We start from the raw sequence: 276,563 nt of genomic DNA on the forward strand, positions 1-276,563 counted from the left end.
ATTTCCCATCTCTTTCATAGACTGTACAAAAGGCTTGGTTGGGCAACTGGCATGGTTTCCAAAAGGCACTGAAAATCCCCTCTGAAATTGATGGGAAGGCCATACATCACTTCTGTGATACAGTTTGTTATTCATTTATAGAAGAGAGATGATAACTTTTAGGTGTTTCCCCTTTCTATATATTGTCTGTTTTGAGCTGCATGCTCCTTGTAGGAGGGGTTTTTCCAAGTGCATTCAGAGCTCACCACAAGAGGCCTCACTTTATGGCACCATGGTATGTTTAGGTCTGGCCCCATTGTATGGACAGAGAAGACACAGCAGTCTGTCGTCTCATTGAGCAGTATCTACCACGAAACCCTTTCCCTCTGTGCCTATTGGCTATAGTTAGTCTTGCTCCAACATCTAAACACAAGTGGATCATCAGTGGTTCTGTATAACTTTGTGCACGCAGGAAATAGTTGTAGCTGGTGTATGGCTCCACAGCAATCCACTCTGCAGCATGAGAGAAAACACCTAGATATGTCAGTACATTGTGGTTTTCTTTTCACGTCCCTGATTAAAAGCAAACCTTTGTCTTCTGCACTTGGATACCCTCGTTATCATTAGTTCATTGACTAGTGCATATACAACTGGTTTTAGCCTCCATTTAAAATGCAAGGAGTTTACTGATGTGTGGAGCACAGCAGGATAAAGATGTACTTGAGCAAACATACATTTAGTCATTTATTTTTCTACCGGCAGTTTTAGAGAGGGTGTTTTTTTTCCCTTTTTTTTTTTTAATAATAAATCTAATCCGTTCAGTCAGCGGTCTCAAGAGTAAAAGCTTTGGCCTCAGCTTGGTGTTGATGTTTGGTCGAGTCTTAAAGCTTCATGGTTTTTTGACACTGCACTGAGTCTGAAGCTTTGATGTCTGAGGCTGCTGCCTGCACAGAGTAAATCATATTTTAAAGTTTATCACTACGAAGAGTATGCTGCTTCTCAGCCATACACACACACACATCCACATACAGCATCTTTCCACTTCTTTTTGCTACCTAGAAGTTTCCTTAGGATTAAATGATTCCTCCACTCTCTGTTCTCGCACGGATGTTTCCATCTTTAATTCAAACCTCACGGCATTTATGGGCTTAGGCACTATATACTTGCGCTTAGCAGTGCCAATTGAGGTCCTAAAGAGAAATGAAAACGGTTTTCTCACTCCATTGCTATAGCTGCTGTATTTGGTGCATGCTGGCTGCGTACGTCCATGTAAAATCCATTTCTGGAACTCATAGCACTAAAGTGAAGGCCTGAGATAGATGACTCCTGTGCCTCGGCAGATTCAGAGTGACTGGCAATGCAGGATCACTCTGCTCTTTACAATGTAATGAAATAAAAAGTTTCTTCTATATAAATCAGTTATGGCCTCAGAGAGCATCAGTGGCTTCTGGCATACAGCTTCAAATACAACAGCCTCCAGAGGCCTCTGAGGAGCTCATTTCACGGATTGGCATGCTTCTTGTGAGCTCCTTTGGCCACATCCTCGTGTTGCCCTTTTGGCTGGTCTGGAGAAATGTACGGGTCACCTATCTGCCGTGTAGGTTGGCAACTGTTGTGAAAATCCATGTCTGCCTTTCACAGGCTAATGGAGCACATCAGGGTATGGGATTAGCAGGATTAGTTGGGTCAGCATTTGAACTGTGGCTGTTCAGAGCTTCCCCAAGCGTACAGGGCCTGCTGGCAGGAGGGAGCCACAGCTCCCCATTTACTAAGCAGCCACTCTTCTGTTACAGTCGACTTGTATGAAAAGCTGACAATATAGTGTGAATGTATATGTGTGTCTTTGGGTCAGACACAAGATTTTAGCAAGCTAGACAAGTCAGCAACACTTGGGAATTTGTATATCTTCTGGCTTCCATCCATGCAAGTGATGATTGTGCAGGACCAAAGCAATGCTGAAATTTATTCTCATTCTCAAACCAAGGAGCAGTATCCAGCACAATTCAGCACCTCTGGCCCTGTATGGGCTGAGTATGGTTTTATGCATTTTGGTGCCTTTTGAGGAGACTGTGTAGGAACGTAGTGGGAGGTTGGTGAGGGCACAGTTCGAGGCACAGCCACACCATGGCCATGACACTGAAGTGCACAGCAGAGCTGTGAGAGCAGAACTTTGTTGCCAGCACAAGTTGAAAAAGTCTCTTTGTGTAATAGAAAGTTAAATGTAATCCAACATCACCTGCAGTTATGAAGGGTAATGCACAAAATCTGCTGTTCCAGGTGTTAACTGCAATGTGGCATTTCAGGCATAGCTAAGGAACATAATGCCTGTCAGTAGGACTTATGCTCCCAAATCCCGTAAGCATTTTAAAAAGCCCTCTGCTGCCCCTCTCAGCTATTACAGGTACTGATGCAAATGCCTCCTCAGCTCTTCTGCACCTACCAGGAAGTATCTGTGAGTTCTTGGGGCAAGAAATGAAACAGTTTTTCTTCTCCTTTTAATGCATCTCTGTCTTTACCTCTAGTTTTTTGAAGAGCTGGAACACTCTTCAACACCTACCGTCTGCACTTGTTACCTGGAGGGAAAAAAACAAGTGTTCAGGCTTTTTCTCTCTTTGGAGTAGCTGCACAGAGCTGAGATGAGGAGCATACTGAAGTACATTGGCTGCACAGAAAAGCTCCTCCACCTACTCTATCATCTCGGCATTTTTCCTCCAGCTTCTATTTATCTTCTATGTACAGATTCGCTAAATGGAGGAAATTCTTCCAGAATTCATGATTCAAGCCATGGGGCCAGGAGGTAACTGGGGACGAAGAAAGAAAGGGCAGGTAAAAGTGCAATTAATTGTCTGCACACCCCTTTCCCTCTGCCAGCTATATAACTCTTTCCTATGGAAGCGTAAATGCCTTGAAATAAAGGTCAAGATATTAGCACACTGGGCATGGTTCGGGCAATCTTTGCTCAATTCCTGCTATTGACTCTTTGTATGACCTGAGGAAGGTCCCTCATTTCTCTCTGTCTTAGATCTCTATCTATCTTTAAAATAATGATAAGCATATTTCTTCTTTCTCCAGTCCATTTGGATTGCCAGCTTTCTGAGCCTTGGTGTTAGATATTGGTGCTGATACGCCCGCAGCCACAGCTCTGAAAGCATCCTGATGGGAATGCAAACACTTAAGACTGTGCCTCAGCTTCAAAATCTGAAATTAGCTGAAATAGTACACTTTGCCTGGCCTTGATGTCACTGACTGTTGACAATTGATATTTTGTGTATCAGTTAGAATCCATGCTCCTAGAATAGTAAACTAGATATGAGCCCTACTGTAAAGAGCAGGGTGATAGTGATAGTCTTCATCCACCTCCTGACTGCTGGGGCTGGTAAGATAGTTCCCAGGTGAGGGATTTACGTGTAACAGCAGCTGTGAGCAGCTTTCCTTAGAAGTGTCTTGCTGGCCAGTGTTTACAACAAGGCAGGCACTGGACCGAAAAGATCACAGCCTGATCTGGCATTGAATTCCCCAATGTCCTCAGAAGTAGTATGAGAAAAAGTAGCAGAAAGCAGTGTGCTATTTGGATTCACAGTGGCAGCAGCTATAAAAGGCTGAAATGCCCCCTGAACGAGGTTCATAATATCACTGTGGATATTAATATCTTAGCACCCCATCAAGGCTATTTGCTAACCCCCTGCTGCAGCTGGAAGGAGCAGCTGGAAAGATGAGGGGTTCAGCAGCAAAGCTGAGATGGCTGAGATGTGTTCCCCCAAGGCAGCTCCCACCCACTGCCCCACAGTTCATCACCCCTCAGCTGTGTTGATACAGCTGTTTATTATTAACAGCTATTTTCAAGCTGTGCCTTTCAAGAATCTGTGTTACGGTTCAACTCCACAATCAACCATATGGGGTCCCAAAGGGGCACATCAGGTGCAGGGGATGAGGAGGGAGGTGCAGGGCGAGCAGGGACCAGTGAGGCACAGACCTGGCTCACAGTGCATGCAGCCTGGTGTCATCCTGTTAGCCACATGTGATGAGCATCCGTGCCTTCCTACAAAACAGAGTGCATGACAAGTTCCTAAGGCAATCCATTGCATGGACCACCTCTGGAGTACAGATGTGCTATGGAATTCAACTGCTCATCTCACGCCGCCTAGGAGCTAGGAAACATAAGACATATGGACACATGTGCCACACTGCACAAAATGGACAGAGAGGTTCTAGACAGTCTCTGATAATTCATAAACAATGGAGTCAAATAGAAAGGGGACAGATTACTGTACCAGCTACCTTTAATGTTGGTTTTCTTTTTCCTTTTTTTTTTAAAGAGTTGATGGAAATAATGGCTCAGTTTCCATCTTGTAAGGTGTGTAACCAGTAATTTTAAAGGTGATCTTAGCAAAACATTGTTGAACCTTGTTAGGCTCCAGTTAACCAAACTGACTTCAGTCTGCATGTTTGTGCAGAAGCTTATGCTGGGTAGGATCCCACTTTCATCATCTCTGATGGTAGATATTTCGATAGATGAAAATCGCATCTTTTTGGATCTGTTTGTTCTGTATTTGGTAAATTGGTTGTGATTTGGGGCTGGCTTGGCTCAGAATGAAAGGCTGTATGACAGTCTAAGCTTCCACATATGACCAGAGAGTAAAAACTGAGAGCCACTGAGGCTGCAGCTATTGATCATCAGATTGGCCAATGTCAGCAAGCACTTTTTTAATCAGAAAAAAAAAGTCACACCTGGGGATAGGTACTATGAAAATTACTGCCAGAGGGAGGAAGCAATCTCACAGGGAGAATATTGCTAAATTTAATCTTCCCAACAGAAGCCGTAGAGATAAGCCCATTAGCAACCTTCTGTTTCTGCTTCTGTTTACGTTATTTTTCTATTTCTTAGTTGCAAAGTTTAAGAAAGCATTTAATCTCATACAAATTATATAGTTTTGTGATCATTTGTCTATTTACTTCCATTAGTGAGGGCAGGAAGAATTTTCTGTCAGTTGTCATATCATTAAGCCCAGGCTTTTAGGCCTGATTTGACTATCTTGAATAACATCACTTCCAGATTCTATTTGAAAATGATTATTATATCCATGTCTTGTGGGGAAGAATTAGTGAGCTTTCTGACAAATGATGTGCATAACTCGCAGCTGCATTCCCATGTATGGAAGCTGCAGCCTTAAAATGCCTGGGAGAAGGCAAAGGCTGAAGAGGGCTACCCAGGAAGGGGCACCTGGGGGTGTTCAAGAAATGTGGAGATGTGGTACTGAAGGACATGGTTCAGTGGGCAATATTGGTGTTGGACCTGATAACCTTAGTGGTCTTATCCAACCATAATGATTCTGATTCCATGTTTCTATGATTCTAAGATGGCTCAAAACTGAGCCAAAACCATCTTCACTTTGGAATTTTCTCCCTGATTCTTCTCCTCTCTTCAGGTTGATGACATCATTTGTTCCACAAGTCCCCTATCAATGCATTTCCATAATGCGCCTGTACTCCTTTCATCTCATTTCCTGAGAGTGCTAAACTACTTGGAATTCTTTTCTTTTCCTGAATTAAGAGTTCAAAGGATGGATTTTTAATTAAATATTCCTGATGAGTGGTTTCACTAAATGAACAGAAGGGAAATTGTTCTATCAACTCTCTGTATTGCAGAGGAGTGGGACAGTGAATTCATGACCTATGAACAAAAGGACAGCCTCCCACTATATTGAGAATTTCCCAGAAATGTAATATGTTGTTTTCAGTGAATGATGTGGTAGTGTGGGCACGCTGCCACACCTCTGCTTTACTGAAATCAAGATGAGCTCCACTAGGAAAGATTGTGCCCTCCTTTGCTTACAGTGGGGTCATTGGAACTAAGGCAATTCCTTTGTGAAGGAAAGGTGATAGACACTGAGGCAAAGTGTTAGTGTATCTCAAGCCTCTGGGAGTCACTAAGAGAATGTTTGTACAAGTATTTGCATGAGGTAAGACTGGTCTGGAGTATCATACATGTAAGTTGCAGAGCACCCAGCACAGACTCCATCTCGCCAGCATATTTCTGCTCGACGCAGAGCTGAACTGCACTATAAACACAGTGGGATGTTAAAGCTGTAATGGCATCAGATGTAGTACTGACAAAAGACATGTGAGTTCACAGAGATCTTCAAACAATTATTAAGATGAACAGAGTCAGGTTTCATCTACTGTACTTACAGAGTAGGAGTAGTCTAGTCTGCAGCGTAAAAAGCTTGGAAGGAGTAGTGCCTATTCACTGTTATTCAATGGGTCATACTCCAGAGTGCCTGCAAACCTCTCTCAGATTCAAACAAGAGTCCCCTGTAATGGTTTTTAGTGAGTTAATCTTTTATCTTTTCTTTTGCAAAATGCTGTCAAGTAACATGAGTTATATTCTACTAGATAATTTTCCTAAAGTGGCTACAGAATACACCAACAATAGCTATGCTCTTTGTCCAGACTATCGTTTTAGAATATGCTTTAGCTGCATCTTCTGTAGGATGTAGCCACTCAAGGAATGTTTCAGAGAGACAATTCACTGCAGGCAGTCCATTTCTTCTGTGTAGTTATGCAAAAGGAAATGAAACAAATTGAGAATGAAGTCGTCAGTAGTCCTCAAATGCATCCAAGTTCTTGCTCCCAGGAGAACACAGAAAGACGGTGGTCATAATCTTGCTATAGCTTGCACCACACTTACACCTCTGATTAACAGTGGTACACATGTTCTTCCCAATTTCAATTGAAGTTCTAATAGTTTCTGTGAATTTTGAGACCTTTAATTAAGGAATTCACTGAGGGCTACCAGCTGGAAGTAAGCAATAGCTAGCTCAAGAACTACCTTAAAGTGAGACTGGTTGGGTGCTGGAAGAGTATACAGGAAAGTATTGTTAATGCTTCTTCTGATTGTGGAAACAGGAAGGAAGAAGTCTTATTTTGTTCTTTTATCCTTCCTCACTGAAAAACAGATAGTGGGGTCCCAGAAGGTTATAGAGTGACCCATAAGTTTTATGTACCGACAGCAAAATTCCAGCAGAATTTTGTTATCCTACAGGAGAGACAAGCATGAATTGTGCTTACCAGAGCAGGCAACACTCTTCTCATGCCTATTTTGCCTTTGCCCCTTTTCTTCCTATACTTGTGCTAGTTACTAATGGCTGATGCATTAAATTGTTAATTTCTGGCAGGAACAGAAAATGATAACTCTAAGTAATAAGGGAATATCATGATATAAAATGGCTTGACCTTTAAGTTGCTACTTGGGACTTAAGTCCAATGGACTTAATTGCTTATAATTTCAAATAGAACAAAAAAAAAAAAAAACACTCTTCTTTGCTTGTCTTTTCTTTACAGGTCATAGCAGAAATGCTAAGTCATGGCTTGAAGCAGTAATTGAACACCTGGTAGGAAGGCAGGGCCAACCCAGAGGAGCTCAGGTGCATGCAATGCAGTTGATTGACCAGAAGGGATGGTGCCAGGATCCACCCCTTCCCAGACCTCATTTAAGAGTTGGCAGGGGGAGACAAAGGTATCTCTCAGGAGATCTCTATCTACTGGAGGCCTTCCAAAGGTAAGTAGTTCTTCCTTTGTTTCTGCATCTGTGACTGCTGAATTTGGACTTGTTCTCATTTGCTGTAGCCTGGGACTGTGCCACTCCTTTATTATTGCTGTACGTTATAGTGTTGCACAGGTGTCTGAAGCATAATTTTTTTCTGAAGCATCCTCTGTTGTTTATAGTAAAAGCATCTGCGAAGCTGAAACCTATAAGGAATACATGCAAGAGGAAATGAATGGAGGTTGTCATTATTTCTGGTTTGTCACTTCCTATAGGCTCTCTGATACTCCCTTACAGCCATGCTGATTGTGAGTGACTGCAATGTGTATACTTATGTCCATGTGCTTGATACCAATTTTATCTGAGCTGAAGATGATTATTTTATTGTGTCTTATTTATGAAGTTCCTGCTCAGTCCAGTGCTTCCTTCAGGAGGAATCACTGGTGAATATTTGAGCTGAATGGCTCATTCCACGCTTCATCAGCTCACTATCCACAATAACACTGAGCTATGCCCACTGCACACCAGGGCAAATTTTTAACTGTTCCATTTCTTTAACAGAAGAGTGCCTTCCTACCACCTAGTAAGAGGTCAGTGTTTCCTGGGCACAGATAGAAGTTATTCCACTGCTGGCATTTTGCTCTGGAAACTCTGAGCTGTTCTCAGTTTTTCAAGTCAGCAATCAAATCATGTTTATGTAGGCCTGGCTGTGCAAATGTATTGATTTGTAGCCTGTTACTGTTTTCTGCTTTGTATTTATGTGGCTCTAATGGACTGAAAGCGTTTCAAAACTGAAGGGGATTAAAGTACGCAGCTTTTTCTCTGAGCAAATTTAAAGAATATTATCAACTTGAAAACTATTTTTAAATGTGGATTTACAGCATATGTACAGTTATTTTAGAGATACTCTGATGTCCAATAGTGGAGCACAAACCTGCAAAAACTGGCTTACAGAGAGGAAACAATGGAGCTGGCAACTCTTGTCAAATGTGAGGAATGAGTTTTTAAATGAGCTCTGACTTCTCCTTAGCATCGTTTGCCTGGTCAAGTGATCTAACCCCTAGCTAGATGTGACCATATGGCTGGTGACTACTTCCTATTAAAGGATTATCATATTTATGATCTTCTTTCACATACTGGTGAAAAGCAATCCTGTCATCTGTTCATAGTCTCAGAGAGCTGTTTGTGCTACTGATTTAAAAGGCGTGTACGTCTAGACCTCCCTCATCCTTAAGGCTTTATGTTTCGAGCCCAATTTTAGCCAATGCTGAGAACTAAATCAAACCTGTGTTTTCAGCAGTCCCTCAAAACTAAGGGGGCAATTTCTAGAGAAACTCAACTTTTGACAGTGCTGGAAGCCTCAGTGTGAGGTTGGCTCCAGGTGTTGCTGCACCCACTTTAGCCACCCACTGATGCATCAGTCACACTTACTAAGAAGTGTTATTGCCCTCTTTAATGACTGAGGGAGAGGTACTAATGAGCCAATCACCCCTTCTGCTTAAGAGTGCTTAATCTTAATAAAACAAATTTGATTGTAGGAATTGCCACCTGTTTTAAGTTAACTGGCTGTTTTATGCGTGGCTGCGCTTCCCAGGTAATCCTACACAGTGCATGTATCCAAGGCACAGTTCAGTTGCTCCTTGCAAATCCCCACAAAGCAATTACTGGCCTTTCTACATATTAAGGAATTGTCAATTTTAGGTGCAATTAAAGTAAAATTGCTTTCAGTAGATAGTTGGGTATGATGTCTTTTGCTGGTCGTAATTCTCCTATACTTTGTTGTTTCTTCAAATGAAAATTATATTTCTCTTGTGCCCTGGAATCTCAGGCTCATTTTTGACCCAAAGTATCCTCAGAGAGTTATAAAACTTAGATGATATAATGGCATATTATCTAGTAATGAACATTGTGAGAATCAAGCCAGGAAGATGAAGACAAGAGATGTGAATTAATGTTTTAATAATCTTCCTGAGATTAGTACAAGTCACACGGGCTGGGATCCCCATCACTGCCAGAGAGTGATACAGCTCTTCCTATATGGAACAGTATTGCTTTATAACTCTCCAAGGACGTGATACTTAATGTCTGTACAGATGGATGGTCACTCAGCTACCCATAAAGTTATGACCTTGTCCCAGCAGTGTTGTGCAACAGGGTGCTTTGGGCTGAACTGTTATTCACAGCGCCATAGCCCCTGTTGAAGACAGAAGCTGGTTAGTTTATTTTTACATCCAGTCAACTTTATGCTGCACAAGACATTCTTTTCTACTGAACTAGGGAGCTTGCTATTTTTATAATAGAAAGGAAAGGCTATAGTATTGTTCACTTCCTGATAGATGAACTCCAGATTTGAATTGAAATACAGCTGTGAATCATCAGTTCTAGGGTGGTATGACAGAACTAGTTGGTACCATGCTGGTATTATTTGTCTTCAGTGAAGAAGTCAAGCAGCCACACAATGCTAATCTTCCCACACATTCACACGCGCATGTGACTGCTCCATGGCTGAAGTAACAAGGGTGTTACTTCATGAATAATGTCTTGTTCTTGCATTTGAGAATACAAAGAATCTTCAGGACAAAAACTGTGCTGATGTCTCAAACTGGCGACTCCAAATGTTATGTTAGATAAATGGATTTACCCATCAGAAACCAAGAGGGTCTCCTTTGGCACTCTGCAAGCTGTAGGATGTTCCTGAGTTTTCCTCTCCAAACAGCTTTTCTGTGGGGGGGGGGGGGGAAACACCTTTAGAAACTGGGTTCAGTGGTGTAGAACACAGTACAAAGCTATTTCTTTTTAACTTGTTCCTATGTTTATCTTCTCCACCAAAAAGGTGATGCATCTATTCTGAATTGGTCTATATTTAATACCTATTTATCCAGCCTTGCAAAAGCTTTGTCTATTGGATGGAAAACTTTCTATTTATTTGTCAATTTCTGTTCCTTGTTAGGGACTTACAAGCAGTGTCCAAGACAGTGCATAGCAGCTTTGGGACGAGATTGCTTATTAATCATGCTTTTCACAGAGTCTTGAAATAATGCTTATGGCAGTTATCAGACCCATCTCCAGTATTTCAGCACCACTTCAACCAGATCTGTTTGAAAAGGGACAGTATTAGTATTAGTACGTCTTGATACCAGTGTAGCAACCCTGGGAAGGATTTTTCTAAGGGCTACTGTGAAGTGGGAGGAAATTCACTGAAGTAGCTCGCAGTGAAGACAGTGTGGCTCTGTTGACTTTATTCCTTCATTTGGGTGGTCCAGGAAACTTGGCACGGGTACAAAAGGGAGTACAATTGTATTGGTCTTGTCATATGTACCTTTCTCAACAAATCTGCCTTATGACAGTAAACCAGGAAACTGGGAACAGGGGCTGTTAGCTGAAAAACTGTTATCACTGCAACCTCATTTGTTTTTCTTTAGTACACCCTCCTGATATATTCAGCATTCAGAGCTGCCTTCCAGTCAGTCAGCCACTGTTAGTCCAGCTCCTGCTTGACAAGTGCTTAAAGTCAACTAACCAATAAAATCTTCAGCCAAGCTCCAAATGAGCATCTGGCACCGGTTGTTCAGATGTGCTGGTGAACAAAAGCAAGCTATGGGAAAGACAAGCCAGTATTCAGAGATTATTTTTTGGCAATGGGTTTTGCCGTATTATTTCTCTGCTGTGCTAGCTGAAAGGGTCTGCCTTTTGCTTTTTAATCTTATTGTTTCAATGCCAGAATGGTGGACGTATATAACACAAGTTAAAACCAGAGCTCTTAAATGATGTGATATTTTCTTTCATCATGTTAGTAAGCAACCTTGGTAGTGCCATTTCATGTAAAGCAGTACAAAAATCACAAGTTCCAGAAATACAATAATTCCAGCAGTGACACAAAGAATGATCTGCTCTGTGGTCTTATTGACTATCAATGTGGTGAAAATGCCATTCTGCAGTATCTAGTTAATTATTTTCTGTTGTTTTTGTACATGTTTTTAACTAACATTAAGCAAAATGTACATTGTGGAACAAACCATCCATACAGGCTGTCATAATTACTGTTTAGCAATTTCACACTAGCAAAAGTTTATTAAAACTTCACGACTCATTAATAGTAAGTGATCATAATCGCTTACTAGAAAAGGAAACTGAGCTAATGATAGAAGTGCTGATTAATGCTTTTGACCTTAAGACATGAAATCAAGTGAAATTAATGCCACTGGGTGTTGAAAGTTATTTTCAAGTGTCAATGGTCTGTAATCCACCAGAGAACCCCTCTGACTACACAAATTCTGTGTTCCTCAGCAGAAAAATAATCTATACCAAGTGGCATTTTTAACAATCTTACTGCTATATTTCAAGTAAGTACAAGACTGTCTCAGTTATTATCAGAATTGGTAAAGGATATGTTATCTGAACATGCATATATGTGCTTGCTTCAGAAGGAGATCTCAGCAATGCTTCATGTATTAGCAACCAAGGGCCATTATATGCAGCAACTTCTCTTTTTTTTCTTTTCATTTTTCTTCGTCAATAGGCTTTCTTGGCTTTCTTTTACAAGATCTGATTCAAGTCTTATTCAAGAGGCTATTAAGAGTTCAACTCGCCAGCCAGCTCTCTGATCACATCTGACACTTGAGCACCAACAAACCTAAAAGGACAACTGTTCCTATGGCCAACTGTGTTCTGAAGCATCTTCCTCAGCCTAACATCTGCTTCTGGTGCCCACTGGGGCTGTAACAAGTGGTGACCAGTAAGAAGAGACCAACCCTGCTCTTGCTGTAAGCACCTTTCAGATAATGGAAGAAAGTAATAAGGTCTCCCCTCAGCGATCTTTTCCCCAGACTAAACAGCCCCAGTTCCTTCAGTCTCTCCTTGCAGGGCATATTCTCCAAGTCCTTCACAAGCTTTGTTGCCTTCTTTGGACCTGCTCCAGCACCTCAATGTTCTTTCTGTATGGAACAGAACTGAACACAGTATTCGAGGTGGGGCCTTACCAAAGCTGAGTACAGGGGCAGGATGACTTCCCCAGTCCTTACTGAGGGTGCACTCAATCCCCTCATCAAGATCGTTAATAAAGATCTTAAATAGAAGAGGCCCCAGTACTGTGGCTGAGGGGGAACGCTGCTTGTGGCTGGCTGCCAATTAGATTTAAGTCCATTGACCACAACTCTCTGGGCTCTGTTCCCAGGGAGTAACAAATCTTACTATTCAAGACTGAGGCAAAGGCAGCATTAATATCTCAGTGTTATCCTGATCCTTGGTCACCATGTTGCTGTCAGTGTCCAACAAGGGATGAAGATTCTCCCTAGCCCTCCTCTTTCTGTTGGTATATTTATAGAAATATTTATTGTTGTCCTTTACTTTAGTGGCCAGGTTGATTTCTAGCTGGCCTTCAGCTTTTCAAATTTTCTCCCTGCACAGCTTCTCTACATACCTTTTAATCATCCTAAGTAGCTTGCCCACTCTTCCAGAGACCATAAACTTTCTTTTTGTTCTTGAGTTCCAGCCTAAAGTCTCAGTTCAGCCAGTCCGGCCTCCTTGCCTGTCGGCTCGTCTTTTGTTACTTGGGGATGGTCAGCTCCTGCACCTTTAAAATAACTTCTTTATTAGAGTAAGGAAGTACTAACGTATTCCCAGCCTTCCTGGGCTCATAGCTTTCTGACTGCACAGTGACCTCCAGCTCCTACTTTCTATTAACCATGCTGTGTGCATTAGTGTAAAGGCACCTGAGCCGGGCCTCCTTTTGAGCAGCAGTAGCTCTAATTCTAATACCTTCATTCTTTAGGTGAAATGGAGTCACTGTGATGCCAGGTCTTACTCTTCAGCACTCTCTACTAAGTTTAAGAGGATGAAGGTTCTGGAGCCTCTCTGAAATTATCTACTCCTGTTCCCCTGCAGAAGTTGAAGCGAGATAACTGAGTCTTTTGCTCAGGAAGGTAGACAGTTTCTAAATGCTAACTCAAGTTGCCAGCATTTTGAAAGTAATTTTTAATAATCTTGCTTTGGTTAGTGAAGGTACAATTCCCTTGATGGGCAGAGCAAGCAATGAAGTTTCTTACAGATACAAGCAGCTGTCTGGCTAAGCATTAGCGGGCTCCAAGTTCAGTTAACATAAATCAAAGTCACCTCAGGAAGGACAATCTTGTTCTAATAATGTCACTCAATATTTAGCCTACCTACATTTGTATTAATAATAAAGCCCTCGGGTAGGGAGCTACATACAGCCAGCCATTGATCAGCACAGAGCCCAGCACTGCACTATTGACAAGTATTGTTTTGGAAGCAAACACAGGCTGAGCTGCATTTATAGCCACTGGATTCTGTCCTCTGACAAACATTTCTGGTCAGCCAGATTAATGCTGTGTTAATGAGGCTTTGAGCCTTGCTGGTTCAGATTGAAGCCAGCAGTTATTTGATACTGTAGATTTGTTCTTTCATTTTGGTTTTTATGTTTGCGTGCATGTGTGACATACCCACATGCCTCCCTCTAAGATGATTTCTATTAATGCCTCCTTTGAAAGGAAAAGGGATGTGGCATACTTGCAAGCCCAGAGAAAAATGCCATCTGTGTAGCTAACCTCACTGACAGTGTTGTTGGGTTATTGTTCTTTTTATTTTGAAAGAATATACTGTAGCCATTCAGAAGTTTGAATACCAGGTCCTTCCAAAGCAATTGACTACTGGTCTTTATTTTGTAAAGCTACACAATGTTGTTTTGTGGGTTTGTTGTTTTTTAGGGGAGAGTGTTGTGGTTTGCTTTTCTTCTTCTTTTTTTTTCTTTTTTTAATGCATATTGCAGATTTTCTTTTAATAAAGACTGAATTATGTTCCCACCTCAGAACAACATATTCTCACCACTGTCTGACTAACTGAGTAAGCAAAATAAAACAAACTAAACTAAAACCTTCTGCAGAATTACATTGGAGTACTGTTTCCCAGCTCTACTTACAGTTTTCTGTAATTAATATAGTTTTTAAAAAATGGCAGTGGAGAATTAAGGGTTGTAATTTATATTCCAACTCAGAAAAAAAGATATGCATATTACAAGAATAACAGAGTATTATTTTTTTTGTTACAAAAAAATTGTTTCAGGAAATGATTCTCCTGTTTCTGAATGTGAAACAGAATCCAACATGAAAAAGATACTAACATAGATGGGTTTTGGTGCCAAGAGAATCTGCACAAGTGTCAGGGCTGGCTGATTGCTTGGGCAGAGCGCTTTGCAGAGCAGCAGAAGTGTTTGGAGAGCAGCAATGGCTCGTGGACAAGTGGCTGAGATCACCTCTTAAAATCCATGTCCTAGACAGCTGAGACCCTTCACTGGTTTAATGACAGACCAAAACTGCATCTCTAGAAAACAGCACATGGGCCAGTTTCCCCTAGAAGATATCAGCTTTCTTTATTCATATTCTTATAGGGGTAATGTGTAACTGTGTAACTCAGACCAGTTGAGTGAAATGATTCAATAAGCATTGTTAAAAGAAAGTAACACTACTTACCTCAGCACCTCTTGGCACTGTTACCTTACAAACATTCCTACCAAAAGTCAACCATGTTGCTCATTGGACACCTCACATCTTGGGCAGGGAGGGCCAATTTCCTGGTTCCTACTGTCATGATAACAACCTGATGCTATCACAGAATCACAGAATCACCCGGGTTGGAAGGGACCCCAAGGATCATGTAGTTCCAACCCCCCTGCCTAGCAGGGCCACCAACATACATATTCAGATCAGGTTGCCCAGGACCCCGTCCAACCTGGCCTTAAACACGTCCAAGGACGGGGCATCCACAACCTCCCTGGGCAGCCCGTTCCAGGGCCTAACCACTCTCCTAGTAAAGAACTTCCCCCTAACATCTAACCTAAATCTTCCCTCCTTCAACTTAAAACCATTTCCCCTAGTCCTGCTGTTGTCAGCCCTTTTGAAGAGTTGACTCCCCTCCTGGGTGTAGGTTCCCTTCAGGTATTGATAGGCTGCAATGAGGTCACCCCGCAGCCTTCTCTTCTCCAGGCTGAACAAGCCCAACTCCCTCAGCCTGTCCTCATAGGGGAGGTGCTCCAGCCCCTTGATCATCTTAGTCGCCCTCCTCTGGACCCTTTCCAAAATCTCTATGTCTTTCTTGTACTGAGGGCTCCACACCTGGACACAGTACTCCAGATGGGGCCTCACAAGAGCCGTGTAGAGAGGGACAATCACCTTCCTGTCCCTGCTGGCCACCCCTCTCCTGATGGAGCCCAGGATCCCATTTGCCTTTTGAGCTGCCAGAGCGCACTGCTGGCTCATATTCAGTCTCTCGTCCATCAGGACCCCCAGGTCCTTCTCTGCCGAGCAAGATCAATCTATCAATCAATCAATGCTATGATCAATCTTTCTTTATTCACAATGTAAAGAGCAATTTCAGTCTGTGCACCTTCCACTCAGTCCCATGGCACTGAGTTAACCATTTGGCTTTTGAGCAGTATAAGAGGATCCTGTTGCCAGTATTGCCAAACTCACAGGGAAGGTCACAAAGGGAGGCTGTGCATGACCAGTAGTAATCACAATAAAAATAAATCAAGCAGCAAAACCTAAGTCAAACCCACAGACCATGCACACAAAGGAACCCATCTGGTTGTGCACAGGCAACTGCAACTGCCTGGTGACACTGAATGCCGCTTGGGCTCACTGATCCCCAGGGAGGCTGCTGCTCAGTCGGAGCATCTCAAATGGAGACCTCCTTCCGATTGTCTGCACATGAGTAAATGCTCAGACACTATTCTCAGCTTCTAGACACCAGTAAGAGCACCATGAAAGCCTGTTTGCCCACCATCCCTTCCCCCTCCTTGCCTCTTTTATCTTTAACAGCCTTGCAACACTCCACTCCACTTCTGGCCCATGGGACTGAGGGCAGGGGTCTGGAGCAGTGTGTGCATGTCCAAGCATAAGCATATGTGAACAGGACCAGCTGGCCTCTCCTGTGCCCATTTCCCTATCATTTCCAACCGACATTCCCTGCTTATTGTGATTTTGTAGCCAACATTCACTAGCACAAAAAGACTAGGGAGCAAGCAAATGCACAGATATTTAAAGGGAAAAGCTTTATTTCTTGTTTTCTTAGATCATAGTGGACTGTAAAACAACAGGGAACAATGAGATCAACCCTTAGTAAGCGTATTTTCTTTTTTTTGACTTTCTTTTGTATAATTCAAAACAGAACAAACAACCAGGAAATATCTGTCACAAAAACATGCTTTTTAATAAAAAAGAGAATAACGTTTATTGAGAGGGATTGTTTGATTGTTTTCCGGATATGTACAATAATAATGTGGGAGGATTATGCTAACAGAAAATGCCAAACATCTGAAGAAGTGTGAACGGTCCAAAAAGCAATGGTCTTAGAGCAAGTCTAAGTCAACAGGAACAAGTGAACAGTGGTTTAAGGTTTTTTTTACAACAAATTACCAGCCGTTATGACTGAAGACCTGACACATCATAATAACCTGCAGTGAGATGTACAGAAATCCATAAGACAACATAGAATTTACACAAGAAGGTAACCATTTGTGTAAGAATTTCCTCCAGAAAAATGGAAGCATGTTCTAGACAGAAAAAGAAGGGGGAAAAAAAAAAAAATGAAAGTAGTAGGAAAATACTCATATTGGATATCCTCAGTTCACAGTGAATGCCAGTCGTTTTGGGTCTAGACACCACCAGTTTCCCTTATCTGCATTCTTTCTGCCTACTCACAATTAATCCCCTTATCATTGTGTTGTAGCTAAAATTACTTTACCTGAACCTTCCCTTGCTACTTCCTCTTCACTGCAGCTCGTCAATGATGTGCACTTTACACAACAAAAAATGCAAACTTTGACATAGCCTCAAGTGAAAGAAACATACACCTTCCCGGCATGAACAGTATTAATCACAGCTAATCATTTCTGCACTAAGTGATGCCACACAAAACATCATACAAATCCTGTTAATCAAACTCAGTAGCAATAACTCTGGGGGAGGGGAGAGGATGGAGATTAATAATTGCCACCAGTTATGTTTCCCATATGTTGCAGTGCTCTGAAGTGATTTCTTCCACTGCCTGCCTTCAGGATTTATTTTTTCTTAAAGAGAAACAGTAGATGGTACTGGGAAGTGATAAGAGGTTGGTTTTATGCCTCAATTCTGCTGTGACCTTCCCAGAGAGGAGGCAATGTAAAATTCAAGACCATATTTTTTCCTTCAGTTGTTTCTCTGTCTTTATTTTTTCTCAGCTAAGTCTGGGTTATTGTGCTCCCAACTGCCAGATGCAATCCAAAGGACTTTGTTCCACCTCTAGGAGTTACTACAGTCTTTCCAAGTTAAATTAAGGGTTAATGTGTTTGTAACAATCCAAACCACTAGAGAACATTGATATTGTCATATTATTTTGAAAATTAGGCCACAGTTCCAGCTTTTTTCTGGCTTCTGTGCGGTCAGGAATTAGTGCCACCATTCCTACTTCTGTATCTCCAGCCAGAGAATTCTGCAGCATGGTAGTGTCTATCTGGTACTGCTTATATGCCACTGGCCACAAAATGGTCAGACAGAAACGGATGGAGATAACTGCTGACCTGAGATGGACTAAGTCACTGAGAGCTGGGTGGCACCAGCCAACTGTTTTCAGCTCACTGGTGCATCCAAGCAGGCTGAATGAATGAATTTAGAAGGAAAAGAGAGACACTGGATGTATGTCATACAAGAATGAAACAATAAAAGGGGTAACATTTTTGCACTTTACCACAGGAGTTCAAATATCCTCTCCTACTATCAAAGCAATGTCCAGCAGAAGGGCCCATAAGGAATTTGCATCAGTAGTACCAATAATGGAGAACTGCTGGGGATGAACCAGCTGACACTGGGAACAGCATAACGCCACCTAACATTACTTATGGTATACCCATATGTAACACTACAAGGTGATGGAAAAAAACAGCAAACACAGCAGGGTAGCAGAGTCCCAAGCTGCAGCAAGCAAGGACATGCTCAAGTGCAGTAGCTGTAGAAACAAAGAAAAACAGCTTACCTTCAGAAAACCTCCAGTAGGCAAGATACTTTTGCCTCCAATATCAACCCTTAAATGGGGTCTGGGAAGGGGTGGATCCTGGCTCTACCCCTTCCGATCACTCAGATGAACTGCATACACCTGAGCTCAGCTAGGTTGGCCCTGCCTTCTACCAGGTGCTCAATCACTGCTTGAAACCGTGATTTAGTGTTTCCACTACACCATACCATCAATTCTTAGAATGAGTGGCTTGAAGAGGCCTGAAAACAAGCCTGACTTCGTTTACTGGAAGATGAATCCCCCAAAGTGCTGCTCAGTTTCATAAGGACTGAAGGTGCTGGGCAGGACGGAAGGCTGTATGCAAAGAGGTCAATTGTTGTGGCATTGCAACAAGAGGAATTTGAAGATATTTGCCCTTACATATACAACTTACAGGAAATTCTCCTTCTGAGAGATTAAAATGTTGTGTAAAAGAATTGAAGCATGCTAGAATTGCTAAAAGCAGGGGAAAATGAGGTCAGAGGAACCCTTTCTGAAGTGGTATTGGGTTTGGCTGCTGCAATTTAGGCAGCAATTACTTCTAAGTGTATACATGGCAAAGTTCAGCCATTGGCACCTGGCAAAGGTGAAAGAGCCAAAACTGCAGCTGCCCTGGTCAAATGTGCTCAGAGAACTTCAGTGATTAGTTTAGATGGCACGGAATTATAGTACCACAATATATATTAATGAGCAATACTACAGAGTAATTGGTTGACTCTGCTCTCTTTTGAATTTTAGTCTTTGGGCTACATCTTGAATTTCTTGCTCCAGCTTTTATGAATTCCAAGAGGCTGAGCATCTGAGTCAGAGCTGTAGGATTTACCTTCTGATTACTGACTGGCCCACATGTAATGTATCTGTTAAGTATAATCACCCGTGGGTAAACATTCTCAGATGAAGAAAGCATGGAATGAGAGCATATGAAAGTGGCAACAATACGGAGATAAAAATGGGAATTTATCACCCTCTCTGATTTTACCTTCAAATGGACACATCTATATTTTACAGTGTAACTTCTTACCTTTGAAAAAAAATAATTATTATTTAGTGACACTGTTTCTATTTGACAGAAATTCCAAGCGGAAAATACATTAAAAATATTTAAATATTTCTGAAAGACTGTGAAAGTTTAACACTTTTAAATCCTTACTCAGTATCAAACTAAATTTTAAATTCCATCTGGGGAATAGAAACATCATGTTTTAGCTTGTACTAGCCAAACTAGTGCTAAACAGATAAAATAGGAATTTGCAATTTGCTCTGCCTGAAAAAGCGTTGATGGTTCAGCAGAGACATATTCCTGATCACAGCTTCTTTTCTCAGAAGAGGAGGCTGTAATTGAAAAACAAAGCAAAACAAAAACAAACACAGATAAGTTTATAAGGCAAACGTGGATTACTGTAGAGTATGGAGAAAATGACCTTCCGAAGTTAAAAGGGGAAGCTGAAATAGCCAATAATTGAAATGTCATAGAAAGAACGGAGCTGGTAAGAAAAAGCAAATATTTAAAGATGGGAAATATTTAACAAGTCACTGGATTAATTTCTCTGCCAAGTTCATCAGAATCAAACACACTTCTGTTTGAAGTAATGGACATCAGGTAGAATCTGAATAACCTCATGGGTATAAAACAACCTTGGGGGGCCTCTTCAGCTCAGATGCATTTATTCAGAAGTTTTAATGCAGAAGTCCTGCCAGTGATTGCATATTTTTTAACGAGGTAGATCCACCTTGGTGAAGAAAAATAACAACTGGAATTTATTAAAGAAAGTTCTAATTGCTGTGCAGATATTCCCAACTTTTACTGCTTACTCTGATGGAGTGCTGGTCCTAACAGAATCCAGCTCTTTTATTTCAAAGAATCCCAGTGCTAAGTATGAGATGCTCCTGTCACTTGACATACACATGATTTATGTCCCCTCAGGGAGCTGTTCTGAGTTTTGCTCTTCTCCTTCACTGGTTTCTCACCATGTCTTCTCTGTGGAAATATCACTGAGATTAAGCTAAGAATCACAAATTAAGATCAGACTGAGATTTTTAAGGTGATTCCTCCTGTTTTGTTCATCTCCAGCCTAATTGCAAGCAAATAATGTCTATGCTCATGTTTTCAGTGTACTGACTCAAACTGTAGTTCTCCTCAAATTATGAACAGCCTCATTTTCTAAAGGTTGAGTCTTACAAGGATATAACCTCATTAAAACAAAATAGGCTGGAAATAAGTCTCCAGACAGAGACTGCAAAATGCTCTGAAATGACTAAGAATTCCCGTTCCTCCTAATTCTTCCTAATGACACAGTGGGAATGAAGCCGTGCAATGGGATGGATGGAGGCTTGCTGCACAGTCCTCAGCACCTCTCTCCCCATTCCCTTGGAGACAGCCAAGCAATGAGCGAGCGGTCGGTGCAATGAGGGCTGTGCTCCTCTTTCCTGACCAAAACACAGCACAAGACTGCGTGCACGATGGCTGTACAGTGCTGGATGTCTCCATCTCCACTGGTCCCCTGTGGGGCAGGGGAAAGCCTTGGTTGTTTTTTTTTTTTCCCTAAAATGCTCATCATCCTTGCCTCTTTCTTCATGGAATTAATTCCTATTCAAATACTGCTAAAACATCAGCCACATATTTCAGTTCAGACTGGATTTAATCTTTCTGAGAACTAATTTTATGGAGAAACATAAAACACACTAGTCAAGCTATTTAACGTGGCAGTGTATACACACTCCTAATAACACTAATGACAACATCTGTTCTATGACATTAAATGAAAAAGATGACTTGTAAATGTTTATGGTAGTCCATGATTTAATTTAAACACAACTGAATTGGTTAAATTTACAATTTAAACAGTAGGTCATCTGTATGTACATCCTGTATTTGGACAGTTCCTATATTATCGCTACATTGGTAAAATTAATTTGTTAAAGGACTATATAAATGGCAGTCTTAGCTTGTTGGCTGAGCACTCAATACATGGCATTTTAGTGACTAGAAGGGGAAAAATAAAACAATCATCTGCATACTTCAGTACTGTAGTAAATGACTGCATTGACAAGGTCACCATGCTAAATTGACATCATCCACACCACATCCAATTTCTAAAAATCCTCCAATATTTTCATGATGTTGTCTGTAAAAACCTCATTAAGTGTCAGACTCTTAGGGTTTTTTTCCCTCTTGCCTGTTTAATAAGCAATTTATTTTTTTTAATTAAGAATTCAGTATGCTTTTAATTTAGGAAAGAAAGCTTGAGTGCTCTGTGTTGTCTGTGGTAACATGGCTAGCTTTATAAAACACCATTTCCTCCTCTTCTGTATCCGTAATTGTATTTCCAAAGGTAACTCTCATTGAATCAGATAACTAGACATTTATTTTGTAATCAGAAGCTAATTAGATTGTTGTTTATAGCATAAGTGATCAATAGCTTGTATTCTGGATCACACAGTGTCACAGCTCTAATAATTTATATTAAATACTGATACTGTAATCCAACCAAATGTATAAAAGCTTCAAAAAGCTACACGCTATACTGGGAGGTTATTAAAATTCCTGATACTGCTTAAAGTGTTTAATGTGCTGAATACAAATGATATTTTAAAGAAAGCTTTGTGGATCAAAGATGGATTTAATAATTGTAATGTTTATGAATTTGTTTTGAAAATATTTTTAATTGGGTAATGTCAGACTTCTGGATTGTAACGCTATGTTCATTTCCATTTCAATAGGTTATACTATCAGCTCCTTTTGACATAAAATAATTTGATTTATTTTTTAAATCATGAATCTCGTTATCTTTTTTTCTGTTGTCACTAGTTTTCAATAATTTGATTAGTTTCTACAAGGAGAGCAATAGGAACCACATGGGCTTTGCTGGTAATGATATGCTATATATTTCTTCTCCAAAAGCAGTTCTGACACCTTTGAAAGTAATTTGCAGTTTCTTATCAGCACAAAATTAAAGAGTAATAGTGTCTAATTTCTTATGTTCAGTGGCACAGAGTATCCTAGAATTCTATCACATACGCAGTGCTTTGAAACCTATATCATGTGACCATAATCAAGAGTACATAAGTGAATTCTATAATTTCTGAAAGTGTTTGCCATTAGCTAAGAAAAGGCTCAAAAGATGAACTGGTCAATAGCTTAATGCTCTCTTAGTAAAAGGCCTATTCTGCAGACTCCCAAATTTCATTGTTGTTCATAAAACAGTAATTTGTACCTTACAGTTGTATAGCAAATAACAGATCCGGGCATTTCAAAGCGGGCTTGGGCGGTATTGTGTAAGTCTCAATGTAAATCTGTACATTCAGCATGCTGAACTCTTTGCTTGGTAAAATTATCTCCTACTCCAGGAAAAACAAAAACCGATTACTGTTGATCATTTAGACACAACTGCTTGTAACAGTCACCAAGCCGTCACAGGAAGGTATAAGGACAGCCCTCAGGAGAAACAGTGCCTGTTTGATGACACTTAAAGCTTTAAAGAATCCCTTCCAGGTACCGCAGAAAGTCACCATGAGCCAGCACATGCTGTCAGTGTCACTGAATGAAAGCCAAAGTGATCAAATCACGTATGCTGGCAATATCGCCATCCGAATCATTTAAACATTTACGGAACAGGTCTTGCAAACAGCTCATCATGTCAACAATCCCAGGGGCTGCAGTAAGGACTACGAGGGTGAGAAACGCCTGTCACATGGGTGAGTGTGCATGATGCTGCCTTGTAACTGGATCAACCATCTTTCTGTGCTGGTTTTACAGTCTCAGTAATAAACCACGGTTTAAATGATATCCTACTGCCTTTTTGTTTTTTTTTTTCCCTCTACAATGTTGTGAGAGCAGTAAGAGAAGTAAGGTGTGACGTTCCTGTAACTTTCTGAGCTGACATTATCAGCTATATATAAACAGATAGTGTTGTTTTAGTAGAGCAAATAAAATGCCTATCTTTTTTATTGAATGAACAGTATAATAATTGGGCTATATTGTCACAATGGAAGCGTAGAAGATCAGTGACTGTACAACTGAAAACCTGCAGCAAATTTTTTTTCCTACTGTTCATCATCGAAGTTTATGAAATGTACGTTTATGGAACTTTCACAATGGCTGCTTTTTGTTAATTTAAAGAATCTTCACCCTCGTTAAGGCTAGATGATTATAATTAAAAGATAAATGTTTTGTTAGAAAGTTCTATGCCACACTATGAGAATTTAACTGAAAGACATACATTATACCTGTATGCGAATTAGAATGGCTTCTCAGCAGGGAACGCAGAATCACTTACAGTACATAAACATTTAAAGAGGAAAATGCTAATACACTGAAAGAGTTTAACATCAGTAGCAATGTATCAAATGAAGTTTCAGAAAGTCCACTCTCTGGGAGAACATTCACCATTAGACAAAAGCCTGGCATCCTTGATAATCTGGAGTTTGAGCAATTTGAAAACCAAAACCATCCAATGAGATAAACAGGATCTTAAAAAAACTACCATCCTCCTTTCTCAGGTAAAGGCCAGAATTAATATAATTATTAAAATAATCCAACCAGATCGCTTCACAGGCAAATTTATACACCGTCTCTTTAAAACACTGCATGCCCAAAAGCCTCTTGGGTTTGGAATGTAGCACTGCACCAAGTATTTCACAAAGCCTCTAAATATCACAAGAAGCTTTTTTAGAGAGAAAAAAAAAATTCCAGCTGACAAACTGTTCTAGCAGGAGTGCCTCAGCTTAGCCCCCAGACCTGGAATTCCAGATAAACAACAGAGGACAGGAAAGAGATTTTTTTTTTACATGTCCTTTTGCAATGCAGCTACAAGACGACTGATGAGCTTAGGAACAAAAAGAGTGAGAGTGCAACTGTCATCAGAATGAGTGGTGTGCTTGGATAGAAGCTTGTAGGAAGAGCAAATGAATTCTCCGAGGATATGTGACTGGTGGAGACTCCTGGTGTGTTGTCTTTCCCAATAGCATTCTGCAAGACACAATACTTTCCTTGGTCACCATTACACATTGTCATTGCAAACTATTTAAATCCATGCCATGGAATTCATTTTCTCTTTGTTCATGTCCCACCCTCCACTGTTACCTATCACTGTCACAGATTGGAAGATACAAAAGGCACAGAAATTGAACTCAAATGATAACGTTTTAAAGTTAAGTTAAAGGATAAAAGCAACATTAATGTATAACATCAGCACAGCACGACTCAGAAAAAAGGAATAAAGTATTAAGAGATCCCTACTTTAACAATGGTTCCACATGTAAAACTTCCTGTTGTTAGGGATGGCATATTTCTGAGCCATCAGTGCTTATCCTGCCAGTTTCAGAAAAAAAATAAAAGAATGCAACTTCTGCATAGTCAAGACAACAACTTCAATAATTCAATAAATAAAAATTGGCTTCTGGATGCCAATAGATAACATCTAATCCTTGGGATCAGAGAATATGGAGGTTTCCAGCTTATAAATTATTTTCTTTCTTAAGTCTTCCTCCTCTAATTGTGGTATTTACATGCCTTGTATCTTATGCTAGCAACAGTAAAGCAGTAGGCACAGGAAAGTATGCATTTGTACATTAAAGTAAGCCACTTCAGATGGAGGTGTAACATGAATATTTTTCATTGCTCATCATCCTCAGTAAGAAAAATACAGGTATAATCACAGAATCAGAACAAAGAGCATTTTATATTATGGGGCACACCTGTGCTATGAAACACAGAGGATCTGCACTCTTACCTCATTAAGACAGAGTTCTGCATCTACAGATTCATTGGATTTCCGCTTCTTCTGTGCCTATAAACAAACACAAAACTTATTCCCTGTACATTTATACACAGCACAAAACAATTAGATAAATTCACAAGGGTTGTCAAACTCGTATGATTTCAACAGTGATTTGCACACGATTAGCAAATAAACTTTCCCAGTGTAACTGCACGTTTTCCATTCTGATTTGAATTTAGAATAAAACTTTAAGGGTACTCAGTAATTACAATGATGAGAGCTGCCAGCTGCAAAGAACATGTTGTGTTCTGTGGCCCCTTAAAAATGATGCTGGATGTTCATGAGAAGAAATAAAATATGACAGTTAATAATTACCATAATATTACTGAATATTTGAAAAAACCTACTATGTTTGCAAGCCTTAGGAAAATGCACAATACGTGAGTATTCTATCTTTCAGACTTCTTGCAAGTTCTTCATGTACGCTTTCTGAAACTTAAACCTAGTTTTAATATCTTGCTTGGCTGCCACAGAGTTTCTTCTGAATGGATACAGATAGAACGTTTAAGGTCTTTTAACATATATACCTGTAAGTCAAAACGAGCTGTTTGTTTACATTATGCTCACTGACTGTTACATATGGAATATTAATAAATGCATGAACATTTTTGATGATCAAAGCCTACAGAAAATGAATCTGAAATACCTTCATCCACGTCTTACGATGAGCATACAGTTGGTACTGCTGGATGCTCTCCACACTGGCTCAAGAAGGGAACATTTGCGGTGGCAGCATTGCAGAAAATGAAAACAATAGCATGCACTCTGCAACACCATCAGAAGGTGTTCAGTTGTTTAGAAGGTGTTTAATACTTCCATTGCTCAAGAGAACTTGACTGGGCTGGGAGGCTTTTCAATAATGGTTTTGGCAAAGATGGATTGGCCTAATGGTCGTGTGAGGAAATGCTAAGCATTCAGATTATACACCTCCCAGAAATTCAGTTCTACACGCAACCATTTTGTTTAATATCTGAGAGCCTTTGGTGCTGCCTAGGGATACAAAATATTCTTTGACCTAATTGCTGATTTTAGAATCCAAATGAAAGAACTGAACTACTCATTAAGAAGCACATTTTCATGACACTTTTGTATATAAAATAGATTTACAAGAGACAATTGGAAACCTAAAACAGCTGGGATTTAAGTGAAACAGTTTGGTTATAGTAAGAATGCATATTGTATACATGTCTACAGCTTTAAAATATATGAGAAAATAATACCTCAATTAATTAATAAAAACCCTCCACAAAATCTCTCTTACATATCCTGTCTTCTAATTACTACCATTAATGTGGTTATGGTAAGCATAAATTAAACTATCCAAATGGAAAAAAAATGCCTCAAAGTAAACTTACTGCAAGAAGAAACAACATAGCAGAGCCTTCCTGCTGTGTTTGCAATGATGGTGGTTTCCACACCGACTAGGAAACATTCTTAAATAGCAGCTGGGGAGATTTCAGCTCTCAACTGGATGGCCACAGGAAGATGGATAAAGAAGGAGAAACTGGACTTCAATCCTGATTTTCTCTTATCCTAAACACACTACACTGAAATTGAAGCGAGGGGCTTAAAAGGAGCTATAAGCAGATGTTCAGATCTTAACTGTGTAAACTACAAGGACTGTAAAAACCCTCCAATTTAGCACTGAACCTAGACATTCAGTGCTACATTTCCCTGTCCATAGAAGCATCTGCCTATGGGAAGGATTGTTCGTTACTGCGTACTGCTCTAGATTTGCAACACTGCGTTAACCACAACCTACTCTTGCTAGCTTGTCACCACACTACAAGTCAACATTTTTCTTCCTCCAGTTCTGTGTTCCTCAGGATAAAAACATCTTTATTTTGTTTATATGTAGTAAAGTCTTCCCTAACTTCATTCAGGCTGAAAAACAATAGTTTACAGCAGCTAAATCATATTTACTTCCGAGGAAACTATTTTAAGGGTTAAATTGACACGCAGAAACAAAACCAACACCAAAAAAAGTTTTTTCCAATCATTATGATCAATATTCCCTAGCTTTAGCTTAGGAAGTCGTACTTCTCTTTATTCATAGTAATTTTAACATCAACACTTATTCACTTGCAACCTCTGTTATCAAGTCCTACTTTCTTAGAATTGGAAAGTAATTTTAATAATCAGGCAGACTTCTCTGCTATTAGAGAGAATAATTTCTCCCATTTAAAAGTACAGCAAAAAATGCAGCCTCTTTTTGGGGGGAAAAGGCAGAGTGAAAGAAAAAATATCACTTTGAAGAAGGGATGAGACATTATATGCCAAGTTTCAAATTGGAAGAGTACATTTTTACTGTTGAGTTATAAACCTGTAAAAATGGGTTATAATGGAAATGCTGGCATAGGCTGCACTACTGTAATACAACAGTGCATCACTAAATCACAAGTAATGGAAAAAGAAAAAGTCCTATGTGTTGAAGAGAGTGCTATAGAAAGCATATGTCCTGCAATTTTAACCTAAAGGGAAAATTATTTCTTCCTCAGTCTTCTACAAAGGGCTCTGCAAGCACCAGAACTGCTGTATTTGTGCCACAGTGATTGAACACCTGATATGAGGTTAAAAATAAGGACTTGGATGTTGTGATGATTGTCCTGGTGGAAATACAACCAAGCAGGGAGATGCACTTGAATTATGAAGGATACCCTCAACCACTGGGATACTCCACAACATCTTCCATTATCCTAAAAAATTAAACAACAGAAACCTGTGCCCATCTTCTACAGCTGCAGACAATTCACACAGTGAGCATCTATGCAATCAACAACTGTGCGAAATGAGAGCAGTTTGTTATAAAAGACTAAAGATTGAGCACCAAACCCCCACCTCAGGCCTCCTACCTGCCCAATGAACCAGGCAAGGAGGTTTCCTGAGATGGGTTTGAAGCACCTAATTCTGCAGGAGTAAAATTGCATATGCAAATGGCAAATAAGTCAGTATTCAAATTTACTTACAATTATTATTATATATCATTCAACAAAAGACAAGCTGATAAAAATAATAATAAAAAAAAAAAGTGAAAGAAAAGCAGCTTAAAATAACTGGTTAAACATATGGAAAGAAGTATGAAATCTCTTTCACTGAGGTAAAATAGCATTTGCAAATGACATACTCAGCTGTAACATGCTTCTGACTGTACAACGAGTTACGTGAGATGAGCTGACACTCACATTGGCTTTGCAGGGAACTGTAATTCAGTAATGGGGGCTACTCTGGCAAAGCTGCCCCCATACTGCCAAAATTTTGCACTCACTTAAGCTTTTATATTCTGTAAAAATGAACATCTGCTTTCACAGAGAGTCTTATCTCTGTGGTAGCAAAAGCAACACATTATGTTTAGATATAATCGTATTCATGCACCTCATGATGAGCTCCTCAGTACAGTGTGCATTTGTCACACAAGCTTAGTTTGGGCCCTCACAACCTTTGGCTTTCAGTGTTCAAATGAAGGCGTTGGGCATGGTAAAGGGTAAGCAGAGAAACCAACTGCATGTCCAGGATAGAAAAAAAATTGTCATGCCTAGAAGCAAAATTTTGCTTCTTTCCTTCTCAGAAAGAAATCTGGATTGAGACCAGGAGAGGAGCTGGTGGATTTATCAAAGAAGAAAGTAATATTGTTTATAGAGGGATTTCTTATCTCACTTTCATTTAAATACTTACTTAAAATGGAATCTGCGAACCTCCATCTTCCTCATACCCCAATATCTCCTAAATGAGTTTATGTGTACAACTTTGATTGACACATCGTAACCTAGAATTCTCTTGCTCAGCACCTAACAACTATTGCAAGATTTCCCAAACCTAATAACTCTGCTTCCCACACCCCACATTCCTCAGCCCCCATCCTTTGCAAACACTATAGGTATGGATTTATTCCCAGAAATGCTGTGTTGTAATTATGAATCCAGCTTCTACAAATCACAGCATTACATGGTTAATAAATGCATTAAACATTAGAGCAGTATCTCACCAGGAGTCCATACTCACATTATTTATAGCTTGTCATCCAGCAGTATTTTTATATATCCACGATAGCATGCACATCTATGTTACTCACAGCAAGCAAAAGGTCTGACTGGGGACTGCTCCAAATGGAGGTAAGCTTTAATTTGGAGGGAGAGGAGGGAAGGAGAAGGATGTAAAGGGAACTGAATGCACTGGACCTGAATGCAAACAGGCACAGAGTGAGCAGCTGAGTTCAGAAACCAGTCCCTTGCTGTCAGCTACACACTTTGGGCCTTACATGCCTTATGGAACTTATTGCTTAGACACTGCAGAGAGAGACAACAAAAGTATCATTATGACAGATATCTGCTGTATGGGTTGCCTTTTTAGATAATTTTAATGAGCGTGCCTCTATCCTCTCCTGAGATGCCTGGTTAGCTTTGCTCATATTAACAAGGCTTTCTGAAAAAGAGGGACAAATTTCCTGGAATACATCCTTCAAATGACCACCCTTCTGAAGTAGCTCTAACAAATGAGGGTGCACGTTCTTTTCTGTTCTTTTCTGGTGTTGATTGGAGAGATTTACTATGCAACTAAGCTGTTTTTCTAACAGCAGGACACAAACAATAAGCAGAGAAATACACAGACTGTAAAAATGCAATCACTTTAAGTCTTCTGTGCACACTAAGTGGTAGGTGCATCTATCACAACTGTCAATAGTATTTTCTTATTAGCACGGTAGTACTGTGCCTCACTGGAGTATAAATTACCTTCAACAAGGAAGAGTTGCAAGAGTAAGCAAAGTGCAGGTCAGAGACACAGGCCACTAAAACAGGGATCCAATTCAGCACCGAATAATTCTGAAGCCCATACCACAGAGGCAGAGTACAAAGATATTTAAGCTTTTGAAACAATCAGCTTTGCACAAGCCTACAACAAAGAAGTCAGATCCTTTTTTCTGCTTGTTATTCTTTCTCTTTTTCTCTTGTGAATCAATCCTAAAGATGCAAGCTCAAGGCATAAAATTATCGATGGACATTCTGCTCAAAAGCACCACAGTCCTGTTATTCTATTTCATACACTGAATGAAATATTTTAAAAACAAGTATTACCAAGATACTGCAGGTACTAGTCTCTAAATCCACATAGATAATACCCAGCACAGTAAAAATAAAATCACAAGTTCTTCAGCTGAGATGTATTAAATAAAACAAGCCCCTTATCCCCTTGTACCCAAATACGCACTGGGGAAACAGAGTTCTAGAGGCTGCAGTGTTACGCAGTGAGCAGTTTATCAGCCAGTCTGTTCAGATTCCCACATCTCCCAGCATTACAATCCTCACGCAAGGCTTTGCACCCAACTTAAAATGACAACTCTTGCCCTTTTTCTTCTATGAAGGCATGCTTTTTCAGGATTTCCCCCCAAAGCTCTCCCATAGCTGAGCCAGGGTGCCAGCAACCCCGAGCACTGCTCCATGCCATCAGCCACTCACTGCTCTACCAACTCAACCACTCACAAATCGCAAGTCAGATCTGATCTCAAACCCACAGAAATGGCTTAATGGGCAACACTGCACAGCGGCAGAGCTGTCTAGTTCACCTTCAGACAGCTCTGGCTTTCATAAGGTGCATTTTAAACCTCCCCGTACCCCTCAGCTGCTCAGATACTGAACACTATACAAATCTGAGAAACAGACTTAAGAGTTGATAATGTCCAGTGCAGGTATAAGAAAACCCCCTCCCTCCAACCTCTTCAACTTGAAAACAATGAGAAAATTTGATAGAGAGGAGGAGATCAGAAATAAGTCTCCCAGAAGGAGCAGAAGCAAGTGGGGAAAAGCGGAAAAATGACCTGCACAGCATGAACATTGCTTGACCATTCCCAGATCCATTATTTTAAAAAAGATGAGGTCTACCTAAGCCCCATCCCTCACTGCACAAATATATATGGCTGGGACAATGCGGCACAAACAGTGTCTAGCAGCAATATTTTAAGGTTTTACGAAAAACAGATCCTATCAGAAATACCAAACTGATCAAACAGCTTACAAGGACCAGACATGGAGATCTTCAAATATTTATTTCAAGCAATTAGTCTCCCAGCAAGCACAGTACAAAATATGACACAAAGCCAAGTCAACTGAACTGCCTGACTTACCTTTCATGGCAGTACAGTAACATGTTACAATTTTGTTTTCGTGCTCAGTCATTTATTTCTCCAAGTAAAAAGGATTTCTGAAGTCCTAGATTCCTCCTTCCTATTTTTAGAGGATATTATGCAATTCTCCTAATATGGTCTTTTTATGGATTTGCCTCAAGCAAATATTTTTGCATTAAGAAGGGCAGAGAAGAAAAACAGAATACTAAAAAGCATAGATGGAATAAGTTTTGTTAATATCTCAATGGCTTAGGCTGCCTAGGCTTTGTTTTTTTCCTCTGTTTATGAAACAGAACAGCCACGTAATCCAAAGACGAGTTGTTTGGGATTTCGTTATTAAAGCCCACTCTTCTAGTGATTTACTACAACTATCAACCCAGCGCCATATGCGGTGGTAACAGGTAGCATCTGGCTGTTGTGCACCAAACAGCATCTAAAGAACAGAAACATGAACACGAAGCCATTACAATCCCCGTTACAAAACAACTTCTGCTTTTAATTTTGAACAAAGGTAAGCCGCTGAAGGAATACAGATCCCACAGCACGTCCCTGGGCTAGAGTGTGTGCCCTTGCGTGTCCGAATATGCAAACAAAGTTGTTCTGTTTGGCAGCAGGTGAAGTGCCTACCTCCCCTATTAGACCAGGCTACGTGGTGCACTGGAGTGTGCTGTAAACACTCCTGAGCAGCTGTCAGCCACGGCTATGATGGGACTGCGAGCAGCTCAGCCAGAACAGCACGGGCCTGCACTGCACTAATGAGCCTTGAAAGAGGCACCACACGAATGCAGGCACCGCGCTGCCTTTCCTATTTCCACGCATGCCGTCACAGGCAGCAGGAGGGCTGGCACCAAGCGTGACTGGCAGGTGATGGGATGGTGTCCAGCCGGGGCCCTGCAAGGAAAAGCTCAGCTGCCTGGGATACCCGAAGGAGCTGCAGGGATAGGGCTCAGCAGGGAAGCGCTGACCATGCATCAGCCTCATGTGGCATCCAGCCTCAAGCTGCCAGGAGGTGGAAGGGAACAGAGGTCATGCATTGCCACCGCACTCGGGCAGCAGGACCAGGGTGCCTTCGTCTGCTTCTGCAGCTGGAGGGAAGGATCAGGCAAGCTTGCCGAGCAGCAGCCGTCACGAGGCCCGCAGCGCTGAGCAGTGCAAGGAGCGGCCTTCCGTGCTGCACCAACCTGAAGCAATGGATATTATTGCTGGTTTCTTGAGCACTGTATTCACTCATGAATTTTAAAGGGAAGGGGAGAAGAGAACGACCACGAACATCTGCTTTTGGTTAAGAAACTAAGAACATTCAAAATTTCTGTCTTTATTAACCATGTGTGTACGCACGTGCGTGTTGTGCCAGCACAGATACACACGCAACGAAAATGCAGTGGTCAGCCTTTAAAGGGTTTAGAAAACACTTAGGATAACAAGCTATTTGCTTCAATTACAGGGATTCAAAAGCAAAGGCTACAGATATAACCTTGCACAGAAAGGCAGAGGAAATTAGCCTGTTAGCTGAGGTGCCCATCACACATCCCCCCTAACCCCCCTGTTTTATTTATACCCTTCAATCCCAGTGCATTTGTTTCCTCACATCCGCAGTTACGTGGCTATGACTGAGTCCATTAAACCATGACATGATTTAGAGATTGTTTTTTGCTTTTAAAGTATTTCAATCTTGAACAGCTGTGATTTGGATTAATTAGTGAAATTTTGCATTTTTGGCACAGTCTGCTCTCCAGAAGTGCCACTGAAATAAAAATTTAAAGCATTTTCTCCCTGTTCTCCTAATCCTGTAGCTGAGTTCCGCAGGTGCACAGATGTATCTGTAGAACACAGAGGGCTGAAATTTTAGTGAACTTACTGCAGTACTCGTCTCAGTAGCCATGTTTCTTTTTAGTGCTGAAAATACCACTCAGAATAAAAATATCAGAAAGCTTACTTTTAAGCAATGCAATCAAGTTTACCAAGGTGAGACTACCACAAAAACAGGCTGTGGCACAATGTGTTTCTGAGAGACATCTGTTCCCTTTAAATTTGGCCGGAGCCACAAACATAGCTTGGAAAATTTCACTCAAAATAGTTTATGCTTTGGCAAAGATCAGAGTCACTAAACATAGGATTTTTTTTAAACATGAAATATAAGACATCTTCAGGTGAATCTGTCAGTTGTGTTTATAATAATCTATTTCAAAGAATCATGGAATTGAAGGGGTTGGAAGGGACCTCTGGAGATCATCAAGTCCAACCCCCTGCTAAACCTGTAGTAGGCTGCACAGAAGCCTGGTGAGCCTTGAATATCTCCAGAGAAGACTTTACAACCTCTCTACGCAGCCTGTTCCAGTGCTCTGTCACCCACACAGCAAAGAAGCTGTGAAGAACTTTCTATGTCCCAACTTGTGCCCATCACCCCCTGTTACATCATTGGGTCCCCCTGAAAAGAGCAAAACCCCAGTCACTTGTCATTCATTAGACATTTTATCTTTCTCCATACTGTTATAGACAGGCATTCAAATTCTGTGTTAGTATGTTTGATTAAGAAACTCTGATGTCATTCTGATTTCTGAAAGTGAATTAACATCATACAATTCACAGAATCACAGGGTTGGAATGGACCCCAAGGATCATGAATCTCCAACCCCCCTGCCACATGCAGGGCCACCAACCTCCACATTTAATGCTAGACCAGGCTGCCCAGGGCCCCATCCAACCTGGCCTTGAACACCTCCAGGGACGGGGCATCCACAGCCTCTCTGGGCAGCTGTTCCAGCACCTCACCACTCTCTCTCTAAAGAATTTCCTCCTGACGTCCAACCTAAATCTTCCCTCCCCCAACTTAAACCCATTTCCCCTTGTCCTGCAGTTATCTATCCTTTCAAAGAGTTGATTCCCCTCCTCTCTGTACGCTCCGTTTAGGTACTGAAAGGCTGCAGTGAGGTCACCCCGCAGCCTTCTTTTCTCCAGGCTGAACAAGCCCAGCCCCCTCAGCCTGTCTTCATAGGGGAGCTGCTCCAGTCCCCTCATCATCTTCCAATTGCTGGTATTTCATTTTCAGTGATATGCTTAAGTTTCTTAAGTTTCACCAGACTTACGTGATGACCAAAAGAAAAAAAAAACAACAACAAAAAACAACCATAGTCTTACCAGCAGATCACCTAGACCTTTGTCTTATCAGCTTCCTAGACATTATTAAAAGGCCCTTGCAGAATACATGTTAAAATTCAGTATTTAAAAGAGACTCCGATGTAGCATTCTAAATATATATACTTCATTCTTCATGCACTGGAGTGGAGGAGAAAAAGATCGAACCTTCCCTCTAATTAGTGAAATCAAAATCTAGCCTTATTTCTCTTTAATGGACTACAATAGAATATGCAATACTGTAATGGATTATATTATAGTGGCTTTCTTCATATCCATTATTTACACAATGCTCTCACCCACAACACTTGCATTGTAGCTAATGAAGCTATTCAAATAACTAGAGAAACTCTTCTGTGCGAGAGGTCTACAACAGCACGACCTTATTAGAATGATTCTTCTTATTCTTTACTGGCCTGGTCTCACAGCACCAGTGGGAAATCTTCCACGCAGCAACAAATGAAAGCACAAACTTCCTAATACCACTTGCAAGCATGGCCTCAAATTTGAGCTTAGTGAAACACTAAGAAACATTTCTCCATAACTGAAATGATTTCATAGGCACAAAAAGTATTGGGAGTTTCAGATGTTTGTAAATTACAGCCATGTTAAAAAAATTCAGAGCCCATAATAACCAGATTATGCAAATAATTATCAGATTATGCAAAATTGTATTTGTAAGATATTATTCTGTTTTGTTTCATCACACAAATCATTCACAGAGGGACAGAAGGCTTACTTTTATATTTACATTTAATAAGCCTGAGAATATAAATAGAGGAATACTAACAATGTGAATAAAATAGAGATCAGCCATCATTTGGGGTATATTTTGCCAGGTTTCCATACTAAAGCTTTCGAAGATTTATTTTGAATAGCTTCCCTACAGTTTGAAGTATTATGTTGTAGCAGACTGGATAGTTCAGGAGATTATTAGTGGGACATATAGCCTTATATTTCTAGATAGCTAGTTTCATCTAGATCAGATCAACACAAACTATTCCGTAGTATTTTTGAAATGAGGAGGTGGATCTGGAGCACTTCTCTTAAAAGGACAGGTCAAGTGCACAAAAGTGTTAATAATTTTCACCTGAGACAGTGCGCTTCATCAAAGGAGCTACGGAATTAATGGGATGTATGTCTATAATACTGCAAAGAACTTGAGATGTTTCCTCATGCTCTTAATTTCCCTTTCTGTGAGACAAGCTTTTTGCAGTGAGAAGTGAATTTAACAGGTTAAATGGAAGCTGTGTTTAGCAGCCAGGATGGAATTAGCCTTTCTAAAATTTAAGAACATCATTAAAATGGGATCTGGGGTATCACTACGCTTCTCACACTTGAACAGCACAGGACATAGCACTACTGATACGCTGTGCATGGATGAACATAATTGCAGAACAACAGCCTTTATAGTAACACAGGGCAGCAGATGATGAATGAGGATTGCAGAGCATATGAGCAGATGCATCTCACTGGCTCAGAGATTATTTGGAGTTGCAACTTTGCCAGTTGCTCTATTTAAAACGCTCATGAAACGCCAGAGTTCAGTCCCTGTTACACTTACAAGAGCCAGCATGACCTGTATTTCAGAGGCTGTTCATGTGATGTTCAGCTTCCAAAAAACATGTCTCTCTCACTAAGAGCACTTATCAAAGAGTTGTCAGTGCTGCTTCTAAATACAACATCATATCTCAGTCATCACCCTGAAGGTGAAAAGCCTCTGCTTAATTAATGGTTTCTAAGTATCTTCATTAAGCTCATTAGCTGCGTATAGACCATGTGTGGTTTTTATCTAAACCTTTGCAGTTGTGCCTATAACAATCGGAATTTCTCATCTGCAAATAACCATGACTGAATGCTTAGGAATAATCAGGAAATCTTAATTAAAAGTAATAAGGTTTAGGCTGACTCGATGAGAGCACAATTCTGCCAATAGTTGCATGAATATGCCTAACTAATTAAGTTCAAAATATGAAAAATGAACAACTATTCCTTCTGAATTTGAATTTGACGTCTGAATTCGCACTCAGGAAGTTCCCTGTAGGAATAAATTCCTAAATTTGCCCTCAGAACTGGATAATTATAGTGCATATGTGATTGAAGTGTGCAAAATAGCACACACACAGAACATTTATTTGCAACAGTCTTCAAGAATTTAACTTAGATACGTGCAACTGTGAGTGCACTACCCTTACTAGGAGTGGGCATGCTGCTGTAAAAAACATTCCATTGTTGATCAGGAAAGTTCTGATCAAACAGTCTTCTCACAAGCACACATAGGATTTATGCAGACACAAATTTAGGAGCAGCTTTTCACAGATCCTTGTAAATGTTTTGCATTCATCTGTGCATGCTTAATTTGCCAAATTTACTGCAGAGGTCATGTCACTACAGCCAATGCACGTAGCTACTTGGGGCCTACCTAGTACACACCTTACTCTCCATGTACATAAAAATTTGAATGTACGTATTTAAAAGCTAAGCATGAACTCAGCACATCCAAATGTTTTTGTGCAATTGATAATGCACAACCCTCTTGGAATTAGAGACAATTCGAGGCTTCTGAAAATGTCAATCTGGGGAAAAAAAAATTAGTACTATGTAATGCAGTATTTAGTTAATTACTGCCCTGTATACATAATTCTCTTTTAAGAGAGTCATGAGGGAGGATAATCCTATAATTCGTTAGGATACATGCTAAGCGAACCTATGAAAAAATATCCTGCATTATGCACAACAGTCAGTCTGCTTAAAAGATCACAGAAAGTGGCTCACAGAAGGAGCTAACCACACAGGAGGATTTAACCTGAGGTAGGATTATTAGGCCTAATCCACTGATTAGAACTTCAATCTGATGTGAAATAGCTAGGTTCTCATTCTCCAAAGTACAGACTGAAGTAAACATTTTGAACTCCCACTGAGTTTGAATGCAAGGAATAGAAGTGAGTGACAGCATCTTCAATTCTGGAACTCAAAAGCAAGTTGGAAGTTGTAGAGTAGACGGCTTAAAGGTAACTTAAAGATCTGTTATTCAGGTGAGACAGCTTATTAGAAAGTCTCAGGGACAAAAAATAAGCAGGGAATGTGAGATACGTTTTATTTCCAGCATTTTACTACAGTGAAGAGCATAGGAAGAAGCAGCAGACATGTTAAAAGCAGAATACATTTATGTTCAGATGTTTTGATATTGTAATTTTTTTTTATTAACAGTATATATGTTAGCCAATTTGATTAAAAAGCTATGTTTTACTTCCTGTACTATAAACTTGGTTTAACTACTTGAAAGATCTAGGCATGCTATGGGAAGGGTTCTGAACTATAGCACTTCAATAGCTAGGCTGCACTGTCACCAATATGATATGTAGAATGATTAGTTACAGTCTTTGATTAGGTAGACTTTTCCAGATTTTACCTAGGATAAAACTATTCCTAAGAAATGATCTTTATTGCTACTGAAAGGTTTTGGATCATATCTGCTGTATGATACCTACAGACTTGAGTAGTTTTTTAGAGCTGTAATTTACATATAAAAATCAAGGACTGACATGATGTACCTACAGGTAATTGTTAATTGCAGCATTAAGTTCATTTTTCTATGTATGTAAAAAACAAACCACAGAATTTGATAGGTCACATGATTACCTCTGTAGACCCGAATAACTTTACATGCACAAACAACCCTTATGTACTTGGCTTTGCTATTGGTAGAGGGATGCAATCTATTCTCTTTAATTAAGGATAAAGAAACAGGATCACATCAGACATTCTCCCAGACCAAAATACAGACCTAGTCCAATCTTTTACTGATTGCCAGCATGGCTGCAACCCCTCACCTTTTCCTCTTTCCAGGTTAACCAAGTCAGTGATGGCAGGGAGGCTTTTCCTGTGCCATATGGGCTCAACACCCCTCCTACTCAGTCTTCTACTGTCCTTTTCTCCCCCTGAATCTGTATGTAGATGTTACATCAGACACAAGGAATAAAGAAAAATAAAGTGCTAAATTTCATATCAGAATGAGACTATGAGACAGTTGAGTACCTAAAGAAAAAAGTGTGGATATGCAAGAAGGGACAAAAAAAAAAAAAAAAAAAAAAGAGAGGAAAGGCCATATAGGAAAAAGATGCAAAGATGCAATGAAGATTAACAGTTAACAAGAAGTGAGGTTTCCGAGATGGAATAGATATGCCTGTACCTTGAGCTAATGGGCTAACAGCTAATATTACATCCATAGGTAGTGATAGTCTCGGTTATTGTTTCCTGAGAGGGAACTTTCTATTTTCTGAAAGAAGGAGGGTTTCCAATAGTACAGAAAGGTGTTTGAAGGTGTTTAGAATGGCTCTCCTTATATGAATTTAAGGGAATCTCTCTCTCTCTAAAAGCAGTGTCATTTTCTTTGATGCTGCTATGGGGATTTTTAGAGCTGCAGAGGAAAAGTTACAGGTCTGTGCCAAGAAATGTACTGTTGCGGTGAGACTAAGAGGATGAAGAAAGCTGCCACATCCACTTCCACAAATGGCATGTTCTGCAAGATGCTGGAAGTATGCTTAAAGCTAACACTATATGATTTAGTTTTGAAATTATGGTAAATGCCTTCAAACCCATTTTCACCCAGTGGGTAACATCAAATAACCCCTTTCTATTTTTCTGTAAGTCCTGTATCTGCACTGGACTATTTGAATTAATATATCTTCCTAGAATGCTTCAACTCTATATTCTTAATAATGAATCAGCTGAACTGAGCAACAAGTAAATTTGAACACAATTTGAACAACATCTAGTTACCAAGTAAGAGACAATTATACACCTACATAAGGTTTTCAAGGCCTGGGTTGCTCTGTAGAAAACTCTGTTTGCATCACGACTGCCCAGGACCCACGACAACAGGGTATGGGCTTTGGCATACCATCCCATTCATAGCTCCTTCAAAATTATTTTGGACTGAACATAAATCAGACAGAGTTGTAAGCATAAACCTATGAACTTTACACCATGCTTTGCCATAACAGTAGACAAAATAGAATTGACTACTTGCCCCAAACAGCAGAACAGTTTTAATGTGCACTAGGAGATAGGTAAGTAAAATACACAGACAACTTGTATATCATTAAGAAGCATAAAACTACTCAGGAGTTCACAGCAAGCCAATTGCAAGAAGCGCAGAATGGTGACATCAAACCAAAGAACATCAACTAAATGTGAATAGAATAGCCATTTGTGAGGAGTTCTCATCCCAATCATACACAAGAAAACACTCAAAAATATCGGGGAACAAAGATTTTGGGAAAAGACTCCATGAAGGGCAGCCCCACAATCCTACTCCAGGATGTGAAACCACCTTTCCAACTTCTGAGGATGCCAGGGTGCAGGAAAAGAGCTGAAGGAAACCTTGAGACCCAGAACCAGAAATATATACATACGTTGCTCTGCAAGTAATACTTCCTATTTATTTCTATGGAAACTACAACAGATACAACAAGCACAATAACACTACACAATAGAGCAAATTCTCAGCTACAGAAACTATTTTTTTGTAGTAGTGGTCACAGCCGATGTGTTCTTTGGTGTTCTTTCTTTTTCTGCACAAGCATTTGTGAGACTCACCTGCCACAACCTCTGTGATATTCCAACGCTGCCACTATTGTTTCTCATACACTGAAGCTGATGTATTTCTGTGCACAATTCCCTGATCATAATCTGACAATTCACATCGATGAGCTGATCAAGACCCTCTTCATTTTGTGGTGTGGCAGCTGTGGATGGTGTAGGAATGAGGTTTGTCTTTCATGTTGCCGTCACCACTGCTGAAACATACCACCCACTCTTCATTGTGCTCACGCCCACTGATTGCATTGATGAATGTCAATGGGTGCCATTTTGCCCATGTGGAGGAATTCAATTACTCATATTTACATCATCTGTGCTTCCATGTCAGATGCCGTTTTGTCAACTGCCCTTCTGCTGCCATCTGTCACACAGCAATGGAATATAATGGAATACTGGTGGGAAGGTTCAAGCTCTACTGCCATACCACCAACACCTGCCTCTGACACTGTGGATGAATGTAACATAATAGGAGGCATTACTTTCAGTGCAACCCTTGTACAACACATTGTGGTCTCCCCGGTGACAGCCTTCTTAACGATGGGATGAAGATATCATGCACCCAATTGCTATGCTGTCCCTCCTCCTCACTTCTCAACTCCTCTACGCCATATCCTTCTCAAGACTGAGTGATTCACAACGTTGCACACATCTGTGGTTAAACTGCCTTAGTATCCAAAATTACTAAGCCTCTACACTGTCATCTGGTCGTAAGCCAGCAAACTACGAATCAAAACCATCAATGCAGTGTTTAAAAAATACATGTCAATTGTAGAAGTCTCATAAAATTGGCAGCAAGTCCCTCTGTTTGCCTAGAAAATAACAATTCTTTGCAAAAAATGACAGAATTGATAAAGAAAGATTTGATTTATTAAAATTTAATCAATTCTAGCAGCTATCAGACTGTTTTCAGACTTCATAAAGAAACATCTCAGTATCGACAACTGTCTCCATTATCTGAGGTAGTGCAAGTCTTTTACTTTGGTTTTCCTCGTGTCTCTGTGGATATACTTTTTAAATATTACAAGTCAGTATTAACCTGGTTTAATGTAGATAACATATTAACATAATTTATAATGGTAAAATATTTATTGTTCTAGAGCACTGCAATACACCAAGTGGCATTCAGAATAAATGAAGTCTGTGAGGTGCTACCTTAACTGCAGACAACTGTAATTAGGATTTTAAGGTCAGGAGCACTCTGTCACCACAAGCCCTCAGAATATATAGTTCAATGGGATTCTGGTCTGTAAGTAGGACTCTCACAAATTACTGTGGTAAAAATAAGAGAGTACTAGGGACTTCAAGGATTCTTTTCTAGCTCTCCATTCTATTAGGAACCCGGTGGCATGAGCTTTTTTTGCCTGCACTTGCTTTGCAACAGGGCCAGCCTGCTAGTGAAGCCAGAATTACTTCCACATGCACATATATAAAAGGAAACAAAGTCATGGACAAAACCTAATATTTGCTAACTGCAAACATTACATCTTAAACAAAACACTTTGTCAAGTTCCATAAATGCACAATATGTTATGAACTGTACTTTCAAAGACAGTATGATTAAACATCTACCATCACAACGTAATGCCCTAGAATTTTTATTAGAAGTAGTTATGCTTTAAAATTAGGTTAGAATACTGTGCTCTATTTTACAGCTGATTTTGAAGGCTATAGGAAGCTATCTGTTACAGAAGGGAAATGTATGACGGACCAGATATTTGATTGAGAACTAAAGTTGGCTGACATTAGGAATGCCTTTAATATGATAAATAACCATATAAAGTAATAACATGGCCTATGAATGGCTCAATTTGGCTTATCTGATGTGATTCAGAATTCTGACTCTGGTTTATTCTAGCACTTTGTGTTTCTGTGGCTATTCCTACAAGGGATACTGACGAGAAACGTAGAAGCAACCGTGGCTTAGGGGAATGCTGCAAATGCTACCTCTGCTTTTAATAGCAACAATTTGGAAAATTCTTTCTGAGGATGAAAACTATAACCTGTCCGTAGAAATTCTAATTTCTATAAAGGTGTGCAATACATTTTGATAAAATTGTATTTTTGTAAGTCATTAAAGTGCTTTTTAGTAACCTCATAGTCATTTTCAATTGAACAATTATTAAACTATAAAACAAAATTGCATGACTCCTAAAACTGTAGGCTAGAGTTTTACAGTCTGCTATAAAGAGCTGTATTATTATAATACATTAAAGATGCTCAGGCTATTAAAACTTTTTTTAAATGAACTGTAAAATATTTTAGCGTTGATGAAATAATTCTAAAGTATTATGCTCTCCAGCAGTATACATGCCCAATATTTTGGTATAATGAAAAGCATACTCGTCAGAAAAACGTAATTTAAACTGTAATTCTAATATGTAAAATAAACCATTTTGCTATTGTTATCCTTCAGTAACAGAAATTTATTATACCCAACTTCCAACACTATAAGTATTTCACTGAGCTCTAATGATCAAACATAAAGCCCTGTCTATATGCCAAAAAGACTGAATGTTTGCTTCAGCTGGTGCACATCTGAGCAGTGCTGATTATGGCAACAGAGCTGTGCCCATTACTACCAGAAGAGAGTTTTGGCTACATATTACTTTACAAATCCTGACAGCTCCTGCAGCAGGGCCCTGTGCTTAACTGCAAAGCTCAGCCAAGGCTGGTATATGTGAACTATTTTCTGCTGACTGCTGACAGTGGATGCAATACTGTCACTCATATGATATATATGAGCCTATAGGGTATAATACTTGGCTACATCCTCAAACTCTTCCCCCGATGTTCAAAAGAGGCAAAAGATTCTCTCTTCTTAGAAATTCATCAGCTGTGCTAATCGGATCTTGAACTTCAGCAGGATTTCAGCAAGCTTAAAATCATTCATCTTGTGTGGTCCTGAAATTATTTGGCAAAGACACTGCAGAACATAAGTGCAGCCTTGCTCCAGTGGGAGTAGTCTACATGATACACCATTAGCACATATGTAAGCCTATGTTCACTGCAAAGCGGCCTTTTGCTGTTGAGATACACTGCATGTACAGCAATGCCAGCAATGCAGGATTGCTGGCCACTTTCACAACGATGAATATCCAAACAAGCATACAGAGAAACGAGAACTGAGCCTCTCTTGTAGTGACCTGACTTTCCTGGGTTCTGTCCAAAAGGTACAAGGAATCATGAAGTAAAAGAATACAGTGTCAAGGAACTGTACGCTTCTAAGAGCACATTTTTGAGGACCCCATTCAAAATGCTGCTGAAGAAAATAAGGATTAACTTTGTTGACATCAATGTGAATGGACAAAGCTGCCTCTGTTTTAGTGAAACAGAATTTTGTTTAGTGCTGTCCAGATTAGAAGGATGCAACAATTAAACATGAAACTAAACTACCCCTAGCTGCCAGATTTTAATCTGAACATGTAAAGCACGAAAGACTCCTTTAGGTACAGCCTCTGAAGCAAATTAAAGATGCTGCTTTTTCAGAAGAGAAGCTGCCAATAGGTGTACTGTAAATCACTTTTACCAGCAAGCTGACCCCATTATGTCAGCTAATCCTGGAAATACAGGAAGTAAATTTAAATCTTTTCATATGAAACATTTAGTCAATATTCTATTTTTTTTTCCAATTTGTTCTGGCACAGCAATGGGAGTTTTATATTCTCATCCATCTTTTGCTCCAGACTGGAACTTTCTGTGCAGCTGCAATGTCTGGAGGTCCAAGTACAACGTCTCCCAGGGAAAAGGATAGGCAGGGCATTTGAAAGGACAGCGCTTGCTTTTCCACAAAATGAAAAGAAGCCGAATGATCACAGGTGGTGTGGAGGGACCATAGAAAAGAGGGTACCAGCCATATGGACAAGCTGAGACTGGTGTGCACAGGGGATAAATGAAATTCATTTTGTCTATATTTCAGAGTACGATCTTGACAGTTGTACTATTCCCTAATCAACTAAACTGTACATGCTGCCCATGATCCCTGTTTATGCTCACCCACTACCCATTATCATCACACGAAGCTCCACACCTACTGAGTCTTGATCCTCAGCACTACATGGAAGCTTTTAACCCTCTCCCAACACCTACACAATGCCTGTAATAATAATAATATGTGGCACACAGAAAGCTACGTTAGATAGTTGTAGACAGTATTTCAAAAACCAGATTAGCAGGCACAGGGGTGAAGATCTGCAAAACCTAGACCTACAAGCTAAAAGGACAGTCATCTCCAGTCTCAGTCACGTTTAACTTCTGCTCTCCTCAGAGAACTGTGGATTCTGTCACTTGCTTTTGTCCTAAAGGCTAGCCATAATAGATTCTTCTCCAAGTCCCAAGTTTATGTGGAATTGTGAGAAATCTATGGACAGCATGCAACATCACCCACACTGTTATAAACACTTCCCAGTCATACAACAAATCCACAAAATTTGCTTATAAGTACCTACATTTTTCCTCTTTTCCTCTGTTTCCCTGCAAAATATTTGAGGTTTTAAAATCCTACCTCCTAAATCTGGAAATCTCCTGCTGAGAATAAAAGGACATTGACATGCTGGACTCAACCGAAAAATATTTGCCTTTAGTTTGAAGGGCCACATATCTCAGTTATATGTTCCACAGCTCACAGTTAATCAAAACCACAAAAACCTTAAATTCCATCTGAATGCTGAACCAAGGTTACCTAGATCAGGACATTTGTAATAAACATGAGAAAACAAAGTATATTGCCTTTGTGTAGGGAGTTGATGCAGAAAACTAGAATGAAATGTACTCAGCCACTTTGATTTCTTACATTTTTAGTCATGTGCAAAATGTTCATTCAAATATTATAGTAAAGTCAGTATGAAAGCCTTAATATTTTATTTATCTCTGATGACTGTAGTCTAATCTAGTCTCATCTATCATCTGAAGTATATTTTAGTATCATTTTTCATTTCCATGTATCTTTCCTAAATGCAGAAGCAGCATTTTTCTTGAAGAATACATGGAGTGAGTGCACATCCAAAGTAATTCTCTTGTCCTTTTCACATAATCCAACATGATGGTTCAAGCAGTGGTGGCAGAACATGAGAATGAATACCATAATCATTTTCTGACTGGCACATACCAGTTACGACCAAGAAAGAAGGACAAACAAATAAATACGGTCACTAAATAGTAAATATGAGAGTGCAGCTGCCTGAAAAAAGATAAAAAAATATGCTTGTGTAAGGACAACATCACTGGCCTTCATCTGCCTTTCTGTTCACTTTTTAAAACTTCTATTCATTTTTAATGTAGTGCTGTAGACTCTGATAGGCATACAGCACCTCAGAAATAGCTGAATTTGGCATTTTGTATAAAGCTAGCCACTGCTTAATATTTGTATTTATAAAACTTTGCTGTAAGCCATGATTATAGAAAGACTCTTGATGAAGTTAAGCATCTTCCTGGAAAAGACAGTGTGCCAATTTAACTCAGGGAGAGAAAACAGTAATGCAGTGTACAAATCCATGCATATATAAACATATCATAAGCATATACCAAAAATCAACATTTCTCTGCATCAGCTGGAAGTAAGAGAAGATCAGTACAATGAACTGTAAATTCTTGTAGAAGTGGTACACTGAAACAAAGGACCATTTCTTGAGTTTAAAGTCCAAACCTTCAGCAGGTATTTGAAATAAATACTGACTTCAGATAAACAAAGAGTATCTCATAGTTTCTTTAAGCATTTGTAGCCATCCCAGACTCCAAGTAGGCACGTGCGCAGGAGTACATGGCAGAATGACAAAACCATTAGTGAACTCTCGCTTTTCATACAACCATTCTGAACAAGTCAGGAAAAAATGTATAAAAATTGCTCAGCCAGTGACACATTTGGCAGACTGGGTTAATGCCCTGTATTTTACAACCTCAGGAGGTTAGTATTTGTTCATTTCTATGGCAATTTATACTAATCAATCACTTCCTGCTCTTTCCTCCCTTACTGTATTTATTTCTATGGCAATTTATACTAATCAATCACTTCCTGCTCTTTCTTCCTTTACAGCATTTTGAAATCCACTAACTAGGATACTCAGCCCTGTAGCATCTCAGCGATCACATCCTTACCCCCTCTCTGTCATTGTCTTTCCATACTTATGCTTCTAATTCTCCTTTTCAGAATATTTAGGCTTTACTGCCTTTCTGAAATCTTTCTGCTCAGATGCTAAGTGTATAACAAAGCCCTTCAGATTCAGTAGCTTGACTTCATGTTTTGAAAATACTACAAAGGCCTATTTTTTCATAGGAGGAGAGCCTTGGAATGAATACACTTTTCAAAGTGTGATATGAATGCTTTCAGTTCTTCTGTAAAATGTGAACTGAGGTTGAAGTCTCAATGTGCAAAGTGGCACCACACCGTCCAATAAACACAGGTTAAAAAAAAAAAGTAGGCTTGTTTTGGCACTTTTTGCAAGTTACTTTAAAAAGATGCATTGAAATGTAAGAGCTTTGTTCTCCGTGGTTTAATTCTGACACAGAAGAGGCAGAAAAAGTTGTAACCTGAATGTTGTATTTCACAAGAATAAATCTGTGTGATTCATGTAACTTCGGTGACCTTTGAGTACCAACATATCTATAGCTTCTACAAAACAGCAGATCATTTCTTTAAAGGATGCTGTTTTCCTTAGAGACCTTTACTTCCATCCAGTGTATCAGGGGAACACTTGAAGCCACAGCACGGCTGTTAATAATCTCATGGGGAACATGGCCTCAAAATGCCAGACTAACATGAGTGAGGTAGGGAGGACAGGGAAGAACTTTTATTTTCAGAACTTTGGGACATCTGTTGAGGCTTGAAGAGGATTTGCAAATCAAACCAAAACCAGTGAGACTGTGATTGCTTGCCACTTCTTAAGCTCATTATTTATTGTGCATTTTGGGAGCATCTGGAGGCCTTACACTATAGGAAGCTGTACAAAAATTGAAGGAAAATGCAATCTCTATCTCAGAACTCCTTAATATAACATGAAGTGAATTAATAATACCTGAAGTCATTTTTGCTTTAGATGCTAGATATTCTGAGTTCCAGATTTAAAAGATTACAGTTCTTTTTAGCATATTTCATTTGGTGAAATGGCCTCTGCATAGAGGAATGTAGTGCCTACAACTATCTTCTGTTCATCAATAACTTACAAACCTTAACTAATAATGAATGTACAGATATGAAGAATCAAATTAAAACAGAAGCTCCTGAATTCAACACTATTTACTATTAATTCTGCATATTTGAGTCAGTAACGCCTCAAAAGAATGTTAATCTACCTTGCTTGTTATCTTACGCTGTTTCCTGCCCAGATTTCACAGTTCTCTCCTGCCCAAATTTTTCACACTTTCTAAGGGCTGCACATTCATCACTGCCTTGAGCAATTGATAAGCCTCTTTAAAATCCAGTGACACACCACGAATAGGCTAACTGAAACAACGAACAAAATGGCTGCAGCCATTGGCCAAAATCACATCACAACTTTGATCCCACTTTAGGAGGACATCTGATCCAAAACAGTTTGTATCTTTGCACCATTTCTTCATCCCTCACACCTACTCAGACAAAAAAAAAAAAAAAAAAAAAAAGAGGCAAAAAACCCCCACCCTTAAATTTACTGCCAGTAAGCTAATAAAGAAGCTTGGAAAAGACAGTATTTCATGATAGCTAACATTCAGAGTTCTCCCTGAGCTTGGTTTACTCAGGGGACTAATTTAAATATACTGGCAGGATTTAAGAGAACCACATTCATATCCAAATCTGTGCTACCAAATTAAATACTACTACCCTTTGTTTCTGTAACAGAGAGGCAAAAAGTCCATTCTGAAATCTGAGCATTTCTTATTTAAAACAGTGTCTGATATTTTGGAGTGCATCCGGCTTGTAACTACAACATGGGAATAAACAAATACTCAAATGCGGGTTTGTATTCATGCAGCAGGACTTCACTGCACACAACTCCATGAACAACTTTCTTTCATGCACTGCAACAATTACAAGACTCTTACCTGCAGGTTTGCGCATGCTGGTGAATCGTTGTGGGTGGGTATTTCATTGTTGGTGGTCTCTGAACCTATGTTTTTAAGTCTGGAAGCTGTTGTAGTTGTGGCCGTTGTGGTCTGTACCGGTAAAATTGGCTGCCACACATTCACATCAGTACCATTACCAAAAGCCTGAATTGCATTTTCTGTAAAAAGAAATTACAGGCGATTTTCTACTTCAAAACAAATGGAAGAAAGCAGAAACTGTTTATTATTTTTATTATTATTGATTATTCCATTAAAAAAAAAAGGTGTACTTACAGAAACTCAATTTTTATTTTGAGAAATGTGTTTTAATTTTGAACATATAAGAAACATGAATTAAGAGTCTGGAGCCACATAATCATCCAATGCAGCCTCTCCTGTGCAGTGCTCCCAGTCATTCTTGACAAAAGCCCTTGGTCTTACTGTAATCGTATTTGTTACCAACAAAGAGCATCCAAAATTTACTTTTACAGTTTAAAATATACTTTGAATTTTATGTCTTAACTGAGGCAGGAGATGTAACATTACAAACTGAAACAATACAATACTGATTCACTTCTACAGCTTGTTGTATTAAAACTAATATGCTCATAACTAGAAAATGGCTTAACTAAGACAGTCTCTTCCTTACAGTTTTCAATCAAAATCTGCATAATTAGGTGAGGGAAGCATACTTAAACTAAAACTTCACAATATAAAAGTTAAAAAGCTTATCATGGTTTCATGGGATTAAAGAGTATGTTTATGGCAAGAGTAAATTGGTTGGGCTTTTTAATAAACAAATAGAAAAACAATTTTTAATCAGGTCTTTGGGGATTCAACACGGATTTAGGGATTTCTTATTTCAAATTCTTTGTATAAAAAATCAAACAAGTTCACTGGGGACTAATATGCGGAAGCTATTAATACTACTTCTCAGTGGTATTCCTTCCCTTATAAAATAATTTACATTTAATTCTCATCTGAGAAAGATGTTTTTTATTCCAATATTAGTTCTCAGAACTCCAGTGCACATAGAAAAGATTTATAAAAGGCAATCAGTTGGCTTGATGCAGACACAGCTGTAGGACTGGAGTGAATTTTTCCTATTTTTACCTAAATAAAGCAATAGATAAAGCAATATTTTCCACATAGAAAGTTTTCCTAAGTGTCTGAATGACTTCTTAAATTAACAGTAACTCCTGTTAATTTGTTATTAGGCTATTAGTGACGTTAACAATAAAAAATAAATAGAACTTTTCCTCTTCTCTGCGAAGGGAAAAGACATTTTATTACACCCAAGAAACCTTTCTGTTTTCAAACTAGTAGCAAAAGAAAGACCATGGAGTCTCCATGCCTAAAATTTTTGAAAGGAATCTGTAACACTGTAGAAATCAATATTCCTAAATTAATAAAATTTGATGTGCCAAGGTATATAGAAATGGCACCACCATTACGTATGAAGGAGGTCTTAGGCCGTATTATTAACTTTTACACAGCTACAGTTTGAATTTCCTTTATTTCCTGTAAGTAATTGTGAGTAATTCTTTTTTCCTTCCCAAGCTTAGTAAATAGTTTATCAAATAGCAACTTGGGTAACTCACTTCTTGCATGCAAATCTCCCCACGACTTCACAGAAGCGCTGTTTACTGAGGAGCTACAAATAGAGATTTTCAGACCCTATCCTAAAGCACAGACTGATCCCTTCGTTAGTGGGAATGCAAGCATATAGAATTGGATGGGACACTCTGAATCATCAAGTTCATTTGTTCCTTTTGCACAAAGAAACAGTGTATACTTCTTCTCATAATCTGATGAATAATTACTTTTAAAATGGGAGATTTTTTCCCCCTCAGAACTCCTGCTGGAAGGCTGTTTTTTAACTTCAGTCTAATGGCTAAAAATTTTCCACTTCCAAGCCTAAATATGTATGGCCAACATCTCCCTTTTTGCTTCATTGCCAACACTGTCCTTTACATTAAGTAATTCTTTTCTCTCCTTGTGCTTGCCACTCTAATACAATTTCAGAGGACAAACATGTATCCTTTCAACTTCTGCTCTGCCAGGGTAAGGGAGCCAAGTTCTTTTGGTCTCCTCATTTATCTGAAATTAAAACTCTGGTGCACACTCCACATCATCCAATTATGCTGCTCCAGGCAGACAGGAAATTTGAAAGGAGAACCTGCCAAAATTGACTCCACTGAGCCATTCTGAAATTTATAACAGTCCCCAATTTGGGAGTGAGCAGGACTGAAAAAAAAAGTCAATAATTCAACAAAATCTTGAAAGAAGGTACCATCCAGGCTTGTGTTAAAACCAGACATTTGATAGCAAGTAACCTAAAAAACCCAAAGCATAGCCACAAACTGCAAACATAATCCAATTTATACTTAACCTACAGCAGATCCTTCATAAATACATGCCGTTGTTTTTTTTTAACACAAAGTTCTTAAATTATACACAAGGCCCTGATCTGCTGTAATATCTTGCATAGATGCTCCCTGATTGCCAGGGTCCAAATACGTAAACATATTTCTATATGATACACTTCAGTTATTTGAACTTTTTTCCAACTGCTTCTTGCACTTACAATCTTGCCCATAAGCTGTAGTACCAGGAATATTTCTTTGCTGAAGTTTGTTCCATTCTAGCTCTTATGCCTACAGCAGAACCATGCTTACAGTGTGCAAGGAGATGGACTTCATGTATCACAACATACTCAAACAACAAAGGAACACCATAAAAAAAAGCTAAAGCTTCCATAACAACATATTTTAATTTTGTACTTACTAAGGCATGTGTTGTCCTGGAAGAAATTCAGAAATTTCCGGCATTCATCTATGTCATTACCACTGTTGCTGCAGTCACACCATGGGGCAACGCTGAGACTACTTGAGTCTATGTAGTTTGGTGTCATCACTGTGCCTATTAAAGAACAGAGGAGTACAGTACTGTGAGAACCCTACATGCTGAAATATTTTTCCCTTGGAAGAAGACTATCAACATTTTCTAAGCTATATAATCAGAATGCAGATCCATGGTAAGTCTATAATTCTTCAGCTTCCGGACTTAAAGAGTTCCTGGCTCCCTTTGCTCACCAGTCCTGTGCCAGATTTCACACCTCTGGTTGTTTGAATGCAACCACTTTAGGGATTGTAAAATGGTTCACACAGTAAAGACCCATTCCCTTCTTTCAAAAAGGTTTATACTGCAACACCACAGAGAGCTGCATCAGCAGAACTGACAGGTGAAGAATTGTGGCACAGGGATGGAGAAGAAGGTGGGAGCCTCTTGAAAAGCTTTTGCTGCCAAATCAAATATGTGTAGATTTACACTCAAAATATCCAATCTTTTTCCTTGCTTATAGTTTCTATCATTTCCCCTCTGGCTGCAAATAATGGCTCAAACTAGACATCCAGACCTGAGCTACCTCCCCAAGTCTGCAGCCATCCTGAGAAAACAGTTCTGAAAGTCACAAGCAAGGAGAATGATGGTCATGCTGAAAGCTAATACATCTTGAAGGAGTGGTAACCTCACGGTGCTCCTGGGGGACCTGCCAGCAGAGTGGGCTACAGCAATGGACAAAGCAAAAACATAACCAGCATGCATAAAAGGACACAGTAGATTCTTTATGGGTAATAAACTAAACAGGTTAACCACAGGTTAATTCCAACACTCTTACAAATCCTTGAATAAATGTTCTCATATTTTTATGTCAGCTCAAGGCTAGCAAGAATCACATGAAACCAAAGAATGTGTTATATGTCCTAAAAGTTATACAGGAAATATTCGCCACTCATCTGGATAAGGCAACTGTTGTAAGATCAGCACTTATTCTTAACTAGGAGTCTCACTGAAGACATCACCTCAGTATGTCAGGGATTTCAAATTTCCCTAAGGATTGGGAAGTCTGAATCTTTATTTTATTTTGCTTCACCAAACAGGAAAAATTAAATAAAAAGGGGCTGGTGTTCCAGACTTGTACTGATTACAGCAGTTTCAGGAAACAAGTCCTTCGCTGTGCAATCTACAGATCTAGGACGGGCTATAAATCATGAGGACATGTGGTCACAGCTGCTCAAAACTGACATCAAAGAAGTCATTAAGACGATGTAATAGATGAAGGATAAATATTAGAGACTTGATGTGTACACTTGCAGAAAAAATTTGGTCCACAGGTCCAGGGTCCAAAAGTCTGTAATAGCACACAGGAAATGGCTATCAAATACCAGGCTAAAAAAAGTAACATTAGAAATAACACAAATCACAGAATGATGTGAAATGGCCTTTCAGTCACTGGGCAGTGCTGGGAACTGAACAAATCAGCATGCAAGCTAATTCATACACGATGTGGGAGACAAAGGAGAACAGACATTAAGAACTGGCCTGAGAAAGGCAGTAATGTACATGAAAATGAACACAGTGCAACTGCCAAGTCAGAAAAAGCATCTTTTGTTTTGTTTTGGGATGTCTTTAAATTAGAATGCAATCCTATGCCTTTATCTACTTCCAACTTTTAACAAAGAGTTGTGGTAATAATTGCTCAAACCGTACATGAGATTAACACATGAGTAAACACAACAGTACAAAACCTATTAAATGAAGGTGTAGAATTCAGTAAAACAGGCAAATATCATTTGCACCATTAAAATGAAAACTTGACAGTAGATAAATAAGAACAGGAATAACGTTATATTAAAATAGAACAAGTGAAAGTATCTACCCATTATTTGTTTGATGGTTCAGTACAGTTTCAAGCCCTCAGTGGGCTTGACATGATCTGAAAAGAAGTGAGAGAAAACAAAAAGCAAGAGGATTTTGCAAATGGAAAGAAAACAGTTGGCCTCAAAAAAAGGATAAGTAGCAAACGCTTAGTGAAGGGTTCAGAAAACAGAAAGGTACTGAGGAAGTAAAAAAGGTCACTGAGGAAAGACTTTAATCATGAAGATTAATTAAATGGTCAAGACGGGCTAAAAGAGGAAGAGATATGAAACTATGATCAGGGTTGATGAATACTGGAAAGACAGGACAAGGAATGTGTATATGCAGCACACAAACTGTACATCCAGCAAAAACAGAGTGGCTGAAAGAGCAGCTAGTAGAAAATCAGTCTGTCATTTAAACCTGGGGGCAGATGTGAACCCAAGCGGATGATATGCTTGGTTTCCTGGGGTGGATTTTCTTTTTTCCCTGCAACATGCGTGCCTTCCCTCCTCCTCCCTCCTCCAGCCAGCATCTTGGAAATTCTGCTGAAGGACACTAACAGATCAGAGAAACCACGGTGGTTGGCAGTAAAATAGGACATGCTTGGTTTAGCGTGCTCTCTGTATCAAATAGTTTTGTGACAGTCTCAGTTTTGGGGTTGTCTCAATTTTCTACGAAAAAGCAGAATTGACCTGAGCACAGCCAAGAGGTTTCTCAAACTGGGGCCAATTAAGGATGAGGAAATGGATGGTGGATTCAGGAGTGGGGTGTGTGATTGAAGTTGCTTTGACTCACACATGACACAATAAACCAAAACCAACAACAGGAGTTTGCTCAAGATCAGTGGAGGGCATGTAATGCAGTAAATGCTAATAGTAATAAGAATGTTATCAGACCTCCTTTTGCATGTTGGGGGCAGAAAGTATCTTAGCAAATGACAGAAATCAGTTGGCCACAATCTAAAGACAATGTACTAGGTTCAGAAGCAAGCATCCAGTCCTGTAGCTCCAGCTTATTCTTACAAACTCCCACAGAATTCCAGAGAACAATGGAGAAATGAAATGGATTTTGCTGAAAATTGGTGAAAATGTGTCAGAAAATGAATGCTAAAGTAGACCTTGAAGTCAGCAGTTAGAGCAGCATTCAACTGATGCTGAAGCACAGACAAGTCCAGATGGTTTAACTAGGCTGTAAGCAAAGCACTGAATTTCAAACATGGCTATCAATGGTAACGAGAAGATGGTTGGACTAGATAATCTTATAGGTCATTTCCAACCTTTCCAACCTAGATTCTATGATTCTATCTTCAGTCTAATTTTGCATTTAATTTTCATCTTTTTTCCTTTATATTCTGTAATTCTTTAAAAATATTAATTTATCTTAATTACCGTAACAAGAAATCTGAGGTGACTCAATGAAGTCTTCCAAGTTGCTGTGAAATATACATAGCTTAAATACTATACATGACACACTGATGCAAACCATAAAGCACCCTGTATGGACTAACTTCCATACAACTGGTAAAGCTCCTAACAAAAAAATTGTGCCTGACTCTTCATGCTTAAGTCATTTATTTCAAGGCAGAATTGCACTAAGTTCAGTAAAGCTAACTGATGTACATCCATGTATGTGGCAGCAGAATCACATCCACCGTATCTTCCATAGAGAATCCTAATTTTCCTGAACAAAATCTGCAGAGGCACAATTTTTAGTACATCTAATGAAATAGCTAAATTTAAAAATATTAAATCATAATGAATAGCATTTTATCTTAATTAAAACACCTGGACATCCTGGAACTTTAATACATTAATGAATTTGCAACAGCTTCTTACCCAGGGCCTCTCTATCTGCAGATAGGAGAAACAGTGTACCTCTGATTTTGATCTCAGATACCTTCTTAAACATTGGATAGTTTTCACATAATTTACTCCACTTTTATAGCAGCTTGGTATCAGAAGCAGGAATTCACTGCTTCAGTATGTGCTTTGGTAAATTTGGTTCATCAGAATTACTTCTGAGAAGTAAAAACTTTTGTAACAGCCAGTTCTCGTCTATTTGCTTGTATTTGCATCCATTTGCTTGTATCTAGAGGCTGACACAATTAAAAAAAAAAAAAAAAAAAGAGGAAAAAATGTTTATTTTTCTCTTTGAAAATCAGATCTCCTTTTGATTTTGTTTCCTCAGGGATCCATTCCACGTTTTCCCTGTTTGACAGTGTTTTGCAGCACAGTCATCAACAGTAACACAAAAACACCTTTCTGTATGAACTGGGCCATCTCTGAGCTTAAGCTGAAATATGGATCCAACAAAACTGTCAGCAAGATTCAGTAGGTCCAGCAAGAACTTCTTGGCAGCTCTTACCCAGAAGTATCTATTAGTAACAGTTACTCTTTGCCAGCAGCTAGATTTCTTAATCTCAATGACTGGATCGGATTTCAAGGCTATTCAATCCTATATTTTAGAGTCAAATGACATTCTGTCATAACTGTTCACATGCTATAGCCTTTGCATACTGTCTTTATCTCTTAAGACACACAGGCATGTCCTCCAAAATTATGACGTTTTATTTCACCAGCTGCCCCATGGACATACCTCACTTGCTCAATGTTAAGAGTTTTAGGAAGGGTAACAAGTCAGCGAACATCGCTTTCAGTCATTTTTCAGCAACATCCACCCTATTTCAGATTTTTTATTTTTTATTTCAGATATTATTTCAAAAGAGATTTATTTAACAGCGGAATCTGCTGCAGGGCCTCAGCTGGGACCTTCACGCCCAACAGAAGTGGCTATTACTGCATTGCAGCAGGTGCAGGCTGTAAGCTTAAAAGAATCTTATCTGGTGCCCTTTTAAAAATCTGTTTGTTTCGGAGTTTTGACATTCACTTATTCTTTATTGCCCAACCATGGTATTTCTGTAAGTTCACCTTCCTGATACAATTCAGGAATCAAATACTGTATGCAGGGTATGGAATCTGACTCACATGTAGGCATCCTGTTTCCAGTTGGGAAATTGACAGTAAGCAAACAGATAATGTTGGAGGAGAGGTGTTTGGAAGATAAATTTGGTCGCAATTCCTCTCCGTTGACTAGCGCCTCAGAAAACCCTTAGAGCACAGAGGAGGAGATTGTGGAAAAAATAGCAGCTGCAAGTGAAAGAAGGCTGGGTAGGTCTTTTATCACACTCCTCAAATGTCTTGTTTCTAAAGACTAAGAGGTATTTTACCCAATCTTGAGGTGAGAGCTGCAAAAACAACCAAGCTATAGGTTTTTCTTGTTCTTTTTAGCTTCTTACTTGATGGTCCTGCCCAAATTCAACCATCATTTTACTTTGTAACCTTAATTTATACTTGTTTATATCAAACTCAAGCACATTATTCTCTAACTTCAATCTCCTTGGAATGTACAAATTTACCCCAGGGATCCCTGTAAGGTAAAACAAGACCAACACATTTAGTTGAGAATTTTGCCTAGAATCAACAGTACTACTTTTTTTGCTTCATAAGGGTCTTCAAAATATCCTTTGGGTAGATTTTTTGATGAAGCAAGCCCCCACCGCTCCCTGCACTCTTACCAATAAGCCCCGAGTAAGCGAGGAGGCAGTCAGCGTAGTTCTCCTTCAGACAGCTACTAACAGAGCGTGACTCAGGCTGGCAGTTTGTGAAAAAATCTGCAAGGCGAGATCTGTAACATGAAGAAAAAGCATATCTTTAAAAATCAAGCCTGCAGGCATTCTTACCTTTTACAGTCTTTTCATTTCTCGACAGCACTTAGTATTTTTTAACTTAAATATACATTGGACACATTTCAATTGATGGGGGTCTTTTACCAGAATCCATTTCTGAAGCAATAACAAAAAAAGTATAAGAAAACAGCAAAAAGAGACAAAATGACAGGGAAATGCATGCCCTTTACTAAAAGAAATACTCTGCGTTTTTGTGGGAAAGGAAAAGGAAAAGGAAAAAGGAAAAAGGAAAAAGGAAAAGGAAAAGGAAAAAGAAAAAAGAAAAAAGAAAAAAACAGAGACATTTTATCACGAGTGGTCATTTTGCCTGGACCTTAACTCCGGAATCTGTTTCTGTGTAGGAATAGAACACAATTTTGCTGGTTTTCTGATTACACAAAACTGTATGATCGTGCTTCCAGAGCCCTTTTACTCCATTACCTGAGGCAGAACCTGCTTTAATACTGCTCTGAGTTTCCAGGGAATGGGTTTACCCCTGCTCTGCACTGGCCTGGAGAACCAGCTGGCAGAATTGGTGTCGCAGGCAGATCCAGATGGCACGATCTGCACAGCCCCCTGGAGCAATGGTACTGAGAATCTATTTGTTCTTGTAAAATGTGCATTTATCCGAAGTCTACAGCACTGAGCCCTGGGCTCAGAAGAAGGGAATGTGTGCTCTGCATTCAGTTCTGCTTCAGCGTTATCTTCCTTTACCTCATTTACCCCATTTCCAAGAGGGGGAGAGCATTGCTTACATATGGAAAGTGCTTCAAGTCAGGGGCTGAACCTATGCCACAATTAACAAGTTATTACAACTTTGGAAATCAATAGAAAAGTTCCTAACATCCAAAAACAGTTCTGTTTATTTGTACTTTAAAGGCTACACAACACCCCCATCCAGGCCTGTAAAATGTGAGAGGCTTCACTGAGCTAGGGCAAGGTGCATCATGTGCAGTCTCTCTTTTGTCCATCGCAACTTGCTCTCCTCAGCTGTGCTGATGCTTGTAAGCCTCTTGGAGCAGCGACTTTTGTTAGTTTATGAAGTCATTTAGACTTTTGACTCCATGAACAAAATGATTTCACCTCCTTGCTTTGATTTTCTCCTCTGCGAAAAGGGTGAAAGCGTTCTTTTGCTTAAAACAACTCAGAGTGATGCTTCAGGATAAGGCGTTTGATCTTTGCAGAACCTTTCAAAATCAGGGTAGTATCACAAAAGCATTTCCAGCTCTGCTCCAGCATTATGTAGATTTGTAATAGCAATGGTCTTTTTCAGTTTTGCAGCAAAAAAACAAAAGTTAGCAGAAACAAGTTATTTGCACAGATTTACTGTCTTTCTTGACGTGCTCCAGAGACTAATTATCTTAGTTTGCTTTATTGTTTTACCTATCTCAGAATGTGAAGGGATGTACATCATTAATTGGCCTGAAAATAGTGATGGGCAAACTTCAAAAGGTTCACAGGCTTAGTTTGAGAAGCATCCTATAAATAGACTGTATGCAAACTGTACCTGAACTCATCTGAGCTATTCTCATGACCTCTTTTTAGATCCATACCTACCAACAGCAGCAAAACCATAGTTGCCTTCAAACCATAGTAATCTGTAAGTTTTTTACTCTCTCCCTTCACTTATTTAACCACTTAGCCTTATGATAGACATCTGTACCCAGCAGCCTTTAAATGCAAGTTCTCTGCATGTCTTTCAAGATGCCTTGTAAGTATACATCCTAAATTTCCCCAAATTCTCAGTTTTGCTGGTGAGTATTTATTATACTTGACAGGGAACAGGCTGAGAAGAAATGGATTACAAGGGATGGGAAGAGTTAAGTAACATCTTACATAGAATTTAGGCAAGAAACCCTAAGTCATTGTGATGACTTCGTCTCTCAGTCAATAAATACAGCTGGGATCCAGTCTTCTGAGCAACTGGGAACAAAGATGGTCAACAGTTCCTAAAGTTTTTTATAAATTCTACTGATAGCTTCTGTTTTATGACAGAAAACAGCATATTAGATCTATCTAGTATGAAAAACCTTTGCCATGGTGGAAGGAGCAAGTCTGCTGTATGCCCTGTATTTCTATATTTTTAAAACAAAGTAGCTCCTTGAATTTTAAATTTCAGTATTTACGTAACCCCAACTAAGTGATTTTGGAACTGAAATTACATGATCAGCATCTTGAAAATCTTGAAAACACTTCTTGTAATCATTTCATCATTTTTAATTGTCTAATTCTCCCCTAGATTATTAGGAGCACTGGTCCAGAGATCATTTATTAAACTCCTCTTCCCCAAATGTTTTTAAGTACTGATAAATACGAAATAACACCGGTCATTTACTACTCAATCTGCCTAAAGGATATATTTGTTGTAGCAAACCCTGGAGGAGGCTAAAAATTGCTCTGCTGATCCCTTTGCATACAGTTTGATTTCTATGTTCATTTCTGAAGACCTTTTGTGGTCATAAAAGGTAATGATCTGACAATGTTGCACATTTAATATGCCAAATATAGTTCAGAAAGCTCTGGTCCAAGCATTACTGGACACTGTCACACACCTCCCCTCTGGTGAGTCATCCAAACTTCATACTACCAAAGTACTTACTCTCCCTCTTGAGCTGTTAGCTACACCTGATATTCAAATGGATTCATTTCTACTGGAGATAAAGCTAAGGTCAGCAAATAAAAATAGAGACAGACAGCCATCTATCATTAAGTATCTCCATCAGTAAAGACGTGCTGATTAACACTCACTGAAAATCCAGCCTAAGATATTTCCAGGAGAGGGGCACTGATGGAAGTGCTCATTAGTAATACCAAATAGTGGTACTGCCATTTACTTAGAGAAATCAGCCTAATTAGAAGTAACAAAATCATTTATTATAAAGTAATGCACAGGATATCAAAAAGCATTTGGGTAAAAGAGACGATCCTTTTAGGCATGCTAATAGGAAGCATTCAGATGATAGAGGTCCTATTAAAAATTGCAGTTTGTATTAACTTTGTGTTCTTTCAGCAAGAAGCAACTTGTGGGTAAAGTGCCTAACCCCCACATGAGCCATTTGGTCAACTAGAAGACAAACTCAGGAAGCATGTGTGCCTTCCAGTGTCCATGGTTTCACACGTGCAATGTACATACATGTATCTATTTACTAGGTGGCTGGATAAAAAGACAGGCAGTTTTTATATGGTATATATTATGCAGCAGGGCTGCATCAAAAAGGAACAATTTCTTTCTCCATGTAAGAATCACAAATCCTCTTTGCACTGAGCAGCATTAATGATTTTTCCCTTCCCTTGTGTGAAAAAAGAATCACAACAAACTGAACAAACTGAAAAGCACCACTCAGAAATCTTCTTCCTAGGAAAAAAAAAATACTTCTCTTTGTAGAGAAAAAAAAAACAAGTCAGAAATTAAATGAGTTCTAACTTAGCCCTGGAAAATCTCCTCAAAGTGAACAGCAGATCTTCTGGAAAGCTTACTTTAAATAGTTTGCATACTGGTAACAAAAAATAAGAATAATCCTATTGGCAAATTCAAAGAAAATCTGCTCAAACAACAAACATTCCCTCTGCAGAGAGAAAAAATCTCAAACCTGCTATTCTCTAAGGCTTTGTATTAGCACCAGTAAAAGCATTTGTAACAGTTAGGAATACAAAGAAAACAAAGTTAATTTGCTTTCCTTATGATACTAGTTCTTCAAGCACTCAGAAGAGTAAATCAGAACTTTCAAATTTTGCTTATAAATAAGGTTTGCTAATAGCAGTATTGAGTCTAATCTGCATAAAATGTTTGAGAAAATTTAATTCTATATTAGGACAGCTTGTTGCATAGGCAACATTGATTAGATTTTTACTAAATTTATTCTGAAGGTTTCACAGAAGTTCTTTGATGTTCTGAAATACGCTTTGATATTCATCAATTCTTGTTCTTTAAAGTTCACCAACTCAACCTCAGTGTTGGCTGCACAGAAATGCAGGTTGCAATATATGAAAGTACAGCCTAAATTATGATGTTGCAGGCAGTATGTATCTTCAATTGCTCACTGGCAAAGGCTGAACGACAAAAGAGAGAAACCTCTCTCAGCTTTGCCATTACAGTGGTGATCTTCAGCCTAAGAAGGATGCTGGATCTGGATCTCCTGCTGACCACACTCACATGCACTGTCATTTCCAACTTCTTTCACTGACTGTGAAAACAGGCAGTGAGGGCTACTGTCCTCTGCGTTCATCTCAGTGACGTCAGCGAAGGCCGAACATACTCACTACCACATCTCTTTACATTGCTGTTTGTGTTTAAGCAACTATTTATGGTTCAACAGCAGTACCATAAAGGGTACGTAAATGCCAAAGCTGAATGACTGTAGTGACTAAGCTAATTAGTTAAAGCTGCTCCAGCGTCTAGACACCATTTGGTAGATGTAGTGCAGTCACGTAAGAGAAGTGCTGCATCGATATTCAAAGTAGAAAAGAAATACAAATCTGACACTGAAAAATTTCAGACTAAGTCAATGAATATGTGTCACGGTGATAAATGACACCATTATAGGAAGAAAAAAAAAGAAAACAAGCCAGAATACTTGTTATACTTGTTCTTCTTTAGCAAGGGTCACATGCAGCATCTAGCTCCATACCTACAAATAGCTCCTGTATAGCTGAGGTGGTGCTATGCCTGTAACAGGGGCAAGAGGGCTTGTATGTGTCAAAACTAATGGGTTCTTTGTTGGAGGAGTTTTTCATTTTCACTTTGTTTCATAAACACACAGTGAGTGGGCAGAAAGAAAAAAGTCAAAGGCTACATTAAAAACTCTATCAAGCAGTGAACTGAAAAGAGCCTCAAAGCAGCTCCATCACTACGGAGACAGTCCTCCCAGCACCTGGTGATTGAGAATTGACCAATCTTTGAAGATTTTTTTTCATCAAAGGTACTAGAACTGTGTAATACAAATATATATATATATATATCATAGCTCTTTAGTTATGGACCCATACTACTGAGCATCTGTGAGCAACTACAAATTTTTGCAGTGACAGTGCCTGAGAGAGCAGTAACACCCCTGTCCACCGACGGCTCTCCCCCACCTGCCGGCAGCCCAAGGCCCCATTCCAGCCTGTTCCAGCTCCTCCAGGCCATCAGTCCCCTGCTCCAGTGACACTCAAGGTGCTGCCCTCCACTCCCACAGCCCTTCATGCCTGAGGCCACACTGAGCTGAGCCACGTATGCCTGTCCTTGGCCAGTCCCTGTTCCCAGGTGCCAATGCCCAGGGCTGAGGCAATGGGATGGTCCCCACCCGCAGGTCTGGCCCTTGCTATGCCCAGTTGTACAACTTGGCATTTGTACCTTTTTTTTTTTTCCTTTTTTTTTTGAGATTAAAAAAAGGCGTTCTGAGCGCCTTTACTCCTTTTCGAAGGGTAAAAAGAGTTAAAATCAGACCTTTTGGCTCCCAGACCTGGATACCAAAAGCAGTTCCTCTCATATGAGCCAAATCAAATCTTTTGTAACTCTGGCAGAAACCACTGAAGGATCTTGGACACCACATATCAGCTACTAGCTGGAAGAAGCTGGCTTTTATCTGGTTTTGCTTCTGTTTCTTCATTTCAAATGACTTGAAGCCTAAGCCCACGCAAATATTTGATTCTGGATTTCTTTTATCTTTGTAAATTGCGTTGTTTATCTGGAAGTAAAACGCAGACACTCCTCAATTACATAAAAGCAGCCGATTCAGGTTGTGGGATATCTGGATACAGAGGCAAAGAGCAGGGACCACACAAGATTCATTCCAAGGCCTCTCAGCACCAAGAGGTGCTCACCATGCAGCGCATCAGGCACCAGCACCACTCCAGCAGAGCAGTATTTTTCCAGCCCAACCAACTGCTGCCCCACCATGTCCAATGGCACCCATGTCAGGCAGGCTTTCTACCTACAGGACATTCAACATTCCAAGCAATGGAGAGCTGCCTGCTACAAAGCCAGTCATGTAAAATCCCAACATTTTCATCAATGCTAACCAATATTTTAAAATTAACAATACACTGTATTCTTTCAATTTTTCTACTAACAAAGCTCACCTTTTTCTGATTAAAAATTGCTCTAACATGAACACACAGTAAGCTCTTGCTTTATTTTTGTATCGTATTCAAAGCATAATGAAGTCACACACTATTCTTCCTTAATGCTATCCTTTCCTCAAGCTATCTGCTAGGATCCCATTAGATTTTTCTACACAATGTCTGCTACAGCAAATCAAAAGACCTTACCAAAATACTGATCTCATAGTTAGTTAAAGCTTCTAAGTAACACAGGGTCATATGTTGAAGTATTTATAATTTAATATATTAGGTCTCCTCTGGGTTTAAGAAAAACGACTAAGCTCAAATGCGATTCTAAATAAGTGTGATTTATTTGCAATTGGGTAGAATAAATATTTTTTTTTGCTTCTGACCTTCTGCGTAATAAAACCAATTTTGAAAAATATGGTGCGAACCCTGTGCACAAGGTAATGCAATAAAGAATTAGAACAGTGATTTTCTGATGCAGTGACACAAAACAGGATTTTCTCTTTCTGTTTGCAAAAAAAAGAAAAATTACCTCAGACCACATTTTAGAGGCCTGTTTGAGAGAACATCTGGAAAGCATTCCGCAGGAAATCAAACCTACATTAAATATGTTTTGTGGGGCTCTGTTTCCTTGCATCGACTTTAAGCATGCATAATGTGTTTCTGTCTTCTCAGCTGCAAAGAAAACACTTCTCTGAGCATCTTCTACAAAATTGTAGGCTGAACTGTCAGACCATGATTTCTGTCAGGGGACAGAAGATGTTAAGATTTCTATGTAGTTTATCAGTAACAAAGCTCTCCAATAACATGAACAAATCCCCTAGCTACTTTCAGAGTACTGAGAGTTTGTATATTTCCATTTTATTTCATTTCCTTTATTCTGTTTAATTTTAAGTTTCTAAATATAAATAGCTGTCATGTTTAAAGACGTCCAAGCCTCAGAGTCTCTCGATAGAATGTTACTCAGGAAAGAACTAGTCTGCTTCAGAGAGAGTTGCTCTCACTTCATTAGCTGGGCAGACAGGAGTGTCTTTGAATTACAGATTGAAAACATAAGAAAATTATTGCCGCACTCACAAAGTAAGCCATAGAAACTAATGCCACTGCAAGTCTTTGAGTGTGCCACTGGATGCTGAGGTGTTTATTAACAGCTACAGCAAGAGTGGTTCCAAGTACATGAGAAACACATTCATTACAATAATATTCTCTGTAACCACATGAATAAACTGTAATAGAATATGGCTCAAGCATGAAGCTATTGTGGAGTCTAGAAGCAGAAAAGGAGAAGAAAAAAAAAAAAAGCTTCCCATAGAAGCATGTAGGTTCTCTGTTTACCAGAAATGTTCCTGTTGGCAAAAATATGATGCACTGAACATCAGGTCTCCTAAGGTTACACAAAGATTGCTTTTGCATGCCAACATCCCTTACTGGCACATCAGGATGTGCAGTGGCAGAATATCTCGGTGCCCCTTTGCCCCCTGAGTCATTCCTGACTAATGGAAAATGGGTGCATCCTTGCATTTGATTGTGCATAGTCTGAAGCCAATGTGGCTGAAACTCACCCTGAAGCAACGCTAAAAGCTGTTCTTAGCTCGGGAGTCAGACAACAAACATCAAATCGGAAGAACAGCATATAAAAGCAGATTAGAGTCTCTTTTGCGAGAAGCTTTTTGGCCGTGCACAAAACAGCCCCATCAAATGGAAAATCCCCAAGTTTTGGCAGAAGCAAACCAGTATGGCATTGATCTTACTCAACATGCTTTACTTGCTTTTAGAAGATATATGGATGTCAAATGCTAGTAAAAAAAATCACTGATTTATAGGATGAAGTTGGAAAACAAACAGCTTTTACCAGTTAAGGATGACATGGATGTCCTAAGAGTTTTTTTGTTTGTTTGCTTTTTGCCTCCACTGTCAAAAAACCTGAACATGGCCACTAAGGCTAAGAGAGCTGACAGCCTGTGACATATCCAGCTGCTTACAGAAGTTCCTCTGAAAGACATTTTATGTTTTCAAGAATATTTTGCAGAGCTGCATTATGCTAGATACTGAGATGTATCTCCAGCATTACACAGTGCCTAATTAGAATACAGAGCACTGGGAGGACACCAACTGGAGTTTGTGCTTGAAGTGGAACAAAAGAAAATGAACGGAATATTTAAATCAGGGAAGTTTTAACAGAGGTCCAAGTCAAATAGGATTTATAATATAAAAACTTTTTGTAATGATTTATAGTATGTGCTTGAACAAATTTACTGTAAGCACAAATATGCGAATGTTAGGGTATCTATTAATAATATCTTAGGCAAGGGTCACAGTCGCCTCACACAGAAAATCTGTATTCAATAGCAAACACACATCTGAAAACTTTCCCTGTGCTATTTGCTTTAAAGCCAGGAGATAATCAGTGTAGGAAACCACTACCTTCTGTGCTGAGAAGTCCTTGCAGATATTGGTACATTTACATATGGCTTCTACTTAACAGCAGTTAATCCACCAGTAGCACAGCAATGCTTAAAACATAATGAAAGCAACGCAATTTCTATTCAGCAAACATTAAAATGCTAAAACTTGAAAATATGCATGCTGCTGTCACTTGTTCTGTTGAGAAACAAAGTTTTATTTTTAGTTCTAGTGCTTACATTATCTTGCAGCTATTTTAATAGATGAACTGCCACCAGAAATATTCTCTCGCTGGGGCCTGATGTAGAGTGATATAAATAACCTTTACAAAGTCCAGCATAATGGAATGGTAAAATCAGTTGACATTCTTTTAATTAGCACTGCCTGAAGATTTACCTACACAAAATAAGAATATCCAAATTCACCCCAGGAATAAACTCACTGAAGTCACAGGTAAATGACTGGACAGAATATCTCTGTTATTCACATTAAACTTACAGTAGCTTCTTGCCCATAGTACTTACATAGTTTAAGGTGAACGGGAAACATGTTGATTTATTTAAGTCAATGCTACTGTGTGATACGTATCTCCTTATTTTTCCTCTAAAACAGCAGGTTAGCCAAATGTGACAGAGCATATGTTTAAAGGGGATCAAAAGTGTCCTCCTCAACAGATTTAACACATTAGAGGGTGGAAGCTACTCATGCAAACCAGTGGATGCTGGACTACTCTCTACAAAAATCTCTCAATTAACAATTCAGTGAACCGGTTGTGGCAGTGCTCTTATTGGAACCTCATCCGGCAAAGCAATTAAGAGCTTGCTTAACCGTAAAAACATGAGTTGCTCCAAATGTAGATTCTATTAAAGTTTAATATAAAATCTAATTTTCCTGGCTTTCAATATTTTTGACTAAACATGGGTAAAGCTGTTTCATTAACAAACATGATTTCATCTGTCCTACATGATAAAGAAACAAGAAGGCCCAATTCCCCCAGCTGTAACCCCCTTTCTGGATCACGCTTTTAATCTGTACTCTGTTTTTTATTACATAGGCAGTTTTCCTTTCTCACTTAGAGTAAGGAAACAGATGAAGTGATACAGAGATGAAGGGCCGTGTTTGGATGATACAAATACCCCCAGATTCTTAGAGCTATAGTATACTTGGTGGCTGTGAGTACTTTAACCCACTGAACTGTTTTTGCTAATAAGAGACTGACACAGAAAGTCACATATCTAAATATGGTCTAAGAGTGTAATCAGTTGTATTCATGTTTATTTTAAGATTGTTATATGGTCACACAGTTACTTTATTCCCTCTTTCACTTTCGTAACTCTGTAGACAAGTAATAATGAATCATCAGCAACATGATTACCTCTAATCCTTAAAAATGATGAGGAAGGAATAGCAGGACTTCAATGTCATGAGGGATATTGCCAAAGCTACGCCATGCAAAACATCAGGCAGCTGAACCAAAGAGCTCTGACAATGCTGAGGCATATCTGTTTTACAGATAACAGGCACAAAAGAATTACACTACCTTTCCGTGGTTACTGGGTTTCAGGAATGGCTGGAGGCTCTAGCCGGCTGCAGACATGCTGCTTGGAGCGTCTCAAGTTTGCGTGCCAAAGGACCTCAGTGCAAAGATACCGTGTGCTTACTGTTTCTTAGAGCATAAAACCCCCTGTGCTTTAGGATTTCCTCTTCACTGTTAAAGCATAAAGCGATGTGAAGGTTTGGTGCGGGAATACAACTGAGCTATTTTTCTAATTACTGTATCTTTGCTTGCATCTATGCTTCCGTTGGAAAAATGTCAATCATCCAGCAAACTTTTAATCTTCAAGACCTTCTTAAGCAGAACAGAGGGAGTATAAATGAGGACTGGCCAAGCAAATCTTGGCATCACAGAATGAGATCTATCTACACTTTAACAGTGACAAAGCAGCCTTGGTTTGCCGGGTGTTCTGATTTTAAGATTCCGAAGGGATTTATGGTTATGTTTTAAGGAGGAATGGCACGATTCCTTCTGAGGTTTGCTCAGAGGAAAGAAATTTAAAATGACCTTTGTTTACTCGATGCAGGGAAGGGAGATGAATACTGCGTCTATTTTACTCTCTTAATGAAAGACATCAATGTGATGAATCACGTGAGGGAGTAGAAAGGAAGAAAATAATACAATATTCCAAGCTTTCCACTTCACTTTTCCTTGATTTGAAAGGTTTTTGCTTATTTTCCAGACACTACATTTTTTTTTCCCCAGACTAGCATTTCCCCCCCTACCCCAAACTCTAATACACCCTCATATGTCTTGCTGCCAAGCACACCAGATTCTGTCCCACCTCCCACTAGACCACATTGTCTGAATTTTATGAAATGTGATAATTCCTCACTAATTCTTTTTTTGCTTTGTTTTCTGTAACTATGGTACCTCTAGCAATACATACATATACATATATATACATAAATATATACACACGTACATGCATATATAGATGCATATATATATATATATGCATATATATGCAAATATATATATTCATGAAATATATATGTATAAATCATTCTTCTCCAAGCACAGGCTGGGTTCCAGATGTGAGGTAAGCTTGTAGGCATGCTGCAGTATATGGTCTGAAAACCAGATTTGCCATTTCTTCCTCTCTCACTTGGTCACATGCAACCAGGGACCTTTCCTTGCCAAGCATCGACACTGTACTCAGAGAGCAGAGGGATCTGCTCGTAGCCCCATCCCAGGCAAACCATGTTACACTGTAGACATCCTGCATCAAGAGCAGGGTTAGCCAGGCAGCTATGGGAATGGATTTCTTGCCCATTCCCTGTATATATGATACAGACACTGCCTGCACATCTCTAGAAATCAACAGCATCCCTGTTCTAATGTCCTTAGTAGCATTATGAAAACTACATGTTGTCCTGCTTTTGCATACTGACAGCAAACACTAATCTCAATGAGATGTCAGACAGTTTGGAGTGCCCAACTGATACAAACACCCCAGAGGGATGCAAACCCTATTCTGTTAGAATTGCACCACTGCCACTGTATCCTTCACGACAGTGCTCAGCGAGTGTTGGAACCCCTGCATCGAGAGCCAGTTGGAGACCAAGCAGTCCAGCCCAGCTGCTGGCCAACTGTCTTGTGACCAGCAGAAGCCACAGGGCTCAAGTGGGAAGGAGCATCAATGTTTCCCTTTCATTTTCTGAATCACAGATGATCGCTGGGCTGAGGCAGGATATTGAGGGAGGAAAAGAGCAGCGCACAGAAGAGATGTGAGAAGGAACTGTAAGCAGCTGTAATGGAGAGGGTTCAAATGTGGCAGAGAGGCAGCAAAAGTCAGATAATGATGAGAGACCCGGGAAAAGGAGATGAAAGGAGGCTAAGCAATGGGAAGAAGCATGACAGTAAAGAAAGAGAGGAAGCAGGAAAAATGAAAGCGAAGTCTGAGAAAAAGAAAATTTGAAGAAAAGAGCCTATTTCTGTTCCACCTCTCTCCTCCACACATCCCTTGAGTGCCCTGTTCCCTGCCACCTGTTAACAATGCAACTAGAGACAATTCCCTACTGACACGAGAGTCTGGGTTCCTCTCTTCTACAGCAGGACATACCTCTTCATAAACTTCCCTACAGTGTTTGACCAACCCCTCTCCTTACCCATAAAGGTTTGCAGAGTGTAACCAGCTACAGAAACACCCAGTGTTCACTTGCAGAGAAGCCACAAACAGGTACTAGCATGAAGCACTCACTGATTTGCACATGCCTTATGGAAAACGAGCAGAGAAACAGAGGCTCCTTTTTCACAGCAAATTATCAGTAAAAAATGTCAACAGAATACAAAGAAGGTAAATGATTTTCTTGGCAAGTTTTGTATGCTTTTAAGAAACACGGTAAGTTGAGCTTTTCTTCTGGCTTTTACTGTGAACGACCTGTTTTGTGCACTGATAAAAATGCCTGTGGATCTACACAGAAGGTTCTTCTACCTGCACACGCAGACATCTTCCAAGCAGAACTGAATGGTTCTTGCACCAAAGACTGAACAGGAAAGGTGACCAGAAACTGCTGACAGCAGTATCCCCAAACGATTGTACCAGGGGTGAGCACATGCCAATGAATGGTAATGAAAGCACATATAAAGATTTGGCCCTGTGAACACTGAGTGTCAAAAATAATTTTATTGTAGTTTTATTTGGAAATTGGTCAAGAACAACTTTTTGACTGTTTCACCACCATTTTGAGTACAGCAGTGCTGAAGGACAAGAACCTTACTTTCTACAATTAGATCTTAATTAAGAGGGGGAAAAAAAAAGCATTCTAAAAAGTCTACAAAGAAAATAAATACCTTTCTTTTCAGATCTTTACAGCAAGTGACTGAATTGATACTCTTCTAATTTTCTGTTCTTTCAGTAAGTCACGTCTGTATTGTTATCATTCTGCTCAGTTCCTGATGAACTTATCCAGAAGATAGAGGACGTATGCAAATTCAAAACACTGATTACTACAAAAAAAAAAAGCCAAACTAATGACTCACATTTCTGTAGCACAAAGGAATTAGAATTTTTAAATATTGTCAAAGTGATACTGGCAAAAATAAAGCATGCTGTTCTGTTTTCACAACAGAATGATATTTCTAAAACATGCCAGTCAACCTTATGGAATTTAACTGGTGGCTGAAGCACTTGAAATAGGAAGCTTCTCAGGGGTTTGAGCTTTTCCAGGACAACTGGGTAAAGTTTTTGACAGTTAAATGACTTTCCTTACAAGTTTTGTTTATATTCATAATAAAATGAATTCTAATGGCTTCTTTCTGTTTTTTTTCTTTCAGTTGTTTTTTCTTTCTTTTCAGTTAGAATTGACAGGTATACATGAAAGGTGTGCCTGAAAGCTTCAAATATGGGATATGGACTTGGATATGAGGAGAAGCAAGCATAAGAATGATAATGAAAATGAACCATTCAGTATTTTGATGAAGTTGAAAAATTAGAACTATTTATATAAGTCAGAACTTATTTGCATTTCCTGACTTTTCTGGCCCCCTTTTTTCACCTCGATTAAGAGTTCACATTATATAACAGATGATGGATGAATAGAAGAGAAAACAAAAGAATAAACGTGTGGTAGCCGCAGTTTGGCTGAATTGCTTCACTTGTTTTAATTCTGTTTCAAAAGCAGATTCGGTGAGATTATGATCCAGTGACATTATGATTCAGTGATATTTACGGTGTGCAGTTCTGGGCTCCTCAGTTCAAGAAAGACAGAGAACTTCTAGAGAGAATCCAGTGCAGTGCCACAAAGATGAGAAAGGGCCTGAAGCATCTCCCTTATGAGGAAAGGCTGAGAGACCTGGGGTTGTTCAGCCTGGAGAAGACTGAGAGAGGATCTTATCAATGCTTATCAATAACTAAAGGGTGGAAGTGAAGTGGAGTGGCCAGGCTTTTCCAGTGAGTGCCCAGCAGCAGGACAAGATGCAGCAGGGACACACTGGGACATAGGACGTTCCATATGAACATGAGGAAAAAATTCTTTACTTTGAGGGTGACAGCACTGAACAGGCTGCACAGAGCAGTTGTGGAGTCTCCTTTTCTGAAGATATTCAAAATCGACCTGGACGCTTTCCTGTGTAACCTGCTCTAGGGAATGATGCTTTAGCATGTTGGATTGGATGATCCCCAAGGTCCATTCCAACCCCTGTGATCCTGTGCATCCAAAACAAAGCTCTTAAAAGCATCCCAAACTGAATGTTGAAATACATATTTGCATGGGCCCAAGTATATTTTATAAGTAATATGGACTTTCAGAAATGCTTCAGAACATGCCCCCCTTGTCTTACTTGGCATTATGAAGAAGCTCCAGTACATGTAACAGGCACACAAATAACAGTTTCTAAATGACTTGGTTTCACAGTAGTTAGAACACAGCCTCAAATTATTCTCTCATTTAGATACTCTTTCTGATTTCAAAATGAACAAGAAGTTAACGGAGGTAGAATTATATGTCTTGTGACTACTGCTTTTAATTATTCTAAACATGTCTAGAATTACTATGCAGACTGATATTTATCAATGCCAAAACTTTCAATAGCAAGGAGGGGATGTCATCTCTACTTCCCTTTCTTTCCTCTCCTGCCCAAGCCGCTGTTTTCTTGTAAATCACTGGGAACAAACCACACCACCTCCTTCTAAGTGCACAACAATTCAAAGAAAATGCCTTTCACTGTGTTTTGGATGAAATGGAATAACTCTACTGCTGATTTCCCCTTTCCTGGACAGGAGAGAGGAAAGGAACTAACCTTGCTAGCAGTTCAAACAGCCCACGAGGCATTAATAGGGGATGACTGTCAGCATCCTGCAACATTTGCTGCACCCCAGGTGCAGGGTCAAGTGCTGTTTTTTGCTGATCCTGCCCCAGACCCACAAAGTTTGCCTGCCCATGAGTCCAAACATTTTAATTTGGCAGTTTAAAGAAAAGCAGCAACAGGAAGAAAATCTAAAGAAATCCATTTCCACCCCAGCATTGGCTGCAACTCTGGGCAACAGGAGCAGACATTTTACCAAGGTTTTTTCTGCAGCTGAAATGGAGAAAGCACGACACCAGGCTCATGAAGTCAGATTAAACAAAATGCTATTAAAAACTTTGCTGCTGATAAAACATTAGATTAAAGCTGACCAAAGAAAAACGCAGTCATAAGAGAAGTAATGGCATTCATTTAACTAAGCAATTTCTGAGCACAGCCTGAAAAACAGGAAAAAGTGTCCCAATAAAGCCCTCTCCCCATCTCATTAGTACCATAACACTGGAATTTTGGCAGGAAGCACAGCAAAGATGCTGTAACTCTGCTATTTAACAGGGCCTGTGTTAAGACAATCTAGGTCTAACAATTTATGCAAACAAAAAGACTGATGACACAACGTGGAAATGGAAAACAAGTGGTTCTGACTCCAGAACCAGCATCCAGCTCTCACAAACTGCAATAGCCATCAAGGTGTTGAATGTGCCTCACTGGGCTGCAGTGAAAATCCTGCCCTAACATAAAGCTGCTCCAGTCTGTCAGCACAGCAGTGGCACCTGCCATCCCTGAGCCATAGGGCAGAGCAGAGCTCTGTTGCTCCTCCCCTGCCAGCACCTCAGGCACATGTGGTGCTCAGGTCACGGGTTCAGGATCACTGGAGGGGGGCTCATACGTAAACAACAAAGTAAATATTTTATCAGACACATGAAAGTACTTATTTAAGGCATATATGCACATATCTTTGGTGTCCTTGACATTTAACAATAGTGTTTATTTCCTCACTTGCTAATTTGAAGGCTTTGGTGAACTACGTACAAAGAATGCACACATTAGAAATGACTAGGATTCTTGGGCACGACTTCATAAACACAGCACTGGAACAGCATTCTTATATAAACATACACAATGCTAAGCAGGAGTAAAGCATTTCCTAAGGGCAGAGGAGGATCTGTATGCCACTGAGCAAGCACCATGCAATAACCTGTAGAGAAGTTGCTGACAGCGGAAGGAGCCAGTTTGTCGTGCAAAGCAACACTCTGTGCTGAGCTCACCAAGGGAAGAGACTGGGGATCGGGTCACTAAATCAATGACCCTCCAGTTACATCAGCCCAGCCTTTTTGCCAGAAGAGGGCAGAGAAAACAATTCCAAGCCTAAAATAGCAATGAAAAGACAGTGGGATGCAGTCCCCTTTTCTTCCTACGAAGCAAAAGCCTGCATGGAATCTGTGTATTCTGACCACACACAAAGTCCACCATGTGGCTTGCATCCACTGTTATTCAAGCTTACAGGCTAGGTAACAGTGACAATAAATCCCATTATAATGAATAATTCTATTTCCACCTGGCCGCTAATGGGACATAAAAATAACTTTGAGATATCATTTCATAGAGACACCTAATTAATTAAAATGTTTCCAACAGAAATCTGTGAAAATTAAACCAGGCATTTAACGATTCTTCCATAACGAGAGGGAATAGCTGTGAGCAGTTTGAAGAAGGCACACACGGTAACCAGATGCAGGCTTTTGTTACTCTGTTAAGGATGTCAGAGACTTTTGCTGCTTTCCCCAACTCCTATTGCCTAGTGGACATTCTAACCCTTACTCCTGGCAAATCCAGCAGTACCAAAAAGTTCTCTCTGGCACCTCATTAATCACTCCCCTGCCATGTGCTATCTTACCTGCAGATGTAATTCTTCTTGCAGGATTCTTGTAAATTCAGGCAGTTTGGTTTCTCCCTGTCCTCATATGAACACACAGGAACAATAGTCTGCCGCCTCCTTTCTGTACAGGCTACGTCTCGACAGGAGCAGAAGAGCATCCCGTAGCTGTGCTTTGGGGGAACTTTGTCAAAAAATAGCCGGAGGGCCTTATGACACTTCCGCTTGTTACAGATTTCATTAGACGTGCTGCTGGTGCAGGGGGTTATGTAAGCAGATCTGAACCTCTTGCAGGTATCATTTAGGTTACAAGCTTTTGCTGCATCCAAGCAGTTGTTCCCCTTTGAAAGTACTGGCTCCACTAGAAAAAACAACACAACAGCAGTAAGAAACGTGTCACATTCATATCGTGTTTTGACGCTTGTGTTTATTTCATTGTGTTAACGAGATCCTGATTATATATTTGATACATGCAAAACGTGCAGTGCCAGAACCTGTGACCATTGCTTATGTTTCTAAGGGCAGAATCATAGAATCGCTGAAGTTGGAAAAGACCACTAAGTTCATCTAGTCCAACCATCAAATGGTGATGGCTTAGCCAGGAGCACCAGGAGGCTGCACTTCATCTTTGCAGCTGACATGCAGGATGAAAATTGGGTAAGACTTGTCCTCACTTAAATGCCATTATGCTGGTAAACTGGGAGGGATACATGTGGCCCATTGCACAAGAACTCAGCAGGACTCTTAAGCCTGGGTTTGGAAAAAAGTTACTCTCTTATTTTTTTTCCTTCAACAGTATAACTGATATCCTGTGTCTACATCAAGAAACAACATTTAAATGTAATTTATGTACTCTGCAGAATGTAAAAGCCACATGCCTGCTACCACAGTTTCTGAGGTATAAAAGTAGCCAACACAGACAGCAGCACAAGCACAAGGCAAGCAGTGGAGCCTCACTATTCCAGGGGCTCCGAGGCAACCCACCACGCCTGTGAGCTCTGGGCTCTGACCAAGAGACTTTCATGAGATCTGTAGGTGCCACCTGAACACTGAGTTTTATGAAGCTGTGAGTTTTAAGTCTGACACAGAATTAACAAGTCACAGTGAAAGAAACATTTTAATACCAGGATTCACTTTCCCTTGTACACATGCATGCACATGCACACACTATAAGTTAGAGAAAAATAAATTAAACTCAGATAAAAGATTATAATTACACATTTAATTTTGCAATACATTATCCACATATTAAAATCCAACATATGCTTTGCTTGAAAACGAAGGCAACTGGCATTAGAGCGCAAAATTCAATTAAGAATAATCATAATGTTGCTTTGGATAATGGGAATGCCAATGCCACAGAACCAAGAAGATGCATCAATTTTCCCCTGCTACAGAATTTGCAAGCTGAACAAAATATCAAAAACATTGCATCTATCTTTTAGGAGGAATGGCCAAAGGTACAACTCAATGCCATTCCTCTCCATTCTCCCACCATTCTGCCCCATTCCCGGACCAGGACACCAATTTCTCCTCTTTCCTCATGGCCAGAAGGATGGGACAGCTAAGCTGCTGTCCCACAGTGCACAGAGCTGCTGCATTCCCTTGAACCAGCGGTGCCTGAGATTATGGCCGTGGATGCCACTATGTGTATAAATTACCTGCTACCACCCCATGCATCTCAGCCAGCCAGAAACAACCCAACACTTAAAGAAAATCCATAACATTTGTTTCTCACTCTAACAACGCATTCTAACTACATTCAGTGTGTTCATACATTTGTCATTTAAGTATTTAATATTCTCACCAATCCTTCCCACACCCAGCTTCCTGCACGAGCAGCTGTACGTTTCTGCTTACCTCCACACATTACATTATAAACATACTACATTTGACTATAAATTAACAGCCAAGAATCCCTTATAGTAGTGTCTACCAGTTTAAGTTAAACCAGATGCAGAAGAGATGGGATATCCAAATACAACCCTCCGATAAGATTGTCAGATTTTTTATATAATTGCATTGTATTAACTTATAATATTAACCATGAACTCTCCAAGTTTCTTTCCTGTGATACAGTATATAGAATTATATGTTTGGTACAAATATAATTACTATGTAATCTGCAGGGCATATAATTATGCAATATATGAATAGTACACGCTAATTACTGTGTGATTGCAGAGTAATTACATGGTTGTTTGTGCCTGGGAGTCAAACCACTGAATTCCACTCTTTAAAATCAGATTCTGTGGAAGAGCTCTAGATGGTGCATATCAATGCAAACAGACATCAACTTACCGTGCAGTACACTATAGAGCATTATTTACAAAAAAAGAAAAAAAAACAACAAGATGTAATAAAGCACTTATTAGTAATAATCATATACACATTTCCCAATAAAGGTTGAACTAAGTAGCAAATGCTGCTACAAAATTTCAAAGTGCTGTGAATATGAATACCTCAGAAATCAGAAAGGACAGGTTAATGAAGCATTCAGAAAAATAGAGCATAAGCCAAATTCACTGAAAGCACCAACAGCAGCGAATGTTACCTTGCAGGAAAGCTGAATTACTGGCAAAGTGTTCAGACAGAACAGCAGTGCTCAGTCATATCTTTCATATAACTTATACCCAAGAATTGCATTCCCGTGTGAACTCTGAGCATTGATCATGTTCTCTGGTTTTTGTTTGTTTTTAACTACCCTTGGCTATAACTTGCCACTTGCTTCCTCTATTTTGATCCATATGTCTCCAGCTATTGTTTGTGGTGTATTTATCATCACATTATACAGTTTATTTCTATCTTTTATAACCAAGACTAATGCAAAGCACATAAGAAATCTACACCAACTGCACTTGAATTAAATGAGACTGTCTAAACTTCTCATTAGTGCCAGCTTCTCCCAAGCTTTTAAATCATGTTTTAACACAACTTACCATCCAGAACACATTTTTCTGCTTTATTTTTATTGAAGAAGTGCAGTGTGATTATTCTTAAATCCTGTGGTAGCTACAAACAGTTAACAGGATTGAGAATGTTTCTGAGGATTACTTACACAGCAGTAATATATAAAGTCAAAATTTCACCCAGCTTCTGTTCTGAAAAGCTTAAATTATTAAGACAGGCAGAAGTTTGGCTCTCACTAGGTTCTGACTAAGTTAGGAGCTAATGGATCTAATCCAGAGCTTCTTTTCCTGCCAGTGTCCCTCGGGAAAATTCCGTGTAAGATCTTTTTTTCAGTTCCTCCTCTCCTGGGGCATTTGGGTAAGGATGGAAGGCAGTCAGACCACAACCTGGGACAAGTGAAGCTTCCTGCCTGCTGCATTTCCCCACCAAGAGTTTTCTCCCTCCCAGGTCAGCTTTGCCTTTGTGGAAATCTGTGCCAAATCACGCAGCTCTCAGCTCCTGCCAAATCTCTGCAGACTCTCAGGTAAGCCACTTCCAGCCTTGTAAGTGATGCCTTGTGCCACGTGGGTGTGCGTGAGGCACTGGTCTGCACATGCAGCCAGCAATGCTCATCCCAGAAATCACCAGAGCCATTAGCAATAGCAGCTCAGGGCACCAGCCTGCTGCAGTTGCAAGGAGGAGTCACAGCACAACAGCCATAGCCAGGAGCTTGGGTGGGAAAGCAGCCGCCCACAAACAATGAGTAAGGATGCCCAAACAGTCCTCCTATGTGAGAGCTTGCTGTATAATGAGCGCAGAAGCTCTGGGGCAGCAACAAGGGGCTGAGAAATCCTAACTTACACCCATGTGGACCACCATTTCCCAGCCAACTGTGCCTTGAAAATTCACATACAGGGTGAGATGTTTTCTGATATATTTTAATGATGGGCCCTGCATTATAGTACAAGCTGCAACCACTTCAACATTTCTTGCCCCCTGAAACTTCCTACCCTGGCACATCATTTCTATGACTGCAGCAGTTCTGAACTCAAGCCCTCATGCAGACCTGTATAAAACAACAGAAAGAAGCCAAATGCTTTTAACCAGAGATGTTCCTAAACTTTTAAAGAGGGCTTCCTCTGCCCTGTCTGATCTTCCTTATGATATGCTCTCTTTCAAGATCTTTCATCTCTCCTGCATTTCCATTTCTATTTCAGTTCTGCACCTACTAAGCCTTTGGCTCTCTCCTCAACCCCATGGTACACTGCACACAAAGGGATTCTCAGAGGATACTGGGAGCTTATTCATGTCCCCGTTACATGGTAAGATAGAAGACTATTACTTGTTCTACAGCATTCATATTAAACAGCAGAATAGACATAGCTTTCAATTTTCTTACAGTACATAAAAAGCTATTTACTGAGGTTGCTTTTAAAATTACAATTACTATTTGCAAGTAATTAGTATTAGTAGGCTTTCTGGGATATTTAGAGAAGGGAGTGCTGTAAAGAGAGAAGTAAAAGTTAATGTGATGGAATACAAAATTGCAAAGGGATAGAGGTGACCATATGGGTACGGGTCTACTCTAAAGCAGATGCAGAATGTCACCCAGAGGAACCAAAACCTGACCTGGATATGGAGAAGAACCATGATCCCAATTTAATGGGAGCACTGCTATGGGGTTCACCAAAGCACCTGGGCTTTGTAACAAAAGCAGATTAAACAAATAAGCAAAACATGGGCAATATTGTTATCTGTGTCTCACTAGATTCAAATAAACTGTCCTTTTCATGGACAAATTATTTCTAATCCCAAATCAAACCCCTGCAGAGATCATGAGCATTAACATAGCTTAGAGTGAATCAAAACACAATTACAAAGTGTTCATCACTCAGCTACCATGCCACTGGACAACTGCTGTGCCTAAAGTCTTTCTTCAGAAAGACCCAGACTTTGTTTTTATGAGAGTTCACTGGTGCATTATAAGTCGGGATCTGGCAGACCTTGCCATCCGTCACGTAGATAATCAGAACCACTCTTCTCATTTCCCATAAATATTCTCAAACCACCTAACTTTGGGGTATTCTCAGAAAGGTGCACAGGAAACGGTGCATTCTGCTAACACCAGAGACAGCATGATGCTTCAGCCTCAGAGGAAGAGCTCTCCTTGGGAGACAGATTGCTGGCTCTGGCCAGTGCCCACAAGAGTCACTTCTCTTACAAATACAATGACTGGAAACCCAGACTCCCTCCCTGAAGATGACTGCCTTAATTGCAAGGCTGCAGAGATGTGATCCTGCTTGCGTTCTTTTCATCTAATCCCTTAAAAAGACAAAGTAATCCTTTCTATAGCACAATTCATCCTCTTTCTAGCCCACAGGTTCTCCTCCAAGGCTATATGAAAATCTACAGAGCACAGGCCTCCTGCTTCCTCAAAGACTGCTCTGATCACTGCCTCAATGAATAAAGCACCCTGACATCTTCTGCTAGGTGCCCTGTTAAAGCAGACTGAGTCCTGTTCAGTTCCCCCAGTAAGCTGCCTGCTCCCAAGAGCAGACACTGCTTGCGGCACAGATGGATGCACCTGCTGCCCGAGGCTCCAAATCCAGCTCCTCAGGTCCAAGGACTTCCAACACATCACAGTTTCTGTATTTCCTGTTGTCTATCTAGACATTTACTGTGCAATTTTGTTGTTGTCGATGTTGTTTTATACAAAATATCCTGTTAACTTTTCAAGGATCACAGAATCACAGAACAGCCCAGGTTGGAAAGGACCTCAAGAATCATGAATCTCCAACCCCCTGCTACACGCAGGGCCAGCAACCTCCCCATTTAATACTAGACCAGGCTGCCCAGGGTCCCATCCAATCTGACCTTTAATACTCTAGGGACAGGATTCTGTGCACTGTACCAGAAATGTTAGCTACCACCCAGAAGCAGGGACTCCTGACTTTTACATGCATAAAACCATGTCTTGGCCCATTCCTGGATATTTAATTCTAAAAGGGCCACATGCTGTGTGTGCTGTTCTGTATTGTCCCAGTTCACCAGTGGGTCTGGGCTCTAACACCTAGCAGGACTCCTGTCTATTTAGAGTTAGATCCTTTAGTTGATCATTTCCTGGTGCAATGATAAAGATCGCAAAAGAAAACTCCTATGCCAGATATGTGCTGGTGAAACGGAGGGGAAATAATGACTGAAGAGCTCCTTTGGTACTTGTCTTCTCTGGAAAGAAGCAGATAATTCCTGGCTAAAGCACAAATGGTTAGCAGAGGTACATTTACTCCAACCTACAGTTAATGAAAGAGGAAAGTCCTGAAAGCCTATAAAGAACTGATTCAAGATTTTGTGATTCAAGCTGTGAGGGAGAGGAAAACCCTGCTCCTCAGCATGAATAACATTGTGGTTGCCTGCTTAAATTCTGTCTTCACTCACACAAACATCCTGATCTATCACCTTTTCTTTCTGCTACAAATGCGTGAAAGGTTATGCCAGGATTCCTATTTTTTTCATGTGGATGGCATTCGCATTATACTCACGCCAGCATACTTAAATCAATTTTATTCAGTGGAGTTATTCTGAATTTTCAATAATCTAAGTTTCAAGAATTTTGTTCTTTAATGCTACTTTTACTTCTGTCCAAAGCATCTCATGTAGAAAGCAGAAATGCATGAACAAAATCACAGGCTGCTGAACAGAGGCTGCTGGAAACAGATCCAAACACTGTTTATTACATTACTGCACCAAGGATTTCAGTTCTACACTAAAGAGTTGTAGAGTGTAAAGGTCTTCTTAATGTACCTGCACTGCACTATCACTAAGGATGGATTACGCGTGACTGGGGCCATATACAGGATATACTTCTTTTGTGGAGCAGAGATCTGCAGTCATTCCATATACAATTCATGCTCTGTGTCGAGTCAGAGGCTGGTTTTGTGATGAGGAAAGCTATCGCCACGGTTTCAGCTGAGTTCTTCTAATTAATTTCCCTTTGAAACATTCACAGTGGAACTGTGTTACTGCAAATGCTCTCATGTTGTACCGTTCAGTAGTTTATTATTAGCTTAATAGTAAGTTAACAGAATTGGAAGGAACTCGCACTTGCAGAAATACAGCATAAAACTGTGAAAATATTCAAACCTACACGGTTGCCATGAGAAGTGATTTACTGCGTGCAGTTCTCAAGACACAGTGAGGGACTGTTTACCAAAGTCATGCCAATTTACAGGGTAACTTTCAGCATTTCTTTTTATTACTGCAGAATTGAATTCACAACTTGTTTCCTCTTTTCCTCGGACTTGATTAATTACCGTGTTAACATAACTACTATTCTCCTGCTTATAATGGGCTCCCTCTAAAGTGCTGCCCTAGCAAAATAAGCCAGGAGAAAGCTTCTAGCTCTTTGCTCTAGCATTGCAATCCTTTCTAATCTCACTATTTTTCAAATTTATGTTCCATTCCAATAAAGCTTGTGTGAATATTACAGCAAATCAGATAATACAAGGTTACGACCCTTGTAATTGATCCTTCAAGGTTCTTTTTGTCTTTTTCCAGTTGAAGTGGTAAAAATTACATTTAAATGTGCTTGTTGACACTTGAGAGTTCACTTTGTTGGTCATATACACTGTTTCAGAGAGATCATATTACATAATGATGTATTTCCAGTGCTTTGTTTCTTCTATACCTACAATCCCATTAAGCTGTGAGCAACCCCCCCGGGGCTGTAAGGCTACAAGTACCAAGGGGGCAATGCTTCCTTATTGTTCAGTGTGAGTGCAGATGAACAGTATTATGTGAGGATTAAGGGGTAAACATTAGCTACTATTTAAAAATCACGTTGAGATAAATAAAATCAAAAGCTAACACTCCTTTAGGACAAAAAAAAACCAAACAAACCAACAGATTTGAATGAACATAGCATATGCACAGACTAGTAGTCAGTTATCTGCAGCAATGGTTTCTGTATCACATGACTGCTGGAATAAAGTGATTAATTGGACTGTCTCAGTAAATGCCATCATTAGACTTTTAATTAACCTTTTCAACCTCTCACACCTTTTAGTTTTGTTATATATTAGATTTTTGCAGTTTTCTAGTTATCACGCTTGATCAAGCTTAAAACAGTGCAAAGCTCTGTTTAGAAAGCAAAACAATTTGAACAGCTCTTACAGCTCCTAATAAGAAAATACCACTGATATCGTCATCATAGGGGGAGTTATAAATCAGATGGAGGATAGACATTCTGAACTCCATGGCTACGTTCCCACCTAATTTTTGTTTTGGCAGCACACTGTTATTTAATAGCTCTGGCTACCAGGAAACTAGCTTTTGAAAATTCTTTCTCAACCTAGTTATAATTACTCCATATAAATCATACAATGATCAATTATAATAATCTTAGGTTCATCCATTATTTAAACTTAGCATTTGAATCCACACAGCAGGAGTGCAGGAAATTCCAAAATCCTCTCTCTGCTCACTAACAACTGCTTTTTTCCTGAAGTATTGCCAGCTACTGAAAAGAAGAGGCCAGATATGCCTTCAGCTGTAACACAGAACCTTGAAATAATAACAGATTTCAGATGAGGAATGGTTTTTGGCCCCAAATAAAATATTTTTTTCTACCTGTTGTTGAAGATAAAATCACCATGAGGTCCTGTGTTCTATACACTGGTGCACCAAATCAGAGTCCTACAGTTATACACACTGGAAGCCCACTGTATACTTACATAAAGATGGCCTAGATATTTCATATGTATATGCACACAGACACATTTATAGATACTCCTTTATATGAATACAAAATGCTTCAATGCTATTTGGTTTCATGTCTCATTTCAGAAGAAATTTACATATACATTTATTAGTAAGTATGAGAAAAAATGCAAATTTTTTGTCTAACTTAAGGCTTTTTTTTTTTAATGATTTCTAAGCTCAACGTGATGGGAAAGATATGTCTGATAGAAGAAAAGCTACTAAAAGGAAACAAACCTCCACAAAGGCCCAAGCCAAACTTCCAAACATTTTTCAGAAAAAAACTTTAAAACTAGATTTCAAATTAGTGACAGGAATTTTTAGACATATCATTTCAGTAACATAACTATACACTGACCATACAAAATACTAAGCTCCTGAATATTTCTTTCCTATAGCTTGTCCTATTTCAATTTTATCCATTAAATATGCTGTAAAACGTAACATACAGTTGGTTGTGAGGCCCAATATTTTTAAATTCTCCAACACCTTCTTTTAGTGTTCCACCACATGCCAAGAATTATCTTGTTAATAAAGCTGTATATTTCAGTTTTGTTTTCTTCATAAAAGCAATAAAGCTCTTAAAATAGGCAATGTGAATACATTAAAAAAAATACATACAAAACCATGCTATCTCAACATGAGAAGAGCAGTAGGTGAGCCAAATGGTCAGAGATGGGATTATGAATGCTGTTTGGTGCAACGGGAAGAGGACTGAAAAATCCTTCAATTTGAACTACAAATGTATAAATCCTGACTGATTCTTTCTTGACCATAACCAAATCCATAGGACTGGAATAGATGCATACTGAAGTGCTGAAAGGCCAGGCCAATGTCACCATGAAGCTGAACTCCTTCTCACATTTCTTGGCAATCAAAAGAGTCATCGAATCATAGAATGGCCTGAGTTGAAAAGGACCACAATGCTCATCTGGTTTCAACCCCCTGCTGTGTGCAGGTCGCCAACCACCAGACCAGGCTGCCCAGAGCCACATCCAGCCTGGCCTTGAATGCCTCCAGGGATGGGGCATCCACAGCCTCCTTGGGCAACCTGCTCCAGTGCTTCACCACCCTCTGAGTGAAAAACTTCCTCCTAAAAGAGAAGCTAACGTCATAAATATATTCAAGGGCAAACACGTTGATACAAGAATTATCAGGTTTATCAGCTTAATTTCAGTTGTGAGGATGACTAAGGAACAAGCCCTCCTTCAAGACACATGAAAGAAAGGTGATTAAGAACAGTCAGCATAGATTTAGCAAAGACAAATCAAGCCTGTCTTCTACGTTTATATGACTGGTTCAATGGACAGTGTCAATTCTTATTGACTTCAGCATGTCTTTCCTTACAATCTCCGACATTATCCTAACAGTTAAATTGGAAAAATATACTTTGAACAGAAGAACTCCACAGAAAATGGAAATTGGAGTAGGATCGGGATGATGTTCAAAAGTCTCTTGCTATCTCAACTATTCACTTAATCTATGATCTAACCTGTTTTTCAGCAACTGCACAGCCTCTATAAATAGTTATCCAGTACTTCCCATTAAACTTTTTTCCTGATAGCTAATCAACCTATCACTTCTTGCAACCCAATCCCACTATTTCTTTCTGACCTTTACTTCTACTCTCTTAGCAATAGCTTTTAATTTTTTGAAGACTGTCACCCTCCCTTTGCTTCACTCTTTTAAGCACTTTTTTGACATACTATTCATTCTTCCTTTAGAAATCATGTTTTCCAGGTATCTAAATTTATTCTGCTTTATCCCTGGATTTGATATAAAATGGAAATTACTAATAAATCCCATTCACAAGAGTTACCACTACTAGTTGTACTCAGGAGATTGCTACAGACAGACAAAACCTGTTAATTCAAGGGTTGCTGAAGCATAACTTACTCCAGCCTCAAGCAATACCAGCGTAGGTAGGGATGGTTTACACGCATTGACTGTCTACTGCAGGAGTATACATTAGCTTATCTATGACAGCAGCTTGCTCCTGATGGCTATAACCTGAAAAAAAAGGAGTCAAAGTATATAAAACCTTAGTAGAAAAATAATCCTGCTTATTCTACAGTATTATTCTTTTGAAAAGAAAAACAAGAGAGGACAGAAGACTGAAAAAGTGATTGTGAATTGAATCTGACAACAGTATCTGATGGGATAAATCAGAAAACACTGGAAAGTGGAAAGTTGGGAAAAGACTCTGGCACAACAAGCAAAAAACTCGACCCACTCTAAAGCTCTCCTGCAACTCCTATCCAGTAGACACGTATGTCCCTGCATTATGACAGAAGTACACTAGGACAAGTAAAAGATGAGACTAAAATCTCATCAATATTATTGGTGAAAGCAGCAGTAACAGAAACAGGGCAGATGCTCAATTAGAGTCAGCAGCAGTAGGGGTGGGGCAAAGGTTGCCATCATGGCAGCAGAGAGAGCAATAGAGTCAGTGAAAAGCAAAAGTCACAGCAGCTGCGGGGACACCGATTCACCCGCCTTTCCCTGTTGCTACTGAAAACCATTTGGGGTAGTTATCTGTCCTATCTACCAAACAATAACCTCATCCCGTTAATCCACCACCAGCTGCTCTTCTTTTCTCTACCAGTTGGTCCCAATGCAACCCTGTTGAATAGAAATAAATGCAGCACAATGGGAAGACAGCAGCCCTGGTAACTCTCTCTGTTCATGGGGTCACTGGATCAGCTTCAGGAAGCTTACATAAGCTGCAACCACTGAGCTGCTGCTCCCTTGGTCTTAAGACTTATTGCTGATACTTCAAAAGCCAGTGATCAAGGAGAAGTGTGCACTGAGGCAGGTGCACTTAATGGAACAGAGGAAATAGGATACTTTGGAAATAAGTAACTTAAATGATACTGACTTACAGATTTAATAATGTTAATAATGGTCACTATCCTACTGTGTGTGCAGAAGATAAAGCAGTACAAAGTGAAGGTAAGGCAGCTGTGTATGATGTACGTCACTTACCTACGTGCAACTGGGGGTTTATTAACTAGAAATCATTATGTTATTTAATAATTTAGACCACAACATTCCCTACTGTCTACTCTGAGTCCCTTTCACTTCCATTTACGCCACATAGGGGGCGTGACACCCAGCTCCCTTCTGTTTTGCCTTCTGTATTTTCACCCAGTCCTCTGCTCAGGTTTCTCCCTGAGCTAGTCAGGTTTACCATTACCATCTTTAACACATCTCTAACGCTTCTATTTTTTCATATGTAAACAATGTAGTTCTTCCTGGAGGGAAAAAAAGAAAAAAAAAAAAAAGCAGGAAATATAATGTCTTTAACTTCATGGCAATCATGCCTCTTTTTTTGAATTACAGCCTCCCTGTTACATGGAGTATGGTCCAAAGTCCACAAAACACTGTGCTTCAACTTCCATTTTATTCAATAGACTCTGGATCAAGGTTCAATAAATTCTGGATTCAGGTTTTATGCCCCAATTCAGCCTGTCTTTTAGACCCATTTAAATCAACTTAAGTATTTGAGTATGTGCTATCAGAAACTGGACATCAGCTTACACTCTCCTTGACTGCATATTTACCTTAAAATACACGTACAATTCATGGGCTTTTATTTAATGTACTTGTTTACAAATGCACGAATGCAAAATGTACCTAGGAGTAATGCAAAAACAAGTGAAAGAGAAAACCTCCTAATGAATGAGGACTGAGGCTGAGGTGAATGACAACATCATTCACATTTAAATAGCTTAATTTATTCAGAGTCACTCCATACACACACATGCACAGACACAGGCACTACTGTACTGCAGCCCAATCTGGAGTGGGGAATCACAGCCATCCAGCACCAATAATGCTGCTCAAGAGGCACTGGGTAAACTCAGAGAAGGGATGAAGCAAGAGCATATAACCAAAATTACAACAATCACCAAAATTGGTATTTTTTTTTCATCATTAACACTCCTGATCAGGCAAAAAGCGCTACCACTGCCAGGAATTCAGACTGCGACTGACCACATCACTACTCCCTTCCTGCTGGGACACTCACACTGCATTGACTTCAATGTCTGGTTGTGAAACACCAATCACCCGTATTAACAATGTTAATCACATTCACTTCTCTTGGCCTACAGCCAGTACAGTGTTGCTGAGACAGCAATTGTACACACGGTGTACTATATTTGCACAGCAGTAGTTAAATGCCAGTCCTCTGGAATATAGCAGAGTACATCAGCCACTAGACAACAACACATAGACTACAGCTCTCTGAATCTTCTTGCATAAAACATGGCTTTAGTTTAGGGCAGTTCCTCTGATCTTCTCAGCGTCACTGAAGCCATTCAGGATGGGCGAACCATGGTTATTTCTCTTTGAAAATACTGATGCTTAACTAGACTGAGCAGAAAACCTTGGCAAATTTCCATTTCCCATTTTTTCTACTTTCTTTTCCTTGAGGAATGAAATCAGTAGCATTGAGAAAAATCCTGGCAGACAGTTCAAGTGCTTAGAACTTGTATCCCTCGTAAACAGGCTGAGACAGATTTTCTTCTCAGTTCTGTTGGAGATGGGAGAATAACAGCAGCCTATGCAGATACGCTGTTTGTTTCCAAGTGCATTTACACACATCATCATCTCATCAAAACTAAAAAAGAGTTCACACATAAACCTATTGTTTTCATAGTAGAGTGGTTTTTTTTCTTCTGAATATACTTACAAATGCCTACGTTTAATTAAACAAGTAGTAGCAAGATGAAAGCCCGTGAGCTTAATTAAAGATGCATCTTGAGGCTAGCAATGTTCTAAAATTATTGTGTGGCCTGAAAGGGATATGAAATGGTAAAGAGGAAAACTCCTCAACCCACAAAACAAGCACAACACACTGAGACTGGAACATCCAAATTCACTACACGTTAAATAACAGCATGCACTTGGGGTGTATGCATGTGTATTTCTACATCAGCAGCAACTCTTGCTCTCTGGGGCCCTGATACAGCTGTGATCCTTTTGCACGTACAACTAAATGTATATCTAATAGCATATCTTATTCTGAAATCCAAAAACACAGGGAAAAAATATTGAGAATGTTATTGAAATCAACACTAAAACTTCAAATAAAATGACTCATGATTAGCAGCTAAAGCTAAAACGATGGGGAAAGGAGAAATATTCACAGTACCATAGTGTACAAGTAAATAAATTAAATACAAAAGTTCCACATATTTGACATTTGAAGAACAAAACTATCCATCAATGTCTTGGCACAGATCGATCAAACAGAATGCTACTGCCGAAAACCTAATAGTATGACGGTAATAATGTAGCCATAAAACCTCTACTCTATAATTGACTGCTTCCACTTCAAGCTAACATGTCTAAAAGAGTGACTAATGTTCACCTTAAGATTTCACTTGCATTGCATGACAATCGGCTACACCTCACACTATTCTCTGAAGATTGCTTATGCTGGATAATCGTCAAGGGACATGAGCCAGAGGGGAAATAGATGACTTAAATAAAGAAATTTATACAAAGAACTGTATGATCATCTCAAATGAAAACAGAGTTTCTCATTTGGTTGCAAAATACAATGCAACACTCTACTTCAACCAACACATTCCTAAAGCAGAAGGATCAGTTGTAACTCCACAAATGGTCACAGGAGGTTTTGTATTTCAAATAGGTATTTAATCTTTGAGCAAAGTATAAAAAGGTACCAAAATTACAGCCTATATTCCTTCAGTACAGAAAATATTTCTGAGAATTTACAGGTAGATTATATGCTTTGGTCAGATTATTCTTTTGTAGAGAATGAAATAATGCAATTTCTCTGAAAGTCAATAGAGTTAATTACTGTTATAAAACCTGAGTTATGTACTTCAGTGACATGATCTGTCTCTACAATTTACTTTTGTCATCTTACAGAGCAGAATATCTTCAAGATAGCATTGGACAACACACAGATTATTTAGTTTTAATTCATGAGACTAAGATGAATTAAGCACATTTTTATACATTTTGGAATGAAAAGAAATTGAAAAACTGAACAATTAGGGTTTCTTTTTTTTAGCTTACTGAGGTTGGAAATTTTAATTTCCTTTTCAAGTTTCACTGCCAAAATAGATATATTTATAATTAAAATGTTTGGAACTCTCTAATGGACCATGAGTGTAAGTCAGATTGCTCTGTCGCCTTTGATAGATACTTAAAGGTAATTGGCTAGTCTTAGTGATGTATTTTTAAAGAGGTACCTATTGCTTAATAATGTTTCAGTATTAATATAACCGCTTCATGTGGATTGAGAAATATCAATAGCAGAAACCCATATTTATCCACAAATTAACTGGATTTAGATCTGTATTTTTAAGCCAAATTGGGGTGCATCCACTCATTACTCTGCAAGGGTAATATGAGAAAGCTGTAACAATGAAGGTTAAAGCAAAACTTGTTTGTTTTATTTTAGCAGTATACAATGGATAAAGTTCATGCTTCTGCGCCCTTGCACAAATAAAGGATGCAAAAGCAGAAATCCCACATGTGGGAAACTGCAACACAGTAGATTTGTATTTCGAGGCCTTCTGTACTAATGCTAGACAAAATGAAGTAGAAACTGAGGTGCTTTTCTTTTTTATAATCCAGTTAAAAATGGATTAAACCAGTAAATGATGCTGTAATCCAATCCATATAGCCAGAGCTCTCACAGTGGTACTCATCTCACTGTCATCCAACAGGCTCCATAAGGACACAGAAGTCTACTGATACAAAGGAATATTTGAAAATAATACTCTGGCCTGCATGTAATGAGTCACTGCAAAAATATATAACTGAACATGAAAAATAGCTAGTAGATGAAAATTCTCTACCTGAAACTGCAGTGTACATACATACAGAGAATGTACCCATGTGAGCAAAAAGCCCATTTTAAGTTCCATTCCACTAATAAGCAAATTCAGGAAATTCCCTTTATCAGATATTTTACTGAGCAAGTGAAGCCTGCATTGTGCAATGAAGGCCTAACGAGATCAGAGGAATTCAAACCTGGAAGGGACTGTAACAGCTACCTGGTTCATCCTCCTGTGGCAAACCAAAATGAGTCCATCCTCTGCAAAATATTTTTACATATATCTCATTACAGGAAATGCTACAGTCTCCAAAGTATTAGATCCAGTTATTCTTAAAGTTAGATTTCCTTAATATCCAACCTAAACATCACATACTACAAATCAGACCCATTGACAATTACCCTGTCACAGAGGATAGCAGACTGCTTTGACATTTGTTCTTAATGAATCCACACTGACCCTCCTTATCACCTTATATCCCCTGGATGATTTTAAATCAATTTTTTTTAATACTCTGTTCTATCATCTTTCTACGCATTGACTTTGGGAACCAGATTGTAATTCCCTGAGCCACTCTTTCCACTAGGTTTATTTTACTGATGGTGTGTGTGTCTGTGTATATAGTTATAGCTATACATATATATTTATTTATTTTTAATAAAAGCAGTACTACTGCACTATTAGTTTTTCCCCAGTACTTCGGGACCTTCTCTTTCTTCTATAAGTTCTCAAGGATCATTATTAATGGTTTAATGACAGCTTCAGCTCGTTCAAATACACTACAGAGAATTTCATCAAGACATTTGAGCATTTTCAGGCCATCAGGAGAACAAACAAACAAAAAAAACCTCTAACATTTCCTAATATTTATTCATGGTTTTCTATTCAATAAATAGTTGAACATAAAACCAAAAAGGAAATATAAACCATAAATACTTTCTGTGCCATGCCATGTGGCAACACACCATAAGTTAGAGGCAAAATATCTTAGAACTGCCTTCCTAAATTGCTTGCGAAGTTATTCTGAATATTTTCAGATGAACTTTTATAAGTAGAGAGAAGTAATTATTAAAGTCAGTAATCTCTGTTTTCCCCTCCAATACATGGAGACCACTGAGGAATAAGCAGACACAAGAAGTGAGCCCTAAGGCCTTTTTTTTTTTTTCTTTTTTTTTTTTTTCCCCTACACTGGAGAATGAAATAAACATTCACCCCTACTGAGAAGTTAATAAGAGACTTCTGGTGACTTTGTGTCACCAGAAAGTGCAGAAAAGTAGGAGCATTCTGATAAATCTCTGAAAATAGACTGAAATGGAAGAAAGTTGGCCAAAATTGTATTAGTATTCTGTTTCGTGTACAATTGAATACACAAGTAGCTGGTCTGCCCATAGTGACGATGGTAGCTGACCTACAGGTACTGAAGTGAAGATGGTCATGATCTACAGTTCACATCCAGCAAGCAAAGGACTGGTGTGCTTTGCATTCTGTCCAGTGAGGAACTTTTCCACAGCATCCATCCTTAACAAACACAGTTTGTTAAGCATTACAGATAACACTAGGGTCTCTCTTAACTCTTCAGTAAAGTATGCGAAAACAACTGGACTAGAAGAGCTAATCAGCATCTCAAGCACATAATGGAACCCCTGCTCTAAGCAAGGGAGATAAGGCTGCTGGATGAAGCAGTTTGTCCCTTCCTAATCAGTAATTCTTTTCAATGCAAATTAAAGTATTGGGATAGAGCTAAATATGTTAGAACAGCTCCTAGAAGATTTCCCACCTCCTCAGAGTTTGTAAAAGCTTAAAATAAGCTCAATAGCAGGGTATTCACTCCATGTTATGATAGACTAAGCCATCTTGATCCCACACTTGGATCCCACAGGCTTCTGAAACAGTAAGAGGAGGAAAAGGAAAGTGAAAGAAGCACAATGTATTATAATCCACTATTTACTGTGGGTCTGCATGGCCTGAATTGCAGCTACTGCTGGAAAAAAAACTATGGATTAGCTGTTTCAACAGGAACATAACCTTCACAAAATTTTCTTATTTATTTGCTTCCTAATACTAAGGTGATTTTTGACACTTTTTTTTTCTTTTCTTTTTTTTAAGAGTAAAATAATGTATCAACTTTGCAAACTCTCTTCAGCCAATTATCTGGACAATATCTGTAACTCTAGTTACTGATTGGACTGCTGATCTAAAAGCTCAGCTCCTATGTAAAGGTTGCTACAAATGAAATGCTGCAAAGTAGGCTGTGAAGAAGAAGCACAGCACTGTATCAAATGAAGTTCAACATGTTCATGCTTTCTTTTAGCCAATCGCACAGGTGCTTTATACTTTGCTATATTTTTATACAATGAATGATTTTAAGTCACAGTGACCCACCTAAAAACCCAAGTTAAGCAGATGAGAAGAAGCAATGCAAAAAACAAGCAACAATGCTTTAAAAAAAAAAAAAAAAAAAAAAAAAAAAGCCATTAAACAAGCAGAGAAAGCTTTTACTAGGGCAAAGGGATAGGTCAAGCTGTGCAAAAAGGAAATATAGGAGCAATTTAGTGTCTTTAAATGCATCAGTAATTTTAAAGCATTTTCTTTCTTTTTTTTTTTTTTTTTGTAATATATATTAAAAGGATGCATTCAGTACCTAAAAGCTACTATATTTAAATGGACAAACGAGTGACCACTGATTACTAATGAAAAACCAAGATTCTGGGTTCATGACAAAAATACTATCTGCCAGAGATTAATGATCTGAAAGGCTCTCATATATTTAAAATACGTATCTTTTTGAACTTCCATCCAAGATTCCTCATTTCATTTTTGAGAAATTGTAGCAAATTAATCAGAATCTCTACCCATGGCTGAAAATATTTTTGCATAACAATGAAGTCATTACTCTTTTTATTTCTGTAAATTCCATGAGAGCAAGAAACAGAAGCACAATAAAAATCTTTTTTCATAACAGTTGATTAGAAAATATGGCCTGCAGACAGCCTAGCTTTCTTTGCACTTTGCACATTAAGAATCCAAATACGTTACCAAAGCTGGGATTTTAACCCCCCACAGCTTTAACACAAAGAAGGACATTAATAAGATACAATTTAGATTTGCATTTTTTAATAAGCAAGGGGATCAAAGAAAATATGAATGCTGAAGGGATGTTAAATCATGTGCAAATTCAAACATCAAGGTGTACTACAGAATGAAGATACATCTGCTCCAAAGTAAGAGCTGTAAGGTTTTCCAAAAGTTTGGTGAACTAAATGTTCTTTATGAACCATTTGCTTGCACCTACTGCATCTCAGAGAGAAGCAGGTGCATTCAATATTTCAGGGACATGCATAATTCCCATGGCTGATGGCAAATCAGCAGGGCTGCTGGAGGACCAGCAATGAATGGATTAATCTTTCTAATAAACCTCGTGCTGTTCTCATTAAAGACTTTGGTCTGCTTCTACAGGAGAATATGAGCATCCTGAATATCTATTTTCACTCCAACATTGGGATGCAACAGCTCATTAAGGAGGCCACAGCATCGAATTCTTCTGGGAGCACCCATTAGTATTGGCATAGCGACCACAGCAGGCCTGTGAAAAAGACTGCTGCCGACCTGCCATTAAAAAGCGCTCTGTAAGCACAACTTCACATCCTGTGAGGCGTCTATGCTCCTCCCAAATGGCAGAATGCAAACCAGGACCAGCCCCTCCAGTGTTTATATGTAGCTGGGACAGCTGACAGGTACATAAAGGGAAATACGGCTGTTGAAAAGGGCACCAAGAAAACAAGGTGGAAACGGCCTCGACAGGCTAATGATGACCATTATTTTCTGCAAAACTGTTTTACATTTTTTGAAGAACGGGGCTCAGAAGCTAAAGCTGCCTCCAGGCGTGACCAGCATTTACTCATCAGATCACCACAGGCTTCAGTGACCTTGGCGGTCTCACAAGGATCATATTTTTACATGGATGAACTGCTTCTGAATAGTTTCTCCAAACAGGATTTCTATCAATGTCAGGCACTCATTCTACTTCCCTTCCCTTGATTAAACATATTTATAGTGGACACCTAAGAGAAAAAAACAAGTCTTCACTAACACGGAGTTTAATCAAATGAAATCAATCATAGAACTAAGACAGCGTTTGCAGTTATCACACTTTGGCATGCTCTGTCCCTCAGAATATCCCAGTGATTTACTATGTAAATTCAGCAGGGTAGAGCTTATCTGGCGTTCTATATTTGCGTACTGCCTGGCAGAGCATTGCCTCGTTCCTAAATGACTCGTGAACATTAATGCAAGAAACATGATTCATTCGTGGAATATCTCCACCAATTTTACAAAGACCAACAGAAGATAGTATCTTTCAAAGGAATCACTTTCAACCCTTCAGTGTCAGCACAGAGTAATACTGTACACTTATTTTTTAGTTATTACACTATATTTACATTTATTATTATGTAAACTTCCAGATCCGTGTTTCCACCTTGAATTCCAAAGAATACTGAGGGTAGCATGCTCAATGTAATTGGAGTGTACTACAGCAGGCTATACTCTTTGCTTCTGAGTAGCATCATAAAAACAGAGTAACTTTATTGCTTTGCTGAACGATATCATGCACTGTCTCATCCCACAGCCTACTTCCAACTTCAAAAGAGACCAAAACAGAATAAGAACTAGAACATACAACTCTTCAAGAATCATACAGAAGAAACAGAGATGATGCTGTTCTTTCTCTGCATACATAATACATAATAGAAATCTAATAAAGTTGGGAAGAAGTCTGTTCTAGCACTCATGGAGGAGCCTCCCTTCAAACACACATAATGAGTTTTTAACTACAATTCAAAATCTAGTTCCTATCTTGCCTCCCACCTGTACCAGCAAAAAAGTTAATTGATAACATGTCACATACACACCCATCTTGCTACAGTGAAATGTAATGGCAAGAATATAGGTACAAAAATGTCCTGTGAAGCAGCAATTATTGGCTGCTGCCAGATAGGGATAGATGGACATTAATTCTGATTCACTGCAAACATCTTTCTATTCTTAGATTCCCAGCAAATGCATAAATCACAAGGGGCTGAGCAAAGGCACTTCTCTATCTCCAAACACTTATTTTTCTTTTAAAAGAAAATAAATTCAGACAAAAACACCACCAGAAACTTTCGATTCTAGACATTTGTCCTAATCTTTGCTAATTTTCAATAACATAATTAAGTCATGTTTTCAGTTGCAGAAATACCTTAACAAATGGAAGAAATTGCAGCTTTGAAAGTGATGAAAGAGTTAAATTTCTCTACTCAATAACAATTCATCTAGAGCTCTGTGAAAATTTTAAAGCTTGGTTGCCTGAATGTAAGATGGCACAGGTATCACGTGGCACAGTAATCAAGCTGGATGTATACTTGAATTACCAACTGGGACAGATCTATCAAGCTTTATCGAGTTGGTAAGAACAAATGGCTATAAAGATCAACTTTGGTTTATGAATCTGGCCCACATAAAGAAAAAGAGACATGTTTATTCAAATCAGTTTCCAGCACAATAGCTTAAAGCAAGCAGCAGTCAATAAAACAAATTGGTGTGTGATCTAATGCCATTCAATATATTTTAAAAATGTTGCATTATGCACTGTTAGATGTGTCTTATTCAAAAATTGCTGCATTTATATATTGAAACAATATGGTATGATATTAATGCCAAATCTTAACAAAAGCTTATTTGACTCAGCCAAAGGCTAAAAGAACCCACAAAATTCTCATTTTCTGTACAGCACTATCACTAGATATATTGCATGGATGCTGAATGGTGAACTAACTAGAAAAGGGAATCACCCTTTTAATGAGGGTAATATATCATGACAACGTCAATTTGATTAATGTAACATGGCCACATTTCAGTAGAAGGAAATTACAGGTCGTTAGGGTGAGTTAAAATTATGTTACAGAATGATTTTCTTAATTTTGCTAGGAATTTATCAAATATTTTTCTTGGAATATCTTATGTTTTTCTTCAGAATCTCACACCATTCTTCTTGCCTCCAACCAATTTTAACTCAGAAACTGACAAGCATGAGAGGTATATCTTTGTCCGATTAGACAACATCTGGATTGATTACAAGAGAAAAAAACTTGTGAACCTACTGTGAAAAATAACTTATTTTGAGAAATCTAATCATACACATAAATTCCCCCCCCTTTTTTTTGACACGGATTTTTACTAAACACAAGAGTTGGATAAGTTTTTTTACCTTGGAAATACAGACAAAAGATGGCAAGCAAGATGAGGCACAAGAGTTTAGAGGATGAAATGAAGAATTTGGAGGCAGAGGAGCCAGCTTAGTGAAAGCACAATATAAAAGAACAAGATGAAAAGCACAACGGAAGGATGTGATAACATGGAGAGAGGCAGTTTGGGCAGAGTATGTACGTAGGGGAGAGTGAGAGCACTCCAGGCTTAAAGGCAGAGACAGAAAGCTTTAATGTGACGTGGTAAAAGATAAAGAGAAGATCTAAAAAATGCACAAAGCCCACAGAAACAAAGAAACAACTGGGCTGACAAAATGAGTAACTTTGTACGTTTCTACTCCAAGAGTTCAAGATCTCCCAACTCCTGAGGATGGCAGAAAGCATTAAGACAAACAGAGAGAAAGCACGGAGCCACCAGAAGTGCAGAAGATGCCCCAGAAGACAGAGCTGGATGGAGAAGAGGGCATCAGTTCATCTACCCCTAACCTAATGTTCTCTACTGCAGAGAGAGGACTTTGTCTTTAGCAAATACAGGAGTGCATAAAGGAAGGCTGCTGAAAATCCATGACCAGCTCCAGTCAAGTCACAGTGCAGAAGAAATGAATCAGTTAATAACATCTGAGATCATGTTGGTACCTGAAATACCTGTGTGCTTTCCCACACTCAGAAGGCTGCTGCAGAGGTGCTGCTCTGCATGCTGCACACCCTTCCTGCTCACCACACCAGGCATCTCCCAAATGCACTCTGGTTACAGCATGAGGATATGGTGTTTTGAAATCTTCGTGTAACATTACTTTGTTCTGCTATTTGCAGTTCTTTTAAAGTGAAATTAAATCATCTCTTTACTGAAGCTACTAAAAGAAGGCTGATGAAAGCCAGCAAGTTGGAAATGAGATTTCATTACGTGTTTTTGCAAAATCTGGTTTGCATTTGATTTGAATCAGGCAAGTCATAGTTCAAGTCAACAGATCTAAACATAGCTTTTAATAGTTGATGTTTGAGTAATTCTATTTTTTCTTAAATCATTATGTGCTTCTTCCTACAACCACATGAACACCACAGAAATATTAATGCATTTATCATTTATCCTCCTAGTATATCAGAGAGGCAAAGTTATAGCTCCAAAGAATAGGTATGGAATCCAGGCACAGAAATAATACCTATGACATGGTTGGATCTCAGGTGAAATCTGTGGTATTAGCAAGAGATTGAGGAGATATCTTGAGCAGAAACCTCAAGTTCTGCAGTAATTTCTTAAACATAACACCATTTTACTTTACAGCATTTTTATATACTCTAAGGTTCAGTTAGCATTGAAAATAAATAGATGCGTGCACAGTCCCAAACTGTATTAAAGAATGATTCTTTTACGGGTCCCCAAATCCAAATTCTAATTAAGCTTTTAAGGTAAATTTATTCATTGTTAAGAATTCTTTTTCATGCATTTTACAGAAGAAATCCCAACTAGTCTTGAATGATGTCCCCAGTCAATTTTAAATTTATATTTTCATCCAGTTAGTGATTCATCATTCACAGTGAAGTCCCTGGTCTGACAGACTTCCCAGTAACATTTACAGAGGAAGCCAATGTTAATTTTGTTCAAATGTGGATAGTTTAAATGAGCTCTTACCCCAGATAAGTCTTTCTTTCTTAAAATGGCTGTGACAATTTTTTGGGAAACAAACTTTGAAAGGTTGAACATTTCAGTTGTCAGTAGTAAAACAATGATCCATAAACCACACAGCAATATGCAACACACAGCTGAACAAAGACTATTTCAAGATTCCTTCGTTGTAAGAGTTATAATTATAAATGGGTTATAATCAATGGCCAATGTACAGTTTGTAAAATGTAGGCTGCCTTTAACCCATGACGCATTTAGACTGTTTCAAAGAAGGACAGACCACTAGGCATTCAGCCACATGTAGATTTATCACAGAATCACAGAATCACAGAATTGTAGGGGTTGGAAGGGACCTCCAGAGATCATCGAGTCCAACCCCCCTGCCAAAGCAGGTTCCCTACAGCAGGTAGCACAGGTAGGCATCCAGGCAGGTCTTGAACATCTCCAGAGAAGGAGACTCCACCACCTCCCTGGGCAGCCTGTTCCAGTGCTCCGTCACCTCACTGTAAAGAAGTTCTTGCGCATGTTTGTGCGGAACTTCCTATGCTGCAGTTTCTGGCCATTTCCCCTTGTCCTGTCTCCACTCACCACTGAAAAGAGTCCGGCCTCGCCATTCTGCCCCCCACACCACAGATATTTATAGACCTGGATCAGGTCCCCTCTCAGTCTCCTTTTCTCAAGGCTGAACAGACCCAGTTCACTCAGCCTTTCCTCATAGGGGAGATGCTCCAGGCCCTTCACCATCTTCGTGGCCCTCCGCTGGACTCTTTCGGTAGTCTCATGCACACTATTTCATTAGTCAATATTATAATATATAAAGGCATATGTCAATAGCAACTATTAATGACTAACTCCTCTGTTACAGGATCTTAATTTACTACGCAGGTAACACAAATTTGTCTAAATTGCAACCTAAGAATATTATAAATGTTAATAGAGGGCTAGGTCACTGTCTACAGTAATCTGATAAACAAAGTGATGCGTTTCATTATTAAAATGTGGTTTCATGAAGTATATATTGAAAAATATGAAAAGACACTAAAGAAAACAGAGATGGATGAGATTCAGCTTTGCTCTGCGTTGCACCGAAGTTGTCCCTGCAGTACATGATCCAAGACTGCTTCCAACAACAGAGATGAAAGTTGTGCAAATAGAACAGACCTCCGAAGAGCTGACTTATTTCATGTGTGAGCTGGGGCAAGGGAACTGCAAGAAGGAGTGGGGGCAAGGATACCCAAAGGAAAAGTTCCGTGGAGCCAAAATGCAGCTTGTCTTGATGGCAACGCCTTGTCAAAAGATCTGACTGCAACAGGTTTACTCTGTAGGTCTGTATGGATCAGCTCCAGTACCCAGTAAACAGTGCCCCATATGACTAAGGGACACAGTGAACTGAGTGCCTGGGAAGAAGCCCAGTGCTGGGATGCTAGCAATGCCAGCAAATACCAGAAATCCTCAGCTTTCTGACATTTTCTACAAATGTTGGGAGATCTGATAGAAGAATATTGGTGAAACAGTGCCTCAAAAGTATGAAGATACTCAAACTCATTAGCATCTGGGAAAACAATTCTAGGGTCTTTGAATCCTATAGCAATTCATAAGAAGTTAATCAGATTCTGACCTGTCACTAATATTATTCTATGGGAACATTACTGAAAAATAGCTATTTAATATTCCAGCTTGCTGCTTTCTCTCTAACACAGACTTTTGAACAGACTTACTCTGAAAACTACGGCAAAGCACTTTGTAGTTGAGACATGACATATTTCCATCCATGACCGAAACTCGTGGTTCTACAGCTGCCATCTATTTTTAAGACCGTTCAGTTAAGCTACTCTTAACTTGGAATGAAAAGGAAGAAAAAAACTGCTGGTCAAAAATTGCACATTTTTACCAAAAGGACATTTAATGGATCATGCTCTTATTGTGCACAAATGCATATGGGGACACAAGTGCACACAGCCTACGTGTACACATAAACATAAAACTCTACCTGCTGCTGTATAATAACATTTAGTAACTAGGATTAATTGCAGCGAGACTTTACATTGTTCAGCTGCTACAATAAGTAAGCTGATAATGCTGTTCTTCCATTACCTCAAGAGAATGTAAGTACCAAAACACAGCAGTCTCTGCTGTAATGAAGAGTACACAGAAACTGAGACAATGGGAGGGAGAGCGTGAAAAATGGCAGAGGGCAGTTAGTACTGAATAAAGAAAAAAGCCACTGCTAATTTCCCAAGGGTTGGGTATATTTAACTGTCACATCTGGAATCCACATTTAAATATCATTAAGGGATTTGGTTTTCAAAGAAAGGTTATAAATTGAAGTGTTCTGAAATCACTGTGCAATGCTGTTTACACGGCAGTGTGGCTGCAGGTTTTACAGCTGTGTGTTGGATACTGATAGCCACAAGAAACAGTAACCCCAATGGGATGCTCACATGGATGTCCCCCCTGCCAAAAAATGATGCTCACAAAAGCAAAGCATCCTAACACCAGCCAAACAGTTGGAAAGTCTCAGGCACAGCTCTAGAGCTATTAGTACAACAATAGCCTCTCCTGGGCCAGAACGAAAAACCACGAAAAACCACGTCAAAGAATTTCTTTTTAAGATTCTCATCATGATAACCACGCTCCAGCCAAGCGGGTTGCTGAAAGAGCGGCAAAGGAAAACAGTAGGAATTTTACTGATGTGGGCTTTGAAAAATACTTTACAAATATAAGAAAGTCTTTGTTTTCTGAGATCCAACAAAGTTCAGTCTCCGTTTACTCAAGAAAAAAAACGTCAGTGCTAACAAAATCTGCTAAAGATAACCAAGGTTAGTAGGAACTCTAAATTAATCAAGGGGCTCAAGAGTCATCCACTGTTCATCTGTGCACATATGCACCTCAAACTGAATTTAAAAGCCCCTATACCCAACAAACAAGTGAACCTCAGTAGTCTTGGAAAGGTCAAAAGCATTGTGATTGCAAGCAGCATTGGTGAAGTGTTTTGGACTGCTAGTGTAAACATTGTTGGCATTATGGTAAAGATGAAAAGACAGAGAGAGGCAGACAAGGTACAAACAAAGACACTACATTTTGGCTGCAAATGCATATGTGAATTCTGTGTGTGCTAGTTTGCTCTGAGCTATGTTAGGTCACGCTGTGTGACACACATTTGATTTGATATAAGATTTAGAAGGACGCACCTATCAAAATATGTTTATAAACTGCCTGCAGAATTAGTCAACTGCACTTTGCCTCTGTCTGAAGTAGATGTGGGATGTTTATTTGCAGACCCAAAGGCTAACTGCAGTCAAGGAAAGTTGCTGGATTCACTTTTTGCGGGAAAAACAACTGGTGTCATTCTATTGCCACCATATTAATCACTACTCTGTTTGAATACAGAACTTGGGAATTAAGGCTATTTCCTTCAGCCTGATAAAATAATGCCATGAAACATCTTTGCTTAATTATTGTTTTTAAATTATAACGCAGCAGAGAAAACATATGACAAATTAAAAACCAAAATGAATTGGTCTGTTTATATCTGTACACAGAGAAGTGGCATGAATGACATTGACTGCTATTATAAAACAGCACTTATGCTTCAGTAAATGAGGTGTTACGTGCTACTGGAAGAATTTAACCGGTATCTCAGAGAACACTGTTTACACCTATAGCTTGTATTTATAGTAACTCACACTTTCATTTCCATTTATCACTGCATGGATCTGTACAAGCCAACTTCTACCTGACATAGGTGCTTCCAAGAACCCTATGGGCTTTCATCTGCTTACAGACTTCCTTCTCTTACATCGACGTTCTCAAAAGGGGGACAATCAGATAAATGCGAGAACACTGGAAGGCATATTCCACCCTGTCCTACACAAAGGATGTCTAACATACGCTCCCATCCTCTTTTGGAAGATTCTCTGCCTGACCAGAATTTCTCTCATGCACCCAGGGACCCTGAAACACATTCCGCATGATACTTGTAAAACAAAGTGCTATACAGGTGTTTTTTGAGTTAAAGCTGTCAGGCTGCAATGAGAAAACATGCTCCATATACAACATGTGATGAGCAGGGGTAACCTGTCCAATTTTAATTTAGTTGATACATTAGGTTGGATTTCTAATTCTATGTTTGTCTGCAGACAAAAGACTAAGTCCTTAAAACACGGCTGATTTGTTCAAGTGAAACAGAGATCAAAATGCTAATTGAGTCTTCTCCCAGAAAGGTTTTGTTTCGATCTTTAAGAACACAAAAGGCCAGCAAATGGAAACATATTCAAGAAATTTTGTTTATTTCGTTCTAACCACACAGATAGGTTAATTAAAAAATGTACAAAGGATTTGTTTTCTGTATCAAGCTTAGGGATTCTTGGTGTTGTGTTTAAGTGGCTGCGGAAAAGAGCAATGAAGGGAAAAACAGATATGTGTCTAGGAAAATGGTATTTTAAAAAGAAAATCAATATCCCAGGCAAGAGAAAATATGGAAATTATCAATTGTGCATGCAAATGAGAAGATAGTTGGAATAAGAGTAAATTTTTTTTTATCTCTTTTGTAGTCCAGTCCATTCTGAGACTCTAGCATGCTAGACTGAGGCGATACAGGGCTGTACCACGAAACACCCTTAGGCAAAGATGCGCATGACAAAAAATGCATCCCCACACACACAGAGGCCAGTGTGCGAAGGAAAGGCCAAGCAGAGACAGATTCTCTCCCTCTCCAACAAAGATCACAAGCAGTGCACTTCCAGAACCAGGTGAGTTGGAGTAATTCCCTTTGGGAATGTACCTGGGATGATCTAAGCATATACAGAACTGGAGTGAGTGCCATAAGAGGACTAGACTCTCTTTACCATGTCTCAAGACACAGTTAAAATGCAGGAGAAAAAAAAAAGAAAAAAAAAAACACACAAAAAAAACCCAAGGATATCTGATATTTCAGCAAGTACAGACAAAGCTGCAACTGCAGGCTGAGCTGGAAGCTTTTTTTGGCAAAAGAAGAATTGCAACCACTAATCCTTTCAGGATGTAAGCTTTTACTAAAACAAAAAACACATTAAGAGCAAAACGGTGTACCAAGTTACTTCATGTTATACCTCTCAGTAAAAGCAACGTCATTTCTAGAACTATCCAACAAACCCAGCTCATCCTGAGTTCTTGGTAGCTGGAGAAATGTGGCAACTCCTAAAATCACTTTGATCTGAGTCCTGAGTACGCAGTCTTGACAAACTTGGCCGCTATTTCCCAGCCAGTCTGGTTACAAAGATAACCCTCAAAAGTGAACTGCACATAAAGCAAAAGCAGATTTGTCCCGTTGAAGCTGCTGGGGTGGAGGTGTTTGACACAAATCAAAACCCCAAACCAAAAAAATAACCCATGAAACAACACAGCCTCCACCTCCAAGCTTCTGTTTACAGCTTTTCTAACAGGATAAAAAAATAAAATTGACAACGCTCCTGTCATAACACGGATGCCATTAAGAACTGTGCAGGGTTTCTGCAGAGCTTTCAGATGTCATATCATTTCCATGCTGCTGCAAACTGGGAACTGTGGGAACTGAAGCATGGGTTAACACCAACTTCACTTTTTAAGGAAGAAAATTTGGAGCCAGAGTGCAATGGAGGCAGAAGAAAGCAGAAGAGCAGCAATGAAAGTTCAGATACTTTCAGATAACTTATCAGATATTCACAGTTTAAAAACGTTTTTGAAATCTAGGCTATAGAAAGAGTTCTGGAACAAAATCTGCTGAGAGTTTCAAGTGCAAAGAAGGAAAATTATGCTCCTCTGGAGACTGCTAGAGCCAAACTTTGGCCGTGGATGTCCTCCTCAACTGCAAATGCAATTCTAGTCATTCAGAGGCAGCTTCACAAATGTTTCAGACATATCTGTGCTGGCTCTGTGCTGGAAGCTAAGCACTTAATCTAGAACTGTGAAGTTCCAAGCCCTGCTCAGCTGCTACACAAGACACACACAAGTCCATAAGCATTTTATTCTCAGCCTTAAAGTTTCCACATTCAAGGTTAGACCTTGGACCTCTGGTCATGCCCAGATTGCCACTTTAGCGTTACTAAATCGCATTCTGCATTCAACCTCTGAACTTGTCCATAACTCCACTGTCAATGGGCTGAGCAGCTTCCCATTTATCTGACAACGAAGACCCTCATGATCCACACTGGGAATCTTCCTCTCCCTCTCAGACTAAGAAGCTTAAAGCCTACTGGAATTCATTTGAACTTTCTTAATGAATGCTGCAAGAAATGCAGCCATTTCAATGCATGGCCAGAACAGAAAATGAGAAAGTGACAATAATCCAATTCCATTGTTTCTGTTAAATACATAAGCAATCCTTGGAGCCAAACTGGAACACCGTACTCCACCTCCCCAGGAGAAGGCCAACCACTAGGCTACAGAATCATTATCACTCTTACATCCCAGCACTGCCTTAACACTTGAGGGCACAGGAAAATCCCGATTAAAAGGACATGGCCTGGACCAAATCCAAAAGATCAAAACCTCAAGCTTAGTTTAAAAGTACCTACTATTATGAAGCACTTACTCTCAGTGCTGTTCAGAAAAACTAAAATTAAGACAAAACTGTACACGGCTTGTTCAAAACAGAAGATCTTATTTCTGGAGTACAAATTGTATGCGACTTTAATAGTTTGAATTCTGTCAAGTGGTCTATAGAATAAATTTGCACACAGTTCAACATAACATGTGCACATTAAATAGGATTTGGCATTAAAAGACCCAACATTGAATGGAAATCGAAAATAAATGCCCACATTCTCCCCAGAAGACTATTCACCCCAAGGCCTTAGGCATTAATTTAAGTGAATGAGGAAGCCACTAGGGCAGCTGTCGGTAGCTTATTTGATTTGTGAATAAACAATGGCTTCATTTTAAACGTTATTTACTCCTACTCCATACTAATGTGAAAAATCAAAAACACAAAAAAGAACTACTTTAAAACATACATTTTTTTTAAAAAAAAAAGCTCTAATACTGCAAAATTCTTCATTTTAACATGATAGGAAAATATAATAGGACGAACTTCTGTTGCATTATTAATTTTTAACTGCTACTAATGTTAAGAAGCCCTGAGGTCGTACCTTATAGTTAATTGATATTGTGCATTTGGCTGTATATTAATGAGAAGTTAGGGTATCATAGGTCATTCCAATAAAATCTTCAGGCTTGTCAGCTTGAATTATGTATCTTTACATCTGTAGAAAACAGTGGCAATATGATAATTACAGTAGTTGATACGCGTTGTTATAACTTGTTAGTACAATCAGGTACATCATGTCCAAAGTGCAGATGCCAATCCAGTCTGGCACTAATAATCCATCAAGCTGATTATTAATTATGAACAGTTTCTATGTGAAGAGAAGCATTTAGCTGCACAGTGAATTTTCACATCTTCTTGATATTACAAAGATTTAATTACAATACAAAGCCACCAACTCCCTGGCACTACAGGATGAAAATGAGGACCTTTACCCAATACATCCAAACACAGAGTGCTGAACTTTCCGTGTACGTGTGCTTCTGGGTTTGCAGATAACAACACAAATAAACTCACACAAGCATTGTGGGTTCATACAAATCAGTTTCATATTACTAGGACTCCTATTTACGCAGGGTTCACCTTGTACAGAATTCTGAGAGGATCAGTCTAGGAAGATGCAGTTCTATTGCCTTCCTCTACCAGATCATACATGCTGAATACTTTTTGGTTTCCATGTAATTGCAATCTGAAAGACAATTGAACCCAGCTGTCCCAACCTATGCTCAATTTCTATTTCACATACAGATATCTTGCCTTACAATCCGATTTTGTTTGCTATATAATAGAGGTACCAGACCATGAAAGAAGATGAGGAATTTACATAAAAGGAAAGGAACTGTTTCAAATAATAAGCAAATTTTATCTGTTCATGAATGCAAAATCTGACTGTAAAGCAAACTGAGCGCACAAGTTAAATATGCCTTTGTGCAACTGGCACTTACAGCAGCTGATAACCCAGGATGAAACTGTCCTTGAAAGCACTGCAGTGACAGCCTATGGATAAATTGCTCTCAAACAATTTATACAATATATGTTGAGCACAAAACGGCTTGTTTTCAGCACACACTATACGAGTTCAGCCTTCTTGGTTTCCCTGGTAAACACGAGTATTCAGGATAAAAGGAAAAAAAGAGGGAGAGAAAAAAAAAAAAAATGAAGTCCCACTGAGCAGTTCCCATTCTAATCTCTGTTGCTAAGATGTAAACCCAGAAAAACTGCACTGAGATCCAAAAGGTGCTCTGAATTTACACTCTGTTTCTAAGATCAGAGCACAGATATACATATCCAAATGCATGGCTTCAAAAAGCCTGAATTCCCAAATACATTACATATGAATACATTTTTACCTTATCTGTGTAAATTCATGCAGACCATCCTGAACAGACGATCAGAATTAGGAGAAATAACAAAGTGTGAATGTAAGCAGACTGCAGGTGCTCCTGTCCACGAACAACAAACCAGTCCAACAGCTCGGGGTGTTTGCATGCCCAAGCTGAGAGTTCTTAGTACCCTGGAAGTATCCAACTCCTTCTAGGATTTGCTGAGCGTGGATCTGTGAGGTTTCATTTGCACCAGTTCCAGCTGGACTGACAGACATCTGAGGTTTAAGAACATATGGCAGCCTACACAGTAGCATCCAAACTTCTAGGACATACAAGAAATCCAGAGTAACCCCATTAGATTCTTAAAATCTATAGGGACAAAATCTCTGGGTGCACAAGAGAACGTGTCCAGGAGAGCACAGACGAATGGTGGTCAGTGTGGTTTAATGAACCAAACAATTTATGGTCTCTAACATTCAGAGAGGAGCCACCAACTTTTCTGTTGAAGCTATGAAGCAGAGCTCATCAGATTACAACTCAATGTATGAAGAGCACAGTGGCTGAAAGCACGTTTTGCCTTTCTAACGCCTTGCTCAGGTGATGCTGTTCCACATTTCCTCCTCCACTGACTTGTGTTTAACGCAGAAGCTGCAAAAGTGCCTCAGATGAGCCGGTCAGAGTCTGTGCACTATGGACTATAAATGTTTGCATCTACATTAAAGGATAAAGACAAAACAAGGACGTGGAATAGATTTCCTTGAGCAATTTCTCATCTGTGATCTCAGATCCACAATCTAAGTGTGCACATTACAGACATTTCTGTCTGTGTGCACATTCTGGGTTAACAGCACCAAGCAGGGTGAATTGCATTCATCACTGTGGGCTACACCACACTGAATTACCTCATAGTGTCACCAGTTGTGCACACGCAGACAAGGGCCACAGCTCAGATGGTGTGTGGGTAATTTCAGAACCGTGGCTGTCTGTGCCAGACTTCAGAGAAATACGAATTGCAGAGCGACTGGGCAAGTTCCTTGCAGCTAACATGACTAACTGGAACAATGCTTCTAAAACATCTGTATTTTCTGTTTGTATTTTGGCTCAGAAGCGTTTCAGCAAAAGAATTCTTCTGCTGTGTTCTTGGATTCAGAAAATCATCACCGAGTCTGCAGTTCAGTACCTAAACAGAGCTGCCCTGTTTCTCAGCGCCATCAAAGCATCCCCTTCCAACCAGCACTTTTCAAGTTCAACTGTTCTTTCCCACTCTGCAAAAGTTATTCATCTTTTTCCCTTGCATAAAGAATGCTCAGATTAGTAAGACAAGGAAGAAATGCCCTTGTAAAAGAAAAAGGGAGGGACAGACATGCAGACACCATGCTAGCTCAGGCCTTACAACAGGCCTTTTCATTAATTATCTTCCTAATGATGGTTTCTCAAACAATACTGTGAAATTTCATTCAAAATCCAACTACTCACTGGGGAAAGAGTGCATTTTATCTTGCTCCCTCAAGAACTCTGAAGCCATCTTCCTCATATTTATATTCTAATCTTTCTATGCTCACTTGTAAAAGCTGATAATTAGGAAAGCCTCTTTGATGGTCAGAAGCTGCACACTACTTCTGTGTGCATGGTAACAGGATGAATCACTGACTGCACTAATCCTGTAAGAGTGTTAAAGGTCCCATGTGACAGTTACTGTGAATGCTAAAACTGCCCTATATTATGCTATTTCCCACTAATCCTAAGAAAATTAATGTTAATTTATCATGAAAAAAGGTTAATTATACATTTACTTCTGATTTAGGCACATTAGATGAGACTCACAAATAATACAAATGTTTTACCATATTTTTTTTAACGGGAGGCTTCGTCTGTTCGCATTCAGTCAGGGACAGTACTCTGAAATCACACCAGGAGGATGGGGGGCTGCAGAGGCAGGACAACAACAAGACCCAAAGGTAATTCTAATTAACCTTCTGAGCTAGTTTAAGCAATACTTCAGCTTCTGATCGTAATGCAGAACATGCAAAAGTATCTGCTTCATCTCTTCTGCTGGTAGTTTTCAAGAGTATATTGAATAACAATTCTGGTTCAGAAAACAGATTCAAGTTATTTAATTACTTTTTCATCGCTTATTAAAGTAATAACTTATAGAATAAATTTTTCTCCTGTATGAAATACTTCACTGTAATTAAATCACAGCATTTACTCGACATGAAAAACACAACAACAAACCTCTACATTTTGAATGATTTATTAATACTTGCAGATTCTAATCCTTAAGTACAATCTTGGCACCTCACCCAGGGTCACATCATAGCTGCAGCACTCACTACACAAACCACCTTTCAAAGACTGCTTACTGTTCAACCAGCAGAAGTCTGGGAGCCTACAGCAATGGGCTGTCAGTACGGCTGTTCAAACCCTCTACAACAAAGGAAGAGAGAAACAAGAGCTTTTGCTGAGCTAGATAGCGTATCAGTTCCAATACTAGTGCAGGTAGCCCCCTGCTCCAGTCAGAACTACACTGATATGCCATTTCCATACTGTAGAAGCATCACACACTTTTCATTAGAGGGTTCAGACGGCTATTACATCAATCAGGTACCATAATTTTGATAATAAGATGCCCAGAAAGAACATTTTTGCCATGACTTAACCCAAAATTACTTTACACAGAATATGCAATTTTAAATAAGAGGTTTTTATAGCCACTGTTACCTAAAGAAAAACGCAATTTGCCACAATTTGCATAATAGTCACTTGGATGCTGGGAGCATATCCCAAAAGGTGTATTTTTCCCCCATGCTATCTAACTACGCTCGTTTCTGAGTGGTTTTTGTCTGTTTGTTTTCCATTCACTTTTTTTTTTTTTTTAAAGATCAACAAGCATTAGCTTCATCACACAGCTTGACAAACAGCCACGTGCTCCGAGCTCCCAGCTGCAGGACCCAGGCTCCAGCCACCTCCATACTTTCTCAACAGATCATCATTCACACCTTTGTGCTGTTCTCCCTGCCCACAACACAGATGAAGAGCGAGGCTGTTATGGCGAAAGGTTCAACTCACAGGAAGCACTTTCTGTAAAAACTAAGCTGCTAAAATGCTTTCCCCAGGCCTGCCCATTCCAGATGAGGTGTGATTCCTAAAATTACCCTTCTACCCAGTGCTCTTCCAGTCCCACTGTCTGCATGTTCCCAAAACACCGCACAGTCTCTGAAGAGCAGCACAGAATCAGCCAGGAGATGACACCAGCAGGTCACCCACTGCTGCCAGCCAAAAAGAGCCACCACAGGTGATGCTACAACACTTATGTTTTTCAGTTACAGAAGCTAAAATTTAATTAACCAGCAGCAGAAGGGGTTAAACAGATGTTACTTGTAAATAGACAGTACTGATAAGCAGACATTTGCATACATTCCACTGTTTTCGCTGGTAAAGTGTAAGTTCCAGTACATCACTGTTTATAGCTAAATGAACACTACAGTGAGATGATGTGGATCTGGCCCAATTAATTTTACTAAAATAGCTTCACATTTTTTCTCACCTTTATTTCAGATGTGCCATCCTAACGCGATGAAAGATTATTTCAAATTCAGCTGCTTTCCAGAAAAATTATAATGCCCAAGTATTAACAGACAAGGTCTATCTTATTTCCTGCATTTTCCAATAGCTTTTTGAAACCATTTCTCTGCTTAATATCCTATAAATTTTTGTTAGAAACATCCTTCAGTGTCTGCAGTAGGAAAACTGTGCTGAAAATCAATAGTCAGCCTAGTTCTCTGCCTGTAATACGTTATATATCATAATCCTGTTTTAGAAGAGTATAAAATGAGCGAAAACAGATTCAATTTTAAGATTCAGAATTCAGACTAATAGACTTTAATTTGAGAAAATATCTGTCACTGTGAATAGGCAAACAAATGGATTAGATTCTCTGGTTTTATTCCTTAGGCCATAAGTGTCAATCTCTCCACAGAACCAACATAATACACCACTACAGATTATCAAAAGTGACTACTTGCAGCCGTGAATTATTCATTTGAAAGGTTATGCACCAGTGATAATATAAATTGTATTTGAAAAATATTAATCTAACATTCTAATAAGCTTCAAAAAATGATTTCTTTCCCAATATTTAAACTAAAAATAATATTTAGTGTCTCGGAAGGGATTACGCATTTCTTGGATGTGTTCAAAAGTCCTGCCATGAGGTATCTAAGAGTTAGGGGGAACTGATCATCTAAATGCTCTTTCAGATGTACTTGCTCGATAAATTGAAGATAATGCATGTAGACTTCTTTCAAAGACTTCTAATCCAATTATTCCCATGCACACAAAGAGATGGTGACTGTTCAAAACATATGACGAAACCCAGGATTTCTTGCCTGTGCTGCCAGAGGAAGAATCTCAAGGAGAACACCACCACTCAGGACAGGCACAGCAGCAAGGTGCAAGGCAAGGCCAGTTCAAGTGTCATTAGCATCGCCCAGCACTGAGCCTGAGCTCAGCCTGGTGCTGCAGTGCACTCACACTGTTCACCCCAGTACAAAGAACTATCAGAAACAGAGAGCTTTCAGGATTTTGAAAGCACAGAGTTTTTAAAGCATAGTGATCTGGGAGATCTAATCCACAGAAAGAAAAATGATACTGTTGAAGTGGTCTAACGTAGAATCTATAGGAGTGATGTCCTTTTTAAAATATATTTTAAGAGTCTCAAACTGAAATACAAGTAGTCTAGTTAAATGAAAATCTTAGTCTTCAATTCTTACATCATGGAAGGAATATTCAGAAGTTCTTCATCTAATTGATGAAAGAAGGAATTCTTTCTAATAGCCCAGTAGTGATAATCTGAGTCAAATTCAATCTGAGGAATTTCACACAGTGAAAAGGATACTCTATCAACATCAAAATCTAAGGCACTTCTAATCAGCAAGAATTGCATGACTCAAATTTGAGCTTCCCATAATTAACACAAATCCCTTCTGCAGATTAGAAACTAGCATTTTTATTCTATGTGTAATAGGGAAGGTCTTCTTACACATAAAATACTTCCTGTTTCATCTTGCTTCTTCAGTTAAATCATAGTATCATAGAATCATAGAATGGCCTGGGTTGAAAAGGACTGTACTGATCATCTAGTTTCAATCCCCCTGCCACGAGCAGAGTTGCCAACATTTAGACCAGGCTGCCCAGAACCACATCCAGCCTGAATCATAAAATCATAGAATCACCAAGGTTGGAAAAGATCCACAAGATCACCCAGTTCAAATGTCTGCCTATCACCAATAGTTCTCACTAAACCATGCCCCTCAACACATCTAAACGTTCCTTCAACACCTCCAGCGTTGGTGACTTGACCACCTCCCTGGGCAGCCCATTCCAGCACCTGACCACTCTTTCTGAGAAGTAATATTTCCTAACACCCAACCTGAATCTCCCCTGGCACAACTTGAGGTCATATCCTCTAGACCTGTCACTAGTTACACAAGAGAAGATGCCGACCCCCAGCTCACTGCAATTTCCTTTGTAGAGCGCCTATGTTTGTTTGATTGGTTGGTCTTCACACTCCATAAGTATGCACTCCAAAGTATTACATTTACAATCCCCGCTCAAATTTTACATTGGATGAAGTTTTAATTTGTGTATTTGATCTGTGGCCCTTCTGTGCAACAAGCATTACTTGAACTTGTTTCCTGACATGGTTATTCCCTCCAGGACTTGACAGGTCAGTGTTTCCTTTTCTCTCCTGTTACTTTCATTACTCTCCACTGCAAAATCTCAGCCACTCCTTATCCCTATTCCTTTCTCACCTGCCCTGAGCTTCCAGCACTACTTTGACACTGATGGATCACCGATCTTCACTTGCATCTCTCATTTCCCCCAAATTGCAGACTGTCTCACTTCTTTGCCTACTTCTCAAACACACAATTTTGATGTCAAAGTCAGTCTCTTGAAAAATTGAACTTCTTATCTTTTCTTCCCAATCTCATCTCCTTGCCATTACTGTTGACAATACCACTATCCTTCTCAATTCTCCAGATTTCAAATTTCATGGCCCATTCAACTCTTTTCTCCATCACTTTGCCTGCTCAGACTGTCATCAAATCCTATCAGTACTCTTCTACGATACCTCCAATATCCACCAAATGCCTTCCAATCTTTCCACTGAAATTTTGTCCAAAACTTAAGCATTATTTGCATCAGTTACAGTAAATTCCTGTTTAAGGTATTCTTTCCTATATTCTAATAAAACTTTGAATACATGTGAAATACAGCTGCTAGAATTACCTTTCTTTCCTACACTGACAGTATCACCAGTTACCCATTACTTCCTGCATCAAGTTCAAGATCCCAATTCTTACTTTCAAACTCTAGTACATCTCCACTCTTAATTAGGTTTTTCTATAGCTCCTTTCTCCTTTTCTGCTCTGTTCTGCTTAACACAAATTGACTTACTACTTGCTTATTATTTTTTTGCTTCTATCAAAACCTCGCACGTGCCACCGCAATGCTGAATACACAACTTGTCTTCATTTCTTCCCTTCCAAAATACAATTCCCTGTCATGCTTACTCTGGTGTTTATTCTTAAAATTCTCTGCTTCCCTTCACCTGCAGTTAACCAGTGCATCACAATCCTTGTCTATATCCTTAAAAAGGAATTAAGCATTGTAATTGATCATTCTGGCCAGGCTATTTTTGCCTCTCTTGCCTCGAATGTTTTTGTTGTGCTTGTTTTTTGTTTTTTTAAATTAGTACAAGCAAATGATTCCAGAACAATGACGTCTTCAAAGACTGAAAAACAAATAAAAATCTTTTGTACTGCTCATATATCTGAATTACAGTAGTAGCTGACAAACTTTTGTAATTCCTTCACAATATGCAAGGGATTAGTTACTATGATTAATGTACTTTTGAAGTATCTGTATCAAAACAACTGAGTGAATGGCCTTTGCTAGGAAAAAAAACCAAACATACATTATAGTAGAACAAAGTAAATTACACACACACACACAAAAAAAAAAAAGGAAGACAATTATGAGCTAATATTAACATTGTTGGAAGTTATTTTAATTTTATAAAACATCCCTTAAATTACACCTATAGAAAGGTAAATTTGAATGTATTATTAACCATGCTTAAAGCACGTTACTTAAATGTAAAGCAAGTACACTTATTACTACCTATTATGTTGAAATAACTTGAATCACAGGCATACAAGCAATACTTGTTTATGTCTGCATTATTAAAAAGTCACTCAGGGCAAATTACTGCAGAAGAACACTCAGAGAGTACAGGTTCTTTGTTATACTTCTTTCTGTTAGTTCACTAACATGGTGCAAAACAGAAAAATTCAGAAAGCTTGTTTGTTTGTTTTGTCAATTCATGAATAATGTGAAGAGCAAGAAAATTCCTAACACAAGTTTTGCAGGACATGGAGAGCAGAAACAATCAGACCAACTCACTGTGCATTTCATAGTCAATCAATGCTTACTAACAATGGAAAATCAATCTTTGTTTTAGAAAAATCATGAGACAGTAAAACAAAGCAAGATTTAAATCAGTTATGCAAATAGACTACTTTTAAGTCTTGACTTAAATCAAGATTAATTAATTGAATTAATTTGTTCCAGTCTAATCTAGTAACACAGCTCGTATAGCAATGCATATATTCAAAGTCCTTTATAAAGCTGCACATAGAATTTGATCAGAAGGAAAGCTGAGGTGATTTTATTTCCACTGAACAGATGGATAAACTGAGACTGAGATACCAGTCGGTAAACCAGTGCCATATCCACAGCCTGCTCAGAGGGCTGCTAATTAGACAGCAATGCCCTCCTTAGAGAACAGGGGTGATGGTCATCAGCTGAGCCCTCTGAAAAGGCTGTGGCTTTTGACTGCACATTTGGACACCGCTACTGAACAGGCAATTGGACACGTGCAACCTGAACAAAGGCTACAGGAACAGGCCTATTTCAGTTGCATATAATCACCACTTTCCAGATCAATTATTTGAGCATGGATATACAGTAATTCCAGGAACAGCTACAGCAACTTCACAGTCTACCACCCACAAGGCATATTTGACATGACCCCTACGCTACAGACTTTTTAATGGATTATGTGTCTTTTATATGAAGCCACACTGGTGCAGTAATTCAAACCAAGATCTACAGCAAAAGACCCAGAATCATCACCTGACCTATTACAGAAGCTCAGCTACGGGGAAGGTGACATCCAGCAAGGGAGTAGGAATAACTGAGCCCTGCAACTCCCTGGGGGCACCAGGGGGGTTTCTGCTACTCTTCTGATTTTTTGTCACAGTTTATTTGGTGTAAGAAAAAAACACCTTCTGGAATTCCATTAATTGAGGAGCTTTATTATTATTATACTCTACTGTACCAATCCAGCAGTATTTTCAAAATTCTGGTCAGCTTAGGGAATATCAGAAACTTGGATTTTTAGAGTATGCAAAAACATCCTCAAAATTAAAGATGCTTCTTCAAGAATTCCAACTGCATTACCATGATGACGAGACTGACTCAAATATATACGCCACTGACTGACAAGAAAGCCTATTTTCACCATAAGTGCAAGTAAAGCAATACAACTTTAACAAGTGCACTGCCCCTCCATTCATTATTTCATCTTTACAAAACAATATTTTAATGTTACAAACATTGAATTCAAAGTTTTTTCTAGATGTGGAGACTATAGAGCACTAAAGCAAGAAGAAAAACAGACCCAAACTAAAAGTGCAATGAAGTGATTGTGATGGTTATGAATCAGCCCTCCATTATTGAGCCACTTTAGTAGCATGTAATAGATACTGATTAAGCTCTTTAAGTTGAATTACAATGTACTATTAGAAGACTACTCAATTAATATTTTTAAAAGCCCACAGGCTAATTTTACCAGCATGCACTAATTTTTACCAGGGTCTGATCAGACCTTCCCACAGTCTACACAGCAGGAAGCAATAAGCCAGCTGCAACTTCACCAGTGCTGCTAATAAAAACTTCAAGTTGTCTGCAAGGCCCTGAATTCTGTGTGTGAGCTTCTCCCACATCACAGGTAAGAAATACAAGATTGCTGTCGGAAAGTTGCAGACATCCCATACTTGTAGCCAGAAGTAACAAAACTTGCCTGTGGACTACATCTGGGCTGGAACTTGCCAGATCAGCAGCACTACACTAATGTAAAGCTATTAGATGCCATTACAAACATTTACAAATCAAGACAAGAACAATTCAAGCAAGTTTGCAAATCAGTTTACTGTGCTTGTAGCAATGGAAGGTGGTAATCACATCATACCACTGCTTCACCTTCTCAACACAACGGAATTTGAAACACTGCAATCATTCATTCGCACGGCAAGAGATAAAAACATACCCAGTACTGTCTTCTGTTTTTCAGAAAATATGAGCACAGCTATCCACGTTAACTAGAAATGGCAACGGCAATGAAATGGCACTCCAGCAGCTCCATCTTCAGAAATGCTGGACAGGAGATGTATGCCTGCCACAAACAGCTGCCCCTGACCTACATGTCATGCTATGATCTGGGGAGGAGGAAGGTTTCTTTTACCAAACTCTTACCTGAGAAAATATTTCACTGTAAATTTTCCTTTTGCCTAACCAGTCTTTCTTGTAAATATTATGAATTCTTACTGTAGGCATTTTGTTAATTACAATAAGCACACTCTTTCATGAATGCTTCAAACATTCTAGCTTTCTTACTAAGAATCATGTAGCCAGACAGTGCAAGTTTAGCATTCCAAGAGTTTTTTCCAAGTTCCCAGTTGTATTTTTGCAGTCTGCACTGAAGCTACATGGCACCAGAATCCAAACTTAATTCAAATGTCTGTACACTGAATGCAACGTGGACACAGCCCGTCTAAACCAGGAGGTCTCTCCGATTAATACAGAAAGTTGTGTATGGTCATATGCCAACTCAGATGAGCCTGATCATAAAATCCCCTCAAGCCTTGTTATAAAAGATTCCTCAACCAGGTTTGTCTATGTAGGTTACTGTTAAAAGCTGCCATGTCTTAAAACGTACCAAGTTTATTTTTTCAACCCATTCAACTGTCATCCATTTACAAGAAGGCTATAATCATCATTTATGCCTTCTATTACGGCAAGACTCTTGAGCCATGTTCTCCAATGGCGTATTTTAACTTCATCATTACTTGTTTTTAATCTTGAAAAACTTTGTCTAAACTTCTATTACTCTCCAGTAATTGATAAAACATGTTTCAGCATCTCCTTTGTTTTACAGCATTTTCTTTCTGTGCTCTTGTTTCACATGGAACAATAAGTAGCAGGTGTATTTTCTTACAGCCCATAAATATTTACAGACTCTGAATAACAAATAGCATTGTTTCTAAAACAAAAAAAATAAAATAAAATAAAAATTCTTTCTCATATTTATATATACAGCAGACGGAAATTTCCCCCCCAGAGCCCACATGTGGGAGTGAATATCTTGACCCTGCATGTTATGGAACCAAGAGATAAAGCGGCTATGTCCATATTTTTTCAGTCATCCAATTATTTGTGTATTATATATATTTTTATGTATGTATGTGAGTCCATGACATCATGCACTTTTAATACATTCCCTATACATTCAGGCAGCTGGTCTTTGAATTATATTTTGAAATCCCACCAGCCTGGGAAAAGAAGGAATTTGGAGCAGGTAAGTCAAGTTGTACAGAGAATTTCTGAGTTCTGCATTGATATTTCATCATTTCAGAATTCCATTAAGAAGAATTGGAAAGAGTTGGTTTACATATTAAAACCAAAACCTCTGGTAGTGGTTGAGCGCAAGCTAAGATCCGTCCCCTGATATCACAGAAGAACACTGGCTGAAAAATACCTTAGGTGACCTACTTTTCCACAGCACTTTATGAAGCAAGCTGTTTCTCAAGGAGGACTTTCTAAATTTGCATGAGTAACCTCATAAATAACCTGGTTCACAGAGGAGCAGCTACAGCAAGAGAGACTGAAAGCCTGGTCTCAGCAAAAGTTTTTAAGGATTACTATATATAAATTGGGATAGTTGTGCATACCCGAAAGTTCTCTCTCCAATATGGAATGTCCTCTACCATGCGTGTGCCTCCAGGAAAGAAGGTTTTATTTCCATTTACCTGAGTTATCCAAAGTCTAGATAAGATCAAAACCTGAGTGACAATTAGATAAGCTGATCTTTGCACCACCAGCATTTTTAGTGGTGAAACACAGATCAGTCACTCGTGTTACAAAACTGAAGTTAGATTTACTCTTCCTCCAGTGTTTTTACACAGATGAGTAAGTAGCACACCAACGAATGATCACAGCCCAGATGAGCATTAAAAATGGATGAACAACTGTTCAGCACTATCCACTTGCATCCGCCTTTGAAGAAAAAAGAAAACTCACCCACTCCAATGCGAGTCCCCAAGGAGGTCACTAAAAGCTGTGTATCACTGTCATAAAGCCACTGGAATGTTTACAGGAGCTTTGGTTTAAAGCTGTCCACTTGAAAGTTCAGCTCAAGTTCTGTTTCGCATGGAACATCTTTCAAAAAGAATAGGATCGGCTTCCAAACATGAATTAAATGAAGTTTCATACAAAGTGCCCGACACCAAAATTATACAGCTAGACTTGGGGACTTCACACGCACACATCTATACATACAAAAATATTGCTTCCTTTGCTACACTGAAAGGCAGCAACAGAAGTAGCAAGGGAAGATATGCACAAAGTGATGCATGTGAAATGCACGCCTTGGAGGACAGAGGAGCCGTGCCCTCATAAACAGTTAGGTGTAACAGGGAAGGCTGGCAAAGACACACTTAATCTGCAAAAAAAAAAAATGGATCCTGAAACACTGTCACACACTAAGACAGTCCATCTCTTTTGCATTCTTGCTTAGAGAGTTTAATGATTTCCAGCAGTTTACTTCCTATTCTTGTGCCCAGTTCCCCTATGGATAAACAGCTACAAGCTCAGAGAAGCCTGTGTGCAAAAAATCACCAGTCATGGACCTTCCAAGCAGGGCTTATGTACAAATACGCCTTTTAAATAAGGAGGCAAAAAACATATTTTTAAGTCTGAAAATACATAGCCTTGATCATTTGTGCATTCACTGAAGACTCCATAGAGTCTTTGCAGACACGTTATCTCAAAAGTAACCCTTCATTTATGTCTCCCGGCTACTGGATAAAAATACATCTTTGTAACAGTAAGTGTAAAAATTATGCTATCAAATTTGTGATATTTACAAAATTCTATATAGACATCTTGAAGTGTCCAACCATGTTCGTAATCCAGGACAGATGAAATGTGATAGGTGCCTTTTTTTTTTTTCCCCCGAAAAGGAAAACAGCAAGAGGGAGAAAAAGTGTTATTCATATACAGACAGTGACAGTTTCTAATTATTGATGCATCACTAAGCAAGGTTTTGCTAACAGCTAAATGAGCTATTGCACTTACAAAATGAGGGCACGTGGCATATCTGATTAGTTTTACTTATATGTCCATGATATTATGTAATTCCAGAAGGTTGATATCTTTATCTTTTGGAAAAAATGTGCTACTTAAAGGAACAGCTTTATTAAATGCCATATTGTTTTCTAGCCAATTATCTTTTGTTTCCAGCATGCAAATGCAAAAACGCTGAGCGCTCATTTTAAGTCCTATATATCATCATCATAACTAATTGCAGAGCAAACCTCTGCTTGGATTTGTCACACGTAGAACATAAAAGAAATTAAATATTACTGGCAAATGAAGGTACAGTATTCCAAGAAATTTGCTTTTTGCAAACTAATGAAACAATTTTTAACAATTTTTATTACAAGCATCTGTGAGCTCCCACCAGGCAGCAGCAACAGACTTCTCTCTGCTTATATTGCTCAGTTCCAAGCTAATGTCCCTGAAAGCTGTTAGGCTGAAAGCCAACAGAAAATATATCCACAAAGAGACCTGACCCTTCTCCCTGTAACTAATAACGTCTCCTGAAAGTTTTCACTTAATAGTCTATCTGAGATTCTTATTAGCAAAACTTTGCCTTTTTTCCCAGCCGTGTTTGGTGAATTACACTCTCCAGGCGGTAGAAATCATTCATAAGCACCAAACACACACTGATGGGAAAGGAACAGACCGAAAGGCGAATCTCTATCTACAAAATGTTTGAAAGCTCTCATAAATAAATAATTAAATTCCAGATCCAGAAGTTTCTTTTCCTTTCTATTTATACTAAAAGTGGCTTGACTTTTCTGACACGTATCTCAGGAGGTCATCTTCAGAGGATTTGGGTGCCTGTGAATGTGGCCCTTAGTTTCTCCATTCCCACAGTTCAGCTACGTGAAGGAATCATTCCGTGATTTATTAAACACCATAAGGTCTCAGCCATAGGAACACCACGGATGTTTATGGGCTGTAGGTTTTTATTTTTGTTTTTCCTTCACCTGCATTGCTCTAAAGAGTCAGGCAATGGAGGTCAGTGCTTTGACTCTTAGCAAATGCCCTCATTCCTCAGATAATTCTATTTCCACTATCAAAACACACACACACACACACACACACAAGACATTACTATCAGTAGCCTTAGTATCTAAAACGCACTGAAAATATTTGACTTCATTGAGGGTAAATAATATGTACCTGAGTCTCTGAGCACTGACAACTGAAGGGGATATAAAACCAAAGAAAAGTCCAAGACTTCTAAAGCAGGATCTCTAAAATTAGGTTTCCTCGTTCATATTTAAATACTTAAGGGAATAGTAGTTGGTTCTTCTGGAACAATTTTTGGCCTAAACTTAAAATTAATATAAATTGTGAGTTGTTGTCGTGATCAATAGCCAAATTCAGAAGATAATCTAGTCTTGTGACTCTGAGGCCACTGCCATATTTTTGGGAAAACACTGGGTCACCAGGAATCATTTAGTGTATGGCTGGAAGTCTCATAGACATGAGAGGAGGTAAAAAGTAATGATGAAAAAAAGGAGGAAGAAAAAAAAAAAACACATCACATTTCAGCAGACAAAGGAGCTGGAAATACAGGCTGTCTGAGTCAATGTGATATGACACAACAATTTCAAGGCACGGATCAGTTCCTAGCAGAAAGCACAATTTGCAGGATCTTCCCCTTGAATACTGTCTCAGAGAGGATGTGCAAGAACTACGGCTCAGCGCAGCCTCCTCTGCAGCCCTTCTTAATGATTGGGCTTTTAGAATGATGTGGCTTTTAGAATACCTTGCATAGGACTGAGCAAGAAGGATGCTCCATAAAGAGTTTGGAAACAATGGCTTTCTGAGTGGTGGAATAACTCAACACCTCATTTTCATTAAGTGAAAATTCATGTGAAGTACTGTCAATAAATCTATCACTATAGAGTCCGTACGTATGGGATAACAACTTATGCAAAAACCTGGTCATCTCTAAGTTAATTAGACAGTGCCAGCTGAAGAAATGCAGACCACATAGGGAGAGTTTATGAAATTAATCCAGTGTGTGTCTTCCATCTAGTTACACTGAACAACTTTATGTCACCTAAGACTTTAAGTAAAGTATACATTTACAGTGGCAAATTTAGTTTGCTGGAATCTTAGGAGTGCGTGTTTTAAGAACTGGGGAACTGAGATCCCTGGGGCTTTGCAGCCACCAAACCTGACCTCCAGCTTGTTCACGACTTGATACTGAATAAAATTTAGATTCAGCCTTAATTTAAGGCATCATTTATCTTACATTTTTTTAAAAAAGCTCTTAGCCTGCACTAAAGGATGAGGGAATATATGTAAAACAATAAACATAAAAGATTTTAGTGAAGGCAGTGACATTACTACCTGAATCCCTGCACTAGGGAATATACAAGTGCTTAAAATCAAACCAAACTAACAAATAGGATTTAGTTTGCATATAATGGAGTGGAATTTATTCTTGTAATGATCAAATTCTGATGCTAAATACTCTGAAAGGCACAAGAAGCATTAGGCACCTAAGTTCCCTGGGAGTTTTCAAGTTTCTCTTTCCATAATGAGACTGAGACCACTCCAAGCAAATGCAAATATGTTGCTATTTCACTTTTGCTGCATCCTCATAAGAACAGATAAAAAAGATCTGATAGAACTGGGGGAAGATGGTGGGAAAGTTAAGCTGTTCTCTTACTGTACAGTAAAAGGGCAAGAGCCTTGTGCAGAACGGTTTGGCAGAAACGAAGTAATTTCTGGATAGCTGCCAGTGCTCAGGTTAAAATGCAACATTACATGGCTTCCATGATGACAGCCTACTGGGAGACATTTGTTGAAAATTGCTTTGCCTATCATTTAGTCAGCAAAAAAAAGTAAATGTCTTGCAGTACTAGTTGTGTTAGAGCTATGTTGAGTCTGTGTCTATAAACGATTCAAATTGTAAGCTTATAAAGCCCCCATACAGGTACAATCAACATAAAAGCCTGGCATTTGTATTCTATTCTTTTATATAGCAAAGTTCTATATATTTTCACCATATGCTGCTTCCATAAGCATGTCTAATTATACAGAAAGTATGATCTAAGGTTCAGATTAAGATTTAGATTCAAGCTTCAAAAATTAAATTAAAATGATTTTTTTGACAACAGGCAATAAAGTTTTCACTGGTTACACTGTGAGCAAGTAGAAGCCTTATATCTTGCAACATCAAATAAAACAACATGTTTTAACTATACTCTATTACTCTGCAGGAAATGACAACCTAGGCAGTGCAAGTACTAAATTGTAGTATTTTAACTGCACTATATATGTCTGCTTTTGAAAGTCCACTAAATACATGAAAGTCTTCTACAATAGGCTGAAAGAAATAAGAATAAAGAACTAAACCACACATTTTCAAAGAGGTCCATGCAGACTATCATTTGACTCTCATTTAAATTAATGGGATTCAATCAGCTACTTCTCAGAATACTACGTCAAAAATAAGTGGTCAGAAGGCTGTTTTTCTTTTCTTTTTTTTAAATACAGTTAACAAATTAATATTCATTTTCTACAACAGTTTTTATCTCCATATTATCTATTGCTGACAAAGATAAATTAGAATCCTGATCTGTGTTTTGGAAACACTAAGCGATTCAAGAAAACATCACCATCTGTGGTCTTCTTTTTGCAGAGTTAGCCAGTATCTTCAGGTCAAACTGGATTTAAAGAGATTCTGCCCTGTAATCAATCAGCAGCTTATGCATACACTGCTTCAAAATATGGTACATTTTCTAGGGTTTTTGATTTTGTATTCAATTTTTCTGGACCAGTCCTAAAGCATTAATATGTGGTTTTGCAACATTTCAACCATTCAGTTCTTTACTTATCCCCAACATGTAGCAAGCCTACACATTTGGGTGTCATCATCTATTAGGGACACAAAGCATTACTTTTCAGAAAAAAAACAAATGCACAACTGACAACACTCCAACTATGGCTTTCCAAACCCACAGAAAATTCAGAGAGCTCTGTCAGTAGCACTCTTCCTTTTAAGGACTGATTAGAAACTTTAAGTCTCGAATAAAGTGAAGTAAAACAGTAAAAAGTTCCATTTTTTTTTTTATAAATCAACTATTACTTTATGTTAGCTTGAGGTATCCTTGCCAAATTGGATACAGGTCCAGCACTACTCATATAAAATCAACAGAAAAATGATTCACTCCACTACTTAAAACATAAACTGGTCTCTAGCCCTTCAACCAAATTATACCTATGTCATCTTCTAAACCAAAGAACACAAAAATATTTGTCAGATGCTGGATTCAGCTTAAGATCACAGAATCCCAGAAGAGCTGAGGCTGGCACAGACCTCTTTGCCCACCTGCTTCCATCTCTGCTCCAGCAGGACTCCCCAGAGCAGGGTGCCCAAAGCCGTGTCCAAGCATCTTTTGCAGATCTCTAAGCAGGAGACCCCACAGCCTCTGGGCAACCTGTGCCAGAGCTCCATCACCTGCACAGAACAGGCTTTCTAGTGCTCAGAAGGAACCAAAATGCTTCCTAATGGTCAGAAAGAACCTCCTGTGCTCCAGTTTGTGCCCACTGTCTCTTGATGCTGTTCTCTCTGCTCCCTCCCCATAACTATTCATAGCCTTTGGTGAGACCCCTCTGAGCCTCTTCTTTTCCAGGTTAAACAGTCCCATCTGTCTCAGCCTCTCCTCGTAGGAGAGGTGCTGCAGGCCCCTGTTCATCTTTGCAACCTTACGTTTGACTACTTCCAACATTTCCCTGTCTCTTGCACTGGGGACTAGAACAGGACACAGTGCAACAGTTTTTTTTGGGGGGGAAGGGAGGTGAGGAGGGGTGGAAGGATACAAGATGAGGCCGTTTTTCTGTTGTTTGGGAAGGGTTGGTGCTTTGGTTGGTTGTTGTACTTATTTGGTTTGTTGTGGGGTTTTGTTGTTGTTGTTTTGTTTTTTATAAGAGCTTTATTGTGGTTTAAGATTAGTGGACACCAGGTGAGGAATCTCCTCTGATCAAACATATAAGTCATACTTTTAGCCCTGACCCTGAGATTCTTCCATCCACAACTTCTCACAGGACTAAAGAGACTGTAATCTCCTCCCAAAACACTCCCTGCCTACTGATCAATCCACAAGTGCTCACAAGTGTTTCTAGCTGCATGGCAGTACATTCTTTAAATTTTTTTCTAAGAAATAAAAACATCCAATACTGTTTTTAAACCATTGGTTGGATATTAAAGCCTTGAGTTTTCCTACCTCAAATTTACAGGAAGTAAGTTGAATTTGTCAAAATTATTACAATTTGAAAGAAATTCTTTTTCCCAAGACATTCAGTAATTAGGCTTTCACTAAGACCTCACACTTAAACTATGATTAAATATGAAAAAATTGCTCCTACATCTCCAGAAATACCAATATTATGTCTGAGTTTAATTCATATTTTTGTGAATTATCTCTATTCCTAAATAGTTTGCATACCAAAGTCCAAATCAGCATACCAGAAATAACTGTGTATTCAGTGGTGTTTTACACAAAGTGATGTTGGTCCTAGATTTGACCTCTCCTATCATACCAATCAGCCAGTGCCTGTCAGCCTGTTTTACTTCCATAAAAGCCATGGGGGAAAAAAAAAAAAAAAAAAGAAAAAAGAAAAAATCAACATCAAATCTGTGCCATCATCCACAAACTGACTTGAGATGGATACAGAGGTGGAGGCAGAAATGCTACATGATACTGACAAATTAAATCACAGGGGATAAGACAACCTGTACCGTACATTTTATGTAGAAAATGCTAAAATTGGGTTTGTACAAAGAAATCCCAACTTGACAAGAAGTTAGACAAACCTAGCTATAGTGGGTGACACGCAGCCATGACATTCCTGAGAAGTTTATTTAAATAGAAGTGGAAAAATCTCCCTTTTTCAGCTAAGCATCAAATAAATAAAAGCGAGAACTACCTCTTGGGCTTTTGAGAGAATTGTTTCTATCACTCTGTGTGGCTGTTAACTACCTTGCTTGGATTTCATCACCTCTTTCCAAATAGGGATGTGCTTTCTCATAATGTCTCCAGCTGGATAACCAGATTCAGACAATTATTGTAAGGCAAAAATACAGTGAAAGTTATATGTTTACAACTTCTGAGTTAGTTTGGGTAAGAATTTATTTCAGCTTTAAAAGCAGTCTGAGGAAGGAGGAGGAACGTGAAAGGAAAGACATGGGCAAAAGAAGAATTGTAGGCAGGGAGGTAGGAAAAGAAAGAACAAGAGTAACAAGAATAATTCATCCACTGTTCCACGTCGCAGAATTAGCAAATGTGACATCAGGATGCCGTTATTATTGACAATTTTATTATTATTATTATTTTTAATACAGAGAAAGGCTGCTGGGTGAGAGAACTCAGTGATATCCCCCTGACAAAGAAAGTCCATGCAGAGGCTGGATAGGCTTCACTCACACGTGTAATATCACAGGAACAGCTGCAGAGCTATGACGTATCTATGCCTGCTATGTAGATGCTGTGCTGGGGCACTGGCCAGTAATTTGCATGGTTGGAGGCTCACCAACTGCTACTGCCACCCTTCCCAACATCTTCAACACCTCCCCGTGAGAACAGCTACCTTGGAAATTAACGGCTCTTTGCCACTTGCACCTATTCCATACATCTAATGCAGCTGTGATGTTTTTCATGCTTTCAACACTTGCACTCTGAGGAAAAGAGAGATTGGATTTGGTCCAAAGGATGTTATATCTATATGCTTTCAGAGGGATAAAACAGATAACAACTTCACTCTGACCTCTAATGTTATAAAAGCTGTCATTGAAAGATATTAAAAACAGCTATGTGTGTGGCAACTGGAAATGAACTCAAAATCCACTGACTGCTGTGCATATACAGTACTCATCTCGTCCCTTCCTGACTCTGAGCTGACTGCTGTGCTACAGAAAACACCTCCAGATGAATACAGACTTTACTCATGAAACATGCATACAGAGTCAAGTAGCCTCACCACTGAGATTATTTACGTACTTATGATTACACTTCAGAAAACACATCTCTGAATGTCCTGGTCCAAACAGAAGGGAGGGCAACAGGACATGGTGTCAAAATGTAATAGCACTTTCTCAGTGAATGCAAAATGACATCTCTAACAAATGTAACTCTAAAACTTACGGTCCACTGGCTGCAACGTTTAAAAACCAATCAAGGGGAGTTTGAGAAGGATATGGTTCATGAAAGGATCTCTGTGACGGTGTGGAGAACAGAATTTCTAAGCTGGAGAGACACTGAGCTCTTATTTTCCAACAGTAAAACACGTTATAACACACAAAATCAAAAATAAAAACTGCATAGGCACCATACTACTTAATATGAAAATGGAAAGTAAATCATTGGTAGGGTAAAAATAGACAAGAGAGAAAAGGGAATTCACTTCTTGAAGTAAAATAAGTATAAATTCCAATAAAGTAAAGTGCACTGAGCAGAAAAGCTCTTCCTTCACCCTCAGTAAGTTCTCCTATACCTAGCAGAGAGCACTAACCACGTGCAGAGTCCTCCATCTCCATAGCAGGAGATGAGACCAACCCAAGCATGGTAGCCCCCGCTTAGGAAATTAGGGATCTGCCAGTTTGCCAAAAGAAAGCCTAAGAAATTGCAGATTTTCTTCCACATAGCTACAGCTTAAGGAGAACATCAACAAAAAGCAAATACAAGTCAACGCCCTGCTCCCCCAACAGCGCAAACACTAAAAGAGCCAAATACATCTTTTCTACAAGGCAGTAGAAACTGAGTTTGGACCACAGCAGATTTCTTTGCAGAAGATTTGGATCAAGTAGAGCAACAAGCTCTGGTCCAGAGGGCACCAGGTGGCACCGGGCTGCTGACAGCACATGGAACACGGATGCCAAACTCCCTGTGTGTGTTCTGTGTAGTGGTGACTGGAGAGGCATTACCAGCAGCATCACAAGCAGCACGTTTCAGGCTGGCCAGAGGGCGAGTGCTGCACAGTTATGGCAGCTGGGAAGGAGTGTGTGCAGGGGAAATAAAAATGGGGAAACATGGAAGGTCTCTGTAGCCAAAAGACATAAAGGCACGCACACCAGACACAAATAATCACACCAGCTTCACAGCCTGTTGGAAAGCAGTACTAATGGTGATTTCTAGATCTTTCTTTCATAATACCCAGGAACAGGCTTATAATGAAAAGGATTAATTTTAGAGGATTTCTTAAGTTTACAATATTAGCTGGGGTGAGGAAAACTAAAAAGCCCCCAAGAAGGACTACTGTAGGACGTATGCAAATATTTCCATCTGGGTTTAGAATAAAAATCAAAGCCCTGAACCAACCAGCAGACACTGTTTCATGCACTGCTAATGAAGAGAGAATTCAATTCTCCTGTTTGCTGAAATGAATACTGCACTTGTATCTCGATGTTTTACAAGAATACAGTATGTGTGTCAAAACAAGTTTCCCATACGACCAGAGGAACATTGGCAGCTCTCCGTAACGATTAAGGATCATGGCTTCAGCCCATGACCTGAGTAAAGGACACAGAGTAGCTGTGTTCCTACCTAATAATCAGAATCCAGACAGCAGCCAATGTGATGTCTAGGCACTGCTCTGCCTTTGGCACGAACGGATCATACACTGATACTGAGTGGGCTGCAGGGCACACAAACACAGGTTATCCTTCATCCCATCACATGTGATCCAGCACCTGAACCTGCCAGCTGTTCTCCTTGGAGAGGATGGGGAAGAAGCTGAGCTGGATGGAGCCCATCCAGTACTTCTAGTGGGTGGCAAAGGGACGCTCCCCGCCACTGGGCAGCAGTTGATGAGCGCATGCATGATGCTCATATGGCAGTCTGGAAACAGACAGCAAAGGCAGGAATTGAAAAGGAGGAGGACAAAATCTGTTGTTTCATGCTGGTGATAGGAAAACTGAAAAAATGGTAGGATGATAGATGACTCATAAAAGCGTTAGACTGCTGCCAAAAGCTGTAGATTTGGCAGCCATGCAAGATATGCTGCCTCGGGAGAGTCACGCTCCAGTCCCTTCCTCCAGCGGGGAGCAAGATGCTGGAGCTCCCAGCCAGGGCAGCTTCCTTCCTCCCTCCGCCGGCATCCCTGTCCTGCCCTGAGTCCTCTCTCACAGCACAGCAGCCATGGCAGCTGCCTGTCGATTCCTCCTTGGTCCCAGTGCTGATATAACACTTCAAGTAACAACTTGACAGTAAATTAATAAATGTATTCCTACCCTGCTAAGTTTGAAATGGTTTATACATTCAATTTTTTTCCCCTTGCCATATTAATAAAACTCTGCTTTCCTTCCTCCCTTCTTCACTAAAACCTTTTGTCTTAAATTTTTCATTTGTGGCATGTAGACTCGGGATTTATTTTTTTTCCTCAAAACTGTTCAGTATAAATCAAACAGACATTTGGGAAATAAAGGAGATCTGAAAAATGAGACAAGCTGAACTTTTGGAGATGTGCCAAATAAAACTTGAGACAAAATTAAGGCAATAAATACATATCAATTACTCAGGGGAAGCTTTTAAGAATGTTTTATCAAAGGTTACCTGCTCCCAATCTTTTCTGCTCTAAGCCACTATACGGCCAAGCCCCAATACTCAGCATTTATCCATCCATACCTTAAATGCAACGCTACAGATTGTCTTTCACTGTCCGTAGGTGGACAACCAACCCAAATAAAAATTCCTTTGCATTCAACTCTTGAGCATCAAAAGCAAGAGTCACTAACAGCGTTATTAATCCTTCCCTAACTCATTACATGCAGGTTACTGAAGCAGCGCTATCTCAGATCTGCAATTACATCAGGAAATTCCCTGGAATCTCAGGTCTCACATCTGCTAAGTCTTTGGCACAGAACGACAACAATGTTGATTCATGCCGGTGTACTTCTTACTATATTTTTTAACACATACTAGCTGTGCAACAGAATCCAACACAAGTAGATTCAAGCAAGAGTCTCTCGATAGAGCGTGAGCCAAGGGTATGCTCATGAAGCTCTGCAGACAGGTTTTAAGGTTAATATAGGCAGCCAAGTGAACTGATCCATTTGAACCCTTCTGTACAGGTCTAAAAGAAAGAGATGGTCAGATAGCCAGGGCTATCTGTATATATTATCTATTGTCTAACAGTGTCTAACATAAGATTTCTTAGTGGCATTAGGTGCTCCCTTCTGTTGATCAGCTCCTTTCTAACTCACATTAAAGCAGAAATCCAGGCACCCAGGGAGGGCTGCAGCTTCAGTGGTCAGAGATAAGTGAAGCTGAGGCACTGCATTGCCTCCAGAGAAAGAATGAAGCATATACTGCAGCTGAAAGTAGTATATACACAGTACTTTCCAGCAACTTTCCAATAGCTAATGCTATTCTGCAGACTACAGTCCTCTCCCACATACTGTTACATTTTTGTTACTTCCATTTGCAGCCAGAGAAAATTCTTGATGCAACTTTCGTGTTGCCTTCTAGCCTTGGTATACTGAAGTGAAGCTTGGACAAACATCTCACATGCCTAAATAAAGCAGTGAATGCAACTTCTCCCTGAATAAGCAATACATGAGGAAACAATATATAACACTGGCACCAGAATCCCACCTACAGGCCTTGCAGTTCATGTGTTCACTGATGTTTCAAGACTGCCTGCTGTCCCTTCTTTGCAGTTTTCATCCCACTGAGAGTATTTTACATGAATTTCTACTTTCACTAAGAAATTTCAAGGCATTTCTACTATCATGCCCTTCCTTCCAGAAACTTACCAACAACAGCAATAAAGAGATAGAAGGATAGAAGGAATGCATTGCAAATTTAAAAGAGACTATTAGCTAGCTGTTGGAGCGGGTCTGGAGGAGGGCCATGAAGATGAACAGAGAGCTGAAGCACCTCCCCTACAAGGACAAGATGAAAGAGTGGGGCTCTTCAGCCTGGAGGAGAGAGAAGGCTCCAGGGGGACATTAGAAGCCTTCCAGTATCTGAAGGGGGCTTACAGGAGAGCTAGGGAGGGGCCTTTCATCAGGACATGCAGCAACAGGATGAGGGGAAATGTCTTTAAACTGGAAGCAGGTAGATTTGGACTAGGTAAAGGGAAGAAATTTTTTAACCACGAGGGTGGTGAGACACTGGCATAAGTTGCCCAGCAAGGCTATGAATGCCCATTCCTTGGAAGCATTCAAGGCCAGGCTGGACGGGGCTGTGAGCAGCCTGGTCTAGAGGGAGGTGTCCCTGCTTATAGCAGGGGGTTGGAACTAGATGATCTTAAAGGTCTCTTCCGATCCAAACCATTCTGTGTTATTTTACCTCAGAGGGCAGTGAGGTGCTGGCTGGAAAAGAGGCTGGATGCTAAGTGAAGGCTAAAGGCCAGGCCTGACGGAGCCCTGGACAGCCTGATCTGGCAGAGAGCAACCAGCCCACAGCAGGGGTTGGGACAGGAGGATACTTTATTTTGTCTTTCTTCAGTGCTCTAAAGCAAAGACTGAATTAAAATAGCGAGAGCAATACAGCACATAGCAAGCCCAGCAACTCTAACTGCCTTATATCAGAAAACAGAAGAAAGCAAGGAACAAAGAATTTCTAGGCATAAATACAGTGACTCCTGAAGCACTGCCTTGCACAGAGTAAAAAATTTTGGATGTTTTTAGAACTTTAATGTTCATAATGCTAGTAGCTCCTACCAATAAGAAAACTGTTACAACACAATAATAAGAGGAAATAACCGTTTAACTGATCCAGACTTTAAAAATGCTACCGAGTTTCTGATTAGAAGAAATTTGCTTAAGATTACGCTTAACAGCTTATCAGTGTTACTGACTGGCAAATCCTATCAATAGAATGGCAGATTTTATAAAGTATGGCAAGCTATTTAGTACTAAACCTAAATTCATTCTTTGCACTTCGATGGTGCTTGCAAATAAGGCACTTAGATTTTTATCATCCTAAATGGTAAATCTGCCTTGTGTTTCACCACTTCACAGGATACGCAGATCCAGTGGCAACATGAGAAATTCAGTCTATACTCCTAGTTGTGGTTATTTCTAATTTATAAAATATATTATGCCTAAAGCTGTCTAGATGCCTCAGTCCAATTAGAAAGGTTCCCAATAGATACGCATTCCCACAGCAGATACTTCATTAAAAAAGGTCTCATCCCCTTTTCAGTTTTGTTTGTTCAACTTCAACTAAATATAATCTCCAATGCAACTTACAGCACGTTGGGTTATATGTTTCACACACAATGTCTCCGTAGGAAAAATAATAATATAGCCTCTGGAAATAAATAATGGATAGCCTATAGACAGTAAGCATTCCCTCATCCATACCATGTGCTCCCAGTAATCATTAATACCTCCTGATGTTCAAGAGACGCACCGACAACTGTGTAAATAAAGACTATTTCAGACTGCATTTTGATGACTACATAAATGAATAGTGTATTCACTATTTAATGAATTTAATTAACACACTAGCTTCCTAAATCTTTAGGAAAACATCACTGTGCCTATGGCTATCCATTCCTGAGATTAGAAAATTCACTTATTAATCTTCAAAGGATGTCAGAAATGAATAGCATGGCGCTGCAAGAGCAGCAGGGAGAAACTGAAGTCTACGCTGCCTGCTTGGTGGATCTGTTCTTCCCATCACAGTATATACCCTTCTTTGAAGGGTCTCTGAAACAAAGTGAATCAGTGAGAAGAAGAGAAACATGAATCATCCCTCTCTGTGCCTCTTACCCGCAATGTCCTTGGAAAGCACAGTGAAAAACATTCAGGCCCAGTCTGATCTGATAACATGTTTTCTACCCACTGTACACAGAGATAGTGACTCCATAAAACAGAAGGCAACAGAGAATATGATTCATGAATTCTGAATGAGGATTCTGAACCCTCCCTTTTGTGGATGGCAAAACTTCCAGTGACTTTTGCCCATGAAGAAGTCTATTACAATCTGCTATTCATGTACACAGTTAAGTGCCATATTGCAGCATAACAAGAATTGTATATTAAATCCAGATACCATTTAGGAAAAACTCAGTTTTGCCTTATTTAACAAATGCAATATGCATGCTTCTCAAACGCTGTTATTTGTAGCATCACTAAATATTTCAGGTTGGAAGGGCTCTCAGAAGGTATTTGAACAAAGTATTGCTAAAAGCAGGGTCAGCTACAGCACCAGACCAAATTGCACCAGGCTTTTCCAGGCAGATTTTGAAACCTCCATAATGTACCTACATTTTGCAAGCAGCTTGCAGGGAGGTAGGCAAATAGGTAACCTGTGCAGCTACTTTTATATGTGTCTTGACAGAGGGACAAGAGGTGTGAAAGGCAAGCGATAGCTGGGGAGCTGGATCTGCTCCTCTGACTGTACCAACTGTGCCCTTCTTACCAACCAGGTACACCTTCTGTCCATGGGAGTTCCTCCATGCTTGTTCACTATGCTCTGCAGGCCTTCTCACTTGCTATACACTACCAGTAAGCTCTCCTCAAAAAGCCAAGATCTGCTTTTAAAAAGCCAGTGATGCGAGTGCAGTCACCACTCTGTGCCACAAAAGCACATTTCTGTTTTAATAAAAATCTACTCCTGTTTACAAGAATATCCTAAAATGTTAATCATGAACAAATAAGAAACAGAATTCTATGGAAGAACTCTACAGAACACAGCTTTCTCACTCTGTATTCCTTGAAATGGTCACAGAACTAATTCCAGTTCATAAAACTTTATCCTTTGTTCTCATGCAATAGTAATATCAGTAGAACAAATAAATCAGTCAGGATTAGTTTGTCTAAAGATCCATCCCTATATCAATAAAGCTACTGGTCTCAAAACAAAAAGGACAGTAAGAAAGCATGAGCACAACACTTCTGCAAGTTGAATAAAGCTTCTGAAAGTGTTTTTCTCTAAAACAAAAGCTAGCAATATGAAACGTGATGATCTGGGCAGAGAATAACCCTAGGTCAGTCCATATGTAACACGACTCCTAGGCCTAGGGACCTTGGTCTTCTAAAGACCAAACATCCATTCCTGAACTCATTTCCAAAGTCAGTGACAGTGGTACAGAGATTCTTTCAAAAATTATTTCTTTATATGTGTTGGGTGTACTACAGACAGCTGCAGAGAACACAGACACATCTGTAAAAACAAAACAGTTGGGGAAGTTGTTTTTGTTGTTCCTTAATTCAATTTTCCCACCCCAGATACGTTTGCTCTGCTGAAATTTATATGGGTTATTCATATTACTTCTCTCTCATTCCCAGAGATTATAATCATTTCCCTCTTTTCCAAGAACTTTCACCCTCAGACATTCTCTGTCTCTGTCATGAATCCTCAACCTAACCTCTATTAATTTCCTTAAGCATAAGGAATATTTAAGAAAACACCCCAAATATTTCAAATTACTTCATCTAAGAAAACTGAGATTTGCCATGAAAAAAATCTTAGAATTCATTTACATTTGGAAACAAGCTATTTTTCAGTCTAGAGATCTGTTGCAAGTGAATTACACCTGTTTTGTTCTATTGTGATACTAAAAACCTTACATCTGTTCCTCTCTGTCCCAGGAATATATGCTCAATTGACCAGAAGAGAAAAACCACACTATCTCAAACAATCTGGCTAACAAGAAAAGATTCATCACTGATTGAAAAAAGATCCCAGAAAGCTGGGTAGATACACATTTGGATACCAAGCTCTCTCTCTCAAACCACTCAAGAGAAGAAGCTGGAGTAGAACAGGTTAAGAGTCATGCCAGATAGGAACATAACACACTACCACTTCATTTTGATGTCTGATAAACCTGCTCAGATGAGCCAGAAAGAAACTGCCTTGAACAGTGGATGGATGGATACATTATCCATTCTGAAACTTCAACTTCTTCCACAACCAAAGACCAGCCTTCCACCCTGTAAACAAGGACATGTAAAGCAAAGGAGCAACGATTTCCTCCTCCTCCAAAACAACGCAAATCCCAGGCTAAGCCTTCCCCTGCTAACTAAATAATTTCAAAAACCAGCCTAATCTGAGCAGTCACAAAATTCCACACGCTCTTCTTCGGGATCTGTGTGATTCACACCCTGCCTCGTTTGCTCTATCGTACTCCTTTCACTATCATTCTCCTAAGTCAGATTAGCCAAGATCACATTAGCCAAGTAAGCAAGCACAAAGCTTTATTTCTGGATGAATTTCTAATGCTAACAGCATGCAACAGAAGGAGAATCCCATCAGTTTATCGACTCTTTGCAGGAAGGCCAAAACCTGACTTAGCGCGAATGGGACCCTTTCTCACATTTAAAGGCTGCATCAAAATGAATGACCGTATTACTTCTACGTGATCTGAGAAAGAGAAGGAATATTTTACTCATATATATGAAGTTAAACATTATAATGTTTTAAACTAGTCTCCCAAAGCTGGGTAGTAATCATCAAGAAAGGTAACAGCAAGATTATCTATCTTCTGAACTAAACTAGACTCATACAGTTATTAATTAATCCACTTAACCTGATGTTAAATCATATAATAAAGCACAGGGGTATGAAAGCTGTAAGTTGAGATAAAAATCAATCAGATAAACAAAGCACCTTTCTTAGAATAAACCAGGAGGTATTTCTAAAACAATAGCATTGAAGCATCAGCCTAATGCTGATTACACTTGTATCTAGACAGTCTCGGTGTGCAAATTGGTGTAGATCACAGAACTAATTAAGAAGACAGGACAGAATATCTAGACATTATAAACATTTTAAGCAACTGATAAAGCTTTTTCATCTTGTCTTAATAAGTATGTTCAGCTGTTTTTGCACGCAAAATAACATTCTGAAGAAAGACTACAGGACAGTGGGCATTTAGAAACAAAATAAAATGAAAGCATGAACCCAAAAAGACAAGCACTTTTCCAGTTAATTTTCAGAAATAAGATACCAATGGAAAGAAGTTAGAATAGATGAAAGATCAGCCTGTTGCAGATCATTTACACTGTGACTTTAAGGAGTTCCTGCCAGAAATTAGTTACATTAAACAGAATTCATTGGTAGTGACGTAATTTAGAGATGAGAGACAGTGAACAAGGAGAAGTAATTTCCATCACGTATGGTCATGGATGCTTACAATACTTAGCATTAACTCACAAAAAGTGAAGATTCTAAGTTTCATCAACTTTTAACGCAAGCCCTGCCTGCCCTGCCCCCTGCTCCTACCTACTCTGAGAAGCAGCAAAAGGAGTAGGCCTGCAGGGATGGTCAGTTCAGGCAGATGCGCTCTGAAGCAAAGGTCACACACTGCTGCCTGCACCCTGCTCCGTCTACAACCCACAGCTGTGTGTGGCAGTTGTTTACAGACAGACAGATACGTGCATGTATAGTACAGATATCTCTTTGTAGATACAGAGAGGGAGAGAGAATGAGAAGGATCGATAAGCTCTGTATATTTAATACGGCATACTACAGAGAACGTGATAAAGAGCCCTTGTTACACACAAAGAGCATTGCAAACTGCATCCCAGCTCCACTGCAACTTGCACTGTGGGAGAAGAATGTGTCCTGGAGTGGAATTCTCTGCCTCACAGGGAAAAACTGAATATATTTTGTAATAACACTCAAGATATGCAGTTGACAGGAGTCAACAACAAAATTAGGACAAGTATAAAATTAAATTCTAAAGTCCAACTATTGATTCTTGCTACTGCAGATTGACAAAAACTGGAAAGATGAGAGTTCTCTAGTAAAAAATTACACTAGCCAGCCTAACCTGTACTTATCTGACTGCTGGTTTGCAAATAAGCATCTGTGATTTTCAATGTTTCCTAAGGATTCTTCCTCTGAGGAAGACACTTGGGGTTCCTCATAACACTGAAAGTTCTGAATGGAAAAGTACAGGTTTTTTCTCCAGGTCTTTGAGTCCAATATTTTCTTCTGCCTTATGGAAACCAATTATGACAGTATCAGTCTATATTTGCATGGTAAAATATAGATCTGATGATTTTTCTGCTTTTCAATTTCCTTCATTTTCTTTCACGGTTAAGAACAAACCTCTACTTGCCATTTGCTTTGCTCTGGTATATATTCTGTTTCCAAGGAGAATGAAAAATGTTTACCACTACCTCAGTCCAGAATTGCCAAGGCTCTTGCTAGCAGCCCTTGCAATTTGCAAGTATCAGCACTAGGTCACTTCCTATTTTCGACACCATGCAAAGCACAAGGCCAGTATGCCACAGTTTTATCTTTTCCTTCTTTAAATATTTAAAGCATGATTCTCTACTACAACAGCAGTAAATACTAGCTCTGATCTCAAAGAATCATGGAGAAAATACACGATCCAGAAAAAAAACCCACATGCACTTGCTTATCACTCAAATGCTTTTCACTACAATGCGTTGCCACTTTGATATGTTAAGACATTATAGAGATATAAATAAAATAATTTAAAAAGCCTTTAATTAGTAATGCATTTACATTTCTTACAGAAATCTTTCATTGTTATGGGTCATATTAAATTTAGTTGCAATGTTTTTAAAAGCAGACATTGAATTGCAGTGGTCTCTTTTTTATTCATAAACTAAAAGCCAAATCCAGAACTGGATATGTCATTAGTAGAGATATGCAAATACCACAATTTATATCCATTTAGAATTTCTTAAATTCAATTACTTTTTAATTACGATACATTTAATTCAGGCATAATGAATTCAAGTACAAATATTTAGGCTGTATTATTAAAATCTCTGGGATATAAAAATATATTAAACCCCCTCCCTCAAGCAGCTGAAGATGACTTATGTGAGTCTAGCAAAACCATATAGATTACTTTTCTTTTTTTCCAAGTACCTTGGCAAGGTCACTGCTTAGAGAGCTGAAATGTAAATTACTTATATTACAGCAGTATCCTCAGAAGTTTTCATTTTGTGGATTAGCTCTCTCCGAGCTTTCCCTGGCTCCATCTGTGCTGTTTTAGGATTGTGAAGTCTGAAAAGTTTGTTTTTGTGAAAAGACAGAACTGAGACACCAACCAGGAAAATGAGTTTCCTTTAATGTCACAAACGTGGTCAGGGCCTCCCATTTCCAATCTTTCTTCACCCTTGCCTTACAGAACTTTCCATTTATTAAGCAACTAATCTCCCGTTGCTCTCACATGGCCTCAGCCACTCTAATCTCTCTAGGTCACTGCATTTTGGCCTGGTCACAAGAGCATTCTCTGTCCATCTGGTTTTGTGTCCCCAACAAATTTGATCATTGTTGAAATTGCATCAAAGAAATACCCAACAAAGAAGATGAGAGGCAGCTGCACATCAGAGAGAACGTCAAGTTTTTAGTTTCCGTCATGAAAAGAGCTTCTGTGAATGCAGCCATCCAAAGTAGTCAGGCACTACTTAAGAACCAGCATGAATTTCCCTAGTATAACAGATGCATCTCACCAGCAGAGTATTGTGTAAACTGTCCACAAAGAGAGACATGTATTAAGAACAAGATCTCTCCCAAAACATGCATTACAATGTCTAATTCATGTTGCTGAAAAATAAACTCTGAGTGTTCCATTAAAAAATACAACCTCCAACGAGATAAGCCCTATGGAAATAAAAAGACATGCAAAAACCTAAGCGGATATAAATATGCCTTGTAATACAACCTTATTCTATGTTCAATGAAATGGATACTTCCTTTTTTTCCTCCAAAATCCAGAGGGCAGAGGGAAATACTTTTCCACTACAACTGATATGTCTCAAGTCAACAATGGATCCACGCTGCTAAACTTCACAGATTTTTTCTAACTTTTTGAGAATTGCTTTGTCAGCTGTATTTACAAGTTAACTGATCATTAAATCAGATCCATATACACCCTATTGAGAACTCACGACGTATTTGAGACATCGTATGCAATGTTTACAGCGAGTAAGGTTCGAATTCATATAGGATGTTGACACGAACTGCACATACTGTCTAGCTCCTATTTAGCTTTTCTTTCAACTTAAATACTGTTTTAAAAACAAAGATGGAAAGATGCCAATAATCATTATGATGCTATCTTGGCACTGAAGTATTGTCTGATCACATTTCTAGATGTGAAATTCAATAAATGCTTACACACGGATTCAGTTCCTAGTATCAAATTCTTGCTGGTATTTTATAGTTAATATCCAGAAAGTTTTACTGGCATAAATGGAAACTGTACTGATAATGATTTTACTTTTATATCTCACCTTTCCTTTGGAAAAAAAAAAAGAATCCGTATTTTAGCGAACACACACACATGTTCACTGAAAGCAATGATTTACACGCCACCAATTCCCAAGCATACTTTAACAGGATGCAGCTGATACAGTCTAGCCATGCAGAAACAGGCGTGAAAATGAAGACTTCTGTACAAAATGGAGGTGGGAGAGTTCAAAGTTTGGGCATGACACCACAGCCAAAGGAAATACAAATTCATGGGAATTTGAGGAAGTTTAGCAGAACCTACGAGGAACTGAAATTGAAACTTCTCTGTGGAATGGTGATAAATGAACCCCCTAGCCAATGATAACACAAGATGCAGCTGGCTTCAGTAAGAGTGAGGGGAGAAGATAACCCCACAGTTTTTAATGAGGCTAGTTTTGTTTCCTCCCACATGCTACCACAGTGTTTTGGGTTTTTTTTTTTTTCCTGAGCAAGGAAATACCAAACAGAGCAGCAGCTAAGCCTGAAGACCAAGGAACCTTTTCAACCCCCTGCGGTACCAACAGCAGTGGACTCAGTCAGCGTTCCTTGTCCCTTTATTTGCCATTCCTAAAACATAGTATCTTCCCAAAACTTTGGAAACTGAAGAAATTATTAGTAACAGTAATAATTACATTAAATTCATAACATGTCCAGCCAAGTCCCTCGGGCATTACAAAATAATACTCAGAAACCTCCCAGCACAAAGAAACACCAAATGGCACAGTAAACATAGCAGAAGGAAAGGAAGGCAAATTATCTATGTGCCTTTTCTTTGTTCCATCTGTTTCACAGTCTATGTCAAAGCAAGACTTTGTGGTGAAGTGCTTTCTAAAATAATTCAGACACAAATATCTCTAACTTAAAAACATAGAAATTTTTTATAAATCCAGTCAAAAATAGATTACTGCATACCTCTATTTTATGAACCTTTAAAAGCAATCCTTTTTTCCTGAAGGCAGAAAATATCTCAGTATCACTGCCCTAGTATAGTAATGCTCAGTATATCCATACCAGTCACATTTCATGTCTTTACAGGACAACATGTACTACAATGTAGTCCACTACTAGTCAACTATGCAAGCCAGTCAAATGCCTGAGAAACTTGGGACTTCTCCCAAAGTAGGATTGATAAAGTTTAAAAATAAAAATATAAAAGCAATAGGAAGTATTTCTGAAGGTTTTTGGTTAAAAAACAAAGACATAGCTCTGGAAATGAGTCAGTGGACACTGATCTGTGGTACTTTGAAAGCAAAGAATGCAAAAGCACTAGAAACCTGATACAGTCTATAGCAGCAATTACACAAAGTAATAAAATCAAGGACACTATTGACAAATTTTATTTAGCTTAATCAAAGCTATCTTCATTTGAAACAATGCAAAGTATTTGAAAGCAAAATCATATTGGCAAAATGCAATAATTAAAAGCCAATGCAAAAGGACACGCAATTGATAAAAAGCCCACAGAAGGTACAGCTCTGACCTTACATTTAGAAAGTTTGACTTCAATCAAACCTAAACATAATTGAAGACGCTGCAAATGCTGAGGACTGCAGAATGCAAAGTAACAAGTGGTGCAGCTTCACTGGATGGTCTACAAAACACAGGGAAAACACTAGCAGCACCTCCTCCTCACAACCAGTCCACCAAGTTCAGGGTATCATGAAAACTCCTCCTTCCATGTGAGCATGGTTTCCTTCTCAGTGAGTTAAATTTGGAATTGCATGTCCCATACTAGAGATTAATAGTGCAATCTATGCACACCTCGCACTGTACACTACATGCACAACTGTTTTAAACAATTCTAAAGCATCACTGCTTCTTCTTTTCAGTTAGATCTTAGTGGTGTAATCATACGGCTCTCCATCCCTTTATTAAAACCAAGACCTTGGCACCACAGATTGTCTTATACAGCAAAAATGCACATCAAATAAAATAACTCAGGTTCCAGATAGCTTAATTAGCACTTTGTTCTATTCTAGCTAATTAGCCCCAATGAAAAGATGCACGTTTCCTCACAGCCTATGATTCCAGTGTGACTTCTGATTACAATTTCAGTTATCACTGAACAAACAATAAATAGGATGCTGTATACCACTAAATTTTTTTTCAACACGATCTTTTACAGGGAATTATTTTATTTAGACTCTAAATGGTAATTAACTTAGAAGTACACTCAGCAGTTGTAGAATTCATGCTGTTCCGCACTTGCAGAGGTACAGAAGGTCCCTTGTTTGCAGCACTATGCTGATTGATTCCTGTGGTAGAGCTGTTGATTCTCTACACGAGTTTGCTCAGATTACACACGGCCTTTTAAATACTGGTGCATTGTGTTTATAAAGCATACGTATTCTACAGATAAACTGGGCAAAGAAACCTTACTGAACTTCATAATTTAAATGAAACACTGAAAAACAAAGTTTTGTCCAATCTATTTTAAATTATGAAGGCAAGTTTTATAATGACAAAAACAAACAGTTTCAAATATATTTTAAATGGCATTTAATTTGTATACTGCAAATTTGAGGTACTTGAGTGTAGTTAGGACAAATACAACCCCATCTGCCCTATCATTTCAAAACTAACAACTGTCTGATAAATACCCATGAATTTGCAGTGTTGGTCAATGGGGCTGTGCTACAATACCTCGCAGTAGACAATACCTTAGCTGTCTGACCTCAAGACCCCTACAGTCTGTGTCCAGTGTACGCCCTCTTCATATACGATGACCTCTAGCGCTCAGTGCCTCCATGCTGAGATGTAGCAGTCACTCACTTTCCTTGTGATTCAAATCTCTTCTTAGCAGTGAACTTGAACTGACTTAAGCATCTTGAAGAACTGAAGCTGCTGTAGGAGAGCTAACTTATTTTCCTTTGGCTGCACGCCAGCATAAAGCAAGGCTAGAGTAACTACTAAGCTGCAGTCCTTTCAAAGCAGCAGCATGAAAAGTGCTATCAGTTAAGCAAAGACAGGAATATTGCTCTCCCAGCGCATCAGCTCTGGATCTTGGAGCTGTATAATGCACAAGTACAAGCAGCTTGTCCAGTTTGGGAGCATTCTAACTTTCACACTCCAGGTGGCTTTACAAACAGGAGATGGTGCTGAGGATCTGGCAGTGAAGAAAAATACAGCTGCTATCTGCTGACCTATGAACTCAGTTTTCTACATAAATAATTCTCCCCATCCATAATATGAAGTTTAAGGCAAAAACATTAGGCCACTGATTCTGTTCTGCATAATGCAGACATCATCTTTATGAATAAACTTCATACAAAGACTCAGTACTGTTTTTCCTGACAGAGTGAGCATGTACCTTTTACACCATCAATGTCCAACGCCTGCTTGCTCTCCTGAAGTGAATACCAATTTTAAGAATCTGATGATGATCACAGCAGTCTTCAAAATACACACACGATTCATGAAGAACATCACAAAAAGGACATGAAAGCACTCCATAAAACTCATCATGTCACTAAAGGGGCTTTTCAGAACCTTCAGCAGAATGAGATAGAGGATCAGGAATTACTGAATAGTAACACACTTATTACTTATCAAAAGAATTTTTATCAGTATAAGACAGAGTATGGAACATTGGGTGCACTGTAAATAATTACAGATCTTTAACATCAAGAGCCATCCACATGGAAAATCTCCTCTTGCTTAGAAGCAACTTCCCTGACTCTGGTTGACGTAGGCTCCTTACGAGATCGATCACTCAAAGCAAAGAAGCAGTTTCTGTAAAATGAGGATCACTATCAAGAACATGTCCTGTTTTCTGAAGAGATCTGTCTAGGATTATCTATCAGAGAAATAAGACTACTGCGTGCAAACCCACGTAGCACCAAAGATCTTTTACCTTACAATTAGAAATGAAATATGGAATCAGACTAAAATAATGGAAAATATTTTTTTAATTTTACAGAGATCAGAAATAAGTAAAAGGTAATAACTATGTCAGTGTAACGTGAACAAATAGGCACACACACATGCAGAGTTCCAGAAGGTGCAGTTAAAGGTGCACACACAGAGATACAGCACTGTTGATGGTGGTTATACTCTGCAGCTTAATTGGGCAAACATGATTTGATCTAAACAAAAATTTTGCTAAAGGACTGCAAATCTGGTCCTGTGAAGCTGATCTTAATCCGGGGCTGACTGAAAACAACTGGGGGATCAGTAGTAACTGACAGACTCATAAAGAGACCCTAATAATAGAATGGAAATGGCTGCCCTATGACTAGAAGCAGGAGAAAACACTTGCCCAGTATAGTCAAATATTTCTCATAATTTACTGTAATGAATATGGGTTCTCCAGATTTTAAAAAGAGAGTTTATGGAATTGCACCCAGTGATAAAGCGATCCTGTCATTTCTTTCTCTCCAGCATCAATGGTAAGGAAACAAGCTCTCCTCCAGGAAGATGCTGTCAACTCTTGAGTTTGCAAATCCTCAACCAGAGGCCTTTTTAGATTCCATATGTCTTTTACACAACACGAAGCCCTCCAATTAGGAATTTGACAAACATTTTAGTTTTACTAAATTACAATGTGTTGCTTTCTCCCCTTCCCTTCGCCTGCCTCAGTCCAGATGTTACTTTAAAAAAAAAATAATTTTCAATTGATTATTCAACATTTACTTGTCACAAATGAAGAAAAGAAACTGTCAGAAATTCAAGTATTTAAATTCTAAGTACAGCATAAAAATTAATGCCGTATGACAGTCATCACAGGATACATTCTCTAAACAACAAAAGACAGATTTTCTCATGAAGCAAACACAACTTAGTTCTTTTTTTTGTTTGTTTTATGAAATAAAACAGCAGCGTGATTGACAACCTGTAGCACGATGCACTTTATTAACTTTAATAAAATAAACAGGCTCTGAAAGCTAGATGTGAGATAAGGACTTCTGCATCCCTGTTTCCAACTAACCAGCACCTCTGAACTCACTTTGCTGCGATGCTACAGCTGCAGACAGAAGAAATAGCCTGATGTAATGAACTGTGACGGAGCTTGCAATCCGGCTGCAACAAATAGTGCCTTGAAAATATTTGGCCTTTCCTTTTCTAGATGTCTGTAAAAACACGCTGACCTAAATATCCCGTGGTGGAAGGACACCATGCTGCATTACAAGCAGGAAGGTTTGGGTCTTCGCAAATTGCCAGCTGCTGCCAGCTGTAAGCACAGATCCGTGTACTGTAAGCCCTTTCACTTCCATACGGTCCTTTCCAAAAAGCACCGTGCCAAAACTGGTGACCTGCAGAGAGCACCTGTAAAGGTTTTGAAAACTCCTAGCAAGGAGGAAGGTTACACTGTCACGGAATGGCCTTTTCAGAGTACAGTCAGGAAATAAGGATAAAACACTTTTTTTTTTTTCCAGTGGAAAAAAGCTATTTAGGGGAAAGGCTTGGAAGTTTACACAAGTGAGCCTCATAGCCTTCCTTTAAGTAAAACTCCTGAATGATGTATGAAAAGAAACTTTTCAGTAAGGCAGATCCATAATTAGAGATGCTTTTGTGTCTAAACTCTCCTTTTAATACATGTATTAGTCAGATTTTTAAGTGCATCAGCAAAGGTGATCTTAAGCACTGGTAAAACATTAATTCATATCCTATACAGGAAAAGAAGTGCTTGAATAGAATATCCAGCCTGTGACAAAAAGGAATTGTGCAAAAGAGAAAAAGCAAAGTCATAAACGTCCTGACCTCCAAGTGCCTGCGTCTGCCAAATATACATTAGCTCAGCTTTTACATTTAATACGAAAAAAAAAATCCTGGCAGCACCTCCTCACTCAAGCCTTAAAAAGGCTAAGGATAAAACTGTCAAAAGAATGAACTCGGCCACATCTCCTACAAACCACGCAGCCTCTCAAGCTAGCACCAGATGTGACGAGAAACAGCCCAGCTTAACACTTGTGTAACACCAACGAGGTAAACGCCACGTTTGCCAAGTAAAATTAACACAGTTCTCTCTGACAACTACGCCGACTGCACCTCCTGCAGCCCCGCTGCCCCACGTCCTTCTCACGAACTCCATCATCCAAGCACATCCAAACTGCACAGGAGAAACGTGAACAGCAGGAGTCCCCCAGTGGTAAAAATACCTCAAAGGCACGTGCTCCTCTTCCCCAGGACCTGCGGCACGCTGCTGGCAGCTGCTCAGAGCCGTGCTGCCAAACAGCTGGAGCGTGATTTACGGAGGGGTTTTAATGCTTTGCCACTCTGTAAAAATAAATAGTTCAAAACGATACACTCGCTGCACAGCAGTAAGACATCTAAGAAGGTAAGATGTTAAAAAAAAACAAAAAAAAAAACAAAAAAACACCACCAAACAACCTTTCCAGTTCTGATATCTAATAAATCGTCCCTAACATGCACAGTAATTCCTGGAATGTTACCAGGATACTTTCCTGTTACTGTATCGTGTCACACAACAAAAACCTAATACCCCAAATTAGACCACTGTGCCCAACTAAGATCTGGGGAGAATATGATTTGTAAAGTATTACTCCGAAATACCAAGGTTTTCTGAGTTTAAACATCTTTCAAATATTATAAATCCTTTTCAATTCTGAAAGCCACGAGGAAGGATAAGTAATAAACCTTAATTCTCTGCGACATGCTCCTCGAGTCTCTGATCTTGTTCAACATGTAGCACTCACTCCCAGGAACATTATAAATCATCACCCTAATCTGTCAGAGCCACTCTTTGCCACAGAAGAAGTACAGCCTGCTATGCAGATAGAGCAGCTATCTGTTACAGGCACTTTACATGTCTCCCATTCTGATAGCTGCAGTGGCAAGGAGCTCTTTTCAACACAGCCCAGACCCATTATCATTTATTATATTTCTCATTCTTGCTAAAGACAGAAACTACTCACTTTAATTATTCTACAAGCTCAAACATTGATTCTTACAAAGCAATCCTGAGTCCTTCAATTAGCTCAAGGGGAGCTAACTATTTGCTCTCTTTCATGCTTTTTTGGGGACAAAAGAATTCCTTCTATAACTTGTAAATTACATTTCTCCTCACAATCTAGGCCAGATATTGCACACTGCCTACATTACAGAAATCTGGGTATGCTTTTTTCTGGAGATCCTACTGAGAACAAGTTTAGAGAAAACACTATTTATGAAATCCATTTTTTGCCTCCTGTTAGCATCATAGGCATCACCACTTACTGATCATCTTTTAGATACAATTTTGCCTTTTATTAAGTCCATATGGTGTTAAATACGTATTTTTAAAATGATTTAAAATAATGAGAAAAGTCTGTCCATACAGTTGTAGTGCTAGAAATATATTTTTAAAGGCACAGTGGAATAATACTCTCATATTCTTAGCTTTTCCCAGTATTGAAACATGAAAGATTTTTATTCTGACATTTTCTCATTCAAGCAGAGCCAAAAGTTTGCAACATTTAAATCCTTGACTGAATGCAACAGGAGGCAGATAACTCTCATTTTAATAATCTGAGGAATTTGTAAGCTTACCTGCAATTAGCATAAGTGAAAGCTAGTATCAGACTGTGTAATTACTGCACAGCAGTGCAGTACCTAAGCCCTAAAGATGACAGCTTCACAAGTGCAGCCATTCTCTGTCTTGTTAAGTGAATAATTTAATGTAGATAATTAAGAACACTGCAGAGTGGCTGCATACAGTGGATGCCAGTAAAAATCATCTGCTTCCAGAAGTATACTATAACTTAAAAGATGCCTAGAGATACGGACACATTTCATAATGAACATATAAATAAATAAATAAAGCTGTCGCAATTATTCAGAGTTTATGGCTGTGGTTATGTCATTAATGATGTCCTTAATATATTGACAACCTCACCTTTTAGTCACTCGTTCAAGCACAGTCCAAGAGGGTAATGACCAAGAGTATTTATACAGCCCTAGGATGAACTACACAGGACAAGACAAGGGGAGGCAGGATGTTATGGGATAGATAGCCAAGCTACAGAAATCATCATTTTAATTGGCATCTTTGTTGGCAGCTTCCGCAAGGAGGTCAAGGACTGAGCAGGGAATGAAAAATGAAACTATCTTCTCATTTCTAGAACCAGAGCCCTGCTCCAGCAGAGTTGTTTGGCTCATCTCTGCCGGACTGAATGTTTTGTAGCAATGAAGACATAATACCAGTACCAGTTTATGGAAAGCTGAGCCATCCGTTTGGTAGCATTTTTCTTAAAATAGGTTATTTATTCTCATGTATGCTCTTTAATCTTCCCACAGCTCTTAGGGAAAGGTCAAGGGCATGAAGATAAGTTATGTTTAGCTATACAGCAGAAATGTATTAAAGAGGCAAATGAAGCTTCAAGTCAGATTCAAATTACTCTCTATTTACTAAATGAAAATACATTGCATGCCTTCCTCTCTAAACATTAATGCAGTAAGAATTAATACACTCACATTTTACCCAAACCACAGGACAGCTGTTGAGACATTCCTATACTGTGCAAAAAAGTCAACAACACCCTGCATTCAACAATTCTCACACCAATTCATAGACAGGTTTCAATACATTTAACATAGCACATTTCTTTTCAAGTCTCCTTTTATGCTCTGTTATGAAGGTGGGACATTTGGCAATGGGAAGAGACATCTCACGCATCTGCAGCCTTGGGGAACGTTTGCTTAGAAACAGTTTGACCTCTCCAAGGATCAAAGCAGTTTACTTCATCAGGTCGTAAAAGCTATCAACCACTGCACGTTTTTGTCCCCTTCTCACTATTTAGTAGACTAAAATTAAGCACACAGATTATGAAGGAATACTGGTTTATCATAAAACTGTAATTCTCACAACTTTTGATATGAGAAAACTATAGCAGCCCTTATCTGTGCAGTCCTTTAAAGAAATCTGACAAGCAAATTACCAATTGATAATAGCATTTCAAATAGTGCAGACACCTTACTGTCTTCAATCACGTCTTGTTTCATGACTGTGTGTATGGAGAAAAGGCTTGTTTCTCTGGGTCCTAATGGATAACACAAAACACATTCCCATGGCAATATAAAATGAACAACAATAAAAATGATAATTTACTTTGCTGTCAGGTGCTGATCCTGTAGGTGTGAAGGAAAGCAAGTAAAGCAGCAGAGACTGGGTTTTGATCTGGTACTGTATTTAAATATTCTGTAGTTGAGATCTAATTGCACTTAATCTGCTCAATAAAATTATCTTCGCTGCTATTAGTATCCCAGACTTGTGTTATTATATAATCCTAACCTATTTTTTAAACAGACATTTTAATCTGCTACTTAAGTGCTCATTAATGCAAAGCCACTGCTGCGCAAAACAAATTCCTTTCTATTTGCAAGTGGCAAGCCTGGGGAAGTTCAGGTATTTGGGCATGAATTTCTTGAAACTACCACCAAAAGGTCAATCTCATCTTTCCTGATTTTTTATTTTTTTTTATGAACATATTCCAACAGGAAAAGAAGACAGCTCTAAAAAGCATGATAGCATCTGTAAATATGATACAGTATTATTCAAATAATTAAATGCGATACGTGGATTCATACAGAACAGCTTTTGGACTGGCCCTTCCTTTCTTGTTTAAATCTGAATAAATAATCTTCATGCTAAATAACCTAAATGCATGAATTATTTCCCATTTTAAGAATCCTGAGATCCTCAATTATCCAATACAAGTGACATTCATCAACTGCACTTAATTGCCTGTATGTTCCAAGTCCACTGCATGTTTATTTATATCACTTGCACAACACAGTAGGCGTTTTATGAGACTAGAATAAGATGAGATATGTCACAGTCTAATGCTTATATGACAGGAATCATACTTGGTGGTTTGTTTTTTTTAATCCTAGTTTTTCATGAAAATGTAGGTAAATGCAATATTGGTCTCCTCTCTTATTCTCTACACTCCTGAAAGCTCTCAACAAGTTTTCAACCCATGGGACACATTCAGACAAGAGTGACAGAGTAATGAAGAGGAAGTTCTTAGAAATGTCACGGAAAGCAGCAGACTAGCATGGAGGAGATGGACCGAGCAAACCTGCCTACTGAAGAGAAGGGGGATGTTTCTCTGGCTCTGAGAGGGTGCCAGCACACACATCCATATAGCCCTTCTGCATACGCCTAACACCCACCCAGCTGTGACATCTGCTGCCCCACAGAGACCAGAGACATGGGACAGAATTAAAGACAAGTGAAGTGATGAGTAAGTATCCAGGGAGAGAGACAGCATAGAGACAGAAAATAGGAGCCCTGTCTGAGCAGAGAACGGGGCATCCAGGAGACTGATGATGCGAATTTGTAGGAAGCCAGTCTTTATTAGTTCCATTACTCAGGAACAATTTCTTTTATTAGTCCACATCTCAAACTCCTTGTATGAAAGGTAAGAGAACAGTTTGGAGAATGCTGGAAAAAGCAGAGTTTAAGGGCAGCTTTCAAAGAGGAGACATGTCACCTCAGTAGAGGCAGGGGGAGGATGGGGAGGTGTTGGAGCACAAAGATGGGGAGAGCAGGGATGGGGCAGAGGCAGACTGCAGAGAAAAAACATCAGACAGGAGAACATGGAGTGGAGCAGCCTGTCATAAAAGGAAGGGGAAGAACCGTCTTTGCTGAACCGAGCTTTAATACTGAATTTAGGGCACAGAATTAAAAAGGAAGAGATTGGAAGCTTTTAACACTTTTGAACTTCATCAGCTGCATGACAAAACTTTAATGGGAAGATGCATTTTATGGACACCAGACAGTGATAAAATCATATAACCACTGAATGCAGAAAAGCATCTTTATTTATGGGATCCTACTCAAATTGTTTGATATCTTCAACTCTCTTTACAACCCATCATTTCTGCAAATTTCTATGCAGGAAGAGCTATCTCTGTGCCATTACACTGTGTCATGCATTTCATGCTAAATTTTCAGCTGAGTGAAGATTGCACAGGACAATAGTCTGACATAAAAACTGTCGTCAAAGCATTGCAGTAACTGAAGAACTATTCAGAAAATAGCTTAATTGTGTTGATGCCCTAACTGTATAGATAGCACTGTTTCATTAGTCTCAGCCAAAGAAAATGCAGTAACTTGAAAATAATACCTAAACACTAACATAAAATAATTACAGAATTAGTTTAGTCAACAAATTCATTGCATTTCTAAAATGAAAGCTGTAAACACATTCCCCTCCAAGGTTAAGATAATATAATGCACAGCTTAAAAAAAGAAACGAATGACGCTTATCACAAAAGTTCTGCCTTACAGTTCAGAAATTCTTATTTCTTTTCATCACATACAGGCATTTTACTCTCAGAGTTTTTAACATACTGTCAACTCCTGACAGATACCACTGGGTTTTCCAACATTGCCAAAGTTATCGTTGAGAATCAAACACAAAGAGAGTTACAAAAATAAAGTTTTAAAGTACTTTTAATGTTAAGAGTCAGAGTGCAAATCACCTGCCATAATGTGCACCTTGCTGTGCCATCAAGAGACAGAAGGCTGCAGGTTGCTGTTCTTTTTGGCACTGTTCTCTGCATTTCATGGGAGGGATGCAGCTTACCAACAAACCCACCGAGGAAGGCTGCCATACAGAGGCTCCTAATCGGTGCTGGCATCTCCTTTGGTCAGGCCTGCCAGCAGTTGCACCACTGCAGTGCCACTGACCTGTCAGAGGCTCTCACCATGCCATGCTAATGGGGCTGCTGTGTCCAACCCATTATGCCTGCAACACAGCAGTTTGTAGACACCTGGCAGAAAAGTGAAGCTCTTTGTAAGTTCTGTGTCCCCATCACCCCTCTGCAGCCCACAACGCCTCCTGCTAACCAAGTCCTTGAAATGGCTATATCCTTTCTCACAGGCGGGCAGACCCTGCTACTCTCCTCAGCAAAAAGCATCCCATCTCTCAAAGTAATTCCACCAGTATCGCTAGGATATCTGCAGATACCTGCATGCCTTTGCTTCTGTTTCGTAAGTAGTGTGGCAGTTACACAAGCCATAAAGTTGGCTTGTAATGAGAAACAGAAGGCTATGCAATTTGCTGCTCAAAAAAGCATACGCATTTCATCAGTTGATGTCTGGTCCACCACACTATAATTGAAGCTTTTCTGTGAAGATGTAGACAGAAGGGATGGCAATTCTCTCCCATAATGCTACCTGAGACAAAAGATGCGCTTTGCTGGATGCACTGTACACTATAAGTGGAATGCCTAGTCACGCTTATAAACCAGTCCTAGAATCATTGAAGGGCTTGGGCTGGAAGGGACCTTAAAGACCTTCTCATTTCAACCCCTCGACATAAGTAGGGTTGCCAACATTAAATCTGGCACCAAACCACACTGCCCAGGGCCACATCCAACCTGGCCTCAAGCACTTCCAGGGATGGGGCACCCACAGCTTCTCTGGGCAGCCCATGCCAGCACCTAACAATCCTCTGAGGGAAAATTTTCCCCGTAACATCTAATGCAAATCTCCCCTCCTTTAGTTTAAAGCTGTCTCTGTTTCAGCTGGGATGGAATTGTTTCCTACAGAACTTCTGCTATGTTATGTGTTGGTTTTAGCAGAAAAACAACGCTGGTAACACACCAGTGTTCATAGTTGTTATCAAGCAGTGCCACATAGAGCTAAGGCCATTGACTTAAACTGGCCCAAAGGAAATTCCACACCATATGACATCATGCAGAAGGAGTTTTGAAGGGTGTGGGAGTTCATCTCTCTTCTGCTGCTCAGGAGGATAGTTGGGCATCATTTGGGGGATGGTGAAAAACTGCCTGTGCATCTATTCTTACATACATTTTTATCATAATTATTACCTTTTTCCTTTTCTCTGCCTTAGTAAATAGTTTTATCTCAATTCACTAGTTTTATTTTGTTGATTTCTTTTAATTTTCTCCCCCATCTCACAGGGAAGGGGAGGAGTGAGCAAAGGACTATGCTGTGCTTAACCACCTGCCAGGTTAAACTGCAACAAAAGCCATTTCCCCTTGGCCTTTCACTATCAGATCATGTAAAAAGTCAGCTTCCCTCCTGATTATCAGCTCCTTTCAAGTAGTGAAAGGCCACAAAGAGGTTTTCTAAGATTCTTTCCCACTCCAGGCTCAACAAGCCCAGCTCCTTCAGCCTCTCTCTCAACACTTCTCTTGCCCAGGAGAACACACTCTGGGTTTCCTTCAAGACTCCTACATATTCTCTCTTGTTCCCAGCATTCAAGGACACTGAACATTCACGTGGAAATACTCTGTGCTGTATCACCATATGCTTCCTCCTTCCATGAAACACATTTCACCTCATTTGCCATGCTGACACGGTTTGACATGCCCTGCCCAGGCTAGTGGGACAAGCTCTACATTTGCTCAAAGCTGTGCTGTGCAGAGGACCTGAAGAAAACAGAACTTTACCCCCAACACATCTTCAAAAGTATTAGAAAAAAGTTCCAATAACCTCACTGAGGCAATGAATATGGACCAAGATGTGAATACTTGCTTATACCTATTTGGTGTTTCAGTGCCTGTTCACGTTCCTCCTGAAGTTAAAGAGCATATGCACGGCCTTTGTAAGCCAGTCAATCAGTTACTTCAGCAAGGTACTTAATTCCCTTCTCATAATCAGATCTAGCTTCAAGAAATGTAGAAAACAGGAAATTCAAAGAGCTCCTGCAAGCCAACAGCCACCAAAGTGATTTTCTTTTGTGTGAAGTCCAATCTGATTATGAAAATGGCAGAAGTGGAAATCAGCAACTAGTATCTATGCAGCCTTGATAACTTGTTATCTGACTGGAAGCCAGCCTAGTTGTCTCTCCAAAGAAAATCTGCAGACAGAAATGTCAAAGAACGTAAACACTGTACATGGTCATATTAGATTTATTTTTATCAAACTGTTTTAATTTTATTAAATGCAGCTAAAATAGATGCCTGTGTTTGTTTTGTTCTGTTCTTTTCTTGCAACACGCAAAGGGACACTAATTCTCACTGGAGACTTGCACTAGATTTATAACTCTAACAACAATGTTAAATATTGGTTCTAAAATCTGTAATTCTGATTAATGCACATTATCTTACAAAGGAAAATATAGCTGTGCATCTCACAAAATAAAGAATACATTTTCACTCTTCTGATTCAAAAGGCTCAACTGCACATCAGAAAACCAGAACTAAGCCAAAAAATTACAACAGGAAACAGAATACATCGTAATCAAATAAAAAGATCTTGATGTGTTATGCTTACTTCAGTGGGAACAGAATCAGATTGCAAGACTCCTATTAACTTAATAGGATCTGGTTTATTGTTTATGAAATTGGGTGAATGTGCAAGGTAAGTAACAAGAAATATCTCATTTTTGGAAATAAAAGATGCAGCAATATGAAAGGCAAGAGCTAATAAGAGAATTGTAAGCAGTTGAGAGAAATCAAGATACTAAATATCTTGTAAATTAAATTGACTTTGTAGAAATGTGGCATTGCAAATATTCTTATAGAAATGACTGAAGAAAACATACTGTTAAATTACAAAAATATGTAGCATTTGAAATACACACAGATTTAGGAATAGGATTAGAGGCCTCAGGCTTTTGGAACTGGGGACGTCATGCAGTATTTATTCATTGCAGAAGCCACTAATTCACACACTACAAACTCCAAAAGGAAAAAGCAATGATTCTTTTGGCTAGGACAAAGGCTCTAACATATATTTTTGGTAAAACATGTATACCCTAAATACATGTAAGGAGAAAAAAAAAAAAAAAAAAACACAGAAGAAAACAACTTTGTATGGATTCTATGAAAGACAAGTAATTTACTACATAAAAAAAAGAACCACTTGACAGTTGAGGGTTCAGAGACGTGCTACCTGAAACACAGCAACTACAGGAATTGTGAAAGTGTATGGGGAAACATAATCAATTACTGATTAAAATAATTTCAGGGTTATGAAACTTTAGACAGTACTAATATTCAATGATGGGGAGTTTTCCCATTGTGAACCCCGTGTTTCATAGAAGGAGCAAAAAGAAAAGGGATGAGAGTAAGGAAAATGAAAGAGTCTTAAGCAGATGGACTAGGAAGCTCTATTCCTCTGCATACTGTGAATCCATTTTGAAAAACAGCCTTTCTCCATATTGATGTTCATACTGTAGTTCCTCCATTCCCAATGCCAACACTAATCTGTGAACTCCCACGATACAAAATGCCTACAAGACATCCAATGGCTCAGAAGAAGAATGGCAAACACCACTAACCCAGTCCTTCCTTCTGAACCACACAGGCATCCCAGAGGGAGACCCAAACCCATTTCTAAGAGATCCTCAAGTTGTTCCAACGTGAAAATAGACACTCCAGTAAGAAACCCTGTGTGCTGTGCTATCTACTGAACTCTCCCTTTTAGAAAAAATTTATCATATTAAATATAAAGTATACACCGGAACGCACTCCCCCAGGCACCAAGATGGCCAGAGCCCAAGAAGCATTTGGACAACACTCTCAGAAATATGGTTTGACTTTTGGTCCTGTGTGGAGCCAGAAGTTGGACTTGGTGATCTTTGTGGGTCCCTGACAACTCAGGATATTCTGTGATACCCTTCTCTAAATGTAAGCTCCCACTTACTGCCTACAAGACTAAACAGCCTTTTATCAGACATATGTAATCAGGCAACTCTCCTTTTTGACATGCAAACGTACAAGCCAGTTTCTCTCTCATTTGTCAGTGATACAACACACTCTGCAAAAAACTGTTTACCACATTAAAAAGATATACTGGCAGAATTACTAATTTCTAGTTGTCTCGCACTTTAACAACTAGCAACAAGACACAAGCAGCAGCAGGTACCCAACCACCTCTTCACAGATTACTAGTTGTACAGTCAACCAACGTACAGTTGGAAACAGTACCATAGTGAGATAGCAAAGGAATAAACAAAGAAGGAATGCTCACCCGTATCCAAAGATATCGGCTCACGCTGAAACGCTCCATAAAGGAGGGATCTCCAGAAAGAGATCTTTCCCCGGTGTTATCAGCCCCTAAATAGGGTCTAGAATTCCAGTCACACAGCTGAATTGCCCTCACCTGTGCTCCCATGGTTGACCCAGGTGATCAATCAGTGGCTCAGGCCGTGACTCAACAGTTCTCTTACACTAGTAAAACTTCAGGGTTTTTTTTTTAAAGAAGTACTCTGATTTTTGTTGTATGTTATTTATTTTTTAACATGGTGGATGTAAAATAAAGATACACAAGGCTGAACAGTGGGTTATTAAGCCTGTACTTCAGTAAGTAACTTAAAAATGAATCCATAGGCAGAAGCATTATGCCATCCCAATTATCTTGATCTGAATATTCAAATCATTTTAACATTAAGTATTCTGTCCACACCACTTCACAGCCAAGGCTTAAGGCTTTTTATTTGGCTTCAGTGACTCTCAACTTTGCATGGAAATGAATGCGATATTTCAGCAACGTTTATTTTGTTAGTATTTCCACAGTTTTCATGCAAGATATTTTCTTGAAATATGCCACAGAGATGACAACTACATTGTATCAGCTGATATCAAAATAGTAAGATATCTTCCAGTCATTAGGGTCAATGTCAAATAAAATACAAATTCAAGAACCAAACTGTTCCCCAGGTAGTGAAAAGCTGTAGATAGCTTTAACAAGTGACAAACTAACTCAAGCATGTACCGTTAATTTGGTGTGAAACTCAACTCTAAAATCCAATCAACAGATTTTGCCTTTACTATAGCTGTGATAGAAGTCAAGGGCCTTAGAATGTTTTCACCTCTCAGAAGCTGTTAAGATTTAAGCAAAAATTGCTGTTTAAGCAAAAAGCTTATACATCACAATAAGTAACCCAAATCTGTTACTCTCTGAAACACACACAGAGGTCTTCAGTAATTTCAAGAGCTGCCTACTAGAATAATTCACAACCTTGAGGAAGAAGTGCTGCATCAAACACAGTATTTCTAAAGAAAAATCAGACATATCCAAATCAGAAGAATAAGACAGCCCTGGCCTTCAACAGGAAAGGCTCTCAGTCCTGGGTTTGGCAATGTGGGGTATCAGAAGACTGGCTTCATAGAAAGAGCTGAATCCTGAACGTAAAGCACAGATGGAAAGGAAGGAAGTTCAGGCAGCACTCTGAACACACAGGATACATTTTCACATGTAAACCAAACACTGAGCACATACTTGTTTTAGCCATCTTTATGCTTTCTTCTATATGTTTCAGTTTGTTCAACATTCAAAACAATGTTGTTGAACCTTGCTTTGAAGTTTGTATGGAACACTTTGTCTTAATAGTTCCAGACTAATTAAACCACTAGTCTCAGTACAACTTTGGCTACTTGAAAATAGAAAACAAAGCTTCACTTTAATATTGTGACCTCATCATTTGTTCCCCGTTAGGTTAATGGGAACTTGAGAGAAACTACAAACTTAGGAACAAGTTGAGCAAAAAAATATATATATATTCCTGCACAATGTTTTAAGTCAACATACTGATGCTTCAACACCTAATGAGAAAATAGGGTTCTGTTTAAGAGAAGGACACAATTTTGAACTTCCTTCAGCTCAAAATTAGGCCAAATTTAACTCCTTCTAAAAACTGCCCCCCCGTTCCTTTGACATATATATACTTCAAAAGATTGATGTAACAAAATAGTCATCTTAGGCAAATGGTTCCTTCCCACCCCACATAGGATAGAAGCCAATTATAATGATTTGCTATATTGTCTCAAAAATAAGTAGAAAACAAACAAAAAAGCACAGCTGAACCAACAGCCTTGATATATACCAAGTCACACAGTACCACAGAGTAACCTACATGAGATAGTAGGGCTAACCTCTGCTTTTAATTACACCCAAGTAACTTTAATGAGAAGGAACACTGCAGAAACATCTCTAAGCAGCAATAACTGTATTAGCAGTTATGAAATGCCTGCCAACATTGCTTGCACAGGGTTTTGTTTGTTTGTTTAAATCAAGATATACAAATCTCTTACACAGTTCTGCTGTTTGGGGTGTATGCAGAGCCCTGCAAAACTCTTAAGGAGGCAGCTTTAAAGAACGTTACATGCAGCAGTAACCATGACGATAAGAAAAATGCTTTTGCTCATCTTTTTCTCCAAAATGACAATATTTCCAAACAGTGGTGGTTCTCCTCTGTATGACACCTTCTGTTTGTTCCCTGTTAATCCAGGCCTCCAATCCCTGTGAGAGTGATACTTCCATCAAAGCAAACAGTAATTCGTGGCGTACCATTAACACTGACCGAGTCCTCAGCAGTCCACCAGCAACCCAAGTGGCTGTGGTAGGAAAGAAGTCACTTGTCCTACTTTGCTGCTGAACACAACAAGTAGAGAAACTTACTGCACTACTGAAAAAATTACTTTGCAAGAAAATGGGCAATCTAACACGTAATAGAAAGCAGAGGGTGTTTCAGTAGCGTATAACACTGCAAAGATAGGTTAGAATTTGCCCCTTTTGTTTAAGAAAACAGCCTAGAAGACCTCTTCCCTGATTTTGTCTTGCTTTTGTACTAAATTGGATTGTCTGTTTTTTAAGTGATAAATAAATGAATGAAGTTTCTTCAGACATTCTTTTTCTCCCTACTTCTGCAGTAGACTTGATCATCAAACTAAGGCAATGCTCTCAAAAGATGAATGCAATTTGGATCTGAAGTTACATTTTGAAAAGTGACTAAAGGGCCGATTTTCAAAGGCATTAAGATACCTAAAGATGCATTAAGCACTTAGAATTTTTTTAAATGCCTGGGCATCTAGCACCTATTTAAATCACTTAGCCCTTTCTGAAAATCCCAGTGGGCAGTTATCTACATTTTATGTGTCTATAGGCCTTTGAAAATCTGTACCATTAAATACTTAACAACCTACATCCCCCAGCTTTTAATGAGACTTAAGGTCCTAACAAGTGCAAGCAATGCTGAAAATTGGTCAAGCCATTCTCTCCATTCTTTTCTTTTTTCCTTTGAAGAGCAATCTACTAATGCTTATCTGTACCATGTCAGTTAACTACAGCTTAACATCATGTTACATTGTGCACATATATGGAACATGCATATTCCATTGTGCACAGTTTCTTTATGTAACTAAACAAAGTCCTGAGTACAGACCGCATCCTCAGAAGACTTTCTGAAACTGTGAAAAAGAATTTAAATTCCAACCTTCAACCACTGTAGATGTCCCAAATTCATTGTTTCAATTAACATCATCCAAAATGAATGTAACTTAGTCCAGTGCAAACAAACAGCATAATTAAATTAATGAATAACATTGTAATTAATACGAGCAAGTTCTGAAAGGCACAAAATAACAAAACTGTTTGAAACTGTAAAGCATTCCCTTATGAAAACATTTGAAAGATTATCTTCTGATGTTCTTGAATGCGAACAGGAGGTAATTTGCACTGACCACATTCCCAAAAAGGAACTGATTTGTGAATCAGGAACACAGGGAATCAGATTGCCACCTACAGGAACATTTAGCATTTATTGTTAAGAATGACTCAAGAAACTGCCATCCTGCCGAGAACTCCTTCAGCTTTAATTATTACTACAAAACCAACCATATTATGAACTTCTTAAATCCAGAAAGTCACCAACTCATATCTTTACTTAAGAAGGTACTGTTCCACGAGTTATGAAAGTTCCAGAATTCAACTCATGTTTCAGTTAAAGAATTTTAAGCCTGCTTACCTGATACAATCGGTGCTAGCCTGAATATGTCTGATAGCCTGCTGTTAACTGGTTCATAGGGGGAATCCTCAAGCAAGTCATTTCCTAAAGACAAAAAAAAGTTCATTTTTTTTTTCAAAACAAGAATTCAAGCTAAGATTTTGTTGCTGACTATCAAATGAAGTAACTGCAATAGACTTGATAGGTAATTCCCTTTAATGTATCTGCATGGCTACTTCTCTCTATATATAAACACCTGAAAGAAGCAAGTTGTTTATCCCCATCACTAGCTCTTTTCTCTCCTTCCCCCATGAATAAGGTCATGATTTGTTTTGCAGTGACAGTCTGACATCATCAGATCTGTCCCATCTCAATACACCAGCAGGAAAGTTCCTCTTCACTACACTAACAATAGAAGAGCAGTCCAGGTAACAGCCAAAAAATGAGCATTTTTGGAACAAAACATTCCTAACAAGATACTGTTGGAAGGGAAATTTATTTATGATGCAGAAAATGCCTGAGAGTCATGCAATTTATTATGAAAGCTAGAACACAAATATATATCGACTCATGACAACCTTCCAGTAGATGCTTGGATAACTGAACTAAAAGGGACGACTGTCTTTTGTGGAAGAACACAAAAGAAGATTCACAAAAATAGTTAAGTGGGGACCACATGGAAATGAAGGACAGCATCTATAACTCCAAGACCAGAGCAAAAACAGGGACAAAAAGGGTATCTTTCATAAGGACTTCGCTATTCTCAGCGGACTGTGGGAAACCGGCCAGTGACATCAATGAGAACAGAAGTCACAAGTCAGTCACTGCCACATCCCTCCTAACTGGCACTTCTACTGCTCTGGGAAGCACGAACTTCTCTTTTCTGCCTCAGCATATCCAGGGAATATTGCTAGCAAACACCAGGAACAATAAACTTTTCTTTAAAACAATGCTCCTCTTCATGTTACATTTTGCTGTTTCAGTGTTCTGTGATCTTGTTAGGTGAGTCCTAATTAAGGAGTTGAAATATTGGGAAAACATCTCCAAGCGACTGTTTTTGTAGCTTTTGCACTTGCTAATGCCCTGGTTTGACTCTGGTTTAGAAAGGTCAGCTGGGTCCCCTGGAGGAAACCCTCATTGTGGATTTCCCAACAACAGGAGATGGAACAGCAGCTGTTCCCGAGTCGGATGAAAGGTCCTCAGTTTGCAGCTGAAGAGCACAATGTGAATTACGAGGTCAGACCCCCCAGCTTAGCCTCAGTGGCAGCAGCTAGCTGCAGATGTGAGGGGCTGCATTAGGGGGAATGTAATGTTTCTGTTTTGCAACGTACCCTGTAAGCTCTGGTACATGCTCCAGTAAATACGCAGGCAGTTTTTCTCCTTCTTCATGCCCCTCTTGCAGCGGCAGTTGTACAGAGATTTCTGCTTGAGAGCCTCCATGGCGCTTTTGCATTCATCCTTCGCCTCCAGGCCTGTCGCCCGGCTGAAGTTGCTCTCTTTGCCGGCTACACACTGCCTCAGTGTCCTGTACTTAGTACTACAGCTCTGCTCCTTGAGACATTGATCGCTGGCTTTCACGCAGTCGAGGCGGTCCCCTCCGGGCAGCCCGCTGACTTCTGCGGACAGAAGTACGTCTGGAAAGAGGAGACACAAACCAACACACACTCTCTTTGTGGGATGGGGCTGCCACAAGCGGCGCTCCGGGGCAGGAGCCCGAGCAACACGAGGCACTTCCCTGCATAAAGCCCACGAGCAGCACCTGGCGAAGCTCGGGCACGGCCTAAAGCACGTGGGCTTCTCACAGCCGGATCCGCTTCTGTGGGAGCGCGAGGGAAGAAGAGCACGCCTTAACCCTGCCGGTCGATTTACGAGGAAACGCAAAAAGGAAAGAAAACCCACAGGGGTTAACGCGCCTGGCAGAACGAGCCTTCATCCCTCTCCGGTGAAACAGATACCCTTCCCGCTCCAGCGTTTAACAGCGGGGTTAAGCACTCGGCCTGACTTTCCGCGAGCTGTGCAGTGATTTCCATCACAGCCACCCAACAGCACGGCCGCTCCGCGAGAGACGCATCCGCGCTGATTGATTTCAGCCTCCTTTCTGCGTCAGTCACTTTCTAAAGGCTCCACACCGTTTTGCTTATGCTACACATATCCTAAAACGGGAATTTACGGTCTCCTTCCCTTTCTCCTCAGCCCGATGCTTTCGCATGAGAACAAAGCAAATTACATTAACTCTTTCCGCTCCTCCGTGCCCCCGTCGCGCTCCCTCAGAGACGCGGGCGGAGGCGGACCCCTCGGGGCGCAAGGGATGCCTGCGGCGGGCTGGCTGCCAGGCTGGGGCGGCTAGCCCTCACAGGCTGCTGCCACCTTCCTCGTCCCTTCAGCAGCCCTTTTCCATTAAAATGAAAAGTTTACCTGCGACTTGCCGGAGCCCAACGTCGCTAAGCCTATCATCTCGCAAAGCTTGCAGCGGCCGAGCGATGCGAGAGGCAGAGCCGTGCAAAGTCGTGGAAACTTCACTCTCCTGTCCGAACGGTGGGCTGACAGCCACCGGGCACCCGGCCCCGCACGCCCCTCGCCCGGCTCCGCGGGGCGCAGAACACCCGCACAACTTACCCGCTAAGGGCAGAGCCAAGTAGAGCAGCGCGAGGAACATCGTGCCGTCTCCGGATGGTTCCACCGAACGAGCCGATGTGCCACAACAAAGAGGCTCAGCATGTAGATATTCCGAAACCGCCGAGGTGCAAAGACTCCAAGTTCCGATCCATTGAATATAAGGAGAAGGGGGGAAAAAAATAATAAAAATAGTAGTAATAAAAATCTCTCCTCTTCACCGCTTCCACCAGCAGGAGCGGCGACAAGAACGCTGAGATTCCCCGTAGGTTTCAGGTCTGAGTAACCTGAAGGCGGAGGCGCTGACTCTCGGAGGCGCACGCACCGTATTTGTGTGTCTGTGTGTGCGCGGAGCGGCGGCAGCGGGGCAGCAGCGCCGGGCGCCTCCTTGGGTGGGCAGCGCCTGTGCCCGGGGAGGGACCGAGCGTTCACGGGGAGGGGTGGGGGGATGAGGCGCTGACAGCCACCTACAGGGCTCCCCGCGGCTGCCCGAGCCCTGCGGGAGGGGATTCGTCCCTTCCTCGGAGCCGCAACTTTATTTCTTCGCGCGGAGGCGGTGCTGCCTCTCGCCCGGGAGATGCACGCAGGTGCTGCCGACGGCTGGGAAAGTTTGACCGGGGAAACTGGGACGGAGCTCCGCCGCGGGCAGGGAGCTGTTCCGGCGGGGCAGCCCGGGCGCTGCGGGAGGGCTCCCGAGGTGACCGATAGGCGGAGGCGTCCGGTGCGTGTGGCGGCGCCCCGGGGCGGTGCTGCCGCGGCTCGCGGTGCTCGACCCGGCCCGCCTGTATCGGCTTTCACTGGGCTCCCGCACGAGTAAGGCGAGCATATGTCCCGCGTGCACGACAGATGGTTCAAGCAGAGAACTATGTAGTGGTTTGCCCACAGTCGCTACTACGCAGCACTCCCCCAAAACCCAACGAAATGCAGTGAGCCCAAAATAGCGTCGGTTTCCAGATTTCCTTGCTTTCGTACGTGGAACACTGGATTCAGGTGTTCTCAGCTTTTAGCTGCGACCAAATGTTTTCTTTCTTAAAAAGAATAGCCTATACTTCTGTCCTTTCCTTGGCAGTGTCATCAATGCGCTGCTCGGCCTGCTCAATTTGAGGAATTTGCTTCTCACAGTACATTTTGCCTAAAGGAACGTGCCTCTCCTTGCAGAAGGAAGCTGGTGGGGCTGGCCGCTGCTGTGGAGAAAACTGAATCACAGATGGAGCTAAACTGTTGTAAGGTGCTTCAGAAACACTTATTTAAAAGCCAAGCATCTGCCGGGCTACGCGGAGCTCTCACAGAACCCATCTGAGTGAAAGCTCTGCTGCTGCTTCTTTTCCTCTCCTGCCACTTTCTCTTAGCAGGTGCATTTGTATTTCCAAACCAACCTGTCCAGAGCGCTGCTTCTTTCCATGAAATCATAACGCTGATCTCAAGTTGCAACTGATGAAATCACACCTCTGTGTGTTTTCTTTCATTTGAGAGAGGCTGTGCTTCTCTATGGGGAAAAAAAACTATAATCTGTTACATGTGCAATAAGGATATTGTCAGAGGGACAGACAACAGCCAGATTTTGGGAGCATGCCTAGGTAACTAGAAGGTGCTAAGTTGGTGATGGCATTGATGATGGAAGTCAGTCCTAGCTTTTGCAATAGCTGCTACACAAGCCATGAAGCAAGCTGGCCTTCCACACACTTCAGTGTGAGCTAAAGTGAGCAAAATGCAAAGATGATTACTTCTTTACTGGTAATTTTAACATCATTATGGCACGCAGAGTTATAGTAGTTACTTAGTATAAAAGTTATATGTATGCTTGATAATAACTCTGTAATTTAGAGATGTAAGTCAGGAGTAGCTGCAACATTCACACCACAACAAGGCAGGCAAGAACTGAACTGAAATCCAGACCAATACTTACAAAACCACTCATGCATTAATGTCCTGAACACACACGTACATATACACAGACAGTATTATTGGGCATAGAAAAGCCCCACACTGCAGAGCCCAGCATTAACAGTGACTTTTACTGTTATAAAACACAGCTTGTGTGGAGTGTTTACCATTGCAGTGAAACTGAAATCGTGATTTAAAAGTGTTAAAAAGTAAAAATGTTACTGACAGTTCAGAAATACCAAGACATCTGGAAAAGCACACCTCCAAAACTGCGGATTGTCACTAAACATTCCCCTTGCCAGTCTTTGGTTCATCTCTAGAAAAACGAAGAAAGCTTTTGATTTCATAATCCGGAAAAGCTTTAAAACACAACCATGTTCTGAAAAAAGTAATCCAGCCAGGAAGTCCATGGCACATGGTAGCTCAGAATGCCTGTTGTTTGTTTTCTAACAGGACTGTAGGTGTGAAAAAGTATTCATGCTTGTCATGAGTGCAATTGTACCACATTTTTTGTTCTGGAGATGAAATTATTTTTAATTTTTGCCAGCTTACATGCAGTATTCATTAGTCTCTGGATGCCATCCCTTCCATTTATGTCTAAACTAATTTCCGTGTCCTGACAGCACAGAGACAATGCAGCTCTTTGCTCTCTTCATGGAGGATCACTGGGTTTGGGTAGCTGAACTCACTTGCATCGCATTAACACTTGAGATATGCAGCAAACCTCAAGTGCCACTGTACACATATTGATTACATGTACTCTCCTGTAAGCTGCAGCTATAAACCCCATTCTGGGTCTTGAAAAATTTACCAAGGTGCCAGACTGAAAATATTCAAAACTGAAGTGTCCCATCTGCACAACAGTAGAGCTCTGCTTCCCACAGAACTAATCCCATACTTAGGTGACTGCAACAGAATCCATTCTGTAGATTCAGTAACTGGTAGACTTTGTTTATCCGCAGTGGAAGATTTTAACAATATGCAGTGGTTGATAGCAATTGATAGCGCTTGTTTTTTCTGTGGCTTTCACATTTTTCTTATATTTTAAACAAACAATCGTTTACTATAGGCCACCAAGACAACTGACTCACCAGAAGGCTGAAGCCTGCGGTTTGGCCACTATTTCTGCACTTAGGATAGCAAGAACTAACAATGAAGTAATTTCCTTACAAGCAAGATCCCGTCCCTCACCTTGAGAAAAATCATCAGTTGATCTATCTGCCATTTCTCACTGATATGAAAGCTCCAAACCCATTCTGTGGCTGAAATCCTTATGCTCCTCCTACGTTCTTTTCCATGTATCTTCTCTAGGGTAAAATTAAGTCAGTGGGTGTTTTGCTGTTGAGTTTAGTCTAACCAAGATCGACCTTGCCATTTATATGTGACAATCACTCAAAACATAAGGTTCTTCAGCAAAAGAAATAATTTGGGAAAGAAAAAAAAGGAAGTTTTAAATGTGGCTATTTTAAAGATATTTAAGCTAGTTTTCTGTTCTGTTGATTGATAGTTACTAAGAAGTTTCAGAACAATGATTATAACATAACAAATACAAGGTGCAGCTGGTAAGGACAAACATTTCATTAGAAGACAGATGACAACATAATCACTACTGAATTATTGTTTAAAGGCCATTACAGTATAAATAATGTGGAAATCAGTACTAACTACTTAGGCTACTTACTGCCAGCACTTACTGCTAGTTTTTACATAACTGTAGGTTCTTGGGTTTTTGTAGTTATCTACATTAGCTGTTTTACTTCTTTGAAAACTTTTAATAAAGAAAATATATGCTAATGAGGAACAATAATAATATTAAAGCTTCTGTTTAAAAAAAAAAATCAACACTGCTTCAAAACTCCTAAACAATGGGCATTTTTAAGCTTCATTCCATCTTATAGACTGAACCTAAATGCATTGAATGCAGCATGAGCATCCAACTCCGTCTGTAGTCAGGGCCATATGGTACTTCAGGCCACTCATACAAGACGTGTGAAGTCAGAATACTATTTTTTTCTGTATTCAGCCTTACTGGATTTCCTTCTGCCTACTCATTTGCATGTAAATTAGTGGTTGACAGCAAACTCTCAGAAGGATTTCACATGGAAGAAAAATTGACTCAGATGCTACTTGATGTTGTTCTGTAGCTAGTCTCATGTGCAAGAGCTGTGGTGTTGGAACACTACGTTAGGTTGTTATGGCTTGCTGCAGTTCAGATGACAATGTAATGGTAAGCTGACAAGGTTGCATTAATATATTGACTGGACCAGAGCTAACCCACTAATTCCCTCCGCCATCTCTGCCATAGACCTCATTTTAAATAGTGAACTCTGCAAGAAAATATTGAAGTTGGAGCCACTGAGCCAGAGAGGAAAGTTGCACTGCGTTAGATATGTGGGGAGAAAGTATGCTGAGAATAAGAACAGTTCCCTGAACTTTAAATATATTTCTTTGGGGAAGGAAAAGGTGAAAAACAGCTAAAAATGAGCTAATGAGTCAGATGTAGCAGGTGGGGAAGAGCGAGAGACTAATGGGAAAAAGTCTGCATGCCATGAGAGAGCAAAATATAGTGTTTACACAGGAGGTTTTATTCAATAATGAGAAAGGGAGAGTAGACAACTTAAGAGAATTACTAAGGACTGCACTGCTTTTCTTTGTCTTACATTTGTCTGCTTGCCATGAAGTCAGAGAACCTAGTGGTGGGAATAAGGCAAGAAGGATTTGCCCAAGGCATTAAAGTTTTCTGAAGGACAGATTAAATAACAGTGCTCCAAAAATCAATTTTGAGGGGCTTATGAAGCCTTGAGTGGGCTTTTGCAGCACAAAAGCAAGATTGAGTTTTTACTGAACTTGTCATTTATTTGGGTTTAGAGCTTTCAGTAAGTATCAGGAAAAACATAAAACAAAAGCAAAGTAAACAATGAGCGTTCACACGGTAATCAAATAAAAACCCAGTGCAAGTGCAATCCAAATTACTGAGTGGCCTAATTCATGCAGAAGTATAATAAAATAAAGCTACCTGCACAAAAAAATTTAAAAAAAAAAAATGAGAAAGAAAAAACCAAACCATTACACCTCTAGACTGACCTGGTAGTGAAGTCATACAGCTGTTCTCGTCCAGAAATTCTTCCTGCTGTCTTGCTTCCCTGTCCTCACCAGAGGTTGTGCTCAAGTAGTATCAGACCACCTGGAAGAAAAAAAAAACTGCAAAATTTCTTCATGAATTTATATCTGATGTGGCATTCTTTTGATTTCAGTAGAATAGATACATAAATGCTCAAATATCATAGTGGTGTTCAAACCGCTTACAGGTAAGAAACAGAACAGAATGTACACCTCACCAAACACATTCACCCTTAAAGATGTGAAGATACAAGCAAAACTGTAGCCTCTTGTGATGTTCCATACCTTATACAAATGATCCCATTAAACTTTAAATACTGGCACACGGGCACAGACACTGATGTTTGCCCAAACCGGTAAGGAAAAAGTTGTTAAGAGAGCCTGATAATATGTATATTCCTCGATTCGTGTCTTATTGCTTTAAAAGTGGAATAATACAGCCCCCTAGCTGTTTGCAGGGGCAATTCATGCTAACGTGAGAGGTGATTCGTGCCTCTACAGCAAAGTAGTGTGCTAAATTCCACAGCACGAGAAAATACAGCAGTCAGCAAAGAAACCTGATTTAGAGAAGCGAGGAAAAATATAAAAGATACATAAATACAAGATGCTATACATGAAGTGTTATTAATTCAAGTTTATAGAATCTAAAGCAATGCAATTTGGATACTGGTACAGCACTGTCTGAAACCTCAGGTATGATCATACTCTTCTTCATACTCAGCTTCAGCCTTTAACATCCCATGGCCATTAGCAGCTGCTGTGATTCAGCCCATGTCATCACTTAGCTTGTTCACTGGTAGCAATCTTTCTTTTGTCTTCTTGAACTTCCATGATTACCAGCAGTGCAGTCTTGTGGAAACCATGCAACCCTGAGCCACAGGACAGAAACCCCACCATACACCTATGTGAAAAATGAGAATGTTTGTATCTTCCATGTGTGTACTGCTTCACTTACATTTAGGTTTAATTTCCCACTCCCATGTGCTTAACTGGAAGTGCTAAAATGCCTGTGTACAAAACAAGGTGCAAAAAGTGGTAGGAATCTCTTTTCAGATGTGCACAGCTCTAGCTAGTAATGGGTATTCAGCTTCATGGTTTATGCTACACTGCATATGCACACATTTACAGAGCAAAGGATATTAAATCCTAGAGGAAGATTTTTCTTTCACTTTCTGTACAGATCTTATTCTAAACTGTAGGACCAAATCTACCCTGACTCGTGCCCTGTGTAGGGAAGTCAAAAATGATATGTGGAGGTTAAAAGTCATTTTAGAATTCGGTAACCAAAGGCAAAATTATCATCTTGGATTTTCGCAACTGTATTTCCTCTACATTTGCTAGACTAGTCCTGATGAGTAAAATTAACTTTTCTCCTGATGGCAAATATCACTGAAACTGTAATTTTCTTGGAGATTTCTGAAAAGGTTACCAACTCCGTCAGTGTTAATCTTTAAAATCTGTGTTTTTTTCTGCCTTCCTCTGAGGTGAGAAATTTAGAGGAGAAAAAGTCTCAAGAGATTTATGTTTGAGGTGAAGGGAGATCGAGAAAAAATGAAAGTGGAAGAAAATAGTGTTGTAAACGCCTTGAGAATTTGTCCTACAGAAAAAAGTAACTATTTTTAGGTATCTGCCATCAGCAGTGTGTGGCAGTATCTCTATTAAAGATACAATGACACTCAAAGGTTTGGATCTTTTGTTGTTGTTGTTTTTTTAATTATTATTATTAATTTTTATTTTTTGTCTATGTTTTTCTTATTTTAAAAAAATTCTGAGCAAATCTGCAAACACTTCAGGAAAAATAAAGGCAAAACAATTTAAATGAAGATGCTTTGTCATAAAAACTATTCAATACATAAGACAGTGGAAAGACTACATATTTCTTGACTCCTTAATTAACACATGTTTTTGTTTGCAATTTTATAGTTTAGGAAGGACCTTATGACTGGCAAATGAGATAATTCTCCTGTAATCCAGTTGATTATCAGCTGGAAACACACTGTTGAAAATCAAGACCTGTTTGTTCTATAAAGATACCAGATAATCCCATTACTTGGCTTCTTTGCCAATATTGCTGTGAAATTCTGATGACAGCAGAGTACCCACAGAGCTACACACCATAGCAGTAAACACATAAGGCCAGCCTGAACAGTAAATCTGAAAGCTGGAATCACAACTGATTTTTCTACAAGTGTTCATTACATAAGCTACAGCTCCTGCTGTTAAAGAAATTTGGCTGCTTCAATCATGTGATGCACTGGACTTCTTTGCCAATTGGTTGCTCACCTAAAATAATTGGAAAATGTGTTTTTTTTATTCATTAAGATATGCTTATGATCTCAAAGATATTGTAAATAGGAATCGTGATGCACAGGCTGTATGTAACCACAAAAACAATGCTACTTCTCGTGATATTTTGAATTTGTACTTTATCCAGATCTTCAATAAAAGTACTGTTAATATTTCATGTATCAAAGTAATACTATTTCTAACATAGCCAAGCTATTATTTCTAAAATAAAAGAAGTAGTATTTGACATTCGTCCTTTTGACAACTGTTCAAACCACTTACATTCAATTCTAAACAGACTGAATTAAAGTGGTATGCCAAACTTAGTGTACAAATTACACAGAATTCAAAGTTATTGATTTCTGACAGTGTTTAAAGGTATTAAGCAATAATTTTTCAGCTATCTGAAATAGCTTACTTCAGTGTAGAGACAGTATATTGAAGGGAAGTTGAACATGTTTTGACTGACCAGTCAATATTCATTTAGCTCTGAGGTTTAGAGCTTTGAAAAATTTAAAAAAAAAAAAAATAAATGTTTCCCTTTCTGAAATGATCTTTTAGCCCATGGCATAATATGATGATATATAATTCCCATAGGTAAATAACGTGGTTATTCCTCTGGAAAACAAACAAGTACAAACAAGTGCTCTTCCTTCAAGATTCCCACTTTATGTGGAAGGTTGATGAATATTGATGAAAATGCTTAAAAGAAGCCTCAAGCACACAGAAGTTCCCCTAAATCTGCACGACTTCCTTGAACACCTTTAACTTGTGCTTTGAACATGAAGCTTAAGTAGATCCTAAACTGAAAGTGAAACAGAATGGCTGAAGGGGCTGGTAAAAACTTGGGCAGAGGCTAACAGTGGCGCTTTTCCCGCCTTAAGGGAAAATTAGAAAGCAATTTCTCTGAAATAATATTATTTCTAAAATAAAGCACTTGCTTTCTTGGTTGACTTTACTGTAGTGAGTACTCACAAGACAAGAGTACCTATGCTTAAGCTGTGTATAAATAACACTATGAAATAAGCATAACATTGGGCTCACCACGCAAGCACCATAATACCCACACATTCCTGTGAAGAAATTTACTCTGTAATTGCTGTCCACATCCTTAGAAACTTAGATGAGGCACTGACAAGAACACCAGATCACTAGAAATCCTCAAGAAATGCCTAACAACTTCCAATCTGTTTGCATAGACCAGAGGTTAGTTTGAGAAAACACAGCTTCACATCTGTTTAGGCAAAGCCTACAGATATTGCTGGGATGGAATGCCATCTGAACTACTAAACTACTACTGTATTTTGGGTTTAACTTTGTAATACTTTGCTCTGCTTTGTCTGAGCTGCACGCTGGTCTGGGATCAGAAAGAAAGACTATAGCTTGTTCCAAATGCAGTGTTTGATACAAGAGGAAATAGAGGCGTCAGGGAAACTGGGGCAAGAGTTCCATGACACCAGCGACAGAAAACAGCTCCATAGGAGGCTGAGGAGGGAGCTCTAAATCTGGAAAGCAACTGCTATGGGGAGGAACAAAAGTTAAAGGAAGAAATAATGAAGCCTATAACGAACTAAAATAGCAAAGAATAAGAATTTGGAAGCATTCTCAAGACTTTAGATACATTTTACACCTCTGTTGATGAATGCAATATTGGAAGCAGATCATCATAACCAGTTGCATTGCACCTTGCTTGTTCTTCTTACCCCACAACAGTGGTACAACTTGCTGTCCAATACTGCAGTCTGAATGTACACATGTACGAGGACAAGAAGGTAGCAAGCTTTCAGCCTACAGGCACTGGTGCTTTTTTATCAGCAGGTTTTGTTGTTTGGTTTTTGGTTGGGCTTTTTTTTTTTTTTTTTTTCCTTTGGTATCAGGAACCTAAAAGCTTCCCAAATCTTTGTTTAGGTATCACAGTTTTCCCGTGACACAAAAGCAAAATAAATGTCAGACGACAATAACTTAGATAACAGTGAAAAACAGGGAGAAAAGCACTATTTTCCATAAAATACTAAAGTGAAAAAATTTAACAGGGTAACTTTAAAATTTCATTTTTTCCAACTAAAACTTAAAAGACAAAGTTAAAATGACTCACCAGAAACTTTTTAGCTTGAATTTAATCACACAGTTTATTAGGAAAAAAAACATAACTGTTTTCAGCTGGATTTATGTATCTAAGGTGATAAAAAGAGTTAGCTTTATTTTATTGTTGTTCCAGATGGTAGCCAAAAGGGACTGAGAAGCGTGGGAGTAACTGCTTTCCATTTACGTGGGGTTTGGATTTAGAAAGTTACATACACCATGCAACTGCCAACTCTTTCTTAAGAGGTTCCATGGCTTGTAACACTGGACTCCACAGAGACAATGCTACAAAGAAGAAAGAAAAACTAATTCTGTGTTTTCTCTGTTAGCATCACTAGCTGAGAAGGCAGTTCAAAGGAAATGCAACCTGAGGATTTGTGGAGGACTGGCAGGTTTAAAGACATTCATTTTCTATATGTGATTCAGGCCATTTCTACACCAAGAGATAATTTATCTGAGCTTGTCAGGATAGGATTCAAGAAAAGAGATACAGAGTAGATCTGACCTGACTTATGAATCTGCTATTTTATTTCTCTGTCAAGAAGTATAAGGAGACGCACAGACTGAGTAGCAGTAGATTATCCTGACGCTTTGTAATCTGCGCTTTAAGAAAGACCTTTGAACTCCAGCTTCCTGGATTGAAAAAGATAAGCCACATCACAGAACTGGTACATCGATATCACTGCACAGGCTATGAGAAATAAACTGCCCAATTTCAGAGTGCTATTATTCATAATTCAAGAAACAATACAGTGATGAACAGAGTAATCTTTTTTCTTACTAGTGGCAAAAGTCTTCACGGCAGCTACAAGCACAGTTACCAATAAATCACACTGAATTGTCTAGTAGGTTTTTAACACCACTGTGTTTGTTGCTTCCAAACTAAATACCCATATCTGTGTAGACAACAATCTTTAAGAATAAACATTAAGTATATTTACATCCATCTAATTGTATGCACTTGACTATAATAGGTGTGTTAGCAGCCTAGTTGCCTTAGATTCTTCACACATTTGATGAGATAAAGCACACCATCATCACTTTAACTTTTCAATCATTTTCTTTTAAGTAGAAGTCAAGAAACCAAATCAGGAAGGAAAACTTTAAGGTAATTACAGACAGTGTATGTTTTATGAAGGCTGAAGAACTTGAATTCTTTGGCAGTGTGATAAAGCATCTGCAAGAGACTTTGTAGAATACTTAAAATGGAAAGTGCTGAGAATCCTGGTTAACAAAATGTGTTTTTTGGGTGTTTTTTTTTTTGTTGTTGTTGTCATGGTTTCAATTATTTGAGCTAGAAGTATTAGAGTCTCAGGAAGATCTGGACCAATGATCAATTTTTCATTTCAAAACTTACCAACACATATGAAGTATCCCTGACTGCCTTCCATTCAGCTCCATGCTACCTCAAGAAGCTGAGATTTTCTTACTCAGAAGAAATTCTTGGAAGATCTGAGAAAGAAAACATTAAATCAAGTCTTGAAGCATACAAAAATAGTGCCCCAGATAATTAGACTCCCTCTTACTGCAGCAGAATAAATAAAAATTAAAAACACCAATTAGTCCGAGAAGGAAGATGCTGAAGTAAGGGAATTTCTTGACCAGCCACAATTTAAAATTCTGAAAAAGCAAAATTTTGTACCTCATTCCGGGGGGCTCATGTTAGAGAGGAGAGCAATCTCAGCCAATATGACTTAAGAAAAATTACCTCCTGGCCCAAACCGGTTGATTGTCTCAAATCTAAGCATATAAGCAAGTTACATCCAATTAGTATCTGACATCCTAACCAACAGCCATTTAAGAAAGGGCAGTCCCCTTCTTACGTACTACGCACTAAGAAGGAACATCAAAATCCTGATGGAATAGGAGAAGCCCTAGCAAAAGGTCTAGTTAAAAACATTTCTTCTTAAGAAAAGTATTCAAACAAGTTCCCCATTAAGCTTCTCTAGCAATGTCAGTAAGTACCCAAAGCTTTATAGCACAAGCTTTAAATTCTGACTCATCATTACCTCACTGTGTCACACATACCCCTTCATTCATGTCTAAATTTCCATACTGAAGTAGTTCAGTTCTCTGCTTCTGTGACCTTGTCTGGAAAACAGTTCAAGCTTCATACAGATTGCCAAGATTCTTCTAAATCTCTCATTTATTCACAATTGTTTGTATGTATCTGATCTTGAAATAGTGCTATGCTTTAACATAACATTCCCATCACATCTACCCCCACATGTACTTATAAAGATGTAACCATATGCCCTTTCAAGCTTTGTTTTGCCAGATAAGCTATTTTCATCTCAGCTGAGAAAATAGGTACTTCTTTCTTCTATCCATCCCACTCTGCACCTGCTGTGAATTAATGTGGGTCATGAAAACTGTAAACAACATTCTGAGAGGTTTTTTTTTTTTTTTAACCAGTGCTTTGTAAAACAATGTTAACACTTTATTGCCTTAGCTAAAAATTTTTTGTCTTCTATAATGACGATTTACTTAATGACCATGACATAACCACAGCTCATAGTCACCATAACAGATTAAACCTCTGCTGTTGGGAGTGATTATCAAGTCACCAACTTTTATCAAAAGAACATGATAATTATCCCCTAGTAGTGCTTACCATACTGTTAGGTTTCCATTCTGTCAGGCCATAAAGTAATTTGTTCTCTTATACCATAGAACAGTTTGAGTGGGAAGGGACCTTTAAGATCATCCTCCCTCTAGACCTGATAGTTCACAGCCCCATCCAGCTCAGCCTTCAATGCCTCCAGGCACAGGGTGCCCACAACCTCACTGAGCAACTTGTTCAGTGTCTCATCACCATCACAATAAAGATTTTCTTCCCTCTGTCTAGCCTAAACCTATCCAATCTACATCTACCCTATTCCAGTTGAAAGCTGTCTCCCCTCATACTGTTGCTGTATATCCTGATAAAAAGTTCCCTCCCAGCTCTCCTGTAAGCCCCCTTCAGATACTGAAAGGCTGCTATGAGGTCCCCCCTGGAGCCTTTTCTCCTCCAGCCTGGAGAGGTCCAACTCTCTCAGCCTGACCCATAAGGAAGGTGATGCTAGTCTTATTTCAACTTTGCTAAATCTATAAAAAATAAACAAATAAATAAATATAAAAATTCCATAGCCATTTTCCTCATTTAACCAGGACTAAAAAAAAACATTATTTAAATCAGGCCAAAGACCTAGAGAAATTCTACTATCACATCCCTTTCATTTTGATATTCCTAATTTTAACTTAACCCACTGTAATACGAAGGAAAGTGCAGCAATGACATCAGAGTAGTAAAGCCATAGACTACAGCAAGTGAAGACTTGCTCAAATACAACAGCAGTAGGCAAAGAAACAAAGGAAAGAAGCTGCTTACCTTTAGAAGACCTCAAGTAAGTAGAAATCTCCAGCAAGATACCCTACACTGGCAACCCTTAAATGAGATCTGGGTAGGAGTGGATCCTGGCTCCATCCCTTCCAGTTACTCAGGAAAATTGCATGCACTTGAGCTCCCCTGGGTTGGCCCTGCCATCCCACCAGGTGTTCAGTCACTGTTTCAAACCATGATTTAGCATTTCTGCTATACCCTCTTTTAATATAACTCTTTAGTCAGTTTCTCATCCATCTTTTTTTTTTTCCTTTCCTCACAATAAAGCCCATCTTCTTCACCTTAAATGATGTCTCACTAGGAACAGTATAATGCCTTATTTTGATCGAGGTAGATTAGGTTCACTGCATTACTCTTCTGCAGGACAATTATCTTATCAAAGAAAGTTATTAAGTTAGTCCGACATGATCTGCTCTTGATAAAACCGTATCGTAGTCTATCATGCTTTACATTTACCTCCAGTTCCTTGTTGTTGTTTTTTTTTTCCTTCAAAATCTATTCTAAGACCTGCTTAGTGTTGAGGTCAAGCTCCCAGGTTTGCCTTTTGTTTGACCATCACTTTTTCCCTTTTTTGAAAACAAGGAATAACTTCATTCTTTATCTGGATGGAACTAGCCCTGAGCTGAACACGTAGGCTTAGAATTTCAGCAATTGCATTCCCTACAAACTAGCATTTGCTAATAATAATATAATAAATATAATAATATAATAAAAAGAATTTGCTAATTCTTTTCATACTCTTAAATAATTATTCTGTAACCCTCAATATTTCATCATATTAAGTAGGCTATGTTTAGCTGCTAGCTAGCGTATGGAACCATTCATTAATCTGACTTAATTCCCTTTAAGTATATTTTTGTTATTCTTAGGCACTACATTATTCCCACTGAAAACAGACGAAGTATCCATGTGCTATTTTGAACATTCCTAGATTTTTTTGTAATCTCTGTTTTGTTTCTGGTATTCTGTGTTTCCTTGTATCTTACTTTTGTGCTCCCTCTTACATCTGAGAAACTATTTCATGCTTGGTTTAGTTGTGTGAACCAACTCCGCTAAGTTCTCATCTCTGCTCATAATCCTGTATTGCTCTTGAAAAGATCCATCATGAATCATGAAAGAATATAGAATAAGATACTCAGAACACTGACACTTTTCTGTCTCTTGTTTCCTTCAGTGCTCTCCAGAAAAGTGCCTAAATGCAGAATTACATTAATTTCAACAAGTAAGGAATATTGGCTAGAATACAGAAATAAAACACATACTAAATACTAAACATTTATGTATGGTCATGCCAATCAAACATTATCATTTTCAGATTACAGATTTGCAGTGATACTTTTGAATTGCTGGAGCCTGTCTTAAAGAATGTGCGGAGGAACTGGGAAGTTCCCAAAGAAGTATGGAGGACCAAACTTAATATTCTTCTTTATTGCTTGGCACAATTTTGCAAAATACAGATTAAGTTTTGAGAAAGGTACTAAGAAAATTTGTTAATTAAACTGCAGATACTTAGAAGACAAACAAGCAAAAATAAACCACTGGTCAACTTTGGTTTGCAACAAACAGATCATGTCATGCTATTGTTATTTCCTTCCTTGAAATGCCAGCTGGCTAGATGGGTGAAACTGAATCAGCACCTGTGTTGTAGCTGACCTCTGGTAGCTGAGCTCTGGTAGCTGAAGGATTTTTACATCAATACTGGATCTTTCATACTTCCATATACCATATTCTTATAATTAAATGAATTCTTAAATCCAAATGGCTGTAAAATAGAAGACCATACTGGGGAAAGTGTGAGCTCATCTATTTTCTTATATCTTTCCCTAGGCTTCCACTTTTGGCCATTGTCACAGACAGGCTGGGTTGTCCTTTGATCTGTGTCAGTGTAACTATGACCATAATCTTCCATATGGTCTACAGTACTTGCTTACAGTACACAGTTGATTGAAAACTTGCTCTTGGTCAATAGTTTCCAATGTCTGATTATCCAGGGCTTCACTAAAGGGATCACACAGGAGTGTGAGCCAGGCCAATTCTAGTCAGTGCTTTTATTAAAGACTTGGAAGAGTGTGCTAATATACAGTGTGTAGCTCAGTCTGTAGTCTTGAGGAGGAGAGGAAGAAAGAAGGTATTTTGGAGGAAAGGAATACAATTCCAAATACCATGAGAAATGGGAAAACTAGTGTGGAACATTCACTACAGACAAGAGGATCACAAGATATTTAATAACAATCAATTTAATTCTCACATGCAGGCTAAGGAATGTCTACAAGCTGCCCAGCAGAAAATGGTCTAAGAATACGAAGAACAAAACAAGAACCTAGAACACAGGACAACCAGGCTGGACAGCAGTCTTCCTGGTGTTCCTAGAAGTACTGTCTGTGCAGCTGTTCCCTGGCCCCACATATGAGGCAGACAGTCCTGAGTGCATTTTTCTGCCCTAATTGTAGAGTTTAAATGGACAGTCTCCTGCCATGCTTTTCAGCATTCCATGCCCAATTCTGATGTCATCTAGTCAGTAGGTTTTTACTGGATCATTCTTATAAAGATTACAAAAAACAGTGTCTGTGTATTGGACTCTTTATCATTAAGTCCTTTGATTAAATAACTTTTTCTCTTCTTTTTTTTTCTTCCTTTTTTTCTGGTGCTGGGATATCTAACAGTGTTCACCATCAACAGCAATTACTTCTCAAATAATATTTAAGCCATGTTTGTTTATTTTAGCAATGAAAGAGGAGTGTTAAAAATACCATCAACAGAAGCATAATTATGATGTGATTAAAAAAAAAATGAAGAGAGGCAGGCCAAAATATGTGAAAATACACTCAAAACCACTGTTATTTGCTCTCTTTTATAACCTCTGCTGCCTCAACTACAGATACCACTTTTGTATTCATAGAACTGACTTGCTGAAGGCATTTTAAATATTCTGATTTAATTCTCAAAGTAGGAAAAATGTAATTATTTCAAAGGAATCAATTTTTTTTTCTATCTATTCTAATTCACTTTCTTTCTGTTATCTTCTTTCAATAAGCTTTAAAAGACAAACCCACAAGAATTATTTACATGCATTTCACACAATCTGTGAATAGACATTTAATGCTTCTGAAAGAAGTCACTGTAGTATCAATGCAAATTATTAATTTATGAATGTGATTTTCTAGTTGAATTTAATGTTTTTATTATCCTGACTATGCACCATGTCCTGGAATACATATGCAAAAGTATGCCTTGAAGCCTTTCAAAATTCCAGCATTAAAGGCAAGTAATCTTCCTGAAGCATTCGTGGAAAGGGATATGAATGGGATAGAAGTATGACTATAGGTCCCTTTTATATTCCATGTTTAAAAAGGATGAAATCTATATAACCTAACATCTGTATCAACAGGCAGTTACATTATTTACTGTTGTTAAGTCTTCATTGAATATGTTCCTCCCACAAAGGGCTGTAGAATCATAGAATGAAAGATTTGTTAGAGTTGGAAGGAACCTTTAAAGATCATCTGGTCCACACTCCTGCCATGAACAGAGACACCTACAGTTTTACCAGACAGCTCAGAGCCCTGTCAGCCTGACCTTGAAGGTCTCCAGGGATGGGGTATCAACCATCTCTATGGGCAACATGTTCCAGTGCCTCACTACTATTATTGTAAAACATTCTTCCTTATATCCAATCTAAATCACTTTTCTTTTATCTTGAAAACTTTTCCCCTTTCCCTATCAGAACACACAGAAAGATATATGGAAAACAGGGCAGTTTGGGTCTTTTTTTTTTAAGCTTGGATTTTACAAAACAGTTTTTATAACCTGGAGATTGGTCAGACCTTTTCTACAATATTTAGGAAGAAAAAGGGATTCTGAAAACTGCTCTGATTATTTTCAAGGAGTAGGGACTACAGCTTAGGTCCGAAAAAGTAAATAGAATTGGAACCCTTCCTACAAAATGGTTTGTAACTGAAAAATATCATATGGCCCAATTTTGATGAGAGGTTTTATAAGATCATTAAGTTTCAATTGTTACGCTACGAGCAAGCTTTCAGTTTTAGGATACATATTTCAGTCAAACTGAGATTCCTGTTCCTCATACGGGCGACATTTCCTTGGTTTGGGCACTTGGTCGTTATTGCTGCCTGACTCATGCCATCTGCATTTGCCAAGTGTGTAAGGAAGCTGCCATACTTATAAGCAGGAACATGATAGATGGAATGATAACATTAATCTTATGAAAATTACTAACATAGAGATCTAACAGCATGTAGACAAATTCATTTGGCTTTGTAATGGATACCATAAAGGTTCAATAGTTGTCTAATCTTGCACTAAATACCTCTCCTGTTATGAATAAAGATAATAATGCAGTTCTAGTCCATCAAAAATATTTTTTTCCCTACATTGGCAGCAGCAAGTAGAAACAAAGCTTAAAGAACCAACAAAAATAATTTAAAGTCGTATATCAAAGATCAATCCTTTTGATTTTAAATGGCACATTATAAAATTAATTTTGAATGTAGACTATGTATTATGCTTACTTATGCAAATAGTTACTGGGTTACTCACTGTTTGCGGTCTCCCTCTGTCAGCACTGCAGCTCAACACCACGTTCCACATGCGTAGTGCACTTTGTTACATATATATGCTGTTTTCCCAGTACAGGTTAGCTCAGTCTTCAGCCCTGAACACAAAATGATAATTGTGGATTTATGCTACAGAATAATTTGGCTTTATTCCTTCATGAAGAGTGGAAAGATATGTAGGTAAATAGATGACAAACACAAAAGTCACCATGAGCAAAAGAAGACCAAGGAGTTGTAGGCTGCAAAGAAATTTTGGTGTAAATACGGCAGTTCAAAATTAAAGAGTATAATTTGTAAATGAAAACATTAAAAATTAATGTTGCTAATGTTAAGAACAGAAGAGGAAAATGATTTGTAACTACAATCCAGTGATTTCTAATTTCCACTTTGTATTTTTTTATATGAAGACCATAAGGCACCATCTAATCTGTAACCTGCCATTGTTTTACCTTTGCCTCTTCTTCAGCTCTGAGAAAATCAATTTTTGAAACAGTCTGAGCATGTAAAATTTAGAAATAAATTACACTGATAAAATTTTTATACTGACCTGAAATTACACACAAAATCTTTCTTTCCTTCTTTCTACACAAACAAGAATAGAAACTCATAGAAGAAACTTTACTATTAGCACAGAAGCCTGATTACAAAGGGCAATTACTAATTTTGAAGTACACAAGAAAGGCATGACCTGATTACAGCATCGTGATTAAGATACAGATATAGATTAAGATTAGGATGCACTGATATGACCGGAAGAGCAAAATTAAAGTCACCTTTCTAACAGCTAGTGATTTACAAAAGGTTTATACTATGCAGAAGTCAAGCAAAGGTAATTCACGTTTTACTTTTATTCTGAAACATTTAGGTTCATACCATTGCATCCATTTCTGTAAAAGCTAGGGAATTGCACACCTTTAAAATAGTGGCCCTTATCCTGATTCTGAAGCATTTGTACATGCATGGTTCACTTAATATGACTCTGAACTGATGAGTTATTCACAATGTTAAATCAAGCACATATCTGCAGGAGTCAAAAATTATCAAGTCTTTTTTCAAAGACTGGTGCCACTTTGATTTTTTTTTTCAGTATCTGAAGGAATCTTTCACAGAACTGTTAATGGTGCTGAATGGTCATTCTCAGACAGTGAGAAGTATAGTTGGAGCCAGACTCTTCTTTCTAGGATGAGCAGTTCCTTTGCCACAATTAGACATTGAAGCACCCTTCACAAAAAACAGTCATTTCTTTAACAAGTGACACTGAACACTATCCCAGCCTAGAGCAGCTTTTTCAGTTTGAAATACAAAAGCAGTCAAGTCTCAAAAACTTCAAAGAATGCTTTTCATTTTCTTTTCTCCTTGATCCACTGTTAGAGCAGTTCATTTTCTTGAATTTTGTGAAATGACTTTTTCAGTCATCAGACCTGTGTAACAAATCACTGTCTCAATCACCAAATGCTCCCATTTGACTCATCTGCTTTTGCTTTGGCCTTTGGGTAGGAAGCCTCATTTCTGTAACATTTTCTAAATTCACTTTTGTGAACTCTTCTCCTTCAGTTGCACTTTGCTCCATTTTAAAAAATAACTGCATTTCCTGCAACATAATGTGTTAGTCTCAGGTTTTTACATTTCACCAGAACCCACATTTTCCTTCTTACATAGGGCAATGTCTTCTTTTTAAAAGCACAATTTTATAGCATGCGACTACTATAATTTGGGGTGCCTTTTAAGTAGTAAATGCTACAACATGGCATTTGTACAGAATTCTTAGTTTCATTCTACTAACTTAGAACTGCACTAAGGCATTTGTACTCTCATGTATATTGCTTTGCTTCTTGTAGTCAAAGACTTCCTAATTTCTGTTTTTTTTCTTCTGCAGTCTACTCTAAAGACAGTATCTCCTTTGAGGAAAACTCTAACAAGACAGACTGTCAATAATTCTAATCTTTCACAACATGGAAAATGCTGGAAGGATATCAAGTTCCTTTCCTCCAGGCTTTTTCTGCCTCAGAGCAAATGGGCCAACTTCGCATAGGTTTGCCCTGCAGGGAATGTAGTTAGTCTTTTTCAAGGTGTAAGAACAAATCCTGTAATATGAATTATATTCTCAACCAGCTATTTACATTTCCAGGTATTCGATCCAGTGATGTACAAATCAAAAAGCTGCAGAAGCTCAGAGCACAGTAGTCTCATCTGCAAGGCTGCCCCAGAATAGCACACAACGGGCTGGGTTCACATCTTTGTGTACAGAGCCCGACTGGGAAAGAAGTGCTGTCGTTTCCCATTAATAGTGATGCAGCTGAGTTGAGCCTAATCACTTTAACTTTGTTTTTATGTAGTCAGTTTTCCCATTTTCTTGGGAATTGTATGACAATTGCAGATTTTAGCCTACTTCCTTAACTGCTAAGGTTAGGCATCAATCTTCAAAAGACAAATAAATCTGAACAGCTATGTTATTAAAAATGGATGGTGAACACTCCACAGAAAAGGAAGATAGAAGAAAAAAAAAAAACAGCTTTTGAACACCACAAGAACAGTATAAAGCATTTGGCCCTAGAGAAATAAAGTCAGAGCCGTTTGATCAAAAATCCCCGAATTCTAAGCGAGAATCAAGGGCTCAGAAACGCACACAAGTTTGACAAGATTCAGATGGTCAGAGGCTTTTTGACTCCCCAAACATCCTTCTCCTGCTCCTACTCTACTGCCCCTCTGCCAGCCCATTTCCATCTGTGTGTTTCCTGGGTGCGCTCCCTCAGCACAGCTGTGCCATTGTGCTCTTCCTGACCCAGTTGTTCACGTTTCCCTATCCTGAAGTTTCACCCTGAGCTCTCACTTCTCACAGTCTGTGGTCATCTTTCCACGTGGTTCCCTGCACGGTGTGCACGGCTCTCCCCAGAGCCTTGGAGCACCACCAGTGGGGAGGCTGAGGCTGGAGAGCAGAGCCAAGGCCTGGCAGCACTTGGGGCAGAGCCCTGAGGGAAGGGCTGTGTGTGGGAAGGGCTGCGGGAGGGCTTACGCAGCTCTGTGTATCCTCTGGCTCCAAGCAGCCAACCCTGCACAGAGCAGAGAGCGCTCTCACACCTGGACCTGCCCACAAGTCAGAAATGAACCTGGATACTTTGTTCCAACAAATTGAGCTCACAGGAAAGAAGGCAGGCGAGAAGAGGCGCCTCATACAACAAGGTCAGCCGCCATCTTGCATGTCCCACAGCGTCGGTCGCTGTAAATGGTCTCTCCATATTCCAGAATATCCCAACAAAAGTGGAGTGACACCACTGTAAAATCATGAGGGGAGTTTTGCTGGAAAAGCTTTTCAGGCAGACATTCCATGACTTCTTGCCAATGCCATTGCTTTGTAAGAACAGAACATCTACAAACTGACCACGCTTGCTTACAGGTTTTCCTTGTTTTGCAGTTAAATTTGACATAAACAAATGTAATGAAAAAACTAACCAACTAAAAGAAGAGCTGAACACTGCAAAGATAAAATTAGAAACTAAGGTAAGTAGGAATGTTCATAGTACAAATAAGAAATACATTACGTTTACAAGCATATGAATTATTCCTGTTGGAAATAAATTCATGAACACTTTCAAGGCGTATGCTTCACCTGCTGGGATAGACAACATTTAGAAAATGCACAGTCTGCATTTCTGTGATGATCACTGCCAGCGAATCTATGTGCTTCTTGTGTGCAAAGGTCTGTCTGTAGCTTTCATAGAATCATAGAATCACCAAGGTTGGAAAAGACCTAAAAGATCTTCCAGTCCAACCGTTCACCTATTACCATTAGCTCCCACTAAACCATGTCCCTCAACACAACATCCAGTCTTTTTTCCTCACCAATCCAGCCCTGCAAGCTGACTGTGTGCTCACTGCCTTGCTCACCTCAGGGTAGGCACGTGCCCAGATAACATTCCAAACCCTGGGAGCACAAAGACAGCAAAGGTACAAGAAAGCCATGCTGCTCTCCAGAAAAAAGTTGGGCAGGGAGCACATGAGCTGTTTGTGGATGGCGTGAGCAGCTCTTGGAGCTTCTTACAGCATTTTTTCATTTAAAGGATGCATTTATTAGAGGTTTGGAAATCATTCCCGTGTTGCCCACTGCCATTCCTTAAAGGGCTTATTTGTTTCACAGACAATATCTGGAAACATTTACTGTATTTACTTCACAAGATCTTGAGTTATATACTAAAGATCTTCCTGTGAGCCTGGGCTCAGCATTGTGCCAGGCCTTAGAGTTTTGCTAGGGACACTCTAGACAGGAGAAAGTTTCCAAACCTATTCAACACTTTTAACATTTTATTATGATTTCTGTTTAACCAAAGTGCAGTCATAAGTTTAGAATAACCATCCAATTTTGCAGAGCTCTTTCACCATTAATACCTGTAAGTACAAATGATTTAAAAATCCATTTGCTTGTTGCCTGAAAAATGAAGTCTAGTTATCATCCCCATGTGTTTATGTATCTGTGCTGATGGAATGTATATGCACAACAGGAAGCCTTACAGAGTCTCCTTTGAAGTTAGAACTGTTGTGCATTTAAATAAACGTCTTCAAGAACCTTCTGGGGATTACCTCACATAGATGTTTTGAGGACGATTATTATCTTTCCAAAAACAGATTCTTCTGTAATTTTTAAGGGATATTTTATTTACATATAAATATATACACACATAAACATTACTATGACAGGATCAGATAAAGAAATTCATAAACAAATATTCACTGGTTGTAAAATGGGACTATAATCTTGCAAGCAGTTGGTCATGTATGCATGCCGCAAAAGACCTTTAACACAGTAACTTATTTAGCCAACACATTATATCTGAGTGATGTTTGTTAGATAAAGCCTTTTGTAGTATTGCTCCACATTTATTTATGAACACTATTTTATGTTTATACTGCTAATTTGTTATTGATGCAGTGTGATTTACAATCAACATTTACGTGGAAGGTATAGAGCACCTGAAGAGAAGAGCTATTATTGTACATGACTAATGGGAAGAGCTGAAGAACTGTTCCTAATTAAATCTTAAGTGCCTTAGCCGCCTAACATTCTATCTGGTATCCACAAAAATCTATTTTGTTTGCCTGTTTATTCTGACATTGATTCATTTTTAAATAGAACATGATACAGAAAATAAGTGGAATGGAAAAATGTATTGCAATCAGACTGCATTTATGCTTAAAGATTACATAAATATTGAAATTATTAAAAGCAATTTATTTTTCAGTACAGGAATTAAGTTTACATGTGTCTACAATATTTAATGTAATTCAAATAGCATTAAATAATGTTGTTCAGTAACGCTGTTTAATTTGTCCCACACCAAATAACTGCACTTTAAAAGCACAGATATCCAAGCATGTACATGCACAGGGGCTTATGCCTGAGCAAGCAGATGAGCCTGAGTTCAAACATGTTTTGACATCTATTTCACAGAGACTGCCCGTGGTCAATCAAAGGTTCCCAGGAAATGCTATTTATTTTTTCTGTTCAGTAAAATCAGGTAGCATGTAATTAGAACCTGAATTATAGCATTTTGCCTTTCATGCCTCAATGACTTCTTCCAAAAAAATCTATTCCAAATGCATAGATTAAATAGGCATCTTGCAGATGGAGAACCTACACTGCAGTTAGTTATGTTCGTTAATATAATTACAGAGATATAAAACCATCTACTCTCTTAGAATTAGTATGCAATATAAATATTGCTGAGGCAAGCACCTCCTTGATGCTTAGCATGCCAGACATATCAGGAATGAGGAAGTCTGGCCTTTCCCTGTCTGATTGTCTCACTCCAGTCTTAGCACATTTGATTCCACTGTCCTCCTCCTTGTGATATCAGATGCACTTCCTCTGTGCTCTCTCCAAAATCATCTGTATTATTTTTCAAATCTTCTGATTTTCACCTCTAATATCACTACCCTTTGGTTTTTCTGTTTCTGCACGTGCAAACCTATGTAACACCTTGACCATCTAGTTTACTTCCTGATACTCTGTGCCTCTAAAGTCTGCTAGCAGTTCTGCAGTTAACTTTCTTTTCCCTAATTGTTCTGAGTATCACAGTCTGAGTCATTTTTTCTCCAGTACGTCAAATGAATGATTCTCATCCTCTAAGACTTTTCAACACTTAGCTGTTCCCCATTTATCTGCTGTTATATTTTCTCATCCGATATCAACTTAGGTTAGATAATGATGCAGAAGATGCAATGGAAAATTGAGAGGAATTCTTTAGCAAATTCTGAAAATGCAGTGGTTGAAAGGTATATTTTTCTATCAGATAAACTACTGGTTACAATGTATAAAAATCCATTTAAAACCATATTCAAAATTAGAGTGTGAGTTCTGGGGGAGCTTACAGCCTTTATTCTATCAGTAGTTTTACTGTCACACTTCTTTGGCTAAGAATTTCAGCAACTGTCCTGAGAAAAACATGAGCACCTTTTCTCATCCTTTCTCCTATGCAATACTCGCATTGCCGAGCTAATCACATATGCAGCCATTCAGATAACTCCAGTCAGAGCAGTGATGTTGGACCTCTATTCCTCTGACGTTGTCTGATTTGATACGAGACGGCCTGTACGCAGTAAGACGTAGGCCTTTGTGTCAAGGTCGGATAACAGATTTTGTGTGATCAATATCTTTCCCCTTTTTAACCTGAGATTATTTTATATGAACTGCATTGATTTAAAAATATCATTTTGGGCAGACTGATCAGCAGCAAATTTGTCTTTTAAAGAGAGGATACTTTCCCAAAGTACAGTGGTAAACTGGAAGATTTTGGGTGAAAATGGGGGGAAGAGCCGCTATGCTTTATCTAGTCCAGAATCAGTAGCAGCTATGCCAGCTGTGTTTTAACCAGACCAAGATCCTTATGTCCAATATAAAAATATATGAAATAAAACACCAATAACCCTATTTCATAACTTTTTGTTTTCTTTTGGAAGGTTCAACAACTGTCTGAAAAAATGTTCTTCTTAGAAATTTTGAAGAAACGTGAAGATAGCTTAGAGAAACAGAAAGCTGAACTTATAAACCAGAAAAGCATTCTTCTCCAAAACTTAGTATGTTTCCAGCTGTTGTATTCAAGTAGCTCATTTGTACTGTACAAGTTTATGCAGCCATAAATTTTGAAAAAAAATTATAAATCTGAATAATCAATTTTTCCTTTCACACCAGCTTACTAAAAAATGTAACTGTAGTTAGATCATTGCTTTGACATTTAAATTTAATTCTCATTTTAATAATCTAAGTAATATATACTGCAGTTTACCTACAAAGCTGATTTCACATTCTTAATTTCAGTTTCTAATGTCTGCTATTGTGTGACTGAGTTCCATCACTGTGCATTTCCTTTCTAAAAGAAAAGCAGAAAAATCTCACCTTCAATTGGACTGTCTCAACCACTGTAAAATATACTGAGATGTATCAGAGCAGAATCTCAGGAAGGTCAACACCACATTTCAGGAATCCTGGCATTCCACACTGTCTCTTTTAAACCAAAAACACTTAGCTCCCTTTTGAAAAGTAGTTACTGCAGTGTATACAGGCAACAACATGTTCAGTTCACTGCCATGCTAACGTGAATATTGCCTTCCTCTTTCTGCTTTGTGTATCCCTGAGTCTTTAAGTAAGGTCACACAAGAGTAGCCTTCTCTGCGTATGTATTCATATCTCAAATCAGCAGATCTGAATTTTCAACATTTAGTATGAATTACCATGAAGTCCTTACTTTAATAAAGTAATATTACTTCAACATTCAAAATATTCCCTACCTTAAATATAGGAAGAAAGAAAGAAAAAGAAGTAGTATAAATATCATGGAAAAGTTCCTCCGAAGAAAGTATTCTCTGAAGAAATGTGAAATTTGGTTAATTTTAATTGTGAAGATTTGAAATGTGGATAATTGTTTCTTTCTTCCTGTATGTAAAGCTGCTTCTTCTAATTTAATTTGGCCAGCATTTTTTAAAGGAATGTACTATTACCCTTGTCCTTAGGATTACTTTTTCCAGAGAATGAAACAGCTCCCTGTCAACCATAGCTGACTTAACAGTTAACAAGGGAAATAAAGCAAGTCTGCACAGGAGTAAACGACAACTTTATTTAACAGCAGACTGAAAAATAGTGGCCACAGTATGCTATGGACTTTAAACAGAACTTAGCTGTAATTTCAATAATGAGTTGCACGTAAAATACACAACTATATAATTTGACTTAGTGAATTTCAATTTTATTTTTTTTTTTAAGGAAGAATATATCCTTCACTCTATAAGGAAAAAAGGTTAAAACAGCAGACAAAATGGTAGAACCGTAGGCCACGTTCATGTTCTGCCAAGTCAGGAAATGTGAATACACAACATATATAAATTTTAAGCATAAGCAACAAGCATGTTTCCATCTGCTAGCTTAACAAAGCCTTCATTTTTTCCACTTAAGCATTCAATTTGTCATTTCTTTTTTCAGACAGATGCAAAGAGAAAAATGACTGAAGAGGAAGATAATTTTACTAGGGAAGTAACAGAGTTTAATGATGAGTATGGACTAGTAAGCAATAGAGAACTTCTGATTAAAAAAAAAGTCAAGACTGAAATAAATGATTTAGAGAATGAAGCTGCTGTGTTAAAAAATGGTAAATCTTATATTAAATTATGTTACTGGAGAATGCAAATCAGTAAAATATAACTCTGCTAAACTATAATTTTAACCCATTCTCCTGCTGTCTGAAACCACCTCTTAACACAAAACTGAAAAAGAGTGGCCTGGCATACCACATTATATAAAGATTATTAAAGCCTCTTCTACTCTCCAATCTTTTCAGACATTTCCAACCATGTTTATTTGTGTTAAGAATATGAGATTTCCCAGACATGAGAGTTAGAGAAGCAATCCTTCAGCAAGGACATAGGAGTCATCACAGATCTCAAGCTGAACATGAGTCAACATCAGAATACCAGCACCATACTAACACATATAAACAAAATTCTAACTACTAAGATATGCAAAATAATCCTTCATTGTATGTAGGGCAGTTGAATTCTTAACTGGTGCTAAGATGGATGTTGCATTTCAAGAAAAAGCATGCATGCACTAGCTAGACACAGTCCTCATGGGAACAGTGGGAATGATCAGAGATCTGGAGGACATGAGAAAGGAAAGGCTGAATGAATTGGAATTATTTAACCTCTGGAGGAAGAGTGCTGGAAGATGGGTATCTCTCTTCAAATGTTTAAAGGTTTCTATATATGAAGGAAAGTCATTATATCACTAAAGTAGCTGTAAAGCAAAATATTTGTAATTATTTGCATGCCCAACAAACTGAATGTGTCAAACATCTTAGGAACATTAAAATAATTTATTTTCATAATCAGGAATTAATTATATGACGTGTGATTTCCAGTGAACTGCTTTTAAGTCAACTACTTTTGGTTCTATTTATGGTTCTTTGTCACCAAATGAAAAGATGGGTAAAAGTAGTCAGGAAAACTGAAAATTATATCACGAAGACTGAGCTACAATGCCTTTAAATTTAAAATATAATTGTTTACTTCCTTAGAAATGGAGACAATGGAACATAAGAATGTTCATTTAAATGCGCTCCAGCTGCAGAAGAATGAATTAAAGCAGGAATTATTTACTCTCAAAAGTGAACTCGAAGGTGTGCTTTATAATCAGTTGTTATGATAATTATTTCTGCCTTGACAAATGATTCCAAAAAATCTTTTCTGTCAAGTTATTTTTCTTAGAAAGAAATCATAGAAAAAAGATTTTATATATTTTACATTATGCAATAAATTGTTTTAGGATGAGTATAACAAATATAGTCGACTTCATTAAGATTTATGCTGAATGTCTCATACCAAGATGTACAGTTTTGCTGAATCATAACCTGTAAATATGAAAAATAAAATTCTACTTTTGCTAGTAAAATATTTACTTAACTGGAGAATTAAGTGTTTGAGAGTGACCTTAAAATCAACGTAAGTCTTGTTTAAATACCGTTAACTTGTAATTAAAGAATGTTATTAAAATGTAAATGTTTAATAAGCAACAGGACTTAGGCTGATAGAGACAGATGTGGCTGAGGTGATGCAGCTCTGATTTGTAAACTCCATAGTTGTTTTCTGACATTTGTGCATTATTATAAGAAAGGCAATGTATAAAAAAGGAGCCTACATGCAAGGATGGGGAAAATGTGCTAAATAAACAAAAACACCTACAAAATAAATAAGTAAAAAGACGCAGAAGAAGGAAAAGTTCTGTGTCAGTGGGGCTGACAGGCAATAGAGTGATTATTTCACAAACACGTAAATAACATCATAGTACATGAGTTAGGAAAGATGGACTACATATATGGTCACAGATTGTGTGGGAAAAGGAATAAGACTTTATAAAAGATTGCAATGATTACAGTACTAAAATCATGCATGTTCTTTACTCAGATGACTTTTCCCTACAAACAGTTAAACAGCAAAAAGTGTTAGCTAAATTTAAAGAATGCAGACCCTCTTTGAATATGGATGATTAACATATATTTGTAAGATCATTATTATTTTTTTAGACCTTGAGAAATTAATCAAGGAGGCTGAAGGAACGATGAAAGATTTAGAAGCAGAAAAAGTCCAAGTGACTGAAAAACCTCAGACCAATCCAGAATGTTTAAGGTAAGAGTCTTGTGTTAGTAGATGCTTAAATTTAAGCTTAGCTTAATAATTACAAACCAGTTCTGGTGGTAGTGACTGTTTTATCTTTCCTATACAATATTCACTGGAAATCAGGAGTATCAATTGTGTTTGTCACAAGCTACAAACACCTGTTGTTTCTTACAGACCTTTACCCTTACACGCATGCTGCAACAAACTAAAAACTGGAAGCAGTTGAAGGGAAGTCCCAGTCAAACTTGGAGGAAGAGCAAACTTGGGCAGTAGGCAAGTTCTTCCCTTTTTGGAAGAACAGTAGTGATACAAAGAATATCAATGAAGTACCCCAATGCTATACGTCCTAAGTGACTGAAGCTTCCACAGGTGATGGTGATAGAATGGAGGGCCCACAATAACCTCTTCAGCTCAGCTGGGTCTTGCATATTGGACTTATTAAATGCAGATTTTTTTCTTTACCGTCCCTAACTTCAGTTCTAGTGTGACTTCTAGTTAAACTAGTTTAGAACAATATTTTGAAGATTTAAACAGAAGACAGAAGGCCTTTCACACTCTCTTAATAGCAAATGTTGCTTTCTAGGAATTGACCTCACATGATTCATTTGTTGTCTGTTTGCTCAGATTTGACATTTGCATTTTCACCATACACAACAGAATGTAACGTTCAATGCAAAGAAACTCTTTCTAGAAAAGAATTGGCCCAAATTTTTCTCTAAAAAAGTTATTAAGGAAAAAAACAACTTTTGTTAACATCACAGTTTGTTTCTATACATTTCATAAGTTCTTGACTATAATAAATAAATGCAAGGTTTCTTTTCCCCTGAAATCTTTCAGTGGAGAAATAAAATGTTGCAGGGAACACTGGGGATTTTTCTGAATGATTTGTTAAAGCCCTATATGTTGCTGAATGCCAGTTTCTGAAAGAAAATGATATATCAGTCCCATTACTAACTCTCTTCAACCTCTTACATGGTGCTGAGACATGGCCAAATTTCCTTCAACATAAAAATTAATTAGCTCACAATTCTGCATACAGTGGCCAAAACTTTGCATTCAACATATACATAAAGGACAATGTAAATAATAATAGCAGTTGCAGTTCTGTTGCAGTTGTAAGACAGCCTGTTATAATTCACTCCCTTACATTATTCATTCGATCATGATATGTTAGGTTTTGTAATATATGAGACTGTCAACTTCTTTCTAAATAACACATTTCCCTTGGAGTAGTTTACTGCCGTAATGCCACTTAATATTCAAATTGCCATAATTAGTTTTCTGTAATGGGTTTCCTGTGTATAAGCTACAGAAGTAGCAGACATTAGATTACTTTAAATCCCCAGCTCTGCCACTGATTCACTCTGAGATCCCAACCCATACACGCCTGTCTTTCTACTCAGATCTCTGTGGAACTGTACTTTGGTATCCCATAGATGGAAGATGCAACAGGGGATAAAATATTCTGAATTTACAACCGAAGAAAGAGGGATGATAAGATTTTTTTTACTTCATAAAATGCCTAATATTACGGTCAGGATAACCTGGCACTGTTTGATAGCTGCACGTAGTGCAAAATCTAAATAAAGTGCCGCTACTGTTACTGCTGCAGCAGAGCATGTGCTCAGGCACTGCCATTAGTCCCTCTGCAGCAGATTCTTGAGTGAACCATGCTGCCCACTCCTGCAGCTGCCCTCACTAAGAGAACCTGAGAATATAGAAGCATTTCTGTAGCAGTGGCAAGACAAACTGGAGTGATCCCCAGGACCCAGGCAAACAAGGAGGCCCTCCCAACAGGCTATATGCATCACTGGCTCTTTTGAAGGATCTTCTGCAGTCAAAGTTCTAATAATACAATCTTAGATACACTATTGATTGTACACACTGTGCTTGAGAAGCAATATTTTGAAGCCTAATGAGACAAGTGATTTCTTTAATTAAGGTTTTTTCCCCTCTTATGGAATCTATTGTAGGAATGTATTTTTCATATTTACTGAGCACTGCATTTAGTATATGTTATTCAGAGAAAAATTCTTTGACATAAGACAAACAATGTTGATCAAAAATACTTATTTTTTCTGATACATAAGCACGAAATTTGATTTTCTCTATTTTACTGAGTAGGAAACCACACCACTTTTTAAATGGCTAAAAATACCAATGTGTTTAATGCTTCCTTAGAACAAATGTGAGAGACAGTCAGCATCAATAACCTGATATATGTAGCTCCCAGGCCACCCTGTAACTCTGTTACTGTATCACATACCTAGTCTCAGCTTAAAAATCAATATCAAAAGTAGCTGGCAAGGCAAGAATCTTCATTACAATTAAGTATATATCTTAAAGTAAATTGTATTTCAGCTGAAGAATGTAGCCAGCTAATTCAAATTACAGCAATTTATCTTTGATCTGAGAAAAATGCCTTATACCATATCTGCAGTTTCATAAAATTTCTCCCAAATCCATCAAAGAATTACAAAAGGTCACAAGAAGCACACGCTGTTAATTACAACTATTGGTGCTGCAATCACAGCTAGTTCTAATACATGAGATACTGAAAAAATCTAAGCAAAATTTGAATGTTGAGCACAGATGTAGTTATGGATAAGGACTAAATATAAAATAAAATTTGGATCTGGGGGGGCAAGGTATGCACTCTTCCAAAAATTGTCATATTTGGAGAAAAAATTAGTGGTCAGGCACTGGAACAGGCTGCCCAGGGATGTGGTGGAGCTACTGTCACTGGACGAGTTCAAGAAGGGGGGCATGGTGGGGATGGTCAGTGGTTGGACTAGATGATTGTAGAGGTCTTTTCCAACCTTAATGATTATTAATGAATCTTAATGAAAAATATATTATGGATTATATGTGATATAAACAATTGCATTATATATTATGTTTTTTAAGAAATATAACAGCAGTGAAAATCAGTACTTTCAAAATGCAGCGTCTTAACATCTTGCCTAGAGGGAATGTTCTTCTGCCAAAATCCTGCCAAAGACACGATTTCCTTTTCTGCTGATGTAAGCTGGGAGGTGTCCTATGACCACTAATGATTCTAAAATATGGCAGCGATAATCTTCGTGCCAAAATATGGTAAAAGTGATTAGGACAAGGATCACTGAACCACGACAGCAAGTTGAGGGAAACAAATCTACTAGCAACCCCAAAATTCAAGTCAGTGATGTTCCTTGAGATCCTTGAGAGTGCTCCAACTTCTTGTTAGATAAGGAAAACTGATGTCAACAGTACTTCCAATGGCAGAAAAGCATGTTACCTGACATCTGCTGCTATCATCTGCCTATCACTACCTTCTGAACTTTCAAAATTTCACTTGTACTGCCTTGCATAAAGTAATCATGCATAACAGGTGAATAAAGTACATTCTGTACCTGAATGAATCATCCCTAGCACAACTAGGATGTTCCACATCCTTCAATAGTTTTGTTTTTATGTACTTTTGTTGCTGTTGCTATTTGATACGCTCCAAAATGATTTATTTCAACACTGACTCTTCCACTCCTTTCTTGAAAGACAGAAATGCCCACAAATATAAGAGAACCACATCTTGCACATGCTTTTTATTTTAGAGAATTGCTCACTTTTATATTCTGGTTTAGATTATTGTTCTTCAGTTTATTTTATTATTACTTACACACCAAACCTCTGACTTCCAGTTACATTCCAAGCACGTACGTAGAACATACTGACTGCTGCATATATAGGCTTGTATGTGCAGCACTAAAAGTGGGGTTCTTCATCAGAAATGATGATTTCATAGGGCACTTCACATTTTCCTAGGGCAATCTTCAGCGTTAGGCTTTTTCTTGTACTGAACTGCATTCTGGTATTGCTCAATTTATTACTGAATTCAAATGAATGGGTCTTTCTATTTTTTAAACTCTTTTCCATTCTTCTTTTCATAAAAGTTCTAAAATGTTACTGAGCATGAAAAGAAAACAAAACATTGAAATTCTGCTATTTTGCTTACTGCTCCTTTCTGTAAAGCTAATGAGAGGGAGGAAAAAAGACCAGAAAAATAAGATACTTTAAGCCAATCATAAAAATTTAAAGAGCAATAAATATTCAAGATTTAAACAACCTGAATCTCCTCAATACTTGAGAAAATAATTATGTAATTAAGGCCTGTTCCAGTTAACAATACATAAACCAAAAATAATTTGTCATTTCAATTCGTTTTATTCAGTCCATAATTTTCACTCAGGAAGTTTTGAGGTTTTTGTTGGTGATTACACCTCCATTGTTAATCTCAGATGCTAAATTTTCCATGGTTGTCAGCATTCTTCGTGCAGTTCTCGACAGCACAATGTGCTTTCTTACTGACCTGAACATCAAGTACGTAAAGCACTACAAACAAAGTAATAGATTGAAAATACAAAGGCCTACCAATTTCTATTTCTTGCTCTCTCTCTTCAAGACACTTTAACCCCTTCCTCAGTGTAGGCTCCCTAACGTAGGCTCCTCACATCTCACGGTACAGATGCATCATTCAGAGATTTCTTAAAGAAAAGTGGTCTTTTTCATGAAAGGGATGCAATGAAAATCAAAGCCTTATTTTAATCATTTGCTCTGCCAATGTCAACCCCACGTACAGAACAGCAAGAGAAAACTTTGGCAGCACCTCTCTTGAGATCCATTTCCTGGGCTGGTAGCAAACAGCACCACTTAAATGGCATAAGACAGAATCAAGCAGAGCCTTTAACTGATATAAGGAAATCCCTAATTATGGCATTTCACTATTATTTTAACTGTAGTTACTTATTACATTATTTTGTCAATTTTTTAGTCTTCTTTCCCATTTTAATTTTAGAATAACGTGCTGCCTTATGTAAGGCAATCCAGATATAATTTTAATTAGAATTTATTTAGACTAAGAGCAGGCAATTTCTTCTGAAAATTTTCACAGTAGTATAAAGGGAGACTGTTATTTGAAACCTGAATATCTGTTCTGAATGACTGCCTAAAGCCATGTTGCTGGTGGTTTTGAAAAAACATTTTGCAATTAAATTTTATGTTAAATTTATAATCAGGAGATATCAATCTCTGGAGTAATATATGTGGTTTAAAATGAGTTTTTTAATGACAATCTTCTCATTGATTTTTAAGCTTTTCTTTTTAATAGCAGTGTCCATTGGAACTATTATAGTTTGAATTATGTTAAAAATGCTTCAATTATAAATTGTGGTATGGATTTACAAAAAATAGATCAAATTTGACTAACAATATCTTTCTTTCATAAGGCAGCAACTGGTTAGGCAAAAAAAGTGCAATGTCATCCATCTAGATGTTAGTAAAGTATTTGAGCAAGGAAATGACCAATAGGAACATCAGTAATGGTACTGGAAAAAAAAAAAGAACTGGAGGAAGGTAACTACAGTCACAACTGATCTTACTTAAGTTTTTCTATGTCTTTGGAATAGCAAATGTTTTAAGAAAAGAAAAGAACTCTGGTCCTTATACAGCAAAGAGAGGAGGAATGTCTTTACAACAGAAACAAAAACCAAGAAATTTTTGACAACTCCATTTGGAATCTTTCACCTCACTTTCAAGAAAGATGCATTCAGCCTGGAGTGGGGAATGGAGAGCCCATATTGCAAAGGAAAACAGGGATGTGCCTTCCTAGCTCTAAGAAAATATTACATTTCTCTTAAAACAAAGCAGCCCACTATAGAAATAATTCCAGTAATAGGACAGTTGTGCCAATCCCCCTAGAGAAAAATCTCATTTTACCTGTACAGTACAGAAGTCAAAATATTCAAACTAGAAGGATGTTTGACCCGTATTTATTTTCCATGCCTTTCAATAGGAAAATATGTTCCAATGCTAAGCAGTCCATACACCCTTGGTTTGCTATCTGTGCAGAAGATCTTATTCTAAATGTGCAGCTTAATTTCATGTGTTTTAAACTTTCCATGTTTAATCAATTACAATAATAATATATTCCTTAAAGCTCTTCCAGCAAAACCACCAGTTTTGTACTATTTTTGAAGAACAGTGTTCTTCTATTTATTTTCATTTACATTTAATTCCAAATGTTTCATAGCCTAGTATACTGTTTACATATATTACATCTTGCTAGCATTTATTATAATTACTACATCTTAATTTGTATTCTATTTCTGACCCATCGAACGTGTACTTTTATAACTTATCTGTTGAACTCAAGAGCTTGAGTTTGTGTTTCAAGATACTAAATCCCATTTAGGACTCATTTTCTCCCTTCCACAATTAATTAATAGTAGTCTGAAGTTCATTGACTGCTCCAGTTGTATCAATAGTATTTTTAGTTTGATCGTGTCAGCAAATTGCAGACACCCTGCAAAATCTTGTTCTCTCTTTTTTGCTCTCAAAATACACATTAATCTAGTCCCAGTGCCGCAGTGAGACTGCGTGGCCCCAATACATTAGCTTTGGTTTGGGCCTGAGACTGTAAGCCAGTCTTTTATTCTTTTCTTCAGTTTGAATAAAACCTTAAAACCTTGATAAATGTTTCTCCTGACCTTTGTGATAAAAATTCAGGAAAATCCACGTATATACTCCTGGGTTTATATATAACTTCTAAGAGAACTCCCAGATTTGTATCATAAATCCTATTCTTTCTTTACTAGCATCAAGCAATTTGATTTATAATACTCTAATGTTTTCCCTTGTACTTACAGTTAAAAAACAGAATGGCAATCATATGCAAGTTGGAGGCAGAGGGAAAGAAGAATACTTTCTTTCTTGTCTCACTAAAATATAACCAAGAAATGCTCTGGTCCTTCTGCAATTTCAACAATAACCAGGTCACATTATCTTTTGTCTTCTGCTTGGACAAAAAAGCTGCTAAAATGTATATTCATGCACCTATCTGAACAAAGTATGTCTTCTTTGAGATCCCTTTACGTAAACTTGTACTTAAATTGTAGGTTTGGGCTACTCGGTCTTGATCCAGTATTACAAGTCTGTGGATGATTTCTGGATGGATCTGTCTGACAGTAACGTTTTTTTTTTCATCACACTTCAATTCATAATACCAACATCTATTGATTTCACAATTATTTTTCCTATTTGCCTTCTGCATATACAGCTAAAATTCAAGTAGAGTGCATATCAACCACAAATGCCAATGGTATTTAATAGATGTGCTCATTTCACAGCTGCAAAATCGATCATCTTCAGTGATCTCCATCTTCATCTCTTTGTCACTTCTAGTATTCCAGAGTAATGGAAAATGGACCATTGATAGCTGAGGTCAGCCTTGGGCAAGCTAGCATTCAAAAAACATTCTGATGCTATTGTCCCACCTACTTGATTTAAGGCTAGGTTCTACTATTGCCATTTATCTTAAATAAACTTTTTCAAACTTCTTTTCACAAATAAAGGACTTCTGGTCCAGCTTTTCATTAGAGCCCACTACCTGAAATTCAGTAATTTAACAATCCAATGTTAATCCAATGCAATTACATTTTTTTTTAAGTATATTTGATAGTCTCCTAGAAGCATTTAGAAAATGCTAAAAACTAAAACAAAGGACGTGCAAGGCCAAAAACTAAAATGTCTTCTCAGATTTTTTTTCAATAGATTTGCTTTCTATCATAGTTGTTAGGAGGGAATAATTGTCATATTAATCCTTGTTCTGGCAAGAGGTACATCTCTTTCCATTTCCGAAGGTGACAGAAAAGCTGCCCTACATCTAGACAGTGTAGTTCCATGAATAATTGGTTTGCACATTCAATCTGATAGTGAAAAGATGAATATGAATATCCTGCTTATCTGAAATGTAAAATGAAAAAAAGCTAAGTCTCCTTCCAGGTTAAGCATTATTTTGAATAGCTCCATTGTCTCACATTCCTTCTGGTAAAACTTCATCATTTATTCAGTAACTCAGGCGTCTCCAATGCATTAATTGTGTAGACAGCCCTTGTTTTGTGAATATAACATTCCTGGCACATACTGCAATTATCTAGCTTCTAAATAAGAAAAAAAAAAAAAAAAAAAAAAAAAAAGGAAGACCTGAATGCAGAATCAATTGATTAATGCAAAAATTAAACACCACGTTTGAATAAATGACTTTTATCGCTGCTACCCAGTGCTGTACAAGGAGCTGTGCTGTCGCCACTTTAAAAGTTTTCTAAAATATTTTAAATAAAACTTAAAAATCCATATGCAGAGCTTTACAGTTTCAAAGCACATCATCGGTAGTAATTCATCCACAATCCCAAGACACAGATAAGCACCTGTTACTGCTTATCTTCCAGTTGTTCTGTCCTTAGCGTACACCTAACATGGACAGGTATCACTCTTAGCTGACTCTTAGCACCAAACAGGCTGTGCATCAGTGCTGCAACGTCAAAGACAATGAGAGAACACTTTCCCAGAGGTGAACAGATTATGACTTTCCTTGCAGTAAGTTCAGTAACGTAGGGCTTTTGTTTCTCTTAAAGGAAGGTTCTACTATCCCACCAGCAGAAAGTGCGGAGTAAAAACACGAGAGAAGGCAGTGAGGTTAACCTGGTTTAATCAACATCAAAAGCTTAACTTAGACCTTGAATTAAACTTTCCTCAATGAAATGGTCTGTAAACTAGCACTGTACTACAGTACTCTGAGTATTTAATTTCTCAGAGTTCAGAATTTCCTGTTGTTCAAACTCTTGTATGTGTTATGAATACAGAAGAAATATTTCCGGAAGGTATTTCCTGCTTTGTAATATGCACACAGGGCTGATACTGCTTCTATATTGATGGTAAGATATTTATGTTTTCTAGAGAAACAGCAAAAGAAGCTTGAGGTTCAGTCCCACACTACTATTCTAATGCCACAAGATGACATAGCTATTTTTCTCACATTGAGCTATGCCTTTTACTATTACCAAAGCCATTCAGAGATCAAACACACATTTTCTTGTGAAAAAAATCAAGCCTATCTTGGTGAAGAAGAGCATTATTTATATAAGATTAGATTTTTTTTCCTTTGTATACTATAAGAACCAATAAAAGATTGCTACCTCTTCTTTCAACCTCAGTAGAAGCAGGGTTCTGCTTTGATGCATTAGATTAGCTATTTAATGAGAACCAAAACATATACCTTTCCTCCTTCTTTCAGTCTGTCTGTATGGCCCGCAATACTCAGCATCAGTTGCTGAAACTGCATGAAGAGTAAGCAGCTTCAGCTCTCTTGTGATGCTTCCCTTCCAACAGCCATGGAAAAACTCGATGTAAAGTATTCATCAGACTTTTAAAAGCTCTGGCAGAGTTATTTCTTGGATGCTGAGCAGTAATCTAAACCCATGTAGTCACTGCTGAGAAAAGTTTCAGTGTCTACTTTTAGAATGACAAATGTCCCACAGGTTCCTTAAACACTGATGTTCCTCTTGGAATCTCTTTTTCTATAAAGGTCTTTTTTCCTCCCAGATGAACTGCATTTTTCTGGATTTCAAAAAAATGGATCTGTGACCCTGGTTTGTAGGCAGTGCTAGATAAGACAAGTCTTCTGTCTCTTTTTCTCTGAAGATATTTGGCTCAGTAGCTGCAGCACTTGAGAATCCCGTTGCTGTTTGTTTTTATAAATTGCTTCCATATTGATGGTAAAAATAGTTAGGTGCTGTTTGTAAATACTGTTTCATGCCTCAAGCAGACAAGAAAAAGCTCTGATTTTCCATCTGGCTCCATACTGTTTGATTTCTTAACAGGTTTGAGCCAGTTAGGAAGCTACTGATGTTTTTAATTAAAAATAATTTCAGTTAATATTTTTAATAGAAAATTTTTACTGGGGGCATCCTGTAAGCCTGAAAGAATGGGAAAAAAACCATGCTCTTTTCAATAGGAAAAATCACTACATTAAAAGTAGCCCTTACTGTAGAGGAGCCTATGGATGGTATGGAATCCTGACTGCACAAGAACTGCCACACTGGGTCAGGCAGGGCGCTCATCTAATCCAGTGTTTCTTCACTGGCATCGACGAGTGGATGCTCAAGTAAACAAGAACAGCACCATGCTGTGTTTCCCAAGTATCGACACACCTAACTTTAAACAACGAAAATGATAATTAATGAGGTAATTGGTCTAATTAAGCATTTAGTCAAGATACACTTTTTAAAAACCTAAATTGCCATTTTCTGAAGTTCTCCACATTGTCACCATAGCTGGCAGTGGTGAATGAAATCCAGTGCTAACGTGTGAGAGCAGCACTTTTGCCAATTACAAAAACTAGCAAACTTAAATCCTGATCGTGCAACAGATCAATGAGAGTTTTCTCACAGTAGTCAAATTGACAACTGGGACCAAAACTGAACAAAATAATCCAAGCAGCAATTTGCTGCTATAAAAAAACAAAAATTGTTTATTTCTTTGTACACAGGCTTAAGAAAGAACTGGAAAACTACAAAGACGATGACTGGGAAAGCATCTATGAGACTCTTCGAGCAGAAGTTGAAATTCTGCAAATGGTATGCTATTCTCACTGCATATTGTAAGTGCTTGATATTTATAAAGGTGTAATTTAAGATGATTAGCAGTGGTTTCAGATAAGCGTTTTATACTGTATACAAAGCCAACCATCCTTGCATTGCAGGTGCACTCAATTCCCATCTGTTTTAACCTATTGTTTCCAAGTGTCCAGGAGTATAAGCAAAGAAAGAGAATTCAAAGACACATTGTTAACAGAAGAAAGATCTTTACGGGGTACAGCAATAATCATTAATTTCTTGAAAGCTGCAAACTACTATGCATTTAGGAGCTAAGTTAATCTTTAACTCCAGCTGTCAGTTAAATGAAAGATAGGAATATGGAGAAATAAGACCATAATTGCATCCTTTTAGGGAAACATTTTATTTTGCCCACTCACAATTTCTTCACAAAAATCTGTTAAATTATGTTTTTCTCTAGATGTCAGTCCTAACACACATTTTTTGATTGTCAGTCTGTGTAACAACACAAAGAGGAGAAATGTTTTGAAGTCTCATTTTTGAAAACAAAAGGTTTTTAAAAGTTCATTTTGGAGCCCCTGGTTGAGCTGTATGAAGATGCAGCTGTTATTCTGCATCAATAGCGGAATATCAGTCATGGAAATTTTGTACTACTGACTCATGATCATTTTCAAATTCCTGTTGGAGGAATGTAACTTTCTTCTGCTTCATCCATTAATTTTATTATGCCTGTCAAACTTCAGAAACAAAAACAGTGTAATGTTTAAAAGCTTCTCTGTAGAGAACACAGTGAACTCATTCAATTTGATTTTCTATAATTCAATTCTTTCTGTTTTCCAGAAACTATCACAGAAAAAGTCTTCAGACAAGTGAATAATGTGTGACACATCTTATGAAGTGTCACAGAAGTTAGTCTGAGTATTGTAAAACAATTTTACTCGGGGTCTCTCAGGATTGCCTTTCGTGTTTCTCGTTTGGTTTAAACCACAAGTTTGTATGTGCCTTTATTTTACATTAAGACTGATTTGTATTAATTTAAAAGTGGGGGGGAGGGGTTTTGTTTGTCTTTTCTCTTTTTCTCTGTGTTCATCTGTCCTCAGTTCAACAGCTATCCATTCTTAGATTCCATCCTTAGATTCCTCTGTTGCTCATGAATGGACAACACTTCATCTGCAACGCATACAGCTGAGTTACCATATTACAAACTCCATTCCCTATGTACTGTTTTTTCTCCTTTTAAGTTAGCAATGCGGTCTTATCTGGGAGGAAGACTGCTATTATCATCAATAAATAAACTGTATTAAACAGCTTTGGCTATTTACTTTATAACTTGACAATGCAGTTCTCTGATAAGCTCTCTCAAGCAGCTCAACTCAATTAATACAGGATGGTTGTACAGAATAATTTATAACTCTGCAGACCAGTAGATGTCTCCAGTTATTGTAAACCAGTCTGCTACTCAGCATTTGTGCCATAAAACTTACTCTCTTCTCCCACAACCTATGAGGTACTGAATGCACTTCATCACTTGACAACAGACTAAACTCTATTTAAACGAGTTCACATTTCTGGGGAAGCAGTGAAGAAATTCCATTGAGTAAGGAACCCTCTTCACTCAGGAATGGGCAACATTTTTTCCACCTGAGTGAGACAAATAACTGTTCTGCACTGGTTTTTCTACGCTCAGAGCCCTCAGAGCTCTGCTACACATCAAACTGCAAGAGGTGTTCTATTAAGAAGGTAGGAATCAAACTCTTTGGAACTTGACCACGTTCTGTCTCAGATGTTGACAGTATTTTTTCCTGTTCAGACACAGCTGCCTTTTCAAATTTCTGTCAAGGTTTAATCTGCAGCATCAGGATCAAAGAGCATTCCGATTCTTTCTGTTCACTAATTCCAAGAGGTTGGAACTATCCTCATTGCCAGTGCTGTTGGAGAAAATTCCTTATAAGGTTTGCCTTTTCCCTAAAAGAGATCCTCCTAAGATATGTTTAATTTTTAAAGCTGAGATGCTCTCACTCCTATGGGACTGCCTGACCCTGTAAGCTAGGCACCTACTGCTTGTGGGTTTTGGTCAAATTCAGAGCATTTACAAAGTGGCACAGTTGCACATTAGAGTGTCTAAAGACAGCAATCTTTCAGGGTTTCGATGCTGGAAGCAATTATGAATTCATAATTTGCTAGCATGGCAAAGTTTATCCTTGTCATTTTATAAATCTAATTGAGCTTGCCCACATTAAGTATATTAATTAACCAACCAGGAAAAACTTACTTTTAAACTTCATTTTTTTTCCACATACAGTTGCATTATGTACAAGAATCCCTTGCATTTCTTTGGAATGAGCCAATATTTATACTGTTATGCAGTCCATATATGGGAGAAAAAAAGCAGAACAAACCCTCAGGTTATTACATAAAACAGAACTCAGTGGCTTTGATCAGAATTGCAAATGTACAATTTACAGGTAAATGAAATGAGCAATAGCATCCAATAGCCATATTAGATCCATAAATATGATAAATTTATGTCCCTAAGTGGCCTGAAAATACAGCTGGGGAAAAGAAATACAGCGTGCCCTTTTCAGAGTTATTTCTGATTCAACAAAACTCGTTGCAGCTTCAGATTTATTTTTTTGCTTTTTTAAATAGTTGTGAAGATCTAAATTTTTCATTATTTTAGCAGAATTGTAGCATAAGTATAGCAACATTTGTAACAACTCAAATGGCTAAACCTCTCAGAATCAATAGGACAACAAACTAGGAATAAAGCTCACAGAAAGAAAAAAAAAGTGAAACAAATCAATATAAATCCCATTGGGCTGAACAAATCCCTCAACAGCTTTAATAAAATGTGTATTGTTGGACTCACCCAGCTGTTAGAGGATAGAAGTTAAACATACTGATTGCTCCGAGTAGAGAAATACATTTGTCACCACAGTCTCATGATTCATATAATCTGGGACCAATATAATGTTTCTGTCTGGAAAATTCAGGCAAAAAGTTAAGTAAAAAATTTGCTTTGTGAATTATCTTTAAAATTCTCCAATCCAGGAGTGACTAATCCTTAAAATAAAGAGCGAGGAAGAATCAGAACTCTTCTTATAGTTAATTAATTTGTCAAAGAAGAGAAAATTGCCAAACTACCATGAAAACATAGATAGAGTTAATGGGAATATATCAATTATTTCACACGTGACACTCTAATAAATATTATTTTTTTAAGTATGGAACATATATTGGATTGAGAACTGTGTTTTTTAGGGAAATAGAGAAATACCTCATTTTTTACAGTGGCTAAAGAACTGCTTAAGATTAAAATATTTACCTGACAGGGATTGAGATATGTCAAGAGTCACGTCCTACATGCTTTATAAATGATGAACTCCAGCTTTATCTAGGCTTACATGCCGACACCACAGCACCTCTGCTCTGTGACCATTTCCCCTTAAGATACAGCTGAGCAGACTGAAATGTTTTAAAATCACATCTCCTGATCATACTTTCTAAAAGGCACTTCTTCCGAGTAGCAGCCCAATGCAAACAAGTGATTCCAGTGGAGAACCTCTGGAGAAAGATAATCCAACTGCAAACTAGTTACACCAGGATTTAGACCCAGGACTTGTCATACAACTAAATCTACAAGACTGGCTGCTGGGGAAACACGACCAGGAAGTTGTCAGCCTATGGGGCCATGCTCAGAAGCAGGAAACTCAAAGAGCAAAATACCCAACAAGCCAGAAAACAGAACAGAAATGACAGGAAAGATGATAATTTAACAGTACCAAAAGCCCCTGATGTTACTCACTTTACAGAATCACAGAATCACAGAATCACCCGGGTTGGAAGGGACCCCAAGGATCATGTAGTTCCAACCCCCCTGCCTAGCAGGGCCACCAACATACATATTCAGATCAGGTTGCCCAGGACCCCGTCCAACCTGGCCTTAAACACGTCCAAGGACGGGGCATCCACAACCTCCCTGGGCATAAACATAACTTTACTCAGTTATCTCCTTATTTTTTTGGTGCAACTGGCAGGAAAGGGTGAAAGAAACTAAACAGTGCACTTATTTTGATCCTTATAACAAGGAGTTAAACCACCACATTTCCCTGTTCTTTGTTGATTATTAACGGCCCAAATGAAAGACTGTACATAGATGAAAACCACTAAGATATCTGACCACAGAATAAACTTACAGTTAGCTAATGCAACAGTGCCCACACAAATTATCTCTAATTGGTTGATGTAAATGCAATTGAATTCAGAGTACTGACAAATTATTGTTAAAACAATAAACAAGAAATAAAGAATATATTGTGCATACACATACATTAAAAGTACATACAGCAGAGTGACACACCGAGTTGGGGAGCAAAAAATCATAATATATGGCATGGGACAAAATGCCAATTAATGTCCCAAGTGAAAGGAATATTTATTTTTAACATCTGAAACTGAATTATATGTATAGATCAGAAAAGGCTAGAAAAAGTACCTGCAAGGCCAACCTCTGCCACAAGGCTGTGGTGAGGAACATGAGTGCAGGTCAGTAAGGAACTGGAGCACTTAGAATTGGGTGTGCATCCTAAGGAAGAATATATATCTAAATTCGTAAAGCATCTCACTTTGATGAAAAGCACAGAAGAGACAACAGGCGGGTGTGAGAGAGTCACAATTCCTGCAATAACGATCGGAAAGAACAGAAGGAGAAGAGAGAGCTAACTGCCTTATGACAGCCTGATCTGGAGTAATGTCCAGAAGCTTTCAGCAACAGAAAACAGCCCTGGGAGATTTCTATGAGAAGATAACAGATTTAGTAGGTAAGCTGTATGCCTATTTTGTAAACTTGACAATGCAATAAACAGCTTCTGGGTGAAGAGAACTAGCAAAACAGTTCCAGTTCTCTGCTCTGAAAAGAGCTGTGGCACTACAGTATGTTATCTGGGTAAAGGATCAGATTCAACATCTAACGATCTATGCCTTGGTTGTCAATAGAGTATTTAAGTAATTGTTCTGTGTCTTTTGAACTGTTCTAATCAGAGCTGACTTGCATTGCTGATACATCTCAGAAATAGTCCAGCCTTCCAAATTCCCATCATTCTCACTGTATGTGCTGGGATTTGTCAGCCTCTTACACCAATGACTTGTGTAATTATTTGGTTCTTTTACATTCAGTGAATTCGGGGAGGGAGCTGATTTTTACCAAATTTCTCTATGCTTCTTTAATTCTCTAGATATTAGACTAATATTAATAGCTCCTTTTGTATGAAAATATCTATAGTCTGTGCTAAAATGATTAGGTTTTGAAATACCTACAGAATGACAGTTTTCAAATGTCTCGTGAGTAAACATCCTAAAGACTAGATTGGTAAAAACTTCCATTGTGTAGATATTCCAAGTAGGCAATAGACCTTATTCAGGAGGCCAAAGTCAAGGCACCATTATTGATTCACAGTCACCTTGAGTTCCCTGCTGATACATGTAGGTTTTGATGGTCTTCTTAGCATGGAATTGTTGGTAGAAAGCTCATATTTCATTTATCGTTTGACTAAAATCATACCACAAAGTGAAATACAACAACACTTGCATCTTCTAAAACACTGGATGTGTCATGCTAAGCTATAAGCTTTCTGCATTTCTTTACAGCCAACCTATGCAGGAACTCCCAGCTTTCTCTATTCCTTTGATTGCTCCCATCAGCCCGTTGGTCAGTTTGGATGGCTGAGAAGCCCAACAGTTTCTTTGGAAACGTGCAGTGGGAGCTGATCCTTTCCTCCTGCTAGATATCACGAGTGTTTAAAGGCACGTACACTTGTTAGAAAAATATTGCCTTAGATTTTTACATGAAAATAATATTGTAACTAGATGAAATGTCAGAAATGACTCTTTATAAATACAAAGAACATTTGTTGTTTTATTGAAATGATAATTCCTCTTACTGTGTACTAACTTCCAAGTGGTCTTGATATCACATCTTAGTGAGAAAAGAAACCATAGCCTCTCTTTCCCCTTAGAATAGAGCATTGTAATTTATTTAACTGAATTCATTCTAGCAAGAAGAGAACAAGATCCAGCCAGCAATCAAATTGGATTGGAATGGTGTTCAATTCTCTATTAAAAGGAGCATTTGAAATAATTTGATGCTGATTAAGCTCTTTTAAACAGACTCCAAACAAATAAGTGCATAAAACTAACTCAGTCATAAACTAAACAGTGAACAACATACTGTGTACATCAAACAGAAACAAAGAACATTCATCCTGTCTAATACCATAATGTTATGTCCCTTGGATTCTTCATACTGCGGTTCATAAATTCCTTTTGGTCTTGATTAAAAAATAAGGATAATCAGGCCATCATCCGAAGTGAGAAGATTCATACAGGGATATTCCAGTGCCATCTAGTGGACTTTTTTACTATAGTACTAATAAAGTTTCTCTCCTGAGCAACAATTTTCATTTTAGTATTGTGACTAGAAAATGCTTATTGTTACTGGCAGATGCTTACTTCCTATCTCATCATTTGTACATTATGATGCTGGACACATCAGCTTTAAAATAATTCTATTGACTCTATGTATGCATACCACTTCTGTGCAAAAATCACATAAATACCATGCAGAGCAGGAATATACCAAACTGCATTACATGCAAGGAGCAGACATCCCGCTGTGAGGCCATCAATAACCTACTCAGGCTAAAAGACACCTTTTGGAAAGGGGCACAGCTTCAGTTTGAGGACTTCAAAAGGGGGGATACATCAGGCCTATTCTGCTGACTAATTTGCACAGTAATCTTTGTATAATTCATAGTTCAAATGTGTCTGCTGTTGCTTCTAGAGCTTGTTTTTTTGTAAGCTTTTGCTTGTGAGATTAGAAAGCCTTTTAACATCAAGTATATTCCCCTTGTGCTAGTCCTTCTGTGCTGCAAGCAAGTTATGTTTCAGACTCTTGATAAGCTTAACAAATTGCATTCTTCCTTTCTTTCAGAGCAAGGCATTTTTCCAGTGCTGAAATAATCTCTGCAGCTTTCTTCCTGCACCCATTTCTTACCCTTTTAGAAACACTGACACCCGATTTGCAGGCAATATTCTAGTACCTGTTTCATCAATGCTTATATAAACGTAAAATTGCCTTCCCACTCCTACACACTGCTCTCCTGAATAGATTTCCAGATTCCCATTAATCGTTTTTACCTCAGACATCACATTTCAAGTTGGTGTTGACTCAGTTGTTCAGGCTGATTTATAAGCACTTTTCAAACTTGCTGCTTTCCCGAATTCTTTGCCTCCTCAATACTTATAACCTGGATTTTTGTCAGATGTGCAGCTCTGCATGGGACTATATCACCATGTTAGCATGGGTTCTGCTTGCCAAGCTCTTCGTGTTATTCCGTGCGACCACCTTTTCTAATCCTGATGTCAATCTCAGTACCATTTGCATATTGTGTCAGCAGTAAGGCTGTATTTAGATCCAGGTTAAACAAAAAGCCGTAGCATTACCTTGGCTTGAGCACTCTACTTTGGAACACCGTTGCAAACAGCCACACTGGATAATTATTCATCTCTGCAGTCATTTCTCAAAAGCATTGGTTTCAGATTTCAGTCCCTGATTACAGCTGTATGTGCCACGGTGTTGCTTGTTTCAGAAAATTGTACTTCAGAACTCAAATGACAGCACAGTAGTAGATGCGCACTAGAGATCTTAGAGATTTACTGTGATTTTGCACACCATAGCACATGGGATCAAGACGACCTACTCTGCCTTTCCAAATAACCCTACCTACTAACAGGATTCTCATACAAGCTAGCTGCTTTTCATTCATACAAGCCCACAGCTGTGTAGTTCAGAAGCAGTCTGGGTGGGAACGATGCTTACTGAGTGTACATGGAGACCAAAGAGTGGATGTGGTCACAATGAGATGGTGGGTAGTGCATTTCAGCAGCAGTATCAGGGATAGCAGTCACCTCCTCTGGGGCAGATTTTTATGAGGGCAGCATGCAGGCTCTGGTCCATCACTGGTGAGAAAGCAAAGCTAATGGAGGTGACTGTGTTGAAAAACAGTGTTTTGTAGCTGAGAATCTTCCCTATTAAATAGTGATACTGTGCTCTTTGTATCTGTTGTACTTTCCATGGAAATAAATAGGAGGCATTACTTTCAAAGCAACATCTGCATATTTTGTTTCTGCTGTTAATGATGAGTTACTACTATAATCAATAAGTACATCAGCTAGACTAATCATTTAGAAAAATTCATTAATAATAAAGACATGCTGATGTGCTCAGGCAGAAATTGCAGTAGGTGGTAGTGTGAGCATGCACATCTTCAGTAAATGGTTTAGTAACTGTAATAGCTGTGATAGCCATTAAAAAATCTGCAGTGCTTTCTTCTTTAACCAGAAATATTTTGCCTAAAAGAATACTGAATATCTGAAGTTAGCTTCCCAAAACAACACAGCTGTATTTCTTATTCATGACTGTACATCTATAACCAGATACATAAGGAGCATCTTAACGCTTCTCAAATACCAATAAGATTCTAAGCTAAATACACATGGAGGATACCAAAATATAAACAAGTTGTATTCCTTTTCCCTTTCCTTCAGTCGCTTAATTGCTTCCTCACAAAGATTTTTTCATACTGCAATGTCTTAATTTGCCCACTTATTTTAGAGATCTTTGCTTTGCCTTTTCACTTTTTTCTCTGGGCAGCTCACACGTCCTGCTAACCACTTTTTTGAACAGCAGAGAGCACCATCTTCAAGTTTAGAAGGACATACCAGATTTTGAAAACCTGTATGATCACCAAAAAAGCTCCAATTTCCCTCCCTCATAACAGCAGCCCTCCTGTGAGGCCCAGAGACTTTAAAGCAGAACTTTGGATGCCATTTCCCATGCATACGGCAGTCAGAGTGCTCCACTAGAACAGGGCCAGGTTTGGATCGATAGGCATAGATGTAATCTTCATGCAAAAACACTGCCTGTAAAATGAGAATGCTCATATTTATTTCTTTATGGCACCTGGAAGTGAACTGTTGCCCTGTGGCACATATCACCACAGGAGAGACAAAAATCTCATTTCAGGCAAAAGTGAGAAAAAACTGCATTGAGAGGAGGGAGGAGGAGAAGAGATGCTCCTGCAAGGAGGCTGCAGGTACTCAGAGCAGAGCTGAGGGCGTCATTATGATGCTTGCACATGAAGTGAAGTAGAGGAATGTTTTGCAGAAGTTGTGTAGGAGGGTGGCAGGTGATGGGAGCAGACATCGAGCCCTAGGCATAGGAGTGGCTTAGTAGGAGGAAGGGCACCACAGCAGGACTGACAAACAGATCGCAGCTGAAGTTACTGGTTCAGGAGTGTCTGGGACAATATAAAGAGGGTTCTGAAAACAGGTGAAGAGCTATGTTAATTTGCCTCTCTTAGGATACCAGCTGTAAGGAAAATCATTAATTCAGAAATACCTGCAAACTATTGCTGGGAGATATTTATGATTACCAGCTGTCGTTTGTCCCTGTGTCACACTCAGAGATGTAAACCATAACTCTGGCTCTGGCTGCAGCAATGCCAGGAGCTGAGAAAATAAGCACTCATGCAATCAGCATATACTCTTTCACATTTTATCAAACAAAGCAGCACAAATACTAAAAAAGAAAAAAAATAAAAGACTGCAGTGAGAAGGATCCTTCTCAAGTTTCCAGGGAAACTACCTTAACCAATGGGTTAATGAAAATCCTTTTAACACAGTTGTCTCCAAATGTATCTACAATGCAATTACGTAAACCAAGTGATTCATCCTAGTGCTTCTCAGAAAATACTCGAGCAAATATAAGAAAACAGACATATTTGAAAATCAGGTTACCCTGAGTATGATTTATTCCTGTTGAACTGAATGCACATAAACAGAGCTATTCAAACCCTTTGAGAATTCAAGTAACATAAATTGTTATTTTCTGCTTGCATAGAAGATACGGGTGCGTGCCACTTTCATATGCCACATCAAAAAGCTCAAATCTACTGACGCAGGTTTCTATCATAAACCCTAACAGCAACATACAACAGCCACTTGTAATATATAACTCATATCTGTGTGCAAATATTGCTATTTACTTGCCAAAATTCCAAGATTTTATTTTATTTCTAATATGGAGCTCTAATAGATCTCCACTGAATGGCACTGTTTTGTCAGGGTGTGTTTTACTACCAGAAAGGTAGGTTTTGGGGATTTCTCTCCTTCTCACTTCAAATATAGTTCCTCCTGCAATTTCTTCAAGGAAATAAGGCATTTTAGATTTATTATTCAGTCTCTGTGAGAGGAGAAGTATTACTCATCTACATGAAGTCTACTTGTAACCCTCAAAAAAATGCAACCACTTTTCATATGTTTTTAATATGATGCACCAGCATCAAGATCTTTCCTTCTCATGTTTGAGTGGAGCTGGCCTCTAGGTGCTGCTGTGATGCAAATAACTGGCAATGGGATGATGGACATAATGTTATAAATTGGAGCTGAAAGGTGAATGCAAAAGTACCCTCAGTTTCATGGCCCTCTGTATTACCTCCTGAGTTTTACTCTGTATAAACACATACAGGCATTTGTTTCTACAGCAGGAGGTGTTTCTACAACTGTAATTATGCTTATTGGCTTCCTATTAGCATCAATTTGGTTTTTTTGTTTTGTTTTTTGTTTTTATGAAGAAAGTTATTGCATGTTGGATCTCATCCTTGCATAGAAGGAGCACATTGTCAGAGCACAGACCCCAGCATAGGAACCAGGACATGTTCTTGGGGCTGATAATATAGATTAATCATTAGGTCTAATTAGGGATCATAGTGTCTCTGCAAATCAACTGCAGCTGTGGATAAAGATGCTGGTATTCAGACATCAACACAGCTAATTTTGGGTGGATTTCTCAGCAATTCAAGGGGCCCTCTAAGAAAATGAGGCCATGATTCTGTTCACAAAGGAATCATTTTTGAAATATATTATCATTATCAATTCTCTGAAAGTATATATTGCTTCACTTTGAGGTATATGAATGTTTATAGCAGACACAGGCAGAACTACAGCGTAAAAGAAATAACAACTTCAATCATTATATTTCACAAGTTTTTAAAGTTATATTGCAAGGTGAGATATGATAACAGTTGCAGTGATGAAATCCCAATGGAATAAAGGGTGCAGCTGAGAACATCTATAAAGGACAAACCAAAGACCCTAAGCACTCATGGCTTGTCCTGTGCACAGCTCTGCCCTCTTATGGCTGTTGATAATTCCAGCTTTGGACACTGGATGTTTTACATTAACCTTAACCAACTCAAACTGCAGTTGGACTGGTCACATCCTAGGTGACCAACCCCTCCGGGACATGGAACATCCAGAACACCTGTGCTATATTCATCACAAGACAGGACAACTGAGGGCTTAGGAGACCTTTGTTGTCACTGGAAGATTTTATCTAACACACAATGTTTAAGAAGTAATTTATAAAAACATCTAAGTAGCTATTTCTTTTCATAAAACTAAATCAGACTCTGCTCTGTGAAAACAAGGCCTGCAGACTGCAATCATTGACAAACATTTGCAACTGCCCAATTGGTTTCATAGAATCCCAGAACAGAATCATGCAATCATTAAGGAAGAGACAAGTAAGATCATCCAGCCCAACTGTCAGCCCACCCCCTCCATGCCCACTGACCATGTCCATCAGTGCCACATTTCCACAGTACTTGAACGCTCCCACGGACGGTGCCTCTCCCATCTCCCAGAGCAGCCCGTGCCACTACTTCACCACTCATTGAGAGGAAATTTTTCCTGATATCCAACCTGAACCTCCCCTGGCACAACTTAAGGCCATTACCTCTTGTCCTCAGCAGCATGAACCAACACACAAACCAGCCCTGGGTGCTTTTACTCCTCAGTTCTTCACACTTGGTATTTAGTGTAACAGATCTCTGAAAATATGTTGATACCTGACATTTTTTCAGATATTTTTGTGCACCTCAAATACAAACCAAACTGTACACGCACTGAAATCGATGCTGAAATGCTGGTTCTGCCTTCACTTATTGAAAGCAATGGGAAGAACTTCAGCTGATGGCAAAAAGAGGCGGAGCTGGGCTCAGGTTAAGAAATATTCCAGTTAGACTTATTTAGATCTAATCATCGTGTTAATGCCTCTGTATATTGCATGCTGGGCTGATGGCAGCATTCCACTCCCACACTCCTTACACACAAAATGAGTTTGTGACCATGCCGCACGCCACTCTCATTTGGGATAGCTTTTTTCAACACTGTATTTAAAGAACAATTATCTCTGATCCTCATGGCTTCAAAATCAAAAGGCTTAAAGTTTTAATGGTAATGCTCAGTGTTTCTGAAGTTCTATTGATGAAACACCGATCCAACTGGCCTGTAAGGCAAAAAGATGCCATCCTGCAGCTCACTCAGTGCATTTACAGGAAAATAGTGCAAATTACTTACTTTTCTTCACAGCCCTCCCTGTATTGGCTGGCCTCTCTTAAATAAGCAAAAATAAGTGCTGTGCCAAAAACAGCAGAAGGCAAGAATGCTTCTGTTAAAACCTGATTTAATTCTAATAGTGCTCCCAGACCAAACTTCCTCTCCGGAGGAGAGGTAAAACAGGGACATGCACAAACCCATGGTGCAGGATAAAGGATGCCGAAAAAACAATACACAGCTTTATTAAATCATTACATGGGTTGCCAAACAAGTAGGTAAGAACCTAAAGATAGTGAGACGAACATAGCAACACTTTTACGTCAACCTGTACAGGACCAAAGTTAGAGGAAGTGCAGAGGAACAAAAACAGCGCTTGTGAAATAGCAACCAAACCCACATAAACAAGGCCACATACAATATAAAAGGCCTGTTATGAAGCCACATGGTTATAAAACTAGTTGTTTCTATTTAAGAGCAGCTAATGGCTTGCATAAGCTGCTACCACTGTTTGGCACTATCATTCATTTTTCAGCATGGAGTGCTCTGCTCCAAAAACTACAAACACTGAGAAAAGTGAGATGTAAGGATATTTAAATACCCAACTAACATTGAAATATACAGAAATCTGGCAGAACGCTAGAAAGTACAAAATGACTGTGTCTTTACCTTTAGTCTTTGGACTTCCAGAAATAAACAGATAAGAATTTCATCAACATACTGAAAATGCGCCAGTCAACCTGCAAGTTATTGTTATTTAACATGACTGCCTTTGTTTCAAGCAAACATTAATTAAGAACTAAAAAAAGTCTAGAAATGTTTCTAAAGGCTCAGTGTTTCAGTGATCGTGTGTGCAGACAGTTCTCCCAGTTATCTCATCAAGGATAACCTTCTATGCTACTAATGACCACCAAGTTTAATTAAGACGTTTTAAAATTTAGAAATACAAATTCAAAGACCTTCAGCTAGAGCATCTATTCCACCACTCCATGTAATCCTTAAAGCGTGTAACAAAGTTCATCATGATCAATTACAATTCATTTAGCATAGCCTCCTACAACAGCGTTGTTGAGAACAGCTATGGCTTTTCCATGAATCTGTGAGATCCATTTTATATGGTTTTAACTCTCTTTTCTTGAACTAATTTCCAACTTCAAAAAGTACCAATGCAATAATTTCAAGGTAAATGGCTGATAAGAGAAAAAAAGAAATGCCTGTTATGGAAAATCACAAAAGTTGTGGATGTCTTTCACTACTTTTTGCACTATCGATAGCTAATCAGCCTTTTGAAAGTATCATTTTTTTTCCTTTTTTTTTTTCAATCTAAATTTGATGTTACTGAATTTTGCCAAAAGAAAGTTAAGCAGTACAAGGACTGAAAGTAGATGCCTATCTCTACTCTCTGACATAGACAAAACGGAGCAAAACTCAGAAGCGTAACAGATCAAATCTTATGGTATCTCTAGACTCACATGGAGAAATACAAGAAAAAAATGTAGGCTTCCATTGGAAGTATAAATAAATCACACAACTGTTGGCTTAAATCGTATTAGAATACAGAGCAAGTCAAACTTTACATGTGGTGCTCTTCCTCTATTTAAGAAATATTTATTATTTGAGTGATCCCAACGAGATTAGCATTAATAAAGATATTAGAAGCTGGATCATGATGAAGGAATAGCAGATAATCAAACAGTAATCCATTTCTATTTCAGCAGGCAAGCAGACTGGGAAGAATAGAATTCTTAGTAGTATTTAAGTTTTTACTTAAGGAAGTAAAAGTGTTGCTTCCTTGGGGACAATCCTACAGCAGACATACCAGAAAAAGGTGACCTTTACATTACTGCTAGCACTAATAATAAAAACTATTCATACACTCCCCAAAACTGAGTTACATACCCCACAGTGCACAGAAGTAGACAGGTAGGTTCCTACCCAGAAAGCTTACTCTCTAGGCTAAGACAGGACGTGTGGTTGCAATTGCAATTCAAGATTAAAAATAAAAAAACTGCATGAGCAGCTCTGCACAATGACTTAAAGGATTTCTCCCTTTAGTCCTATCTTTAAAGTCGTATTATATGCAATGCCCTGATCACAGAAGTTTCCACATGTTGCGACAGAAGGGAGGTTTCAGGAGACTGCACTAAGCTGAAGAAAGAATATTCAGCCAATTGTTCCCTCGAGAAATCAAAAATGAATGGATAAAACTTTAAGACAGAAAGAATTTTTCTTTCTGGTTTTGGTAATGAGAGGCAAAGACAGATGTCCATCTACTCTCGCTGAGTGGAACAAGAAGTTTGTTTCCCAGTACTTCTGGAACAGGAGGGAAAAAACTAAGTTCTCTGAGAAATAAGATGGGTGCATGAATGAGTTCTATAAAACCAAGGCAAATAATATTGAAGTAGTTAACCCAATTACAGCGAAGACTTCCAGAAGCTGACAGGGAAGTGCTGACAACCAGCAATCTTGCTGAGCTATGAGCTTTCCTGGCATTAGCAAATGAGCATGAAAAACCCATTTCATGCTTGTCTTCTGGGTACAAATACGAATACCTTGCCCTCCCAGCAACCTCTTCTCAAACACCGGAGGAGAGCTGTCACATCTGATTGCTGCAACAAGGCAGATGAACTTTCTTAAACATCCCCTTCACGTTTTGAGCAAAGCCTATAGCAGTGAAGCTCCAATTCCCAGCTGGAATGATTATCTACAAGGACTTTGTGGAGCACAGCTTTGCATCTAGGACTAGGATAGCGATGCTGCATCCTAGGTAAAACCAAGAGACCTAACCACCTTGTCACTCTAGTGTTAATTTGGCAAAGTCACCAAATCTTGTAAGTGATATGAAATTTTCCCCATCAGGCTGCTGTTAAAGTCCACATAGCAGCAGGGGGTTGAGGTAGGTTTTGGTTCCAGAAAGGATTCTTACTGTAATGGATAATTCAATTTTCTTTACCTCCCCAGAGGGAACATGCACCAAAATACTCCAGTTATAGGTAAGATCTATGAGAATGAAGTAACAATAATACTTTATTAAACCAAATAGACTACCTTAAAAGTTTGAGTGACCTACTCCTGCAGTACACTTCTGAAGTAGGAAGAAATTGCGAGGATAGAACAAAGTCAGGATTATGGGTGATAGGTGAATATGTGAAGGTAAATTATTATAGTTGGTAGAGTTAAATCAGAAGCAGGTTATGTAGATTAGATACTAATTTTGGGGGGGCGGAGGGGCTTTGTGGGGTCTATTGAATCATCCTTTCTGAGTTTGTCTGTTAATGCTTACAGACAAAAACACAAACATTCACTCCCTTTACTTTGAAGTTATATAACACATCTGAAAATACCGTGCACTGTAGCATCACAGATCTGAGCACTTAAGCTATCACCAAATCCAGTTTCTACCAAGATGACCTGCGATAACTTACATGTAGATTTTTTGTTTCTTTTTTCATTTCTTCTAAAAGACCGGTTGGCACTTTTGCTTGCTGAACCCTATTTTGAACCTAGCACCCCCTAGAACTACTCAAACCCCTCTCATATATCTATACATTAGATAGGAGATAAGAGTCATGAGTCAGTGGAAAGGATTATAAAAAAAGGGAGTTTCCCCTTCCTGCACACCCTTTACTTAGGAGGAGCCATAGTAATCCAATAAAGGATTTTGCATTAAAGTGCTGAGATGTGAGTTACGCATTGGCATCTACATAGAGGAACAAAGATTTCTAGGAAGGTCTGATCAGAAATGTTAGCATGATAGTGTGGCAGTTGTCACAGTAGCCACAGTAGACAGTAGTGTGACTGTTCTCTGTGAAAAGATGTTGTAAATCTAAAAACTAAAAACTAAATTGATTGCAGTTAATACAGTTTAATTATGATGATCCACGGCAATTGGATGTGGTGGCAACCTGTCCAAGGAACTGTTTTCTCTTGGAGAGCACTCCTGTCATTTTCTCAAAGAAGAGTCAAGTAATGCATCCACTAGCAAAACTACATTTGAGATAACTATAAGATGAACAAAGAAGAGGAGTCAGAGCATTCAATTACATTTTTAACCCTTTTTCATATGTCTCTTTGATTTTTCTCAAGTAACAGCTTATACTTTGAAAACATACATGCTACCTGATCTCTCAACACATTTTTCGCGTGCCGCTGTAATCATCTGTCAAATACAAATTTGAAAAGTTTGCTTAAGACTGAAATATTTAAGGCAGGGAACAGGTCTAAGTGGGATGGTTTTGCTTTTAGAAGTTTGGAACAGGATCCTAAATACTGGGACTCAGGCATCATGCAGATGGCTGTAGCAAAGTCAGCCTGAAGCCCAACTCAGCACTGCATGGAGATGGGGCACCTAGCTGATGGTAGAAACCCCACTTCTGATGCTGAAAGGCTGCATCCCACCTCCCTGTACTTTTTAGCTTTAAATTACTGACAAATGACAGTAACACCCTATTTGAAACTTTGCATTAAACAGGCGGAGTCTCACAGCAACTCGTCTAAACTGGTTCCTGACATCTTAGCATTCCTGACACAACGATAACTCTGTTGGCACCAGGCAGTGTAGCCACAGATGCTGCACAGTGGTGGGAGGGTGAGCGTCCTCTCAGAAGGTGGGCCCAGAGCTGTCCCGCTTTCCAATGGCTGCTCCAAAAGGCTCCTACAATTGCTGCAATCAGCCACGGCGGACTCTAAGAACTCACCTGATCCTTGCCAAGGTAAATGGGATACACAGGGGCCAAGAGTATCTGAGGGACTCAAATCATGGTGGGCATGGGGTATTTTGTGAGCGGTGGAGCAGAGGAGGTGGAAGGAGGACACGCATGAATCTGCAGTGAGTCCGACAGGGACGAACTCTTGGCTCCTAACAGCAAATTACCAGCTCCCGGGGACTGTGGTGGGAGGAGATGCAGGACTTATTGTAGGATCAGAGCCTGATACCAGAGTTTTCAAAGGATGAGCTGTCAACATCCACAGCATAGTAAGCATGCCCTTCTTACTTTTCTTCTTTTGTCCATGTTATATTCTGCACACCTTGTTAATATGCAGAGTGTAGAAAACAAGTTACAACGTCAAACTCTACATGTGTTATCTCACTGACTAATGGTACCTCAGTAATTCCTCATCTTTCCTTTAAAGATAAGTTACTGTGACTAAGATTACTCATAAAATACATGCCCTACTTTACCTGAAACATGGCTGGTTCCATGTACTCTGATGTTTATGTATCAGCTAGTGATTAAGTGATCAAGTACTGATAAGTGTACAAGGATGACAGTCTTGAAAACTCGTTTTGATCTTTGCTATTGGCATGTTTTGGAAATGCAGATATTGTGCCTCTGTTCTTTTAAAACACAATCACTGATTAGCACTCATGTGAGTAATTTTTCTTTTAAAGCCTAGGAGAAACTTTATTAAAAAATGTTGTAGCAAATCCCTTACAAAATTCATTCACTTGCACACAAGTTGCAGCTCTACAGGTCAAAAAGCTTCTGTTTGTCAAGGTCAGAGGGGAATCTTTAAGAGATGCTGAGAGGACATCTTCTATACTCAGTAGTTCCATGGCAAACAAAGAATCTCAAAGGTATTTTCTTGCTATTGCTATCTTTAAGGAAATGTTTATTCTTTTGGTTCTAGTTCATTAAATGCCTGAATTGCTTCTGCGGTCACTATTACTTCTATTACTGGACCAAGGAAACTCTTAGGTGAATTCTGGATTTATTTTTAATTAACTTTGAATTATGTTGTTTTGGTTTTTTGCTTTAGGTGCTTACAGTATGGATCACTACTCTTTTTCTTCTTGATGCAGCCAAAGGTAGGACACATAGCTGATAAAGTCCATAAGCAGCAAAAACTGTTGTGCGCAGCTTACTCTGGAATAACTACATTTTAGAAAAAGAACATGTTTCGGAATGGATGTCATAGATTTCTTCATTAGCAGTAATGAATTCTGTCATGCCTTTTAAACCTATTTAACCTATCATTCTAATTCCTTAAAGGGTTCTGCAGCAAACAGAAAGGGAACTAGAAAGGTATTGTTATGTAATAATGGATTCTAAAATTCTTCCAGAAGTGTTCCCTACCCATGCCGACCAACCAGGAGCATTTATGGCAACCACAACACTTTGCCAACCAAGGCACATACACTGCACAGCACCATGCAGACAACAAGAAAATAGTCCTGGTCTCAAACATCTTCTTACCAATAGGAAAGCATAATTCCATTGGGATGGATGCACAGGGACAAAAAGGAAAAACAGTGAAATACAATCCAGAAGTTCCCTAGCATCAGAGGAAAAGAAAATGACAGAATTTCTAGTGAAGTCCTAAATTACAGCTCTGTAGAGTTTCCTCCTCTGAAAGTATTTCCAATATATGGTGCCCTACCCTGCATTTTGTACCAAGTTACAAATAGTCACGGTCTGATGCATTCTGGTTCTGTCAGCTATGCACGGTGACAGTAGCTTCTCTTCGTCTTCATTGTCTTTTTAATAACCATAAAAATGACTTGCAGTTCCACAACTGTTGTGCTATCATGGTGGATGAGAATGGCATTTAATGGCAACACCCATTTGTCATATTTGTTATTTTATTAAAGCCATCACAGAAATTGGGAAACTCCTGCCATACAGGAACAGATGACACTTCCCTGGGCTGTGCTGTGCTCCAGGCTTGCACTTAGATTCACAGAATTGTAGAATAGACTCATAGAATCATCAAGGTTGAAAAGGACCTTCAAGATCATCATATCCAACCTTCCACCTACCACCAGTATTGCCCCCTATATTGCATCCCTCAATGCCACATGTACCCTTTTCTTGAAAGCCTCCAGAGGCTGTGACTCCACCACCACCCTGGGCAACCTGTTGCAGTGCATTATCACTCTATCAGAGAACAAGTTTTTCCTAATATCCAACCTGAACCTCCTCTGGCAAGACGTGAGGTAATTTCCTCTCCTCCTATTGACATCATCACTTCCACTGAATCCTTATGTTGATAAAATTTAAGAGAGGTGGTTTATATAAGTGGTAGAGCAACTAGTAGTGTGTTTTGCAAAAGAAGAAACAATTTACATGAACCCCGGAGCATTAGAACAAAATGAAGGACTACTCTGAGCTGGCAGCAGAGGCTGGTTTGTTCTCAGAACACAGAAAGGATCCAGGGCTTTTTTGTCTGTTTTTTCTGGTGGCTGTTTTAATAATATACTAGACAAATTAATCATGCTTTCTCCTGAGCTCACCAAGCTCTAGGTGAGCTCTAGACTGAAGCTCTAGCTTCTAGGCTGTTCATGATGCACAAGAACACAACAGAGCCCATAATGTAAATGAACACATGTGCCATGCTGATCTGAACCATCCATTTTCCATTTCCCTGCTATTAACACTGCCCTGTCAGCTTCTTGTCAATGGTCAAAGCTGGCCTGCTGCATTCCTAGAGCACTGACACTGTTCTTCATGTTCCTCAGGAAAGGAAGTGTGCTATGACAGGCTTGGGTGCTTTACTGACAATCCCCCTTGGTCTGGGATCCCAGGCAGAGAGCTAGCAGGTGTGCCCAGCTCTCCAGCAGCTGTGAACACTAATTTCCACCTTTACACTAGGAACAACATCTGGAACTCCCAAGTAAGAAACTCTTTCTTCTCTCCTACACCTTTACTCGTAGGTCTCCCAGCAGAGGCCCTGATCCGTATTCTACAATATGTACATGGCTCAAATCCAGTTACAGTTTAATCATTATAAATCTAGAAGCAGGCAAGGCAGTATAAAAGGAAAGCTCAGTTTTGGTCCCATGTCTCAGCTGAAAAATATATTGCAGGCCCACACACATCTTTTAACAATACGTTGGTCTCAGAGACTCTGCTCATGTGAAGGTCAACACTGAGCCCTAAAAGCACGTAGAGAAGATAATAGAAGATTGGAAGAGAAAGTAAAAGTATTTATCGGAGATGGAAAGGAATGGATAAAAAATGAATGCTGGATGAAAAATTAAAGGAAAGTTAGAAAGGAGAAGAGGAAACTAAAGGAAAAAAATCGAGAATGACCACCACTGCAAATTTGACTTGGGCAAAGCATAAGGATAAATGAAGTAATATAATATTAAAAAAAATGAAAAGAATCTGCTTTGCTCTGGTTGTCTTGAAGAAAACTTGACTGTTACTTTGTTTGCTTGTTCTATTTTTTTTTATTTCATAAATGGCAGTCACAGATAATAGAGGCGTTAATAACTCTCTGAGTCAGCTCAGAACAAGCACAACATCTCCAACTAAAGAGAGCCTGTGAAGTTTTAACTTGAATCAATCTTTTGCTGAAGGTCTATGTGTGCTAACTTGGTCACGACAATCTTTTTAAACTTGCCAAACTATAACAAAAAATAACTAAGTGCCAAGTTTCAAAACAACACGTTATTCAGAATTTTGTTGCTAACAAAAATAATGCCTTAGCTCCTGATAAAGCCCCAAGCCTGTGATGTATGCCTCATGGCCTTCCTCATGTTGTCTGGGTTATCGTTAAGATATGAAAAGATGAGAGATGAAAGTCCTATGTAAGAAAAACAGGAAGGAAGATAAAAGTGCACAGAGTCAAAGTCAGCCTTGCAGAAGATTTCTATTTTTGTGACCAATTTTCATAAAATCTTATTATTTACACAACACATTGTGCCAATGTATCTCAAAGCACTGAGGAAAGGATGTCAGTATCACTAGTTCAATTAACTAGGAGTTAATGTTGTTGAAGCCATTAGCTAACATTCCCAAGCAAAGCAGTTTAGGATCAGGAACAAGACCCATCTGTTCAGATTTGAGAACTAAGCCTGAACTACTGGGTTACTTTGCCCTGTATCGGTGTGCAGTGGCAGAGAACATTCACATTGTTGATGTTTTGTTTGTTTGTTTTGGCACAGAAAATTTCTGCTTCAAATCCCTCAACTATCAAAACTTCAAACTTTCGAGCATACAGGAAAACTCGCTTCATTATACACGGCCACCTTGCTGGAGCAGACCTGCCCTGGATAGCAAGCATGTGCAGAGTACGGTGCCATCATACTTGTATTGAAAGTGCAAAGATCCACACACACTCCCAATCAACTGCCTTATGATTCCCATCTAGAACTTACTTCTCTGTTTTCTTGTTAATTCTGGGAATGCATGAAAGGGAACCTTAGAAACAAGTTCAGCTTCACAAGACTGACCTGTTCCTACCTATGAGCACAGTGCACTTTAGCCTCTTGCTAAATGCCCTTTTGCTGCATTCACCCCTGTGGTGAAAACTGTAATTGATTGATTTTCAATTCCTTGACAATAATAACGGGGAAAAAGTCACTTTCTCACCTCAGCAAAAGTTCAAGCTAAACATTTCAGATTTAGTGAGGCATTTGATCTACCAAAACCAAAATGCTCTGTTCAGCAGATTGATTTGGTTTTATTTAGGCATACTTCAAAAATGAAATTGCTTCAGAATGAGCCATCAGAAAGTTCCCCTGCCTGAAGTGTCTAAATAGAATCGTTTGTTTGAGATGAATTTGTAGGCAGAACAGTTCAAGCACGTGAACTCAAATTTGTGAATCCCATTAGATGATCCAAATGTATACATTTTCAAGACTACAGCTTGGACAATAAAAAATAAATCATTCTTTCCTCTTTTTCTAACTGAGGCACTAAGATAAGCTGATCCCCTATAACTAATAACAGCAGCTGACATAGAAAACAACTGAAACTGCTGTGTGTCAAACCTGCAGCATTCAAATCTACCTCCATTCTGCCTCCTTGTGTTGATTCTGTAGCAGTTATGGGGAAAAGGTGCATATTTACCAGTCACACAAACACAGCAGGTGCATATGGCATCATTTTGCAGTACAACTTTCTGAATAAGAGCGTAAGATTTGAGTAAGAATAAGATTTGAGTTTCTAGGACATTATTAGAAAAACACACTGCTAAATCGAATCCCCTCAGAGCAGTATAATTTTCTTTTCTTTCAAAATTAATCACCAGACAAGTCCTGAGGATAAACCTATACTCACCTGTGCCTATCCTCAATAGGAGTTTGAATTGACGATCCTTATGGGTTCCTCTGAACTCAGGATAGTCTGTGATTCAATTTATCCTCACTGCTCACCAGTGGGGTTCAGCCCCACTGACAAGAGCAATCACTGCTCTCTGCCCGCAGGTTGGAGCCCACTGATGCTTCACAGGCTTCTGTAAAAGCAGCACTCACGACAGGAGCGGTATGCCAGTTCTGCTAGAGTGAGATGCAAAAATCAGAACTCACAGAACTGAAGGGAGATCCCCACATAGAGTAAAACTAATTATGATCTGTGTCTAACCTGGAAGTGTTGTACTTCACGATTGTTTCCTTCTGTTTCTATCCCTGACAGTTCATGCTTTATGTTGAAGATGTGAACTGCATTCTGACTGACTGGAGAGGTGGTTCCAGTGGTTTGTACACGGATGCAGTCAACAATGTCCGCATTGTGGGGGCTGAGCTGGTCTATCTTGTGAACTTGCTTGAGGTACAAGTGGAACATGAATACCAGTGGATCGGTGTCATCTTTAGATTTGATACAACACAGTCAGAAAGTACAGAACGCAGTACTACAGCTGAAAATGTTACAAAAGGTCTCTAATCCTGCACAAACTGAAATGCTCCTCAGGATCTGGGTGGTGGAGAACCCAGATAGCACAAAGCTATCACCCGGAGGGCATGGCATAGAAAAAGGTGCTGAAAACCATTGAACAGACTGTAGCCACTGAACAGACAGGTTCAGGGTGAGGGGTATAGGCTGGATATGAAGAGTCAGAGGAGTCATTCACCTTTTGGATAGGCGTAATGCTACTTGTGAGAGCAATGTTCAGGACAAGGGGGAATGGCTTTAAACTAAAAGAGGGGAGATTTAGGTTAGATGATAGGAAGACATTCTTTACTCAGAGGGTGATGAGGCACTGGCAGTTCTGTCCAGAACAGCTGTGGATGCCTCGTCCCTGGAGGCATTCATGGCCAGTTTGGGTGAGGCCCTGGGCAGCTGATATTGTGGGGGGCAACCCTGCCTATGGCAGCGGGTTGAAATTAGATTGGTTATAAGGTTCTTCCAACTCAAGTCATTCTGTGATTTACCAAATTCCCTTTTCCTAATTTCTATCTAAACTGCCCAATCCTAGTGGAGGTTACTGTCTCCAGAGAGTGAGTTGGGAACAACTTCTCTTCCACACCTTGGTACAAATCCACCTCCCACAGCAGTAACTTCCCACCTACAGCACTCTCCTTCATCACCTGCCCTTCCCAGTGCATACAGATCGCATTCTGGACACGAGGGCATGCTGCAATGCCTTTGGGTCGCATCTCCCATTTAGTACCCTAGTTTTCTTTATTTTCCTTTCATCTTCACAGAAAGACTATGGATACTCTCCTGCCAACATTCATTTCATTGGCCACAGTCTTGGAGCACATGCTGCAGGGGAGGCAGGGAGACGAAAACCTGGCATTGGAAGAATAACAGGTACTGAAGCTATTTCAACTGTAGAAGATTTATATTTTAATTCTGCTTAAAAAAGAACCAGAGTCACTGCTACCTAACAAATATGTTACAGACACTGTGCTGCTTTCCTGTAACTGTACAGCCAGCACGACATCACTCAAAGGAAGCCATTGCACATCCTATCCCATGCCACTCATTTCATGTCACCTGTCACAGCCCTGAGAAAGGCTGAACTGCAACAGGAAGGTAAATCTCTCCCTATTGGAGCTAAATATATGTTACTTTGCACAGGTCCCCAGAGCACACTGCATATAGTCTTTAGCAATACCAGAGAGCAGGAAGAATATACTCTACAACATGTGAAATAACAGACTTGTGTAACATTAGCAACTCTTTATCATGTTTGGATCCAGGAGTCCACTCCAACATAGTATTTCAGTAGGTAAGATTGAAAATCTGAAATGAAACTTTAAACCCCCTGCATTCACTATACATCACTATGTATGTCTATGTATTCACTGTATGCCACTGTGTCATTATTGCAAATAACAATAGCTTTTTGACCAAATAAAAGTTCTCAGACAAATATGCAAGCTTAGAGTAACATATCAAAATTTAACATCTTTCAGTGATGTGCAAGAAAACACCAAGGAAACAAAACAGACTTATAGCCACCACATCTTGTGACATTATTCCCTTATAGTAAGCCAACCATCCATCCAATTTTTACTGCACCGCAATGCCTCTAGACACCATTCTATTAAAACCTGGCTTGTTATTTTTCTGGCTGTCACACATACACATCAACACAAAATAGATTTTTACCTGAGGAGTTAAGAAGGAAATGCAATGACACACTTAGAAAATAAGTAAAGTTATTATTTACGTTATTATTCCCATCTCCTTTCATTTAGGTTTGGATCCAGCTGGACCTCTTTTCCAGTACACTCCCCCAGTGGTTAGGCTGGATCCTTCAGATGCAAAATTTGTTGATATAATTCACACTCATGCTGGTCATCTCTTCTTTGACTTTGGTAAGTTTTTACATAAAGGTCAGTGCATACTCAGAGGCAGACTACAGCATATCATAAGGTGATCAGTCTCCACTGATTCTGGATGTCCCATCCCTGGAGGTGCTCGAGGCCATGCTGAATGGGGCCCTGGGCAGCTGATCTGATGGGAGGCTACCAGTCCCTTCCAACCTAGGCCATTCCATCATTGTATGATTCTACATATTTCAGCTCCTGGGATTCTTCAGACTTGTGGCCACCTGGATTTTTACCCAAATGGTGGGAAGAAAATGCCAGGATGCAGGCAGCTTCGTGTACCTCCAGCAGTTCGGAACATCAACGACCTTATGAGAAGTACGTATGTTGTAAAGAAGTAATGCCTCATTAGAACTGCGTCTTGAAAGGCTGAGCCAAGGCAAAGCCTTTTGAATGCATCTATTAATTAAATATCTTAGATTCGGATAATCCAAAAATGACTGTTTTCATCCCAGTATTACTGCCATCAGACATATCATTAGCAGCTTTAGTGTCTCCAAAGGGAGCAGCACAAGCTTGAAAACATAGATGATCAGATGACTACTGAACTGATAGCTGATGCTCTCCAAAGAAAGCTGGGCAGTTACTAACAGTTATTCTGGGATAAAGCAAAATAGATGTCCCAAATCCTGTCTTCTAACCCTAGCTTATAGAAATAAGAATACCTGTTATTCATAGCTACATGTTTTGAAATCTCAACCACTAGTAGGTATCTGGCTCTCAAAAATGCTTGGTATCAACTGGTTTGAAAAGTTAGGAACCAAGATGGAAAGCTGCTATGCACAGAATTAATTGGAGGCAAAACACCTTCAAAAGTGACAACACAAAAACATCCAATTTTTCAGCAAAAATTAAGTATTTCACTATGCTTCCTTCCACGTTTTGTCATAAAAATCAAACCCAGCTCTACTGAACACAAGCAGATGGAGTGGGTTGTTCATGCAGCTCCTAAAAATAGAGACAGTGTTAACTCCTGCCTCTCATATTAACCTTGCTTTGTGCATATCTCTTCTGTTTGATAATATTTACATGTATGCAGTGCTTTTATGTAAAAAAGTGCTTTAGAAATGCTATTTAGTAAGTTCTTTCTACAGCTTTTGATGCGAGAAGGAGAGAGGTATTGTGTTTCCTTTGTGTAGATGTTAAGTGAATCTGGCACTAGCACAAAGTAAGCTTACCATAAGGGCTGAGATTTTTAAATTTAAAGCACAGACTCTTTTGAATTGGTTTGAAAGAAGGAACTATAAAGAAAACATATTCTGGAAATTCAGGAAACCTTGATGATCCAGGTTGTTTTTGAGAAACACAGATGAAAATACGTTTCTGTTTGTTTCTTCTTTCCCTCTGTGTAAAGAACAAAGGGTTGACCAGTTGATACCTGGTCAACATCAACCAGCATGTCTTTAAGATGCATGATTATTGATGAGCAACTATAGGTGAAATTTTGATTTCACTAGAAACTGTGCCTCCTTGCAATTACTTCAGTGCCTCCACGACATCACCCTATAATTGAGCAAAGTCCCCCCACGCTGCAGCAGAGTGGAGCCTATTTTTATAGCTTGCCATTGGTATATTGTGCTTCTATAAAGGAGAGGCTTCAGACTAATAAAGACAGTACTTATAACAAGGAATACAAATTACACTTTCTTCTGCTCTGCATTAGCAGCTCACAAATTTCTCTCAGAGGGCAAAATGCACTTATTTCAAATAAATCTGACAAAATCGAGGACACGCTGCCAAGCATCTTGCTTTTCTGAGCATTTCACAGAATCACCAATGTCAAATGACCGCACATTTTTCAGAGCTTAAAAACACTGAAAGCCACTGAAGTTAAAATAATTACTATAATTATCTTTAATTCTAGAAGTGAGTGGAAACTGTGGTTTTACAAATTACCATGTTGTGATAATGGTAAGCAAATGAAAACTACTTCATAGTAACTACTACATGTTTTGCAAATGCTGCAACTATGAATTATTCCAGTCTTTGAAATATGAAAGGGAAATTCTGCTAAATTCTCCTCTGTTCTCATGTAAAGTTCAGGCAGTCAAGTGTGTGCACTGCAGGACTGGGGGCTGTGAGAGGGCTGTCAGGTGCATCTCCACCTCCATGGGCTTTCACCTGGCACACACGTGGACAGCACCTTGCTTTTCTCTATCGGAAAGACAGATGTAGACACAAGAGTGCTTTGTGCCATAAAGACCCATATATGCTGTTCTGGCCTGGATTTTATGGTAGATACGCACCTTTAATCTTATCTGCACGGGGTTTTTCCCAGCATATAGATCTTTTGGATGTGGACATAAAAGAAGCCTCCAGTATTATGCTGAAAGTATTATCACTCCAAATGGATTTGTTGGCTATCAGTGTGAAACGTACCGAGCTTTTATATCGGTGAGTATCAGGTATGTGTTCATGAAGGAGGTAGGGTTACAGCCCTGCTCTTCTTTCCCTAGTAATTTCTGAGATGGCTTCTGGTCTCCAGGTGATATAATCAAGGCTGGCTCTGCAGGCCTACTGACTGCCCTCATCCTCACAGCCAAAAAATGGGAAAAATATAAAAGCAGCAAACCCCAGAACAGATCCAGAAGAAAATGAAGACAATAAATGTGCACACTCTAAGCAGTTACAAAAAAAAAGATGAAGATATAAGAAGGCTAGCAAGGATTGGATTCAGCTGTGTAGGTTTACAGCGAGGGGCCTGGGCTTGCTGAAGGCAGCCTGCTTAAACCAGTGCTATGCAAACCTGCTGAAACCCATCATCAAGAGGATAGGTACTGGATTTTGTCAATGGCTAAACATCTGTAAACAATAGTAAATACCCACAGCATTTAGAGCAGAGGAGACAAATATTTATACAGCACAGCAGTGCCACACACAAAACAGCCCCAAATGATGCACAGTGGAATTAGTTACCACCAGATGTCCCCACATAGCAGCAATCCCAAAGCCAGTTCTTCCAGTCCTACTGTTCAGCATGACACCATATAGAATGGATATGTTATGTTATGGGACTTCTTTCTGGTCATTCCTGGCTGTGCTCCCCTCAGCTCCCTGTGCACCCTCAAACCCTTGCTGGGAGGGCAGCACGAGAAGCTGAAACATCCATGGTTCTGTATAAGCACTGCTCAGCAGCAACGCCAACGTCAGTGCTACCAACATTATTCTCATCCTAGATCCAAAACACAGAACCATACCAGCTACTAGGAAGAAAATCAACTCTATCCCAGATAAACCCAGGACATTCTGAGAAGTTGCCGTTACTTGTAGAGATTTTGTCTCATAACTTGGAAGTCTGATGTAACTCGGGTCTTGAATAAAAACCAGAACCCTGTGCAATTTAGCAATGAGAGGGAAATGATTTTGCCAGCTGAAGAATAGACAACAGATGATGCTCTATCTAGTGCTCAAATACCCAAGGATCCACACATCCAACTTCTTAAAGAACCTCCAAGTAACTGAATATCACAAAGATTTTTTTTTCAGCTGAAACTGAATACATGCTTACCCTCATCTCAATGTTCAACTCACATAGTCTGATTGATTTTACAGAAGAAAAAAAAAGCAGACAGAGCAAATAAAATGCAGCCCCAATCTTCGGTGTTCATATGCTTAAATATCATTGCCATTTGAATGAGACACTCAGCTGGAACCTCCTTGCCAGTGTGATACCCACCCCACAATTATGAGGCCACCTCAGTGGACCCTACGGTAGATAAAAATGTTCCCTGTGTCATAGATCAGGCAGTGAGATACTGCATACAGTAAGGCCTTTATTCATGATCTCTGCAGAAACACAATCAGGCCAGATTTGCAACTCATTTTTTTCAGGATTGTTTTTTGGTTGTTTTTTTTTTGCATGATGAAGCAAGCAGGCTGACCACCTCAACTCCTTTCTCCACTACTCTGATAAATACTGAAAATATATTAAGAACTCAGAAAAAAAACACCTTTTCAAATAAACTGGAGGGAAAAAAGACTGAAACACCCTGTTTTATTGTACTTTAAGCTTTGGAATTAAAATGGATAACATCTTGTAACAGACACTTGTTTTTCTCCAGGGAGCCTGCTTCCCATGCCGGAAGGGAGGATGCCCACTGATGGGACATTATGCTGATGTGTTTTCTCACAAAACTGAAAAGGAACAGCAAAAGGTTTATTTAAACACAGGACCCCACCCTCCATTTGCTCGTAAGTGCTGGAGTTTGGGTGATGAATTAGGAGTGGCAAGGAAGTCTACAGTAAGATTTCTACAGAAATCCAACGGAGAAAGAGATGCTCAGAACAATATCTGGAGTTTTATATATGTTAGGAATATGGAATAACGGCTCTGTTTGGAGAAGGGCGAGATAATTATGAAATTGATGCCTGTGGCTTAGAAACCCTGCCAAATTTTGTTAACTGAACAGTGGATTCAAAAGCTCTGTACAGCTGGAGGTGGAGGAATGTTGTGCTGAAAGTGCAAAATTTCAAAGGAAAAAACTTGTGTTGTTGTCATGGACAAAACCTTATAAACAAGATAATTTCAGGGCATTTTTGCAAAGCTCATCAAGTCATTATGACAAGGGGTAATAAGGAAGTGTAATTTTAATTGTGATTAATTTGAAAGAGCTGGGAAATAAGGAAATTTGTAAATAGGATGTAATCCATCCCAGATGATGAACTCCGAGAGTGACACATGAGTCTTTGAGAACATCATTCAGTAGGCACTAGAATACAAAAGCTAAACTAAGTACAAAAAAAAAATCTTATGTCTCATCTTGAGAAAAGCAAAAAGAGAAAAAAAATGAATATGAGCAGAGAGAAAGTAGGCATTCCTTAAATCTGAATGAATACACTGATGTCATCACCTGCACTGTTGGGCTTATATAAAGCACGGCCCGAAGTGGGTGAAAGAGATTCCCCTGTACTGGTGCACGCTAAAGCTGGTAGAAGAACTTCCAAATGTGGTTACTTGGAATCAATGTGCACTACTGTATGTGAGGCTATGCTTCTGCCTTGGGATGACACGGATGTTACAGGATCTTCTGAGGTTAAGATGATTTAAGAAAATTTATAATTCTTCCTATTTCAGAGCTGAAGCACCACCTGTGAGACCCCCCCCAAATTCTCCAAAGTGCAAGAAATTACAAATTGAAAAGAGAGGCAGCATGGAGGGTAGCCCAAAGCAAATTACTTAGCAAGGCCAGGAGGCCAGTAAAGGTTAGAACTGTAGTTTACACCACTGTCGAGGAAATTACTATCACCAGAATCACATAGAACTGACATTTGCCTTAATAAAGACAGAGGTATTTGTCAAGCACATCTGTGCAAACCTCTCCTCTCCTTGAAAAACACTGAAACATATGAGAGAAAGAAGCCCCTTCACAACCACCATCTACTTCCTTTTGTTTTCAAAGGCTGGCGAAAAGAGATACGTGTCAGACTATCTGCAACAGAAACCATGAAGGGAAATATAGATGTAGCCTTGACTGGAACTAATGGGATCAGGAGGAAATACACAATTGACAAGTAGGTGCAACATGACTGGGGGAAAACTTGCTATTATACAGAGTTTATAATATATCTTTTTAGGTCTCATCTTGTGCTAGGTGATCTGTGACCTACGCTGGTAATGAAAGAGCTGATCAGCGGTCAAAGGTCTCCATGCTACAGATTGTGGTCAAAATGTGCTTGCTGCTCTCTCTCTCTCTCTCTTTTCTGTGTGTTTTCTTTTCTTTCTAGACAAAGGTTAGCACAGCAAGGAGGGTGAGAGCAGAGTTCTGTGGCTCAAGGGGAGGCTACTGCCGGTCTCAGACGTGTCTTCACAAGTCAAAAATGGCAAAGCTGAACGATGTACAATCATGTGACCATTGCATGTTAGCAGTCAGAAAGGCACAGGAATTGAAACAACTGACTCATTTGCATGCTTCATTGTTGTGCTTTTCTTTTGGCAGGGGAACTTTCAAGCCAGGCAACACATACTTGAACTATATTGATACAGACATTTCTGGGAACATTTCAAAAGTTGAGTTTCGCTGGAGTAAGCATCTAGGTCATGTACACCAAGGCTGTATGGGAGCAGAAGAAGTCATAATAATATCTGGGGGAGATGGAAACGTGTGAGTATACAGCCTAATTGTGTTTTGTTCTGTGGCTCTGGGGAGGAAAAAAAAAGAAATAGAAAAAGCCCTATTGTGCTGACAACCATTTCCTCACATTTTTCTCCCATTGCCAGGTCTGCGTTCTGTGGCCATGGATCCGTGCAGCCGAGCACATGGCAGACCCTGATGCTTTGCTAGGGCTGGGGGAGAAACGCCACAGCTCTGGCTATGGAAAACCATATTGCTTCAGCCAGACTATTGGTGAAGCTCCTCCAGCACAGATGGAAAATTTACACTGCCCAATACAAAATCTCTATTTCAAAATCAGTGCTGTCTGCTTGTATCCAAACAGGGGAGCTACACCAGCCTTCCTCCCTGAAGAACAGCATTTTAGCAACACATCCAAAAGACTGCTTAGGAGCTGGGACTGTGTACGAAGTTGCACAGTACATCCTGAGAAACTCGAGCATCACAGATTGCCACCTGTCAAGTAGGACAGCTGAACGCACATTCAAAAAAAGACATTTGATGGTTGCCATTTTCAATCACCTGCTCTACTGAGCTCTGCTGAACACTGGATGAGCTGAGGCTCTTTCTTTGTACCTGGAATGGGTACCTTCTTTATGTACTACTAATAATGTACTATTGAGGATATTAAATTTTCTGGCAGCCTTCAAAGTAACAGGTTTCTTTTTACCAATGAAGCTGAATTTTCCAGCTGTACTTCACCCTTCGAAAGGGCAAAGACCTTTAAGACCTCCCATGGTTTTAGGGAAATTACATTAGAAAAATATTTAGGATCATAGTTATTCTCCCTGTGTAGGGAACATACCATATTCTTTTCTGAGATACAAAACTTCCCCACGTTGGAATTCTGATGATGCTGAAGTTAAGCCTGAGCTGCAGTGTTTGCATTACTATAACACTGCCCTCCCAAACTTGAGAACATTTTTATTATATTATCTAACAAATCAGACTACCAAGACTATATTTTGTTTCAATATAAGCTTCCCACAAAATTCCTTTTGGATTTTGTTACCCACTGTGATTTAGGAAATACAGCTAATTGTTAAACTTCGTAATAGGTTTGTCATTTGGGCACAGAAATCCTATGTGAGAATCATGTTGGGCAACACTGCTCTGTCCCATCCCAACAACTGGCTATTCCAGAATAGTTCCACTGAGGTTCACCAGGAGGTGTTAACGACTTGAGTTACACAAGGCTAAACATGAGTGATAAACAGGTGTGCTTTAAATTAAGCAGCAATAATTCTGAGATAACAGACTCCAGTCACCTCTTCTGAGACTCGCTTAGGAGGTTTGTGGCAAAGTTCACAAATATCTGCCCACCTTCTCAGGTTCCCTGCCTCAGTACACTCACCATCTCCACCCATAAGGTGAATAGGATCCAGAATGATCCATGCAGCGAGCTCATTCCCCTCCTCCCGTTAGGCAAACTACCCAGGCAAAATCCCCTTCTGCTCTGTGTGGGGACTCTCCTCCTTTGCACTTCCCTGGAGAAGTACAAAACAACCCTGCAGGTACTTGTGCATAGCTGGGAAATAGCTGTTATCAATAATTACACCATCTTGGGCATCTGTCATAAATCAGGCATGGCTCTCTGCCCAAGTTTCACAAACAAAGCAGATGGAGGGAGGGGGAAAGGAATATTTATTCTCCCTTTCTTACACTCAGGACCTTAAGCAAACGAAATGTAAATATTTTTCCTGAGGTCACAAAAAGTGTGTGCAGCAGGGCCAGGAGCCGTGCAGGATCACCTTGTTTAATGAAGGCCATGGCCTCTAACAAGAAGGAGATAACATCCTGTTGAATTCAGGAGTTTTTGAAAGACAAGCCTTTCCTCTTCTCTCTATACTCGGCTGTGCCTTCATAGCAGTTCTAAACATTAATTAGATGTTGTTATGAATAATAAAACAGATTCTTCCTTTTAAAAAATACAACCTTTCATTTTGCTTAATTTTAGCTGTTGATTTCAGCAGCTTTCTGATGAAACACAGCAACTCATATGGGCTGATTAGGCCACTTAAAAATAAGCATTTTCTCACCCAATCAGTGGAGCTAAAAATAAAACACAATACTTTCCCCTCCTTGTCTTATGCCACTTTGTATTCATATTATAAACTCTATCTTGAGTTAATTTTCACTCTTTGGTATAGTAAACAGCAGCACTGCACATTTTCCCTGACACATCTATAAGCAGAGAAGAAAGGCTTTTTTTTATGAGGTAAAGATGAAAAACAACTGTGTGTTGCTGGTTTAGTTTAGCATCTACTATTCCTTTCCTCAATTTCTTTTTGTAATTAAAAATGAAAATTGTTGCTTTGTACAGAAAATTACTTTGTACTGTTGGAGCTGGCCAACATAATGCAAGGGCTTGATATTTCACAAAACGCCTATAAAAACAACTGGGAGAGGTGATCGTTTCAGATCTTCATAACAAAGTAAGCCAACTTTTTATCACAAATTAAATTGCATCTTTAAAATGTCAAGTGAGATGTGCAGGTTGAAATGTTTGACTGTCAATCTGAAAGGTGGTCTTTTTTAATCAAATGCACTTTGTTTGTCTAGGGCTTTTAAGGACGTATGATGATAACCATCCAGTCTTATAAGTTATTTAAATATTCTGTAAAACTGAGTGATTCAGAATTACAATAGAAATTTCATCTAATTCTCTTTAAGTATTTGTTCACTACAAAAACTATACCAGAGGTAAACTACTCACAAAGCCACTGTAAAGTACTCAGCCTTGGTCCATCTTTTGTCACAGGAATAACACCAAAGAAACAAAATCCAACAAACCTCTTAGATCTTTTACAGAAGAAAGGAACAGCAATGTATGCAGTCCATAGCACTAACTCTCAGTTCTGCTTATAGCATGTGCATTTGCCTTATAATTAACATGAGAAAAAAAATAATTTTAGAAGGAACTATACTTTTCAAAAAGTGATGAAAACAAGAGCAGTTTGTATCAGAGGAATACAATAAAATCATAGAATTAGGCTGGTAAAGACCTTTAAGATCAAGTCTAAACACATCTAATGCTACAAAACCACCACTAATCCATGCCCCCAAGCACCATGTGTGGATACACATCTCTTATACATCTCTAGAGATGGGGACTCCACCAACTCCCTGGGCAGTCCATTCCAATGGCTAACCACACTTCCTGTGAAGAAATTCTTCCTGATAACCAATCTAAACCTTCCCTGGTGCAACTTGAGCTTGCCTTGTGTCCTCTATTTCAAGCATAGCATAATTCCTCTTTCCAAAAAGTTGAGTTTATCCAAAAGTCCCCCATAAATACATAGGTTACTACAAAAGTATATATATATATCCTGAAGTATTATATATCCTGTATATTTCCATGGAAGAAACAGATACAAAGAACACAATCACACTATTTGACAGAGAAAATTCTCAGCTACAAAACACTATTTTTCAGAACAGCTACCACCATTAGGTCTTGCACCCTGGTACATCTGTCTTTTCAGATAGCATTTCTGAAGGTCTGTCACCTCATTCTCTTCTCTTGCAACTCCTCATGAACATTTTTATAGTGAACTTATTTATCCTCACTCCCACCCTACACTTCCCTCAGTGATAATTACTGAATACTTTTTCTCCTACAATACGCTCCAACTTCAACTTCCAAAGATGTGCTTGTTATACAGAAGGTAAAATAAAATCTTTGGAGCAGGATTTTGCTGAGATCTTCTGTGCAACCCGTGGTTCTAGTGGGGAAATTTGACATTGCTCTGGAACCAAAGCACAAATCCTAAAATGGGCATTCCCAACACTTATTTCAGTTATCCTTCCAAAACCAAAGCTGGCTGGGATTGAAATTGCCACTGGGAGCCTAAACAAGTGTTCACTGACCCATTGCCAAGTTTGACTACACAGACTGTAGACAGACTTCTTCCTTTGTATTAACACAGTATCAAGGGCTTGACAATTTCAAATGGGCTCCAGGCTGCTTCAAGTTATGCTCATTCTAATCATTAAGGAGCAGATGTTGATAGCACGCCCATATCTACCTTTGACAGCTTTCATCCATGGTAAAACAGAGCCAGGAATATGCCATTTATCTTTCAGTATCAGGGAGCTAAAATATTCCAGAAGGAGCATGCATCATTGCCAACTCTGTCAGGAACAGAGCACACCTACATTGCTGTGTTACCGGAAACCATACCTCTCCTCCCAGCTGCCACAAGATTGGATGGGGCAAGCACCTTGCAACACCAGAAACATAAGCAATGTCTCAAAATACAGGTTGGCATTGGTGTCAGTCCTCTTTCATCCCATACATTTTTGTCACTAGGGAATCTTGGGGTATAACATGCAGAGTCCAAGACAAAACCTAAAGCCATTCTTTTTGTTTCTGCTGCTTCCATCAAATAATTTAAATGTTTCAGTGTTAATAGGAAATCAAGCATTCGAAAGAATGACTTCACTCTTTTCTCTTTCAGTTCTGTCCATTAGATGGAAAGAAAGGCTCTCTTTCCCTACTGATTTTCCCCCTCTCCTTGGTTACTTCCATCACCATCTCTACAATTCTCCCCAGTTGCTATTTTCTTAACAAGATACTATGGTCCATAACTCTTCATCTAACAAACACAGAAGTTAACGTTCTCTCTGCTTGCTTTGAGTGATTCAGTGACGAGAGAGCATGTACTATGGAAGGTCATAAATATTTATCATCTCCAAAATATTCCTTTTATTGCTGCTGTGGACCACTGAAGGGGATGAACTAAGGGAAATTGGTTTTGCAGCTATTCAACATAAAGTTTGTTCACTTGATCAGAATGAGCACATCAGAGTTTAACAATAGAAATATCAAGAAATTCTTTTATTCACGGCTCTCCCACTCAGAAACTAAAGGTAAGATTCTCCAAGACGAGTGTTTTTTGTCTATGCATATTAGCAATTCCCTAGGGTTTGCAGTAACAAAGTACTTCCAGGTGACCTCCTTTCAAGCTGAGAAATTCATTAACCAGCTTCAATCTAAAATTGAAATAAGAGAGAAAAACGTTGCTTTTAGAATTTTATTCACTTATCTTGTTATGAAAGCCTTGGTAATTTATACATCACTGCACTTGAAGCGCAGATGCTGAGTTTCCTTTGGAAAACGTGATTTTCTGAGTGTTTTGATTCCTACTAATGTGAAGGCCACTACTATCAGAATAAATGTCCTTGATAATTTTCAGGCTGACATTTATAAAACCATCTGGATGCATTCACTTACATGTTGTCAGAAGCACCTGCAGAAGCCAGAATTTTCTTACCATCCATAAAAATCTGCTATTCCTCTAAAGTCATAAAAATAGACCAAGAAAAACTGGCCATTCCTAAAACATGATTGATCTACAAAATGCTGTAACATGGGCTATAAATTCTTCTGGTATTAACTCCAGCTTGTCATTCTGGGGTACATTAATTTAACCTGTTCCACTGCATATGCCCTCTGAAATTCACTGAGAGTGAGACCATGTGGAAAACGTGTGTGACCTTCCCATGTTATCCAGGCTACCTCTACTCTACACACAAAACAGATGAAAAAGAAAACTGAAGAATGCAGTTACAAACTTAAATTCATGCCAAATTCTGTTTGCAGTTGTTTTTGTACATTTGTCCCAGGAGGAACTGCATCTCCTGTTTCTTAAGAGCCCATACCTCTGCTCATTTGTAACCGTGGTGCTGGGGGGCTCTGCAGCACCAGTTAACACACACAAAGTGCACACTCTGTGGAAATTGCAAATATCTGAGCAAACCCTGCAGTTATGGCCTCCTAACAAACATTTTAAAGGGGCCTGGTTTTCACACAGACATGTTCAGTAATTTTGGAAGATCTTTCATCACTAATAGAAGCACTAGGTGTACTGGCTGCTTTCCATACAACCTACATGCCAATACGTTGACAAATGGGGCACATGACAGTCCTTATCTCTTTTATGTGGCTCCCCAGCCTTATGCCTTCCCAGACTTATCTAAAGAGCTCTATCTGTCTGATACAGGTCCCATAAGTGCTGCCTAATTTCTATCTTCCAGTCAATGTGTGTAAATTAGACTGTAAATCACTTCTTATTAGCTAGATCTCTTCTAGCTAATTTCTTATCTGAAATTACATACTAGTCTTCAGTCTGAGTGGTAATTACATATGAGATCCCAGCACCGACCAACCACTGCTTCCTCAAAATTCCTCTGATAATTCTCTCTAATATTTACCATGTACACGGCGGTGGTTTGCACCACTTCACCACCAAACAAGAATCAAACCACAATCCAAACCTTCACGTAGGCTCTGCAAAGAGTGACACGTACTCATAACACGTTTTTCTACAATGAATGTCAAGCGTGTTATCATACAGAAAAAATGCATCTTTGCTGGTATTTCTGAATTTATATCATCTCTCAAACAACGCACCTATCTCAAGACCACAAACTGGTTTTTCACATAAACCTTAGGTTCAACCCAGGTTACTTCCTGCCCCTAAGCATTTTGTTGAATCACTCCCTGTGTAAGGACGAATGTCACCAGTTCAGTTGCATGAACAGGTAGGTGACTATTGCAGCACTCATCCTGTAGGTAGCAGTACAGCGATTTGAGGGCTTGCCCAGGAGCTGAAAGACCTGGGTTGTGACACACTCCTGAACTCATTCAGACCCACGGCCTCCAGGGCAAGAGGAGAAACTGGGACTCATATGATGGACAAGGCATCTAGTCACTAAGCCATTACAGAGAAACAGATACACACGATTATCACCATCCTCTCTTTCTCCTCCTGACACAGTACTGAATGAAAGTGCCTGTGATTTATCAGTGGGGTCAATATGTGCCAGTTTTGTTCAGATCATGCCAACAGATGAGAAAGTTTGGTGCCTATTTTGTAAACCCCACGTTCTAGAAGGACACAAATTAGTCAGAACTTCAGAGAGTAGACAAAGCTTGAATAACTTTACTAGCAAAAGTTAAAAAATTGTCAGGAACCTATATTCTCCCTAAAGTGTATGACAACCTTTTCTACCTTCCCCTGTTGAGAAGAACTATGTCTCTCTCTGCAGAAACCATCAGCAGGCTTGGTTATGCAAAAATGCACAAGGGTTTGTTTCACTGAGTACAAATATCAGCTGGATCACAGATGGCTGGTCCCTTCCAGTGGGTAACACAGGACATAAAAATTAAGCTCCTACTCTGAAATGCTTCATAACGGAGGCTCGATCCATTGCCTACAGCAGCAGCCTCTGACAGCCACCTCTTCATGGAATCATAGGATATCCCAAGTTGGAGGAGATCCATTGAGATCATGAAGTCCAACTCTTGGTTCCACAGCTGACCACCTGACAAGACTGAGAAAACTGTCCAAACACTTCTTGAACTCCAGCAGCATGGTGATGTGACCACTGCCCTGGAGAGCCTGTTCCAGTGCTTGACCACCTTCTTGAAGAACCTTTTTCTGATACACAACCTGAGCCTGCCCACTGCAACTATCACTGGTCATGAGAGAGAGAAGATCAGTACCTGCTGCTCTGCTCCCTTTCATGAGGAAAGGTGCAGGCTGTGATAAGGTTTCCCCTCAGTTTCCTCTTCTCTAGGCTGAGAGGTTGTCTGTTATGAATGTCCTATACCTATATTGCTTTTAAGTGGCAAAATGGCCTCTTTCCATTTATTCAAATCCATAGCAAAACCTTCAGAGGCAAAATTTTGATGAATTAGAAATGATGCGAGAGCTGGAGAGCCAAGAAAAGGGAATATATATTACATCCAGCAATAAGAGTATCACCCTTACAGAACTTCTTGCTCACCAACGTCAAACCAGTAATTAGGCACCGTGTGGGCAGGTCCGCACCCGCGGTGGTGGGACAGAGTCCAAGTGAAAAGAGCCAGGAACAGTCAGGGCTTGGCAGGAGCCATCCGAACACAGCATACAAAGCAGCAACATGGTGTGCAAGCCAGAGTGGTAAGTGGCTGAGAAATCTGTAGGATTTGGGGTGACTTACTAACAGCTGCTCGGGGCTCACGCTTACAAAAAGATGGAGTGGCTTGAGCAGCAGTCCTCAGAGCGATTCCGAGGTGACTTTGGAGGTAACTACAAGGCTGAAACCTTTTCAGTTCTAGGAAATCCCAATGGGACATGATCGTTTCTGGGCAGCTAAGAAAACTGGGTAGGGTCAGTAGAGCTAAGGTAATGTAACAGATAATGTATCTCTGATTTAAAGAGAGATCAAATGATGGCATTTGTACACGGAATGTGCACTTTTTAAAGCAAAAATACACGAGAATACAAATAATAGCTGAAAATAATAAGTAAGTATTATTAGGAGTATTCTAAATACTCCTAAGAGGGAGAAGGGAAGTGAGGAGGAATTACTGAACTGTTACATGGAAGAAGGAGGCAGATAAGACATGTTTTAACTAACCACCACGTACGGAGTAAGTTGTTACCAGCAAAAACTATTCTGCACTTTGGAAATGGCCAAAGGCATTGGTCGTAAAGCTGACTGTTATAACAGTAACCTTTTTATGAAGAACAGAGAAGTCCTGGAAAGACTTGCAAGTGGCTGGCAGTCAGCTGGAGGCTCCCTAGTTAGCATAGATTTGGCACAGTCATCTCCCCAAATTGAATCATAGCTTTGTCTCTGCATGTTTTACTGTCTGAACACCAGTTTAGGAACGAGGTGAGAATGCTTATTTAGGAAGTCAAAGCAGATGCTGAACTGTGAGAGTGTTTTAATAGGTTTTCTTTATTACTATCCTGCCATCTCTTTGGATTCTGCACTTTTTCTAAGAGACTGACAAAAGCACCCTGAAGTCCAAATCTGACTGCAGTTGCTAGCAGTGAACAAATCTGTGTACAACTTTGTGTATATACTTCCCTTTAATGAAGCGCTTTCCACATTTAATGACTTTAGAGAATAACAGGCATCAGCATTCTGTGTCATTGAGGCTGATGCCCTAGTTTTCTGTCTCAGCTTCATTTTAAGTGGTCAGTAGATACTCACACAACTCTACTATTCAGACCAGACGATGTATGTGAACCTTGCCTTGCTTCAATTGCTGTTGTGATGTGCAGTAACCTGGAGGAATGAAAAGGTTCTTGGACATCCTTTTCATACTGTGATGTTAAGCATGTGGGTTTCAGCGCTATTCATTTAGGATCAGTTTCCTCATGGAGAACTTAGCTGAACCTAAAAGCTGGTGAGCCAGCTGGAAAGGAGGCTGGCTAATTGCCCAGATGCTCTTTTACTTATTGTTACTTGTTTGTACTGAAGCAGAGCCAAAAGGCCTTCATCTGGAACCCAACTAGGGGCAATTAACAACCACATCTGAGGGATGGGGAGGAGACAGAGATGAAATTAAGTCTTCTACCAATTACGCCAATTATGCTGCTCACCTCAGTAAGCTCACTGCACCACCAGCACTTTGCCCACTGCTGTGCACACAGGCTTTCAGCATGTGAGAGGCACAAGAAGCAATCTGCTGAGTGTGAGCTGCTGAGCAGAGACTGAGCCTGGAAAAGGTGGCAATCTTTCTGTATTTGTACAAAGACCATCTCTACAAAATACAAATAAATACAAGTAAATTACAAACAGAAAGTATACTTTCAGGTAGTTACATACGGTCAAATACATACATGATCCCTCTTACCAGGTCTACAGATACTATTGCAACTACTAATACTATTTTATCCTCTACTTCGTTTATCCTTTTGTGCATCATTACAATGTTCAGGAGTGCAATTAGCGAGTGCTATCTGTCTGCCTCAAATCCATGCAGAAATTTAACATGAATCTCCTCTAGTCAGGGCTTGCAAGCAAAATTCTGGATGTAGCCTTTGCATTATCAGCTGATCAGTGCACCAGACTACCAAAATATGTGAAAGGCTAAAATAAAACACTGGAAAAGCAGAAATTAAAATAATATTTCCTGTTCAAGGATAGTGACAGTGTATAGGAAGTATGACTGCTGCATTCAGGCAGGAAAGGTGGAAAAACAGAAACACGAACATTAAAATGAGTTGAAAGAAGGTATAAATGCAGAATTGGAAAAAGCAGATAAATTGGAAAGCCAGCGTGTTACTACAAGGAGAGAGGACACTGCAGTTAGCTCTGTCTGCAGATGAGAATGAGCCAGCACTGCAGACTGTCTGTTCCAGCTCTGCCTCTGCTTGCCTTGAAAGCAAAGGCTGCTCTCCATCTCAGCACAGACTTTAGCTTTCTGTTTGGCCATGGGACAAAAAAGCGTAATGTATTCTCTAGAGCTGTGCCACTTCTCACTGTCACATCAAAACCTGATAAAACCCCTATCCTAAAAGCAGATGTGCTTTTTGACTCTAGCTTTTTTATTTTTATTTTTTTTACTCCAGCTGGATGCTATTTCAGGACAACAGAGGAGACTTCATTATTACTACGGGTAGTTCTCGTTCCACCACTGCTGCTCTTTCAGCACAGCATTCGTGGCCAGTGGTAATACCAGTGTTAAATGCTCACATGCAACGTAATGCCAAGAGCTAATTCTCATAAAACCCTAATTAGTAATGATTCATCAGGAGCATTCAGTAACAGCAGTGTCAAAAGCCAAGCTAAAAAACACGATTGCATTTTGATCGTGATGTTATGAGATCATGCACAGGAGCAAGAATTGTATCTGTGAATCCAGGAACTGCCTACTGGTTGTTCCCCGTTATATTCTGCGTTGCAATAATTACTCAAATTTTAATCTAGTTAATCCACACATTCAACTTTTAATCTACTTAACTGTTGTAATAACATACGTATATCATTTTAATTTCTTAACTAAAGTATCGACTATCAGAGCATCATATTGGAATTCAAGTAGCACGAGACCACTAATACTGATCTCACAAGGGTGCTGTATTAGGCTGTCAAATCATATAATGGAATTCAATTACACAGCTTTAATCTTCTGTTTTTCACACATTTTCTTTCCTGAGTATTCAGTGGAAAATCCCATTATTCTGCATCAGGTTGATACTGCACTGAAACTCCACCAATCTGGGATGTGAAAGTCCTTAAGTTGTTCTTATTCTTCTTCTTATTATTATTATTTTACCTGTTAGGATATCAAATTTCTTCAGATCACATAGGTATGTGCTACTGTAGATATTGGCAGCTATAAGCTACCAAAATTCACTGATTTTAAACTATATAGCACTAGCAGCCATTCTACAGGTCTGGAGTTATTGTCTGATCATAGCATCAACATCAACACTTTTCTTCTGCTGTGAAGAACACCAGCTGGTTTTGGTAAACAAAGAAAAAGAACAGCATAAACATTTCAGTTCAGCTGCATCATTGTGTTTTGCCCAATTTTTTTTAGCAATGAATCAAAATCAGGGCATCTGTTTACTTCCTCCATACATGCAATATTTTTTCTTAATTCATGTCTTAAATCTACTGCCCACAAACATATGTTGGCATTGCTGCTTTCCTACAAAATTTGTTTGATTTAACTTCTAATTCCCAGTTATCCACATTCCCCATTTTTGTTGCTTTGTGTTCTTTCACGTTACCACATTTCACCTATAGATGTTTAACCTCCATCTTTTCTATTTTTTCAAGCATGTAACTACCAAATCTGCACCAAAGAAAACAGAAACCTTTTTCTGCCGTGTAACCACTAAGCACTGAAGGGTACAATAAGTGTGATAAAAGAATGGTGAGTAAAATTCATAGCAATTACATACACAAATGTATTTTGTTTTGAATGAAAAACAATTTTCTACAGTGAGATTATTAAGTTAAAATTGCTGATAATTAAAAAAGCTGACAATTGGGTTTTTTCCCCCTGGAACAGACTGTGTCTGTGTTTGTGCACATATCCTGGGAGGTGTGTAGGTACATGTGTGGGACAGTCATTATTCAGACTTCTTCATATCTCACAAGCCATCCACTGGTGGCTCATGAATCACATGTTGAGCAATAGAAGGTGAAGCCATTGTGAAGGATAGCTACTCAACCAGCACACATTTTGTAGATTACAATCTCAACCTATGAACTTTTGTTGTTGTTGTTGTTGTTGCCTCTAAGCTGAACAGCTGTTTGGAAATGGCTACTGCTGTTTTTGGCAGTGCACATCCCATTTCTCTCTGAGTAAAACAGCTGAGTTGAGCATTCAAGGACCTTTCTGCCAGCAGTGCTGGGCTGAGTATGTGTGCACAAACAAGTCATTCCTGTTCATCTGGTTCAGCTCTAAGGCTCTTAAGTGCCCAGAGAGGGAACTTTCCCCCATTAAATCCTATACTGCCTCAACTGTTTTAGAAAGAGGTAATATCTTAATATTCTTCCACTTCTTTCGCTGTTAGGTTGAGATAAACCAATAGTGAAAACTCAACAGCTAAAAAATTAGCATCTATTCAAACTACACACAGAACAGAATGAATCAGCTTTCCACACACAGACACTAAACAGAAGTTTTCTGTATCTTCCATTACTTCCCTACCTGTTCGCTTCCACTTTCTGCTTTCAAAGATCGAGTCTTTGAAGAGAAATTGATCACTCTTGTTTGGCAACAACCTCCCACATTATTAAAATCACTAGTCATTACTCATCCATTTTCTTCATAAGCTTATTATTATTATTTTCAAGCTGCCTTTCAGATTTCAGGTCTATAAAAAGAAAATCTACAGCTCAAAATGTTTGCTTTATAAGAAAAAGCAGAATGTGGAAAATGTGAATTGGGTGCCATCTAGAACACCTGGAAGAGGAAACAGTGAAGGATGCAAATGTGGGGAGGAGAATGGCGAAATATGTGGGGCGCCTGCCATAGGAAAGCCAAGGAAGGAAAGTGCAGAGGAAAGAAATCTGAGTAAAGAAGGAACGTGAAAGTGCAGAATTGCAAGGGACCTGGGGTAAAAGTAGAAAAACAGCCCAAAGAAGCTGCCAGGTATGCAGACCCATCAAGTTACGTGGATCAGTGTTTGTTTGGCCACATCTCCTATCTATCTGCTCTTGGCTCGTACTCACTACTGAGGTCACTCCCTCAGCAACCTACATCCACCAGTGGATGTACAAGAAATGCAAAGAACAGAAAACTGAATGAGTAGGAAAGTTCAGCTGCCTCACCTTGCTGGCAGTGCTCCTCCTAACGCAGCCTAGAATACCCATAGACCCCAAAGCACATTGCTGGCTCATGGTCAAGCTGGTGTCCATCAGGACACCCAGATCTTTTTGCAGAGCTACTTTCCAGCCGATTGCCCCCCATGGGTACTGGGTTACTCTTCTTCTGCCACAGGTCTTTGTGTTACTCTTCGTGTTAGAAATAACTATTTGTCTTTGCAGGACAAAAAACTAAATAAAACACCCAACTTGTATATTCAATTTGCTTTAGGTGGTTGGAACATGGATTATTGCATTTTATCTCCTTGGCACAGTAGCAGGTGAGATACATTTTCTATAAACATTCTAACAAGGAGATTACTTTTGGCAAAATAATATAAAGGAGTTAATTACTAATGTCTGTTTAAAATTAAGTTGTGGTATGATTTATGTGTCATTTTATGGCAGTGTTGATTACTATGCATGAAACAGATGCTAAAGGCTCCACCTCATTTCAATTTATTTAGAATAAAGTACACAAACTTTGTGCCCAAATTGCACAGAGTAGAATTGCACAGTCACAGGCCCTCATTCTATCAAGACAGTGCACAAGTTGCCTCTACACATTACAGCTATTAACAAAGAATGGCTCAGCAGCAAGGTGCTTAACACAACAGATGGTGCTAAAAGAGAAAAGCTGAGCTTAAGGGAGCAAAAGACCTATTCAGACAAGAAAATGCTAACACACTGAAAGAAACTATCATCTCATTCATTATACAAGACTGCTGCGTAAATATATCTGTTCCTACAATGAAGTACAGTGCTTCTGGGCAAGAAGCGTGCAGGGGCAATTCTAACACACATTCCTAAACATACTGGTTTTTTTAAAATTTTTGATTTAATCCTTTACAAGACAAGAAAATCTGTTGGATTTGATGACCTTTGAGGTCTTTTCCAACCAGAATGATTCTATGATTCCACATTATCTGCCTGTAAGCATCCAAAATACAAAACAGTTCTTTCTTCTACTCTAGGTGACGAAGTTTGCTACCCCAGGCTTGGCTGTTTCTCAAATGAACCACCCTGGTCTGGGATACCAGGGAGACCTCTGACAGGTCTGCCTGAATCTCCTGAAGAGATGAACATCAGCTTCTCTCTCTATACCAGGGAAACAGGAAATAACTCACAGGTGATATTTATTTTTTAACATCAAGAACTGTCTAAAGCTACAAATGTTTATTAACTTGTTAAAAAGTCTACAGCACTCAACATAGAAAATGAGTCAAAATGAGAAGATAGTCTGAAGGTATAGTAATGAATAAACACTGAAGTTTTGGGGGATAAAGCATGAAAACAAAATGTGGTGAAGGAACTCAGAAATTCAACAGCTTTCCTGGTATTTCCTTGCATAAGGATGTGGCTTTTTTTTTTTTTTTTAACAATATCTGGGGCCATGTTCTTCCTTGAAGTCTGAGTGATTGTACACCCTTATCCACCTCTCTGTGCTGAAGTTAAGACAGAACAACTCAAATTGCCTATGCCCTGAGAAATCTGAGCTAAGCAATTGTGTAGGAATTGTAAGATGTGGGGCTGGAACCACATCAATCCAGCTAATGCATGCAGAGCTGCTGAATTCCTTGCAGGCTCCCAGAGCAGCATCCCTTGTGCCATGCAGGAATGTTTATGATTCTTCTGCCATGAACTACAAGGGCAGAACTGCCTCAGGCACCACAGCTCTCAGCAATCCTGGTTGTCATGCCAAGAGTCCAGCTCAGCTTCTCTTAAAGGAAAGAAGTTAAACCTGTAGTAAATTTTTACAGCTTGCAGAGTAGGGACGCGTGAACACACAGCACGCACTCAGCAATGGTTACTCATGCATCTTGGCTGTTGACAAAATAAGTCAAAATATACCTTGTACTACTTGCCAGCCACTGAACTTCAACATATCTCTGATCTAGGGCACAGCCCTTCCACACCCAGACTCCCTGAGCTCACACTACAGATGCTGCATTTGTTTAAGTACAATACAGATGGTCAAAGATCATTCAGAGCAAAAAGAAGATGTATAATTAAGCAGCTGGCAGCAATTTGTGGTGGGCCAAGGTCAGTTTCACCACTACTGCATGCAGCTCGGCATGATATTCTTTCAGCTTTCCTCAATTGACAGGAAAAAAAAAAAAGGAAAAAAAAGAAAAACAAATAGAAATAGAAATATCACCTGCACAGAGAAACAAGCTGTTTCCTAAGCGTAGAGCAGATTATGGAAGCCAAAGCTCAGGTCATAAAAGGGCAAACAGAACCAGGATGCATGAAGTTTCCAGAGGAGCTCAACCAACTCCGGCCAACAGGCATCATCAGATACCACAGCACTTTTGGGCTGTTTCATTTGCCCAGTATGGAGGTTATTGCTGCACTAAGGAAAACAAATCAGAGCAACAGAAACCACATGGGCACAGCTTCCTTGGAAATGTAGTGGGACTGAGAAAGGTGAGATTGAGAAAGGTGAGATAGGGGATCCCTGGGACCCTGCACATTCAAGACAGATGTGAATCCTACGAAGCACGACTTAGATGGTATTTTAAAAATATTTAAAAGCATAAGTACTTACAAGAGCTTGATTCTTTGTTTGCTTGTTTACACACAGGTGATCTCGGCAATAAACTCCTCAACCATCCAAAACTCACATTTTTCCTCACGTAGGAGAACCTCCTTCATCATTCATGGATTTAGCAGCACAGGAAAAAAAGGCTGGGTGGTAGAAATGTGCTTGGTATGAGACAGCATTCTCTCTTTTCTGTCGGTGGTTGTATTTACGTTCTATCATTATGACTTAGACACTAAGGTTCACCTCCTGTTTTGAAATTCATGAAATAGTGGTGGATGCCAACAAAGAAATTACTAACCAAAGTCAGAATGTTCCCATTCTGGGTGGTGCTGCACTGTCAAGGCTTCTTGGTCATCTCTGACATTGTGCTACTCCAGAGAATTTTCATCCCCCAAGCTCTACAAATAAGATCAAAGCAACCAACTGAAAGCAGATGTCCCGAGCCTCTACACTGGTGTCATAGATTAGGCAGGCCAATTCACTGTGTCTCCTATTGGGAACCACTGAACAATCTTTCAGCCAAAATACCTTTCTAAATTCTTGTCCTCCTCGAGTTTCAGTCTACAAGCACTCTTCTGCTTCAGATATATTCAGCTGACAGTAAAAGAAAGAAAGGGAAAGAAAGAAAAGAAGCATATTTTATATTTCAAATATGAAATGTGGAAGTTAGAACAAACCAGAGCTGCTGCAGTCTGGCCAGCAGAGGGTACAATGTCAGAGGATACAGAGAATACAGTCAGCCTTGGCTCTGACAAAGCAGTGTCTTTTGTAAGTTCTTTCTTAGCGTTAGCAGAGAAAAGATAAGATGGAAAAAGACCACTGCTGAATGCTGCCACAGCTCTGCAGAACTATTTTGTCCATTAATCTATATGAAAACTTTTAATCCAGAATGCCACATTTCTAAATTTTCCTGTCTAAAATAAACAGTAATTCTATCTGCCTCACTAGAAGCCATTTCATGGTATGCCTAGAGGAGAGGATGGAGTCCAGGATTCAGTGTCCTACTACTCCAAGGTTCTCCTTTTCTTGTCATTCAGCTTTCACCATTTAGCACAGATTAATTTTTGTTTCTGCTCCTTATTTTTTCTAAAACTTAAGTAAGCCTTAATCGTAGAAATCTAGAACTGCAGACTTTAATACCAGATTCTTATAGTGGAAAAAAATCTGCAAGATTGTGGCCAGTGCAAAAATGAGCAGTGCATTAAGTGTCTGCTGAATTAGAAACTTTCCAGTTTGCTCTGACCCATTCCAGTCTAACATCTCTTTCTCAGTGTTAAATACATTTGGTAAACAAGTTGACTTCCTATACTATTTAGTTAAGATACAGATGACCCTCATAAAACTGCACATAGCAGCTCCTGTGTAGTTGTGTGGTTTTTCCAAGTTATTTAAAATACATATTTCAGTAGCTTATAAAGCTACTAATAAAGCTTATAATAAAACATTTTTTATTACAGTCTTTCACAATTGAGACTTTGGGAATGAACGGCTTATTACATTCTGTTTTAGAAGAAGAATCATTTCAGTGTCACACAGGCTACAGTGAATAATTCTGTTCAGTAAAGAATGAGAAAATTGTGTGAATATGTTACTATTTAATGTTTATTCTGATATCATCTTAATCCTTGTTTGCTATTTTATGTTTCTTTAAATACTCTGCTCTATGTGCTCCCACATCAGCTGTTACTGGAAGTAGAAAACATGAACTGCATTGCTGTCGATTGGAAAGAAGGTGCAAAAGGCACCTATGTCTGTGCAGTGAACAACATCCGTGTGCTTGGGGCTGAGGTTGCTTATTTCATAAAAACTTTACAGGTAAAATAATACAGCTTTACAAGCTACAATTCTTAAGGAAATATAGAGGAGTGAAGATGATTTGCTTTGATTTCAAACTTTGTCTAATAAGGACAGCCAGTGCTTCAGGAAGATCTGTACAATGCATACAGTTGAGATCTAGCTAATTCTACTAATTATCAACTCCGTAAGGAGTTCTCACAGCCACAGAAGTCTCCATTCAAGCTTAATGCGGTTGAAAAGAGGTGCCAATTGATTAAAGGCCAGTAGGTGGCAATGTCTCCCCATTTCCACACGATGATACAGGTAAGAGCGTTCAGCGCAAATGAGGCTAGATACATTCAGTGTTTACAAGAGGTTATGAGAGAATAATACACGTGGTTATAGGTAAATCAGCATCTCAACAGCACTGAAATGAGCAGGAGCTAGAAGCACCACACAGAACCACTTGCTAATGCCACATTAGCTGTCTGCAGGCACAGTAAATTGTCCTGGTACTTTCTAGTTGTGAAGCTCGCGTTCACTTTTACACACACAGCACAGAACTGCTCAATTGCAAAGTTTAATACCAGCGTTTCCCTCTGACTTCAAATAGAATTAGGACTGCTGAGATCAGACCCTGCTTGGTTGCAGACTTGATGCTAGTCAGTAGGCATTTGTCTTATGTTGTAAGGGATATTCTGGAGGCTGAAGGCAAAGTATCAACTTTATGAACACCTGAGTATCATAGAACAGTTCTCCAGAGGCCACTGACAGTCAATCTCCTGTTTCTACCTAGGGAGCTCTAATAACTAGCTTCACACCTTTGTTTCTTTGTTTTCCTTCCTGGTGTAAAGTCCCAGCTAACCCAGAAACTGAAGTTGGGTCCAGTTTCTCATGGGATCTCTTCATCTGTCTCTTTTCATTTAAGATCTCCATTAGTGTACCAACTTGCAGTCTAGACCTCTTTTCCTTCCATTTGCAGGCTGCATAAATGATCCCTAGCTCTTTTCCTAAGTTTACAAACTTCTGGAAACTTAAGGAAAGTTAAGCTGTGTTGTAAATATATGAACTGCAGTGAAGACTATTCAAAGGATTCTGTCATCTGTTGATAAGCACAGATAGACTGATAGTAAAGATCTGTTAGTTCAGTATATAACAAAATTAATTACAAAACAAAAAAGCTCATGCAGCCAATACCTGCTGACTTTGAACATCACAAACCCAGCATATGCCTGTATGAAATGTGTTCCCTGCAGGCAGCATACATGCTGATTAGTTTCCATTTCTGTCTTCAAAGCACATGTAATACATCAGAATTGCAAGTCTTGCATAGGTGACACTTGGCAAAGGGGAGAATGCTTATCAATCCCCTAAGCTGGTCAGTAAAATGCCTCTGAGTGATATGATCACATTTTCTAAGCAGGTACATGAGAACAGACATTAAATGAGAAAGAGCTCCATAACCAACTCACTGAAGAGAAAGCAAGATCATAGTGATGGACCTTAAAATTAGGGGTTAATCCAAACAGGAAACCTTTGTATTTTGTTACCAGGGGTGACTGAACATGTAGCTACGTAACAAGGCTGTGATAGTGAATCCATCAGCACTAAGCATTTAAAATTCAGGATTGGACCTTTTTCTAGTAAGTCTTAGGGTAATTAAAACAGTAATTATCTCAAGGAATTCTCACACTGTTGGCTAAGCAGGAAGTGAGCCTAGAGGTTCCCAAAGGCCCACAGTGTCAGACACCTCCTTGCTTGCTATTAAAAGCCTGTGTTCTTGTCTCCCAACCACCACCACCTTACTGATCAGAAACTCTTCAGATACTCCCCTCGTGAGATCCACTTAATTGGGCACAGCCTGGGCGCGCACACAGCAGGAGAGACAGGCAGAAGGGTCCGAGGTATCCGGCGGATCTCAGGTAGGCTGCTCCTTGGGATGCACACCTATCAGGGTACGCTTTTGATAGAGAGAAGCTTGTAGCATGTAGCTTGTAGTCTACAGACCAGAATGAAATCATTGGTAGTGCTGCAGACACCATATATGAGTAAGCAGACTTTGCGCTTCTCAAGAACAGGAGTAGATATTATTTTTCTTAGTGAGGTTTAAAGCTCTTTATGAGAAGGACTCTTTTTTAGTATGTTTGCAGCTTTACTGTCATCCACCGGGCTGCATCAGCACCACACAAAGACAAGCACCGCATCAAAAATCTTTAGTCTTCCTATTCAGTATGCTTGGCAGGTCAGCAATAACATCACTTGTAATGGAATACTTCCTTCTCAGTAATATGATGTCATTATGTATTCTATTGGAAAATGTTTTGCTTTTACTGGGATGAGTTTGCAGGAAGGTTCACAAACCCATGTTACTGCACAGCCGGTTCAGCCTAGCTTACAGTTCACATTATTGTTACTCAACGTGCCTTGTGTAAGGTTGAATGTCTGACATTGTAAATTGTCAAAAAACATTAACATGCTATATGTCTCTTACAATAAACGTGGGGTGCTTTTAGGCTTGGACCCTGCTGGGCCCTATTTTGAAGGCACTCCTCCCGAGGTGAGACTGGATCCTACAGATGCCGACTTCGTTGATGTTATTCACAGTAATGCTGCTCACTTTCCTGCCACAGGTAAGTGTTCATGTGCAAGTAGCTGCAGAGATAAGAATACCACAGAGATACCCTGAGACACTGACATCATCACGTGTGCTCCTTAGGGTTCGGAATATATAACACCACTGGTCACCTTGACTTTTACCCAAATGGAGGAACTCTAATGCCTGGATGCAATGATTTACTTCTGGAAATGAAACGAAGTGATTTTGAAGCTCTAATTGCAGGTAAGCATGCATTCCCAACACATTCAGTATTCTATTTTCACGAACTGTGAAAGCCTCTATTCCTCTGGGAGAAAACAAAATTGAACAAAATTGATTTTTTTTGCCAGTTTGCTCATAAGTAAGAAGAGGAAATAAGAAATAAAAGCTAGATCAGAATGGCGTTACACAGGGAACCCTGCAGGGCAAGAGTAGTCAGAGGCATCACACAGGCCAGGGTTTTGCTTCTGCAGTTTGAAATCAGACCTGCAGAGCATGTAAAAGGGTTTGGGAGTACACAAATCTAACACCCTAATGATGTTTCCAGGAGATGTATCCCAGGCCGAGGGAGGTGGCATGGCTGAAACTGCATTGCAACTCTGCCTGAGACTCCATCAGGCTTTTGAGTGATAGGCAGAGAAATTCTCTCTGCTCTAAAAGCTTTTTAATGCTGTACTTAATGTAACTTGCTGCAACATCATATGCACAGACTATATATACATGAATTTATAAAATACATGTATAAATACATATGAATACCTTACTAGCCCATGCTGCTATTCTATTCCATGCCTCATGCTGAGGGAAGTACAAGTGTTGTACAGGATAACAGGAAATTATTTAATGGATGCTCATAAATTTTGTCCCAACAGACACCACAATCTTTGGAAGCTGCCATCACTCACGCAGCCATGAGTATTATTTTAAGAGTATCCTCTATCCCACTGGATTCATTGGATATCCCTGTGAGACATATGAAGACTTCAAGTCAGTAAGTATATCAGCCTGGGAACAAATGAAATATAAAGAAAATTATCAAGATAGATCTCACACACAGCACACCTGAATGTGAATAATTCTGCCTGTGTCACCTAGCTAACAGAAGACCTGAGCTCAAACACCAGCTCGAGCAGTGCAGGCCAGGAGGAGGAGGCAAAGCACTCAGCAGCTCTATCAGCTCTTCCACTTTGGAGAATTAATCCTAAAGCAAAGCTGATACCACTGAAATAGGGGGAAAAAAATTAAACCCTATGCAATTCTCACCCACTATGCAAATAGCATATAGACTAAATACACAGGTTGGCTCTGAAAATAATGCCTGCTCTTTATCTCCATGGAAATTACAACAGATAGAAGGAGCACAATCACATAATTTGATAGAGAAAATTCTCAGCTGGAAAACAATATTTTTCAGCACAGTCAGCACCATTAGGCAGTTCATACAGATGAACATGTGGAGATGCTCTTTATTTCGTGGTGTGACAGCTGTGCACAGCCATCTGGAACGTGGCTTGTCTTTCTCGTCACTGTCACCACTGCTGAATTGCACCACCCACTCCTCACTGTGCTCACATCCACTGTTTGGTCTCCAGAAGCATTCAGCAAGTGTCAATGAATGCCAATGGCTGCCATTTTTTCTGTGTGGAGGATTTCACTTCCACTCCACTGCTTCATATGCACTTCCGTATCAGAAACCATTATGTCAGATTGTCCCTCTGCTGCCATCTATTGCGCAGCAACAAATGTAATGGAATAGTGGTGGGAAGGTTCAGCCTCTACTGCCATGCCACCAACGTCCTCCTCTGGCTAACATAATAAAATAGCAGGCATTACTTTCAGAGCAGCCCTGATACATGTGATCCTTTTATCCCCCATATAGCATAGCAGACAGGTTCTCTTCTACTGGGAAAGGGAAAGAATGTTCATATTTTTTCCTATGCTCTAGCTGAAAAATAAACTCCCCGAAACATTCAGACCATCACATGCACGCATGTCACATCTACTTATTCCATGTTCCACTCATGTGTGTGCAAATGCAGAACATGACGTCTGGTTTTATCAGGTTTCAACAACAAAATACAGCAATGCCCAACTTTGCAAGGTCTGAACAGGATCTTGACCCTTAATATTGCCACAGAATGAAAGATGTACTCCTCATTAACTGCTGCCCTTATTTTTCCTAGGGAGAATGTTTCCCATGTCCCAAACAGGGCTGTCCAATGATGGGGCACCACGCTGACAGGTTTCCATACAAACTGAAGAGAGTAAACCAGAAGTATTTTTTAAACACAGCAGCAGAGCCACCTTTCGCTAGTAAGTGCAGAACATCTTTTACAGTTATTCAAGTTGGAAAGAGATTGCCTTGGCATGATTTATAGTCATGCTCTTCTGATACAAACATTGGCTGAGACTTCTGACTGAAAAAAAATGCTGTATTATCAAAATTCAAGACTTTCATTTGCCTTCATGAATGAATTCTGACTAGGAAAATAGAACTTTCCAGGATGCTAGCAGTTTTAGATCTCTCCTATCGATGACAATCCAGTTTTATTCTTTTTTTTTTTTTTTTTTTTAATTTATTTTATTTTGATGCAGGTTGGAGACAAAAAGTATTTATCAAACTGTCTGGTGTAAAAAAAATGAGGGGAGACATAAACCTGATATTCCATGACACAGAGGGAAATACAAAAGAATATGAAATTGCCAGGTAGGATAAATTAATGTTCCTCTATAGTATTGAATGCTACTAACATTAATATGTAAGCAGTGCAAAGCCTTATTTGTTGCACGGTCTTGTTAACATTTGGTATGAAAATAAGCTATCGTGTAGATAAGATCTATAAGGGCAGAAGGATAGCTGTGACAAGTAGAATTCACTTTCTTTTTCATGAGCTCTGTGATTTTACAGTGAAATAGGAACCTGACCTAACAGGAGAAGGGTCACATTTCTAGGAATTGCTCATGAAAAGAAGAAAAACTGCACCTTTTCTACTTATGTCCTTCTGGCTGTGATCACCTGCTGCATACTCACGTTAGCACAGCAGCTCCCACGCTCAGTTGGACTGCATCACACACTGATGTGTTCCCCCCATGCCAGTAACAGACTCCCCACACTGCCGGTAACTTGCCGCACAAACTCACACAAGGCAAAACTGTGCCTGAGCTCTTCAAACATGCAAGGTGGAGGTGTCCTTCCTACCTAGGATTTACTAAAAACTATTGCTTTCACCTTGATACCAATGGCATGTTAACGTGGGCTGCACAGTGCTGAGGACACACAGACTGCTATGGCCATCCTGGCTCTGCCTGGATCACATCCTGATGGTCTCCTTGCCACATGCCCACTGAAGCTTTCCAGTACTGCTTTTTGTCTTCTCCCTGCTCAGAGCGTGCCACAAAGTCCTGGTCCAGTGCCTGTGCTGCTGAAAAGAACAGCAACTGTGCACATTTCTTTGTAACAAAGGGAAAAAGCTTAATCATGTGGTGAATTCATTTTAGTCCAGTAGGTCTTTTATCATTACATCAGTGCTGTCTGCATTCTATTTCCAGCGGAGTCCTCTCTGGTGACAAAGTTTATACAAAATACCTCGATGTTGAAATCGACCCCAAAAAAACTAAAAAAGTTGAATTTCTCTGGAATAAAACCATATTCACTCTGCTCTGGGCAAGAATGGGAGCAGAAGCGGTCAATATAATACATGGAGAAGATGGACGCTGGTGAGTATGTCATCAAAAAGAATAGCAAAGGAACTCAAAACTCTAAGAAATGGGATTTAAAAATGGTCTTCATAAATTGGACACGTGGTTTGCAATCAGCAGCACAAACTTCAGTACTTTCAAGGACAAGATACTCCTCTTTAGACAGAAACTGAAATGTTCCAATGCAGAACAGTGAGTAACTGTCTGGAAAGGAATCCATCAGTGAACAATTTAAGGAGCATGTTGTGCCACAGCAGAACAAGTACAAACCAACAAGTCTCATTCCCAGGTGCATTACTACACAGTATAGAGGATCCAGAGAGTAATTATTCTAAATTAATTGGCTGGGCTGAGAATGTAACCAGGAGTAAGATCATGTATGATGCACACAGATTGAAGTCCAGATAAAGAGCAAGAGATTTAGACAAGACGGTCTGCATAGAACAGGTGGAGGAGGTGTACACCTCAAGACAAAGAAGTTGAGAGTGGGGCATAAAGACTGATGGACAAGTTGTGAAAAAGCACAGTGTACTGCTTCACATGGCTATGGGTTTAGGTCAATAATTGATTGGTATATTTTACAACAGAAAAAAATAAACGTTAGATGTCAGGAAAATCTTTCTTATCATTTGGCCTTGGCACGGATTATTTAGATAAGGTCCCCAAAGAAGCTGCAAGGCTGTGGGAAACCTAGTGAAACAGATGGCCTCGCTTAAGAGGGCTTAACAAGGTTGTTTTCTGACTCCTTACCTAGAGCTCTACTTTTGTGAACCTAGAGATGAATTACATCTTTCTACCAAAACCCAAATTTTACAGCTTCCCCCATAAGAAGGAAATTCGCCTTGTCACTGATAACATGTGAATGCCAATAGGCTTTTAGGAAGGCTTACATGGGATTATGGAGCAAATTAACCTCAAGGTGAGAGCTGACGTCTTTTCTGTGCCTTTCCCTTGATCAAAGCTTTTTCCTTCCCAGGTCAACTTTCTGCGGCCGTGGAACAGTGACATATGGAGTTCCCCAGCTACTTACACCTTGCTAGAGGTCACCAAGAGCAGCTGTTCTGTACCCCACAGCTGAGTAAATGACCAATGTGTGGCAATGACAGTGTACAAGGCTATTAAAGCAAATTCTTAAGCTGACTGTTTCTCTTTTAATTTTGACAAATGCATTTGGAAATTCTGAATTTTTTTCAAGTCAAATTCAAGTTTGTTGCACTTCTAAATATGGAAGCAACTGAAAATCATGTATACTTATAACACCAACACGGTCTTGCTCTAATAGTATCCCGAGAAAAGTAGGTAAAAACTTCATTTTAAATGTATTTTGAAGGTTGGAAGAGGGAGTAGAAGCATACTCCATCCATGTTGTGAACACTCTGGTACTGCAGTGCCTCCAAGAATGGAGACTGCTTCTCAAATTTTTGGCTAAGACAAAGTACGGTATCCATTAATTTGAATTTAGGTTCATATGATACTGTTCTGTGGTCAGATGTTTGAGAATAACAGATGAGCTAGTTCAGATTCCTGCATATATTTATACATATAAATAGGGAGAGGGAATACATTATTTCTTCCAGAAAGTTTTATATTTAGCATGATATGTTTGACCAAGCCGTTTTTAACTTGAAAAGTACCCAGACCTAAGAAGTAGACTTCGAGCAACAAGACTTTGAATAACTCCAGGCCTTGTAAACACTGGGACTATTTCACATTGAAGCTAACACTGCCATTCTGCAAAGCACAGTGTGCATGAGCCACCTGGGGCTTTAGGAGACCAACGCAGTTGGCATTTTTCCAGTACAAAGACCAAGTCCAAACTTAATGACTAGGAAGAAAACGAGTTAATCTTTTATTCCCTCCCATTTCCCCATTCTGAGAAGCAATGCACAAGCTAGATAGACTTCCAATAAATTTCAATAGAAATACCGTATTTTGAATGTTTGCAATGGATATAAATATTTGAATAAAAACTGGAACAAAAAAAACAAAAACAAAACAAAACAAAAAAACCAAACACAACCCAACTCAGTATAGTATTTTTGCCTAAACACTAACCTAACAAAATTAAAAGTACAGTTAAACACAAGTCTGATATTCAGCCAAGACAGATCTGCAGCCATCAGCGCTGCAAATCCCTCAGGCTTAGCAGGCGGCAAAGGAAGCACGGACAATGCCAGGAAGGCCCACACCACGTCCCAGGAGCAAGCTGGGGCCTTCCTGCTGCATGTGAAATCATTCCACTGATGGATCTGCTTCAGGCCCTCTTCTTATTTTAAATACCAGCATCTTCCACACTAAAACATAGCTGGTTCTTTATTTGCCACTTGCTTTCTCAAAAGCCATCCTTCTTCTGACAGCCCCTGAACTGAGAGGCTCCAAGTGCCTGAGCAGCTCTACAGAGAGCAGTGGCTGGGCCACGAGATACAGGTTTGTCCAGTTTTTCAGTTTGTCACATTTTTTTCACCACTTTGTATCAGAGAAGCTGACTACTTAGTATAAAATCTTGCTCAAACCCTTTCCATTAGCTCTTACATTAAATTGGAAAGACTGTTCCTACCTCATTTTGAACAATTATTCAGTTCTAATAGGACATTTGATGATTCTTCTGCATCACTGATAGGAAGATACTTAACAAAAAATTGCTTCTTCAATCAAATATTAAACACTGAGATCTAAACAAGTATCAGAAGTAATGTTTTGGGAAAAAAAGAAAACTTTTAAAGAAATGGAACCATAAAATCATTTGGATTGGAACTCCAGCTCCCCTGCAATGAACAGAGCACCCATAACTCGATCAGGTGCTTAGAGCCCCATCCAGCCTGACCCTGAATATCTCCAGGAATAGGGCTTCCATGTGCATGACAACACCTGATACGCATGCAAACAGCTGGTATCCAGTTGGTCTTTCCCTGAGACAGAGATTAGCGAATATCTGTTCTTGAAAGTTATGTGTAATGTAAGAATAAAGAAAAAAAAAAATGGACACTTACTAGGTAAAAAGTTGCTCTGTATTCTGCTTGTTTGTTTTTGTCCACTTATGCCATTGTAATACTGCTACAGAACACAAAGCAGCCAGATCCCAGTGTCTGGGTGAATTTTGTATGTTATCGGTATATATTTGTAGCATGGTTTCTGGAAGTTCATTACTTAGACAGACGTTTCCACAAAACTTGGGTTATAATGGCAGAATATGAGGCATCCACAGGGGCTGATGCCCATCGTTCTACGTCCCAGAACTTCAACATGGAAACAAAAGAGACACTAGAAGAAGATCAAACTCTTTCATTAGGAGAAGATCTACAGACAAATATTCCTGATGGAACAAGGCTTCTCTGAGCAGAGTTGATATCAGAAAGTGGGCACAAAAGACCCACAAGGCAGGAGCGTTCCACACACACAACCACTTGATGTGGGTTAGAGAAGCAGTCTTAAAAACTTATCACCTAGTAGACCCCCACATCCCAGCTACACAACACTAAAAACAAAAGCCTTCCCAGCTAAGAGAATCCAGTTCTTCACAACATAAATTACTGTTTGTGAATTGCCCTACACCTGGAGCAACAGTCTCATTCTGGGTCCAGCACATCAAGTCAAGAAATCTACGTATGTCAGTTTTGGACTTCAGAGATAAATCAGCCCTAAAGACATTTTCCAGTTTAGATATAAACTATAATCTGAAATAAACAAATTTTACTATCTTTCTAGGAACATTTCCAAGGATACAGCAAAGTATAAAGTACATGCAAAGTTTGCCCATTACAGCATGAACTTCCTACACTGCACAGTAAGTAGTTCAGGTTTGGTGGCGATCCATTTGTCTTGTCAGGTGAATGGCTTAAAGGGGAATGGTAGCACACATAGGTGTCCTTATGTTAGTTCTAAATTAGCAGGCATACAACTTAGTAGCAGGACAGAAATCATTCTGGTCTTGAGCTAAGCCACTAGCAGATTTTGCAGCGCTATAAGCTTTGCTGGAGCCAGGTAACATAAAGCTGATCACATGTCTTGTGTGGCAGTCATAGGGATAGGTTGCAGGAAAGAAAGGTCAGGACCCTTTTCACCATAAGAAAAATCAGCACCAGAAAGACAGGTGGGCTTGGTAATCAAGCAGGTTTGCAAATCCTAGCTGCTTCTTTTTCCTGCTGTTCTAGATGCTTCGAATTGGGATATTCTCGCTACTTCTTCTCTGCACAGTCAGGGGTAAGTATATGGGGTTATTGTTTATAAAGCCTTTCTATGATGCTTGACTTTGTGAGATATTTTTCTGCACTCACACAGAACGGGTGAGCAACAGGGTGGCTTCTTCCTTGGTGAAAACTGTTGATTTTGAGAGTTGAGACAAGGCAACAGCTGGACTTTGCACTATTTAAACTGGAGAATTTTCAACAGGCCGAGAGATGTCTAGAGAAAAGAGTCTGTATGTTATGACTACTAGTCTGCTCTTTACTCATACAAATATTCTTGGTCTGATCTGTATGCTACAGGCTCTGAAGTTTGCTATGACAGAGTGGGATGTTTCACAAATGATAAACCATGGTCTGGAACTACACAGAGACCAATTTATGTATTACCCTGGAGCCCAGATAAGATAGGCACCCAGTTCTTCCTTCACACAGTAGAAAATGGTAATAAATATCAGGTAAGAACTGATGTGGTTTAAATATTGGTAAATTACAAAAGTTTTACATGTCTGTACAAATGAACAGAGTTCAGCTCTGCACAATTTTGATGCACTCTTTACAGAAAAGAGTTTTAAAATGTTAATAATTGAACATCCACAACAGGAGATATCTGCAGTTAACTCTGCAACAATTAGGAGCTCAAACTTCAAAACAAGCAGGAAGACGAGATTTGTTGTTCATGGATTTACAGATGAAGGAGAAGAAGGCTGGACCGCAGACCTGTGCCAGGTACGTACCGCAGGGAAATCCTGTCTCTAGGAAGTTCCTCAGTTGGTATTTATAAATGTATTGCTGTACATTGTTTGCTTTCTCTATTTCTAATCACTATATTTCATACTACTCTTAGTGATAAGAAAGGGAAAAAAGGGGACATATTTCAGTTGCTAATAATTTGAAAATAAGTTGTTTATTTTACTTATTTACAATAAGTACGTGGGGGAAAAACATTAGGGGAAATGCATGAAATTCTTCACTTTAGTGAAGTGAGTGACAACAGGATTTGGCTCAGCGAGTGTCTTTTTCCTGCTCAAAACAGCTCAAATCTGGAGCTCTTTGCTTTCTATCAATTTTTGCACTGACTCTATAGTTCCTCAAGTTGTTTCTTCATTTTTCTCCAAAACAGAGCTGCAATTCAAATTTGTGGCCTTCTCAAATCCTCTAAACATGATTTCCATTGCAGCTGCTAAAGAAAGCTGCTAGTCATACAGCACACAAAGCAAAATAGCAGTTCATGGCACATGAACTATATGGAAAATGCTTTTATTTAAGTATTCACACAACTTCAATTTTCTTTAAATTATATATTCCTAATTTACTTAAAAGAAAATTATAAGGAATATAGTTAAATTCCACTAAAATCAAGTATTTCACATTTATTGCATCCCTGTTGCCTGCTTCTCTTTTTTACTAGCTCAAAAGAAATTAAATTTATTTGACAGCTTCTTGATGGAAAATATCTATGTTGATTATCATTTTAAGGACATGTAGGATTGACTGTTGGACTTGTTAATACTTTGTTCCAACTAACAGAAATAGACTGATCTTTTAATAACTTGCTGTTTTGATTCTTAAAATGTTCCCAAATGTATTCATGCAGCATTTATGAATTTGGCTGTATTAAGCACTGTGAGTCCATTTCAGATTGTACTTCTGTGGGACTATTTTTATGTCTTTTTTTAACTATTTTATTATTATTGTTATTATTTTCATTGTTTTTACAAAACAGAGAATGCTTACAGTGGAAGATGTGAACTGTATTGCTGTAAGCTGGAAAAAAGGGGCAAGATGTACATACTCTCAGGCATCGAACAACGTCCGTGTTGTAGGCGCCGAAATTGCATATTTCATCAACGTGCTCATAGTAAGAATCTCCTCATTATATAACTAAATATATAAAGCTGATCTGGAAACTTTCGTGAATGTGAATGTAACCAGCAACATTATTTTTTTCTACTTAGTGATATCTTTGGAAGTTCTGCTGGAAACAACAGACTTATTTCTGAGTTGGAGAACTATGTGATAACAGAAGGGTTAGTCGACTTAGAGGACTGAAGTTCTCCAAGATAGCTGAACAGTTATTCCATGGATGTTAATATCTGTATTTTAGATTTAAGTATTTATACTGGCAAAAATGTACCAAAACCCTATAGGAGCCTATAAGAGTTTTCAGCCCATTTTTAACTCTCTCCGTTGTTGATAGAAACTGAAGTAATAAATTATTTTCTAAATATTTATTTTTCAGGATGAATATTCATACTCTGCAGCCGATGTCCACATCATTGGTCACAGCCTTGGTGCACACGTGGCAGGAGAGGCTGGCAAGAGGAGGCCAGGGATTGGAAGAATAACTGGTAAGGAAGGGATCTGAGTCCCGTACTAAAGACACCATTGCTTAACGAACAGCACAGGAGCAGTGCTGTAATGCAGCAACATTCCACTGTCATTGCTATGAATGAGCTTTAATTAATTGCTATAAATAATGAATGTACAGTCAGAAGCAGCTGTAGCTACAGTTATTGGGTGTTATTAAAAAAAAAAAAATAACTTCTCCTGCACTCCTGTATACTTACTGTATACAATCTTAATGTTATTTTATATAACACATCTAGATCTTTTCTTCCATACATGATACAAACATTTTTCTTTCAGGACTGGACCCTGCCCAACCTTATTTTCAAGATACTCCAATTGAAGTCAGGCTGGATACAACCGATGCAGAGTTTGTTGATGTTATCCACACAGATACAGCTCCCCTAATTCCCAACTTAGGTAAGCGTTCTGCTTTACTGTATTAGGACCTCATCATCTGTGCTCTGTGCACTTGAGAGTCGTGATCAAGACTCTGGTGTGTTGATTAGTGCACAGGCAGAAAAACATACCATTACAGTTACTGAGAACTTAAGATAAACTTAAGCCAACAGTTTGAAGAACTGTATGAGAAGCGTATGAGAGAAGACAAATGTTAAATGTATTTACCTCCACTTTAAATACTCCAGGTTTGGGAATGGCTGAAGCAATAGGACATCTTGACTTCTATCCAAACGGAGGAGTGGAAATGCCAGGCTGTGATAAGAATCCTATTTCACAGATTGTAGATCTTGATGGCATCTGGGAAGGTAAGATGGTGATTACATTACAAATTCAGAGGAAGATCAGCTTCAAAGTGTACTGACTTAGCATTCCTTCACTCAGGTGTTTTGTATTAACTTTTCATGTATGCACCATCAATGACAAATAGCCAGTGCAGTGAAAATCAGCATGTTCAAACACACCACTTTCCTATAATTATTGTCATGCAGGGATCAAATAACAAATAAGACAAAGGGTTTGATCTGGAAATCTCCTTTAAAGTACTTAGAAGTAGAAACAAACACTACTTAACCCTTCCTAAAAATTGTGCAGGGTTTGTAACAACACATACATCTTTGTTGGTGGAAAGGAACTTTAAGACTCCCACTTCTGGTTTGGGATCTTCAGCTGCAATTCTTCAGTAGAGCAGTGCATCTAATTATAATTTTTTTAGTTAGCTATTACAAATCTGGGTTGCACTGAAGCAGTGTAATTGTGTCTATTTTCAGTCACCTAAAAAGACTGGCAAGTGGCGACCCTAATACGCTTTTAGTTGTTGTTTCCTACAGATTTAATTTTTTTTAAATCTATTTAAAAATTTTTTATAGTATAAGCTTAAACTGCACATAACAGAACATTTAAAAAGAAAAAAATAATTCACCTCTAGAAACCTTTCAGTGCATGATCCAAGATTTACATGGCTGCAAACACCTTGAATTCTCGAAACCCATCAACTTATTTGTGATACCTGGCCTTTTTCTCTAGGTTTTATTCAAAGCAGCTGGAAGCTTTTTTTTCTTCCTTTTTTTTTTTTTCTCCAAAGAGTAAACTTGTTATCAGTAATAGGGAGTTAAAGCACAAAGAAATAGGTGTTGTATATCTTCTTCTTTTGAACCTAAATTCAGGAAAAGAAAAAAGAAAAAAAAACAGCAACAAAAGGAAAGTTTTCATTATTTTAAGAGTTTCTCTTCTTTAAATACCTTCAAATAACAATAATTTCTCAGGGGGAGTAAACCAGCACTGTCCTAGGGAGTTCACTGTTAGATGTTGGCATTTGTTTTTCTTTTGTTACAGTAATACAGCTTTGCCTACAAAAGATCTGCTTTATGCAGCTCTTGTTTCTACTGTGAAACCTGGTCTGCTTACTTCCTGGGAGAGGGAAGAGGGCCTGGACTGCCAGCTCAGTCCTTGCAAAGCATTCCAGATTCACACCTTGCACCTGCTGGATCAATAACTTTCTTCAGATCATCAACTCATTTCAACAGCAAGGTTCACATCTCAAGTTCACAGCTTCAAGAGTAGCAATGAGGCTTCTGAGGAGGAATGACCCATTCCAACAGCACAGCAAGCACAACGTGGGTCTCTTTCAACAGAAATGAGAACTAACCTGAGAGCATCTTTTCACAGGAACTAGGGACTTTGTGGCCTGCAATCACCTGCGCAGCTACAAGTACTACTCTGACAGTATTGTCTACCCTGATGGATTTCTGGGCTATACTTGCAGTTCATACGATGCTTTTCAAGTAAGTATGTTTCAATGCCTCACTATGGGCCGTTTCAAAAGCAGTGAACTTGTCAATACATCTGAAACTCTATTTACACTAGCTTTTACCCAATGGGTGCACATGTAAGATAAGTGACAGACACCTTACAGTGGCTTAGGTGACACGAGCTAAAGTAGGAAAAGGTAACAACAAACCAGGGATAGCCCTGGTACACTACTGCTGCCCTAAGGTATTACTGGAACTGGTGTGGCTCCCCAAGCCTACTCTGGTGCATCAATCAGGGAACAGATAGGAAGGAGAGCCTGCCCCAAGGATCATCATGTCTATCTGTTAAAGAGCAGCAAGAGGGATCTCATACTATAGTAGATAAGCTTTCAAAATAACAAGAATTATAATAATATGTAACGGCCCTGATGGGGTCAGTCTATGGTGGAAGCACTTTGGTGACTTAAGATGGCTACAAGGACAAAGCACATTAGTTATGGACCAAGGGCAGGGAACCCTTCTCTGTGTCAGAATGGGTGATACTGAATGTGGCAGTGAGGCAATAGGCTCATCATATCCTGCAGGCAGCAGAGAAAGAAGAAAGCAGAGCAAGGAATATATAAAGGTATATAAAAGGAATAAAATTGATCTCCATACATTCTGAGTAGATGATAGAGGCTTTTCAGATCACTCTGGGAGAAGGCAAAAACCTGTTTCTATCACAAGGATACAAAGCTGCTTTCAGGACAAAACGAGCTTTGTTTTCAGTACAAAGCCTTTCTTGAACCAGTTTGGAGGTAATCCTTCTCATCTGCTGCTGAGAGAGAGACTCCTCCTTCTCTATGTTCCTCTTCAAGAATACTCAAGGATATCACTTGTGTAGCTGGAATGAGCTAGATGGCATGAGAAAAGACATGGAGTCCTGACAAATCAGAGCCTTTCAGAAATCTAACTAGCTTACACAGTCTTTCTCTAGTCACATAAACGGTTCCTTGAAACTCACGGTTGCTGTGATTCATGACCAGTTAAAAATAAGCGTTATCGCTAATAATTTCTCTGGGCTGCCTGGATGACTTTGTTAATGCATGTATTTCATTTCACTAGGAAGGCTGCTTCCCGTGCCCAAGTGACGGATGCCCAAACATGGGTCACTATGCAGATAAATACAAAGGGAAAATTTCAGGTTCTACTGTGAAACTTTACCTGAATACTGGAGAAGCCAAAGATTTTCCTCGTGAGTTTTGATTGTTTCCATTGCTACTACTCCTTGTAAAAATGCTTTTTCTTTCACATTTCACAGTTAATTTTAACAAATGACCTCAGAGCAGTGCAAATGGCTCTTCAGTCTTTTGGGCCTTTTGCCCTCTTCTCTTCCAAAACTAACGATATTTGTGCACACCAGTTGGTCTGAAAGATGTCAGACTGTAGAGCCAAGTAGAAGTTGATGTTTGCTGGGCTACACTACAAGGTACATGCAGGAAGGATGATAGGCAATGCACATTAGTCACAGAAATATCTTATTAAATATTTAAAGCATCTGTGACCATGGCAGTGGTTATAGGCAGAAAGAGAGGCCTGGAGAAGATGCGAAATCTCCAACTTTGGAGGCAGTCAGAACTCCATTTGTCAAAGGCCATAGAATCACAGAATGGCTTGAGTTGGGAGGGACTTCAAAGATCATCTAGTTTTAAACCCCCTGCCATGGGCAGGGTTAAGAGCAACCTGTTTTCAGAAACGGATGGACAAAATTACTTCCTTTATAACATAAGTTATTCTAAATGTCTCTTAAAATGTCTTTTGCTTCACCTTTGTAAAGAAGAATTGGAGGGAGAAGAGCTACTTTTGTTAGTTGCAGGCTAAAAGAAAGTTCCCACTCATAAGAGTGAGCATATCAGATATTTTTTTTGAGCTTATTTTACAGTATGGATCAGCATTTGATTCCCAACACTTCTTTCTTTTCAGCTTCACTATACATAACAACATTTGGGGTCAAATTCTCAGGGCTATGTTTATTTACCACAGTACAAGCTAGTGTTTTTATTAGTTCCTTAGTTTTGTGTGTTTCTTTTTTCTTTCTCTTTTCTTTTTTCTCTTCCAGAAAGTAGTACAAATGTCTGCCCATTGCTCATGTTGATCATAGTAAGACATAATAAATAATGACAGATCTGACTCATTGGTGTATGGTTGTAACTCAATGAAAAACTGTCAGCCCCATGTATGACAGCGTTATGTTAACTCCATCCAGTCCAGGCAGCCTGGGATGTAGCCTTGAGCTGAAAGTACAAGTCAGTGATAGTTTCTTTTGCTTTTAACTATGGTGTACAGAAAAAATATATATCTAACCCAACTTGACATTTTTGATGTTTTGATACTGTTTCTCTCTCTTGGTGCTATCCAACTTACTGTATTTTTTCTGTGTAGTTTGGAGGTACAAAATATCTGTGAAACTCTCTGGAAGTTCTAAAGTAACAGGATATGTAAATATTGCTCTGTATGGCAATAATGGAAACACGAGGCAGCATCAGATTGTCAAGTAAGTTCAACATTCAATGGAAAATAAACTTATCTTCTAGAATGTTTAATTCATTTCTAATAATATTTCCTTTTTAACTGGGTCTCATTTTGCAGAACAGATTCTAGCCTCTGTTACAGCTCCTTGATGTAAATGCAGAGACAATTCAGTCACTCTGGATTTATTTTAAAAAGGAAAAGCATGCAGAATTTTAAAACATTTGAATTTTAAAATGTTGGAACTTGGTGCAGTCTCAAATTGCTTTCTCTATTGATGTGATGGGACATCAGCGGCCAGATTATGAACCATGGTGACCCAAGAGACCATACACGTTTGACTCAGTCACAGGGCTGTAAGTTTGAGAACCTGTGGTAGAGAATCAGGCAGCAGCTTGTGGTAATCCTTTTGGTCAACCAAATGCAAAACCTGTATCAGATAAATCAATTTATATTATATGAGATTTCACTTATTTGCAAAATAATATAAACATGCTCTACTCATATAAGCAGCAAGACACAGCTCTGCCTTCTCCATGGGGACTGTCCTGTAATTGCACCTTCATAGTAAACTGTGACTGCAGCACAACAAGGCAATCTGCCTTTTCTTCTGACAAACTCCAATTTTTTGAATGAATTTCATAGGAGAATAGAGAATAATGTTGTTACCATGATACAAGCGAAACAGTGCCTTACAACCAGCTTTCTACTGACCTTGCTACCACAGCCAAACAGTTGATGTGACTAGTAATTATTAAATGCCAGAAAGCCTCACATATGCAATACGCTATTTTTTCACAGGGGAACCCTCCGACCAGACAACACTTACACAGCCTTTGTTGATGCAGAACACAACGTTGGAGAACTTACAAAGGTTAAATTTCTTTGGAACAACAATGTGATAAATCCAACTCTGCCTAAACTGGGAGCTTCAAGTGTCACAGTGCAAGTTGGAGAAACTGGACAAGTGTGAGTATATCCGCTGTGAAAATCCCAGCAGCTATTTGTGAGGGCAAATGACAAAATTATATGAGGGACAAATGCATTTGCACAAGAAAAGGTGCTCAAAGCATTGGAAAGAAAAGACTCTAGGGAACACTTTTAACTTCCTTCCTTTCAAGATACTGCTCATTCATGATTCCATTCACTACTATTTCAACTCTCTACCTTAAGTAACTTTGAAGAAAAATTAGTTCCAGTCTTCAGAAGGGTAAATTTCCTGTAAAAACCTTTGGGTGAGAAAGATTAGCACCGGCTTAGATTATCAGCATAATTCTTGCCAACTTCCTATTTGCTGCCTGCAAGAAATGGCTATGTCTGAGCTTGCATTTGGATGACTGATTCAATGTCAGTGGGAATTAGAAGATTTCCATTAATATCTATGGTCATTGAGATGGTGTTAGACAAGACAGAGAGGCAATAATACTTCTAACATTTCAGTGAATACAGAAAATATTTGGAAGCTGTACTTAAAAAGCAAAATACAAATTGATATGAGCTAAAACATACTTCTGTAGACACTGTGGAACAAGGCTTGGATGCTCAGATTATAGAAGTAGATTTTACTGATCCAATGTAACTTGTGTGTTTGGGCTTTTTAAAACAAAACCCCTCATTTTCTTTATCATGTATGACTGGATGTCTAGAAGAAGGGGTACAGCATATGTTCTAGGCCCATATGCAAATGCACAATTAAATGTAATCACTTAAAAGACAATATTGCAGACAGAAATAGTTTCAAGCAAAGCAAAACAATTACGTCCCAGCAGCATTGCCTCTCAGCAGAGGTAGAGCAGTTGTAATTTCTATTCATGGAAACATGTTGCTGACCAAGCATATTCCTGTAAATAAGCACTTGTTCTTCTATTGACTCGTGCCCTTGCACGTGGAGTTGTGTTCATCCATCTGGTGATGGTAGTGATGGTAGCACAAAAACTGAGGGGGAAACAAAAAAAGAAGATAAGAAACTAGAAGTGGAGGAGGACAGCCAACTAGAGTAAATTACCGTCCATCAGTGCTACCACCCGCAGTAGTACTTCAAACAGGTGCTTAGAGTCCCTTCTGTTCTTCTGGGGGAGCGTGGTTGAGTCAAATGAAAAGTCTGGTTGAGATAGCAAGAAAAATCCACATGTATAATCTCAGTAAATCTCAAGAACTCAAGACATTCATATGTTTTTGTTTTCTTCAGATTCAATTTCTGTGGTTCTGAGACAGTGAGGGAGGACGTTCTGCAGACCCTTACTGCTTGCTAACATGGATGCCCAAAGCCTCGCCGCCAACAAATGCTGGTCAAGCATTAAAGACCAGAGTCTGCAGTCTTTACAGTTACAGTAATGGAAGCTTCACATGCTGATTAATAAATTGTATCTTTTAGATGCAGACATGCAAAAAGAAACCTTCCTTGCTCTAGCATGCTAACGATCAATCAAAATAAATAATAATTATCCAGGAAATTATAATATATGAGGGTTTTTATTTCTTGGGGGGTGGTACGGGTTTTGTTTTGTGAGTTGGTGGTTGTTTTGTGTCCATGGATGTCTCTCTATAGACAAGCCTGTAAAATACATAATTCTTAGAGTAGCTTTAGGAGTGAATGAGCTAATGCCTATTGAAAAAAAATTCCTGATTTCGGTATGCTTCATGATAATTTCAAACAAGGGGAAGAAAGGGGGGCAAGTAATGGAATCTGGTATGTGACTTCTGGGCAGTGCCAGAAGTGAAAGGAGACATGCTGGTAAGAAGAGAGAGATGAGAGGATTAAGGAAGCTGATGTTGTTAACCAAAATGAAGGCTAAGCCTGAAATAGTTTGCAATAAAGACGTGAGCAGAGGAAGAAGGGTGAGCAGTTTACAAAATGGGGACAAAATTTTTAATTAGCAGTGAGAGATGGGATAGTGAACACAGTGGATAACTGGTTGAACTAATGCTGAACTAAGCTTGAACAACAGCTTCCAAACAATTAATTTAAGAAATGTGTACATAAGATTTCAAATGTTAGTGAAAATTCACTAGAATGCTTATCATCAAAACAATCACAAAATTATCCTAAGATGCCATATGTTGGCCCTTGACCTCAAGCAAAACTGCCAGACGACAAAGTAGCCAAGTTACAAAATGTGGAATGCAATGAGAAAGCCACTTCCTCCTCATCTCTGTGACAAACACTTATCAGCTAAAGTGTAGATAGCTCACAAATTCAGTTCTGCCCCAAAGTAATCCAGTCTTTGGTCCCTCAGCCTGCTGTGGGGACCCCACTCTCAATGGACAACACAGAGCTTCAAGAGCCTGGAGACTCACTATTCCTTGAGTCACTTTCTTCTAAGGATTTTCTCCTGAGGCTCCCCAAGGCTGAGGCCCTCTGCTCCTCCTTTCTGCATGACCTCTCAATAACCTTGTCCTGAGCTGGAATAAATTCCTTAGGTCAGAAACAAACCATTCCTTGGTTTTACCCAACTGAAAAGAATATCCCTCAGCATTTCCAGTTTTAGTTGGAGATGCGCAGACTTACTTTCATGTTTAAAAAACTTTGTAAATTGCACCCATGATTCCTGCTCAGATTAAAAGGCAATATTCAATTGTGTTATCTTGAGAGCACAGCACAAACCAAGTTTTGTCTTGAGAATCACTGTAACATAAATCTCTGAGAGCTTACTTTATGCAGGATGGTAGGGAATAAATTTACGAATTAGAAAAAGAGAAATAGATGTGTGGGGAACTAATATGCTAAGACAATTTCTCATTCAAGTTCTCCCAAGAGCAATATAAAGATATTTTCCACTCTGATGGTGCTACTTGTGCCTTCCACTCGTTATAGAGCTTCCTCCCCTCCCCTCTGCAGCTCCTACTGGCAGCATCAAGTGCACAGCAGAGAGGGGTACTTTGTGTGTCTTTTTCCCAGCCAAAGCCTTCCCTAAGGGGAATAGGCTAACATCTGTTTTGCCTCCAGTTTTCCCCTCTCTAGTCAGCCTTACTGTAGTAGAATAATAGTCACAATCAGTTCAAAGATATAAATTATTTCTCTATACTGGGGTATCAGTAAGACCAGTTTTCAGTTCCTCCTGCAGCCTTTCTCAGCTCTCTGCATCTTCTTGGCTCTAGGTTTAGAGGAGGCAGAGGATCCAGCCAAGGAGCTCTGCACACTTTCACAGATCACTCATTAACCAAGGAAGAGCACCCTCCTGTTCCAGGGAGGTGAATAGATGAGGGGTTTGCCCATACACATACAGCCACAAACACCAGAACTAGCATCTGGTGCAAGGCTTCCATGCACCCTACTTCCTTTGCCATAACCATTTTACTCTTCTAGAATTTGGCTTCCTGATCTCAGTACCTCCTGCCAAGGAATCCTCAACAGGGTTATTAACTTCCTAACACTGCAGAAGAGTTTCTCCTTTGTCTTTTGTTCCCTTACTGTAGTATAAGCAGATTCTTGCCTACACAATTGTTTTGACAGCCAAGATATTCTCTGCATTATCCTTTGCCATAGCCACTTCAGCAGCCCATATAATTTTAACAAACACCTAACAGAATCAAGTCGTTAAAGCTGACAATAGTATAATAAAAAATCTCCTTTTAATAATGAACTGGAGCTGCCGTCATCTTGTTTTAGAAGAGTAAAATCTCTCCCCCCTCCTGAACACTTTACAAAGCTATTACATAAAATGCAATGTTAAATGAACAACAAATTACTTTCCCTTTAGCTAGCTTTTAATGCTAATGGTGCTATTTATTCCTGACCTTTTCAAATATTAGATTTTTTAAATGACAACATAAAACGAATTCTTGTTTGAAAACGCAAGCGACTTTAAACCACATGTTATTACTTGTAAGTACAGCATGCACATGCATCATTCATTTCAGTGTCCCATTTATGGCTAATTGGTATATATTTCAGTTGACATATATTGTTCTCCTGCAAACGTGTCAAATTCCTTAACGATGTCGGTGACAAAAGCATAGTGCTTGAGATATATAAATTACGCTCTTTACCATATAATCATTCTTATCTATTGGGAATGCTATTTGTGACAAATCACGTTCAAAAACACATGCTAAATTGATTATTTTTTTTAAACTTTAATATCACACCATTCGTGGTAAGACTTTGATTGAATCTTTAAATGTGGAAATGTTTTGATTTTTATCTGCAACGTTTTGCAGCTTTTGAAAAGCTCTCTCTGTTTATTAAAGGAAGAGTAGCGCAGCGCGGATCTTAAAATGTATCTTTTGTTATCAGCATAAGAAAACAAATGGGCTATAATTGTGGTTATAGAACGAGTAATTTGGTGAACAATGCTTGGTACTATAGTTTAGGTTTTATAATTCCAACCAGAAATTACTATTATTTTGTTGGTGGGCAGCATTGCAATCAGAATTTTAAATATGAGAGCCAACTTGGGCCATGTATTTTCACTACATTTTAGATTGCCTTGTGTAATGTATTTCTCTCACATGCTATAAATCATCTGAGAACAATAAAAAAATTGAAGATTTTGTGTGACTCTAATTATTACTGAGATATAGCAGTGTTCTTTGTTGTCTTTAGACAATGCTGCCTATAATCATTACTTTGCTCTGTAAATCAGTAGAATAATGAGGTTTCTGTCTTTCAAGAAATATTTGAGTGTATCTTAATTTGACATTGATGTATTCTTCTTTCTGGACCTCCTGATGTTTTTTTAATCTAGTTTGTCATATTAGGGCTTTCTTCACCTAGCCACAGCTGACAGTGCTTATGTACACATATTTATTACCATACCTTTCTGGGATGTGTCCTTAGAGGCTGCAAATAGGAATTTTATGATGTTATGCCTGAAGGCTATTTTGTTCTTAATTTGAGTATAAATCACAAGCTGTTTTGCTACACCCTCATGTTTCAGAAATGCATGCTCTGTATGGTGGCATACAATTCTGGTAAAACGAGGCTAAACATGTTAAAAAACATCACTGCTTTTTAAAATTGCAAATAGTTTCTTTGACAAAACAGAGATTTACTTGAAGAATATACTGTATTTTGTCCAAAAAATGAAAAAGATGTGAGTTCTGATATGCAATTTTTTCCCCTGGAAACATTCTAAAGTTTGAAGGCAATGAAAAGTGGGGAATATATCTGCCTTTTTAATTGACCAAAACAGAATACATCAGTGGGGGCTGAGGAAGAAGGTTAATGTGATGCTTCCACAGCCCTACATGAAAAAAATAATAGTACTGGCCTAAATGCCACTTTCTTCTAAATTGCAACTGTATATAAACAGAAACAAGTTGCAAACAACTCTTTAAATTAGTCTAAATGCTGTATTCACTTGCATAGTAACAACTGAGTGGCAACTACTGCACTTGCTGGCATACTGAAGACATGTATTATGTGAGACCTAAAGACAAAAGTTGTATTCAAGTCCCTCTTTGTGCTATGGCTCATGTAATTACTGTTGCGGTACATATCGTATGAAAAATCTTACCTTTAATTGCATTAAGTGGATAATTGCTCCACATCAAACCAATTAGGGAGGTGAAGGGAAAAAAAAAAAAGGATCTAAACCTGCAAAGCCATGCACTCTTTCACAATGTAATTTTAGATAAACACAGTCTCACATGATCTCATTAAAAACAACAACAAAGAACGATATTAATGGCTCGGATCCCTCAGTTCGGGGTCTGCAATTTGAAGGCATGACAGGAGCTCTGGTTTACGTGGGAGCACTGGTTGTTTCTCCAATCTGGGAAGCAAGTCTCGCTTGGGAGAGCAGCATCCCTGGCTCAGAAGCAGAGCAGCTGCCACTGCTGGGGAAGGCCCAGTGCCAGGTCTGGCGCTGGTGCAGCTCTACTCAAGCACAGTTTTTGGAGTTCTTTGGGAAGGAGGAATAAAGTCATCTCCTCAGTTATGTGGTACGCTAAATACACTACAAGCACACACATGTCTTGCCCAAGGAGCCCATCCCTCCTTCCCTGAATGCCAAGCACTCTGCTTGCTAAACGCAGCCGCAGTCAGGCTAAGGAAACCTCCAAAGAGGCTACTTAAAAAAACCCCAAATTCCTGTCTTAGACTTGTGATCTTTTTCTTGAGAGCCTTAATTCCTTAGTAATCAACTGACCACCTCTTATTTGTGAGGGAATAAATATCAGTATGAGAGAAGCGCTAAGGAAGTTCTCCACCACCTCCAACCAATCTGGGCTGCTCTCAGCTCCCCAGAAGGGCTGAGGCCTGACCTCACACCTCTCTTATGACCTTACTCATTTCCTCTTCACCGGAAGGGAAGGATAGCTGTGCCATCTGACCATTCGTGCCCCTTCAGAGGCACAATAAATCTGATGGGGCAATAGAGAAGAGGGTGGTTTTGTTACCTCTACAACCTCACTGCAATAGTTGAAGTCCAAACCTTGTTCCTTCCATGTGAGGAAGGGAAGGCGGGTTTGGAAAAGGATGCTTCTCCACCTCACTGAACAGAGGCTACAAATCTTCACTTTAATTCAAGAAGGAGTCAAAACATCTTTTCTGAGTGATGAAAATTGTCCTCTCAGTACCTTCCACTGAACCAGAACTGCAGAAAGGACACTGAAGAGCAGTTTATAGCACAGATGCACCCCTCCTTGCTGGATCTGCAAAGGTAACATCATAGCAGCAGAAAAGGGCTTATTTTTGTTGCAAGGGGCATTTGTAGGGAATTAACTTCTTTTTAACCAAGGAAATTGTTGAGAGTGAAAAGTGACTGCACTAAAGGATAATTCTCCTTTTGACCCGCCGAGAAAGAGGTGCCTAATGAAAATATATGATCACGGACAGTGTGAAGATAACTGTCTGATCAGATAATGGAATTGTTTTCAGTGATAAGAATGAATCCATTACTAATGCAAATAACGATAATAATTATAATTTGCAATACAGTAAAAATCAGCTAGTCTACCTCCTCCTCTGACAGGAGACTGTATAATAAATTATAGGCTGAGAAAAAAAATTCAAAGGGATAAAGGTTAAAAGAGTAAAAAAATTCTGAAACTTAAATGCTTAGCAGGGAAGTCAAGACCTGAAAGCAGAAATTGGTGCTATTAAATAAAGTGATTGTAAAGAATGAGATATTATGGAATTGATTAACTAACCAGAAACGAAATGCTTCCTTGTATCACTACCTCTTGTCACAGATTTCAATAATTCTGAAAGAACAAGAAAGAGAATAATAAAGAGAAAATTAATCATTTAAATATAGGTGAATATGCTAATAGAATTCTAGGAAGATTAATATTACTTAACACACCAAAAGATCCCTGAAGCATTCAATAATTTTGGGGGATTTCACCAGCAGTTCTTGCTTTAGTGTCCACTAAAGCTCTTCTATCACTCTCAATGAGGATTCCATCAAAGGACTTACCAGGCATATTTATAGGCTAGATCTTTTGGGGCTCTATGGGCCAACTCATTGTATATACTCATTGTATAACTCATGTATATAATCTATTATGTGTATATCTATAACACAGCTGTCAGTCTCCTCATTACTTTACACTTTGAAGCCTTCCCTGATTTGAGATATGACTAACATATCTGTCCTCCCACGTAGCCAATATTGTATTTCTCATTCCCCCATGTTTATGTAATCTCATCTGTGGACAGATAGAAGGATCATAGCAGCCACAATCTATCAAGTTCTTAAAATCCATTTTCTTCCCATCGCATGGTAACAAACACACGCCTATGCTTGGTGACTTCTGCTCTAGGCACAAAGCCAGCCTGACCCAGGATAGGAGCACCTGCTAATCTTCTCTAAACTATTAAAGTCCTCAAAAAAATGAGAAAATAATACTACTTCAAAATTTTAGCCAGCCCTTATACACTTACATGATAAACAAAGAAGGCAAATTCTTGGCTTGCAAAAACTTTGCTATTAACTGAGTTACTTCATATACACTGAGTCTCTTTATATCTCTTAGGAATGTGCTCAGATGCTTTTGATATACTCCTTAGTGATGCTAAGATTTATTATTATTATTATTTTTAATTCCAAGTTGCTTCTCAAAATATACATACTTTCTAATAAGCTACAAAGGAAAGTGAAGGCTTGGCCAGCAGCCAGGATGGGCTGGACTCAAAGCTCCCCTAAAGTCAGTACAAACCCTTCTGTTGAGTTTAATAAGATCTGAAATGGTCCCTAATCAGTGAAAAGGCTTCCTCACCTAAGTATTTGTGTCATTTCCACTGCACTGTCAAAACTATTACACGGGAATCCACCTCCAGGCTGCCAAATAGCAGTTTCAACAGGACACAGGTGATGTCCTGTTTCAGACTGCCAGTTTGCACGCTGTTTGCTGTTAAAATAGCTGCTCTGTTCAGACACCAGTGTTTGTTGGTAGCAGCTGCATGAAGCAATCTGGAAAAAAAAAGAATAGTGACAAAGTTAAGAGCTACAGCTAAGGAATACTTTATAGGAGGGACAGATTATAAATGTAGAACAGGTTTCATGGGCATCTTTTCTAAGTCTGAAGTACAATGAAAAATACCAGTGTAAGATTCTATTTGATTGAGATGAAGGAAGAAGCAAAAACCTGGACTATAGTTAAATCTGAGTTGATGCAAAGTATTTTTTATTTCTATAGAAAATATCTATATAAAAATCAGTAGAAGAATTCCAGCCCATTTGTAGTTAAAACATAAGGGACATCATGTGTTCCTCAACAGCCATAGTTAAGGTTACAGCAAAATTTGTTGTAAAGGGAGGAGTTAAATTCTCTTGTAATAGGAATTATGCAATTTACTGCTAGCATTTTTCTATTAGAACAGTGAATTAACATTCAGGACAATTAGACAGAAATGCTTAGCACAGTAAAATTCAAGAGATTAAAAATGCATTCTCTGGGAATTCAGACTTAGAACCAACATAAAGGTTCCTTTTTGTCTCCCAAGAACATCAAATTTAGCCCTGTGGAACACTACAAGAAAAATCTCACAGACTCACTTTCTTAAGCTGCCCTACACGTAACAAAACTACCAGTCCTCATTGAGCTTATACAGCTTGTCCAAGATAAAAGGAATACATTTCCTGCATTGCCTGTTTGCCTCTGTCAGACAGTGTAGCAGATGCTGTGCCAGACTTCTGAACATATATCTAATGAAGGCAAGAAGCTACATGCACGTTAAAACCAGGTCCACATGCTAAGTTATGGGCATGGTAGCAGAATTGTCATGAACTCATCACATCGTGAGCGGATCATGAACATTTTCACTTCCCAAGAGGCTTCTCAGCACTCCTGGTGCTTGCTGTGATTAATTTTTTGGGATAGCAAAAGACAACATTATTTTGCTGCAAGAAACTGCAGTTTGCACATAGACAGATCAATGGCACTGTAAAGATATAAATTCTTCTTTTGCTTGAACATTTATTTTCAGGTCTCTATCTTAAAGGAATAAAAGCAAACAGTTATGCCAGATTTTGCCTGGCCAACACCTTGTTGTCTTTCTGCAGCAGTCAAACCACAACAATGTCTCTCCTTGTTAGAGGTGAGGAAGGGATGAATGAGAATTAATAAAACAGAATTTGCACCTAAAAAAAGTAACTACAAGCTCTCCAACATCAGCATGAAATGAGATCAGAAAATAACAGGAATGAATATTAGTTGCACAAAGCATCTGCAGTTGTTACCAATTTATCCAAACTACATCTGTTGAAAACCAGGCATCTCTTGAACTGAAAAAGGGACTTCAGATTGGATCTGCTGGAGAGGGATGTTTGAGTGAAGTTTGTGGAAATGGGACACTGCTGTCAGATTGTTTTGTAAGTTGCCTTATTCTGTGGTTATTAACACCAAGCATGAAAACATCATCCACACATTTTAGTAAGGATTTCTGCAATCCTGGCAGAATCAACGTAAGATTTACACAAATTCCTTCCTATCAAGATGTGTCTGTAATTTTAAATATAAGCACTCCCTATTAAAAAATGTGCAGATTTAGAAAAGTCCAGTGAAAGGCCCAAATTCTGCCAATGAATGCACATAAAGGAAACTCCCCTGGGAATCAGAGCAATGTGCTAGAACACTGAAAGCAAAATTTCGTTCTTAATGTGTTCCTGAAGACTGTAATTATATTTCCCATTGTACTAGTAACATTAATTGAATGTTTAGCTGAAATCAAGTTCATTACAAGTTAAATACAGTACCTAGCCTATTAGGATGGTGTTTATAATTATAGTCATAAAGCACTTGTAAAACATCTTCATTGCAGCAAATAGGTGGAAGTTGGGGTGTAGCACTGCTACACATCTCAGCTCATTCTCTGCATCTTTTCATCTTCGAGTAGCATTGTGGCATAATGTCATACATGTCACTGACACATCTCCATAGCTAATGCCAGCCCTCCTGCATTTTAGGGACAAGGCCTACAACACTTAGGAAAAAAATGTATCATACAAACCATTATGCAAGTTTTTCAGTGCAACAGCACATCACTAAACATTCCTATACCTAGAAAACCACACAAAAAAAAAATCACACAATATATATATATAGATATATATAATAACCAGGTATATAAATATTTACCTGGTTATTGGCCAATTTATTGGCTGATACTACAATATTAGCAATAAACCAGCCCTTCAGAAGGCTATGAGACTACAGTACTTTCTGATATGGCAATTTTTAGGACACTTTGAGGGAAATGGTTTTCTCTAATAGGGTTTGTACCCATGCTACTGACATGAATAGCAGCTGATTTTATTACTGTAAGTCACTCATGAATTGTAATTGCTTTAATTAACACAGTAACAGAGTAAAATTTATCATTATGTATTTAGTGGTCTCTAACCTTGTAGTATTTTTATTATTCATTCCAAGCAAACACTCCTGCAGAAATCAATGTTTACATGAAAACTTAAATGATACCCACTGTACCTGAATCAGTTTTCTTAACGAAATGCTGGGTGTCTGGCAAACATCTACCTTGAACATATTCCAGACTATAAACGTCCTGGAACCGGAACAATAATATGCTTCAATGTGGCACAAAAATCCTTTCAGCTGAGATGTTGCCTTTGAAAGGAAAAACTAAATCACAAAAGGAAGAGAACAGTAGTCTATACAGAGAAACAAAAATAGCTTGCAGTCAGGTGCTTCTACTGGTTGAAAAGAGAGAAATAGCTAAATACGACATTGGAGGACAATGGGAACTAAAACCACAACCACACCCAGGTGACACTTGTGAGGCCTTCAGGTAACAAGTGGAATAAAGAACACAGAGAGTTGAAACGGATTTACTTTGTAGGAAGATGTTAAGTCACTATTTCAAAACCATCTTTAACATGAAAGTGACAAGAGGGAACTGAACTCTCACAGCCAAAAGTGCAGGTGGCTTCCTGCAGGGGGCTGAGAACATCAGGCCAGTACCTGCAGTTAACAGTGCTCAGGTATGGCTATGGCTGAGGGCCATGGCTGAGCTGGAGCACCATGGACATCTCCTCCTCAGCAGTGGCCTTCCCAGAGGAATGTTGGATGCATCTGCCTCCTCAGGTCCGGGTGCAAATACCTGGGAGCTGCAGTTATACACCAGTGTTGGTAGCAACCTAGAAGTTGGTGAAAGAAACCCACGTGCTGATATCCTCTAATACTAGTGGCTTACCATTTGAGAGGAATCTCCCATCCTTCCAAAAGCAGTACTCTGTGAAAACACATTAAGTCTTTCCTGTAATAAAAACATAAACCGTTCAGTTTTGCTTCTAGAAATGTTGCATTTTCCCTGGATCTGAATACCATCCAGATTTTCATCCTCAACATCCTGCCTGTTTGTTTCCACGGGCTGTAAGAAGGGAACCTCCACACACACAGACTGGTTCTTTTACATTTTCTACACTATTACTTTTTCTACTTATCATCAATGACCTTTGTGAATTTTGTTGAGAATGTCACGAAAGAAATGCCACGAATCACGAATTCAGCCTCAAGCATATTGATTTCCCAGCTTTCATTCTGATTCAGAGCATCATTACAGGAAAGACCTAAACTGTTTCTGATACTGTCCAAAGTCTTTCTATCTTAACACCAACAGTCATCCTATTCAGAGCTACACAAACTGCAGTAGGATTTCGGTAATCACCAACAGTAGAAAGTGACCTCAGGTCAACACGGACTCCAGGTGTCCAGACATCCAGAAGGAAGAAGAAATCTGATATCCAACACTCATGCATATGAAGGTGTATCTGACTGCAAGTATAACCACTTGACCCTTC

General features: G+C 39.1%; 5 protein-coding genes and 1 long non-coding RNA gene across 6 annotated transcripts; 5 read left to right on the forward strand and 1 right to left on the reverse strand.

The window, feature by feature from the left end:
- Positions 1–7,510: 7,510 nt before the first annotated feature.
- On the forward strand, positions 7,511–15,796 carry LOC125693445 (uncharacterized). The gene is made up of 3 exons (XR_007377100.1): positions 7,511–7,537; positions 12,042–12,285; positions 13,293–15,796. It is a non-coding gene; the product is annotated as an uncharacterized LOC125693445 (long non-coding RNA).
- Positions 15,797–16,721: 925 nt separating this feature from the next.
- GFRA1 (GDNF family receptor alpha 1) lies at positions 16,722–159,316 on the reverse strand. Its single transcript, XM_048945933.1, has 9 exons — positions 158,909–159,316; positions 157,624–157,926; positions 156,314–156,397; positions 73,286–73,625; positions 56,484–56,593; positions 50,996–51,130; positions 48,209–48,387; positions 25,294–25,350; positions 16,722–24,530 (listed from the first exon to the last, which is right to left on the reverse strand). Exons 1-9 carry the CDS (start codon positions 158,946–158,948, stop codon positions 24,369–24,371), a joined length of 1,410 nt encoding a protein of 469 aa, XP_048801890.1. The 5' UTR covers positions 158,949–159,316; the 3' UTR covers positions 16,722–24,368.
- Positions 159,317–179,334: 20,018 nt separating this feature from the next.
- Positions 179,335–198,189, forward strand: CCDC172 (coiled-coil domain containing 172). Its single transcript, XM_048946584.1, has 8 exons — positions 179,335–179,413; positions 179,646–179,731; positions 183,185–183,301; positions 184,701–184,866; positions 185,791–185,892; positions 186,796–186,898; positions 197,250–197,337; positions 198,157–198,189. The coding sequence occupies exons 1-8, from the start codon at positions 179,335–179,337 to the stop codon at positions 198,187–198,189; spliced, it is 774 nt and encodes a 257-aa protein (XP_048802541.1).
- A 16,214-nt stretch (positions 198,190–214,403) lies between these two features.
- On the forward strand, positions 214,404–228,851 carry LOC125693691 (pancreatic triacylglycerol lipase-like). Its single transcript, XM_048945886.1, has 13 exons — positions 214,404–214,481; positions 215,530–215,578; positions 217,229–217,383; positions 218,660–218,785; positions 220,131–220,265; positions 221,141–221,249; positions 222,143–222,262; positions 222,470–222,592; positions 224,553–224,668; positions 226,336–226,465; positions 227,674–227,785; positions 228,211–228,373; positions 228,492–228,851. Exons 1-13 carry the CDS (start codon positions 214,404–214,406, stop codon positions 228,849–228,851), a joined length of 1,776 nt encoding a protein of 591 aa, XP_048801843.1.
- Positions 228,852–236,406: 7,555 nt separating this feature from the next.
- Positions 236,407–253,164, forward strand: LOC125693692 (pancreatic lipase-related protein 2-like). Its single transcript, XM_048945887.1, has 14 exons — positions 236,407–236,458; positions 240,027–240,052; positions 241,724–241,772; positions 242,466–242,620; positions 244,076–244,201; positions 245,717–245,851; positions 247,626–247,734; positions 248,326–248,442; positions 248,529–248,651; positions 249,281–249,399; positions 250,592–250,721; positions 251,004–251,115; positions 251,958–252,125; positions 253,084–253,164. Exons 1-14 carry the CDS (start codon positions 236,407–236,409, stop codon positions 253,145–253,147), a joined length of 1,485 nt encoding a protein of 494 aa, XP_048801844.1. The 3' UTR covers positions 253,148–253,164.
- A 2,623-nt stretch (positions 253,165–255,787) lies between these two features.
- On the forward strand, positions 255,788–265,607 carry LOC125693380 (pancreatic triacylglycerol lipase-like). The gene is made up of 13 exons (XM_048945252.1): positions 255,788–255,891; positions 256,259–256,307; positions 256,592–256,746; positions 256,892–257,017; positions 258,015–258,149; positions 258,531–258,639; positions 258,938–259,057; positions 259,285–259,404; positions 260,765–260,880; positions 261,952–262,081; positions 263,269–263,380; positions 264,157–264,324; positions 265,544–265,607. Exons 1-13 carry the CDS (start codon positions 255,871–255,873, stop codon positions 265,605–265,607), a joined length of 1,425 nt encoding a protein of 474 aa, XP_048801209.1. The 5' UTR covers positions 255,788–255,870.
- The last annotated feature ends 10,956 nt before the right edge of the window (positions 265,608–276,563 follow it).

Source organism: Lagopus muta, chromosome 5, assembly GCF_023343835.1.
Source record: "Lagopus muta isolate bLagMut1 chromosome 5, bLagMut1 primary, whole genome shotgun sequence".
Classification (NCBI taxonomy): domain Eukaryota; kingdom Metazoa; phylum Chordata; class Aves; order Galliformes; family Phasianidae; genus Lagopus; species Lagopus muta.

Coding starts and splice junctions, on each gene's coding strand:
- LOC125693691 (XM_048945886.1), top strand. CDS start 214,404: ATGGCTGCTCCAAAAGGCTCCTACAATTGCTGCAATCAGCCACGGCGG. Junction 214,482..215,529: donor CTCACCTGATCCTTGCCAAG/GTAAATGGGATA, acceptor TTTTTGCTTTAG/GTGCTTACAGTATGGATCAC. Junction 215,579..217,228: donor TCTTCTTGATGCAGCCAAAG/GTAGGACACATA, acceptor CATGTTCCTCAG/GAAAGGAAGTGTGCTATGAC.
- LOC125693692 (XM_048945887.1), top strand. CDS start 236,407: ATGGAGTGGCTTGAGCAGCAGTCCTCAGAGCGATTCCGAGGTGACTTT. Junction 250,722..251,003: donor AGCAGAGCCACCTTTCGCTA/GTAAGTGCAGAA, acceptor ATTTTGATGCAG/GTTGGAGACAAAAAGTATTT. Junction 251,116..251,957: donor AAAGAATATGAAATTGCCAG/GTAGGATAAATT, acceptor TTCTATTTCCAG/CGGAGTCCTCTCTGGTGACA.
- LOC125693380 (XM_048945252.1), top strand. CDS start 255,871: ATGAACTTCCTACACTGCACA. Junction 255,892..256,258: donor TGAACTTCCTACACTGCACA/GTAAGTAGTTCA, acceptor CTGCTGTTCTAG/ATGCTTCGAATTGGGATATT. Junction 257,018..258,014: donor GGACCGCAGACCTGTGCCAG/GTACGTACCGCA, acceptor TTTACAAAACAG/AGAATGCTTACAGTGGAAGA.
- CCDC172 (XM_048946584.1), top strand. CDS start 179,335: ATGAACCTGGATACTTTGTTCCAACAAATTGAGCTCACAGGAAAGAAG. Junction 183,302..184,700: donor GCATTCTTCTCCAAAACTTA/GTATGTTTCCAG, acceptor TTCTTTTTTCAG/ACAGATGCAAAGAGAAAAAT. Junction 185,893..186,795: donor TCTCAAAAGTGAACTCGAAG/GTGTGCTTTATA, acceptor TTATTTTTTTAG/ACCTTGAGAAATTAATCAAG.
- GFRA1 (XM_048945933.1), bottom strand. CDS start 158,948: ATGTTCCTCGCGCTGCTCTACTTGGCTCTGCCCTTAGCGG. Junction 73,626..156,313: donor GCTAGCACCGATTGTATCAG/GTAAGCAGGCTT, acceptor TGTTTTTTCTAG/TGGAGCCAGTACTTTCAAAG. Junction 56,594..73,285: donor AAGAAGAATTACATCTGCAG/GTAAGATAGCAC, acceptor TTCATGTTACAG/ATCTCGCCTTGCAGATTTTT.